Raw genomic sequence first — 268691 nt, 5'->3', positions numbered from 1 at the left:
TAAATCTACTCATCATCTCACTCTCTATCTCTTGAATGCCCTCAGTGACATTAAACCTAAAAAGACGCTCTCAATAGCACCTTATATATATAAAAATGAACTACCCTTCCGTACCCACAGACTTTAATCTTAATCATGCAAAATATTAAAAAATTAACATAAATCTTTTTAAAAATCAACGCTCAGCTGAAACAATAAAAAAAGCCTCCTCCTCAAGTCCTCCAACTGTCAGCTTTCAATCTCTGGATAAAAAAAAAATCTCTCTCCAGAGCCGTCCATGTGGAGGCCTGTCCACAAACTCCAAGTATAAAATAATCTCTCCTTCTTCATGCAATTTTTGTGCAGATCTTTTTTCAAGTATAAAGTTGAAAACATGAAAAAATTCTTCTCCAGATAGAAACTCGACAAACACTTGGAGTCTGCTCCCACACAAGCTCCAGTTGAAAAAGAACATCTTCTTCACGATGCAAAATAATATCTCCTTTGTATATATTTTTATTGTGCATTTGTGTTGAAGTATAAAAGTTTGAAAAAAAATCCTCCCCAGATCAACACTCAACAAACTCATGGAGGCCTCTCCCACACAAACTCAGTTGGAAAAAAACTCTCTCCTTCGCTTTTTTTTTGCATATTTTATTTTGGACTTTAAAAGTTCCAAAAGATTCAAAAATGCTTCTGATACATAAGAAGTCTTCAAAAAAGTCTGCAACTCAGGAGCAGCTGCAAGATCCACACTATTCTCAGTCCACCGTTTTTGGCATGGGATGGAATACATACAATATCGAGACAGGACTTGGACAGGAAAATGTAGAATCCATGTGAAGGTAAGAAATAAAGAGGGGAGAAGGACTCTGGCATGAGTACTTTGCAGGCTGCATAACATTAGATATATGATGGCACAGAGAATAAATCAGGAAATAATGAGGGCACCTAAGAAAGAACATAGAACATAGAACAATACAGCACAGAACAGGCCCTTCGGCCCATGATGTTGTGCCGAACATTTGTCCTAGCTTAAGCACCCATCCATGTACCTATCCAATTGCCGCTTAAAGGTCACCAAAGATTCTGACTCTACCACTCCCACAGGCAGCGCATTCCATGCCCCCACCACTCTCTGGGTAAAGAACCCACCCCTGACATCTCCCCGATACCTTCCACCTTTCACCTTAAATTTATGTCCCCTTGTAACACTCTGTTGCACCCGGGGAAAAAGTTTCTGACTGTCTACTCTATCTATTCCCCTGATCATCTTATAAACCTCTATCAAGTCACCCCTCATCCTTCGCCGTTCCAACGAGAAAAGGCCTAGCACTCTCAACCTATCCTCGTACGACCTATTCTCCATTCCAGGCAACATCCTGGTAAATCTTCTCTGCACCCTCTCCAAAGCTTTCCTAAAGTGAGGCGACCAGAACTGCACACAGTACTCCAAATGTGGCCTAACCAAAGTCCTGTACAGTTGCAACATCACTTCACGACTCTTGAATTCAATCCCTCTGCTAACGAACACTAATACACCATAGGCCTTCTTACAAGCTCTATCCACCTGAGTGGCAACTTTCAAAGATCTATGAACATAGACCCCAAGATCCCTCTGTTCCTCCACCTCACTAAGAACCCTACCGTGAACCCTGTATTCCGCATTCTTATTTGTCCTTCCAAAATGGACAACCTCACACTTGGCAGGGTTGAACTCCATCTGCCACTCCTCAGCCCAACTCTGCATCATATCTAAGTCTCTTTGCAGCCGACAACAGCCCTCCTCACTATCCACAACTCCACCAATCTTTGTATCATCTGCAAATTTACTGACCCACCCTTCGACTCCCTCATCCAAGTCATTAATAAAAATTACAAACAGCAGAGGACCCAGAACTGATCCCTGCGGAACTCCACTTGTAACTGGGCTCCAGGCTGAATATTTGCCATCTACCACCACTCTCTGACTTGGACCGGTTAGCCAGTTTTCTATCCAACTGGCTAAATTTCCCACTATCCCATGCCTCCTGACTTTCCGCATAAGCCTACCATGGGGAACCTTATCAAATGCCTTACTAAAATCCATGTATACTACATCCACTGCTCTACCCTCATCCACATGCTTGGTCACCTCCTCAAAGAATTCAATAAGACTTGTAAGGCAAGACCTACCCTTCACAAATCCATGCTGGCTGTCCCTAATCAAGCACTGTCTTTCCAGATACTCATAAATCCTATCCCTCAGTACCCTTTCCATTACTTTGCCTACCACCGAAGTTAGACTAACTGGCCTGTAATCCCCGGGGTTATCCCTATTCCCTTTTTTGAACAGGGGCACAACATTCGCCACTCTCCAGTCCCCTGGTACCACCCCCGTTGACAGTGAAGACGAAAAGATAATTGCCAACGGTAGTGCAATTTCCTCTCTTGCTTCCCACATAATCCTAGGATATATGCCGTCAGGCCCGGGGGACTTGTCTATCCTCAAGTTGTTCAAAATGTCCAATACATCTTCCTTCCTAACAAATATCTCCTCTAGCTTACCAGTCCGTTTCACACTCTCCTCTTCAACAATATGGTCCCTCTCGTTTGTAAACACTGAAGAAAAGTATTCATTCAAGACCTCTCCTATCTCTTCCGACTCAATACACAGTCTCCCACTACTGTCTTTGATCGGACCTACCCTCGTTCTCGTCATTCTCATGTTTCTCACATACGCAAACAATGCCTTTGGGTTTTCCTTGATCCTATCCGCCAAAGATTTTTCATGCCCTCTCTTAGCTCTCCTAATCCCTTTCTTAGGTCCCTTCTGGCTATCCTGTATCCCTCCACTGCTCTGTCTGAACCCTGTTTCCTCAACCTGATGTAAACCTCCTTCTTCCTCTTTACAAGACATTCAACCTCCCTCGTCAACCAAGGTTCCCTCACACGACCATTTCTTTCCTGCCTGACAGGTACATACATATCAAGGACACGTCATATCTGTTCCTTGAAAAAGTTCCACAATTCCACGACATCCTTCCCTGACAGCCTATGCTCCCAACTTATGCTCCTCAGATCCTGTCTTACAGCATCGTAATTACCCTTCCCCCAAATGTAAAACCTACCCTGTTGCACGCACCTATCTCTCTCCATAACCAAGGTGAAAGTCACAGAATTGTGGTCACCATCACCAAAATGTTCACCCACTAACAAGCCCACCATTTGTCCCGGTTCATTACCGAGTACCAAATCCAATATGGCCTCCCCTCTGGTCAGACAATCTACACACTGAGTTAGAAAAGCTTCCTGGACACACTGCGCAAACACCGCCCCATCCAATCTACTTGATCTAAAGAGCTTCCAATCAATATTTGGGAAGTTGAAATTGCCCATGACTACTACCCTGTGGCTTCTGCACCTTTCCAAAATCTGTTTCCCAATCTGTTTCTCCACATCTCTGCTGCTATTGGGGGGCCTATAGTAAACACCCAACAAGGTGACTGCACCTTTCCTATTTCTGACTTCAGCCCATACTATCTCCAAAGGCAGATCCCCCTCGAACTGCCTTTCTGCAGCCATTATACCATTTCTAATTAACAACGCCACATCCCCTCCTTTTTTACCACCCTTCCTAATCTTACTGAAACATCTGTAACCAGGAACCTCCAACAACCATTCCTGTCCCTCTTCTATCCATGTTTCCGTGATGGCCACAACATCGTAGTCCCAGGTACCGATCCACGCCTTAAGTTCACCCACCTTATTTCTGATACTCCTTGCGTTGAAGTATACGCACTTGAACCCATCTCTGTGTCCGCAAGTATTCCCTGTCTGTGCTACCTTCTTCACAGCCTCCCTACATTCTTGGACATCCTGACAAACAGCTAGCCTACTTGCTGGACTACAAGTCCGGATCCCATCCCCCTGCCAAATTAGTTTAAACCCCCCTGAAGAGTGCTAGCAAACCTACCCCCCAGGATATTGGTGCCCTTCTGGTTCAGGTGCAACCCATCCTGCTTGTACAGGTCCCACCTTCCCCAGAATGCAGTCCAATTGTCCAAATACCTGAAGCCCTCCCTCCTACACCATCCTTGCAGCCACGTGTTCAACTGCACTCTCTCCCTAATCCTTGCCTCACTGTCACGTGGCACCGGCAACAACCCAGAGATGACGACTCTGTCCGTCCTAGCTTTTAGCTTCCAGCCTAACTCCCTGAGCTCTTGAATGACCTCCCCACCCCTCTTCCTACCAATGTCGTTGGTGCCAACGTGCACCACGACTTCTGGCTGCACACCCTCCCCCTTAAGGATTCTGAAGACACGGTCCGAGACGTCTCAGACCCTGGCACCCGGGAGGCAACAAACCATCCGAGAGTCTCGCCCATGTCCACAGAACCGCCTGTCCGTCCCTCTGACTAGAGAGTCTCCTATAGCTAGCGCTCTCCTCCTCTCCCCCTTTCCCTTCTGAGTCTCAGAGCCAGACCTCGCGCCACAGACCCGGTCACTGCAGCTTACCCCTGTTACCCCAACAATATCCAAAGCGGTATACTTATTGTTTAGGGGAACGACCACAGGGGATCCCTGCACTGCCTGCTTCCTTCCCTTCCCACCTCTAACTGTTACCCAGCTACCTCTGTTCTTTGGCGTAGCTATGTCCCTGCAGCTTCTATCTATCACCCTCTCAGCCTCTCGAATAATCCTCAGTTCATCCAACTCCAGTTCCAGTTCCCTAACTCGTTCTGTGAGGAGCAGGATCTGACTGCATTTCCTGCAGATGAAGTTGGCAGGAGTATCGGTGGTCACCCCTACCTCGAACATCCTGCAGGAGGAACATTCCACTGCCTGCGCTGCCATTACTCTACACCTCGTCTCTGAAAACAAGAACACTGAGTAGCTTACCTGTGGACTTTAAAATTAGGTTAGAAGAGGAGGATGGGAGGGAGGCCCTACTATGTAGCTTCCTACGACATTGGTAGGAAGAGGGCTGGGGAGGTCATTCAAGAGCTCAGGGAGTTAGGCTGGAAGCTAAAAGCTACTATGTAGGGCCTCCTTGCAGCCACGTGTTCAACTGCACTCTCTCCCTAATCCTTGCCTCACTGTCACGTGGCACCGGCAACAACCCAGAGATGACGACTCTGTCCGTCCTAGCTTTTAGCTTCCAGCCTAACTCCCTGAGCTCTTGAATGACCTCCCCAGCCCTCTTCCTACCAATGTCGTAGGAAACTACATAGTAGGGCCTCCCTCCCATCCTCCTCCTCTAACCTAATTTTAAAGTCCACAGGCAAGGAATAGGGAGAGAGTGCAGTTGAACACGTGGCTGCAAGGATGGTGTAGGAGGGAGGGCTTCAGGTATTTGGACAATTGGACTGCATTCTGGGGCAGCAGAGTGGCGCAGCGGGAGTGTGCTGGGCCCATAATCCAGAGGTCGATTGATTGAACTATGTAGGGCCTGGGGTCTAGAACACACCCACTCAAATATCAATCACTTACCTTCCCGACCAGCTCTGCGCTCCAACCTCACTTCCATCCAGCTCGCGCCGCTAATAGCAGAGGATGGTTTCAATCAATCGACCTCTGGATTATGGGCCCAGCACGCTCCCGCTGCGCCACTCTGCTGCCCCAGAATGCAGTCCAATTGTCCAAATACCTGAAGCCCTCCCTCCTACACCATCCTTGCAGCCACGTGTTCAACTGCACTCTCTCCCTATTCCTTGCCTCACTGTCACGTAGTACATTAATCCTTCGTGACTGTGATAACCCCGACAAGCCCATGGGCATTCTCTTGTCTCCTTGTGGAGCTTGTTGAGTATGACTTCCCTTGGCAACAAACAATGGCCTGCCCTGCTAGAACTCGCCACCTAAACCCTTTGTAAAGCAGACCCAGGTGGCTCTTGTGATGCAGTGTTTGTTTCCCTACTTCTGAGTCAGAAGGCCTGGGTGTAATTTCCACTTGCTCCACAGTTGAGTCACAACATTCCTGAACAGGCTGATTTAAAAAAAAAAGCAGATCCAGGGGGCTCTTACAGAACAGAAGTCGCATCTCTACCTCTGAGGTGTGAGGGAAGCTAATGTAGCTGAAAACCAATCATTGCTTTGGACCATAGTAGGATAATAAAGAAATAAACAAAGTGAAATGGATGCATTGACAGTGATTTTGCAGGAATCCTTAGATTCTGAAAAGTCTGAGGATTGGAAAACTGTAAATGTTGTACCTTTATTTAACAACTGAAGGAGACATCAAAACAGTTAATGGGAGGACAGTTAGCTTAATGCCTATTACTGGGAAAATGTTGGAGTATTATGAAGATTGTAATGACCGAGCATTTAGAAATACATAATATGATTAAGCAGGTAAGAATGGCTTCACAATGGAGAAATCATGCTTGACAAATGTACTAGAATTCTTGGAGGAGGTAACAAGCAGGATAGATAAAGGGAGGCTGTGGATGTAATAGATTTGGATTTCCAGAAGGCATTTGATTAGGTACCACACATTAGGCTACTTAATATGATAAGAGTCCATGTGTTGGAGCTGGTATATTACATGGATAGAGGATTGGATAACTCATAGAATACAGTCAGTTGAAATAATGTTGCACTTTCAGGGTGGCAACCTGTAACTTATGAAATGCCACAGGGGTCAGTGCTGGGACCACAATTATTGACAATATATATATTCATGAATTCAATGGGTAAAGTGAATGTACTATAGTGAAATTAGTGATGACACAAAAGTAGGTGGGAAGGCATGTGCTAAAAATGACAGAGTCTGCAGTGGGAAATATACAGGTTAAGCAAATGGGCAAAAGCTTGGCAGAAGGGCTTATGCCCGAAACATCGATTCTCCTGTTCCTTTGATGCTGCCTGACCTGCTGCGCTTTTCCAGCAACACATTTTTAAGCTCTGATCTCCAGCATCTGCAGTCCTCGCTTTCTCCTAGAAGGAATATAATGTAGACAAATGTGAGGTATGCGCTTTAGCATGATGAAAAGAGGAACAGAATATTATTTAATTGGAGAAAAACTGCAGAAAGCTACAGAACAGAAGGATTAATCTCTGAATCACAAAAAGCCAGCATCCAAAGATGATAGGAAAGACAAATGAAATGATTGCCTTTTTTTCCCCAAAGGGAATACAGTATGAAAATAGACTGGTTTTGCTAAACCTATACAGCTAGTCAGATTACAACTGGAATATTATGAATAGTTTAGGGCCTCTTTTCTAAAGAAAGATATAGAAACCTCAAAGGCTGTCCAGAGAAGGTTTACTTGGGAGATACCGGGTATGGAGGGACAGTGCTATGAGGAGAGGTTTAGTAGGTTGGGCCTGTACTCATTGGCATTGAGAGGAATGAGAGGTGATTTTGTTGAAACATATGCAGAAAGCTTGTTTTCTGTCCTGGGAGACTCCAAGACCAGAGGGCAAAATTTCAGAACAATGGGGTGCATGTTTAAGATGGAGATGAGGAGGGATTTCTTCTCTGAGTCTCGTAAATTGATGGAATACTTTTCTGCAGAGAGCTGTAGAGGCTGACTCATTCAGTTTGTTCAAGACTAAGATTGACAGAATTTTAACTGGAACGTAATTCAAGGGTTCTGGGGAAAAAAGCAGTAGAATGGAGTTGATAATCTTCATGAATGGCAGAGTAGACTGAATGTGCTGAATGGCCTAATTCTGCTCTTTTGCCTTATGGTCTTAGATCCTACAAACAAGGAAGGCAAAAATAAAGCATACAATTCAAAAAAGGCATGCAGGAACAGAGGGGCCTTGGAATGTTTCTGTGCAAATTGTTGAAGGTGTGTAGACATTGGGGAAAGCTGCAAAAACAGGATTTATTTCAACATAAAGGAGAGATGATGGCACATCACTGCACGAGTAATCCAGGGGCCAAAGCTCAAGGGATAAAAGTTCAAATCTAATCAGGGCAGCTGGTGAAAATTTAATTGCTAAATTTGAAATATAAAGCTCAATAATAGTGACCACAAAATTTCTTTTCCAAGTCCCACCTGGTTAATTAATGACCGTCAAGAAAGGAAATCTGCCATACTTATCCGGTCTATCCTACATGTGACTTCAGACTGACAGCAATAGGCTTGACTCTTAACTATCTTTTTACTACAACCTGAAATGGCTGTAATGAGCTATGCAGTTCAGGACAATTAGGGATGGACAACAAATTCTGGCTTTACCAATGATACACACAAAGGAAGATAGGAGACATAGGAGCAGGAATAGGCCATTCAGCCCCTTGAGTCTGTACTGCCATTCAATGAGATAATGGCTGACCTGTGGATGAACTCCATATACCAGCCTTTGGTCCTTTGCTTAACAAAAAATTATTGATATCAGATCTAAAATTAATGACTGATCCAATATCGTCTGTTGTTTATGGAAACAAGATCTAAACATTTACCACCCTTTGTGTGTAGCAGTGCTTCCTAACATCGCTCTGGCCCTAATTCTCTGACTATGCCCCCTAGTTCTAGTGGAAGTGGTTTATCATTATCTATCCTGTCTTTTCCTGTTATCATCTTCGATCAGATTATTCCTTAAACTAACAAATTCTAGAGAAAACATGCCTAAATGTTGTAATCTCTCCTCATAACTTACTCCTGAACTCCAGGTATCATTCTTTTACTCCTTCCAAGGCCAATATATAACTTTCTTAAGGAGTGGTGCTCAGATCTGCTCACAGTATACCAAGTGGGGGCTAACTAGGATTTTGTATAATTGCAGCTTGGCTTCTTTATCTCCCTGTCCCTGAGATATACAAGCATTCCACTAGCTTTCTTGACTGTATTCTGCACCTCTTCATGGCATTTTAAAAATCTATGCACCTGGAGTACCCCCCAACTGCCCCAGTCTCTTTGGACATCCACTGTATTTCACTTCATATTGTAGTGATTGGAATGGGGTCAGCCAGGTGGATCTCATTCTCTGAAGAGATTTGCTCACAACAGTCGTCTTTGAATTGGGGTAAATATTTCTGGCATCATGCCACTGTTTGGAAAGCTTGACTTGTTTAATTCTTCTGTTGAAGACTGGGCCCAGTATGTGAAAAGAATGCGTTATTGTTTCTGAGCAAATTATATTGGGCAGATGAAAACCAACAAGTAATTCTTCTGACAGAATGTGGATACGCAGCTTCTTTGGTTATGAGAAGCCTTACTCTCTGGGCTACACCAGGTGCTAAAACTTTTCAAGAGTTGATGGATTTAGCTAAGGAATATTATGACCCTAAGCCTCCTCTAATTCTGTGAAGGTATCAGTTTTACTCGACAGTTTGAGAAGCAGGGGAATTCATATCAGGATTTTTGACAAGGTTAAGACAACTGCGGAGCCATATGATTTCGGTTTAAGCCTAAGTGAGATACTGAGAGAGCATTTCATATGTGGGATTGATGATATGACCATGCAAAGGATCTATTAGCTGAAGCCTAACTAACTTCAACCAGGCACTACAACTGGCTTGACATTAGAAAATCTGCAAGTAGAGCTTATGCAAATAGAGGGTTTGCCAGAGGAAGTGGACCAACTGAAGTTGGAAAACACAATTTGAGTGAAGGCAATTGCAAAGACTCACTCAGGTCATATTTTCAACAGAGAGACACTAGGTTAGCCCACAGGAAAACCCCAAAACAAAGCCAAGAATCAGGCAAACGGTTAAAATTTCCTTGAAGGTCCCTTGTATTTGCTGCTGGTTTGCAGATTTGAGACAGCAGAGTCCCACTAGGCTTGAACTGAGAAGGAGAACTGGTAGGCTGGTATCTAGGAGAGTGTGGACCTGGAAAGTCCATCTACAGCTGGTTTGCGACATTGCTAAATTGCTTAGCAACATCCAAATCAGAACCAATCAAAATAAAGTCTGGCTAAATGGTCACCCAGTTCTAATGGAGGTCTATACTGGCATGGCTATATCAATGAATACAGAACCAGCCTTTACCAAAATTTGCTCTGGACTCCAGTCCTTAAGTTTGTATAAGACCTCGGCTAGGATAAGAACCTGTACTGGGGAATCCCAACAGATTAAGGGTACAACTCCAGTTCTGTTCTTTTATGAGAAGCAGCTGATTCAGTTATCACTGAATGTAATAAAAGGCTCAGACCCAGCGTGATGAGGTGAAATTGGTTGGAAAGATTCAATTTGATTTGCTCAACATTTTTCAATTAGAAAATGGCTGCCTGAGTGAAGTCCAAATTAAATATCTGGAAGTTTTCCTGTGACATACAAAGTTCGGGTAGGTGTGGCGGTCCTGAACAAGCATGTGGATCACATGAAAGCTGCAACCTCACAGGTGGGGCAGGAACAAAATATATCTGGCCCCTCAGAGGACCCGGCAATGCTGTGAGAACCCATGGGTTTTCCCCCTCTAACTAGCATCAAACAACCTCTCAGGACGAGATGAACATAACAGATGTTGCACCTTGACATCATTGCTGCCTGAAGATGAGTTTCAGCCAAGATGCAAGAGTTGGGCTACAGTCTGGTACACACTGTCCATATCTGAGGCAGAGTCGGAGGAACTCTGCCCGGTGCAAAAACATCCCAGGATGGGCCTATGTCCCAGGACTAAAAGGGGGAGGAATGTAATGATTGGAACTATGTTAGCCATGTGGGTCTCAGAGAATATGAGTTCTGTGATTGCAGCTGTTAACCTGGAGCAATCAGGGAGCCCTGGTTGCCAAATGTGAACAGGAGTGTCAGGAGTTCTGCTCACTCTAGGAGCCGGCTCTGTGCTAGCCGGGTCAGTGTCATCTACTATGCACATGTAAATAAAGGGTGTATTGGTGATGGGGCACCAGCTTTCATGGAGTTATTTCACATCGCATCCAGAAAGCACCTGTAGGATCATGTTCAATAACAACCAAAATCAGTGAGTGGCGAAAATAGGCTCTTTATTGAGCAACTGCAATGGCACAGTTCAAGGCAGCGATGGAATCCGAAGTACAGTTTTTACAGTAGCCTCTTTATACACAGTTCTTAAATACATTAAAAGTTTAGCACTATGGTGTTACATAGTTAAATCTATTGTACATAAGCATTTGCATGACATCTGTCCTGGGGAAGCAGGACATGGTTTGACCACTTTTTAAATGCTGGCTCTTATTTCTGCTGTGATTAGAATGTCTGTCCGATTGGCGCTTGCATAATTAAGAGGTGTTCGTCCTTTTGTATTTAAAGTTAGTAATGTTATTAAAAATGTTAGATCTATATGATCTAAATAAGTGAGAAATGATGCATGTACTATATAAAAGGATAGAGGATATTAAACTGAACTCCCGCAGCTGGGTCATGAGATTTAATTTACTATTGCCGGTTCTGACAATTCTTACAGACTCATTCATTGCAATTTCACAGAAGCTCTGGTTTGACAGTGAGTTTCTTAAAGGGGATAATAGCTCCATTTAATATGAATTTAAAAGGTGCATGCTCGTGGAGGAAACTGTTTGATGTTCTGCAATCTATTCAGATCCTGAGAAACGGTCATTAAGGGCTGATTAATGTTATAATCTTTTCATCTTTTTGAGTGACTCATGGACACACAATAGTGGGGTTGGCATTGTCCTGAGTAGGTTACAGTATTAACACTTATTCAGGTATAGCCTGATACAGAGACAGGTCTAACCATTGTTTGCAACATGGGGCTGATAAGAATTGAAAGGTGTAAAGAAGCTGTAATGGGTTGGAAGGGATGTTTTAATTTATCTTGTAAATTTAAAATTTACTACAAAAATGCAGTTTTATTAATGAATGGAAATGTGGTATAGTAAACATAGCATGCTGGTGAGTGAGTTAGTAAAGAGTTGTGACTGAGTGAATGGAAATGCAGTATGATAAACATGGTGCGCTTGTGAGTCAGTTGGTAAAACAAATCATGATATAATATTTCACAATCCTGTTCTATTCTTTTTTAGTCCAAAATGGATAACCTCACACTTGCTTACATTGAACAGAACCTGTCACAGTTTTGCCCATTTACTTAGTCTAGCAATATCTCTTTGTACCTTTTATGCTGTGACTTAGTACATCCAATATAATAAAATTTAAGAAGCAAGGAATTTCTGACAAATCTTTATAAAGCATTGGTTCAGCCTGAACTGCAGTATTGTGCCCATTTCTAGGCACTGTATTTAGGAATGATGTAAAAGCTTCAAAGAGGGTACAGAAAACATTTGAGCAAGTTTCCAGGAACAAGCATTCCAGAACAGTTATGTTGAAGGCAGAAGCAGCTGAAATTGTTCTCCTTCAGGCAGAACTGGTTGAGAGGAAACTCATTGGACACTTTTATGATAGTATAACCTTCAGAATTTTAAAAGCTGCTCATGGATTGAAAGAAACAGCAATAACTCTGTCTGGAATAAACTGTTAAGGGTCAAGGACAAACTTATACAGGAAATGAAAGCAGTTAGCCATGCCTGGGAAAAGAAGGAATCGAAGCGACATAAACAAAACTGTTTTAACACCTGCTTGGTACAAGCACAGTGATTGCTCTGCAGAAGAATTTAAGGAGTTAAATCACAGGGAACTTGTATCTTCAAACAGATAGTGCCAAATGTAACAAGAAACAGGAAATGTACTTCTGGTAAAGAGGCAAACTGCAGACTTGATAGCTCGAGAGGAGTGGTCAATATTTTGGATGAAGATATCTACAAGACCATCAATAATGTCATACCACAAACATGAAAGAGAGAAAGTTGTGGAAGAATTCTACTCCAGGATTCCTCCGCAGCATAATTTTGAAGAACAACTGCATAAGGATCAAACCCTGGACATCTACAGACAGATGCTGTTCGTTGGAATTGGAGCTAAATTCCACCATTAATTGGGTAATAGACAAGTTGGGTTTTGAGGTCTGACATGCTAACTTGAGAGATCTTATTTTGGTTCATACTTTCAATAAAGTTTAAATAACTTTCAGTATTTAATCGTCTCTGAGGTTTCTTCAAAGCAGCTGAATTAAAGGTAGCGTGTGGTAATTTACCCACAACACTTTCAAAATCCTGAAGGGTTCCAAGCAGAGATACAGAGAGTCTGGCTGGAAAGAGACTGTTCCTATTACTGGAAGTGTCAAAGCACACTGATTTAAGTTAATTGACAAAATACTGATGGTAACATGAGCAAAATCTTTTTTAAGCAGCAAGTGGATAACATCTGCAGCACAGTGCATGAGAGGGTGGTGGCAGACGATTCAGTTGTGGCTTTCAATGGGGATTTGGAGAACCACCTGGAAAAAAAACAGCTGGCAGGACTACAGTGACAGTATGGGAAATTGAATTGGCTATGTTGCTCTTGAAGAAAGTTGACAAAGGCTCAATGGGCCATTGTTTTCCTTCTGTGTTTTAACCAACAATGAATTTATAAAATCTTCCATAGACAGGGATTTGGAATAGATACATTTAAGGGAAATTGGATAAACACATGATGGAGAAAGAAATAAAAACATATGCTGTTGGTGTTAAATGAGAAAATGTATGAGTCAGCTAATGTAGAGCACCACCTCTAACAAGGATACTCATGTGGGCTTGTTCCAGTGCAGTGAATATTATAGGATAAGGCTAGGAGAAATTTAGACACCCTTCACCATTCTGACCCCATAGCTAATATTTTAGTGTGACTTAAATACTTAAGTAATTCTCTTTTGGTAATTCTGTTGAATCTGGTTTTACCATCCTTTCACGCATGGCATTCTAAACAACTGTAACTCGTTGTTTCATATACACATGCACCATTCCCTACGATTCTTTTGCCAGTTGCATTAAATCTCTGTCCTCTGGTTACTAACTCTCATGATATTGAAAGCAGATTCTTTTTAATTTCCCCAATCAAAATCCTTCATAATTTTCAATAATTCTGGCACATTATCTTTCACTTTCTCAAATGCACTTTTTGGACAGCACCACTTTAATACTTTAACAAATAGCCAATAAAATTGGAAGATTCTTAAATTATAATAACAAAATCCCATTCCAACAAAATTGGAAGGAGTTTGGAGATTGATGGGTGAATTGATCGATTTTTATAAAATCATGAGGGGCATCAATAAGGTGAATAGCAAAAGTCCTTTCCCTAACATTGGGGAGTTCATTGCTGGAGGGCATAACTTTAAGGTGAAGAAGAAAGATTTAAGAGGGATGTGAGGGGCAACTTTTTCACACAGAGGGTGATTCAATAGTGGAAGGAACTGCCAGAGGAAGTGGTAGATGCAGGTTTGGTGACAACATTTAAAAGACAGTTGGACAAATACATGAATAAGAAAGATTTAAAAGGATTTGGACAAAAAGGGGCAAATGGGACAAGTTTAGTTGAGGAAACTTGGTTGGTATGGATGAGTTGGACCAAAAGGCCTGTTTCCATTCTGTATGACCTTATGACTCTAATTTGCAGCAACAAAATAGTAACATTGTTACATTCTGAGGTGTCCGCCAGTCAGAGAAAATAGATAAACGTATGGAACTGAAATTATTAAAAATTCACATGTGCCATGGGCATGACTGTCTTGATCAGTATTTATTGGCCATTCCTAGTTGCCCTTGAGAAGGTGGTGGTGAACTGCCTTCTTGAACGGCTGCAGTCCCTGCGCTGTTGCTAGACCCACAATGCCATTCGGGAGGAAATTCATAGTCTGTATAAACGTTAAGCTTCAAAATGTATGAAATTGAAAAAGTAAACATCATAAAATACAATAAATTTGGGAGGCATAGAAAAGATGAGGAAAGGGTCAGAATTACTTTCATGTTAAATGAGAAAATAAGAAAATATGCCCTAGATAGGGCTGATGTAGAGAAGGAGCATTAGACAATTCATTTTAAAAAGAGATCTTATATTAGTAGGTGTGTATCATGTATCTCTAAATGGGATAACAGAAAATTAGCAGTCAGAAAAGAGTGGGAATCACACAATTATTGATGGCTATACAAACCCTTTGCTGGTTGAAAAGCCCTAGCATTGGCAGTTTGATCCACAAACAACGCAGATTAAGAATTCAAAGCTCACCTGCTATAACTGCAATCATTTATTTCCCATCTCAGAGGGAGGTAGGAACAGGGTGGAGCCCATTCAGTTCCTTAAATTTGTCCAACATCCAGTGAGATTCTGTCTGCTCTGTATCTCAACTCCACTCACCCTGTATCACAAAGCCAGCAGATCACCATCAAACATCACTTCCCCTGTCTGCATTTCACAGGGATTGTTCCCTCCTGGACATCCTAGCACATTCCACAAACATCAACATCACCACCCCATCTCCAGAGCACCTTTCCACGTAACCGCAGAAGGTGCAGCACCTGACCCTTCACCTCCTCCCTGCTCACCATCCAAGGTTCTAAACAGGTGACGCAGCATTTCACCTGTACCTCCTCCAATCTTGTATACTGTACTCACTGCACCCAAAGTGGCCTATTCTATATTGGAGAAACCAAACGCAGACTGGGTGACTGCTTTGCAGAACACCTCCAATCTGTTTGCAAGCAGGACTTTCCTGTAGCCAATCATTTTAACACAGCGTCCTGCTCACATGCCCACATGTCTGTCTTTGACATGCTGCAGTGTTCCAGTGAATCACAGCGCAAACTGGAAGAACAACATCTCATCTTCAGACTCAGCACTTTACAGTCTTCTGGACTTAATGCTGAGTTTAACACCTTTAAATTGTGAACCAACTCCCACTTCTTCCCTTTTACCTTGTTATCATGCCTCCACTCCCCTCCCCTCATTCCACTTACTGTTATTTCAAGTCTGGCAGAACTATCAACATCTTTTCTCTGTCAGCACAGGACACCCACCACCTCCACCCTCACCTCTCCCAAACTAAAGCATAAATGCTATCCCCTCCATCCTTCACTTCAGCTCTGAAGAGTCATTTCGACTCAAAATGTTAGCTTGCTTTCTCTCCATGGATGCTGTCTGACCCACTGTGATCTCTAGCATTTGTTGTTTTCAGTACAGGTTCCAGAATCTCAGTAATTTGTTCCTCCATTCACCCTGTCCGTCTGGCTTCATATCCCTTCATACACTAAGCTTGGAAAATATCAACCTAAAATTAAAAAATGATTCATTGGACAAGTGCCTCCAGCTTTATTTGGGAGGATTCGACACTTCTACCACTCTTTGTGTTTCCTAATGGCCAGGCTTTTATTACACATTTTACATTTCAGAAATGCTCAATTCTATCATCTTTAGTTGATTGAATGACTTCATACTTAACTGCATTAGAATTCATCCGCCATTCCTTGGTCCAATACCCAAAAGATAAAGACTGATTTTGAAAAAATCTTTACCTAGAAGTGCCAAACTCACCCTTCTCAGGATGTTCCCAGCATCATAAATGCTAATCTTCAGCCAATTTGACTAATTCCATGCAATGTCAGAAAATGGCTGAAGGCATTTGTTACTGAAAAGGCTATGTACCCCGACATCATTCCAGTAATAATATTGAGGATGTGTGCTTCAGACCTTGCTGTGCCACTTGTCAATCTATGTTCTAGCTGCAATGCTGGCATCTATACAGTAGCATGGAAAATTTGCAGAAGTATGTTGCACATTCAGCAAGCAAGGTAAATCTAACCCAGCCAATTACTGCTCATTAATCTACTCTCAATCGTCTTAAAGTGATGGATTGGAATGCTATCAAGCAGCACTTTCTTAATAATAACCTGCTCACTGATACTCAGTTTTGGTTCTGACAGGCCACTCAACCCCTGACCTCATTACAGCCTTGGTTCAAACATGGACAAAGCTAAATTCCAGAGGCGAGGTGAGAGTGAATGCTCTTGACATCAAGGCCATATTTTTCCTGAGTGTGACATCAAGGAGCCTAAGCAAAACTAAAGTCAGTGGGAATTGGGGGAAAGCTCTCTGCTGGATGGAGTCATACCTGGCAGAAAGAAAGGTGGCTGTGGTTGTTGCAGGTTGGTTATCTCAGCTCCAGAACATCTCTGCAGGAGTTTCTCAGGGTACTGTCCTTAACCTATGACCTATGACCCGACCATCTCCAACTGCTTGATTAATAATTTTCCCTCCATCATATGGTCAGAAGTGGGATATTCAGTGATGATTGCACAATGCTCAGCACTGAATACTGAAGACCTGGACAATATCCTGGACTTGGATCAACAAGGAGCAAATAACATTCATGCCCCAAGTAGTAAGCATGAGTGAATCTAAGCATAGCCCCTTGACATTCAAAAGCATTACCATCATTGAACCTCCCACTATCAACTTATCCTCTGGATTACAATTGGCCAGAAACTGAATTAGGGCTTATGCCCGAAACGTCGATTCTCCTGTTCCCTGGATGCTGCCTGACCTGCTGCGCTTTTCCAGCAACACATTTTCAGCTCAGAAACTGAATTAGTCTAGCCATATAAATACTGTGGCTACAAGAGTGAGTCAGAGCGTAGGAATCCTCCAGTGGATAACTCACTTCCTAATGTCCCAAAGCTTGTTCACCCCCAGCAAATTTCAAATCTGGAATGTGATGGAATACTCCCCACTTACATGGATGAATGCAGATTCAATAACACTTCAGAAACTTTACATCGTCCAGGTCAAAGCAGCCTGCCTGATTGGAACCACACCCACAAATATTCACTCCCTCTACCACTGACACAAAGGAGCAGCAGTATGATTCATCTTCAAGATGCACTGCAGAAATTTACCAATATTCCTTAGACAGTACCTTCCAAACTTACGGCTATCACCATCTAGAAGGACAGGGGCAGCACATACATGAGCATACCATCATCTGCAAGTTTCCCTCCAACCATTCTGATATGGAAATATATCGCCATTGCGTCAATGTCAGTCAATGAAAATAGTAGAACACCGTCCCTCATGATTTGGAGATGCCAGTGTTGGACTGGGGTGTACAAAGTTAAAAATCACACAACTCCAGGTTACAGTCCAACAGGTTTAATTGGAAGCACTAGCTTTCAGAGCGCTGCTCCTTCATCAGGTGATTGATGAAGGAGCAGTGCTCCGAACCACCTGATGAAGGAGCAGCGCGTTGAAAGCTAGTGCTTCCAATTAAACCTATTGGACTATAACCTGGAATTGTGTGATTTTTAACTTTGTACTGTCCCTTATTGCATTGTGGGCCCACGAACAACGCATGTACTTCTGTGCTTTGAAAAGGCAGCTCACCACCAGCGCATTTTGTCTATTGCCTCCTTTAAATCCCCTACCCAGGGAAAATAGCTCCAGCCTGCTCAATCATTTCTGACAGCTCAACCTTCACAAATTTGGCAATATCCTTAAGTTGCTACAGAAAAATCATGTTTTATCCTGTTTTGATGTTGAAAAAGCTCTTCAAAAGCTGGCATCCCAACCCCCAAACTCTTTGATAGATAACAGAGTGCCCATTAGTAAAGTTTTGGTCACCCTTTCAGTAAGGGAGAAAGTAATTTTTAATTATACATGGTCTTATTTGACCTTTGATAGAACAGTTTATGAAAGTAATTTTTATTACAGTGAAGCTGTTAAGTATGAAAACAGTGAAAATAGTGAATAGTAAGGATAGCACCTGTTGCTTGGCAACCAAGGTTTGGCAATTCTTTATCTTATTTCCTTGCCAAATCCCGAAAGTATCCAACATATATTGCCGAGATTTGAAGTACAGCCATCTCTTGCTGCATTTGAAAGTTTTTTCTTATAATTTAAAAAATATTCAAGAGTTTTTGTGAGATGAAAGGCTCAATGGTACCTAGCCCTTTGTCTTTTAACCCAATTTAAAACTGCAGCATATGGTCTGATGTAAGATGTTAGTATCTGACATTGAACAGGAAAAACAGCAGACTCCATGCTTTGTAAGGTTGCTTCATTTGAAAACAGGTAGAAATGCTAATCTTGTTGTTGCTTTTTCTTTCCTTTTCTATCTTGCCAAACTATCAGTGTTTATAATTTACTACAAAGAAACATTTCAGGTCATCTGACTTAAACAATTATCATTCATTTTGTTATAATACTTTATTTTTCCTCCCTTCCTTCATTTGCACTCCACCTTCATGATTAGCCTTGTTAGGTGGAACTCAATGTATTCATATTTCTTACCCTGTTTTCATTCTTCCACATTTATGTCTACAGTTGGCTTCTCACCCAGAAATACTACGCATTCACACATTAAATTCATGCTCACTGATTCACTATCAGGAGCTACGTTTGAATGAGTGGGAAGTAAATTTTCTGCGGCCAGCTTTTTATCTTTCTCACTGACAGTCAACAAGAGAATGATAAAATTGTCATGCTGCTGAGGAAGGCCTAAATGTCAACATTAGGCAATTGTAAGTTTTCATGGAAACTATTGCTGGTGGTGAGAAAAGGAGTTGGTCAGCTTGTTGTACATTGATACACTGGAGAATCAATCATAGGTAGCTTTTTGCTTTTTTTTAAATATATCCTTTCCTGGAAGCACTGACATGCTGAGTTTTGGCTTTGTGCCCTCTGTACTTTATCCAAGGAGTCAGTATTCATGCATGAGTCTAGATAATGAAAATCAATGAGTTATTCAGGTCTAAGGAGCATCATAGCCAAGCCATCTCAAAGGAAAGCCAATTCCTGGTGGTGTGCTAAATGATCCATTACCTGACCATACAGTTTAAAATCAATGAAGAATGGACCCATATTATACCTTTGAATAAAGAAGGACACATTAATTTCTTATTTTAAAACTTGGCCCATTGACTTCCTTCCTTCCCTTATTTCTGCTCTTTCGTTGTCCTGGCTCTACCAACTTTCTGAGGCTCCTCCAAATTCACATAAGCTATCTCTGTAACTTATTTTCATCCCAGAATTCTCCATGATCTCTGTAGTCCTCCAATTCTGGCCTTTCATGCACTCCAGAGTTTAATTACTTCCCTATTAGTAGCAGGTGAGGCACCAAGTTGTAGAATACCCTCCATTAACTTCCCATCTTTCTTCTCCTGTCCATTAAAGCATTCCATAAAATCTTATTTGTCCAAGTTTTTGCTGACCTGTATTCCTGTGACAGTTCTTCTGACAATACTCATGATACACGTCTTTGGATATTTTATGACATTAAAACACTGTATAAATGCAAGTTGGCATTATTTAATGATATTCTGTCCAGCATATTAGGTGAGTATTCATGGTAATAAGTAAAGACGTTTATTCATCCAAACGTTTCACTATGTGTGGACATGAACAGTGTAGCACTTTAATAACTGTGACCTGTTTACGTGTCGGAAGAGATATTATTACATTGTATTTTTAGCACAAAGGGAGGACATTCAGCCCAATATCTCATGCTGATGTTTAAACACCACTTTAATCTCTTCCGAACGTTCTGCATCTAACTCAATCAATATTTCCTTTAATGTTTTTTCTTCCTCAAGAGTTTATTAAATCAGAAGATACAGGAGCAGAATTAGGCCATTTGGCCCATTGAGTCTGCTCCACCATTTGAGCATGGCTGACATATTTCTCATCCCTATTTTCCTGCCTTCTCCCTCTAATCCTTCACTGGTCAAGAACTTGTTTATCTCTGTCTTAAATGATGACTTGGCCGCCACAGCCTTCTATGACAATGAGTTACACAGATTCCCTACCATCTTGCTGAAGAAACTGTTCTGCATCAATTCTCCAGGTTGCCCCTTCACTCTGAGACTGTGCCCTTGGGTCGCAGTCTCTCCTAGTATTGGAAACATCTTCTTCAGGCCTCAAAGTATTCTGTAAGTTGCATTGAGATACCCCCTCACTCTTCTAAACTCCATCGAGTACAGACCCAAAATCCTCAACTGCTCCTCATATAACAAGCCCTTCATTCCAGGTATCATTTTTGTAAATGTCCTCCGGACCTTCTCTAACACCAGCCAATCCTTCCTTAGATACAAGGCCCAAATCTAGTCATAATATTCCAAATGAGGACTGACCAGAGCCTTATACAGCCTTAGCAGTACATCTCTGCTCCTGTATTCTCACCCTCTTGAAAATAATGCTAACATGGCATTTGGCCTTCCTATTTAACATCCTTTAAATACATCTTTACTTGTTGACTTAGCAGTGACAACCTCATATTTATCGACATAGTTTTGGTCTACTTTGGAATGCTTATGGTTAAAGATGGCTCTTTTTTGTTATATCAGCAGTGTGATACAGCTCTTTAACATTGGCTCCAATATCCTCTTTGTGAATCCCAATACAGTATTAGAATAAGCATGAAGAACACACCAAGAGAATAATACTTTCTGGTGCTAATCTGTGGTGCTCATCTGTGGTGTCCTCTATATTTTTTGGCTGCGCAGCTGGAACACATTCAGTTCTCTAAATAGTTTATTTTTCCATCAGATCTTTTCTCTTAACCTGCTAGTTGCCTCACGTCTTTCCCTTTATGATTTTCTTGAGGTCTTCTAAAAAATCTCCAATCATTCTGTTTGTGGTTATAGCCACCAAGCTTCCTCCTGCCAAGTACCTACACCACACTTTGCAGTCCATGCTATGATTCAGGAAAAAATGCTCAGCACAACCTCCTCAAGGGCAATTAGGAATGGGCAAAAATGCAAGCCTTGCCAATGACATCCAATATCATGAATGAAAAAAAATTCCCACTTGGTTTGTGGATTGACAGGAATGGAATGTCAGAGCACACCTTCCTACCACATCTCTTTTGAACACCACATTGGGCAAAATAAGCACTATTTTTTTGACACTGTCAGGCAGGCTGTCCTGCTTTTTTGTGACAAATTTGAGAGAAACTCTTCCATAACACTGCCGAAATAATTAGTATCCAGAAAGGGTAACAATACATAGTGAACGTTGCCTCCATGGAATGCAGGGAGAACTAGCCATTTCAATAAATAACTGGCTTGAAAGTAGAAGATAGAAGGTGGTGGTGGAGGGTTGCTTTTCCGATTAGAAGCCTGTGACCAGCGGTGGCCACAAGGATCAGTGCTGGGTCCACTGCTTTTCATCATTTGTACTAAATCTGTTGGATGTGAACACAGGAGGTACGGTTTGTAAGTTTGCAGATGACACCAAAATTGGAGGTGCAGTGAACAGTGAAGAAGGTTACCTCAGAGTACAACAGGATCTTGATTAGATGGGCCAGTTGGCTGAGGAATGGCAGATGGAGTTAAATTTAGATAAATGTGAGGTACTAAATTTTGGAAAAGCAAATCAGGGCAGGACTTACACACTTAATGGTAAGATTCTGGGGAGTGTTGCTGAACAAAGAGACCTTGGAGTGCAGGTTCATAGTTCCTTAAAAGTGAAGTCGCTGGTAGATAGGATAGTGAAGGAGGCATTTGATATGCGTGCCTTTATTGGTCAGTGTATTGGAAGGTCATGATGTGGCTGTAAAGATACTGGTCAGGCCACTTTTGGAATACTGTGTGCAATTCTGGTCTTCCTCCTATAGGAAGGATGTTGTGAAACTTGAAAGAGTTCAGAAAAGATTTACAAGGATATTGCCAGGGCTGGAGTACTTGAGCTGTCGGGAGAGGCTGAATAGACTGGGGCTATTTTCCCTGGAGCATTAGAGGCTAACAGGTGAGCTTACAGAGGTTTTTATAATCATGAAGGGCATGGTCAAGGTCTTTTCCCCAGGGAAGGGAAATCCAAAACTAGAGGGCATAGATTTAGATGAGAGGAGAAAGATTTAAAAGGGACCTCAGGGCAACTTTTTCACACAGAGGGTGGTGCATGTATGGAATGACCTGCCAGAGGAAGTGGTGGAGGCCATTACATTTAAAAAGCACCTGGATGTGTACATGAATAGGAAGGGTTTAGAGCAATATGGGCCATATGCTGGAAAATGGGACTAGATTTATTTAGGATATCTGATCAGCATGGGCGAGTTGCACTGAAGGGTCTGTTTCCATGCTGTACATTTATATGACTCTACATTCATAGATCCTTGGAGCACATGAAGGAAAATTCTGAAGCCTGGAGAAAGTGCCACAATAAGAATGGTTGATAACTGAAATTAAATCTCATAGACCAAATACAGATAGAGACTGAAAAACAGTGCATATCTGTGTTTTCACATCCTGTGCTTCATCAGGGAGGTTGTCATGGAATTGATCCCAAATAAAGGGAGAGAGTTGAAGGAGCCAATATGTCGGCAGATTCCTGAGGGCATTAAAAGTCAGGGACTTTAACTACTCAAATATCAGCTGAGATGTAAGTAATGTGGAAGGCACAGAGGGTAGGAAATTCTTGAACACTATTCAAAAGAACTTTTGAAGTCACCACATAAAAAGCCCAATGACAGAGGGCACAATTCTAGCTTTAGTTTTAGGGAAATGAAGCTAGGTGGATGAAATAGCAATGAGGACCATTTTGGAGATAGATTTTGCATAATTATGGAAAAGACAAAGATACAAGTACAGGTTATGAATTGGGTGTTAGGTAAACTTTACAAAGCCAAGAAATGATCTGACAAAAGTGGACTATTGACAGCCTCTTGAAGGAAAGTCAGGGCCAAGTTAGCAAGAAAGCATTCAAAAGTGAGATTCTATGGGTATAGTGTAGCCATGTCTTCACAAAGAAAAGGGTGATTCTAGAATCCCCTGGTTGACCAGAAGTGTACAGAGTAAGACAAAATAGAAAGATAGTGATTTGGGCAATCTCTAAAAAGTCTTACTTTTGGAAACTTAGAGAAGTCCAGGAGTGAAGAAAGGAGTGAAATTAGGAAAGCAAAGAAAGGAAATTTAAAAATTAATCAATAAAATTGAGGGAGATCTAAAGGTGTTTTATCAGTACATTAAGAGCAAGAGGATGACTAAAGAAAGGGCTAAGCCTGTCAGAGATGCACATGGTCATCTCTGAAATATTAGATTAAATGAGCACAATGAGAAGAGAAATAATGGATGTACTGGCTTCAGAGGCAGATAAAACACCAGGGTCAGGTGAATTGTCACCTAGGCTGATGAGGGAAATCAGGGAAGAAATAATCGATGATCTGACAAACATTTTCCAATCTGCATTAGATACAGGTGAGGTACCAAAGGATTGAATGTCAACAAGCATTGTTCAAAAAGGGTGCAAAGGATAGGCGAAAGAATTAAAGACAGTAAAATTAACCAAGATGGTGAGAAACTTGCTAGAATCAATATTGAGAGATAGGATTATCTCTTATTTGAAAAAGAACAGATTAATCAGGGATAGTCAGCGCAGATTTCATAGAGTGTGGAAGCAGATCATTTGGCCCACCAAGTCCACACTGAACCTCTGAACAGCAACCCACTCAGACCCAATAACCATGCATTTCCAAGGGCAAAACTAGCCTGCATATCCCTGGACACGATGAATTTGTTGAGGGAAGGTCATGTCTTGCTAACTTGATTGAATTTTTTTGAGGAAGTAACAAATAGGATTGAAGAGGGTAGTACAGTGGATAATGTCTACCTGGATTATACTAAGGCATTTGATAAGGTCCGACCTGGCAGATTGTTAAGAAAGCTTAAAGCTAATGAGATGCAGGTGAATTGGTTCAGTGACAGGAAACAAAGGGTACTGTCGATGGATGTTTTAGAAACTAAAACGGTTTCCAGTGATGTTCTACAGGCGCCATTTTGGCTCTGTTTATGGTAAATGTGAATGATTTAGACTTCAATGTGGGAAGCATGATTGGAAAATTAGCAGATGACAAAACAATTGACTGGAGAGTTGACAGTGGAGAGGATGGCTATTAATTGCAAGGCAATATCAATGGTTTGTTTAAGTGGGCAAAAAAGTGGAAAGTGAAAATCAGTCTTGAGAAGTTCGAAGCTATGAATTTGGAGACAGCAAATAAATTACCCTAGAGAAAGTGCAGTGGAGATTTATAAGAATATTGTTGGGGCTTGAAAATTGCAGATTTGAGGAAGGATTGTTAATGCTAGATTTATTTTCCCTAGAATAGAGATGGCTGAGTGGTGACTTTGTCGAGGCATACAAAATTATGAGGTGCTTGGATAGAATGGATGGGGATGACCTCTTTCCCGAGCAACGAGGTCTATTACCAGGGACACAGATTTAAGTTGACTGGAAGAAGGATTAAATGGGACAGGAAAAAAAAATCATTTCCACCCAGAGGATCATAATTGTCTGGAATTCACTGCCCAGTTTGGTGGTTGAGGCAGAAACTCTCAGCTCATTTAAGAATCTTTATCTACATCTGAAGTGCTGTCACCTGCAAGCATACAGACCACACAGTAGTAAATGGGGTTAGAATGGACTGCTATTTTATTCAGTTGGCACAGGCATGATGTGCTGAATGGGTTCATTCTGTGCTGTAACTTTGAGAGTTCTTTCTACGTTTCTAATAATTCTGACTTCATAAACCTGACCTCCCTCTGCCCAACACCCTAACATCTTATCAGAAGATTGACTTGAAGGAGATCCCTGTTTATGGGTACAAAGGCTTTCATTGCATTTTTTGTGATGCCATCACCTCCTTCCAAATTACCAATGTTCGATTTTGCCTTGTAATAAGTCTCCAATCCACCACTGCCCATGGGATTCTGATGTCATGCACTATGCTTATTGCTTGTGGAATATCAGTGGTTAACAGCAGTGGAATTAAAAAGGTTTGAAAAAGAAATTCTGCTCTGGGAAATAAAAGCAGTGAGCAATGCAATTGCAGTCAAGTCAAATCACTGTAATAAAGCAAATGAAAAACCCTAGCACTTTTAGTGGATGACTAATTTGCAATCCAACTCCTTTGGGTCAAAGCAGGACATCCCAGTGGTGTTTTTATGTGGGGCAAGGATGACTGAAATAATGAACAGACGGAAAAGACCAAAAGTTTTGATTTGGAGCCAATTTTAGGCCTGAAGTGAGTGAAGTTAAGAGGTGTAGTAAGCCTCACATATCCTGTTCATAAGACTTCCAAAAATTGTAGTTTCCTGGAGATGGTGTACCACAAGTTGGACATTAAGCCTACTCAGTAAAATGCTCTTCCAGAATATGACAGGACATTTTGAGTGTGCTATCGTTGTATTTATGCCATCTATAAGTAGATGCTATGTAAACAGACTTTCATTTGTCAGAATTCTTCTTTAGCTCTAGATCATAGATCAATATGTGCTGTCATAATTTTCAATTTTTGGTTTGTTCAGACCAAATAATAAATTATACCTATACTGGTGTAGCAGCTTGTCACATGACAATGTCTCAAAGTATTTGACACATTGAATTACCTCTGGAGTCCAGCAACTGTTGTTATGTTGGAAAACATTCTGTACTAGCCAAATCTAAATTTTGATGGTATTACTTGTGGCAGGATGTTTGGTTAACAGATTGATGGTTAACTGCCAGCTCTTCAAATAATGCTGTATGATCATTAGCAGACGTTGGCAGAATAAAAACAGACATGAACCGATTTAAATGACTCAACCAACAAGACCAATAGTACTGAATTGAACATCAGTCTGTATTACGTAGCCTTTGAGATCCACAATCTGCTGACCCAGAGGTGAGAGTGCTACCTACTAAGCTGAGCTAACACTTGATTAATCCAGGAAGAACTACATTATCAATTTATGGTATTTGGATATTTTGATTGTTAACTCACTAGACCCGCAAAACTTTTTCTTTGTTTTATTTGCTGCCTGAATTGTTCTAAAGATATAGACAGTCTGTTATGTTGTATGCATGCTTTGTATAAAGACAATGTTGTTTTATGTATGAAGAACAAACCACAGTTGTGTTATGTGATTGTTGAGGCATGCACGTCCCATTCATCATTGACAACAGACATGACCTGGAGCACAATATAGTTTTTTTTTATGTAACATTCCAATGGATTTATTTGATCTCTGTGACGTTCAGATGAGAGATGTCGTTTATCAAAATCCTTGATTTGCTGTAATGGATGACATGATACCTTATTTCAGAACTATCAGATAACTGTTGAAGCATGAGCCAAACCAGATTTAAGTGTTTTTGCAAGTTCATTGATCTCAACACACAACTGTTAAAAAGGGTATGCATGACAGAAAACAATATACCTTTTTGTGTGAACTCTGTTAACCAGCGTGCAGTATTAATTTTGTGAGCTGAATGGTCAAAACTTTACTTGTGAAACTTGATTCCAAAGCTAACCAAAGTCACATTCTTTTCATATTTAGTATTTCATCCAGCCGAGAACCACCTGGATGTTGAAATTCATTAGGTGGAAAGGTTTTATGACAGTTCAGGTTACTTTCTGTAAATTTGCCAGAACAATTTGCTTTAATTTATCACAATAGTAGCTGATGATAACAACAAAAAAATGTTGGTAGGAGAAAGATAGACACAGCAGCCTGTGGGTTTGTCTAATCATGTGGTCCATTACACTATCGCAGGATATTTGTGGCCCAGAAGTCATTATTGTTTTAGATTAGATTTTTAGATTAGATTACATTACAGTGTGGAAACAGGCCCTTCGGCCCAACAAGTCCACACCGACCCGCCGAAGCGCAACCCACCCATACCCCTACATTTACCCCTTACTTAACACTACGGGCAATTTAGCATGTCCAATTCACCTGACCTGCACATCTTTAGACTGTGGGAGGAAACCGGAGCACCCGGAGGAAACCCACGCAGACACGGGGAGAACGTGCAAACTCCACACAGTCAGTCGCCTGAGGCGGGAATTGAACCCGGGTCTCCGGCGCTGTGAGGCAGCAGTGCTAACCACTGTGCCACCGTGCCGCCCACTTTTGTTTAAAGCAATTTCAGAAATATGAAAAAGATTCATAGATATAACCCTTACAGTGTGGAAACAGGCCCTTTGGCCCAACAAGTCCACACTGGCCCTCCAAAGACCATCCTACCCAACCGATTCCCCTACCCTATTGCTCTACATTTACCCCTAAATAACACATCCCTAAATACCATGGGTAATGTAGCATGGCCAATTCACCTAACCTGCACATCTTTGGATTGTGGGACGAAACTGGAGCACCCTGAGGAGACCCACGCAGACACGGGCAGAATGTGCAAACTCCAAACAGACAGTCACCCAAGGCTGAATTGAACCTGGGTCCCTGGTGCTGTGAGGCAACAGTGCCACTGAGTAACCACTGAGCCGCTTTGTCCAGCCTGATATTTGTTTGCTGTAACAAAAAGAAAGCAAGAATTGGAACACAATAAAACAGAAGAACATGAGAAATAGGGGTAGGAATTGGCCATTCAGCTGAACATGAATGCTTTGCCATTCAATAAGATTGTCATTGATCCGATTGTAACCTCAATTCCACAATTGTGTCTCTCCGATAATCAGTGGCTCCCTTGTTAGATAAGAATCTATCCACCTCTACCGTAATAATAATGAATATCCATTTCCACCACACTCCAGGGAGGAGAATTCCACAGACTGATGACTTTCTGAAAGAAAAGAACTTTCCTGGTTTCTATTATAAATTAAAGCCCCCTTATTTTGTAGCAGATTTTTTGTGTCAACGGCAAATGAAAGAATGCATAATCCTAAACTCTGGAATTCATGTGCTAAACCTTTCCACCTCCTCCCTTTTGAGATGCTTCTTACAACCTGTCTTTTTGACTAAACCTTTGGTCACCGATCCTAATGTCTCCTTCTATAGCATGGTATCAATTCTTTTGATAAAAGCTCTAGTAAATCACCTCAGGATGTTTTACATTCAAGTTGTTTTTGTACTCATGTTGTTACATGTGTAATAAGTCCAGCAGTCAGTTTGCAAGCAGTGAAACTCCATAAGCTGAGTCACATGTGTTACTGGTTAATAGTGGAACATTTCATAAGTGAGTGTGCGAAGGCAAATCCTTGGCTGATACTTCATCCTGAGCCGTTTTTTTTCTGTCATTTGTTCTGTGAGCAGTGATTTGCTGTTGCCTTCAAAATTGTGCAAGGACACCAGTTTCAAGACCACTTCAACTGGAGTGGGATTCAAACTCACATTGTTAGTTTTAATCTGAGCTCACTGGTCATCAAAAAACTGGAATGTTGCTAATTTTTGGTAATATTGTTTGAGGGTGGAAACTGGGCCAGATCATCAGAAGACTCCTGGAATTTCCTAAATCACACCATGGAATCCTGGATAATCTCCTGAACTCTTAAATACTTCCTTTGTTTAATACCTTGTCCAAAAGACAGCACATCTAACAAAGGAGCATTTCCATAAATTGGAAAGAAAGTATCAGTATGCCAAAAAGCAGGAAAAATCCAATCCAATCCACCCAACTAGTTCACTATCAAACATCAGCAAAATGATAGCAAAATTGATAATTGCTATCAAACAGCAATTATCAATCATCAGTTCACAAATGGTCAGTTTGGGAACGCCACCACCTGAATGTTCCCCTCCAAGTCACACACCATCCAGATATGGAACTATATTGTCTGTTCATTTACCAACATTAGGTAAGAATTTTGGATGTCCTTACCTTACAACACAGTGGTAGTAGCTATATCTTACACACTGCAGTAGGTCAAGAAGGCAGCTTTTTAAGGGTGATTAAGGATGGGCAACAAAGTCTAGCCTTGCCATTGAGGTTTGCACCTCACAAGTGTAAAAAAAGGTTTTAACTGAGAGATCAAAGAGCTAGCCAATGAGCCAACTTAAAACCCAAGTATTATTTCCAAGATTAGGAGGCAAGAGATTCACCAGGACGTGGCATGGGATGAAAATTATGAGAAGAGGCTGGATGGGTTGGGTTTGTTTTCCCTGGAGTAGGGAAGGCAGAGAAGGGGGAGGGGTGTGGGAGTGATTTGACTGAGGTATGCAGAATTATGAGAAGCATAGATCAGGTAGATCATGAGAATCTTTACCCATAACTAACATGTCCAAGACCATGATTCGGAGATGCCGGTGTTGGACTGGGGTGTACAAAGCTAAAAATCACACAACACCAGGTTATAGTCCAACAGGTTTAATTGGAAGCACACTAGCTTTCGGAGTGATGCTCCTTCATCAGGTGATTGTGGAGGGCTCGATCGTAACACAGAATTTATAGCAAAAATTTGCAGTGTGATGAAACTGAAATTATACATTGAAGAATTGATCGTCTGTTAAGCCTTTCACCTGTTAGAATACAGTGATAGTTTCAATTCTTTCATGTGTAAATCACAAAACCCTTTTTTTAAAAAAGTTGCATTCTCAGGTTAGCTGTTAACAATGGTGATAGCTAGACAATATGTTGAAGGTGTTAGCCCCCTGTGTTCTCTGTCTATGACCTGATGTTTAGATTGATTCCAATCTAAAAAGTGAGATAACAGAGTTTTACATAAATTCATGCAGTTTTGAGCTCAGAGTTCTACATGAATGTATGTGGTTTTTGAGCAAAGTGCAATGTCACTCTGAAAGTACCAAAAAAATTCACCACACAAAATATATGTGTGCATGGGGGTCTTTGTCTGTCTGTGTGTGTGTCTGTCTGGGGTGGGGGTTGTGAGTGTGAGAAAGTGTGTGTGTGTGTATAGTGAGTGCAGAGTGTCTTAAGTCTGTGAGGGGGTGCATGTGTGGAAGTCTGTGTGTCTGTAAGGGTGTGTGTGGGTGTCTGTGTGCGCGTCTGTGTATATCTGTGTCCGTGTGTATGTGAGACTGTGTGTGTGTGTAGGAATATCTGTGTGTGTGTGTGTGTCGTGCAATGGTGATCACCTGTAATGTGACATGAACCCAAGGAGCCGGTTGAGGCCCTCCCTATGGGTACCGAACTTAGCTATCAGCCTCTGCTTGGCCACTTTCCTCTGCTGCCTGTCCCGAAGTCCACCTTGGAGGATGGTCACGCGAAGCTCCGAGGCTGAATGTCCTGGACCACTGAAGTGTTCCCCAACTGGGAGGGAAACTTCCTGTCTCTTGATTGTTGTGCGGTGCCCATTCATCCATTGTCGTAGCCTTTGCTCGGTTTCCCCAATGTACCATGCCTCTGGGCATCCCTGCCTGCAACGTATAAGATAGACAATGTTGGCTGAGTCACATGAGTACCTGCCATGTACACGGTGGGAGGTGTTCCCACGCGTAATAGTGGTATCTATGTCCACAATCTGACACGTTTTGCAGCGTCCACCGTGACAGGGTTGTATGGAGTTGTCCTGAGAGCCGGGCAGTTTGCTACGAACAATGATCTGTTTGAGGTTTGGCGGTTGTTTAAAGGCAAGTAGTGGAGGTGTGGGGAAGGTCTTGGTGAGGTGCTCATCCTCATTGATAATGTGTTGCAGGTCACGAAGAACATGGCGTAATTTTTCAGCCCCTGGGAAGTACTGAACAACGAAGGGTACCCAGTCAGTTGCAGCCCGTGTCTGTCTCCTGAGGAGGTCATTACGGTTCCTTGCAGTGGCACGTCGGAACTGGCGGTTGATGAGTTGAACATCGTACCCCGTTCTTGGGAGGGCATCCTTGAGTACTTCCAGGTGTCCGTCACGTTCCTCCTCATCTGAGCAGATCTGGTGTATGCGTAGGGCTTGTCCATAGGGAATGGCTGTTTTAATATGTTTTGGGTGGAAGCTGGAGAAGTGTAGCATTGTGAGGTTGTCTGTGGGTTTGCGGTCGAGTGTGGTGCTGAGGTGTCCGTCCTTGATGGAGACGCACGTGTCCAAGAATGAGACAGACAATCGAGAGTAGTCCATGGTGAGTTTGATGGTGGGATGAAACTTGTTGATGTCACTGTGTAGTTTTATCAGTGACTCCTCGCCATGGGTCCAGAGGAAGAAAATGTCATCAATGTACTTGGTGTACAATGTCGGTTGGAGATCCTGCATAGAGAAGAAATCTTGTTCGAACCTGTGCATAAAAATGTTGGCATATTGGGGTGCAAATTTGGTCCCCATGGCTGTTCCGTGTGTCTGGATGAAGAATTGGTTGTCAAAGGTGAAGACGTTATGATCGAGGATAAAGCGGATGAGTTGTAGGATGGTGTTTGGAGACTGGCAGTTGTTGGTGTTGAGTACTGAGGCTGTTGCTACGAAGATCCTTGTGGGGGATGCTGGTATAGAGTGCGGAAACGTCCATTGTGACGAGGAATGTTCCCGGTTCGACTGGTCCATGGGTGCTGAGTTTCTGTAAGAAATCCGTAGTGTCGCGACAGAAACTGGGGATCCCCTGTACAATAGGTTTCAAGATGCCTTCCACATAGCCAGAGAGATTCTCACATAGGGTCCCATTTCCCGACTCGATGGGACGTTCTGGTGTGTTGGCTTTGTGTACCTTTGGAAGGCAGTAGAAGTCGCCTACACGAGAAGTACGTGGGATGAGGGCGCATAGGGAGCTCTGAAGGACTGGATCCAAAGTTCTGATCAGTGTGTTTAATTCTCGGGTATATTCTTTGGTCGGATCAGCTGGTAGTTGCCTGTAGTGTTCCTGGTTGTTCAGTTGTCGTTACACTTCCTTGCAGTAATCTGTTCTATTCTGAATGACAACGGCTCCTCCTTTATCTGCTGGTTTGATGACAATGTTGTGATTGGTTTTGAGAGCCTGGATGGCATTGCGTTGGGAACAACCGCCAAACCTCAAACAGATCATTGTTCGTAGTAAACTGCCAGGCTCTCAAGACAACTCCATACAATCCTGTCATGGTGGACGCTGCAAAACGTGTCAGATTGTGGACATAGATACCACTATTACGCGTGGGAACACCTCCCACCGTGTACATGGCAGGTACTCATGTGATTCAGCCAACATTGTCTATCTTATACGTTGCAGGCAGGGATGCCCGGAGGCATGGTACATTGGGGAAACCGAGCAAAGGCTACGACAACGAATGAATGGGCACAACAATCAAGAGATAGGAGGGTTCCCTCCCAGTTGGGGAACACTTTAGTGGTCCAGGACATTCAGCCTTGGACCTTCGGGTGACCATCCTCCAAGGTGGACTTCGGGACAGGCAGCAGAGGAAAGTGGCCGAGCAGAGGCTGATAGCTAAGTTCAGTACCCATAGGGAGGGCCTCAACCGGGACCTTGGGTTCATGTCACATTACAGGTGATCACCATTGCACTACACACACACAGTCTCACATACACACGGACACAGATACACACAGATGCGCACACAGACACTCACACACACCCTTACAGACACACAGACTCCCACACATGCACCCCCTCACAGACTTAAGACACTCTGCACTCACTATACACACACACAACACACACACTTTCTCACACTCGCAACCCCCACCCCAGACAGACATACACACAGACAGACAAAGACCCACATGCACACATATATTTTGTGTGGTGAATTTTTTTGGTACTTTCAGAGTTAATTGCATTTTGCTCAAAAACCACATACATTCATGTAGAACTCTGAGCTCAAAAACTGCATGAATTTATGTAAAACTCTGTTATCTCACTTTTTAGATGAGAATCAATCTAAACATCAGGTCATAGACAGAAAACACAGGGGGCTAACACCTTCAACATATTGTCTAGCTATCACCATTGTTAACAGCTAACCTGAGAATGCAACTTTTAAAAAAAAAGGGTTTTGTGATTTACACATGAATGAAGTGAAACTATCACTGTATTCTAACAGGTGAAAGGCTTAACAGACAATCAATTCTTCAATGTATAATTTCAGTTACATCACACTGCAAATTTTTGCTATAAATTCTGTGTTACGATCGAGCCCTCCACAATCACCTGATGAAGGAGCGTCGCTCCGAACGCTAGTGTGCTTCCAATTAAACCTGTTGGACTATAACCTGGTGTTGTGTGATTTTTAACTATGTCCAAGACCAGACAGCATAAGTTCAAGGTGAGGAGTGTGTGGTTCAGTGGAAAATAATTTTGACCCAGAGGATGGTACAAATATGGAACGTGCTGCCTCAGAGGGTGGGGAGGCAAGTAGTGTTGCAACATTTAAAATGCATCTTGACGAGAACTTAGAATATCTGGGCATAGTTGGCAATTGACCAAGTGCAGGTAAATAGGATTAGTGTAGTTTAGTGTTTGTTGGTCAGCATCGACATTGTGAAGGGCCTGTTTCTATCTATGAATCTCTACAAAATGTTCCTATCTATGTCCTTTTGTGTAGTGATGGAAATGGAGGTATATGCGACCATTGCCTCATTTACCTCCTTGGCAAATGGTCAAACATACCAGGTGTAAGAACAGGAAAATATATCCCTACAACCATACTGACTGTTATTTAAATTTATAAAAGTTACTTGGTTCTGGATTTTACAACAGGACAGGTTTATTTGTATCAAATAATAATACCTCAAGATGATTAAGCAGCATTGCAACACAAAAGTACACTATTTGGTTCAATTGGCCAATGCCGGTGTTTTTATGTGTCACATGAATCTTCTCCTAACCATTTCACCCGATCAACTTATTCTTTTATTCCTTTCATGTTTATATGTTTTCTAGCTTCCCCTTAAATTCATCCTTGCTATTTGCTTAAATTACTCCCTGTGGTAGTGAATTCCAGATTCTGACCACATTGTGTATAAAGAAGATTTTTCTGATTTCCTCGCTTAATTTATTACTGACTGTTTTTGTTTTGCCACTTTTCAAGCCTTTTCACAAGATGAGGATTTCTGGGTTAGGGAATAAAACCAACCATCATTCTTATCATTTCAGGAGAACTAAATCATCAGGAAAATGCTACACAGCAAAAAAAAAGCTTTCAAATATTGTCCAAGTCAGAGCTTGTTCTTTACATTAAATTGCTTCATAATTTTTAAGTTTTCCTGATTTCACATTGTGGCCTTTTATGGAAAAAGAGCACAGATCTTCTCTGCAATTAGTATCAGAATAAATTCAGGTTTCAAAGACATTGAGTGAGATTTAGATGCAATGATTATCAAGAACAAGGTTAAGCAGCCAGCCTCAGATTTGGAATATTGAAGTTGGAATACATCCGGAAGTTTTGGTGAAGAATATCTTTAAGGAATTGACCAAACACTGCACTCCTCCAATGATTAGTTTCTTTTGCATTGTTAGAAACATGATGCCTTGTGCAGAAAAGATCATAAGACATAGGAAATAGAATTTGGAGCAGGAATAGATGACATGACACTACCACCACTCCTCCCCACCAAGCCAGCACCACAATTCAACAAGATCACAGTTGATTTCCAGTCTCAAGTTCACTTTCCCCTCTGATCCCCAAATACTTAGATTCTCCTAATCACCAAAAATCTATCAAGCTCAGCCTGGAATATATTCAATGACTGAGTATCCATTGCCCTCTGGCATAAACATTCCAAAGATGCACAGATTTCTGATGGAGTAATTTTTTTCTTATCCTAGAAATCAATCTAGCCAATCTTCTTTCCACACCCACTAAGGAAAGTATATCTTTCCTTGGGTAAAAAGGCTAATATATGTGTGAGGAGAAAGTGAGGACTGCAGATGCTGGAGATCAGAGCAGAAAATGTGTTGCTGGAAAAATGCAGCAGGTCAGGCAGCATCCAAGGAGCTGGAGAATCGATGTTTCGGGCATAAGCCCTTCTTCAGGAATGATTCCTGAAGAAGGGCTTATGCCCGAAACATCGATTCTCCTGCTCCTTGGATGCTGCCTGACCTGCTGCGCTTTTCCAGCAACACATTTTCAGCTCTAACACATGTGTGGTCTCATCAACAACCCCCTTTATAGTTACAGCAAAACCCCCTTACAATTATCCTCAAATCATTCTCCAATAAAGGTCAGCATAACACTTTGCTTTTGTCATTGCTTACAAAATAGAAAGACTGAAATATTAAATTATGAAAATATACCAATGTTACAACGATCTCAGAGTCAAAGCAAAGTACTTAAATGTTATAGTGATGGTAGGAGTTTTGTGAAATATAACGGAGTCGACAACCTATTTGATATTAGAGGAGCCATGTACAATGTCACTCACTTGTCTCCATCTGTCAGGCTAGCGTCGATGCCAATCTGATGTCACTGGCAGTAGGATGTCTGGCAAATGTAAGGAAAACCACCTGGAACCAAAGTCAAACAGTGATTTAGTACTTATTGTATAAACTTATATCTTGTTAACATTTTCTACAATGGGTTAATTATTAATTGAATTGTTAAAACAAGACACTAAATGAAAGCTTTTCATCTTGCAATCATCAGGACCAGAATGCAAGAAACCTGACTTGGAAAGGCAACACCAATTTATAGAGCAAGAGAAGAGGGTGCTGATTGGTTGAACCATCACTCCCATACAATCTAGCACAACCAGTTACTTAGCAATCTAGTTCTCAGACTCTGGAAGGAGGTTGATACTGATTGGTCAGGGTATTGCAATGGCAAACACAACAGGATGCTGCTGTCAAACTAAAACATTATTTTGTCTAATGCAAATGAGTAATGTGATATATGTATTTCAGTGCCAGTGTGATGCCAGCTATGGAGACTGTATGTCCCGAAAAATGGTCCATATAAAATCGCATTTCCTGTTAGCAGTGTACCAATCACGCTAAATCAGCCCATGCATGCAAGCATCAGATTACTATGTCCAACATTAGAAGTGATTCTCCTATCGGACATTGACTAAATAATCTGGTCTGTGCTGATGGTAACATGAGAAACCAATTTAAGGTTATCAGTAGGTCTCACATTACAATGAATTTATCCATGCTTGAAGCCACACACATTAATACAAGAATCCTATTTTACGTATGCAAAAGGAATTCTTACATACATTGCACTTTTTTTATTGGAAAAGAGATCATGGAGATTGCCAATCTCTCCTGAATTTCCCATGGCATCACCCTGACAAATGAGAGTTAATTTACCTCTTTTGAGAGCTAAGATTGACAGTTACCTGTTTGTGCTGCATATCTATGTGAATGATGGCTCAGTACCCTTTCCTCATTTTGTATAAATTGGTGATCCTTTTCCAAATCTGGTTTTTTGTGCTCAGCACAAGATATCAAGGCTTTGACATCATGTCTACTTTTATCAATGCTTACGTTCTGTACCATCAAGCAATTATTTTAACAAGCAGATAACTTAAATTTTTCATTCACTTTGACTATAGATTCACAGTATATTTATATCAATTCTTGTCACACCTGTATTGTAGCAAACACTTCAGAAAGATATAATCAAATGAAATTTGATACTAGGCCACAGTGGGAGATGTTAGGGCAGATGAACGATAACTTTGTTAAAGATGGGGTTTTTAAGAAACTTCCTGATGGATGAGAGAGAAGTAGGGAGAGAGGTTCAGGGAGGAATTTCCAAAATTTAGGGTCTGGAGAGCTGAAGGTATAACCTCATGAAAATTGGAGACACAAAAGACCAAAATAAAAGGAAGCTGAGATCTCAAGGGTTCAGACAGCTTGAGTAAGTCACAGATACAGTGAAGATCAGGCCTTGGAGAAATTTAACAAAATGTTTGAAAATGTATTTCAGTATTAAACTGAGGACAAAGTAAATAAGCAAGCCACAGGTGAACAGTTCTGAGGAAAGGTCTACAGACCCAAAATGTTAATTTGATTTCTCTTCACAGATGCAACCGGATCTGCTGAGCTTTTCCAGCAACTTCTGTTTGTGACTGTGTTTTCCTTAGCTGGGCATTGTGACTGACTGAGAAAAGTCATGACTGTCTATTAATGAATGCCGTGCAATTTATTTCCAGTAGCATTTTAAAATATGTCAAAGCTTGTTTTTTTAGGCAGGGAACCATTGCTAACAGAGTGGCATTTCAAACACAAGTTTGATCCAAATCACCAAATCCAGTGGCAGACAGCTTTGCCACTCTGTGTGGTCTGTCTCTACTTCAATTGTTGATTGTATTCTTATCTCACCACAGGGTTGTCATTATGAATACATTTAAACTAAACTAGCGCAGAGCCCAAAGTGACCTGAAATGTGCACTTTAATTCTCTATTCTGAAGGATGAATTCCCATGAACAAACCATTGTGAGAAAAATATCGAAATTCACTCATGTCAATACTTATTTCAAATTATCCACTTTGCTTTCTAAAGCTTTTCACAACCCTGGCACATCCCAAAGTGATTTATAGCTAAATGGAGTAGTTTTGAAGTATTGTCGCTTTTGTAATAGCCAATTTGTGCAATCCCACAAACAATATGCACATGACCAGACAATCTAATTTTGAGTAGGTTTTGTTTGAGAGATACATGACTGGGACTCACCAAAAAACTCCCCTGTTGATCTCTATATATTTGCATTTGCGTATTGCAAAAGCCTGCAAAGTTTTGATTCTTGCCAAAAGCTCTTTATTTTGTTTTTGAAGCTTAAAATATCTTGTATAGCTGACATCCCACTGAATGCTTTGACTGATGCAGGTGCCAAAGCTCCTCGAGGTTTCATCTCTTGACTTCCCTCATTGAACCACCTTGCTATCATATTCCTGTGATTGGCTCATCCACTTCTTCTACCAATTGCAGTGCTTTCCCACAGCTAATTGAAAAAGGAACTGCCTTTTTGCGTCCTAATTAGATTATATTCACTGCTAGTCCATTAGTATCTTCCACTCCATCATAAATAATTTCACAACTAACAAATGAAAAAGCTAAAAAAAATCTCTGATTGGTGCCTCTCTGATTTTCCTGGATTGTTCTGGAAATTACTTTTAATTTATGTGGACTTCACGATAATACGAGAAAGTTAACAATCGTGGCTAATGAAAGTTGAGACTGTTAGTAAGGGTGATTAAAAACAACCTGTCCACAAAGGAGGAAAAGCAGATAAACAGGCAAAACAGTCTATGGATGGCATTCCAATTGTTAGCCAATTTCAACATTTCTGACCAAGAAGGGCGTGGAACAATCTAAAACAGAATTTCTAAGCAAAAAAGAGGAGGGAGGGCAAACCTTAGTGGAATGAAAGGGGATTTAATCCCTAAATGACAAACAGAATTAAAGGTGGGCAGGAAAAAATATAATGGCCCAATGGATGAAGTTTTATAATTGGCAAGGAAAGAATAACAGAATAAAATAACAGTTAATATATACTAGGACGGTTGGAGGATGGGCTAACTAATAGAAGACATTGATATGGGGGGCATTTTCAAAATGGTAACCTGTAATTACTGATGTGCCACAGCAATCTTGCTCAGGCCACAGTTATTTACAATACTGTATATATTAATCACTTGAATGGGAGAAGTGTATGTGCTACAGCCAAATTTGTGGATGACAGAAAAATAAGTGGAAAGGCAAATGGCAAGAATGGCACAATGAGTCTGCAGAGAGATAGAGACAGGTTTAGCAAGTGGGAAAAAACTTGGCAGAAGGAATATAAGGTGTGGAAATGTGAGGTTATCCACTTCGACAGGAGAAATAGCGGATCTGAACATTATTTAAATGGAGAAAGCCTGCAGAAAGCTATGGGAGTCCTTGTCCATGAATCACAAATAGCATCCAAGTTCAGTGAATAGGGAAGGCAAAGAAATGTTGGTCATTATTTCAAAGGGAACAAAATATGAAAGTAGAGAGGTTATTCTACAAGGACTAGTCAGACAACTGCTAGACTACTGTGAATGGTTCTGGGCCCTTTATGTGAGGAAAGGTATGCTGACATTGGACACAGTCCAGAGAAGGTTTACTCAGCTGTTAACAGGTATGGAGGAACCGACTTATGAGGACATATTGTATAGATTGGACTAGGACTATACATATAGACTATATGTATAGACGAGGACTCATAACAGCACAAAAACCAACAGCCACTCTCAGACAACAACTCACCAGAACGAAGGACCCTATACCTAGCATGAGCAAAACCAATGTAGTGTACAAAATCCCATGCAAGGACTGAACAAAACACTACATAGGACAAACAGGAAGACAGCTAACGATCCGCATCCATGAACACCAACTAGCCAAGAAACGACACGACCAGCCATCCTTAGTAGCCACATACTCAGATGACAAGCAACATGAATTCGACTGGGACAACACTACTATTACAGGACAAGCCAAACAGCGAACAGCCAGGGAATTCCTCGAGGCATGGTACTCATCCACAGATTCAATCAATAAGCACATCGACCTGGACCCAATATACCGGCCACTGCAACGGACAGCTGGAACTGACAACCGGAAGCGGCAGATTCAAACCACTACATATGTCGGAGGAAAGATCACAGAAGCACTTCACAGGAGGCTCCCAAGCACTGAGGATGTCACCTAGACAGGGGACGAAACGTCTGCAACACAAATTCCCAGCTCGGCGAACAGAACCAGAACAACGAACACCCGAGCTACAAATCTTTTCACAAACTTTGAAATTAAAATGGAGATACAAATTTCAATTGATTAATATGTAAATCCCAGAATTTCTTTCAAGTCACTGTCCCAAGATCGTGTAAGGTTTTATGTGTAAAGGTGACATCTAAGGTCAGACAATGCATTTTAGGCATGAGGCCTTGTTTCAAATCTGTCTGTGCCTGAGGCTTGCAGGGCAAGACTTAATGATGTATTTGCATTATTGTCTTAAAGGGAGATGCTGTTGACAAAATATGAAAACATAAAATATAATTTCATCGATTCACAATCTGGGCATTGAATTTTGCCTTCTGGAATCACACTGCAAAAATTTGTGTGCATTGCTAAGTTTGCGCGTTGACTTTAATGATTCGTTAACTGTAGAATACTTGGTCAAATCGGAGGACGAAGTCAAAGTGTTGGCAGTGAAAGTCTGGACAATTACTAAAAGAAGTTTTTGGATTGCGATGCATTTAATCCCAGTGAGAGTGACAGCTATTAATTTAGATGAAATGTTTAGAGTTTTTTTGATCAAATGGAATTTCATCCATTGCAAAGTTATTTAAATCGTACACGTTGCACATTTACCTATATTGATTTACTGACACCTGAGGTACCTGAAACATAAACACTTGCTTTTCTCTTTCTCCCGAATTTACTGAATATATTTTCCATGAAACGATCAGCTTTTATTTTATTTTTGATTTGCACTCTCCATATTATTGTGCATATTTTTGTTTCCTGTGTTGCCTCAACAAAGAATGTTCAGCGACGTGGTCCAAGAGAATTGTATTTGGCAAGGGAGACGGCAGACCTTAGCAAGTGGGGCTAGAGGGAAGATTTTGATTCCGAGGAAGAATCACTGGACCCGATACGTTAAATCTGCTTTCACTCCACAGATGCTGGCAAAACTGCTGAGATTTTGCAGCAATTTCTGTTTTTTTTGTGCCTGGTTTCCAGCGTCCGCATTTCTCCGTTCTTTCCTGAACAAGATTTTGATTGACAGACGGGAAAGATGCGCAAGCTCACTCGCGAGATGCGGTGCGAGTGCGCGCGCATGAAAAAAGGGCGATCGGCATCGGTTGCGTGTCTGCGAGTGCACGAGAAAGGGAGCGGGCGAAGGTTGGCGAAGAAGCGTACGGGGGACTCGGACAGAGTGAGTGGCAACCTGGAGGCTGCAGCTGGGCTCGCGGGGGGTGTTCTCGCGGAGGGAGGGGGAAACAGCGGCAGCATCACCTGGAGGGAGTGGGCGGGGCCAGCCTCCAGCCTCCAGCGAGGCGCCCAGGTGAGGTCGAGACCTTTCCAGAATTGTGTTCGGGTTTGAAACGCCTCGCGACCCTCACCAACAACCGCCGCTGGCGAAACGGCATCAACCATCCCTCCCAATCAATACCCGCCATTGCCATGGCTGGCACTAGACTGGCACCTCCCCTATCCCTTGCACGTATTCATTAATTTGTTATTACTATTGTTGCTGAGTGAGGAGGGGACAACGCAATGAACCAAATTTCCTGTAATTTTCTTTATATATCAAAAAGCTGTTGAAACATGGCGTCTTCGAATATGGAGGAAGATGAGAGCCTGAAAGGGTGTGAAGTTTACGTCCAAAAACACAACATCCAGCAAATCCTAAAGGAATGTATTGTTAGCCTCTGCATTGCCAAACCTGATCGACCAATGAAATTCTTGAAAGAATACTTTGATAAACTGGAAAAGGTAAAGGTTAAAGGAAAAAGTGTCTTCGTTTATGTTTTGTCTTTACTTGGGGAAGAAGGGAAAATCTTTGGTTATTTTTCCAATGCATGGGATGCTGAAAATAACTGTTGATTCTTAAGTGATGTCACCTTGGCTATTGGCACCTTTTGGTTTTGTAAACATGAATGTAGGTGTAGTGACTTCTGATGTCAGCAAATCTTTTGACATCTTTGAAAACCAGAAGGAGACAAAACCAAATAACTGGTCAGTGGCTGTGACCTCCAAGTTGAATGTTCAAGTGCTTAATTTGATCAGTCTGGGTGGAAAATTTTGCTTCATGCTATGGTTACTTCACTGTGTTATGATCTCTTATTAAATGAACTAGGTGGTCAATGTTTTGCATATTGAATGAATTATTAGTAGAAAAATTGTGCATTACTTTGGTCTGTATTTTGCAGTATAGTAAAACTCCTTTCATCTGGTTGCTGATTGTTACTCCTGAATGTTTCAGCCTCTCTTCTCTCCTCCCTTGGGTCACTCTTTATAACTTAGCTCGTTTTGGTCAAACTTTTGGTCACCATACTAAATATCTCTTTATTTGGTCTGTGAAAATTTTTATTTGATAGTGCATCTGTGAAATTCCCTGGGATGTTTTACTCTCATTAAGATGCTACATTGTCTAAGTTCTTGGTTATTCCATAATTAAAATTGCATTCCTCGGCCCCACTATTCAAATACAGATCGTAACTGGCATGTGGATATGTGACCAGAACCTGTTATGTTACATATCAAGAGTTGTCTGCTGAACTTTAATGGTGCAGTATTAATATCCCAACCCCTGGAGCTGGAGGCCTGGGTTGAAGTTCCATCTTCTCAAGAAGTGTGTGATAATATCTCTGAACAGGTTGGCTAGAAAGATATTTTAAAGGAAAAACTCAAAACTGTTAACTGTGAGATTATGATCTGTATTTTATTATACTCTTACATTTTGCTAATTTAATTCTATTCTGTCGAATCTATCTGAAAGTTGCTCTCTTGCCTTATTGTCTACATGTGCTTTATTCTAAGTTTTTCATGTTTATAACATAAAGTGCCTAATTGATAGCTCATGCCAACTCTGCAGAGTAACCCAGTGAGTCTCATGCACCCTGCTGTCTATTTGCATACCCTTGAAATTTATTTTCTGTAAATGCTTAAATTTCCTTGTGAAAACATCGACTGTCTCTAATCCACCCTAATAGGGAGCAACTCATTACCACTTGCCTATATATATTAAAAAAAAGTCCTTGTATTGTTTCGGTATCTCTTGCCCAAAACCTTAATTCTGTAATCCCATGAGAAGTTGTGTATATTCCAGTTGCAACAGAAATGCGACCTCAGGCCAGTTCATGCAGTATCACACAGATTTCTGAATTACTTGGAAATTTAGTTAACTTTCAATGATATAATTATGTAAGTTGAAGCTAATTTAACTTCAGCAAAACTGTACAACTTCTGATCTGGGATCTGAATGCTGCATGGCCTCCTGGACAAAAAAAAATAAACTCATGTGTTTTTATGTTAAGATTTTTGTAATATTTAGCAAATGATCTGAATGATTAACATATATTTATAACCTTGTGATTACTTTAGGACATCGACCATTTAGAGTCATAGAGTCATTAAGATGTACAGTATAGAAACAGATCCTTCGGTCCAACCTGCCCACGCCGACCAAATATCCTAACCCAATCTAGTCCCACCTTCCAGCACCCGGCCCATATCCCTCCAAACCCTTCCTATTCATATACCATCCAGATGCCGTTTAAATGTTGCAATTGTACCAGCCTCCACCACATCCTCTGGCAGCTCATTCCATATACGTACCACCCTCTGCGTGAAAACGTTGCCCCTTAGGTCTCTTTTATATCTTTCCCCTCTCACCCTAAACCTATGCCCTCTAATTCTGGACTCCCCGGCCCCAGGGAAAAGACTTTGTCTATTTATCCTATCTATGCCTCTCATAATTTTGTAAAACTCCATAAGGTCACCCCTCAGCCTCCGACTCTCCAGGGAAAACAGCCCCAGCCTGTTCAGCCTCTCCCTTTAGCTCAGATCCTCCAACCCTGACAACATCCTTGTTAATCTTTTCTGAACCCTTTCAAGTTTTGCAACATCTTTCCGATAGGAAGGAGACCAGAATTGCATGCAATATTCTTCACTATCCTATCTATCTGCGACTCCACTGTCGAGGAGCTGTGAACCTGCACTCCAAGGTCTCTTTGTTCAGCAACACTCCCTAGGACCTTACCATTAAGTGTATAAATCCTGCTAAGATTTGCTTTCCCAAAATGCAGCACCTCGCATTTATCTGAATTAAACTCCATCTGTCACTTCTCAGCCCATTGGCCCAGATTCTGTTGTAATCTGAGTAGCCCTCTTCGCTGTCCACGACACCTCCAATTTTGGTGTCATCTGCAAAATTACTAACTGTACCTCTGATGCTCGCATCCAAATCATTTATGTAAATGACAAAAAGTAGAGGGCCAGCACCGATCCTTGTGGCACTCCACTGGTCATAGGCCTCCAGTCTGAAACACAACCCTCCACCACCACTCTCTATCTTCTACCTTTGAGCCAGTTTTGTATCCAAATGGCTAGTTCTCCCTTTATTCCATGAGATCTAACCTTGCTAATCAGTCTCCCATGGGAAACCTTGTTGAACGCCTTACTGAAGTCCATATAGATCGCATCTATTGCTCTGCCCTGATCAATCTTCTTTGTTACTTCTTCAAAAAACTCAATCAAGTTTGTGAGACATGATTTCCCACGCACAAAGCCATGTTGACTATCCTTAATCAGTCCCTGCCTTTCCAAATACATGTACATCCTGTCCCTCAGGATTCCCTCCAACAACTTGCCCACCACTGAGGTCAGGCTCACCGGTCTATAGTTCGCTAATATGTCTTTACTGCCCTTCGTAAACAGTGGCACCACGTTTGCCAACCTCCAGTCTTCTGGCACCTCATGTGTGACTATCGATGATACAAATATCTCAGCAAGAGGCCCAGCAATCACTTCTCTAGCTTCCCACAGAGTTCTCAGGTACTCCTGATCAGCTCCTGGGGATGTATACACCTGAAACCGTTTCAAGACACCCAGCATATCCTCCTCTGTAATATGGACAATTTGCAAGATGTCACCATCTATTTCCCTACAGTCGATATCTTCCATATCCTTTTCCACAGTAAATACTGATGCAAAATACTCATTTAGTACCTCCCCCATTTTCTGTGGCTCCACACAAAGGCCGCCTTGCTGATCTTTGAGGGACCCTATTCTCTCCCTAGTTACCCTTTTGTCCTTAATGTGTTTGTAAAAACCCTTTGGATTCTCCTTAATCCTATTTGCCAACGCTATTTCATGTCCCCTTTTTGCCCTCCTGATTTCCTTCTTAAGTATACTCCTACTTCCTTTATACTCTTCTAAGGATTCACTCAATCTATCCTGTCTATACCTGGCATATGCTTCCTTCTTTTTCTTAACCAAACCCTCAGTTTCTTTAGTCATCCAGCATTCCCTATACCTACCAGCCTTCCCTTTCACCCTGACAGGAATATACTTTCTCTGGATTCTCGTTATCTCATTTCTGAAGGCTTCCCATTTTCCAGCCGTCCCTTTACCTGCGAACATCTGCCTCCAATCAGCTTTCGAAAGTTCTTGCCTAATACCGTCAAAATTGGCCCTTCTCCAATTTAGAACTTCAACTTTTAGAACTGGTCTATTCTTTTCCATCATGATTTTAAAACTAATAGAATTATGGCCTCAAAGTGCTCTCCCACTGACCTCAGTCACCTGCCCTGCCTTATTTCCCAAGGGTAGGTCAAGTTTTGCACCTTCTCTAGTAGGTACATCGACATACTGAATCAGAAAATTGTCTTGGACGCACTTAAGAAATTCCTCTCCATCTAAACCTTTAACTCTATGGCAGTCCCAGTCGATGTTTGGAAAGTGAAAATCCTTGACCATAACTACTCTATTATTCTTCCAGACAGCTGAGATCTCCTTACAAGTTTGTTTCTCAATTTCTCTCTACTATTAGGGGGTCTATAATACCATCCCAATAAGGTGATCATCCCTTTCTTATTTCTCAGTTCGACCCAAATAGCTTCCCTGGGTGTATTTCCGGGAATATCCTCCCACAGCACATCTGTAATGCTATCCCTTATCAAAAACACCACTCCCCCTTCTCTGTTGCCTCCCTTTCTATCTTTCCTGTAGCATTTGTATCCTGGAACATTAAGCTGCCAGTCCTGAGCCATGTTTCTGTAATTGCTATGATATCCCAGTCCCATATTCCTAACCATGCCCTGAGTTCATCTGCCTTCCCTGTTAGGCCCCTTGCATTGAAATTTAATTTATTAGTCATAATTTATTAGTCCTACCTTGTCCCTGCCTGCCCTGACTGTTTGACTCGCTTCTGTTCTCAACTGTACCAGTCTCAGATTGATCTCTTTCCTCACTATCTCCCTGGGTCCCATCCCCCCCCCCCCAACCTTACTAGTTTAAATCCTCCTGAGCAGTTCCAGCAAATTTCCCTGCCAGTATATTAGTCCCCTTCCAATTTACGTGCAATCTGCCCTTGTTCAGGTCACTTCTACCCCAAAAGAGATTCCAATGATCCAAAAATGTGAATCCTTCTCCCATACACCAGCTCCTCAGCCATGCATTCATCTGCTCTATCCTGCTATTCCTGCCCTCACTAGCTCGTAGCACTGGGAGAAATCCAGATATTATTATCCTTGAGGACCTCCTTTTTAAATTCCTGCCTAACTCTCTTTAATCACTCTTCATAATCTCAACCTTTTCCCTTCCTATATTGTTGGTTCCAATGTGGACAATGACCTCTTGCTGGCTCCTCTCCCCCGTGAGAACATTCTGCACCCTCTTTGGGACATCCTTGATCCTGGTACCAGGGAAACAACACACCATTCTGCTTTTTCTCTGCTGGCCACAGAAACATCTGTCAGTACCTCGGACTACAGAATCCCCTAACACAATTGATCTCTTGGAAGCCGATGTACTCCTCATTGCATTAGAGCCAGTCTCAATACCAGAAACCTGGCTGTTTGTGTTACGTTCCCCTGAGAATCCATCACCCCCTACATTTTCCAAAACAGCATATCTGTTTGAAATGGGTATATCCACAAAAGACTGCTGCCCTAGGTGCCGACCTCTCTTACCCTTCCTGGAGTTAACCCATCCATGTGACTATATTTGAGACACTCCCCCCCCCCCCCCCTTCCTATAACTGCCATCCATCACATACTGTTGCTGTTGCAAATTCTTCATCGCTTCTATCTGTCTCTCCAACCAATCCACTCAATCTGATAAGATTCTCATTCAACAGCATTTATGGCAGATATAATCCGCAGTAACCTTTAAAGTCTCTTTAAACTTCCACATCTGACAAGAAGTACATATCACTGCAAAAGCCATTTTTGCTCCTTCGCAATCTACAGACCCGTTATTCCTCTCTCATTCCTCTACAAAACACTGTACACATTTCCTAAGCATTATTTCTCATGGATCTCCTTTTTTTTTAAAAAAAATCTTTCAGTAGACATTGTCTGCAAACAAGTAGGTTTGTTTCTAGTTTTCAATGAAATGGAGGAAATGTTGACTGATTGGATTTTACTGCTATTGGAAACTCAATTCTAGCTGAATGCAAGACGTACAATTAAAAGGATAAGTTAGATGTCAAGCTAAACTTGGCAATTGCAATAGATACATGGCAAGTACATCAAATATTCTCTCCTTTCACTGCTAACGCAGTGCAGCAATTCAGAAAGTCAACTTGGAAAGGATCTTCCAAATCCACAACCTCTTCTATCTAGAAAGCCATGGGCAAAAACGATGTGGGATTAGCAGCACTTAGAAGTTTCCTGTGAAGCCATACATTAGTGACCTGAATAAGAAGGATGGGTTGCAACTGAATTGCAAGAGGCCTAATATATTAGCGGGGAGATTTGCTCAAGCCACTAAAGAGGATTTAGATGAGAAAGTGGAATTGGGGATAGGGGGAGGAAGTTCTCCCTAGGAGATAGGCAAAAATATCAGTCTGAGGCTGGTGCAGTTGGGAAAAGGAGCAAATCGAGGTTGGCAGGAGCAAAGCAGAGAATGTGGTATGGCTTGTAAATATACTGCATTTATTTCAATGCAAGAGGCTTGACAGGTAAGGCAGATGAGCTCAGAGCATGGTTGGGAACATGAGACTGGGATATCATAGCTGTGACAGAGACATGGCTCAGAGATGGACAGGACTGGTAACTCAATATTCCAGGGTAGAAATGCTATAGGAAGGATAGAAAGTGGGGCAACAGAGAAAGGGGAATGGGATTTTTCATTAGGGGTAAGATTAAGGCTGTACTGAGGGAGGATATACTGGGGAATACATCCAGTGAAGTTGTTTGAGTGGAACTGAGACATAAGAAAGGGATGATCACCTTGTTGGGATTGTACTATAGACCCTCCAGGATTGAGCGGGAAATTGAAAAGCAAATTTATAAGGAGCTCTCTGTTATCTGTCAGGATCAAAGGATGGTCGTGGTAGGGGATTTTAACTTTTCAAACATTGACTGGGAATGCCATAGTGTTAAGGGCTTAGATGGAGAGGAATTTGTTAAGTGTGTACAAGAAAATTTTCTGATTCAGTATGTGATGTACCTACTAGAGAAGGTGCAAAAATTGACCTACTCTTGGGAAATACGGCAGGGCAGGTGACTGAGGTGTCAGTGGGGACGTACTTTGCGGTCAGCCACCATAATTCTATTAGATTTAAAATAGTGATAGAAGCAGATAGACAGGATCTAAAAGTTAAAGTTCCAAATTGATGATATTAGGTAAAAACATTCAAAGTTTATTGTGGATGTTTGCAGGTAAATGCATGATTAGAAAATGGGAAGCCTTCAGAAATGAGATAATGTGAGTCCAGAGACAATATGTTCTTGTTGGGGTGAAAGGAAAGGCTGGTCGATGTAGGGAATGCTGGATGACTGGAGAAATTGAAGATTTGGTTAATAAAGAAGGAAACATATGTTCGGTATAGACAGCAGAGATTGAGTGAATTCTTAGAGTATAAAGGAAGGAGAAGTATTCTTAGGAGGGAAATCAGGAGGGCAAAAAGGGGACGTGAGCTAGCTTTGGCAAATAGGGTTAAGGAAAATCAAAAGGGTTTTTATAAATACATTAAGGGTAACTAGGGAGAGAATAGGACCCCACCAAGATCAGCAAGACAGCCTATGTGTGGAACCGCAGGAGAAGGGGGAGATACTAAATGAGTATTTTGCATCAGTGTTTACTGTGGATAAGGACCTGGAAGATATAGAATGTGGGGAAATAGATTGTGAGAATTTTTCAAGATGTTACCTTACAGATGAGACGCTGGATGCCTGAAAACGCATAAAGGTGAATAAATCCCCAGGACCTGATCAGGTGTACGCTAGAACCTTGTGGGAAGCTAGGGAAGTGATTGCTGGGTCCTTTGCTGAGGTATTTGGATCATTGATAGTCACATATGAAGTGCTGGAAGACTGGAGGTTGACTGACGCGTGCCACTATTTTAGAAAAGTGGTAAGGAAAAGCCAGAGAACTAGAGACAGGTGAGCCTGACATTGGTGGTGGGCAAGTTGTAGGTAAATCCTGAGGGACAAGATTTACATGTATTTGGATATGCAAGGACTGATTGGGATAGTCAACATGGCTCTGTCTGTGGGAAATCGTATCTCACTAACTTGATTGAGTTTTTTTCAAGTAGTAATGAAAAGGATTGTTGAGGGCAGAACGGTGAGCGTGATCTATATGGACTTCACTAAGGTGTTTGACAAGGTTCTTCATAGTCGACTGGTTAGCAAGGTTAGATTGCATGGAATACAGAGAGAACTAGCCGTTTGGATACAGCACTGGCTCAAAGGTAGAAGACTGGGAGAAGTGATGGTGGAGGGTTACTTTTCAGACTGTAGACCTGTGACCAATGGTGTACCACAAGAATATGTGCTGGCTCCACTGCTCTTTATTTACTTTGGATTCGATTTGGATGTGAACGTCGGAGATATAGTTTGTAAGTTTGCAAATGGCCCCAAAATTGGATGTGTAATGGACAGCAAAAAAGGTTATGTCAGAGTACAACAGGATCTTGATCAGATGGGCCAATCGGCTGCTGGAAATTAAATTTGATAAATGTGGGGTGCTGCATTTTGGAAAGGCAAGTCAGACGAGGACCAGGAATGATGAAGGGCTCCGGCCCAAAACATCGATTTTCCTGCTCCTTGGATGCTGCTTGACCTGCTGTGCTTTTCCAGCAACACACTCTCAACACATAAGAACTGGGAGGTCATGTTGCAGCTGGACAGGACATACAGGTGTGACCACCTTTGGAATATTGTATGCAATTCTGTACTCCCTCCTCTTGGAAGGATGTTTGAAACTTGAAACGGTTCAGAAAAGATTGACAAGGATGTTGCCAGGGTTGGAGGGTTTGAGTTATCGGCAAGAGTGAGGACTGCCAATGCTGGAAACCAGAGTCTCGATTAGAGTGATGCTGGAAAAGCACAGCAGGTCAGGCAGCATCCGAGGAGCAGGAAAATTGACGTTTTGGGCAATGTTTCCTGACGAAGGGCTTTTGCCCAAAACGTCAGTTTGAGTTTTCGGACAAGGCTATACAGGCTGGGGCTGTTTTTCCCTGGAGAATCAGAGGCTGAGGGGTGACCTTATAGGGGTTTGTAAAATCATGAGGGCATGGACAGGATAGACAAAGTCTTTTCCCTGGGGTGGGGGAGTCCACAACTAGAAGGCATAGGTTTAGAGTGAGGGGGGAAAGATATAAAAGAGAACCTAAGGGGCAGCTTTTTCATGCAGAGGGTGGTACATGTATGGGATGAGCTGCCAAAGGAAGTGGTGGAGGTTGGTACAATTGCTGCTTTTTAAAAGGCATCTGGATGAGTATATGAATAGGAAGGGTTTGGAGGGATACGAGCCAAATGCTGGCAAACAGGACTCTATTAATTTAGGATATTGGTCAGCATGGACGAGTAGGATGGCAGGGTCTGTTTCTGTGCTGTATGTCTCCAAGACTCTATGACTTGGAACTATTTCGCTGTTACTTCACTGGGTCAAAATAAAGGCCTTCCCTTAATTACAGCAATGTGGTGTGCCTACCCACCAGGAATTATAGCAGCCCAAATAGGCAGCTCATTCACATCTCCTGAAGGGAAATTCGCAATGGACAATAACCTGGAGGCTGCAGCTGGGGGCTTGAGGAGGGGACAAGGCCAGCGCAGTGTCAACTGGATGGAGTGAGGAGTGAGGATGCTGTGTGAGGAGGGGATAAAGCAATTAACTTAATTTCCTGTAATTTTCTTTCTTAAATCAAAAAGCTGTTTGAAATGTATCTTTTCTTTCTACTTCTCCCAAAGGGTTGTGAATCTGTAAAATTTGCTACCCCAAAGTGTGATGGATACTGGAACAGTGAATACATTTAAGCAGGAGTTAGGTAGATTTTTAGTTGGCAATGGGTTGAAGGGTTATGGGGAGAAGGCAGAAAAAGGGGAGCGAGGAGTATATCAGCCATGATTGAATAACAGACCAGACTTGATGGGCCAAATGGCCTAGTTTTGCTCCTGTATCTTATGATCTTATGAACTATTTTCCAACGTGGAGGAAGATGAGAGCCTGAAAGGATGTGAAGTTTATGTCCAAGATCTCAACATTCAGCAAATTCTGAGTAGGCACCTCATCACACTTCTGTGAGGAAATTCTGTACATCCTTGCCACCCCCCAGATTCTGTAAAAGAATAAATTAATCAAGAATTATTGCATAGCAAAAAGCCATTTGACCAAACCAGTCCAATGCAGTATTTGTGCTACACTTGAGCCTCCAACCATCTTTGCTCACCTAAGTCTACCATGTTACTGTGTATTATCTTTCCCCTCATAATTGTCTTACTGTTCTAACTTCTAACCACACATAAGACAAAAAAAGATTCCCCATTGTGTTTCTTGGTGACTTAGTTATGGTGTTCCCCCTCAAGACAAAATGTTTGCACTCTGTTAAAGCTTCAATTATTTTAAAGACCCTTATTAGGTCACCCTCAATTTTCTTTTTTCAAAAGAAGTAAGATCCAGTATTGTCATTATTTCCTAATGTGTATACCTGTGGCTTTCTGATATTGTATTTCTGAAGACCAAAAATATTGATATTCTTTTTCATTGCCTGTATAGCCTTACATTATATGGTTACTGGAAATGCATGTAAGATTTGAAATATGTTCTAAGCAAAATTTGATACAGGTTGAGCATCATTTTCCTACTTTTTCAGTTCAATCTCCCTAGACATACAACCTGTTGTTTGGTTTACAATTAAAAACATTGACTTGCTAAGCTGTACCGCAATTTTTAAGATTGGTGTATTTGCATTTAGCAGTTTTGTTGTTTGTTGGCTTCACCGACACATGTGCCTTCCAAGTACAAAATGACCAGCCTATTCTTCTGACGAAAATGTATAACCTGACATTTGTGTTGAACGTCATAACAAACCTACCAAGACATAAATAAATTATGTTGCCAAAGTGTATGTATTGGTTAAAAATGTGTAATTGTGTTTGATCACAATGTGTATATCAGATTGGTGATTGGAATCAAAACAGAAAACTAATTGCTTTTGAATTGAGAGCACATAAGTTGTCTGTACACTTCCTTACCTGTGTCTGTTGTAAACTCTTTTTAGGCTTTTGTAGATTTATTTCCCTTGAAAAATAATGCATAAACCACTAAGGTGAGTACAACTGGTGAAATACAAACCTTAGTTTTCTAAGATTAGACCATATTTTAAATTGGAAATAATGTTGATCAATCATCTAGACTGAAAGTAGTTGAAGTATTTTGAGTACAGCATAAACCTGTTAAAATTCTGTTTATTTCCTAATAGCTATGTTATCTAATAAATGCATTACTGTTAGGTTTTTTTTATAAACCTTGGCTCTGTGGTATTTCAGCATCCCAAATGCACTCATACTTGTATTTGAGATCTGCTAGATTGATCCTCTCGATGAAAAACACACCTGTCTCACAGTTGCTGAAATTTGTCCACAACTGCTTGTCCCACTTGCTGTTAACTTGCATAACTGCTCTCCGGTCCTCTTGTCATCACAACAAACAGCTCCACCCATTTTATTGATAAAACTGTATTTCCCAACTGTTGCTGGGAGCCAATTTCTTCTGTGTTTGATAAAAGCTAATTATGACTGAGCGTCCTGGGGAAACTTGCTGCATTTTTTAATTTTAAAATTTTTAAATAATATTTTTATTAAAAAATAGATTTTAAAATATTACAACAAATACAAAACAATGCAATTCAAAACAGTACAAAAATAGTACAAAACTAAACCCAAATAATAAAAAAATTCCCCAACCCACCCTCCTATACGAATGTATAAACATATATAGAGAAGTATAAAATTAAAAAAAACCTAAACTAGCTAATTAACTAACTAACTAAATAAATACCTAACAACAAACAGATAAATAGTAATAACTCAGCCCAGCCAAACAAAACACTCATACATTCACAGTTCCTCCTCCCTGGATATTGGACTCATGAAGCACAATCGTTATGGCTATGTAAAAGCCCTTGTTAGTGTGGCAGATAAATCTGTGTCCAGGTATTTCAAAAAGGGTTGCCATGTTTTGTAAAAATTCTCAGTTTTGTGGTGTACCATATTTGTGAGAAAATCCAAGGGAATATGCTCCATAACAATCTTCTGCCAACCCGACAGGCCTGGGGGGTTTTCTGATCCAACCTAGCAAGATGTTCTTCTTTGCACAGAATGTAAGAATATTAAAAAGCTTTTCCTGATGTGAGTCTGCAGGAAATACAATGGATAGTCCCAAAAGGAGCGAATTGGGTCCTTCTCTACCCCTACAAAAAAATCCTCTCCATTGCGCCCACCACAGCACTCCAGTATGTTTGAAGCCTGTCACAAGACCAAAGACAAGAATACCCATACAGACCTTGCACTTGGGACATGCTGAAGATACCCCTGGTTTAAACTTTGACAAACGGTCTGGGGCTAAGTGGACTTGTGGAGAATCTTCAACTGTAAAGCATGGGTCCTGTTGCAAATTGATATCTTCCTTGCATTCTCCCAAATATCCTCCCATGCCTCTGAAGAGACTTCAAAACCCAGCTCTCTTTCCCACATCTTGCAGAGTCGATCAGACTCATCTGAGGTGGCACCCTCCAATTGGTGATATAGAGTACTGACAGAGTGTACTCTTAGCCCTTAGTACCCCTCTTTCTATGTCAGATTTGTAGGGATCAGTCAAACATGTGATCTTCTTTTGAATAAAATCCCTCACTTGAAAAAAACGAAAGAGCTCTCTATTAGGTAACTCGTACTTCAGTACGAACTGATCGAAGGACATCATTACATCTCCCTCAAATAAATCACCCATGCAAGATCTACCCCTAGCTGCCCAATGTTTAAATCCTGAATCTATCATACGTGGTTGAAAACTCGGCATACCCACTAAAGGTGTAAACAAAGGTGTTTTGCCAATATTACCTTCCCTCTGCCGAATTTCCCTCCATGCCAGATAAAGGAGTTGAACCAACTGTTCAGTCTCCTGAGTGTTTATTTATTGAAAATCAGGGGGAACATCCGTATAGGGTATAGCAAACGAGGGAGAATATTCACCTTAATAAGCGCTATCCGACCCAACCATGAGACTGGAAATGTCTCCCATCTTTGGAGATCTTGTTTAATTTTTTTCAAATAATTGAGTAAAATTGGCTTTGAACAGCTAGTTCAGAACTGGAGTAATGAATATGCCCAAATACACAAAACCCCCCTGTGACCACCTAAATGGGAATCTATCGTCACTCTCAAGACCCAACTCTTTCGTAAGACCACCCATAGGCATAGCCCCTGATTTAGCAAAATTAATCTTCTACCCTGAAAAAGTGCCAAACGCGTGAATGCATTGTATCAGGCAAGGCACTGAGACTGCTGGATTTGTCAAGCAAATTAGAAAATCATCTGCATACAGCGAGATCTTATGTAATTTTGACCCCACTTCTGGAGCTGATATATTGAGATCCCCACGAACGGCCTCTGTCAACTGTTCAATCACCAACGTAAAAAGTAATGGTGAAAGGGGACAGCCCTGCCGGCTGCCCCTAGAAATATTAAAATTGCTTGATCGTACCCTGTTGGTAATGACCGCAGCGAGAGGTACACTGTAGAGAGCCTTTATCCATCTTGTGAAAACTTTGCCCAGACCAAACCGGTCGAGAGTACAGAAAAGATACAGCCATTCAACTTGGTCAAATGCCTTCTTTGCATCTAAAGAAATCACCAATCCCTGTATTGACTGCTGTTGGCATGCTTGAATTACGTTAAGCAGCCTCCTAACGTTATTGGAGGATCTGCCACCCTTTATGAAGCCCGTCTGATCCTCTTTAATAATAGAGGGTAACACAGTCTCCAGCCTTAATGCAAGAGCCTTAGAGATAAGTCAAGAATTTCGGAAGCCACATTTAAGAGCAGATGAGCCTGTATGAAGCACAGTCTTCCGGATCCTTCCCTTTTTTAAGGATAAGTGAAATATTGGCCTCTCTCCGAGATGGTGGGAGACAAACATGACTGTATGAATCATTAAACATATTCAGCATCGGGCCTGACAGTATACTTAAATTCTTTAAAGAATTCACTAGGAAGTCCATCAGGACCGTGCGCCTTTCCACTCTGAAGCTGCCTCACAGCTTCCTGCACTTCTTGCTCTGATAATGGGGCATTAAGAAAGGACTGTTGTTTGGGAGTCACACCCGGGAGCTTCAGATCTCTAAAAAAGGATTCCATTTTGGCCTGCCCCTCCTCACAATTTTCAGGCTGATATAACTTAGAGTAGAATCTCTGGAACGCCACATTAATCTTTTTAGAATTACATGTTAGGTTCCCAGACCCTTCCCTAATCGCTGTAATGGTGTGTGGGGCACTTCTCTTTCTGGCAAGGTATGCTAAGTATTTGCCTAGCTTGTTACCATGCTCGCATAACCTTTCCTTTGCAAAAGCCAGCTCCTTCTTTGCCATTTGCGTGAGCACGGAATTTAGTGCAGACCGCAGTGCCGTAATCCTCTGTAGTTTGACCAACGAGAGTCTGTCAAAAATAGGCCTTCTCGGCTGCCTTCATCTATGCTTCAAGGAGACGTTGCTGCTCACTATTCTGCCGCTTCCTACTTGTGGAATATGAAATAACTAACCCTCTGGCATAAGCTTTGGCAGTTTCCCAGAGAACAGATGAGCTATCAACCGAGCCTATGTTGATGTCGAGGAATGCCCGAAATTCCCTACAGAAATACTCCACAAACGTGCTGTCCATGAGAATAAAGGGGTCCATTCGCCAGTACCTTGAATCCACTGTAACATCCTTAATTTTAACTATGAGGTACACTGAGGTACCATGGCAATATTACCAATCGTACAGGATGCCACCAAATCCAGGGTTACCGCAGGGGTCAGAAAAAAAATCAATTCTTGTGTGACATCTATGCGGATTGGAGAAAAACGTGAAATACCTACCTGTAGGGTGGAGACACCTCCAGACGTATCACCAACCCTAATTCCCGACACAGACCCAATAACTGTTTAGTTTGTACAGAGGGTATCGAGGGATCTTTAGGCAACCTGTCTACGTGGGGTACATGAGGCAATTAAAATCTCCCCCTATAATGATGTGCCGAGACTTGAGACTTATTAGTTTAGAAAAAGCATCTACCAAGAATTTAAGAGGATGAGCTGGGGGAACAATAAACATTTTAAAATGTCAAATTCTTCCCCATTTATCAAGGCTTTAAGAATTACAAATCTCCCGTATGTGTCTTTAATACATTCCAACAATTTAAATGAGAGATTTTTCCTTACCAATATAGTCACTCGCCTACTTCTGGTACTAAATGATGAAAAATAAACTCGGTCAAGTCATTCTGCTGAATTTCAGATGCTCCTTGTCATCCAAGTGTGTCTCCTGTAACAAAGCAAATATCCACCTTCTCCTTTCTAAGACTCAAGAGTACCTTCTTCCTCTTAATTGGTGAGTGACTTCCCTTGATATTCCAGGTACACCATTTAATCAAATCATTCGCCATAATCTTCTGCACTTAAATTTAAATTCCAGAGAGGAGGAGCCTGAACCACAAATTACTGAGCCTTAGTGTCGCATGGTCCACCAAATATAAAACTACATAAACTAAAACCGCTACATTTAACAAACATAGAAAATTATTAAAAATAAAAAACAACAAAAACCAGAAAACAAACCAACATATAAAGCACCAGTAGCGCTGAGTAGGGGAACTCACCCCCTGCCCGGAGGGGGCAACTACCCATCCCGAACTGCCCATAAATAGGCATCTAACCATCTCAGCCACCTTCACTTCTCCCAGCTAGAGCCGCATCGCAAGCACAAGCTAAAAAGAATAAACACCCCTCATAGAATATCAATATGAATAAAAAAAATTCTTTTATTTAAAAAAAAAGGGAATAAATTCCCCACCCAACCTTTGGTATGTCCTAACTTAGAAATTTAAAATGTGCATCTTAACCACCGTCAGACATAGTTTGAACCAAATTATTATCAATAGAGGGGAAAAAAAGGGGGAAAAACAAAGCTCCAACTGGATTTCCTCCATTTCTTTTACAGAATGATAAACGCATACCCAAGCAACAATATTTATACATACTACAATTGTTTAAATTAGGTTAGTTTGTCCACAAAGTCTCTTGCCGTCTCTGACGTGTCAAAGAGATGCATGGATACATCTAAGGTGATCTGAAGCACTGCCGGATATCTCCGGGACTACTGAATCCCAAGCTCCTTCAATTTTCTCTTGACACCATCATACGATTTTCGTTTCTGGATCACCGCTGCTGAAAAGTCCTGAAAAAACAGGATCTTAGATCCCTCGTAAATTAGGGCCTTTGGATCCTTTCCCTGGAGTCTGAAAGCCTCCATGACTCTCTCCTTTTCCCGGTAATGATGGAACTGCATCAGGAAAGGACGAGGGCTTTGACCCGATTTCCGTGCTGCGACCCTGTGCGCCCTCTCTATCTTCAGTCCTCTCATGCCAGTCTCTAAGTCAAGGAATTTCGCAAGCCAATCTTCAACAAATTCCTCAGGCCTCTCACCTTCCTTACCCTGAGGCAGACCGATGATCCGAATGTTTTTTCTCCTGCCCCTGTTTTCAAGATCATCCACTTGGTCATGCAAATTACAAACCTGCGTCTTCAGGGCTTGGATCTCTTCCTTGAATGAACTGGCATCAGCTTCCACCACTGTGACCCTGTGCTCCACCTCATCCATCCTCTTCTCCAGGTCTCCCAGCTGCTGCTCATGCTTCTGCAGCATGAGAGAGACTGGAGCCAGCTTCTCTCCAATATGTTTCCCCAACATCTTGCGAGATTTCGAGAGCTGATTCACCAGGTCCTGGAGAGTAATCGGCTCTGAACTGCAGGCCCGGCCTCAGATGCTCCTCCTCCCTTTTTCGGCATTTCTGGACAGCTGAAAATACAGGTAAGTCAATTTTTAAATGTTTCTTGGGGCTCCACAATCTTTCCAACGCCCCAAGAAATCCTGATGACCTGGGTTGGGTGGGTTAAAGGACTGTCCTGCTCCTGCTGCGATGCGAAGCTCTGCAGTGTGATCTTCTCAGATCGCCACCATCTTAGATCCCCCTTGCTCTATTATTAGATCAGTCAAATTTGGTAATCACTTGAATAAATAATGTTTCTGACAAAGGTAATTTGAAGGATGGTTGTTTTTTAAAAAAAATGTTTTTTGAAACCTTCTGTCTTTGCGGGACATTCAAATTGAGTATACAGTGAGTCAGAGATAAACACCTTGATTTTTCCAGAGTTTTATATGTTTAAAATTCTCATGTTTCAAGGAAATAAAACTTCATGGAGGAAGCTTGAAAAAAATTGCAAATAGGAATGTCTGCTCTTTCTTTTGACAACTCAGCATGTCCAATTGATGAGATGTTACATTTTGTGTTTTCTTTGGGATGGAAATCTTGATTATGTGCAGAGAATTTATGGCAGGGTGCAGAGCATTTCTGTTTCGCTGGTACTCAATGAGCCATTTGCCAATTGACACTTGTCTCAAAATTGTATGATTTTGAGTTGATCAACCAGGAAAGATTTTGAGCTTTGGAGAAGGGAGAAAAATGATATCACAGGAATACTATAAGTGGATTAAAAGTAAAGTCAGTTAGTTGATAAAAATGCATTTCTGATTCTGGAGGTTGGAGAAGACTAAAATTTTGGAAGATCTCTATACAGATCGACTACGACTTGAGTAGGTGAACTCTTCTCAGAGTTTGTGAAATTTTTAAAACTATTTCACAAAGATATAAATTAGAAGTAGATGATTTCCTTCAGCCTGCTCTGCCATTCAATAAGACATGGCATATCTAATTACTCCATATTCCTGCTGACACTTAATGTTTGATCCTCTTCCTGATCAATCTATCTGCCTCTGCCTTAAAAAAAATAAAAAAAACTCTACTTCTATCACCTTTTGAGGAAGAGAGTTCCAAGAACCTTCAATTCTTTTGAGCAAAACTACTGTTCATCAGGTTAGGTAGTTTTCTTGGAGAGAGAAATAGATTACGTGTTTCAGGTTAGTGACCTTTTGTGAGAGTTAGGAATTGGTAATGTGCAATGAGATAAAGTGATAAAATTGAAAAAGAAAATCCATGTTTCTCATCATAGGTGTTGCATGATCAGCTGATATTTTGCAGCATTTTCAGTATTGCCAGCATCTGTAGTGATTAGTTTTCAACTGATGTTTAATTCTTTTTCTAGAAGCAGTTATCATGCAGTTCTACTTTCACAATGGACAATGCTTTTATTGTCTCTTGTGCCATTGTTATGGATTAAGACCATTTCTTCCAGTTTTGAAGTGGCATTGTGCTTAATTATGATCTGTCAAATTGTGGCTTGTTTCAAACGATGAGTGAACACTCTTACTGTTTTCTGTAGCCCATGTTTGCTATTGGAAAGATGTTGTGAAACTTGAAAGGGTTCAGAAAAGATTTACAAGGATGTTGCCAGGGTTGGAGGATCTGAGCTGCAGGGAGAGGCTGAACAGGCTGGGGTTGTTTTCCCTTGAGCGTCGGAGGCTGAGGGGTGATCTTACAGAGGTTTACAAAATCACGAGGAGCATGGATAGGATAAATAGGCCAAGTCTTTTCCCTGGGGTCGGAGAGTCCAGAACTAGAGGGCATGGTTTAGGTGAGAGGGGAAAGATATAAAAGAGACTTAAGGGGCAACTTTTTCACGCAGAGGGTGGTACGTGTATGGAATGAGCTGCCACAGGAAGTGGTGGAGGCTGGTACAATTGCAACATTTAAGAGGCATTTGGATGGGTATATGAATAGGGAGGGTTTGGAGGGAAATGGGCCGGGTGCTGGCAGGTGGGACGAGATTGGGTTGGGATATCTGGTCGGCATGGACGGGTTGGACCGAAGGGTCTGTTTCCATGCTGTACATCTCTATGACTCTATGACTCCAAAAATAATTTTGTACAAAAATTAGATAACCATTACTTTGTGGGATATCGAAATTGCAAATTGATTATATCTTCAAGGCAAGATCTTTCAATGAAAGCAAAGGATTGCTCCATATACCATGACTGTATATGTTTCTTTGTGAATATGCTGCATGATTTATAGAGTCATAGAGATGTACGGCACGGAAACAGGCCTTTCAGTCCAACTTGTCAGTGCCAACCAGATATCCTAACCCAATCTAGTCCCACCTGCCAGCACCTGGCCCATATCCCTCCAAACCCTTCCTATTCATATACCCATCCAGATGCCTTTTTAAATGTTGCAATCATACTAGCCTCCACCATTTCCTTTGGCAGCTCATTCCATAAGTGTACCACCTTCTGTGTGAAAAAGTTGCCCCTTGGGTCTCTTTGATATCTTTCCCCTCTCACCCTATGCCCTCTAGTTCTGGACTCACCCCAGGGAAAAGAATTTGTCTATTTATCCTATCCAAGTCCTCATGATTTTATAAACCTCTATCAGGACAGTCCTCAGCCTCCGATGCTCCAGGGAAAAGGGCCCCAGCCTATTCAACCTCTCCCTGGAGCTCAAATCCTCCAACCCTGGCAACAACCTTGTAAATCTTTTCTGAACCCTTTCAAGTTTCACAACATCTTTCTGATAGGAAGGAGACCAGAAATGCACACAACATTCCAACAGTGGCCAAACCAATGTCCTGTACAGCTGCAACGTGACCTCCTAACTCCTGTACTCAATGCTCTGACTAATAAAGAAAAGCATACCAAATGCTGCCTTCACTATCGTATCTATGTGTGACTCCACTTTCCAAAGTCTCTTTGTTTAGGAACCCTTAAGTGGTATTGTTCGCTCTAGACCACTGGTCTGGAAGAGGGCATTGGATTAAATGTCTTCCTGATCAGAGTGAAAATCTCAGAAGGAATCAGCATTGACCAATCTGGCATATCTTAATTTGGTTCGTCACTATTGTGCAAACACAAATTTCTGACTGGAGTGATTTAAGGAGTTGAACCATCTGAGTTGATGAAAGGTTGATTGAATTAATATTACAGTAATTTGTGCAATGACTATATTATATTTGGATTCCTTTAATTAATTGTGATTTGAAAAGTTTAAAATAAAGGTTGACAATAACTTGAAATCCCCATTAGCATGTAAAATAGAGTACATTGCAGGAAAAAAAAAGTACATTTCTCGGTTTGTTTTCTATGTACTTAAGATTATACTATGGTTTCTTCAATTCAAAAAAGTTCATTTTGATAAAGTTCATATGTTTGCTTTAAAGCAAAATCAGGTATTGGACATAGATTAATGAAAAATACTCATTGTATGAGAAAAAGATAAAGTTGGGTGATATTTTAGCAGTTGAAATAAAAAGATTTAGGAAGGATAGCCTTCAGGAGATGTAGCTCAGAATTTAGTGCAACAGGCTGAGTGATAAGTTCAGAATAAGAGTTGGATCTTGAGTACATTTAATTAAATTATGTTTGGGCCTCTTACTATTTAGTTGAAATACATTGTGGTTCACTTACAGTTCAGACCAGATAAACAATGGTGAAGTAACTATAAATTAGTTGCTGCTTGCTGAAAGATTTGAAAGCGTTGTTGGTCTTGCACTTTCAACAGAAGAACGTTGAGGATTTATGGAGGAAAGTAGCAGGATACATGTACTGTCAAATTTACGCAGGTGACATACCTGTGATAAGCACTTCATTTCTGCTATCCTTGATCGGTGGTGAAAGATATGCTTGAGCTGAGTTTTAATTTACAGAGATACCATGGATGCCATGCAAATCCAACAAAACTCCTTTTGAGTTGCTCATTCAGAGTATGGTTATGAATAGACCCTGAGTGAGCTTTCCCAATCTGTTATGGTCCCAGGTGAAGGATGAATTCACTCTCCTTATTCACGTAAGGAGAGATTTGTTGCAAAGAAATTAATTCAATAGGGATCCCTTCCCTTGTACTAACATTCTAGGCTAAATTAATTTGTGCTTTTAAAAGGAGCCAATTTAGTTAAGCTTTCAATTTAGAAGGAGCGAGTTTACTAATTACCATGCACACAGAGATGCCTACACCATAAAAGGTCTCAAACAAAGTTGAAAAGAGTCATCATGCAGATTAGTCACTGAATTGTTGTGAAGAGCAGATAGTTGAATGTGTTTTTATGGAACTGGAGGTTACTGGTCGCATGTCATTGGTATCTGAAAGATCAATTTTATGTTCCTTAATTTGTGCAGATTTGGTTGAGCTACTGCGCAGTTATAATTTCTTTTGAATTGAATGACTGAATTCCAACATTGAGGTTGAGAAAGAGAGTCCTTTAGTTGTCCTGTTTTTCTTGTCTCGGTGCTAGCTCGTTCATTTCTATCATGCTAGAATGAGAGGAGTTATGCAGGGGTACATAGGGAATAGCTCTTCAACATTTGAAGTTCACGGCACGCTAATATCAAATGCAGATTGGTACCTACAAGAAAGTTCAGTTGCACGAGCAAACACCTTAGAGTTTAACCGGGGTAGTTCAAAGGGAAATATGCAAAACGTGTCTGCAGTTTTTGAATCCTAATTCCCAGTGGATGTTGTCACAAGATATCATGATACAGTCTGTTTGAAGTTACTATTGGATATTGCCTCTCATCGGTCCAACACAAACTTTTGCCAGTGAATTTGTGCCTGGAGTATTGTGCCAGAGAACATTCTGTCTCTAGTAATCTTCTTTAATTCCAAAATGTGTTATTTTTATAAAGTTTCAAAGTATCCTTAGTATTTTGGGGTTTCCACACATCAACGTAACATTGTGTGTGAGTCCCCAACTAATAATGCAATTAACATCAAGTCTGTGGCCATCTCCTTTCAGAACGCTACCATTAATAACTACCCTGTCACTGTAAATGCAAATCTCTCATACAACCATTCATCTGACTGCCTGTTCCATACGATATTACCAAACCTAGCCAGCATTTGGACATATTTGCTCAAAGATTTGATAGTGGTTTCCATCATGCAGCAGTTTTGTAATTTTATCAATTCTGAAGTGTTTTTAACTGGCTGGAGTCAAGAATGTTGCTAAGTAAGTAAACCAACTTGTTATCTGTTAGCTTTTAATAACCAGGGTATCATTAAAGGGACAAGAGTGCTCTGTAAGAACAAAAGAACAGGAGTAACCACTTCTGTCCATTGATCCTAGCCACAATTTGAATGGATCATGGCCGATCATTGACCCCAACACCACTTGTCCATGCTGTCTGCATATTTCTTGATGACGTTAATTTCTAAAAATCTAGAAGCCAGGTTTCTGACTTTACATGTTCTGATTGAACATCCATAGGCCTCTGGGGTAGAACATTTTAAAGATTAACCACCCTTCAGGGAAGAAATTTGTTCTCATCTCCATCTTAAATGGCCTACCCTTTTGTTTGAGAAAGATGTTGACACATCATTTGCAAAATTGATAAGTTCTCATTCTTGTACTAGCCACAATGTTTTATTATTTTACCGTGCTGCCAGTGTGAAAAAGATCAGAAAATGCATCAGGAACAACAAGTTAAATATGTGTAAACGTTATATGTAAAGTATCTTTAATTCGAGCAAGTCAGTAGACATCTCTTCACAATGAAATGTGCAATAGAAATTTTAGAACAAAAAGCAAACTTGTGCTGATTGAGTAACTTGCATGAAATCTGGTTACTATTATTTACAAGGTCAGCAACAACTATCATCAGAGAAACCTCATGAAGCACTTCCCAGAACCTAATGAAACAAAAATTGGCACTGAATTTAAGAATGAAATATTAGAATTGATGACTACCAGCTTGGACAAACAGGTAGATAGAGATTAATGAGGACCTTGAAAGGAGAGAAAGGTGGACATGCAGGCAGCCAGCTTAACTTCTCTACCCGAGAATAGAGATAACCCATTTCAATTCACAGTTTAGTTAAAATCAATAACTTGAATTCAATGAGCATTTCATAATTTAAATTTAGAAAATAAAAAAACGCTAATGATTACAAAGACAAAAGTAGCTCCTGGTTTGACATTTCAGGAGATATAAACTTTTGGAACTGGATTAACTGGAATCATTTGGTTTTTTTCATTAATTAATGAAACTTCATTTAAAAACTGTATCGTTATTTAGCTGTATTGAATAATTGTTCAGAGGTTGATTAAAAATCTAGAATATTTTTCAGCAAAATGGAATATTTTATAGTTTGAAAGGAATTTTTCTCAACATGGAACTTAGAGTGATGAGGCATTTAATTTTAAAATGTCTTAATTCCCATGTTCAGTTGAGGATGCATTTTATATTTAAGCTTTCAATGAATCTGTTTGAGATTTTCCAGCTACTAACTGCATGTGACTATCAACCATAATCAAATGGAACAAAGATTGAAAGGTCAGGAATGCAATGAATTGTGCATCTCTTGGTTTAACAGATTGTTAGATGAACAAGGCAGGTATCTCTTGTGTGCCTAAAGAAGCAATTTACTGACTTTGTATTCTGCATGTTAGAAATTAAATATGTGGTGTCCATTATCTTTTCATCTACTTGAATGAATAACCATAGAATCAAATTCAATATGTATCTGTAAAATACTGCCATGTCCTTTCAGTGGATGAAGTCTATCATAAGAACAAAGTCAGGATGAAAGTACCTTTCACAGAATGAGTTAGGAAAGACCACTTTACAAAATGTTCCTGGGAAAAAAAACTCCTAATCTTTCTCTTCATGAACTGTTTTCAATTTTGTTTGTTATTGCAATCTCAATGTATATTAGATGCTTGCCCTTTTATATAGATTAAAATATCCATACCAATTGACTGGATGGTATTAAGTTTGTGGAGTTAGATGATCAGATCTAATCTGCTGCCTGGTTATACGTAAAAGTTATATTATATCTGAAAATGCAAAAAAAATGTGAAGGTCCAAGATGTTCATTTGAGCCATATGGACAGTGGTTCTTAAATTAGTATTATGGCCGGAGTTCGATTACCTGACCTCATTTGGGGCTATGGCTCAAGTACTATAATTGATTTAATCCTCTTCAGGTTAGAAAGAAAGAAATTTATGTCATACTTTGCTCAGAAATCACTGAAAGCATCAAGAATTATTGTAAAGCACAATTGTGTTGGTAAACATATCAACTATTTTCTGTACATCATACTAACTTTTCAGTAGCACACACAAATCATGAGCTTATCTATTTGCTGGTTAAATTAGGAATATGGGCAAATATATTTAATTCTCTCTGAATGTACAATTCATTCCATTCCTTACCTTTCAACCTTTTATTACGTGTGATCTTGTGAATATAGATGTGCAGTAAATAGGTGGAAAATCTCAAACAGATTTATTGGAAGTACAACCTGCTTAAATATAAAATACATGAAAAAGACTTGCAAAATGCAACATGGGAACTAAGACACTTTAAATTAAATGCCTCATTATTTAACATTTCATGTTTAGAGAAGTTCCTTTCAAACTATAAAAACGTTGTTCTAGATTTTTACCTCCTGTGAATAATTCTAATTCATGGAGCTCAGTAATGATACAGTTTTTAAATCAAGTTCATCTATCAATCAAAAAAGACAAAATTCAAGTTAATTCAGTTCCAAAGTTTATTGTTGTGCCGTTGGATGTTTGACATTGACAACTTGTGTCATTTATGTAAATGATTTTGATGAGAATATAGAAAGCTTGGTGAGTAAATTTGCAGATGATGCCAAGATTGGTGGTATAGTTGGCAGTGAAGAGGGTTATCTAAGATTAGAATGAGATCGTGATCAAATGGGTCAATGCCACTTTTCCACCCAGTTGGAGTTTAATTTGGATAAATGCCAATATATTGCATTTTTATAAAACAAACAAAAGCATTAAGCTGGAGAAGGTTTAGAAGAGATTTACCAGGATGTTGCTCGAAATTGAGGATTTGGAGGAGGCAGGATAAACTGAGATTTTTTTTCACTGGAGCGTTCGAGGTTGAGGCATGACTTGAGTATAGATGTAAAAAATCATGAGGGTTATAAATAAGGTGAGTGGCAGGTGTCTTAGCGTGGGAGATTTCAAGACGAGGGACAATATCTTTCAGGCATAAGACTTAAAAAAAAAAAGTGAGGTTTGTATGTGGTATGATTTACAGAGGGACTGGTGAATGCAAGTTCAGGTATAATATTTAAAAGACACATTTGTTTGATGAATGAAAAATATTTAGAGGGATATGCACCAAGCACAAGCAGGTTGGACTAGTTTAGTTTCGGATTAAAGTTGGCTGGACTGGTTGAACGGAAGGGTCTGTTTCCATGATGACTCTGACTGTTTAATGGAGAATCAAAATGATGCACCCCCCATCAGTGCCTTAGAAGTAGTTGTCTTTAATTATCTGTTGACCTTCTGGAGTGATGCTTGTGTCTCTAACTCTTTGTTACATTAATGTCTTGTGACATTAATTTGCTTCAGTCAGTATATTATAGATTTTATTTTCAAAATCATGGTTCATTAGAACTTTGAATGCAAAGTTATTAGTTGACATTAACATGCATTCCTCGAGTCATAGAGATGTACAGAATGGAAACAGACCCTTTGGTCCAACCCATCCATGCCGACCAGATATCCCAACCCAATCTAGTCCCACCTGCCAGCACCTGGCCCATATCCCTCCAAACCCTTCCTATTCATATACCCATCCAAATGCCTCTTAAATGTTGCAATTGTACCAGCCTTCACCACTTCCTCTGGCAGCTCATTCCATACACGTACCACCCTCTGCGTGAAAGAGTTGTCCCATTAGGTCTCTTTTATTTCTTTCCCCTCTCACCCTAAACCTATGCCCTCCAGTTCTGGGCTCCCCGACCCCAGGGAAAAGACTTTGCTTATTTACCCTATCCATACCCCTCATAATTTTGTAAACCTCTATAAGGTCACCCCTCAGCCTCCGAAACTCCAGGGAAAACAGTCCCAGACTGTTCAGCCTCTCCCTATAGCTCAAATCCTCCAACTCTGGCAACATCCTTGTAAATCTTTTCTGAACCCTTTCAAATTACCTAACTCTTTGAAGTTTAGTCGCTTGAATGGGATAGCATCGCACAGCTTGCATGTGTGCAACTGGAGGAGAGAAAAGGAACATTTGGGAAAACTGTGCACATCATAATGAGCTAGCACTATTTTGGTAATTGCTCTGGCATGTGAGCATAACATAGGAAATACCAGGACTAGGTCATCTACCCCCTTGAGCCTGCTCTGAATAAGATAATGACTGATTTTTTTTTGTGTGTGGCCTCAGCTCCACTTAGATGCCTGCTCATCATAACCCTTAATTCCTTTACTGTTCAAAAATCTGTCTATCTTAAAAACATTAAATGAGGTAGCCTCAACTATCTCAATGGACAGGCAGTTCCACGGATTCACAACCCTTTTGGGTGAAAATGTTCCTCCTCCAACTCAGTCTGAAATCCCCTTATTTTGAGGCTATGCCCCCTAGTTGTTGTTTCACCTCGAGGTGGAAGCAACCTTTCTGTTTCCATCTTACCTATTTCCAAATGCCAATGTGTGCCAGACTACTCAATCTCTCCTCATAAGCCAATCCTTTCAACTTTGGAATCAACCTCGTAAATCTCCTCTGCAGCCCCTCTGCTGCCAGTATATCTTTTCTCCTGTAAGAAGGTCAAAACTGTGCACAGTACTCCCAGGTGTCGCCTCACCAGCATCCTCTGCAGCTGCAACATAACTTCCCTATTTTTAAACTCCATTCCTCTAGCAATGAAAGGCAATATTCCATTTGCCTTGTTTTTTGCCTGCTGCATTTGCAAAGCAACTTTTGGTGATTGATGCACAAGGACATCCTCTGCACAGCAGCATGTTACAATTTTTTAATAATAGTCCATTTTGCTGTTATTCTGAATAACATTGATGACCTCACATTTACTATCATTGTACTCGATCTGGCAGATCCTTGCTCAGTCAATTAACCTTTCTTTATCCCTCTGCAAACATTGTGTCCTCTGCATGATTTGCTCTACTGCTCCTCTTAATGCCATCTGTGAACTTTGACACATTGCACATGCCCCCACAACTCATCAACGTGAATTGTCAAGAAATGTCCCAACACTTAGCCCTGGGGCACACCACGAGCCACTGATCACCAGAAAAACACCTATTTATCCCCACCCTTTGCTTTCTGCTGGGTAACAAATCCTCTATCCATATTAATGCATTACTTACAATGCTGTGCAACTTTATCTTTTGCAGCAACCTTTTGTGCAACACCTTGTCAAAATGTTCTGGAAATCCAGGTACAGCACATTCATCAGTCCCCCTTTTGTCTATGTATTTGTAACATCCTCAAAGAATTCCAGTAAATCGGTTAAACAGAATTTGCCTTTCATAAGCCCATGTTGCATCAGCCCAATGGGACAATTTCTATCCAGATATTTTGCTATTTCATTCATAATCGATTCAAGCATTTTCCCCACTGTAGAAGTTAAGCTATGAGGCCTGTAGTTACCTGCCTTTTGTCTACCTCCTTTCTTTTATACACTGGCATCACTATTTTCCAGTCTGTCGGTGCTACTCCGGGTCTCGTAATTTCCCTTGCCATTTCATTTCTTAGCCTCAGATGTATTCCATCAGGGCCAGGAGACTTGTCTATCGTTTAGCCCAACACGACCTCTTTAGTGATGATTGTTTCTAAGTCCTTACCTGCCATCAATTATTGACATGTTATTTCTGGATTTCATTCTGAAGACTGACACACAATACCTGTTCAACGCTTCAGGCATTTCCTCACTTCCCATTATTAAACTCCCCCTTTTTAGAATCTCAAGGACCAATATCCACCTCCTGATGCTGCCTGGCTTGCTGTGTTCTTCCAGCCTCCTGCATGTTTACTTTAGCCAATCTCTTTCATTTTATATATCTGTAGAAACTTTTGCTCTCTGTAAATTCTGAGCTAGTTACTCTCATAATCTGTATTGACTTTCTTTATAGCTTTCCTCCCGGCTTTCTTTGAAGATTTCCCAATCTTGCAGTTTCCCATCAATCTTTGTTGCAATTTACTTCAATTTAATGTACTCCTTTATTTCATTTTTTTCATCCATGGCTGATTATCTCTTTAACAAATGTCCTTCCTTTTCACTGGTACATACTTTTGCTGAGCACTGTGAAAAACCACATTGAAAGACCTTCGTTATTCTTCAGTTATCCCACAACATTGTCTTTGCTCCCAGTCAACATGAGCCAACTCTTCCCTCATCCCATTGTAGTCTCCTTTGTTTAAGCACAAGACAGGGGTATTGGATTTTACTTTCTCACCCTCCATCTGTATTTTACATTCAACCACACCGTGATCCCTTATTAATTATTCCTGTCTCATGACACAGGACCAGAGCTAGGATAGGAGAAGGTGAAGACTGCAGATGTTGGAAGTTAGAGTTGAGTGTGTGGTGTTGGAAAAGCACAGCAGTTCCGGCAGCATTCGAGAAGCAGGAGAATCAACGTTGTGCGCAAAAGCCCTTCATCAAGAATGAGGCTTGTGAATCAAGGGGGTGAATAAAATGGGAGATGGCTGGGGCTGGGGGCAAGATAGCTGCGAATACAATACGTGTATGAAGGTGGGGGTAATGGTGATAGGTGGGAAGGAAGATGTACAGGTCATGAGGGTGGTGCCGAGTTGGAAGGTTGGATCTCGCATAAGGTGGGGGAGGGTAAATGAGGAAACTGGTGAAATCCACATTGTTCCAGTGTGGTTGGAGGGTTTCAAGGTGGAACATGAGGGCAGAGCTAGGACATTATTCTCTAGTGGATTCCATTACATACTGTTTGAGGAAACCATTGCAGATACGGTTTATGAACGCCTCGAGGCTGCGTTGACCAACTTGGTTTGACTTGTCAATACGTAGATTAAAATCTCCCATGATTATTGCTGTACCATTTTTATATGCATCAGTTATTTCTTGGTTTATTGACCACCCCACCATGATGTTATTATTTGGTGGCCTATAGACTATGCCTATCAATGACTTTTCTTCCCTTACTATTTCCAATTTCCACCCACAAAGGTTCAGTGGAGAAAAAGATTGACTCCGTGTTATCTCTCACTAGCCCCTTGATGTCGTCTGTAAATATCAGAGCTACATCATCTCCCTTTATTTCGTCGTCTTCTTTATGAATAGCCTGATACCCCTGGATATTTAAGTCCCAGTTATGACCACCTGCAACCCTGTGTCTGTGGGGACCACTAAACCATACCCATTCGTGATGTTTAGTGCAGTCAACTCATTAACCTTGTTTCCAAAGCTATGAGCATTCAGGGAAAGTATCCTTATGCTAGTTTTTGTACCTTCATTTTGAATCCCAGTACCTCTGCCAGAAGAAGCTTTGTTTTTACACAGTCTCTCTTTTTGTTCCTGCCTGGTTTCCAATCATCTTTAGTGCTACACTGCTCAGCTGCTTCTTGCTTTCTATTTACCATCATGATTTCTTTGTCCTGAAGCCCTCATCCACCTTAGCTAACTCAACGTCTCCTTGGGTTCTCATCATTGAGTGTGATTGCTTAGTTTTCTAAATAGTGAATGATATTCATTCATTCAATTCAGAAATTGGGTCCAGAATAATAACTCTTACTCAGTGATATCAAAAGTCATGAGTTTTAGAGATTATTCTCAAAATATCAGGTACCATTGCTGTTTCTTGTCTTGTAAACTGTTTTATCTTCAGTGTGTTGTTACTGGAAGGTAATCCATCCCTGGTCTTAACTGTCCATAATGAAACAGGTTTGATAGGCTTTCCGATATTTAATCCACGTTGTACTGACCAATTGTTAAAATCCATTTGAAATATACTTGTAAAATTATAATTTACTGACTGAAAGTTGTACAAAGTGTGAATGTAGAGTTGTATAACTTGTCATGGAAATGTTTGGGAAGGGCCATTTCTGGCTTAACACATGAGTTGCAGAAATGCCCAGACTGGTAAAGGGTGGGGTTCCAAACCTTGAGGATAAATGAAAAGTTACATTTTCATATGAGGGTTTTGAGGTTTGTTTTTGATCTTCTTAGTTCTAGATGTTCCTATATAGTCAAATTATATTTTTAAAAACCCTGAAGCAGATATATTGTTGGTATTACACTCTTTTACATATTTAATAATTATACTATATGATGGGGAGAGGAGAAAAAGCAATATTAGTCGGATACTCTTCTCATGTACCGGATTATAGACTGCCTCTTGTGCCCAGAGCATCTAGGCTGAAGTTCGTCTTTATCAGACAGTAATGGCGTTGAGGCCGTGACATCTGTCATGTGCATATCGTCGTCAGGGGCTTCTTCACTGGGCAGAGGAAGGGAACCAACGTGTTCTGATAGTCTTGCCGGATGGTTGGGTATATTTTGCTCTTGCTCTGTTTCCAAGGTTGCAGCTTCATGTGGTCCACATGCTTTTCAAGACTGCCTGGTTAGAATATCTGATCGGCATGGATGAATTGGACCGAAGGATCTGTTTCCATGCTGTATATCTCTGACTGTATGACTCTTCTATTCAAACTTTTGTGCAACATGGGACCTAACCTCGCCTCTTAACCATGCCAGGCCTTTACTGTGGGTTTTGACACAAAACTTTATTCCCATGAAGTAGACTGCCTTGCCTGCTCAGAGAGTGTTGTGTCTGGCATTGGTGTTCATAATGTCATTTCACCACAACCTGTTGTGAAATCTTCTCCCCCCAGCAGCAACTCTGGAGTTGTCCCTGTAGTTGCACAAAGGGTGGTCCTGTAATCAAACAGGAGCTAGGACAGTTTGGCATCAAATTAAGCTGTAGGCTGTTTCTTGAAGCCTGCTTTCATTGTTTGAACAGTTTTTTTGTGTCAGACCATTGGATGATGGATGGTATGGAGCCATCCTTGCATGCCAAATGCCACTCGACTTGAGGAAATACTTGACTTCCTGCTGGTAAATGATGCAGGAGTCCGGAAATTACAAAAGATACTCTCAACTTTTCAATTGTCCCTGTGTTTGACAAATGAACTCTATGTGCATCCAACCACTTTGAGCATCCACAATGACTAAAAATGTAGAGCCCACAATAGGACCGGTGTCGTCGCTCTGTAACTGAGTCCAAGGTTTACCCGGCTATTCCCGCATGGAGGAGTTACTGCCAGTAATGTTTGCCCTTGTTTGCACTCTGGGCACTGTCTCATCAACATGGCTATGTCAGCATCCAATCCTGGCCACTGGACATAACTTCTCGCCAAACCTTCCTTCTGTTTTCTGGGTGTAATTTCATTCGTTAAAGAGCTTGCTTTTTGCACTGTGATGCAATGGGAGCAAATTATTGAAGGGCCAAGAGATTGAAGAAGCAAAGCAAATGAGCATCTATTTCTCTTACTCACCACATTGTACCATCATCCTGTTTTAAGTCAAACTGAAATATATCTAATTATTTGGTGTATTTCATTTCAGCCCCCATCCCTTTCCACTCCAGAAAAAGTAATTTCAGATGAATTGCATAATAAACTGAGCTAAACGGTTCTTAAGTACTGAGTTGCATTTAAAGCTTTGCTTAAATTTAGATGAGTTTGACAATTTAAACCGTGGATTAGAGCAAATCTTTTTAAATGAAATATAAACCAAAAAAATTGAAGTCTTTTATTCGTGGTGGCAAGTTTAGAACCTGGGGCTTAAGCAACTGAATATACAGATCGGCACACTTTCAAAAGTTAAAAATGAGTACTACTTTAATTAACTTGGCTTGCATTTACTTTTGAGTTTCACTGTTTGAGGAAGTGATGTCATTGAGGCTAACAAGTTAATGACAGAATTCACAGCGATAGGTAAGATAAATGGTCTTGTGTGCAATATGAGTGTGCCCATCTCTTCGCCAGAAGGTCAGGTTCAAATTCCACCTTTATGACTACTGGGGACTGAATAACATTTTTAAAAAGGGCGAAACAAGACTGGTGTGTGTTAGAATGTAACTAAGTTAATAACTTCTATGCACCAAGAAAGTTGGTCTCAGTCTCTGTCCCACCAGTCAGCTGAGATTCAAATACATTTTAACAGCAATTGATGCTTTGCTTTGTTAAAGTAAACCCTATAATCAATGGAAATTGGAGTGGATACAGACATCTTTGCCAATAAAAAGACAATGTATGGCATTGATACTACCAGTTTCTACTAGAGTAAGATCAGATGTAAAATATTTGCTCATCATTTGGACGCTGAGGGAAGTTTGGTAATTACATTGAAATTGAAAGATAACGTTGAAAATTCTACTGAATTGAATGATCTACTCAATGCATATGAGTAGTGGTCAGACTTAAAGTTTAAAAAGCAGGATGCATTTTCAATAGAAGAAATGGTGTGGAATTTACCAGACCATATATGGGGCTTGATTTTACATGTGTTAGCTCAGTGAAGTGTGACAAGAGACCTTGGAGTGTGGGTTCATAGCTCCTTGAAAGTGGAGTTGCAGGTAGATCGTGAAGAAGGCGTTTGGTATGCTTTCCTTTATTGGTCAGAGTATCAAGTACAGGAGTTGGGAGGTCATATTGCGGCTGTACAGGACATTGGTTAGGCCACTGTTGGAATATTGCGTGCAATTCTGTTCTCCTTCCTATCGGAAAGATGTTGTGAAACTTGAAAGGGTTCAGAAAAGATTTACAAGAATGTTGCCAGGGTTGGAGGATTTGAGCTATAGGGAGAGGCTGAACAGGCTGGGGCTGTTTTCCCTTGAGCGTCAGAGGCTGTAGGTGACCTTACAGAAGTTTACATAGAACACAGAACAACACAGCGCAGAACAGGCCCTTTGGCTCTCGATGTTGTGCCAACCTGTGAACTATTCTCAGCTTGTCCCCCTACACTATCCCATCGTCATCCATGTGCTTATCTAAGGATTGTTTAAATCTCCCTAAGTGGCTGAGTTGACTACATTAGCAGGTAGAGCATTCCATGCCCTTGCCACTCTGCGTAAAAAACCTGCCTCTGACATCTGTCTTAAATCTATCACCCCTCAATTTGTAATTATGACCCCTCATACAAGCTGACATCATCATCCTAGGAAAAAGACTTCCACTGTCTACCCTGTCTAATCCTCTGATCAACTTGTATGTCTTAATCAAATCCCCTCTTAGCTGCCTTCTTTCCAATGAGAACAGGGTTCATGTCTCAGCCTTTCCTCATAAGACCCTCCCTCCAGACCAGGCAACATCCTGGTAAATCTCCTCTGCACCTTTTCCAATGTTTCCACATCCTTTCCGAAATATGGGGACCAGAACTGTACGCAATATTCCAAGTGTGGCCGCACTAGCGTTTTGTATAGTTGCAGCATATATATTGCGGCTCTGGAACTCAATCCCTCTACGAATGAAACCTAACACACCGTATGCCTTCTTAACAGCACTATCCACCTGGGTTGCAACTTTCAGGGATCTATGTACATGGACTCCATGATCCCTCTGTACATCCACACTACCAAGAATCTTTCCATTGACTCAGTACTTGGCCTTCCTGTTATTCTTCCCAAAGTGCATCACCTCACATTTAGCTGCACTGAACTCTATATGCCACCCCCGCCACCCCTCAACCCAATTCTGCAGTTTATCCAAGTCCCCCTACAACCTGTAACATTCTTCCAAGCTGTCCACTACTCCACTGACTTTAGTGTCGTCTGCAAATTTACTAATCCATCCACCTATGCCTGCGTCTAAGTCATTTATAAAAATGACAAACAGCAGTGGTCCCAAAACAGATCCTTGTGGCATACCATTAGTAACCGGACTCCAGGCTTAATATTTTCCATCAACCACCACTCGCTGCCGCCTTTCAGAAAGCCAGTTTCTAATCCAAACTGCTAAATCACCCTCAATTTCATGCTTCTGCAATTTCTCCAATAGCCTACCATACGGAACGTTATCAAAGGCTTTATTGAAGTCCATGTATACCACGTCAACTGCCCTACCCTCATCTACATGCTTGGTCATTTTCCCAAAAAACTCAATGAGGTTTGTGAGACACGACCTGCCCTTGACGAAACCATGTTGACTATCTGAAATCAAATTGTTGCTTGCAAGATGATTATAAATCTTAACTCTTATAATCCTTTCTAACAACAGAAGTAAGGCTCACTGGTCTATAATTACCTGGGTTATCTCTACTGTCCTTCTTGAACAAGAGCACAACATTTGCAATCCTCCAGTCCTCTGGTACTAAACCTGTAAACAATGCCGACTCAAATATCAAAGCCAAAGGCTCTGCTTTCTCTTCCCGAGCTTCCCAGAGAATCCTCGGATAAATCACATCTGGCCAAGGGGACTTGTCTACTTTCACTCCTTCTCGAATTGATAATACCTGTTTGTAACTAACCTCGATCCTTTCTAGTCTAATATCTCGTACCCCATTCTTCTCCTCTACAATATTCTCCTTTTCCTGAGTGAAAACTGATGAGAAATGTTTGTTTAACACCTCTCCCATCTCCACAGCGTCCACACTCCACTTCCCACTTCTGTCTTTGACTGGCCCTATTCCTCCCCAATTATCCTTTTATTCCTCACATACCTATAGAAAGCTGTAGGGTTCTCCTTTATTCTATTTGCTAAAGACTACTCGTGTCCTCTCTTTGCACTTCTTAATTCTCTCTTTAAATCCTTCCGAGCTGATCTGTAAATCTTCATCGCCTCATCTGAACCATCTTGCCTCATCAACACATAAGCCTCCTTCTTCTTCTTCTTAATAAGAAATGCAATTTTTGTAGTAAACCACGGTTCCCTTACCTTATCACTTCTTCCCTGCCTGACAGGGTGTGGTGTAAAATTATGTCCCAATACATGTGTGAATCATAATGTAACACATGTATTGGGCCAAGCAGTGGAATGTGGTGAAACGGTTAAAAATTATGTCCCAATACATGTGTGAATCTAACCGGAATGGAGGTGTTGCTAAGTCCCGTGTGAATCTTATTACACACCTCCCCGTGTGAATCTTCTTATCTGTATGTAACCAGAATGGAATGTGTTTTTTAGCCTTGCTCTGCTGTTCACATGAATGTTTATATCTGGAAAAGAGTATATCAGCTGGAAAAGTCTCCAGTTCGGTGAGTCTGCTCCGGGGTTACGTTTAACCGCCGAGCGTGGGTTGTTGGCAACCGCTCTACGAGAACTGACGGCTCCCAGTTCCGGTAACATGTAGAGTGAGTATAAGCCAGACCCGTTGTAAGTATGAGACCTGGTTGTGGCGACGCTGCGGGGAATAAAATGCTCATATTCTAGCAGACTCGCCTCTTGGTCGTTTGTTCTGTGTCAGACTACTCTCCTACGAACCTGACCTTGAGAATTTTTTAAAACACAGGGACATACCTATCAAGGACACTCAATATCTGTTCCTTAAACCAGCTCCATATTTCCACTGTCTGCATCTCCTGCATTTTGCTACCCCATTCTATGCATCCTAATTCTTGCCTAATCGCGTTATAATTGCTCTTGCCCCATCGATTACTCTTGAGGGGCATGGATAGGATAAATAGACAGTCTCTTCCCTGGGCTGGGGGAATCCAGAACTGGAGGACATAGGTTTAGGTGAGAGGAGAAAGATATAAAGGGGACCTAAGGAGCAACGTTTTCACGCAGAGGGTGGTGTGTGTATGGAATGAGCTGCCAGAGGAAGTGGTGGAGGCTGATACAATTGCTACATTTAAGAGGCATCTGGATGGGTATATGAATATGAAGGGTTTGGAGGATTTGGGCCGAGTGCTGGCAAGTGGGACTAAATTGGGTCGGGATGTCTGGTTGGCTTGGCAGGTTGGTCTGAAGGGTCTGTTTCCATGTTGTACATCCCTATGACTCTACGTGCAAGATTGCAGAAATTATACCTTGAAATTCATAATTGAGTACTTGCTTTTAAATTATTGGATTATCTAAGTTGTGGAACATAGACTCTGAGTATCAACTAGAGTCAGATTGTAAGAAAAAATACATGTTTTTTATAACAGATGTCAGGAGCATTAAGCAAAATAAAGTCCAGGGAGGACAATTGCACAAACAATGAAACATTCAATCCAAGAAGGCCCAAATATGGTCCAGAGGCAGGTATGTAGAATTAGATCAAATCAGCTGTGCTTTTTTTGAATGACTGAACAGGCTCAAGGAAATGAATAGCCTACCCTGTCCTGAGACAGAGGAACCTCGATTATCCAACATTCAATTATCTCAATATCGGATTGTCTGGCAAGATTGCAAGATCCTGATGCTTGGCTAAACTATGTTATCTGGCATTTAGTTATCCAGCATTCGATTAACAGAATGAAATACTCCCCACCCATGTCCTCTGTCTAGGTGAAAATCATCAGTATGAAAGGAGAGTTGAATTAAAAGAATTGGAGCTGGAACTATCTCTGACAATAATAACAGACAAATTCCTTCACTGAGCAAACCAAATATAAAAAAGGCTCACAGGGAGCTAGGCATGCAACATGTCGAGATGTGACTTTTTGGGAAGTCTGTCAATTTACAATTTACACAATCTAGATGTTAAAAGAATACAAGAGCCAGTCCTAACTTTTCTAATCAGAATATTAATTTCATGCTGTTGACATCAGGAGCTTGGAGCTTAATGTGAAACAAAGTTAATTATCTTAAATTTGGATTGGCACTTTGCCCATCCATCTTCGAGCAAGTTAAAAATCCAACCAAAGGTTGTTGGAGGAAGGAACAACAAGTACACAAAATTTATAGCAGACATAATTGTGAGTAAAGTTTAAAAAAAATTTGAAGGACTCCATCATTACCTATAGTGAGTATTTTGTCGAGTTTTGAGAAGACTTGTAGCTCAGGTTGAGGTTTTGGATGTAGGTTTGCTCGCTGAGCTGAAAGGTTATTTCCAGATGTTTCGTTACTCTACTAGGTAACATCTTCAGTGGGCCTCATGCGAAGCAATGCTGAAAATTCCTGCTTTCTATTTATGTTTGGGTTTCTTTTGGTTGGTGATGTCATTTTCTGTGGTGAAGTTGCTTCCTGTTCCTTTTTCTCAGGAGGTGGTAGATGGGGTCTAACTCGATGTGTTTGTTGATCGAGTTCCGGTTGGAATGCCATGCACGGTATTTTGTAAATGATGTTAGTTTTGCTCATTGCCATTAAAGGGTCTTTCATTAGCAAGAGACTTCACAAAGCAATGGGGAGGTCTGGGATAAGGGGCGAAAACACTGATCTTGCATTTAGCAAGAATAGTAAATAGGTTTAGTCATTCTGTAATAACATATTGAGCAGAGTGAAAGTTGATAAGGTACCAGCTGTTCGGGATTATGTAGTTTGTCAGTGATGAATTTAGAGATATGTGTGAAAATATCAACATTGTCATCATGAACACAACAGCAGAAAGTCTCTTTCGTCATGGAGTGTGAAAATAATCAAATAGTAATATCGGTTGTTCTGCTATAACATGGCAGTTGCATTCCTCTGCAACCCTGTGCTATGGCAAATCGCTGTGTAGAAGATCGCTATAGAAAGTCACCATAACTACTCCGTAGAAAGTTCACGTTATCCAAACACTCATCAATTGTGTTATAGCCACTTTGTGTATTAGACCAGAACATCCTATAGATGAGATGTTTAATGAAACAGAAATAAACAAATTTAACTTGTACATTAACACCTGTTCAAGCATGGGCCGTTGGTATCCATTTAAGCAAGAAAAGCGTAACTAAAACTGGATTGCTTTGGAGGAGTGAACGGAATGTATGTGGTAGTTAATAAAGACATGTTGAATGAAATAAATATTTTGCTTCTATCAGCATGATAGAGGACACAAAAAATCTGAAAATAGCTGTAGATCGGGAGGTGGAAGGGAGAGAAGAACTTACTATTTCTTCCCTTGTGATCATAGTCTTACAAAGCATATTGACGATGCTACAGGCTGATAAAACTGCAGGTTCAGATGGACTTCATGTGGCTCATGAAATAGTAGATGGGTCAGAGTGGATTTTCCAAAATTTGCCTGATTTTTTTGCAAAAGATTTTTCTGACTGGAAAGTAGTAAATATAACCCCACCCTTCAAGAAGGGAGGCTGACAGAAAACTGAAAACTATAGGCCAGTTAGTTTGACAGTCTGTTGAAGGGAAGTGTTAGAATAGATCATTAGTGCTTATAGCTGGATTATTCAAAAACATTTCAAGTAAATGGGAAGGGTCAGCATGGTATTTGTTAAAGCAAAATTGTATTTGACTAATTTATTAGTTATGAGAAAGTAATGTGTGCTGTGTGGGTAAGGGGAAGCCTGTGGATGCACTGTATTTAGATTTCCAGAAGGTATTTGATAAGGGGCTGCATCAAAGATTATTGTGCAAAATGAAAGCGACTGGTCTAGGGGGTAACATGTTTAATATGGATGAAAAGCTGGCTGGTTGGTTGCTTAACAGAAAGCCATATTGATAAATGGGGGAATTGGCAGGATGTGGAGTCTTGCAGCGGTCTGTGCTGGGGTCTCATGTGTTTTAACAATTTATTTTAATAACTGAGGAGAGCAAACACGTTACTGCTAAATTTGCAGACAACACCAAGATAAGTCAGATGTGCAGAAGGATCTTGGGGTTCAAGTCCATAGCTCCCTGAAAGTGGTCATGCATGTAGACAGGTTGGTAAAGAGGGAATATAGCATGATTGCCTATATTGGTTAGGGTACTGAGTACAAGAGTCAGGATGTCATGTAGCTTTATAAGACTTTGGTTTGGCTCTGCTTAGAGTACTTTGTTCTACTCCATTCACCACATGAGAGGAAAGATATTGGAAAGGGTGGAGAAGATGTTTTCCAGGATGCTTCCTGGATTACAGGGAAGAGATAGAAGGAGAGATTAGAAAAATGGATTGTTTTCTGTGGAGCAGCTGAGGCTGAGGGAAAACTCGATAGAAGTCTATAAAATTATGAGATGCATAGATGGGGTTGACAGTCAGAATTGTTTTCCCAGAGTTGAAAGTCTAATACTGGGGCCATGGATTTAAGGAGAGAGGGGGAAAGTTCAAAGGAAATATAAGAGGCAAGGTTTTTACACAGAAAGTGATGGGAGTCTAGAATGCGCTGCCAGGAATGGTGGAGACACATAGGATATGGGGCATTTAAAGAACTTCTAAATAAGCACATGAATATGCAAGAATTGGAGGGATATGGACCATGGGCAAGCAGAAGGGGTTAGTTTAATTTCGTGTCATGTTTGGGACAACATCACGGACTGAAGGGCCTGTTCCTGTGCTATGTTCTAAGTCAAAAGTATGTTGTGAAAAATACCTGAGCTTGGAGGCAGGTTGTGAGTGGACAAGAATCTGGTAATTCTGGTACAATATGGGAAAATACAACTTGTTCTCTTTTGTACGAAGAATGAAATAAAACAGATGACGTAAAATAGGGAACAACCTCAGAACTGCGCAGAGATCTAGGTGTTCTAATGCATGAGTCACAAAATGTTTGTATGCAGATACAAGAAGTGCTAAACAAGGTAATTGGATGCTCTCCTTTATTATGAAAGGAATTGAACGTAAAAGTAACGATGCTTTAGTTAAATAGCGCATTGATGTGACCACATCTCAAATACTGTGTCCAGTTTTACTCTCCTTGTTTAAGAAAGGATGTAGATGCATTGTAGTTAGTTCAGGGTGTGAGTTAACCTGTAACTCTTGGAATGCCACAGGGATCTGTGATGGGGACACAATTATTTTCAAGTTATATTGATGACTTGGATGACAAGTTATTATAAGGAAGATAATACAATTGAATGTTCAAAGTTTGTGCGAAGATTTGTAGCTCGGGTGCTCATTGCTGTGGTTCTGTTCGCCGAGCTGGAAGTTTTTGTTGCAAACGTTTCGTCCCCTGGCTAGGCGACATCATCAGTGCTTGGGAACCTCCTGCGAAGCGCTTCTGTGATGTTTCCTCCAGTGTTTATAGTGGTCTGTCCCTGCCGCTTCCGGTTGTCAGTTTCAGCTGTCCGCTGTAGTGGTTGGTATTTTGGGTCCAGGTCGATGTGTTTGTTGATGGAGTTTGTGGATGAATGCCATGCCTCTAGGAATTCCCTGGCTGTTCTCTGTCTGGCTTGCCCTATGATAGTAGTGTTGTCCCAGTTGAATTCATGTTGCTTGAATGATACGTCACGTCGAATGATATCATGGTTTCTTCTTTGTCTTGACGGCACTGTTCACTTCGATTGACAAAACCCTAGCCAGAGAAACAATAGCCAACCTACTGGACATACAGAACAGAAAACAGGACGCTGAACCTATCAACAAAGACGGCATACTTAAACTACTGGACTTGTGCCTCACAACACACTTCACATTCAACAACCAGATATACGAACAAATCAACGGAAGAAGGGCTAATGCCCGAAACGTCGATTCTCCTGTTCCCTAGATGCTGCTTGACCTGCTGCGCTTTTCCAGCAACACATTTCCATCTCTGATCTCCAGCATCTGCAGACCTCACTTTCTCCTCAAATCAACGGAACACCCATGGGATCACCAATTTCGGGACTCATAGCAGAGGCAGTTATGCAAAGGTTAGAACAAACAGTCCTACCACAAATTCAACCCAAACTCTGGGTCAGATATGTCGATGACACGTTCGTAATCATTAAAAACACGGAAATAGAAAAAACACACCGGATCATCAACGCCACACTCACAGGAATTTGATTCACGAGAGAAGAAGAAAGGGATAGCCAACTCCCATTCCTAGACGTGATGGTACAGAGAAGACCGAACGGAGAAATCACTACAAGGGTATACAGGAAAGCCACACACACAGACCAAGTCCTAAACTATGAAAGTAACCACCCCAACCCACACAAACGAAGCTGCATCAGGACACTATTCAAAAGGGCCACAACACACTGTAGTACACCAGAACTGCAAAAAGAAGAAGAGGAACACCTATACAAGGTATTCGCCAAAAACGGATACCCGTGCAACTTCATCAACAGATGCCTAAGAGAAAGACCACGGAACGAGGACATACCACAACCAAAAGGACTAGCCACACTACCATACATCAGGAGCATCTCGGAACTGACAGCCAGACTACTGCGACCCCTAGGACTCATAACGGCACACAAACCAACAGCCACGCTCAGACAACAACTCACCAGAACGAAGGACCCGATACCCAACATGAGCAAGACGAATGTAGTGTACAAAATACCATGCAAGGACTGCACTAAACACTACATAGGACAAACAGGAAGACAGCTAACAATCCGCATACATGAACATCAACTAGCCACGAAACGACACGACCAGCTATCCTTAGTAGCCACACACACAGACAACAAGCAACATGAATTCAACTGGGACAACACTACTATCATAGGGCAAGCCAGACAGAGAACAGCCAGGGAATTCCGAGAGGCATGGCATTCATCCACAAACTCCATCAACAAACACATCGACCTGGACCCGATATACCAACCACTACAGCGGACAGCTGAAACTGACAACCGGAAGCGGCAGGGACAGACCACTATAAACACCGGAGGAAACATCAAAGAAGCGCTTCGCAGGAGGCTCCCAAGCACTGATGATGTCGCCTAGCCAGGGTAGGAAATGTTTGCAACAAAAACTTCCAGCTCGGCGAACAGAACCACAGTAATAATTGAATATTATCACTGTTTACAGGTGACAAAAATAGATGGAAAAGCAAACAGTGAGGATGACACGAGGAATTTACAGAATGGAAAGGTTAAGTCAGTGAGCAAAATATAATGTGGAGGGTTGTGAGGTTATGTATTTTGGAAGGAAGAATAGAAGAGATGAATATTATTTGAATGGCATAAGTTTGCAGAAAGCTGCAACAAAGAGAGGTTTGGGGGCCTCTGTGTATGAATCTCAAAAAGGGATGGCAAATGGAATGTTGGCCTTTATTTCAAAGAAAATCGAGAGAGAGAAAATTGGGAGTTCTTACTTAGACTATGCAAAGCATCGGTCATATTACCATGAGAATGCAACAAACAGTTTTGGTCCCCTTTATCAAAAGAATTGGCATTGGCAGTAGTCTCAGGAAGGTTCACCAGGCTGATGGTTGTTGGTATGGAAGGATTTTTTTTCCTGAGAAAAGGTTAGGCTTATACATTAGAGTTGAGTAGAATGACAGAAGATCTGAATTGTAGGAACTAAGATTCTTACGGGGCTTGACAGAATTTATGCACAGAGGGTGTACTTCCTTGTGGGAGTGTTTAGGACTCGAGGGCAAAATCCAAGAAAAAGAGCTCCCCCAAATGTTAGGACTGAGATAAAGAGTAATTTCTTGAGAGGGTTCTGAATCTGTGGAATCAAGGCTGCATCAATGTGTGTTAAAGGCTGAGGCATTGGCGGTAGTCTCAGGAAGATTCGCCAGGTTGATTGCTTGATTTAGCTTCCCCTTTTCCAAAGGTTGTGTCATTCCACAGTCCTGTGGCTGGAGCCATCAACACTACCGCTTCCAGATATCCGAAAATGAATAGGTAAAATGGACATGTCAGACTTCGACTTCAAACCACTTCAAGTCCATTTCAACAAAAAGTCTGAAGTATTATCCCAGAGGCAGAAATATGTGGTTTCCAGTATGGTGCTGAGGAAGTATGTGTTTTGTTTACAGTGCAACCTTTCAGATGAGAGTTGATATTACAAAAACAGATGACATGGTCAGTTGCAATACCTTCAGTGGGACTTTGCATAACAATTGAAGGTAGACAAGCAGGAGGCTGGAAGGACACAGCAGTCACTTGAATTTCAACATCTGCAGTTTTTCGATCATATGCAAATTGATTGCTGCATTCTCTACACTGCAACAATATCAGCATTTCAAAAATACTAAATTGGCTGTAAAAGCATCTGTAAGACAATCTGAGATCACAAGAGGTGCTACATAAATGTAAGGTCTGTCTTTCTTTTAGCACAGATTGAAGAAATATTGATAAGCTACTACAGCTGATAACCTGAATTCTACAGGAAGCATTAGAAACTCTACAGATAATGTACAGAAGAGATCAGATGAACCCAAACAGATACTTGATGCACTTTTAGAAGTGTTATTAACAATCCTTTTTTAAGAAGCAAAATAATAGAATTATAAAGGAAATTTATTTCCATTCTTGTCCCCCAAAATTAACAAAAATGATCAGTTGTTAACAAGTTTAATGAAAATTCCATAATGGCGCCAGAGAACTTTTCCCAAACAAATTAAGAATTAATAACCTGCTATTATATCTTAATTGATTTCAGGTGTGCTCAATGTCTTTGTCACAGTTCCTAATCAAGTAAAACTTTCAAGAAATTCGGAAGTCCACTTGTTGCACGGAGCACACAGTTCACTCCTGAAATCAAGTAGCAGTGGAGGGTTGAATTTGATTTTAGAATTTCATCATTTTAAAATAGACCTGAAAGTCAAGTATTTTCTCAAGTGTATGTTCCCAATACGATGAATTTTAAAAAAGCAGAGTTTGGTTTGGTTCTGGCAAATTAAGTATGGCACTTTAGAGTGTGTTATTATTGGTTATCTGCTAACAATAACCATAACATAATGTGGTTTTAGCTAATTATAGGAAATGTCCAGAAAATATTGATGATAAAAATGGGGGGTGGGGGGGACGCTGAGTGAATTTCACTGACTGAGAAGGGACCGAGAACAGATGGATTGCCTTTTCTCATCTCACAGCCAAGAAATAATGGAGCGATCAGGGTATTTGGAGAATCTATTGTTCAGACATAAACTGAGATTTCCCCTTGGGGAAAACATTCTAGTTTATTCTGGAATTGAGGGGGTTGATTTATGAGAGAGACCGACTAGACTGGGATTATATTGATTGAATTCAGAAGAATGAGGGGGGAATCTTAAACATCTGAAATTATGAAGGTAATAAATAAGATAGACGGAGAGAAGATGTTTCCACTGGTGGGTGAAACTGGAATAAGAGGGCAGAGCCTCAAAATTAGGGGGAGCAAATTTAGGACTGAATTGAGGAGGAACTCCTTCACCCAGAGGGTTTCCTACCCAGTGAAGTTGTTGAGGCTTTCTCATTGAATGGTTTTAAGGCTAAGATAGACAATTTTTGAACCGTTGTGGAATTAAGGGTTATGGTGAAAGAGTGGTTAAGAGGAGCTGAGGCCACAAAATGATCAGCCATGATTTTATTGAATGGCAGAGCAGGCTCAAAGGGCCAGATGGCCTACTCCTAGTTCTCACAGTCTTACGTAAAGCAAATGCATACTGAATGAGAGAAAATAAGTTTTGTAAATAAAAATTAAAAACAATGCAAATAACATATTTCAGGACCAAGATTTAGTTAATTTGTGAGGGAATTGAAGTTAATACAAAGATGGAGTGGGTGAGGACCCTGTGACAGACAGTCAGAAACACCTGAAGGGCGCAGGTGTGGTGAGGACCTCACCTGGCAGTTACCATATAAGGAACATTGGACAAGAAGTGTGGGTGGTGATGACACAGAGGCATTCAGACGAAAAGGTCGATTCATTGGATTGGTTGCAGTGAAGCAAGGATCAATTTCAGAGAAAAGTGTTTGCAGTCTGGTGAGTTTCTGATTGAAGTGGTTAAGGTAATCATAAGTTTGCTAATCATAAGTTTTACCAGTCTACGAATTGCTGGCAAAGTTAACAAAGCTGTCTGTACTCCTGCCTTTTCCTCCAAAGAACAGTGTCAATTTTCTTGTACATATTGTGCCCTACTACTACTACATTCCTTCTTAGACCCTCCTCTGGAATGGTTAACTGCATTATGATGTCATGCTCAGTTAACTCATCCACCCTGTAGTCTTCATTCTCAGTTAACAAGCTGGAAAAAAAACCCTCAAACCTGTTGGTGTATTGACCTCAGGAGCTCTCACCTGAAGTTGCTTGAGCTTTGGAACATGTTTCCTCTGAATCCAACAGGCAATGAACTTCCAAATAATAACTCCTAACTGTGGTACATCACCTGACTTCACCCTTCCAGTTTCTAACCCTCTACCACCACCCTTTCTCTTCTACCTTTGAGCCAGTTCTGTATCCAAATGGCTAGTTCTCCCTACGTTCTATGTGATCTAACCTTGTTAACCAGTTGACCTTGAGGACCCTTGTCAAACGCCTTGGTGCAGTCCATGTAGATCGCGTCCACTACTCTGCCCTTCTCTTCATTCCTTATTGAAAAAAACTCAATCAGGTGAGTGAGACATGATTTCCCACATGCAAAGCCACGTTGACTATCCCAAATCAGTCCTCGCCGATCTAAATACATGAAATCCTGAGGGACAGGATTTACCTCCAACAACTTGCCCTCCACCGATGTCAGGCTCAAAAGTCTATAGTTCCCTGGTTTTTCCTTACCACCCTTCTTAAACAGTGGCATCACATTAGCCAACTTCCAGTCTTCCAGCACCTCATCTGTGACTATCGATGATACAAGTACCTCAGTAAGGGACCAGCAATAGCATCCCTGGCTTCCCACAGAGTTTTAGGGTACACCTGATCAGATCCTGGGGACTTATCCACCTTTTTATGCATTCAGCGCCACCTCATTTGTAATATGGGCATTTTTCAAGATGCCTCCATCTATTTACCCACATTCCATGTCTTCCATGTCCTTATCCACAGTAAACACTGATGCAAAATACTCATTTAGTATCTTCCCCATCTCCTGTGGTTCCGCACATGGGCTGCCTTGCTGACCTTTGTGGGGTCCTATTCTCTCCCTAGTTACCCTCATGTCCTTATTGGTATTTATAAAAACCCTTTGGATTCTCCTTAACCCTATTTGCCAAAGCTTTCTCATGTCCCATTTTTGTTCTCCTGATTTCCCTCCTAAGTATAATCCTACTGGCTTTATACTCTTCTAAAGAGTCACTCAATCTCTGCTGAGTATGCATGACATACGTTTCTGTCTTTTTCTTACCCAAAACCTCAATTTCTCTAGTTATCCATCATTCTCTGCACCTACCAGCCTTTCCTTTCACCCTAACAGGAACTTACTGTCTCTGGACTCTCGCCATCTCACTTTTGAAGACTTTCCATTTTTCAGCCATCCCTTTACCTGCAAACATCTACCCCCAATCAGCTTTTGAAAGCCTAATACTGTAAAAATTGGCCTTCCTCCAATTTAGAACTTCAACTTTTAGATCCTATGTGTCCTTTTCCATCGCTATTTTAAAACTAATAGAATTATGGTTGCTGGCCCCAAAATGCTCCCCCCACTGACACCTCAGTTACCTGCACTGCCTTATTACCCAAGAGTGTGTCAACTTTTGCACCTTCTCTGGTGGGTACATCTGTAAATCCGTTTTTATGATTAGCATTAGTCTGACCATTGTGGCACAGACGGTCTCACACAGGGCAGCTCACACCTTAAATGCATTACCTGGGCTGACATGACATCAATTGTTAAGGTTCACTTGAGGATGTAACTTTTTAAAAAAGTTCTGCGATATACACATTAAAGAACTGAAACCAACATGTTCATTCTGAAAGATGAGAGACTTAACAAACAATCCAGATTTTTTTCAATATATAATTTGTTACATCACATTGTAAACATTTTGCTATAAATTCTGTCTCTTACGGTCTTATATTGCACAAACACTTGATGAAAGAGCAGTGCTCTGAAAGCTAGTGCTTACCAGTAAACCTGTTGTGAGATTTTTAACTTTCGATAGCTGGGGCTGACATTATACTGCAGAGCATTCTTCTATCCTGTAACAATTCCATGGTTTGGTGAAGTTTGATTTAAAAACAGCAGTTTTGAGTCTGGATGCCATTTTGGCGTAATAAATGTATATATGGGTAGTAAAGAGCTATTATCATTAGACTGTTAATCCAGAGACACGGGTCATGTTTTGGGGAACCAGGTTTAAATCCTGCTGTGGCAGATGGTGGAATTTGAATTCAATGAAATCTGGAATGGGATTTGAATGATGACCACAAAACCATTACTGGTTGTTGGAAAAACCCATCTGGTTCACTGGTTTCCTTTTTTAGTGAAGGAACCTGCCCTCCTAATCTTTGACTGCATGTTACTCCAGACTGTCAGTAATGTGATTGACTCTTAAATGCCTTCAGGGCAATAAGGGACATGCAATAAATGCTAGCTTAACCAACGATGCCTTCATTGTGTGAACAAATGTTTTTTAAAAAAGTATTGTTTGACATTTCTTTGACTCTGAAAGTACTTTTTTCCCACAGAACAGCATCAGATAGTCAGTGATCTTATTTGGGTGGAAGCACTTGTGGATGATTTGCTAGTCTATGAATATAGACTAGCAGTGGTTAGCACTGCTGCCTCACAGCGCCAGAGACCCGGGTTCAATTCCCGCCTCAGGCGACTGACTGTGTGGAGTTTGCACGTTCTCCCCGTGTCTGCGTGGGTTTCCTCCGGGTGCTCCGGTTTCCTCCCACCATCAAAAGATGTGCAGGGTCAGGTGAATTAGCCATACTAAATTGCCCGTAGTGTTAGGTAAGGGGTAAATGTAGGGGTATGGGTGGGTTTCGCTTCGTCGGGTCGGTGTGGACTTGTTGGGCCCAAGGGCCTGTTTCCACACTGTAATCTAAATATAGTAGAATAACCCATCATTGACTATGATCAGAATATAGTAGAACTAGGATAGAGAGAACTTGCCAGATGAAGCTGAGCAAGAAAAAAGAAATTAAAGATGACTGAAGTCAAGCATATGCACTAACAGCAAAGGATGTCTCCGTAGTCCTGATGAAATGGGAGCTGAAGTAACGCTGTAACAACCAGCAGACATGAAAGCAGTGCAAGTATTTGTTAGTTTTGTGAAGTACCTAGAAAGAGTTTTGCCTAATTTGTGAAGTGTGAATTTCTCTGCGTGCTCACTGCAAAAGATAATCATTGGTATTAGGACCTGGAACAATAGCAAGCTTTCACTCGCATCAAGTGAGTTGTGATTACAACAACACCAGATATCACAATGTCAGCAATGAAGTCATCTGCAATATGCTAGTGAGACAGGAATTAGAGCAACAGTCCTGCTACAAGGCAACCAGTTGCATTTTCATCCAAAATGGTAGCAAAGTGAGGCATTTCTCAGAGAAGGAACATTAATTCCAGCAAGTAGCACATGCCAGCCAAATTGTCAACATCAGCTCCTAAACAAAGACACTGACTTGTTCAATGATAGACAGAAGTGGGGGACAATGGAATGTCCAATTTTGTTTGAAAGTGATAACATTCATTATGGACTATGCATATGGGAAATGGTAGGTGCAAATAATTCATTTTTTTAAGGTAACTGAGATGTTTGGAGAAATGCATTTATGTATTGTGACTAGTAAACTCTGACCTGCCATGGTCATGTGGCCTCTGTTCTCTGTTTTGAGTCATGAAGGCATAAGTCATTTAAGCCAGCAATGGAACATGAGCATACAATTGGTAACTTCTGAAAAGAACGACATTGCTGAAGCTTTCTGCCTTGGATTCATCAAAATAAATTTCAAATGATCACCAAAGTTTACACCAGAGTGCGAAGGGAAGTTTGCAAGTTAACACCAAGATGTTGCCATGGAAAAAAATTATTAGGTAAATGGAGACTGCCCACGCTATCCGATAACTTAACTTAATTTATTATTGTCACAAGTATTGAGGCAAAGTGAAAAATATTGGCTTCCACGCTTTAAGGCAAATGGACTAGACAAATGCATCAGGGTAATAGAACACAGTGTAGGATACAATGTTATAGCAGCTAAGCAGATGCATAGAGAGATCAACATCAACATTGACGTCCATTCAAAAATCTGATACTAGCGGGGAATCTGTTGTTCGTGAATCTGTTCGTACGTGTATACTGTTGCCTGGTTTCCACCCTCGACAATAATTATTGACCCGGCACAAAGATGATAAAAGTCAAATCTGTATCAACTAGTTACTGTCTTTACTAGTTCAGTTAAAACAGACACACCATTCCCATGTTTGGTTAAGGAAAGGTTAAAAGCAGACATCCAATTGATGCAAGATTAAAATCTATGCGCACACTCAGGAGGTTTCTCTGACGTTCCCTGAATAGTCACTGAAAACTAAGGCTAATACCCAGAAATAGCAGTTCATGCTGTAAAGAATCCTTCAAGTCCTCAATGTAGTCTCTATACTTCCAACCTAATGTCCTCCACTTCAGTGAATGTTGATCTCTGGAATTTACACTGGCTGTCCACCCTAAATCCTTCATTTTTATCTTTTTTTCTGGATCGTCCCAAACTGTGGTGCCTTGCTATTGTTAGTTCTGGCTCATCTGCCGAGCCTGTGTCCTTTTGTTATAGGTTCCAGTGCCCTTTGGCAAGTAATATTACCTCATTACTCTTCCAACAAATATGGATTTATATCTTATGTCACATCCCTTGTCTTCCTCTGAGCTGAACTAGTTTTAACCAGCCGAAGCCAGCAGCTGGGGCTTGAGTTCCTTCAGTTCATAAGTTGCTGACTTTGTGTGAGCAGTCCCTGGCCAACAATACAAACTTTGATATCTTCTGCTTGATGGAAGAGGGTAGAAGAGAGAAAAACCAGGGTGTTGGTCTTTGATTATGTTGGTTGCTTTCCTAATGCAGTGGACGGTCTAAATGAAGAAATGGATGGCAGGCTGGTTGCATGATGGACTGGGCTGTGTTCACAACTGTGTAGTTTCTTGTCGTCTTGGGAAGACCAGTTGCCATGGGATGCTTTCTGTGTGAAACTATAAAAAGTATGTTAGAGTCCTAATTGACATGCTGAGTTTCCTTAGCCACCTGAGGAACTAAAGGTATTGCCGCACTTTCCTGACTGTAGTGTCAAACTGGGAGGATCAGCACAGATTGTTCATGATCATCATTCTCAAGAACTTAACACTCGCCATTGCCCTGCACTTATCCCTGGATAACAAGGACTTCCAAGTCAGACTCCAACTCATCGACTACAGCTCCACCTTCAACACCATATAGTGCCCTCCAGATTAATCTCGAAACTCCAAGACTGAGCTGTATCCTATGCAACTGGATCCTCAGCTTCCTGAGACTCTCAGACAACAATAAGTAAAGACCCTGTATATCCACAACTGTGTAGCCAAATTTTGAATGAACACCATCTACAAATTTGCTGTCAACACCTGATGTCAAACAACAATGAGTCAGAATACAGGGCACAAATAGAGAACTTGGTGTTGTGGTGCACGCTTAATGTTGGCAAAACAAAAGAACTGATCATTGACTTCAGGAGAAAAGGAGAATGGAAACATGCCCCCATCTATATCACCATAGCTGAGGATGGAGAGAGTCGATAACGGACAATCTATCCTGGAGTTAACAAGCAGATGTGATGCTCTAGAAGGTGCAATAACGCCTCCTCTTCCTCAGGTGGCTTAGGAAATTTGGCATGTCCATAAGGACCCTCTGCAGGTACATCATAGAATGCATATGGCCTGGTATGACAACTGCTCTGCCCATGACCAGAAGAAACTGCAGAATATTGTGTGCAGAGCTCAGACTATGATGGAAGCCAATCTCCCATCCATGAACTCCATTTACGCTCGTTGTTGCAGTGCAAAGTCAGCCAATGTCACCGAAGACTCTCATCGTCCTGATAATGCTCCCTTACAACCTCTTCTGTCAGTCAGAAGATTCAGAAGCTTAAATACATGCACCAACAGGTTCAAGAACTGCTTCTTTTCAGTTGTTGTTAGACTAATGAATAGACTCTAACTTCAAATCCTGTTGATCTTGATCTGCACACCTCCTGTGCAGTTGTAACCTGTACGCCTCACTCTGCCTAAGCACCCTATGATCTATATGTCTTTGTTTGTTATGATGTGCTGTACTGCTCACAAAGAAAGCTTTTCACTGTACTTAGGTACACATGATTGCAATAATTTAAATTAAGTCATATCTCGACCATCAGCACTTTTATATCATTGACGCATATAGTGGCATGCCCTCCACTCCACTTCCTGAAGTCAGTGAGCAGCTCCTTTTATTTAGCTGACATAGTGAGATTCTTGGCTTTACACCAGGCCGTAAGCCCATCTATCTCCTTCCTGTATTCTGTCTCATTGATCTGACCTGTCTCATTGATCTGACCTGACAATGGTGGTGTCATCAGCAAATTTGGAGTTGGTGCAGAATTTGGCCGCATAGTTGTGTGTGTATAAGGAAGTATAGTAGCGGGCTAAGTATGCAGGATCGCACACCTTAGTATGCGTATTATCACTGAGAAGGTGTTGTCGCCGATCCTTAACTGACTTTGGTCTGTTGGTCAGGAAGTCGAGAATCTAGTTACAGAATGGAGAGCAGAGACTGAGGTCCCTAGAGTTTGAAGATGAGTTTATTTGGAATTATGGTGTCGAAGGTGGAGCTGTAATCGATATGTAGGAGCCTGATGCAGATATCTTTGTTGTCCAGATATTCCAGGGATGAATGCAGAGCCAGGGAGATGGCGTCTACCATGGACCTGTTGTGCCAACAGTTGACGTGTGAGGGATCAAGGCAATCTGGGAGGCTGGAGTTGATGTGAGTCATGACCAACCTCCTAAAGCATGTCATAACGATGTTAGAGCCACTGGGTGTGTGGTAGTCATTGAGGCATGTTGCATAGTTTTTCTTTTGCACTGGGATGATGGTCAGTTTAAAAAAAAAGTGTCAAGCTTCTTTGCAGACAACCAGTCCCTATCTATGAAGTTTCTTGTGCTATCAAAAATCAATGAGCTTTGTTACAATCTCCGTGTATGATTATAAATTATCATTGCAGCTGTTAGCACACTCAGGATAAATTTCAAAGTAGTCGTCATGCTGAGTCAGACCATTCTCCTATTCCTCATCACCTGAGTTGCAAGTCAATTGCAGTCAGTCAAATGTGGCACTCCTCTTCAAAAGTATAACTCCTCTTCAACAACAAAGACTATATTTAAACAAGGCTGATCTGAACACTGATTATTCTGAAAGAAAGTTGGACAAAAACAAATTATACATATATGTGAATAAATCCAAGCTCATATTGCATCATAATTATATATCAATTGCAATAAAATCTTAGGATGGAAATTTTCATCAGTGGCATCACAATGACTAATGTGACTGGAGATGTTAGAAAAACTGCTTTGAATGTATGTGTGAACACAGAATTTTTCCCTTACATTTTCTTTCCACTCACTTGACTTCTGCTCACTTTATTCCATTGTAATGCCAAGTTAATTACATTTCTGGCTCATTGTGTGTCTTTTAGACACTTTTTTTCCGGAATTCATTTTGCTTCCAGTACAGAAGGGAGTAGAGCACTGGTTTTGAAGCAAAAAGAAAAATTGCAAGAAGAGTTGCAGCATCAGTGGAGAGCAAGGAGAGTTAACATTTCCGGTCCAGTGACCCTTTTTCAGAACTGTCCTAAGGAAGGATCACTGGACCCGGAAACGTCAACGGATTTCTTGCCACAGATGCTGCCAGCCCTGCTGGGTTTTTCCAGCAATTTCTGATTTTGTTTCCAGTTTCCTGCACCAGGAGTTCTTTTGTGTTTAAAAAAAATCAGTAGCTTCAATTTTTACTGAAATGGGCTTAAGCTCAGTTTTGTTCTTGCCAACGAATGCTTGAAATACAGTGACAACCCTGTGAACAAGGCAAATACATATGATTGAGGATTTACAAAGATGCAATATGATCAGCAATAAAGTTACATGCTATTCTGACTTTGGAAACAGTAATTTCTTTTGTTTCTATTTGAGAGAGTTTGACTACTAATACTTGTAACCCCTGTAATCAAAAACAGTTCTTTTGAGCATCTTTTCTCCTGTCACTTCCACTGTTTCTTGCAACTAATGTTAGGATCATGTGGATTTTTTTGGATCGTTTTAATCTTTGTGATATTTTACACACTATCCTTTTTTTTTGAATTAGACAGCAGAAGACATTTAGAAATTTACAAAAGTTTTTTTAATTGTAATTTTCTTATTGTTTTATAGTCCAAACACCAGTTTTCACCTGGACCCTTGTCCAGAACCCAACCCGCCCTGGGTAAGAACTTTTTTTTGATTCTACATACAAGGTAGGAGCAACAATTGGCTATTTGGCCCTTCCAGCCTGCTGTGCTATTCAGTGTGATCAAGACTATCTGTTTCAGTGCCATATTCCCACTTTCTGTCCATATCTGTTGATGTCTTTAATGACTAAAAGTTTGTCAGACTCTTTCTTGTGTATATACTCACTATCCAGCCTGCACAATCCTCTGTCATAGCAAATTCCATATGTTGCTTTTTACCCTGGTCCTAGAATCGCCAGACAAGGAGAATCATTCTCCCTATATCCAATCTGACTAGCCACTTGGAATTTTATACATTTTCAATCCGATCCACTGTCATTCTTCTAAACTCTAATCAACATGAGCCCAGTCAAACAAGTCTTTCCATATCAGACAGTCTAGCCATCCCTTGTATCAGGCTAGTGAACCTTCATTGTGCTTCATCTCCAATAACTATATCCTAGCTTGAGTAGTGAGATCACACCTGTGACTAGTACTCCAGGTGTGGCCTTCCCAAGACGCTGTATGTGTGTAGTGAGACTTCCCTACTTCTGAACTCAAATCCTCTTGCAATGAAGGTTCAACATATTATTTGCTTTCCTAATTGCTTGCTGTACCTGCCTGTTTTACTTCCATTGATTCGTGTCCAAGGACGCACAGATCTTTCTGTACATCCACATCGCCCATTCTGTCACCATTTAAATAGTATTGCACCTTTCTGAAATGTCAAGTGTATAGCTTCACATTTATCCAGATTATTGCATCAACTATGTGTTAGCCCACAAACTGAATTTCTCTTTTGCCCTAAAGTTTTTATTCCATCCTTCTCAAAACTCTGAATCCTACCTCGTTTTGGGTCATCAGCAAACTTGGAAATATTGCATTTGAACCCCTCACCAAAGTCATTTATAAATGTTGTGAATAGCTGAGGCCCAAACACTGAACCCTTTGGGACAGCATTGGTCACTGTCTGCCACCTGGAAGAAAAGGCATTTTTTTCCCCCACTCTGTTTCAGTTTGGTAACCAGTTCTTAATGAATGCCAATATATTAGTCCCAACCTTGTGTACTTTAATTTTACCACTAGCCTACTTTATCGGATCTATCGAAAGCCTTACTGAAAGCCAAATACAACTTATCAACTGGTTTCCCTTATCTATTCTATTGGCAACATAGTCAGAGCTCCATAGATTAATTTATTATGATTTCTGCTTCATAAACTCAACTTTGATATGTTCTGTAATGCTTTGGAAGTAATCAGTTATCTCGATTTTTAAAATAGATTTGAGAATTTCCTCACTCATGATGTTAGGCTTACTGGTCTTTTTCTTCTCTCCCTCCTTTTTGTAATGAGCATTACATTTGCCACTCTCCAATCTGTGGAAGCTGTTCCACAGTCTATACATTTTTAGAAGATGACCTGCAATGCATTCAATATTTCCAAGGTCACTTTGTTAAGTACTCTGTGATGCAGGTTGTCAGGCCCTAATGAATTGTCAGCCTTTAACCTCATAAGTACATTTTTTTTTTCTTAAGCTTATACTGGTTTACTTCCGTTCCTCCTCTCGGTAGACCTTTGGATCCTTCGCATTTCTCGGTAAAGTTGTGTTCCAAAATATATACGTTTCATTCTTCTGCCATTTCTTTGTTGCTTATTATAATTTAGCCCATTTCTGACTGTAAGGGACTGACATTTATTTTTGCTTATCTTTTTGTCTTTATGTTTTAGAAACCGACTACCAATTAAACAAAACACCCAGTTAACATTATGATGAACGCAGAGTCAGGAAAGAACTGAGGTCTTAGATATTTTAATTAATCTGTTTGGACATATTATGATACACCTCCAGAGCAGGTGGGTCTTGAACCTGTACCATCCGGCCTACAAGTCGGAACACTACCACTACACCACAAAATCCTCAATTACTCAGCGCTTTTTTTTGATCCGGAGATACTTTTATACACCACTGCTTTTTTTGTTGCCCAACCATCAAATCACTGTTGCTTTTTATTCCCTTGTATCTTTCCACTACTGCAATATCTGTTTCTAACTAAATCCCCAATTTACACGTAAAGACCGTCATGGGCAGTATAATTACATCAGAATTGGGGGAAGCACTGCTCTTAAACACAGAAGTCCAATGAATGTTACCTGCTGTCAACCAACTCTGGTGCTGATCTGTTCGAGCCATACGGGGACTAATCTGTCTAATTCTGACCGTTCTACTCTCTTTGTAAAATAAGTTGTACTCTTATAATGGCACCTAGATAGAAAAAGAACATTTCATATTCTCACGATTATACAGAGTATAACCTTCTGCAGATTTTCGGTAGAGGCAATCACATAAGGTGAGGACTAATATCTACCCACTTAAGCTGAGATTTCTTTCAGCATCTACTTTAAGATGGTTTGATCTAACTGAAGGCATTTTATGCTTGTACATTATCTCTTTTTAAGACTGATTGCTAGATAGATAATGAATGTAACATTTCAGTGGTTTGGCTATTTTATTCCCCTTTTTTTGTATATGGTTTCTCCTAAGATTGTGGACCAAGAGAATGCAGTGTGACTAATGTCAATGAGATCAAGGTCTGGTGATTTCAACAAATAATTCAGGAGTCAAAAATATGATTCAGTTTTCAAAGCCAATTGTGTACTACTGATTTGAAAGAGATTTTATTCTAAATCTAATTTACTTCGATATTAGCTAACTTTAAAACTATTACACAGTTAAAATTGGGCCCTTGGTATTAGCTGTGGTACGGTTGTACAGTTTTGTTTGAGAATTAGAGATTTATGGTGCTGAAGCCCATTTTGAGTCATAGAGCTGTACAGCATGAAAACTGCCCCTTTGATTCAAGATATCCTAAATTAATCTAATTCAATTTGGCAGCATATCCCTCTAAACCCTTCCTATTCATAGACCCATCCAGATGCCTTTTGAATATTGAAATTCACCACTTCCTCTGGCAAGTCATTGCATACACGCCCATCTCTGCATGAAAATGTTGCACCTTCAGTCCCTTTTAAATCTTTCCCCTTTCACGTTTAAACCTATGCCCTCTAAGTTTTGAACTCCCCTACCCTGGGGGAGAAGACCTTGTTTATTTACCCACTTCACACCCCTCATGACTTCATAAACCTCTATGAGGTCACCCCTCTGTCTCTGACCCTGCTGCCTATTCAGCCTCTTCCTATAACCCAAAGCCTCCAACCCTTGAGAATTGAGTCTTTTTAGCAGACGTATCTGGGTTATTTTGGGAATGCAATATTGTCATCAGGCATTGCCTTTTGAATGAGGTAATTAACCAAGGATCAGTCGGCGGCTAGTACTTGTCAGAGTTGAATAGGGTAATAATTTCTCGACCAGCACTTTGCGTAGGAAATTGCTGCTGCCAGTGTCTACAGTTTAATAGCTGGAATAATTGATAATAGCCTCAGATGAGGAAAGCAGGTTGTATAAATCCAAGTCTTTCTTTCCTTTGTCTGTACAACCTCTCAAATCATGTAGTTTGGAGCTTGTTGCCATGAAAAGGGTAATGATGCAGTCAAGAGGGTATAGTTCAGATTCATTTAACATGTTGTCTGGTATGGAAAAAATACAAATGCAAAGAAGATTCTGAAAAGTGGGATTTTTGGTGAGAGCAGCTAAGATTATACAAAGTTAAAAATCGCACAACACCGGGTTATAGTCCAACAGGTTTAATTGGAAGTACTAGCTTTCGGAGTGCTGCTGCTTCATCAGGTGGTTGTGGAGTACAAGCTTGCAAGACACAGAATTGAGAGCAAAGGTTTACAGTGTGATGTAACTGAAATTATACATTGAAAAAGACCTGGATTGTTTGAGTCTCTTGTCTGTTAGAATGACCATGTTAGTTTCACTTCTTTCATATGTAAATCGCAAAACTTTTTTAAAAAAAAAGTTATATTCTCAGGTTAACTGTAACAATTGGTGTCAGCCCAGATAATGTGTTGAAGGTGTTCACCCCCTGTGTGATGTTGTCTGTGCCATAATGTTTAGATTGATTCTAATCTAAAAAATGAGTTAACAGTCTTACATTGATTCATGCAGTTGTTGAGCAAAGTACAATGTAACTCTGCAAGTACAAATTGGTGTGTGTGTGTGTGTGTGTGTGAAGGGGTCTAAGTCTGTGAGAGGGTGCATGTTGGGAGTGTGCAGAATGCCTTGATAGCAGTTTTTGAATTGTACACAAATGGAGAAGAGTACTTGGAACAGACTGTTTTCAATAATTTGACAAGTCTAGAACAAAGCAAACATGAATTTAAGACTAAATGGAAATAATTGAAGACCGATTGTGAACTGTTTTACATGATTGACCTTAAACTGGATTGCACTGCCTGAGTTAGCAATTTAAAGCAGAAAATTTGTGAAGAGAAGAATGTAGTTACATCAACAAGAGAGTAAAGAAATATTGGAACGGAATTGGCTCAAGGTGCCAAATTAATTTTATTTCTAGGGCTACTTTGTGGCTACTGAGTCACAGTCTTTTCTTTCTCACTACATTCTCCTTGTTCCTCCAACTTGCAATCTTTTTACTCATCTCTCCTCTGCATCATTCCCCTGCACATGCTTAAAGTTGCCTTTTGTGCCTCCCAGTTTATAGTCACCTTGCCCTCCCCTTGTAGACTGCACCTCCAGCCCTGGCTAGCATAACACCCCTTCCCAATAAACCTTGCTGACAGCATGCTAGTTCCCAGTCATCATTGCTATTCACTTTCCAAACTGCTTACTGCTGTTTTAGGCTGTTTCAGATTCCAGTTTTGCTTCCGATTGGCTGTTTCTCATGAGTGAGCCTAAAATTGAAGAGACACCTCCTCTGTGGTTCTGTTTGAATCACAAATGGGGCAGCTTTGCTCTAAATGGTAACTCTGTGATGCATTTATTCAAATCGTAGAATCACAGAATCTTTAAAGTATGGAAAAAGGCCACTGACCTATCGAGTCTGCACTGAACTTCCAAAGAGCATCCCACTCAGATCTAGCCCCACCCTATCTTCATAACCCCTCATTTATCATGGTTAATCCACTTAGCCTGCACATCCCTGGACAATGCAGAACAACACAGCATAGCCAATCCACCAAATGCCACAAATTTGGATGGAAACCAGTGGAAACCCTTACAGACGTGGAGAGAATGTGCAAATCCCGCAGTCACCCAAGCGTGGAATCAAATTCTGCTAACCACTGAGTCACTGTGCCATTGTGGGCATTTTGGGAGCTTAAAATGATGAGCTTTGTGTGACCACTTTGTGCTTTGAGGACTGACAGGTGCAAGGCATGAGCAGTGCTGCTTGTATTTGAAATCATTGGTTGGGATGAAAGGTCTGTTTCTGTCATAATTTCTGGAGAGGCAACAAGAATCGATGCATTATTGATTTTTTGATTTCTACTTTATTGTCACTTGTCTTCAAGTACAAAAGCATGGGATTATAATGAAAGGTTTTCCATGTCACCAAGCACAGGGCCATCTTAGACACAAAAACTTGGGTATAAGGTGGAAGGAAATAAGGAACAATGTTAAAAGTTAACCATCACAATTACTTTTTGTAAAGCATAAAACAAAGTTAAAAGTTAAACATGACTTTTTTTGTATAAGTTGAAAAATAAGAAATTAAGCTAAAAGCTAAAAGAGGTTGTGAATTGAGGCACAATTGGTAACCAAAACAAAGGACAAGAAATGACTGTCTTGTTGCTGAATGGCACAGTAACTGCTTTATTCATTGTTATCTAAGATTATAGAGTTTTCTATCTTTACTGTTTTTTGGAATATGAGAAACTCCATTGGACCACTTTTTGATCTATTTTGATAAAGCAGATTTTCTTATGAAAACGCCTTTTTTTCTCATTTAATTGTAGGAAGAAGGAAAACAAATCTTGGCTCGCCAGAAGTCCAATTCTCAGTCAGACTCTCATGATGATGAGATCTCACCACCACCTCCAAATCCTGTTGTAAAAGCAAGACATAGAAGAGGTGGTGTCAGTGCTGAAGTATATACTGAAGAAGATGCAGTATCCTATGTTCGAAAGGTATGATATATTTCATCAGATAATGCAACTTAAAGTTGATGGAGTATTATTAGTTTGATTCATAGATGAGCTGTTTTGAAATATTTTGATATTTTGACACAGTTCTTCAAATTTTTACTTGGAGAAAGTTCTGTGGGGGTGAGTGCTGAGCCATTCCAGCTTGTGATTTCTTTTGATAATTTGGGCTTCAATGTAGACCATGTGATGAAGGGTTTCTGGGTGACACACTAATTGGTAGGGTTGTAAGTACTAAGGATAGCTGTAAACTGCAGGAGGAAAACAGCAGACTGGTCAGTTGAGCAGAATATGGTAAATGGAATAATGTGAGGTAATGCACTCAGAGGGGACTAACAAGGCAACGGTTACATTTTGAATGGTAGCATGCTGGAATGTAGTGAATATCATTGTGTACATATTCACGGATCCCTGACGGTAGCAGGGTAGATAGACAAAGTGGTAAGAAGGTATATAGCATACTTACCTTTATTAGTTGGGACTTGGAATACAAGAGCAAGTTATGTTAAAATGATATAAAATGCTGGTTGGGCCACAAAACAAGATTCTGGATAATCCAAGATGGAGGCTGTGAAAAGTTTCTGGCTGTAACAGCTCCTTTATTGAGGTATTTTAGCTGTTGGAAGTGATTTCCTCGAATTCCAGGAGCAGCAATTACTGTTCTATATGCTGCTGCATTGTTTTGGAACTTTTGGAAAAAGAAAAGTCAAAACAATAACAGTTTTAAAAGGGAGAAGAACAAAGGAAGCACATGGTGAAGTCAGTGCAGGAGAGAGAGAGAGAGAAAGAAACTGACACAGCAGTGAACCTGCACAGTTACTGCCTTTGCTGTTGAAATTCATGTATCGCTTGACATCTGAGTGTCTGGGAAAATTAACAAACAGTGAAATTCACAACTGATCTTGGAGGAACTATTGGTCGAAGTTCACAGCACAGAAGCAGATAAGTCAATTGTTGTTTTTAAGTGGGACCTACAGAACGTCTGCAGTAGTGAGTAGAGTGGGTTCATTCTTGAGTATATGTTTTTTGAGATATGTTGTTGATTAAACTTAAAATATAAGCCATAACTATTAATTTAACCTGGGGCCGTGTTTTGTAGAGGAATAAGACGGTGCTATTTTCTGGGTCTGTAGATTGTGAAGGAGCAAAAATGGCCTTGAGTAGAGTGATATGCGCTTCTTGTCAGATATGGGAGTTTAAAGAGAGTTTAAGGGTCACTGTGAATTATATCTGCAATAAATGCTGTTGGTTACGAATCTTATCAGATCGAATGGATCGGTTGGAGAGACAGTTAGAAGCAATGAGGAATTTGCAACAGCAACTGTATGTGATGGATGGCAGTTATAGGAAGGGGGAAAGTCTCAGATACAGTCACAGAGATGGGTTAACTCCAGGAAAGGTAAGAGAGGTAGGCAGCTAGTGCTGAGCCTTCTCTGGCTATACCCATTTCAAACACATATGCTGTTTTGGAAAATGTAGGGGGTGATGGATTCTCAGGGGAATGTAGCACAAACAGCCAAGTTTCTGGTATCGAGACTGGCTCTAATGCAATGAGGGGTACATCGGGTTCCAAGAGATGTTTCTGTGGCCAGCAGCGAGAAATCAAAATGGTGTGTTGCTTCCCTGCTGCCAGGATTAAGGATATCTCAGAGGGTGCAGAATATTCTCAAGGGGGAGAGGGGCCAGCAAGAGATCATTGTCTACATTGGAACCAATTACAGAGGAAGGGAAAAGGTTGAGATTCTGAAGGGTGATTACAGAGAGTTCGGCAGGAATTTAAAAAGGAGGTCCTCAAGGGTAGTAATATCTGGATTACTCCTGGTGCTACGAACTAGTGAGGGCAGGAATAGGAGGATAGAGCAGATTAATGCATGGCTGAGGAGCTGGTGTGTGGGAGAAGGATTCACATTTTTGGATCATTGGAATCTGTTTTTGGGTAGAAGTACAAGAAGGATGGTTTGCACCTAAATTGGAAGGGGACTAATATATTGGCAGGGAGATTTGCAAGAGCTGCTCAGTAGGATTTAAACTAGGAAGGCGGGAGAGGGGGGACCCAGGGAGATAGTGAGGAAAGAGATCAATCTGAGACTGGTACAGTTGAGAACAGAAGCGAGTCAAACAGTCAGGGCAGGCAGGGACAAGGTAGGACTAATAAATTACATTTCAATGCAAGGGGCCTAACAGGGAAATCAGATGAACTCAGGGCATGGTTAGGAACAGGGACTGGGATATCATAGCAATTACAGAAACATGGCTCAGGGTTGGGCAGGACTGGCAGCTAATGTTCCAGGATACAAATGCTCCAGGAAGGATAGAAACGGGGCCAAGAGAGGAGGAAGAGTGATGTTTTTGATAAGGGATAGCATTACAGCTATGCTATGAGGGAGGATGTTCCCGGAAATACATCCAGGGAAGCTATTTGGGTGGAACTGAGAAATAAGAAAGGAATGATCACCTTATTGGGATTGTATTATAGATCCCCTAATATTCAGAGGGAAATTGAGAAACAAATTTGTAAGGAGATCTCAGCTATCTGTAAGAATAATAGAGTGCTTATGGTAGGGGATTTTAACTTTCCAAACATAGATTGGGACTGCCATAGTGTTAAGGGTTTAGAAGGAGAGGAATTTAAGTGTGTACAAGAAAATTTTCTGAATCAGTATGTGGTTGTACCTACAAGAGAAGGTGCAAAACTTGACCTACTCTTGGGAAATAAGGCAGGGCAGGTGACTGAGACGTCAATGGGGAGCACTTTGGGGCCTGCCACCATAATTTTATTAGATTTAAAATAGTCATGGAAAAGGATAGACCATATCTAAAAGTTGAAGCTCTAAATTGGAGAAAGGTCAATTTTGACGGTAGTAGGCAAGAACATTCAAAAGCTGATTGGGGGCAGATGTTCACAGGTAAAGGGACAGCTGGAAAATGTGAAACCTTCAGGAATGAGATAACGAGAATCCAGAGAAAGTATATTCCTGTTAGGGGGAAAGGAAAGGCTGGTAGGTATAAGGAATGCTGGATGACTGGAGAAATTGAGGGTTTGGTTAAGAAAAAGAAGGAAGCACATGTAAGGTATAGACAGGATAGATCAAGTGAATCCTTAGAAGAGTAGAAAAGAAGTAGGAGTATACTTAAGAGGGAAATCAGGAGGGCAAAGAAGGAACATGAAATAGCTTTGGCAAATAGAGTTAAGGTGAATCCTCAGGGTTTTTACAAGTACATTAAGGACAAGAGGGTAACTAAGGAGAGAATAGGGCCCCTCAAAGATCAGCAAGGCGGCCTTTGTGTGGAGCCGCAGAAAATGGGGGAGATATTAAACGAGTATTTTGCATCAGTATTTACTCTGGAAAAGGATATGGAAGATATCGACTGTAGGGGAATAGAAGGTGACACCTTGCAAAATGTCCGTATTACAGAGGAGGAAGTGCTGGATGTCTTGAAATGTATAAAGGTGAATAAATCCCCAGGACCTGATCATGTGTACCCAAGAACTCTGTTGGAAGCGAGAGAAGTGATTGCTGGGCCTCTTGCTGAGATATTTGTATCATTGATAGTCACAGGTGAGGTGCCGGGAAACTGGAGGTTGGCTAACGTGGTGCCACTCTTTTAAGAAGGTTAGTAAGGACAAGTCAGGGAACTATAGACCAGTGAGCCTGACCTCCGTGGTGGGCAATGATTCCGACTGTTGGAGGGAATTGTGAGGGACAGGATGTACATGTATTTGGAAAGGCCAGGACTGATTCGGGATAGTCAACATGGCTTTGTGCATGGGAAATCATGTCTCACAAACTTGATTGAGTTTTTTTTTTAAGAAGTTACAGTGAGGAATGATGAGGGCAGAGTGGTGGACATGATCTGTTTGGACTTCAGTAAGGCGTTCGACAAGGTTCTCCATGGGAGACTGATTTGCAAATTTATATCTCAAGGAATAAAGGGAAAACTAGCCATTTGGATACAGAACTGACTCAAAGGTAGAAGATAGTGTGGTGGTGGTGGAGGCCTGTGACCAGTGGAGTGCCACAAGGATTGGTGCTGGGCCCTCTACTTTTTGTCATTTACATAAATGATTTGGATGCGAGCATGAGGTACAGTTAGTAAGTTTGCAGATGACACCAAAATTGGAGGTGTAGTGGACAGCGAAGAGGGTTACCTCAGATTCCAACAGGATCTTGATCAGATGGGTCAATGGGCTGAGAAATGGCAGGTGGAGTTTAATTCAGATAAATGCAAGGTGCTGCATTTTGGGAAAGCAAATCTTAGCAGGACTTCCACACTGAATGGTAAGGTCCTAGGGGGTGTTGCTGAATAAAGACACCTTGGAGTGCAGGTTCATAGCTCCTTGAAAGTGGAGTCGCAGGTAGATAGGATAGTGAAGGCAGCGTTTGGTATGCTTTCTTTTATTGGTCAGAGTATTGAGTACAGGAGTTGGGAGGTCATGTTGCGGTTGTACTGGACATTGGTTCGGCCACAGTTGGAATATTGCGTGCAATTCTGGTCCCCTTCCTATCAGACACATGTTGTGAAACATGAAAGGGTTCAGAAAAGATTTACAAGGATGTTGCCAGTGTTGGAGGATTTGAGCTATGTGGAGAGGATGAACAGGGTGGTGTTGGAGGCTGAGGGGTGACCTTATAGATGTTTACAAAATTATGAGGGGCATGGATAGGGTAAATAGGCAAAGTCTTCCCAGGGTCGGAGAGTCCAGAACGAGAGGGCATAGGTTTAGGGTGAGAGGGGAAAGATATAAAAGAGACCTATGGGGCAACTTTTTCACACAGAGGGTGGTCAGCGTATAGAATGAGCTGCCAGACGAAGTGGTGGAGGCTCATACAGTTGCAACATTTAAGAGGCATTTGGATGGGTATATGAATAGGAAGGGTTGGGAGGGATATGGGCCAGGTGCTGGCAGGTGGGACTAGATTGGGTTGGGATATCTGGTCAGCATGGATGAGTTGGATTGAAGTGTCTGTTTCCATGCTGTACATCTCTGTGATTCTATAACTGGAGTAATGCATGCAGTCCTAGTTACCATATTCTAGAAAGGATGTAATTGCAGAGGAAATCTAACAGAACACTGCAGGGGCTGAAGGTCTGAGCAGTGAGCAATGATTGGATATGCTGAGGTTGTTTTCCTTAGAGCAGTAAAGTTTGAGAAGGGACCTAATGAAGGTGTTTAATATGGAGAGGCACTGGTTGGATAAGAAGGCACTTTTTCCATTTATGAGAAGAATCAGTAACCTGGCGGCATAGATTTAAGTAAAGAAGTAGAAATCTAGGAGGAGGCACTTAGGGAGGTTGAATATCTGGAGCTCTCTGTTTGAAAGGGTGGTGAAATCAGAAACTCTGATAATATGTAAAAGGTATTAACATGTCGCTTGCATTTCCGTATCATCCAGGTCTACGGGTCAAGAGATGAAAAACAGGATTTATATAGTCAAATCTTTGACACAATGGCTTGAATGCCTTCTGTGCTGTAAATGTTGACGACTTAGTGTGTTTGGTCCACAAGATAGCAAGAAAAACAATGCTTATGTATTTGGAAAGGCAAGGACTGATTCGGGATAGTCAACATGGCTTTATGCGTGGGAGATCATGACTCACAAACTTGATTGAGTTTTTTGAAGAAGTAACAAAGAAGATTGATGAGGGCAGAGCAGTAGATGTGATCTGTATGGACTTCAGTAAGACGTTCGACAAGGTTCCCCATGGGAGACTGATTAGCAAGGTTAGATCTCATGGAATACAGGGAGAACTAGCCATTTGGATACAGAACTGGCTCAAAGGTAGAAGACAGAGGGTGGTGGTGGAGGGTTGTTTTTCAGACTGGAGGTCTGTGACCAGTGGAGTGCCACAAGGATCGGTGATGGCCCTCTACTTTTTGTCATTTACATAAATGATTTGGATGCGAGCATCAGAGGTCCAGTTAGTAATTTTGCAGATGACACCAAAATTGGAGGTGTCGTGGACAGCGAAGAGGGCTACCTCAGATTCCAACAGAATCTGGGCCAATCGGCTGAGAAGTGACAGATGCAGTTTAATTCAGATAAATGCGAGGTGCTGCATTTTGGGAAAGCAAATCTTAGCAGAACTTATACACTTAATGGTAAGGTCCTGGGGAGTGTTGCTGAACAAAGAGACCTTGAAGTGCAGGTTCATAGCTCCTTGAAAGTGAAGTCGCAGGTAAATAGGATAGTGAAGAAGGCGTTTGGTATGCTTTCCTTTATTGGTCAGAGTATTCAGTACAGGAGTTGGGAGGTTATGTTGCAGCTGTACAGGACATTGGTTAGTCCAGTGTTGGAATATTGCGTGCAATTCTGGTCTCCTTCCTATCCGAAAGATGTTGTGAAACTTGAAAGGGTTCAGAAAAGATTAACAAGGATGTTGCCAGGGTTGGAGGATCTGAGATATGGGGAGAGGCTGAACAGGCTGGGGCTGTTTTCCCTTGAGCGTCGGAGGCTGAGGAGTCACCTTATAGAGGTTTATAAAATTATGAGGCGCATGGATAGGGTAAATAGGCAAAGTCTTTTCCCTCGGGTTGGGGAGTCCAGAACTAGAGGGCGTAGGTTTAGGGTGAGAGAGGAAAGATATAAAAGAGACCTAGGGGGTAACCTTTTCATGCAGAGTGTGGTATGTGTATGGAATGAGCTGCCAGAGGATGTGATGGAGGCTGGTACAATTGCAACATTTAACAGGCATTTAGATGGATATATGAGTAGCAAGGGTTTGGAGGGATATGGGCCAGGTGCTAGCAGGTGAGACGAGATTAGGTTGGGATATCTGGTCAGCATGGACGGGTTGTACCGAAGGTTCTGTGTCCATGCTGCACATCTCTATGACTCTGACTCTAAATCAAACCCAGTTATCAGGTTTCTTATCAAAAGCTAATTTGTGACTGTACTTTGGCTTTCAGAGGTGTATTTTGTCCTGATTCTTTTTAGAACAAGAAGTTGAGACAGATGTAGAACGATCTGTTCCAAGTCAATAAAGTAAACAGCTTGTGTGGCCTTTGGGATTTTTTGTTAAAAGTTGGAATAATGGAAGCAGCATGAATGAATGGAGTCAGGCTCCCACAGAACCAGGGTTTCAGTTTAGCTTTCAGTGGTTGCGGGGGCCTTGAAGCTGGACGTGGAAGTTCTTATTTTCTGTTACAACTAATAGCAAGAGTTCTGTCTGCTGTGAGAATTGCATGTTAAATTTTTTTTACTGAATTTGCCCTTGCCGAGCGTGTGTTTATGGGATGTTACTGTATTGGAACAGTTGCTGTTTAGTTGTTAAATAATCTGTTATTCTGTTAACTTTTCCAATGGAGTTGTTATTCTGATTTCTATTTTTGTTTTGTATTTAACTATAGGGTTAGAAGAAAGTGTGTTTGCTTAAAGCTGTGTAACCAATCTAATTACGTATGGAACTCAGTACCTTCCACTTGCCTTTAGATAAGATAAAAGTTGGGGTCAAGGCTATCTTCTTGATATATTTGAGGGGTGTTTGGCCTGGTCCATAACATTAGAGTTGAGAATTTTTTGTGCATGTATTTTGGAAGGATATTGATTTGAGTTTGGAGATCCATCATGAGCTATTGTATAATTTTGAAATAATTGTTTTCAATTATTTTGAGTCAAACCAGTAATGAGCATGGCTAAGATGAGAGATGGAAATTCTGTACCGTTGCATAGAAGATGTTGTTTATGGTGAAATTGATATTGAACAATATTGGACTGTGTTGCCCTGATGTGGAACAGTTCATGGCATGCTTTGAACATAAACCTGACCAGATTAAATAGTTGGTATGGAATCGTTTTTTAGTACTACACTATTATGAAGTAAATTAATTAATTTGTTATCACTGTTGTTGCTGTGTTCGGAGGGGACAAAGCAATGAACTTAATTTTCTGTAATTTTTCTTTTAAATCAAAAGGCTGTTTGAAATATACCTTTTTTTTCCTTCTCCTTCCAAAAGGTTGTGAATCTGTGGAATTTGCTACTCCAAAGTGTGGTGGATATTGGGACAGTGAATAAATTTAAGTAGGAGTTAGGTAGATATTTAGTTGACAATGGATTGAAGGGTTATAGGAAGAAGGCAGAAAAATGGGAATTAGGAGCATATCAATCATAGCGGAGCAGACTTGATGGGCAGAATGGCCTAATTCTTCTCCTATATCTTATCACGTGTCTTTAAATGTAGATCTGTCCTTAATTACATTGCAATTTACTGTGAGTAATTGAAGGTGTTAACCGTTATGTGCCAGACTATTGTGTTATTCACCAGGCTGCTCCTTTTAATTTTATGTTGCATTATGTGACTAACTCTATGTACTGGATTATGTGGTGATAAGCATTCTATTTCTCGAAAACCTCAAATCTTCAAAGTTTGTGAGAAGATTTGTAGCTCGGGTGCTCGTTGCTGTGGTTCTGTTCGCCGAGCTGGAAGTTTTTGTTGCAAACGTTTCGTCCCCTGTCTAGGTGACATCCTCAATGCTTGGGAGCCTCCTGTGAAGCGCTTCTGTGATGTTTCCTCCGGCATTTATAGTGGCCTGTCCCTGCCGCTTCCGGTTGTCAGTTTCAGCCGTCCGCTGTAGTGGTTGGTATATTGGGTCCAGGTCTATATGTTTGTTGATGGAGTTTGTGGATGAGTGCCATGCTTCTAGGAATTCCCTGGCTGTTCTTTGTTTCGCTTGCCCTATAATGGTAGTGTTGTCCCAGTCAAATTCATGTTGCTTGTCGTCTGCGTGTGTGTGTGTGAATTTGACTGGGACAACACTACCATTGTAGGGCAAGCGAAACAAAAACAGCCAGGGAACTCCGAGAAGCTTGGCACTCATCCACAAACTCCATCAACAAATGCATAGACCTGGACCCAATATACCGGACACTACAGCGGACGGCTGAAACTGACAACCGGAAGCGGCAGGGACAGGCCACTATAAGTGCCGGAGGAAACACCACAGAAGCGCTTCACCAAGAGGCTCCCAAGCACTGAGGATGTCACCTAGACAGGGGACGAAACGTTTGCAACAAAAACTTCCAGCTCGGCGAACAGAACCACAGCATCCTCAAATCTTGATCAACTGTATCTCAATTGGCTGAAAGTTTAATTCATGACTGTAGGATGACTGTGTCCAGCAGTAGACATCATTTTAATGTATTGTTTCATAGGTTATACCAAAGGACTACAAGACGATGACTGCACTTGCAAAAGCTATTTCTAAGAACGTTCTTTTTGCTCATCTTGATGATAATGAACGAAGGTAGGTCAATGAATGATATAGATGCAGTTATTGCTCATATTTACAATTTATTCCTTCGCTGTGTTTTAATTGCCTTTTTACTGTGCCATCCATCCTTGCATCCTGTTTTCAGGCAGAGGCAATGTTAACATTAATGTGGCCTTTTGGGTTCAGCTATTAATTTGAGCCAGATTGAATAAAGGTCAATGCATTATGGAATTATACAGTATAGAAGATCCCTTCAGCCAATTGAATCTGTATTGCCAAAAGTACACTACTACCTGAACCCTCGTCCCAATTTCCCCACAGTAGGGCTCATCCAAGTACTCTTTAAAAGTAATCATGTTATTGCAACATTTGTTGTTACCCTTCACTGAACTGTTCATATAGTACAGTGCATTCCTTCTGTGACATTTTTTATTCAGTTACCCAAATGGTGTGAATACATAAATGCCTACATGGTCAGAAAACACATTTCTTTTGGTGAAATGTTTAAGATCACGAAGTATGATTTTGATGTAGAAAATGTTGATTCGAGTATGAGTACAACCAAACTTATATAAATAAGATTGTAAAATTTCTTGTGTGTTTTCTTCTCCCTTTTTAAATCAACTTTCTGTCTGAAAGTATGTTTAGATAATACTATGCCAGCACAAAAAGGCTTTGTGCTCAGAAAAATAGTGACTGCAATGCCCAAAAATGTTCTGTGCACCTGCTGCTGATGTACAATAGATAGAATTTATAGTCAACCATGGATGTTCTAGCTTTATAATAGGATTCTGACAATGTGTTAGTGTAGTAATTGTTCACCAAATGCCATTTGTATTTATGAGATTTACTTAACCTTTCCGTCAGTTTTTAAAATTGAAAAATCCTGTAAATATTTTGAGTGGACCTTTGTTTTCTGTTGGTGTCCAATTTGTGTACTTTTTATATTATATCATGGGGTGTGGGCATCACAGGCTAGCCCAGAGGGTAATTAGGAATTGCTGTGTTTCTGGAGTCACATGTTTCCTTCCCCAAAGGAAGTAGGTTGGTTTTTCTGACATTTGACAACAGTTTCATTTTCATCATTGGGCACTTAATTCCAGATTTTTAAAAAATTGAATCAAAATTTTACCATCCTCCATTATTTGGGTCTTTGGATTTGTAGTCTCGACTATTACATTTGCCATCACTTCCCTTGCATGCATAATCTTGTACGATTTGATTTCTATACTAGTTTGAAATCACTTGTGTCGGCTTTGCATCCGCTTTAACAAAACTCAATCTATATTATGTTTTCTTATTTAATTTTTAAAAGAAATGACTTCCGATATTGTCAAGACCAATCATATAGGTATCTCTGGAATCACTCTTGACTGGAAAATAGGCACCTTGTATTTTTTCATTTGAGTGGTGCCAGTGGACAAAATGTTTTGTAAAGCCATCATTTGCTGGCACTGCCTGTGGAAATGTTTGCTATTTGCACCATTTGTCTGAAAGCTGAAGTTGTGCATTTCATTTGATAGTTTACACAAATAAGCAATGCAGTTTCATGGAATTTGAACTGTTGAGAATTAATTTTGTGAATTCCTGAAAGGATTATAACATGTTCTACCTCAAGTGTTCAGTGTTACTTTGAGTTATTTCCTCCTCAATCCGGTATCAGGATTCTACAAGAACCACAATCAATGCATCATGATCTAGAAGCAGAAAAGATTGTTGCCATGTACTGATTCTAGTTTTCTGCGGTAGCTCAGGTTGTGCTTGCATAAAATGCATGTCCTGACTGGTGAGAAGTCTGCACTGATAACCTCCAATTAAAATTATATTTTGACCTTTTGCCATCTGATATGATGAAAGATTACACAAGCTAGCTTTCTGTTTCCCTGGAGTTTATGGAGATTTAAGTTGAAATTTGAATCATGGGACCCCTACAATATGGAGACAGGCCATTTGACCCATCGAATGCACATCGATCCATCCCACCCAGACACACCCCACTACCTGTAACCAAGCATTTCCCGTGATTAATCCACCTAGCCTGCACATCCCTAAACATGGACAATTTAGTGTGGCTAATCCACCTAACCTGCACATCTTTGGACTGAGGGAAGAAACCGGACCAAACCCACAGACATTGGAGACTGTGCAAACTCTACACAGACAGTCACCCAAGGGTGGGAATGAACCTTGATCCCTGCCACTGTGAGGCAGCAGTCCTTGCCACTAAGCCACCATGCCACCCATTTGATTGAAATCTTTTAAGATATTAAGGGAAACAAGATAGATAGAGAGAGAAAATCTGTTTCTGCTGCTTTTGTTTGGGTGCATGGGCCATGAAATATAGCCTTGCAGCTGAGAAGGAACTTTGCTTGAGAAATTTGAACTAAGGATTGTAGCCTGGAAATTACAGCCAGATCTTTCAGGAATGAAATTAGGAAATACTGTTCTGCTTCCACAGCGAAGTAGAATTTTTGAACTCTCTTCCAAAAATGGAGGTTAATGCTTAAAAATTGCTAATTCTAAAAATTGACATTTGAATTGTTAGACTACATAAAAAAAGGGTCATGGGGACAATGATGGTGGGAACAGGCTATTATTGTTCCTGTGTTGAACTATCTCTTTTTCATGGTCTTACTGGCTGTGAAGGAAACATACTTAAAACAGTGGGAGCGTAGCAGTGGTACAAATGACTAATTCCTCGGATGGTGGGACTGTCAAGTGAAGAAGCTGGCTCTCTATTCTCTAGAGTTTACATCAATGAAAAGAGAGATTGTAGAAGGTTAATAGTTCTTGGTGGGATACACAGGGTAGAGGTGCTAAAAGGATGTTTCTGCTCGTTGTGACCATATTCAAATCAGGCAAGGCAATCTCAAGGTAAGGGGCAAGCCATTTAAGGCAATAATTAGGAGGAATTTCTTCACCGATCGGGTAGTAAATATTTTGGAATCAGGGATCTGCAGAAACCAAGTTATTTAAGTAGATTCAAGGTGGAGACCAATAGATTTCTTATTACTGACATTAAAGGACATGTGGGTTGTGCAGGAAAATAGTGTTGAGGTAGCTGATCAATTATGATCGACTGTTGGCATGTGTTAAAGGTTGAATGACCTGCTACTTGTTGAGATGTTCATGCCTTTATTGTTTTTGATTTGTAGCTGTGAATTGTGAGAGCGGAAAGGTGAAAGTGACCTTTGGAGTATGACCAGCAGCTTCTTTTAAAAATAAAAGGAGAACAAACCAGCTGATTTTGTTTAGGAGGCAGGCCTGGAGGTTAATTACTAGTTGATTCTTGTTCAAAGTACTGTGTTGATCTTTTAACTCCAGAGAAGCATTATGCTCTAACAGATGGCAGATATTTAAACATTAACAGGGGCTTTGCAGGAAGTTTTGGAGCTGGTAATTCTATCAAAATATGTTTGGAAAAAATAAAAAGAGAAATCAAAGTTTGAATGGTTTTAAACTGTTTTTTGTCAGAAGGAGTGTTGCTGCCTAAGCTACAGGACAGACGTTTGATTGCCCCCTAATTATTGCATGTTTGGAGAAAAGAAACTCAATATAAGAATTAAATTAATATTCCGTGGAATCTACTGGAAGCTATTTGCTGTGATTGGTGTCTTCAGAAATCAGACAACATACAGTCCCAGGTGCTTGCAGTATTACAAGTCGTGGAGATTGCTTAAGTGAGCTGGCCAGTTCCATCTCTCATTTTTCTTTTGATTTATCTCCTAACTTTATCGGTTTGTCTCAGTCTCTGTGCGAGTGCGGGCTAGAAATGAAAAAAAATTGGGTTGAAACCAAAGACATGAATCAATTTACCTGTTTAATTTTGTTGTGCTAAAGCTAGCATTATTAATAAATAGTTAATTATTTTGTTTAAGGTATAAACATGATATTGGTAATCAAAGTCAGGTTAAGAACGATTGAAGCAATTTTGAGGGTCATTGACTATTTACTTTTAATTTGTGCTGTGAATACAGGGTTAGTGAAACTGTTTTTGACTGCCTGTTTCCGTGCTCCTTTTGAACAATTGTTTGTTAGGGAACCAATTATTGCTTGGTGTTTTTAAAGAGTTAATTGCCCTTTTTTTGAGTAACTTTTAGTTAGCAAATAAGATGAACACTGAAAAGTTTAAATAAAGTGGAGCTGACAACTTTGGAGAAGATACTGATCAATGACTGACCTGCAGTAGATCATTTGTAGCAAGTTTGAAATGGCAGAGAGTATCAACAGCTTCAGGAGCAACCAAAAATTGTAGTACTGTGTTGTATGTAAATGTTGTTTCTGAGACCATATATCAACCAGTGAGTAGGAGGTTGACTTCGACATGGGCAATATTTCCAGAATTGAAATCCACCCTCTCCCATTGATTTGTCACCTATCCATTTAGACTTTTGCATGAAATGGACAGTGGGGTTTATTGGCAAAAGACTACAGTTTTTTCTCTTGACTGTAAAATAGCTTTTCTCCCACACTGATGACTTCTTGCCATCTTCTAACTAACTGAGTTTATCTCTTTGAATTCCCAAGTCTTTGGGAGAGATTTTCACTGTTATAGATGAATTTAGTCTAAATGTCTCCTGAGCACTGGAGAGAGTGACCTAGAACATCAGCTCAGTTGAATTTGTATCTGTCTTGAGCCAGTTCTATCTATGCAAGATACCCAAAACCAGCTTACTGGCTTTACTTGAAAGTGTGTGCAACAGATATTGTGGTAGAGGAATGCATCAATATTTTTAAATTGTAGGAAGCAATGCCATCTATTAATATTATTTGTTACTGTATTTTACAGTAAAAAACAATCATGAAAACTGACAAAAGGAATGGAAGTATATTCAAATATCTGAATTTGATACTACAAGGACAGTGACTGCATTTGTAAGATGCTTTGTTTTGATTTTACAGAGTGTCTGAACATAAAATATTGCAACTACAAAGCAACTACTGATCATGAATTGTTGCAATGTAGTATATAGAACCTCATTCCAACAATGTGATATTATCTTTAATCAAACTTGAAATTTATCTTTCATCATAGCAGGTGCAGAGCATTGAATATATCACCTGTGGTTTACTGGTTTTTGATAGCACCGAATATTGTTCAGAGTGCAATTAATTACAATAGTTGAAACTTTATTGCTGGAACAGCACAGCAGGTCAGGCAGCATCCAGGGAACAGGAGATTCGACGTTTCGGGCACAGGCCCTTCTTCAGGAATGAGCAGAGAGTGTTCAGCAGGAGAAGATAAAAGGTAGGGAGGAGGGACTTGGAGGAGGGGCGTTGGAAATGTGATAGGTGGAAAGAGGTCAAGGTGAGGGTGATAGGTCGGAGTAGGATGGAGGCGGAGAGGTCAAGAAGAAGACTGCAGGTCAGGAAGGCGGTGCCGGGCTGGAGGGATTCGGCTGAGACAAGGTGGGGGGAGGGGGGATGAAGAAACTGGTGAAGTCCAAGTTCATCCCCTGTGGTTGGAGGGTTCCCAGTCGGAAGATAAGACGCTCCTCCTCCGACCGTCGTGTTGTTGTGGAGGAGGAGCGTCTTATCTTCCGACTGGGAACCCTCCAACCACAGGGGATGAACTTGGACTTCACCAGTTTCTTCATTCCCCCTCCCCCCACCTTGTCTCAGCCGAATCCCTCCAGCCCGGCACTGCCTTCCTGACCTGCAGTCTTCTTCTCGACCTCTCCGCCTCCATCCTACTCCGACCTATCACCCTCACCTTGACCTCTTTCCACCTATCACATTTCCAACGCCCCTCCTCCAAGTCCCTCCTCCCTACCTTTTATCTTCTCCTGCTGAACACTCTCTGCTCATTCCTGAAGAAGGACCTGTGCCCGAAACGTCGAATCTCCTGTTCCCTGGATGCTGCCTGACCTGCTGTGCTGTTCCAGCAATAAAGTTTCAACTTTGATCTCCAGCATCTGCAGACCTCACTTTCTCCAATTAATTACAATAATCTAACTCAGGAAAATCAACGAAGAGGGCATGAAAGACATGGATTTTACAGCGCTGTTCATGGCCTCCGGGTGTCACAAAGTGCTTTACAACATGTGAACCAAAAGAAAGACTTGCATTATATTATACTTTCCACAACCATTGGATGTCTTAAAGCACTTTTGCATCCAATGAAATACTTTTTCAAGTGTTGTCATGTTGTAATGCATTAAACAGGGTGGCCAGTTGTGAATGTCAAGTTTCCACAAAGAGTTATGTGATTATGATCAGTTTTTTTTCACACTGTTGATAAAGAAAGAAGTGCAAGCTTAGTCCCAGTGATAAATGTCTTGTTCTTCTTGGAAATCAGGCCATAGTTTTTATGTCAGTTTAATGGGGTGAATGAAATCACTGTTTCATGTGTCATTTGGAAGACCTCTCTTTCCATATTGCATTTCTGCTTCGGTCATCAGCATTTAGCTTTTTCTGCCCAAATCCTGGATTGGGACTGGAATCTGTATTGTTCTAACTGAAGCATAAGAGTGTTATTTAATGAATCTGAGTTTTGAAGATGCCATGTTGCTAAATCAGTGTTTAAATTCTGGTTGAAGTTGCAAAAGCTATTTTTAATGATCAGGGTTCATGTTGGCAACCACCATAAACTGAAAGGAGTAGGAGAGATGACAAAATCGGGAAATGATGATTAGATTGCATTAAGTTTTGATTTTAAAAGCTTTCAGATGAGAGAAAGAATTAACATTGAAAAGGGCAAAACATTTATTTTCATGACGAGGTAACATCATCAGTGAGCATATCTGGTGAAGCACTGGTGGTATGTCCCACCACTCTATTTATAGGTCTTGGTTTCTTAAGGTGGGTGATGTTGTTTCTGGTTCTTTTTTTCAAGGGGAGGTAGATGAGATCTAAATCCATGTGTTTATTGATGGAATTCTGGTTAGAGTGTCATACCTCTAAGAATTCTCGTGCGTGCCTTTGTTTTGCCTATCCTAGGATGTGTGCTGTTCTTTAGAGTAGGTTACATTTCATTAGATTTAGATTAGATTACATTATTAGATTACATTACAGCGTGGAAACAGGCCCTTTGGCCCACCAAGTCCACACCGACCCGCCGAAGCGCAACCCACCCATACCCCAACATTTACCCCTTACCGAACACTACGGACAATTTAGCATGGCCAATTCACCTGACCTGCACGTCTTTGGACGGTGGGAGGAAACCGGAGCACCCAGAGGAAACCCAAGCAGACACGGGGAGAACGTGCAAACTCCACACAGTCAGTCGCCTGAGGCGAGAATTGAACCCGGGTCTCAGGCGCTGTGAGGCAGCAGTGCTTACCACTGTGCTGCCCACAGTGTCTGTATGTATATATAGAGACTTCCGGACCCCTTGGCATCATGGTAGCCCACAAACCGACCAACACACTTCACTTGAACAGCGACTAATGAACCTAAAGGATCCATTAGAAACTACCAGCAAAACTAACATCATCTACAAGATACCATGCAAGAACTGTTTTAAAAAAAAAACATCGAACAAACTAGCAGGAAACTTGCCACCAGGATACATAAACACCAACTGGCCACCAAAAGACACAAGCCACTATCACTCGTTCTATACATACCGACAAACAAAGACACACACCAGAGTTCTTAGAGGCGTGGCACTGTAACCAGCACTCCATCAAGAAACACATCGATTTAGATCCTATCTCCTCTTGAAAAAAAAGAACCAGAAATGACATCACCCACTTTAAGAAACCAAGATCTATAAATAGAGAGGCGGAACAGACCACCAGTGCTTCACCAGAGACACTCACTGCTGATGTTACCTTGTATGGTGACGAAACGTCTGAAAACAAACCTTCAAACTCTGAGCTAACTTACATACTTACCATCCACCTGAGCTACAAATCTTCTCAAAACTCACTAGGGCAAAATATTTTCTAGCTTGATTTCTAAGGAAAAATGCATTTAGAGCGATTAATGTGAAGAGTTGATTTCTATTTTGAGAATGTACAAGACAAAGGAAGAGCATGTAGGATAATCTTTTAAAGTTTAGGTGGCAAGCTAATAGAAATTCAGAGAATCTGTGACCGTGATAGTATTGATTAAATAAAAAGATAAGGCAGATGTACATAAAAGGCTCGAGGTGAGAAGTATTTTTTGATACCTTTGTAACCCTACAAGCCAGCCATTTTGCTATTCCACATCTTCAAGAGCCATTGTTGATATTCTCTACATATGAAAGTTCAAGTCAAGTATTATAGACAATTCTGCCAGTTCATCCATCATAACAATTTCATCATTGTTTATTTTGAATGGCTCCATTTGCTGTTTAATCTTTTTTTACTCCAAAACTCTAAAGTTCTCTGAATTAATGAGAACTTTTCCAATGTTGTGGCTTTCCTTTCCTGTTGTATCAAGGAAGTTCGAAACTGAGGTGTGCATATTTCAGAAATTGTCCTGACATTTTTCTATGCTTTCCTATATTGAAATACTATGTAGTAAATTTGGTTTCTCCATATGCCAACTGTAAGTGTTTAATTTTTTTGGTCTGATTCCTTTTCGGAATGCAAACTCAGATGGGAATGTTGCACAAAAGTTTTAGGAGATGCTTACATATAATCACATGGAGTGCCTGTGTCTACAGTTGATATGACCTTTCAAATGCTTTCATTATGCTCATTTTACTTGGGAATGCTACTTACAGAACCAGTTAGATTAGGCCTAAAGAAGAGAATTATGTCTTCCATAGTAACTCCTGCTTAACTGAAGTCGGGTTTGCATTTCTGTCCATGTCTGGAAAATTTTTCTTTTGTTCCTTGTACATTTATTTTAGCTTTACATTTTTATGTTTCTTAGAATAGACGACAAAATTTGTGGTGAGTTACTTGTCACATGAAGAGGCAATTCATGAACAATGTGTGCATTTTTCAACTTTCTGTTCAGTCGCACAGGACCAGTGTCTCATTGGAGAACTTTTTTACTTTGGGGTGTGTAATGTTATTTTCTTCTTGATATTAATATAATGATGGGATTTTGGTTATTTCTCAACTTCGAAGTACATTACCGATCTGCAAATTTGCTTTAATTGCTAATTTTGCTTCATTTTAAGTTGACCAACAAGATTATAGGTCTTTTCATGTACTGTATTTTGATCACAAACCACCCAAAAGCCTATCATGTCCGTAAGTTAATCTGTTCCTTTCAATATTGTGGGCATTTGATGTTCATGGAGATTTGTGGTTTGGCACCAAGTAAAAGCAAATTTAAATATATAACGTGCACTGTTTATTCTAGGATTTCTTTTATCTATTTGATTTCAGTTTACTTCTTTTGTGGCTCCTTGGAAAAAAAACGTAACCTTCAATTAAATTCTGGTTTTATAAGCAGCAAAAGAATTTTTTCTGGAAATCTCTTTTAACTATTGCATTACTGTATCTTTACAAAATGTTTCACAGAGATGAGGTTTCAAAAAGGGTATGACATAATTAAATATTTATTTTAAATGCTAAGCCCTCTATAACTATGACTCTGTGACACTTTTGTGAAAAATGGCATTTACATTTCATGATGGCTATTTTTATTCCGATGAAGAAGAACAGCATCCAAAAATTGGCTTGATTTTTTTAAAAAATGAATTATGTTTCAACTGCAATGGAAACAGGAAGAATTAATGAGTGTTTGAAATACTCGTTTTTAGAAGCATCCGATTCACTGAACCTTAAAATGACATTGAATTTGTTGATACAACTTCCCTAATGGGGATTCATTCTCGCCTGGTTTGGTTGATGGAGATAAATGACAGAATCGTCATGAGCTTTTTTTTTTGAATTCAGCTTTGTATGTTATCACAGTTAAAACAGTTAATGATAAAAGTTCATATTTTAATACCATTGGAATGTTTTAAGCTTGTAAACATGGATGATGGCAGATTCTTTTAGTTGTTTTACCATCAACTTTGATTGGAAAGGTGGGTAATTTGGTGCTATCTTGGAATTGGATCTGCAAATTAAACCAATGTTTCAGCTCCTCTTGTGTCATTAAGTAGTCAGGAGCAAGGTAGGATTTAGGAACAGAAGTTAGCCATTTGACTCTTCAGTCATGCACTGAGTTTTGATGAGATCATGGCTGATCTTGAGACTGCAGTCTGTTTTCTACTTTCCTGTTGCTCCCATAACCTTTGTCTAGCAAATCAAGAAACCAGAAGTGAAGGCAGATACAACTGCGAAGAAAAGTGGGAAGTTAGTGGAGTGGGATAGCACAGAAGGATAAAAAGGTATGGATTGAGAGGAAATTGTTACTTGGGATGTCAAAGCCAGCAGTCACATTATTTTAAATATGTGAAGGTATAAAATGGTGAGGGGAATGTGTCGTTACAATCCGGTGCAACTGGAGAATGAGGTCTTGTTAACTTACTGTTACCATGAAGATAAGTATTATGATGCTCGAATATCAGTTTTGGCATGAATTTGTGAGAAGTAGGTCAAGGTTGACCGATTTTATTGAATTCTTTGAGGTTATTAAAATGTAGTTTATGGAGTCATCTATGGATTTTTTTCAGTCGAGCTTCCAAAAGACATTAGATATTTTTTCTACAAGATAGAGTTTTAGCCTAAGTGCTTGGGATTGGTGTTAGTCTGGTGACTTGAGTTTGTTGTTGACTCAAAGGAGGGAGACAGAGAAAGCCGTGATGATGTGACATTTAAAATGTTGATCTTCCAGAGCTTATGGTTGTACTTATTTTGGACTTTGTATATTCCCATGTATATCATAACGATGTGGCTGTAGAACAATGCACTTCCCTCATTGTTGGTCTGCTTCTTCTTTAAAGGTATATCTGTGAGTTGTTTCCATGATATTATCTCATTAATGAAGCCACATGCTGTTGACTATTTTCAAATATTTAATAAGAATTCCACAAACGCAAACAGATGTCTCTTTCTGCTTCCACTACCATATTCCTTTTTTCCTTGTGAGATTTTTTTTTAAACCCAAGCTTTCATATGTCTGCCAGGCTAACAGCTGGGTCAATCACTGGCCTTGAAAAATAGATGCAACAGTTGCTACATTTTCCAATAACAAAGATGGCCTTTGAGGGATGGAGAGCAGCTGCAAGATTTGACACATCGTGCACTGTCAGCTGCAGGATGCGAAACTTCTGACTCTGTTGTGAAGCATGAATTTAAGTGGCAGTAATAAGAATAAAGTATAGTAAATATTGGTTGGCCTTGATGTCATATTGTTTTGTGTATAAACATGTATTTGATTTCCTCCCTTCCGAAAAATTATTTGTGCTTTAGTTGCTGTAAGCTTTGGCACCATATTAAAATATGAATTTTCCAAGACATTATTTATAGAATGCACATATACAAACAAAGTGGCTGTTGGAGTAAGTAGATGTGTTTTTTATGCGCATGAATGAATTATTGCTCAAAAGCCAATATTTTCATTATTACTGGATTTTTTGTTAGTTCAAGTATTCGGGCAGTGGATGTTGCTTCAGAATGAGAAGGCTATTCAATGTTGAGAGACTGGTTAAATTGGGATAGTGTCTGCACATTAGAAGAATGAGACACAATTGAATTGAAACAAAAGTTCTGTGGGACCTTGACTGTGCACAGAGTGTTTCTCTGGGTGGGGAATCTTGAACATGGGGGTTCAGAATAAACTGTCATACTTTCTCACAGGATGTTTCTAACATGCAAACATTTGACCTATCTACAGGTTAAAGCATCTGAGAGCTTGTGATAATACACCATATCAATCTTTGTTTTTAATTAACATATAAAAAACAACCAATTATTTGTTGTTAATAATTACATTCTTATTAAACATGCAATCAAGTGAGTTTCCAGTCAAACATGGTCAATATACTTAATGTTCTTAATGATATTAGCTATTGTGCAAATTTAAGGCTGATAGTTTTATTTTATTGATGCAAAATGTTCATGTTATGTAATTGTGATGCGTTTGAAGTTTCTTTTAGTGCAAGGCAGCAGTAGTGAAACCTAACACCATAATGGTGAGTCAATTGAATCCACAATTTTTGAGGGCAGTTTAGTCCCTTACTTTGTTAAACTATTGGGGCCTGAAATCTAAGTACTGTAAGACTTGTTTTGATATTATTCACTATATAACCTAACCTGTATTTGGTGCTATTTTGATCCGACCTTCCCCACATTCTGATTTGCGACTGCTCCCAGTGCCCTGCCTTCTGAATTGCAGCTTCGATCCTTGTTGACTGTTATCCAACAGCAGTCCACCAAACTAGGATCCACCACAACACACCAGAGCAACTCCTCCCACTCCCTGGCTGGCAGTGCACCTGCCATTACCGAGATTGACAGCCTTCCTCCGACAATGAGGTGGTGGAAGCCTACAACAACCCATGACCTACAGTCGATGGAATAATGTAGAGAGTCAGTGAACCCCACTGTATTGGCGCAGGCATCAGCTGAGAGTCATGATGTGCAGCAGGAACCCTACAGCCCTGACTGCCATGCCAGTGAATGTGAAAAATTAACATAGAATGTCAGTTGTGGCTGGGTTATTGTCCAAAAGGAGGCAATGGAAGGCCAGTGCCCTACAGGCAGCCAAGAAGAGCAGCCTCACTGAATGGTGGCCTCACTGAAACCCATAGGCAGTCTGAGAAAGTTGTTTTGACACCTCAACATGACATCACAGGCAACAGCCATAACATGGTCAGTAATGAACCAGGCCCAAAGAGCAAACTCTCCACCCCCCAAAAAAACCCCAGGCAACAGTATCTTGGCTTCCACGTTTGGAGGATACATGATGACAGTTAAGTAAATAGCATGTAACATTTTCTTCTGTGTTAAAATTTATTTCATTTTACAGTGTGTCATTGAATGGTGTAAAATTTAAGCCACTTGAAATACTATATTTCACCTTCAAGGGTACAGATATTATGTGTTTTTATTTTTGTTAAGAGAAACCCTAAGAAACCTAACTTCTCTTGGAATCAATACTTCACTTAAAGTTAGAAAGTGCTGTAGAAACTTAGGACTGACTACACTTGTTGAGAGAGAGAAACAGAGTTAATGGTTTGAGTCAGATGTGATTTTCCTTTTGAAACTGAGGAGGCCTGGAGAATTGTGGTTTTTATGCTGTTGGCAAAGGTGAAGGCACTCGTGAATGAGATTCTGAAGGTATGTAGAGCAAAAGGCAAAAGAAATGGTAATGGTGGTAGGAGAGAAATTTAAGTACAGAGTGTAGTTCAAGGTAGATGTTAATAGCAGAAAACAGGTTTGTTCTCCCATTTGTAAATCCGTGCAAACAAGACACTGAGGAAGGGATGTAATTAAAATGGATAATGGTGTTCAGCTGGCCTAGAACCCAAGTGGTGTATTGAAATGGTAAGCACCTGGAAGATTGGGGTCTTATGGGCAGAGCAGAGGTATTTAGCAAACGTTCACCCAGTCTGCACTTCAGCCATTATGAAGGAGACCACGTTGTGAATAAATAATAGTAGGTTAGCTTGAAACAAGTAAAAGTGATTCCCCTTAGTGTTTGGACCTTGAGTAGCGAGGTAGAAGGTAAAAGGGCAAGCATCACACCTTCTGAGATTGCATGTAAATGTGCTTGAGAAGGGTTAGTCATTGTGGGTGGGGTAGTAAGAAAATACTCAGTGACAGAGGAGTGGACCAGGGTGTTGAAAAAGGCACAGTCCCTGCAAAACTTCGATAAGAGAGGGGATTGTTGGACTTGGTCATGGCATCCTGCTGGAGGTGACAGAAATGGAAAAGTAGGATATAGAGGTGTTTGGGGTAGAAATTGAGGCTAAGAGGAACATTGTCACTTTTCTGGGAGGGATGGGAAATGAGAAGTGCAGAAGTCTGGGAAGTGGGTCAGACACAGCTGAGGATCCTGAGGATGTTTCCAAAATGACTGACTTTTCTCAAATGAGGCATTTCCCCCCACCCCACCCCCAGTTGAGGAAAAAGACAAGTCAGTCATGTTCCCTCTATGGGAAGGAGACTTTATGGAAGCAGATGCAACAGATGTAAAATCTGGAAAAATGTGATGTGGACCAAGGTGAGAATATGTTCAGTCAAGGTAACTGTGGGAGTCAGAAAGATTGCAGTGGATATTGAATGACAGCCCATCCCCAGAAATGGAAACCGAGGTCAAGGAAGATAAAAGGAGAGTCAGAGATCAGATGAGAGAAGACTGGAAATTGGAAGCAAAAATTGATATATTTTTACCTAGAGTTTGAAAAATTCATAAAGCAGCACTGGTGTGGTGAAGTGCTGCTTGCTGATGAATGTTAGCCAATACTTGACAATTTTTCAATTCCTCTGGAACTTATTGTGTAAATATGTCTGTGACAAATGCAGTCAGCTTGGCTGTTGCTCGTGCCTGTGTTGATGTGAATCGGACTAAGTCTGTCCAAAATAAATGAATATAATGCAATGTTTCGCCATGGGAATAGATGATGCAGTCTACCTTGAACATGACTATTTGATTTAGGATACATCTTTTAATGGTCCAGTGCATGGATGCTCAAAATAGCAAGATGAAAACTTGCTGTGTTTGTACTATTAAAACCATGAAGTGAAGTGGGATCAGAGGCCAGGGCAATAACTAAACCACACTGGACAGATGCAAGTTTCACTGTGATGTCTTTGCATTTCAAATCTTTGAAATTGAGAAATAAATCACTGCAGGTCTACGTGCTCCAAAATGTGCTTTCACATATTATGTACCTTTCTTTGACTCCATACATAATACATTGAACACTTCATTTACCATTAACTGTGGTTTAAAATTTATGCAACCAAATGACTGAAGTTCTAGAACTATTCATTAATCTAAATGATTTCAAAAACATCAAAATCAAACTTCAGTCATGAGTTGAAGGAGTTGGTTAGCACTACTATCTCACAATGCCAGGGACCTGGGTTTGATTCCACCCTCGGTGGGGACTGTGTGTGGAGTTTGGCATTCTCCTGTGTCTGTGTACATTTCCTCTGGGTGCTCTGGTTTACTCCCACAGTCCAAAGACATGCAGGTTAGGTGGATTTGCAATACCAAATTGTCCAGGGAACCGGAGGCGAGGTGGATTAGTTATGGTAAATGTTGAGTTGCAGGGTAAGGGAAGTGTGTGGGTGGGATTTGGAGGGTCATTGTGGACATAATGGGCTGAATGGCCTGCTTCCACACAGTAGGAATTCATTGTGTTTTGATATACTGAAGAAAGTGTGCAAGGTGCCAGTTGAAATGGATCAAGCAATGTTCTACTTCATGAAAAGACAGGCATAACCTGGACCCATGAAGTTAGACAAAGGCATACGTTTTTACTTGGAGTGTTAAAGGGAAAATTGTTCCAGTAGAGAACCACCTGTGCCAGGCAAAGATGACAGTGAATGGAGAATGTTCAGACATGCTTTCAAGGAAAAGGTGGCGAGCCTTCAGCCTCTGCTAATTTGTTCTGTTAAAGTATTGCATGTGCACACTTTGGCAGAGGCTGGGGTCAGGAAACTGGAAATTGTGGAGTTGATGTAAAGCATCATAAAATCACGAGGAAGAAACTGAGTGAAGCATAGGCCAGATGAGAAAAAATGAGTTCAATGAAGCAGGACAGGCTGAAATAATGGGTCTATGAGGGCAGTTGTTGGGATTTTTGGAAATGGTAGAAATAGTGTGTGTGCGAGGTTAAGTTCTGTGAGGTGGGAAACTGTAGAGGGAAGATTTCTCAGAGAGGTAAAGTCATAGAGATGTATAGCATGGAAACAGACCCTTTGGTCTAACTTGTCCATGCCAACCAGATATGCTAAACTAATCTAGTCCCAGTTATAGCACTTGGCCCATACCCCTCTCAACCCTTGCTATTCATATACCCAACCAGATGCCTTTTAAATGTTGTAACTATACCAGCCTCCACTACTTCCTCTGGCAGCTCATTCTACACACATACCACCCTCTGTGTGAAACAGATATCCCTTAGGTCCCTTTTATATCTTTCTCATCTCACCCTAAACCTATTCCCTCTAGTTCTGGACTCCCCGACCCCAGGAAAAAGACCTTGTCTGTTTACTCTATCCATGCCCCTCATGATTTTACAAGGTTACCCCTCAAACTTCGATGCTCCAGGGAAAACAGCCCTAGCCTATTCAGCCTCTCCATATATCTCAAATCCTCCAACCCTGACAATAACCTTGTAAATCTTTTCTGAACCCTTTCAAGTTTCACAACATCTTTCCGATAGGAAGGAGATCAGATTTGCGCGCAATATTACAACAGTAGCCTAACCGATGTTCTGTACAGCCGCAACATGCCCTCTCAACTCCTGTACTCAATACTCTGACCAATAAAGGAAAGCATATCAAACACTATCCTATCTTTGAACTCTACTTTCAAGGAGCTATGAACCTGCACTCCAAGGTCTCTTTGTTCAGCAACACTCCCCAGGACCTTATCATTAAGTGTGTAAGTCCTGCTGTGATTTGCTTTTCCAAAATGCAGCACCTTGCATTTTTCTCAATTAAACTCCATCTGCCACTCCTCAGCCCATTGGCCCATCTGATCCCATTGTACTCTTGAGGTAACCTTCACTGTCCATGGCACTTCTAATTTTGATGTCATCTGCAAACTTGTTAACTTGACCTCCTTGACTGTCACAAGGCTGGTCCTTTTTTCCTAAAAGCTGTTCCTTTGCTCAAGGATACTGTGTCCTTCACTTTTTTTTGAGGGGTTGTAAAGCAGTCTGAGCTCCGAATTGACTGGCTTGGTACAGACATGAAAGGGTTTACTGAGAGTCTTTTTGTTTATACGTAAATAAGTCAGACTTTAGGCCAAAGCTTTTGTGTTTTAGAAGTGATGTGTATAATGAAAGGGGAGTTTTGTTTGAGTCAGTTCAGTAGTGCGCTATGTGGAAATAGGCTGCTATACTCTCTCTCCTTCTGCCCTTCTAACTTCAACCTGTAAGCCATTGTTTCATTTTTACTGTGTTTAAGGAAGTTTTTTATTGGGACTGTTGTGTATTTTTGGACTAGCATAATTAAGTCTAATTTGGATAGACTGACTTTGTGGGTATTCTTTCTTCTGTCCTCTGTTTCTTACCGTAATTTTGTATTTAAATTTTTGTCTGTTGTAAAACCCGGTAGTCAACCTGGCTAACTTAGGGTAATGTTCACTGTACGCTTACTGAAACAAATTGCGAAGTTATGGTCTGGGCTGCCTGCATAAGAAAAGTTTTGTATGATCTGACCTAGTCCATAGCATCATATCCAAATTGTTTACAAAACTGATGAGAAGCAGTGGACCCAGTACCAATCCTTGTGGCACACTGGTCACAGGCCTCCAATCTGAAAAGCAACCCTCCACCACCACCTCCTATCTTCTACCTTTTGATCCAGTTCTGTATCAAATGGCTAGTTCTCCCTGTATTCCATGACATCTAACTTTGCTAACCAGTGTCTCATGAGGAACCTTGTCAAATGCCATATCGATCAAGTCTATCGCTCTGCTCTCATCAATCCTCTTTATTACTACTTCAAAAAACTCAATTAAGTTTGTGAGATATGATTTCCCACACACAAAGCCATGCAGACTATCCTAATCAGTCTTTGCTTTTCCAAATACATGTACATCCTGTCCCTCTGCATTCCCTCCAACATCTTGCCCACCACCAATGCCAGGCTCACTCGACTGTGGTTCCCTGGCTTTTCCTTACCTTTTATTGAATAGTGATACCACATCAGCCAACCTCCAGTTTTCTGGCAGCTCACCTCTGACTCTTAGTGATGCAAATATCTCAGCAAGGGGTCCAGCAATCAATTCCCTCACTTCCCACAGAGTTCTAGGATACACCTGGTCAGGTTCTGGGGATTTATCCACTTTTATGCATTTCAATACATCAATCACCACTGCCTCTGTAACATCAACGTTTTTCAAGATGTTGCCATCTATTTCCCACATTCTATATCTTCTATGTCCTTCTCCACAGTACTCTGTGACCGTCCTTGAAATACCAGTTTGCTGTTCAATGCGGGGTTATGGTACAGGGGCCGATGAGAGAGTTGGTGCTCAACCTTGGCAAGATAAAGGTTTTCATGCCAGACGAAAGCCGCACCACCTTTATTGGCAAGTTTGATAACATCTGGATTAGACCTGAGACAACAGAATACAACTCGTTCAAAGGGAGACACATTAGAGTAATAAGGGCAGCGAAGAACCTAAGGCAGCCAATGTTACGTTGACAAATTCTTGATGAAGAGATCAAGTGCAGGTAAGAGGGTGGGGGAGGGAGGAGTCTGGATAGAGAATACTGGAGATGGTGAAATGGACTGTGGAGCAGAAAGAGGATCCTTGCCCAAGAAGTGAGCAAGAAAGCAAAAATGATGGAAAAGGAACGTAACATCGTCATGCCTGAAATTCATGGATGTAGGGGTGTAGAAGGGCAAAACAGAATTCCTGCTGAACACCTTATTTTAGCATCAGAGCAGAATAGACAATACAGTGACGACATGAATGAGGTGGGGTTAGTAGCTGAGATGAGTCGGAAGGGAAGAAGAGAGGAAGGATCTAGGGAAACCCGTACCTGTGACTTGCTGGATATTCCTTTCAGGTGTTATTTTGTTAAGGTGTTGAATAAGACAAAAAATGAGATGGAACAGAAGACCAGAAAAACTTTTGAAACAGTATGGAACTGTGCTGATGGAGAGAGTGAGTGAGAGTGTGCATGACATTGTGTATGTGAATTGAGCGAGAACAGTTGTTAGAGGAATTTTGTTCTGTCAATGCCTGTCTTCCTAGGTGGATTCAAAACTTGAAGGCTGTAAACCATGTAGGGCAAGTCAAAGCTGGGATCATCACTGAGGAAGGAGATGTGGCCTGAAAGCGAGTTTTCAACCTCCATAGCACCTTTTCGGAAATCAAAGTGTAACACTTGCTCTTTTTCCTTCTCTATCATCACCTTTCAAGGCCCTATACAAACCTTCCATGTGAAGCAGCAATTTATTTGCACAATTTTTTTTTCAATCTAGTCTTTTTATATTGAAGGGGCGTGGGTGTTGATGCTGAGACCAGCATTTATTGCCCATCCATAATAGCCTGGAGGGCAGTTAAGAGTAACTCACATTGCTGTGGGTCTGGAGTGACATGTTGGCTCGAACTGGTAAGAACTGCAGTTTCAGTCCTGAGAGGACATCAGGGTATCAGATGGGTTTTTCCAGTACTCGGCAAGGGTTTTATGGTCAGGGTCAGACTGTTATTTCCAGATTTTTATTAAATTCAGATTTCACCATTTGCCGTGGTGCGATTCAAATCCAGGTCCCCAGAACATTACCTGGTTTTGTGAATTAGCAGGACAGCAAAAATATCACTCGACAATTGCCTCCCCATGAACCACTATATTCATTCCTCGTAATGTTGTCTCCTCTCTATTTGCAAGACCAAATGTAGATGGGTGAGTGCTTTGTCAAACAATTCCACTCTATCTGTAAGTATTACATGACCTTCCAGTTGCTAACCAGTTTTATGCACTATCTTGTTCTCACACTAATGTTTCTGTCCCAGGCTTGTTGTCATATTCCAATAAAACTCACTGCAAACTGCAGGAAAAGCATTATATTTTCCACTTGGGCACATTGCAACCTTCAGGACTCGACGTTGAGTTCAATAACTTCAGAATATGAAGAGTCTTCCATTTTGATTATACCTTCTACTCCCTCCCATGCTACCAGTTCTTGTCTGCATGGGTTTGCTCTCGGCACAACCTGAAACGTTGACTCCTCATCTCATCTGATGCTGCTTGACAACCCCTGCTTTTTCCAGCTCCACTCTTTATCCACTCTGATCTCCATCATCTGCAGTTCTCACTATCTATCAGCAGAACTGCCCTATTTTCTGCTATTAACATTGCCATTAGCAACCAGTCTGCCTTTGTTGTATCTCTCCTCGACCACCATTTTCATTCTTTCCCTTTTCCTCTGTGCATTCTCACCATCTGTTCTACTTGCTCCAACTCTCCTTTAGTCAAAATCATAAAAAAACTCTCCAGAGCAGATATTTTCCTGCCCCTTTCATTTCCAAGGAGTGTCTTATTGGACTCTTGATGTCAACTCTTTTTCTCTCTAAAGATACTGCCAGACCTGTTAGGTTTCTCTGTGACTTTGTTTTTATTTCAGATCTCCACCTTCTTCATCACTTTGCTTTGTTTTAGTTAAGTTTGGAATTTACAGGAATGTAGCTGTTATGTTACCAGCTGCTGGGGTTACTGGACAAATCAGATTTATTTATTCATTTTTGTAGCTTGTGGGGCATCATTGCCTAGGTCAGCATTTATTGCCCATACCTAGTTGCCCCTGAGAAGGTGATGGTGAACTGTTTTCTTGAATTGCTGCAGTCCATTGGCTCTGGGTTGACACACAATGCCATTCGGGTGGGAATTCCAAGACTTTGACTCAGCAACAATCAAGGCACAGTGATATATTTCCAAGTCAGAATGGTGAGTGGCTTGGAGGGGAACTTGAAGATGGCGGTGTTCTCAGGTATCTAATGCCCTTGTCCTCGATGGCAGTGGTTATGGGTTTGGAAGGTGTTGTTAGGAACTTTGAATTTCTGCAGTACATCTTTTGAATATTACACACTGCTCCTGTTGAATGTTGGTGGTGAAACGAATGGCTGCTTGTGGATGTAGTGTCAATCAAGCATGCTGCTTTGTCCTGAATGGTCTCATGTTTCTTGGACATTGTTGGAGCTGCACCCATCCAGGCAAGTGGGGCGTATTCCATCATATTCCTGACTTGTGCCTTCTAGATGGTGGACAGGCTTTGAGGAGTCAGGAGGTGAGTTACTCACCACAATATTCCTAACTTCTGACCTGCTCTTGTAGCCACTGTGTATGTGTGCTGAGATCAGTTGCATTCTGGTCAATAATAGCCCCCAGGATCCTGCTAGTGGTGGTTTCAGTGATGGTAACACTGTTGATTGCTAATGGGCAGTGGTTAGGTTATCTCTTATTGGTGATGGTCATAGCTAAGCATTTGAGTGATGTCAGTGTTACGTACTACATGTCAGCCCAAGCCTGGATATTGTCCAGATCTTGTTGCATTTGAACATGAATGCTTCAGTACCTGAGGAGTTGTGAATGGTGCCGCACATTGTGCAACCATCAGTGAACATCTCCACTTCTGATCTTGCGATGCGGGGGTAGGTCATTGATGAAACAGCTGAAGATGGTTGGGCTGAGGAACTCCTGCAGAGATGTCCTGGAACTGAGATGACAGACCTCCAACAACTGTGGCCATCTTCCTATGTGTCAAGTATGATTCCAACTGGTAGAGAGCCCTCAATACCGAGGGCTCCTTGATGCCAACTTAGTTGAATGTAGCCTTGATGTCATGGACTGTCACTCTCACCTCACCTCTGGAATTGAGCTCTTTTGTACATATTTGAACCAAGGCTGTAATGAGGTCCAGAGCTGAGTAGCCCTGGCAGAACCCAACTGGGCAAACAGATTATTGCTAAACTGGTGCTGCTTGGTAGCACTGTTGATTACACCTTCCATCACTTGACTGAGTAGACTGTTGGGGCAATAATTGGCCAGGTTGGATTTGTCCAATCCTGGAATAAAGTCTAGATTTTTTTTCAGTTGGGCGATATAATGGTTAGTCGCTGAGATAAATTCAGATTTTGAAACACCTGCCTAGACGCAGTTTTAAAGTCTCATTACACAATCCATTACAGAAATTCAAACCCAGGAAAATTGTACCACACTCTCAATTCTTTAAGATTTTTCTTTGCAATGAGTTGTGGAGATAATTTATTTTAAATTGATGTAAGCCTTGTCAAAGTGAATATTTTCACAATTCTGAAGGGCTAATCTTTCTCAATTTTCATGGTTTGGAAGCTTTGCCAAGCTAAACCATTCCACTGAGATAACAGTTCCCTTGAATTACCCTGAATATGATCTCAGAAAAGCTGAACTTGCTTTTGAACTCAGTTCCAATGTTTTCAGTACTTTTTTAAAAAGAAACACTCAATCCTAGGTTCATCTGAATTGAAAAAGCTAATGGCCTTACCTGTTAACACTACCGAGGAGAAAGTGAGAACTGCAGATGCTGGAGATCAGAGCTGAAAAATGTGTTGCTGGAAAAGCGCAGCAAGTCGGGCAGCATCCAAGGAGCAGAAGAATCGATGTTTCGGGCATAAGCCCTTCTTCAGGAATGAGGAAGGTGTGCCAAGCAGACCTAAGATAAAAGGTAGGGAGGAGGGACTTGGGGGAAGGGCATTGGGAATGCGATAGGTGGAAGGATGTTAAAGTGAGGGTGATAGGCCGGAGCGGGGGTTGGGGGCAGAAGAAGATTGCAGGTTAAGAAGGTGGCGCTGAGTCCGAGGGTTGTGACTGAGATAAGGTGGGGGAGAGGGGAAATGAGGAAGCTGGAGAAATCTGCATTCATTCCTTGTGGTTGGAGGGTTCCTAGACGGCAGACAAGGCACTCTTCCTCCAGGGTCGTGTTGCCATGGTCTGGCGCTCTAGGAGGCCAAGGACCGGTTGGTGGGTGCGGGAGTCCAAGAGGTGTTCTCTGAAACGTTCAGCAAGTAGTTGACCTGTCTCCCCAATGTAGAGGAGGCCACATCGGGTGCAGCGGATGCAGTAAATGGTGTGTGGAGGTGCAGGTGAATTTATGATGGATATGGAAGGATCCCTTGGGGCCTTGGAGGGAAGTGAGGGGGGAGGTGTGGGCGCAAGTTTTACACTTCTTGCGGTTGCAGGGGATGGTGCCGGGCGTGGAGGTTGGGTGGGTGGGGGTGTGGACCTGACGAGAGAGTTGCGGAGTGAGTGGTCTTTCCGGAACTCTGATAGGAGACGGGAGGGGAGGGAAATATATCCTTGGTGGTGGGGTCTGTTTGAAGGTGGCGGAAATGACGAAGGATGATACGATGTTTCTGGAGGTTGGTGGGGTGGTAGGTGAGGACCAGTGGGGTTCTGTCCTGGTGATGATTAGAGCGGCAGGGTTCAAGGGCGGAGGAGCGGGAAGTGGAGAAGATGCGGTGGAGAGCATAGTCAACCATGTCTGAGGGGAAATTGCGGTTTTTGAAGGAGGCGGCCATCTGGGTTGTTCGGTATTGGAATTGGTCCTCCTTGGAGCAGATGCGGTGGAGGAGAAGGAATTGGGAATATGGGATGGCGTTTTTACAGGGGTGGGTGGAGGTGTAATCTAGATAGTTGTGGGAGTCGGTCGGTTTATAGTAATGTCCGTGTTGAGTCGGTTGCCAGAGATAGAAATGGAGGTGTCTAAGAAGGGGAGGGAGGAATCTGAGACAGTCCAGGTAAATTTGAGGTCGGGGTGGAAGGTGTTGGTAAATTGGATGAACTGTTCAACCTCCTCGTAGGAGCATGAGGTAGCACCGATACAGTCATCGATGTAGCGGAGGAAAAGGTGGAGGGTGGTGCCAGTGTCACTGCGGAAGATGGACTGTTCCACATATCCGACGAAGAGGCAGGCATAGCTGGGGCCCATGCGGGTGCCCATGGCTACTCCTTTGGTTTGGAGGAAGTGGGAGGATTGGAAAGAGCAACACATGTTAACACTACCTGTCATAAACCCACTGTGTAAACACATTTTCTTTAACACCATGTTGGTCTGTTTTTGATATAAGTTGCTGGTCCAGATAGGTTCTGTGACTTTCTTTGACAGAAAAACCTGCCTCTTTAGAAACCTGGATTTCGAACAATGGCATTAATGTATGTTAGGTGCCTTTCATCATAACCGCAACTTTAATTGAGAACTTGCTGTGCATCATGCTTATTTGTTTTGTTATTATAGCTTTGTAATAAAAGCTCAAATGTTGCTGCAATAAGAGCTGGATTTCTTGAACATTTTGAATCAGAATGAGGAGGTATGACTCTGCAGATGGAATTTACAAAACTTGCAAAAATGACCTGGATCCAACAGCAAGGACATGTCTCTCGCATTCAGCAGACAAGTTGTAATTTGTCAGGATTTTTCAAGATTAAGTTGTAATCTCAGTCATTTGTATTGTATTGTCGAGCATTGGTTGGTAGCACTTTCTTTCGAAGGACCATGTTTTGATTTGATTCGGACTGCTTGCTGATCAGCTGAGCTTAGAAGTATCAAGCAGTTAATGCAGACTGGCCTCCGTCCCAATTTCGGCCATGTGCATTGTATCTCAAGTAACCTGAGTGTATAGAGAATATTGGAACACATCACTAAATAGACCGAGCATGCACATTATTTTAGTTACTAAAATTTAATTTCAGTTCTTTAAGATTAGTGGAAAATAGACTCTAGGAATCACAAGGTATCTGGCATAAAACTTTGGTAACGTTATGTTTATTTTGTATTCCTCAACCACCTTTCCTATCACTTGGTGTGTTTGGGCAAGGAAGGCGAACAGGAGTTTACATGTTGATATTGTTAGAACTACTGATAGGTTTTTTTTTTCCTCAACCTACTTTGAAACAAAGAAAATAAACTGAAAGACCTGAATGTCAGTATTTTCTTTGTTGTCTTACGTGTTGACCGACATGCTTTGTATATTCCCAGCATCTACGTTTTGTTAATTTCCAGTATTTGCATTTTTGATTGCATGATGACTATAGGGATCTCTTTGTTTGGAGACGACAGAAGGTGATCAAAGGAAGGCTTTACTGAACTTAGGAAATAAAATTTCAAAGAAAAATTAAAATTGTCAAGGCAAGTTTTGGGTGAAACCAAATGTTTATGCACTGCTGAACATTCATAGTTACGTTTCTTCCCATTGATTGTGATTAAGTGGTCAATTCAACCCCCTAATGATCTTAAGCACAATTTTAATAGACTAATTGTAAAATGGCCGTAAATCTAAATTTTATTTCACAAGAAGTCTTGTAGTTTTTTAAAAGGAAACTGCCATTTTAGGTCAACAGGAATAACTTTCTAAACTATAAAAGAGAGAGACATTTGCGTACAGTTCTTGTATATTTTGCTATTTCGGTTTAAATTGGTATTTGGTGGTTTTTTGTATGTTCTTAATTCTACTTTAAATTCTGCTCTAAATTTAATCTTCCAGGAAATCAATCTCATTTTACGAAATCGCCAGATAACCTGTTCATTTTGCGATAAACCTAAATTACATTATAAATGGAAATTGTTAATTAAAAGCCACCTACATGCAATCTTTTTCTCTTTTTAAAATAACCAGTATATAACCATTTACAAGTTTGATGATGACGCCACCATAGTCAGTTGAATCTCAGATTGCAATGAAACAGACTACAGACGGGAAGTGGAAGACCTGGAAAATGGTGCACTGAGAACAACCTAGCTCTCAATGCCGGCAAAACCAAATAACTCATGATTGACTTTCAGCAGGATGTTAGTCATGCCCCCTACACATTAACAGCACAGAGTCTATTAAAATTGTGGTTAAGAGTGGAGAATGTCAAGCTCCTGGGAGTGTCATCAACAATAAGCTTTCTTGGATTCTTCATGTGGTCGCACTGGTTACAAAGGCCCAACAACGTTTTTTCTTCCTCAGGCAGCTGAGAAAATTTGGCATGACGGCGAGTACCCTTGCCAACTTTCATAGGTGCGCCATCGAGAGCATTCTGTCTGGATGTATCACCACCTGGTATGGCAACTGTACCATTCAAGAACAGAGACGGTTACAGAGAGTGGTGAACTCAGTCCGGGCAATCACAAAGGTCATCCTCTCATCTATAGAATCCATCTGTCGGTCCTGCTGTCAAGGAAAGGCCGCCAGCATTCTCAAAGATCCATCCACCCTGGCAATGTATCTCTACAACCTCTAGGTAGTGAAGCTTGACCCCACACACCATTCAGTTTTATAACAGTTTCTACCTTACTCTTAAGTCCATTCAGTATTCTAAGAAACTCTTAACATTTGCCTGTACCTGTTTTTGTTTTTGCCGCTGTTTACCTATTGTTTACTTATCTATGCTATTTAACTGTGTGATCTGCCTATATTACTCAAGTCACAGCTTTTCACTGTGCCTTGGTACGCGTGTCAATAAATTCAATTTGATTTGATTGTTCATCAGCATTTCTGGGGAGTTTGTTCTTTCTACATCATAGAACAGTAATTTAATCCATCAGTCTAGGTTTTTGTCACAGATGTACTCACACTTGACCCTCAAAGTCAGCAGTCATTATATAATTTCTGCAGCTGACTGGGATGATTATATTCAAAATCTGTTTCAAAACCTCCTGTTCCTATTGAATATCCATTCACCATTTCCGTTTTACTGAAATCACTGAACTTCAATTTCCTTTTTCCAACTCAATTTGGGTTGCATAATTTGCTTGACAATGCCATTTTAAGTACAGTGTAATGTAAGAAATTAGTTTGCATCAGATATTCATGATCATTAAATAAATATTTTTAAAAACGTAATGTGGGATGGGGTCATTATCTCCCGCTTGGTTGAGAGCGTAAACGTTAGTGATTGTTCGCTGTTTAGATGGCAATGATGCATTGTCAGAGCTGTCATCTGTCATATGAGTCATTGAACTCAAGTTGTGACTCCCTTATTCAAATGGAAGTAGAAGATTTCATGGTAATATTTGTAGAGTAGGACAATGTTTCCAGTGTCTACTCAACACTTTTTCTCCATCAATGGCAGCAAAATACATCGCCTGATAATTTTTTTTCATTGCTTATTGTTCCTTGCCTTTTGCTAATGGCAGCCCATCTTCAAAACTGCTTTACTGTCAATGGAAGTAATGTGGGAGGCACTCCACAAATACAAGTTATTTTTATCGGGTATTTCCAATGGAACCAAGACTTGGTTTCTTGTTATGGCACAAAAACAGATGTTCAGTGCTACTTGGTTTATACAGGGAGTTAATGTTTGTAATGCTTGGCTGAATGAGAATACCAGTTTGTGGTAAAACAGGGATGTCTGTTTTGAGCCCAATAGATTGTGGGTTGTATCTAAACATAAATATAACTAATATTGAACTGCATTAAAAATATTTTCCTTGCTTATGAATCTGTTTCCTAATAAAGTCTATGCAAAGCAAACAGAAGTTACTCTTCATAGTAGCACTACGAATAACTAAACCAAGGTGTTGTATCACCTCTTATACGCTGTAAAAGTGGCTTAGTGTTTCATAAAAATAAGTTGGCCACTTTCTTCAAAGAGTATTGGTCTTGTTATTTGTATTTGCCCTCTTTTCTCTTGCTCTTACTTACAAAGCTAAATAAGCCAGTCAAAACTATGCAGAGTATCCCAGCATGTTGGGCACAAGTGAAAACTCTATTTGAATAGCAGTTTGTTGCAAAGCATTATAATTCATGTGCATAAAATTATCTGAGTCAACATTTAACTGCTATCTAGTCAGAGGAAACCAACATCCTTCTGCAAAGTTAGTCATTTTATACAAGACACGTGAGCTGGTTAAGGGACAGTGTTGAAATTGGTGGCTGGAGGAGCCGAAAGACAGTATATTCAATTCAGATATTCTTGGCCTAAACTCTCAACTGTTCCAATGTGTTTGGATTATAGAGGTGAAAAAAGTACTTTTGCAATTAATGAGAGTTGAATTTTTTTTCAAGAAACACGATTCCAAAACTTGGACATTGGCTAAATATTCCAGAACTTATTTTGGAAGTGCTCATCGAAGAGGCCATGTCAAGCCTTTAGACAATTGTTCATTTTCCATGTTTTTTGTATATGCCAATTGCTTACTATTTCTACAAAATGTTTCAGTTCTGTGTTGTAACTCCTCAAAGTTTGCTGTCCTTTGTATCTTATTTTCTCTACTCTACCTTTTCTTGTGTCAGCTTCTTCAGCTGACATGGTTTCATAGTGAAATGCTAACCCAAACACTTTGTTGCCTTACTCTCCTGTTTTCAAGATATACTAGACCGCATCAATAATAGTTTGCAATAAATTTGGAAGATGTCACAAGGATACCATGGCCGGAGTTTTTCATACCCTGGAGAAGGTGTGGACAATGGTGAAAACATTGGAAAGCTGAAGTGAGAACAAAGAAATGGGAATTTATGAGAAAAAAAATTCTGATGTTCCCCTTGAGGTTTAAACAGCAACTTCAGAATATCAACAGTGAATGATGACTGTCTTATTTCCATGAATTTACATCTCAATATTAGCCCAACTCTCCTTGTTTCTGTGCCAGTTTTAATTCTCCTCTCCATTCCCGAGTAAGAGATGGCACAAATTCCTTATTTGTAAACCAAGCTACAGCTTGGCAGTTGTTTGTTTGTCCATGTCTTCTTCCAGCTTCTCCTTCATGCTCTGTGGATACTATCCTTCTCCACTCTTGTGCTTTCATGTCACATAAGTAGTTACTGCAGAAATTCGGAGCTCACCGATTTGGATAATTTGTTAGCATGGATTGCCAGTTGGTTAAAGCAGAAGACAGTCAGGATTAATGGGTCTTTTTCAAGTTGGGAAAATGTAACTAGTGGATCTGTGCTAATAGCCTCAATTACATACTACTGATATTACCAAGGATTACCAAAGAGTGCAGTGTATCCAAACTTGCTGCTGATGCATTAGTAGATAGGAAGTTATGTTGTGGTAATGATGTAAGGAATTAGCAAAGATATATAGATAGCATATAAAGGTATATAGTTGCTAATGGACAAACAATTGGCTGATGGAATATATAACGAAGTGTTCCAATGGCAGAAACAATCATAAAGCAGACTTATTTATTTAACTGGAGAGAGACTGCAAAAAACTGTCACACATGGGAATCTGGGGGTTCTTTTGTGTGAAATACAAACTGTTAGCACGCAAGTGCAGCAAGTAGTGAAGACTAAGGAAATTCTGCCTTTGATCCAAAGTCAACTGCGCAATAACAGCACAAAATGATTTCTACCACATTGGACTGTTGGCAGACTTAAGTTATTGTTTATCTCTTTTGGAAAAGGTTAAACTGTTTGAATTTGAGGCCCTGCATGGAGGAATTGCATTAAATCTGTATCTATTGAATCAGTTGTGACCCATTGAGCATCACATTGCACTTACCCTTGTCCAAGAATGTAGGTTATGGCCTTTAGCAACAATGACCATTGCACTTCTTGTGTAAATACCACCTTGTCATGTCAGCTGAGCAAGTGTAGTCAGACAAACTAACCTAAGGTTTGACATTTCTGAATTGCAAGCCATAGTAATCATTGGAAGTTATAACTTTACAGCTGTCACGTTTGCAAACTGAAGTATGACTATAAATATGCAAGGACAAGCAGTGTGCAAGGTCTTGGTGGTGGTAAAGTTGTGGAGTTTTCATGATGGCCAGAATTCCATTTCTCCAGTATAACTTGAACATTTTGAGTTGTGAAAAATACCTGCCTTGGAGGTGTGACATTGACTTCCTCGAGAAACCTCAATACAACACTGTCAGGGCATAACCTTAAGATCCTTATCATTGTTGTGGCTCAGAAATGCTCTCAATAAAATGTTTAGTTTTTGACATTGCCCACAGAACACGTGCTCATACATTTGTCACAGGCGTTGCTAGAGTCCTTGTGATTTTGATTCAACTGTGAAGACTGTGTTGAAGGAAGGAGCAATTACAATGTCATCAGCAAACCCAGCAAAACAGCATCTTTGTGCTGCTGCATATCTGCGGAGGGAGAAACAGTGAGTGAAGGCCCACTAAGGAGGAGGAGGAGAAGGAGAATGATAAGTTTCTGCATTTGCAGGCTTCTCTGTCATTTTCTACAGCTCTCTAAATGACATATAGGTACCTATTTAAAAATGTTCCAGGCCACACAACTGAATTATATCATCTCCTGGAGCAAAACTTGTGCCCAGAAGGACTAGGTAACCATTCATCGTAGTGTCCATTAATATCGCAGCTGCCCTGAATTTCTGCGCTGGTTGCTTGTTTAAAGGAACAATTGGGGATCTGGGTGCCATCTCCAAACCTTGACACGGATGCATCAGATTTCTCCAAATCACAGCTGTTCATGTTCTTCTCTTGCAACAAACTGTCATTGCTGGTTCTCTGAGGTCAGTGTGCTACTAGCTGCATCCACAATGCTTTGAGAAAACTCTATCTACAACCATGTAGATAGAGTAAACAAAAGAGGCTTCCATTGCATTAATATTGCAATTATATGTGAGCATTGAGGCCATGATACTCGCCTACCAGAGAATTAATGGGTTCTTGCCTCTTTCCAAGGTCCTCAGGCTACACATGGATGGTCTCCAAATATTTGTAACCCTCGGGTTATGCAGAATTAAGGTATACACTCCTCATGTTCCTATCAGGATTATACTGAAGCTAATTGTTGGATTTTTTAAAAGATGTGTGGACAGCCCAATGGAGCCTTCTCATACAGTCTGGAAAGGGTCACCTTTATCACTCTTGCATTCTGCTCTTCACAAATGGAGTTGACAAAATAGGGGTGTTCTGGATGCAGAAGAAGTGGGAGATAAACAGGAATCCACTGAGGATGAAAACAAGAATGAGGATCAAGATATTTGAAAAATTGGGATGTCCAAGTGAGAATGATAGTGCAATGTATTATTGAGTGTGAGAAGCAAAGTGCAATGTATTATTGAGTGTGAGAAGCAAACTGGAATTTGCTTCCAAGATTAACAATCTGAGTTTGGGCTTCTATTAATTGTGTAATATTCCATTGATTATTTGGCAAGCAGCTGCTGCTTAGTGTAAAGACCTGTGGACCTTGATTATTTTTGGAATCTTGCATTTTTCTATTGCTGGATAAATGTTTTATTATCTGTCTGATTGTACTTGTATCTTTGCTGATGCTGCTTTCAGTTATTTACATATAACATGGCCGATTGACATTTAGGGTAAAAACACTGAAGTCACCATAATCCTACCAGACCTCAAGGTCTTTAGAGAAGGAGAATTGTCTGTGTGATCTGTGTGTCCTCTTTCAAGAGGGAGAAACAGTTGTTGGTGATTCATGATATCAGAGATTGCTAGTATTAAAAAAAAAGTCAGTTGCTCATATGACGTCACAGTTTCTTAATCATTGTAACTTGTTTCATCCTTGGGATTTCTGAAGAGGCTGCTTATCTCTCATGTTGTGGCTGTACAGAACATTAGTTTGGCCACTGTTGGAATATTGCATGCAATTCTGGTTTCCTTCCTATTGGAAAGATGTTGTGAAACTTGAAAGAGTTCAGAAAAGATTTACAAGGATGTTGCCAAGGTTGGAGGATTTGAACGATAGGGAGAGGCTGAATAGGCTGGGGCTGTTTTCCCTGGAGTGTCGGAGGCTGAGGGGTGACCTGATAGAGGTTTACAAAATTATGAGGGGCATGGATAAGTTAAATAGGCAAAGTCTTTTCTCTGGGGTCAGGGAGTCCAGAACTAGAGGGCATATGTTTAGGGTGAGAGGGGAAAGATATAAAAGAGACCTACGGGGCAACTTTTTCACGCAGATGGTTAGATTAGATTAGATGATTAGATTCCCCACAGTGTGGAAACAGGCCCTTCAGCCCAACAAGTCCACACCGACCTTCCGAAGAGTAACCCACCCGGACCCATTTCCCTCTGACTAACGCACCTAACAGTATGGGCAATTTAGCATGGCCAATTTACGTGACCTGCACATGTTTTGGACTGTGGGAGGAAACCGGAGCACCCGGAGGAAACCCACGCAGACACTGGGAGAATGTGCAAACTCCATACAGACAGTCGCCCGAGGCTGAAATCGAACCTGGGATCCTGGTGCTGTGAGCAGCAGTGCTAGCCACCGTGCCGTCCAGTGGTACGTATATGGAATGAGCTGCCAGAGGAAATGGCAGAGGCTGGTACAATTGCGACATTTAAAAGGCATTTGGATGGGTGTATGAATAAGAAGGGTTTGGAGGGATATGGGCTGGGTGCTATCAGGTGGGACTAGATTGGGCTGGGATATCTGGTCAGCATGGACGGGTTGGACCGAAGGGTCTGTTTTCCATGCTGTACATCTCTACGACTCTATAAGATGTTGGAAATATGAAAAATAAACAGAAATTGCTGGAAAAACTTAGATTCAGAACAGAATACTGAAGAAGGGTCACTGGATCTGAAATGTTAACTCTACTTTCTTGTCTACAGAGGCTGCCAGACCTGCTGAGTTTCTCCAGCAAGTTCCGTTTTTCTTTCTTTTTGTTTTGTGTTTCATTGGGTGCTGTGGGAATCTGCATTAGAGAAATAAAAGAATTGCTTGTCCGAGAGGGATAGAAGCTTGTACAAGTTAAGATTCATTTAGCACTGATTGTGAGAGGAACCAGTGTAGCACAGCACGATTAAAATTACTGTGTTATTTAGACACTGAGGACTCCTGTTCTCAAATGAATTGTGATTGCTCTTTTCCATCTAAATGAATAATTTTCTCCTCCTCTGGAGTGAGGAACTTCAGCTCCACCATGACAGTTGTAGTCTGAGTGTCTTAGTGAGATATGCAGTGGCAGAGTTGGAATGAATGAATGCCCAATGAGTGTGAGGGAGCAGAGCGAAAATGATGTCATTTATCCATGCAGATGATGATTCGCCGCCTTTCTGTAGTGCTGTGCTCCTTTTTTACCCTCCATACCACGTTGATCTCAACTGCTATTTCCGTTCAAACTGTCTGAGTGATGTGGCCTCCTTTGGTCAACAGGATAAAACATTGTCCTGTTCTTCTCCACTCCATATATTAGAACCTGCAGGTCCATGACAGCAAAGTGGGGTGTTGGCTTTCTTTTCTGGGCTATGGCCACAGTTACATTTGTTGAATGCCACCGTACAAGGACATGTTCCTGACTTGAAATGTATGAAGTGCTTTGCAGCTAGATTTTAAAAATGGTGCCAACAGCATGTTTGCTGGAAGGCCCTGACAGTGGTAAACACTTCCACCTCTCCTGTTGTATGATTCCACGAGAAACAAACATAGAAAATAGGTGCAGGAGTAGGCCATTCAGCCCTTCAAGCCTACACTGCCATTCAATATGATCATGGTTGATCATGCAATTTCAGTGTCCCATCCATACTTTTTCTCCAAACCCCATGGATCCCTTTAGCCACAAGGGCCACGTCCAGCTCCCTCTTGAATATATCTAACAAACTGACCCCAACACCCTTCTATGAGAGAGAATTCCACAGTTTCACAACTGAGTGAAGAAATTCTTCCTCATCTCAGTCATGAACGGCTTGTCCCTTATTCTTGGACAGTGACCCTTAGTTCTGGACTTCTCCCTACATTGGGAACATTCTTTCTGCATCTAGTCTGTCCTATTTCATCAAGATTTTATATGTTTCTATGAGATCCTCTTCCCATTTTACTAAATTCGAATGAGTACAAGCCCAGTCAGTCCTGCCATACTTGGTATCAGTGGTGAACCTTTGCCGCACTCCCTTAATAGCAACAGTGTCCTTCCTTAGACGAGGAGACCAAAACTGCACACTGGACTCAAGATGTGGCCTTATTCCTGATGAAGGGCTCCGGCCTGAAATGTCAATTCTGCTGCTCCTCGGATGCTGCCTGATCTGTGCTTTTCAGCAACACACTCTCAACCCTGAACTCCAGCATCTGCAGACCTCACTGTCTCCAATATAATGGGAGCAAGAAGCCCCTACTCCTGTACTCAAATCCTTTTGCTATGAAGGCCAGCATGCCATTAGTTTTCCTCACTGCCAGCTGCACCTGTGTGCCAATCTTCAGCAACTGTCCCACCATGACACACCAAGTCTCATTGCACCTCCTTTTCCTAAACTGCCACCATTCAGATGATAATCTGCCTTCCTGGTTTTGCATCCAAAGTGGATAACCTCACATTTATCAACATTATATTACATTTGCCCACTCAGTCAGCATATCCAGTCACCCTGCAGCCTCTCAGCATCCTCCTCGCAGCACATACTGTCAGGTTCGTGTTATTTGCATTCAACTCCTTTGTCCAAATTGTTCATGTATATTGCAAACAGCTCGGGTCGCAGCACTGAAACCCTGTGGTGTCCAACTCGTCACTGCCTGCCACTCTGAAAATGACCTGTTTATTCCAACTCTCTGCTTCATGTTCTGGCAACCAGTTCTCTATCCGTGGCAATACAGTACCTCTGATAGCATGAGCTTTTGCCCACTAATCTATTGCGTGGAACCTTCTCAAAAGACGTAAGGGTGCCACAGAATCTGAATGTGTATTGAATGAAGTGTGCAGTGGAAGATTATGTGGGAATGGTCCCTCTGAGCCATGGTGACAGGTGCCCTATATCTCATTCACCAAGCACTAACTCCAAACAGGACATTTGAGCTTATTATATTTTGGGGAGGGGGGGGCGGGGAAATCAAGAAAAAGCTGTTCTCCATATTTTATAAATGCAAATCTAACACTTGGTGGGAAAATCTAAATAGATTCTTATTTAGAACAATTGTTATTTGCTGTGATTGACCAGTTTCTAGAATAAAGTATAATTCATGCAATTCACTTTTTAGAATGAACTGTTTTTGATCGTTAGAAATAGGGAACAGGAGTGTACCATCTGATCCATGAAGCCTGCTTTGTCATTAATAAGGTAATGGCTAATTTAGTTTTGGACACGTCCATTTCCTTGTCTGCTCCTCCGTAATCTTGAAATCCTTTTGCCACTCAAAATTCTGCCTCGCTATGCCTTCAATATATTTAATGAGGAGAAAGTGAGGACTGCAGATGCTGGAAATCAGAGCTGAAAAATGTGTTGCTGGAAAAGCGCAGCAAGTCAGGCAGCATCCAAGGAGCAGGAGAATCGATGTTTCGGGCATAAACTCCTTGGATGCTGCCTGACCTGCTGCGCTTTTCCAGCAACACATTTTTCAATATATTTAATGACCCAGCCTTTGGCATAAAGAATTCTAAAATATCATGATTGTGAAGTGTAAAGACAAGCTAGAGAACTTTAGTTTCCAACTTCTGGTTGTTATACCTGAAACATTTCACAGATGAAATAGGTTTTTAAAAAGACACATAACTGACAAATGGCGACCGTGATCACCCGACCTCAGATTGAGACAAGTCCAGGAGACCATTATGGAGTAAATGAAATTGAATGCACTTAAATGACTATTTCATTGAAAAACATTGAAACCAAGCACCAGAGTCATGTGCCAAGAAACTCCAATCTGTACCTCTTGTTTTAGTTCGCACTTGGATGATAATTTGAAATATTGCAAAATGCAAGGTTTACCTGCAGCTTGGAAAGATAATAAAGCCAGACTCAAAGTGTGCTGAATTACTTCAGCAGCTTCTGAGCAACAAAGCAGAGAGACTCAAAATGGATTTGTAAGCAAGAACATTAAGACCTCCTCACTTTGTCTCGCTGTTATCATGTTTCCCTCAACAACTGGACCTGGTGAGAAAGTAACTTTGGGAGACATAACTCTCCAAGAATTCAAAGATATTGATGAACCTTGTTGTGAATACCAGTTAACAATTAAACAAATGTGATGCTTGGTTCAAGACAATATCTCAAGAACTCTTAAAACATTTCAAAAGTGTATAACGTTTACTGTTTCTAAACTACCTTCCTGTATGTATTAAGATTTTAAGTTTATTAAGACTTACTGTGTTTGTGCATCTGTTTTGTTTATTTTGAGTTGGCATATCATAAAGGTCCTTCCTCCTTTCATTCAAAGGCGTTTAATTGACTCCTTCATTTTGATAGTGTTAACTATATCCTGACTTGATGTGTAATAAAGCTGTATGCCAAAATAAATAAAGATATTTGTTGTGAATAACTCAGAGGGGTTTTAAAAAGCAACCAAACCATTCACCCGCTTATAAGAAAAGACTAGCAATCTGAGAATAGAAATTTCCTGCATATCTTCTGCTTAATTCCAAAACCCCTTTTACTTTTAAACCATGCCCCCCCAACCCCCAAGTTTTTGATTCCATTTCAAAACTACTTCTGGAATTTACCTTGTCAAATTCCCCCAAAAACTTACTTGCTTCGACTGTTGTTATGTTATAGCTGATAGATTAGGTCAAGTCTGCATGTTAAGCCCTTAATTGATGTCAAGTTGGTAAGAATTGCTTAGGTTTTTAGCCACTGACATCTGACATTTAGCTCATAACTTGTTTGCTCCCATATTGTTGTGATACAATGTCATTAACATTTTCTGGCACTTAACCACAAAGAAAAAGGTCTTCAGAAATGGGTACTGTTGTTTGACTTTTATTCTGCATCATGACTTTGCAAGCCCTCTGTATGAATCATAGTTGTGTTCAAAATTTCTTCAGACAATGACATTTTTAATAAACTGGGACTGGACTTCATTTTTGAATTTCTGCCAACTCTTGGTGCTGATGGTGGTGTCTCAAACATTGTCTGTAAGGTATGGTTCCATGTTTATGAGTATGTGAGACTGCTGCTTGACTCGTATGTATGGTAATTTCCAATTTTAGCACTAGCCTCCAGATGTTAGCAAGGAAGACTTTGCAGGATCTGTCTTTGCTGTTGTCATTTCTGGTGCCTAGGTTGATGCCAGGTGGTCCGTCTGGTTTCATTTCTTCGTTGAGACTTCTAATGACTGTTAGAACTAAGGCTTTTATTTCTCTAACATTGTACAGTAATTGAAGGAGGACAATTATATGCAAAATACACTTGTAAATTTAGTCGTCTGATGTGACTGAGATGGAGTTACCTCCTCACATACTTTCTGACTGGGAATAGTAATGCCATTAGATGCAGTCAACTTTTAAGTGCAGATGCTGAAATCTCAACTGAAAACAACAAACGCTGGGGATTACAGCGGGTCAGGCAACAACCATGGAGAGAGCAAGCTAACATTTCAAGTCGAAATGACTTGCTCAGAGTGGAAGTGAATTGTGGAGGGGGCAGTATTTATGCACTACCTTGGACAGTGTGCTGTGTGTATGGAGTGGGGCAGTATAGAGTGGCAGAGAAAGGATGTTGATAGTTTAGATTAAGCGATCTGTGTTTAATCGACTGCCACGTCTCTTTGAGGGATGCCTACCCTGAATAAGTTTTGCTCTTCCCTCTGACAGGAATTCTAGCTGCCTCTTTCACCTTGTACACCTTTGTTGCTTTCCATTTCGCTGCTGGTGTTCGACAAAGTGTTTGCCAAACCTTGCTTCCACATCCATATTTCCTTTCTCAGCGACTGCCGACAACTTGAACTTTTACTCCACATGGATTTTAACTCAAGTTTCACCTGTCATAAGTTTAAAAACCACACAACACCAGGTTATAGTCCAATAGATTTAATTGGAAACACACTAGCTTTCGGAGGGCCGCTCCTTCATCAGGTGGTTCACCTGTCATGTTTAGAATCCACCCAGGCTTACAAGTATCTTCAGGACATACAACGTTCTTCAGACTGCTGCTCCTGCTGTATCCTGTGATCCAAGATCAACAACATGCAAAGTCATGTGTGCTTCCTCAACTCCACTCTGCAGCAACATTGACACAGATTCTTTCAAACCTGTGCCATTGCCCACTTGTACGTCCTTGGCAAAAGTCTCTGCATCAAACCCTTACCCCTGTGACACCTGCCCCTTCACCACCTGTTCACCATCCAAGGACCTCAACGGCCTTTCCAAGTGAAGCAGCATTTCACCTGTACCTCTTCATTGGAGAAAGTAAACCGACTGTGTCACCACTTTGCAGTACACCTCCAGTCTGTGTGCAAGCAGGGCCCTGACCTCCTTGTGGTCATTTTAGCAGTGCCTGCTTGCATGTCCACTTGTCTGTCCTCAGTGTTCCAGTAAACCACAGCACAACTGCCGGAACAATATCTCATCTTCAGATTCGGCACTTTATAGCCTTCTGGACTTAATATTGAATTCAACACCTTCAAATTGTGAATCAACTCTCATTTCTTCTGGTTTTACTTGTTACATTCTCTGTCACTATGTCCTCTGTCCCCTCTCTCTCCACCCCAGTGGGATTGTCTGTTCTTTCAAGTCTGGCAGTTAGACACACTATTGTTCTGAGATTTAAAAAAAACTGCAGATGCTGGAATCCAATGTAGACAAACAGGAGGCTGGAGAAACAGAGGGAGCTGGATTAAAACCCCATCCCATTTTCCCGATTCCTCTATGTCCATCTCATTTGCTGTAATGAGAAGTTCTACTCCCAAGCATCCAAGATGTCCTCCCCTTTAAACAATGTTTTTGCTCCCTCTCTGTCATTCAGATAGCCTTCACCTCATGTCCATTCCCCCCTCCACTGCTCTAAACCACCCCCCCAAAACATTATAAAGCTATCTTCACTTTTCAACCCACCAGCCTCTGCCTCCACATATTCAAACACTTTCACCAACTCCAATTAGACCCTACTACCCAGAACATCTTCCCGTCCCCACCCCTCCCTGCCTCCCACAAGGACAGTTCCATTTGCCACTCCTTGATTTGTGCCACACTCCCCATCAAGTCCTCCAACCTCCCCCTCCTGTACCTTCTCCTGTAACTGAAAAAGATGCAACACCTACCCATACACCACTTCCGTCACCTCCATCCAGGGCCCCAAACAGTCCTTTTAGCTAAGTCAGAGGTTCACCTGCATCTGTTGCTCCTAATGTGGTCTTCTTTGCATTGTTGAGACCAAACAGAGACTAGGTGACTGTTTCACTGAACATCTTCACCCGGCCCGAAACAGCCAGTCTGATCTCTCAGTCACCGCACATTTCAGTTTCCCCACCCATTCTCCCTCTGACATGTCCATCCTCAGCCTCCTTTATTGCTGCAGTGAATCAGACTACAAATTGAAGGAACAGCACCTTATCTTCCATCTGAGCAGCTTACAGCTCAGAGGACTTAATGTTGAGTTCTCTCATTTCAAATAACCTCCCCACCAATACCCCAGCTCCCTTTCCAGCCCTGCCTCCTCCCTTCCATTCCACCTATTAACCAGATTCATCCCTTCCATCAACCAACCAGGTCGTACCCATTACCTGTGTCCGCTTATCACTATCACACCCTATCCCGACCGCCCCCCTCTTTTTTTTTTTCTGTAGCTCCCCTTGCCCTCACATCTCACCCTGAAGAAGGGCTAGTATAGAAACGTTGACTTTTGCCACTTACTGGTACTGCTTGGCTTGTTGTGTTCTTCCAGCCTCGTGTTTGTCTGCACCACTTTTCTGCCATTCTCACATTCCGATTACTTAATCTGATCTATCAACACCTTTTCTCCCCAGCACTCTATACCCTACTACCCCACACCACCACCAAACCACTCCCCCTGCCCCCCCCCCCCCCCCCCCCAACCCCCGTGAAATTATATCATAAATGCTGCCACCTCCACACTTCACCAGCTTTGAAGCGTCATCTAGACTCAGTTAGCTTGCTGTCTCTCCATGGATGTTGCCTGACCAGCATTTGTTTTCAACTTTTAGGCTGGATATTGTGTAGCTAATGGTAAGCTTAGGCTCACAGTCAACATATTCTATGTCTATCGGTGTAGATTACTTGGGAAGTTCTTGGGTTTGATTTGAATGTAGTTTACCTTAGTTACAAAGTACTTGTGAAATATTGATTTTCAAAATCTGGAGAACCTATTCACAGAACTTTAATTCAGAATGTCAGTATAGTTCAAAGAATGTTGTCAAGATCACCATGAATTGTCCTCAGCAGTTTCAATTAAATTGCCCATTAGGGCATCAGAGTCTCAAAAGAACGAAAACAATAGGTAATGTGTGCTTCCAAAACATCACATTTGGTGTTCCTCCAGTTTACAATACATTACTCAGTTGAATTTTACATTTGAGTTTTTTAAAGTAATCACAATAATATGGTGATGAAATTAATTACTGCATTTAAAAAAAGGTATGGAGAAAGCATCCCAAAATGATAGTTAAGAAACTGTTGTGAGTGATCCAGACTGCTGCTCATCCAGTGTGAACTCTCCTTAATATTGTTCACTATTAGGCAATTTTGTTGCTATCCATTTTTTTCAGAGTGGCAGGGGACACCATTATCTGGGTCTAATGTGTTGAAGGAAAACCACTTAGTAGTTTAACCAGTTCTAGTCTTAAACTTTATGTAGTTTACTGCATGATTGCAACCATATGCAAGTTACACTGATTTAATAGATATTGTTCCAGAGACTAAGAAATGTTTAGATGGTTGGTCTTCTCCTGAGAGTTAAACTTGTATGCTGCCAAGCCCAAATGATTTCATAGTGGGCAGTGCACAAAGTATTTCTAAGCATTAAATCTTTCAGATTGTTATACACTTGGACAACACTATCCACCTCTGCTTTAAATATATTCAATAATTCTGCCTCCACTTTTCTTCAGCGCAGAGAAAACATTGCTCATCATCTGTCTTAAAAGGATGATCAATTATTTTTAAACTATGTTCCCTAGTTTAGTCACTTTGACAGGAGGAAATGGAGGAAACATCAAGTCCCCCAGATATTATGTTTTAATCAGGTTGCCTGTCATTTTTCTGAAATATAATGGATTGAAGCTGAACCTGTGTCTTCTAATAACATAACCCCACTATCCCTGGATGGTGATTTTTGAGGCCTTTAGACAGGTGCACATATTAAGGACAGTCATCACAAGATGACAGGTGTCAGATACCAGTTGGTGTTTAATTTATATCCGCACAGGGAGGGATAGCATGTGAAATGGTCAGGTTGCCGGTTTGCTCGCTGAGCTGGTGGGTTTGTTCTTGGACGTTACCTCACCATGCTAGGTAACATCATCAGTGTGCCTCTGGTGAGATTTTGGTGTTCTGTCCTGCTTGCTATTTATGTGTCTTGGTTTGTTTATTTTGGGTTGAATACCAGGCCTTAACAAACATATGGATCTGGACCTTATTTATCAACCTCTCAGAAACAAAGCCAGAAATGATATCACCCACCACAACAAACAAAGTCACATAAATAGCAAGTGGGATAGAGCACCAATACCAACGCTTCATTGGAGACTTGATGATGTTACCTACAAGATGTCTGAGAACAAACTCACCAGGTCATCAAACAAATGGACAACCTGAGTTACAAACCTTCTCCAAAATTTCATGCAGAATGGTCTCCTTAGGGTTCCTAAATTTTAATTGAATCTTAACCTAAATTTTCAGTTTGTTATTTTAATACTGTATGTAATCATTTATCAAATTTGCACAATGGCAAATATCCGTTATCTGTCATTGTGGGATTCAGACCTGGGCATCTCAATCAATAGTCTAGCAATAATACCACTAAGCCATTACCTCACCTTTTAATTCCTGTAACATCCACATGAAGCTGACCACCTCCCCAATAATGAACATTATTTTGTCATGTACTTTTAAACTAAACCATAGACAAACCTTTCATGTGCAATTATTTATATTTACAAAGTGAACCAGATGCCCATAAAAATACATGATGCAGAAATATGATGACATATACAAAAATATCAATATACCCAAACTGTAACTCTTCCCCTCAGTTTAATTCTCTTGGACTTGCTTCAGGCAGGGTACTGAAGTCTGTTAAACTCAAAGGAGTCTGTGAATCAAAGCTAGACAAGACTAATCTGTTTTTCATTTTAAATTTCTATTGACAGGCATTCGTGCTGGTTTGATCAGGGTTTAAGTACACACTGCCACAATGAAAGCATACTCTGGTTTGTCTCAAGCTGCTCTTCTGAACTTTACAGAAAGGCAAATAGGGAATACTGGAAAATACAATTTAACCTGATCAAATTATTTGTGAAAACAAGACAAAGCGATGAGTGGCGATTAGATAAGCCACAGTAATAACATTTAATGGTCAACATGGCTGAGATTTAAGTTTCCTGAAAATGCAAGAATAATTTTTGTACTCGTGCAAATTATTCAAAAACTATGCCAAAGTTTCTTGAAATAACTTGCGGAATGGTAAGCCAGCGTACAATTGTAAATTAATCTAATGCACTGAATGATGGTATATCATGGCTTCCACAATTCTGCTTTCTGCACACTGATGCAGATTTTTCCAAATGTCCTGTGCACAGACATTGAAAACCCTTTCATAAATAAGTCCAAATTCACAAATTATGAATGTCGCAAAAGTTGTAAGTACCAATATGGGTTAGCTCGAGTCTGTTAAACACTTACGATGCAAATGGGCACTATGCATCACCCGAGCACAGATTTGGCATTTGCAAAGTGAACGTGTATTGGTAGCGTTAAAGCAGGTAAACCACGATTGTCAGTCATAGATGAGCAGGAGGCTGGAAGAACACAGCAAGCCAGGCAGCATCAGGTGAAGTCCATGTTTCAGGTGTATCCCTTCTTCAGGTGGGTGCAAGGAGTGCAGCAGATAAAGGGTATTGGCAGAGCAGAGTGGTGAAGTGGGAATCAGTGAAGATAGGTAAGTGAGACACAGGTTCACCTGCATCTCTTCAAACCTAGTTTACTGCATCAGATGCTCCCAATGTGGTCTTCTCTACACCGGGGAGACCAAACATAAACTGAGGGAACAGTTCGCCAAGCATCTCAGCCGGACCTCCCAGTGACCGCCCATTTTAATTCCCCTTCTCACTCCCTTTCTGACATGACCATCTTTGGCCTCCTTCATTGCCACACTGAACCAAACCACAAATTGGAGGAGCACCACCTCATCTTCTGCCTGGGCAATCTATAGCCCAGAGGACTTAACATTGAGTTCTCCAATTTCAAATACCCTCCCTTCTGAGCCCCTCCCTCTCTCAATTCTCATGGCCACTCACTGGATTTATTCCTCCCATTGACCAACTAGGTCGTACTCTCTACCTATCTTCACTTATCCCCACTTCACCACCCTGTCCCCACCACCCTCTCTATCTGCAGCTCCCCTTACACCAACCCCCAGCCCTGAAGATGGGTTACATCCAGAATGCTGACTTCACCACGACCTGATGCTGTCTGGTTTGATGTGTTATTCCAGCCTCCTGCTTGTCTAACTTGGATTCCAGCATCTACAATTTTTTTTTGTCTCTAACCATGATTGTCAGTCACAGGCAATGTTGATTTGACCATTGCTGCCATTTTAAAGATGAGTGTTCCAGCTTATACTTTCTGTGAAGCTTGTACAACTGATTACACCTTAAGTAGTGGGCAAGATCCACCAGTACTGTTTAAATGGATCATCAATTACTTAGTTGCTGGTTGGCTTCCTCTGGATGATGCGACAATTTTGCACACTTGGTGCTTTATGTGGTTTTAAATTTTAAATGTCTCTGTGGAATAGAAGTGAAATATTTTTTGTAGACTTGAAGCCATTGTCACGTGCCAGCTTCTTCTAGACTTAGGTTACTTTCTCTTGAGAATAATGCTCAAGTGGGAGAGTGTATACAGTCCACTAGAGCAGGATAAGCATTTAATTGAAAGAAGGTTAAGTGTATATGGATTGAGGAATCATTTTAACTATATTGAGAACTTAGAAAATGAAACTTGAGGATCTTCTGGTGCAATGGTAGTGCTCATAATTCTGGGCCAGAACTTATGGGTTCAAGTCCCATTTACTGCAGAAGTATAATAACATGTTCAAGCAGATTGATATTCTTGTAAGTGAAATATCTAGGATACCTGATCGTTACAAAAGAAGCAGACATTTGCATTCTATTAATGGAGGTACACGATCTTTTATCCAAAATTCTTGGGGCCAGTTGTTTTTTGGGAATTTTTCAGATTTCTGAATACATGATATTTTCACAGGTAATTTAAAAAAAAATTTCACCAACAGCAGACGCGTGCGTGAATAGCATGAGCGCTGAGACACAGTTTACACCTGCCAGTGCTGGGCCATGCTGCCATGTCACATCTGAGTGACGTAGTTCGAGTGGGAATGGTGTTAGGTCACCTGTTTGCACGCCAAGATGACGCTTCACACTCCACAATAAAGATTTCTGAGCCTTTCTGATTTCAGATAAAGGATTGTGTACCTATGCATCTCGTATTAAGTCCTACTGTGACCTACTTCTCTGTCTTTGGAGTGGAAGAGAGAGGAAGAAACTAAGAAGATCTTTCTGTGGGAGGCAATATTTATTATATTTTAGATAGAATGGAATGGACCCAATCCTTAAACATTTTTATATTTAAAGTTACATGGTACAAAATTACATCCATGACCACAACAACTGCAATTTTAGTCTGTGTTTTATTTTTTAAAGGTGCTGTAGTGAATCCCCAGTTAATACCCTGCAGTGCAGTTATGCCCAGATTCAAGTCCCAAGGTGTCTAATAAAATGTCTAAACAGGTTGATTAGAAAATATCTGTAATTTAACACAATCAATACGCTATTAAAAATAGCTACAAGGTGTTCCAGGAGTAGTTCTCCCACCAGAATTTGAGGAACAGTGTGAAAGATAATTTCCACTTCACTCATTGAAATTCTGTCAATTCCTTCAGCCGCAACTACAAGTAATGCAGTGGCCACATTGCTGAGAAACATGACCATGGTGATGGAATTAATCTTACCTGACTCCTCGGCTGGAGCTGAATATATTAGCAACACTATATAGTATTCCATCCAATGTTACACAGTGTAGGTTGATGTAGGTTGACACCCCTTCAGAGGAATGAGGAAGAGACCAGTTTTCTTTCCTGAGCAACTACTCCATTTGCAGAAAATCTGAAATGTGGCAATCTCTATTGAGAAGCTCAGAAAAATGCTCACACAACCTCTCCATGATAGTTATGAAAGGAGCAAAAATTATGGGGAAGTGAGCCTCATACAATCTCCATACCTCTCACAAACATGGAACATATCTTTCAGATGTTGCAACTCATTAGCATCTGTGTTTCAACAATTATTCTCCATTTCTGAAAGCACACTGGAAGTGTTTGACATGTTTGACGCTTTTGTTATCTGTAGCACTGTTAGTAGGCTTGCATGGGCAAACTATTTGTTCAAAGTTTGGGTGAAGATTTGTAGCTCGAGTGCTCGTTGTTGTGGTTCTGTTCGCCGAGCTGGAAATTTTTGTTGCAAACGTTTCGTCCCCTGTCTAGGTGACATCCTCAGTGCTTGGGAGCCTCCTGTGAAGCGCTTCTGTGGTGTTTCCGATCCGCATCCATGAACATCAACTAGCCACGAAACGCCACGACCAGCTATCCTTAGCCACACACGCAGACAACAAGCAACATGACTTCGACTGGGACAACACTACCATTATAGGGCAAGCCAAACAAAGAACAGCCAGGGAATTCCTAGAAGCATGGCACTCATCCACAAACTCCATCAACAAACACATAGACCTGGACCCAATATACCGGCCACTACAGCTGAAACTGACAACCGGAAGCGGCAGGGACAGGCCACTATAAATGCCGGAGGAAACACCACAGAAGCGCTTCACAGGAGGCTCCCAAGCACTGAGGATGTCACCTAGACAGGGGACGAAACGTTTGCAACAAAAATTTCCAGCTCGGCGAACAGAACCACAACAAACTATTTGTGTTTGAGAGATTGGAGATTTTTTTCAGATTATTTTACAAGATGTGGGTGTAATCAGTCTTGGCTTCCCGTCACTAAATGTACCTGAATGGTGGTGGTGACCTGCGTTTTTGAACCACTGCACCACAGAAGCATACAAATTTGGAGCAGGAGGATACCATTCAGTCTTTTGAATCCGCTCCACCATTCAATATGATCATGGTTGATCCTCTAGCTTAATGCCATATTCCTGCTTTCTCCCCTTAACTGTTAATGCCTTAAAAATCTAAAAATTGATCTCTCTCTTTTGAATATATTTGGTGACTTGGCCTCCATAGCCTTATGTAGTAGGGAATTCCACAGGTTCACTCAGTGAGGGGCCAAATTTGTTGCAAGAGTGTGTCTCCTGTTTCTATATTCCCCAACTTGGAAAAACATCCTTGCGTCTAGTCCGTCTGGCTTGGTTTGAATTCTATACATTTCAATGAAATCCTCGGTCATGTTTCCAAACACCACTAAGCATGGGTCCAGTTCAACCAATCACTGCTCATATGATTGTTCTACTCTCCCTGTTGTCTGCCTTGTGAATGTCTACTGCACTCCATCTGTGATCAGTATGACCTTTCTTTGGTAGGGTCATCAAAACTGCATGTAATACTCCTTGTGTGGCAATGTATAACTGTAGTAAACTTCTACTCAGCCTCTTGCAGTGAAGGTGAACAAAGCATTTACCTTAATTGCATACTGTATCTGCCCATCTACTTTCATTAACTGGGATAAAAGGACATACAGATTTTTAACAGTTTAAACAATACTCTTCCAGTTTTCCCCATCAAAGAGTTTAACTTTAACATTGAGTTGTGCTATGTGTTTGTTCACTAATTCATCAAAATCATCATGTAACCTCCTGACATCCTTCTCATAACTCTCAATTTTACCCACTTTGGTATTGCCAGCAAGTTTGGAAATGTTGCATTTGGTTCCCTCATCCAGGTCATTTACCTGTGTCATGAATAGCTGGGGCCCAAGAACTATACTTGCAAAACCACACTAGTCACTGACTGCCACTTGGAAAAAGAACCATTTATTCTCACTCTACTTCCTGTCTGTCAATCAATTCTTGGTTTATGCCAATATATCATCCGCACGTGTTAACAATGCTCAATAACCTTTTATGAGCTATCTTATCAAAAATCTTCTGAAAATCTAAATACACCACCACATCCAGTACTTCTCCCTTATGCCTATCCAATGGAAGTACTCCCAAAGTGCTTTGAGGGAGTTCCTGAATTCTGACCCAGTGAGAGGAAAGGAACAACAATAAAATTCCAAATAGAGTGTGGGGCTTGGGGGACAACTCGTAGTGATAGTATTTTCATACTTGTGATGATCTTATCCTTGTTCCAGGGAGTAGAAGCAACAGGTTTGGAAAGTGTTAGTATAGGAGCTATGGTGTGTTACTGCAGTGTGTCTTGTATGTCATGCAGACTGCAGTCACTGCTGTCAGCTGATGGAGTAAATGCTGAAAGTGGTGATCAATACGATTCATATGTTTTGAATCTGTCTACGATATCGATACTGCTGAGGCAGCTCAGTTTCTGATTACCAGCATCCTGGAGTTGCCATTAATGTGGGATTCAGTGCTGATAATGCCATTGAAAGACACCAAACTGGTATTGGTAGTTGTGCTGTTGAAGTTTCCAAGATCAAAGTTATACTTGCATCAGGACACTGCATGTGTAGTGCAATATGATATAACCACTGATTTGTATCATTCTCAAAGTTGGAGAACAAATTTCATAATTGACAATGTACTCTCTGATGCCTCAGTTGATGAAAATATTTGTGCAAACAGGCAGCAAGTATGTTCTGACTGTGGCCAACTGCATGATTGTGTCAGAAGCAGCATTGCATCACCTTTACTGACCCATGTCCTTGCTGTTATGCTGTATGGTGCAAAATCCTTGGTTTATGAAAGGTGCCACATCAAAGTTCTGAATCTTCTCCATCAAAAACACCAGAGGTTCATCTTGAGAATTCAAGCAGGACAATTTCACAAAGAGTGAGGTTCGGTACTGAACTGAAGTCTCCATCTAGAAAGTTAAATGGGCAGGCCACGTTTCCTTGGATAATTACAGAATTCCCATGCAAATCATTTTTGTGAATTACATGAAGCTGGTCAGTACTAACAATACAAAGACATCCTTAAAAAAGACTTCAATACATATTTGTGAACAAAGAGGGGACAGTGGTTAATCAGATGCCCAAATTTTACGAAATATTATGGATAGCCCATGAAACTACTATGTGGGCGGCATGGTGGCACAGTGGTTAGCACTGCTGCCTCACAGCGCCAGAGACCCAGGTTCAATTCCCACCTCAGGCAAATGTCTGTGTGGAGTTTGCACATTCTCCCTGTTTCTGCGTGGGTTTCCTCCGGGTGCTCTGGTTTCCTCCCACAGGCCAAAAATGTGCAGGTTAGGTGAATTGGCCATGCTGAAATGCCCGTAGTGTTAGGTGAAGGGGTAAATGCAGGGGAATGGGTCTGGGTGGGTTGTTCTTCGGAGGGTCGGTGTGGACTTGTTGGGCCAAAGGGCCTGCTTCCATTCTGTAAGTAATCTAATCTAATCTTGCTACTTACATACAGCCAAAGGGATATGCTGTTTGATGTGATCTGCCAGAGTCTTTGGGACATGCAGCCCACATGCCTGACATTACACCAGTACTGAAATTTATATAAGCACATTACTTATTAGGAAGTCATTTTAGCTTGACAGTTTCGTGTGGTTAATGGTAAACACCATTTGTGTTGATACTGTGAAGTAGTAATCCGAAACCGCGAGTTTCACGTGTTCTCAAACTATTGAAATATATTATGAGTAATCTGAGGTAGACTGGGCACTTCTCAGTACCGCAAGTAGCAACCTTAGGACTGTATGTGTGATATACAGTAGCACTTTCACTTTGGCTATTCACAACAAGGTACTGATCAGACCCACTTGAAAAAAAAACAACTGTCTGTTAGATGTGATTCTGCAATTGGGCATTTGCTGGACAATTCTGCATGTATAAAGAATGGCATGAACAGCCATTTCAGGTTTGTCAGTTTAGTGCAATTATATGTACTAGAAACTAGATATTCCAGTGTACAATGCTCCTCTCTTTGCAGACAAAGAGAGCAAATATGTAGATGCATTGTGTTGTTTTGAATGGTTCATTTCAATTCTCAGGACAGTGACTTGATCAATAGAAATCAAGTTCACTGTTTAAAATTTAAACAAAATCTGGCAGTTAACTATCAAGCAATAACTGCTGCATTTTCAATGGTCACACTTAATAGTCTATTTGCTCACAAATCAATACTGTTCTCACATGAAATGTTGGTTTTCCTTTTAAATTGGTATTCTTACAAATTGGCCTTCTGAAAACTAGACAAAAACTTTCAACAAAATGGATCTTTTCTGAGAAACGCTCACATTTATGTTGCGAACCATAAAGTACACAGAACATAGAACATTACAGTGCAGTACAGGCCCTTTGGCCCTCGATGTTGCGCCAACCTGTGGAACCAATCTGAAGCCCATTTAACCTGCACGATTCCATTATGATCCATATGTTTATCCAATGACCATTTAAATGCCCTTAATGTTAATGAGTCTGCTATTGTTGCAGACAGGGAATTCCACACACTCACTACTCTGAATAAAGAACCTACCTCTGATATCTGTCCTACATCTATCAGCCTTCAATTTAAAGCTATGTACCCTCATGCTAGCCATCACCATCCAAGGAAAAAGACTGTCACTGTCCACTCTATCTAATCCTCTGATCATCTTGTATGTCTCTATTAATCACCTCGCAACCTTCTCTCTAACGAAAACAACCTCAAGTCCCTCAGCCTTTCCTCGTAAGACCTTCCCTCCATACCAGGCAACATCCTGGTAAATCTCCTCTTCACCCTTTCCAGTGTTTCCCCTTCCTTCCTATAATGCGGCAACCTGAACTGTACGCAATACTCCAACTGCGGCCGCACTAGAGTTTTGTACAGCTATAACATGACCTCATGGCTCCAAAACTAAATCTCTCTACCAATAAAAGCCAACACACTGTATGCCTTCTTAACAAACCTATCAACCTAGGTGACAATTTTCAGAGATCTATGCACATGGACACCAAATCCCTCTGCTCATCCACACTACCAAGAATCTTACCATTAGCCCAGTACACTCTATTCCTGTTACTCCTTCCAAAGTGAATCACCTCGCACGTTTCCGCATTGAACTCCATTTTACACCTTGCAGCCCAACTCTGCAGCTGATCTGTGTTCCTCTGCAATCTACTACATCCTCCTGCACTGTCAACAACTCCACTGACTTTAGAAAGATGGTTAGTAAATTTGTGGATGACACTATGGCCTCCTCCAGGTCAATTATAAAAACGACAAAAGGCAGTGGCCCCAAAACCGATCCTTTCGGTACGCTAATACTAACTAAACTGCAGGATAAACATTTCCCATCAACTACCACCCTCTGTCTTGTTACAACTAGCCAATTTCTGATCCAACCTGCTAAATCCCCTTCAATCCCATGCTTCTGTATTTTCTGCAGTGGCCTACTGTGGGGAACCTTATCAAACGCTTTACTGAAATCTATATATACCACATCAACCACTTCACCCTCATCCACCTGTTTGGTCACCTTCTCAAAGAACTCAATAAGGTTTGTGAGGCATAACGTACCCTTCACAAAACTGTGTTGACTATCCCTAATCTGCTTATTTCTTTCTAGATTATAAATCTTATCTCTTATAATCCTTTCCAACACTTTGGTTGTGGATAAAGTAAGGCTCACTGGTCTATAATTACCAAGGTTGTCTCTCCTCCCCTTGAACAAGAGGACAACATTTGCCATCCTCCAGTCTTCTGGCACTATTCATGTAGACAATGAGGACATGAAGATCAGAGCCAAAGGCTCTGCAATCATCTCCCTAGCTCCCCAGACAACCCTAGGTTAAATCGCAGTCAGCACAAGCGACTTACACACTTTGCAGAACTGCTAACACCTCCTTATGAACTTCATCCCGTCCAGTCTAATAGTCTGCATCTCAGTATTCTCCTCGACAACATTGTCTTTTCTTAGTGTGAATACTGACAAAAAATATTCATTTGGCGTCATTTCCATCTCCTCTGACTCCACGTACAACTTCCCAATATTTCCTTGACTGACCCTAATCTTACTCTAGTAATTCTTTCATTCCTGATTATACATACAGAAAGCTTTATGGATTTCCTTGATCCTGCCTGCCAAAGACTTCTCATGTCCCCTCCTTGCTCTTCTTCGCGCTCTCTTTAGGTCCTTCCTGGCTAACTTGTAACTCTCAAGCACCCTAACTGACCCTTCATGTCTCATCTTTACATGCCTCCTCCTTCCTCTTGACAAGAGATTCAACTTCTTTAGTAAACCATGGTTCCCTCGCTCGACCACTTTCTCCCTACCTGACAGGTACATGCTTATCAAGTACACGCAGTGGCTGTTTCTTGAACAAGCTCCATATTTCAATTGTGCCCATCCTCTGCAGTTTCCTTCCTCATTCTATGCATCCTAAATTTTGCCTAATTGCATTATAATTGCCTTTCCCCCAACTTTAACTCTTGCCCTGCGGCAGATACCTATACTTTTCCATTGCTGAAGTAAACAGAACTGAATCGTGGTCACTATCACCAAAGTGCTCACCTACCTTCAAATGTAACATGTAGCCTGGTTCATTGCCCTGTAGCAAATTCAATGCGGCCTTGCCTCTTATTGGCCTATCGACATACTGTGTCAGGAAATCCTCCTGCACGCATTGGACAAAAATTGACCCATCTAAAGTACTCCAACTATAGCATTTCTCGTCCCCCATAACAACAACCCTGGTACTTTCGCTCCTGTCCAGAATCATCTTTGCTATCCTTTCTTCTACACCTCTGGAACTATTTGGAGGCCTCTGGAAAACCCCCAACAGGGTGATGTCTCCTTTCCTGTTTCTAACTTTCACCCATCCTACCTCAGTAGACAAGTCCACATCAAACGTCCTGTCTGCCACCATAATACTGTCCTTGACTAACAATGCTGAAAAATGTGTTGCTGGAAAAGCGCAGCAGGTCAGGCAGCATCCAAGGAGCCGGACAATCGACGTTTCGGGCATAAGCTTATGTCTGAAACGTCGATTCTCCTGCTCCTTGGTTGCTGCCTGACCTGCGCTTTTCCAGCAACACATTTTTCAGCTCTGATCTCCAGCATCTGCTATCCACATTTCCTCTACTTGACTAACAATGCCACACCTCACCCTCTTTTACCACCATTCCTGTTCTTACTAAAACATCTAAACCCTGGAACCCGCAACAACCATTTCTGTCCCTGCTCTATCCATGTCCCCGAAATGGCTTCAACATCGAATCCCAGGTACCGACCAATGCTGCAAGTTCACCCACCTTTTTCGGATGTATCTGGCATTGAGGTAAACATACTTCAAACCACCTTCCTGCTTACCGGTCTACTCTTGCAACCTTGAAACCTTATTTGTGACCTTACTACTCTCAACTGCCTGTACACATGGAACTACAATTTAGGTTCCCACTGTTACGACATGGGGTAAACTCTCCTGCTTAATTTAAACCAGCAACACAGAAAAGATTTATCTCGTGCACTAATCTGTGAAAATTCGAGAGGCCAAGAACTATTTCAAGTAAAAATTAACAGCTTTATTTCCTAAAGTATAACAGAGAATAATTAACTAGCAACTATTTACAAGTCCTTCCTCTAACCTATATTTTACTTTCCCTTCTATAATACTAGTCTGAAAAAAACCCAAATAAAATTTACTGAAAAATTCAAATTTCAAAACCAGCCAGCTGTCAAATCTTCTTATTGCAGAATTTGCTCTCTAGGTCAGTGTCTCTGTTTCTGTCTGTGCAAACTCCTTCTCTCGACAGGTACCGGTCAGACAATTCTGATTAGCAGTCGATATCTGTTGGTCTTTTGGCAGTTCTCCCCAGCTGTTCAATTTTCCCTGGTCTTATACCCCAAAGCATCTGGTTGTTTAATTGATTTTTAATATTGTCAATATACTAAATTCAACTTGATTGGAGGTTGGTATTTTGGAGTATAATTTAAACTGGCTGAATTCAAATTTATTTTCGTCTCCAGGCAACCAGCTACCCTAGCTGCTTGACCATATGTTACATTTTATCTTATTCAGAACACTTGATGCTGTCGGGTAGTTCTGCTAGCTTTTTAGCTTTTTTTAAAGGTACAATACGCCCACATCTTCATAACACCATCCCCCTGCTGAACTAGTTTAAACCCTCTCGAAGAGCATTAGCAAATTCCACACCCCCAGGATGTTGGTACTCCTCTGGTTCAGGTGTAAACCATCCTGTTTGTAGAGGTCCCACCTTCCCCAGAATGGGCACCAGTTATCCAGGTATCGGAATTCCTCCTTCCTGCACCATCCCTGTAACCACGTGTTCAACTGCTCACTCTCCCTATTCCTCGCCTCGCTAGCACGTGTCATGGGTAACAAACCAGAGATAACAACTCTGTTCTAGATCTAAGCTTCCACCCTAACTCCTTGAATTTCTGCCTCACATCCTCATCCCTTTTCCTACCTATGTTGGTGCCTGTGTGGACCATGACTTGGGGCTGCTCCCCCTCCGCCTTAAGAATCCCAAAAACACAATCCAAGACATCACCGACCCTGGAACCTGGGAGGCAACACACCAACCGCAAGTCTCTCTCGATCTCACGGAATCTTCTATCTGTTCCCCTAACTATGGAGTTCTAAAATGACTGACTAATTCTCTACTCCTCTTCTCTTTCCTCCCCCTCTTCTCCCCCCCCCCCCCCACCACCTTTCCCTTTTGAGCAACAGGGACAGACTCTGTGCCAGTAGTGGGATGACAATGCACTTCTGCCATCTCAGTCATAACACTGATCCAGGGTTTTCTGATAAACTTTCCAATGCATCAAGCATTTTTTTTCGTCTCGAGTGATCAGTCTTCTATAGATTGCCTATGAAAGGCCTCTGCAGCAGAACTGGTGATCTTGGTTTCCAGCAAGCTTTAACCTATACTATCCTTGTCTTTCACTTGAGATGTAGCACACTCCTAGTCAGTGTCTCAGCAATTGCAGATCACAGTTCTAATTTATTCTCCAAGATATGTGCAATGTTACCTAATGAAATAAATGACTCTATCTTTGTCATCACCTTTTTGCTAACTCTTCACTTCCTGACCACCTGAAAGAAAAGGTCCAAAAGTAAGTTGTAGTGAGCAGGGTTTAATGGGGAGATATCATTAATACAGGTACATAATCCTTTATCCAAAACCCTCGGGACCAGCTGGTTTTCGTAATTCGTAATTTTTTTGAATTTCGGAGTAAGTGACAGATTAATGGTGACATTTTTAAAAAAGTCTTACCCAACAGCAGACGCACCTATGCCTGCCAGTGCTGGGTCATGTCCCCCCACGTCACATCTGAGTGACAGGGGTTGGATGGGTGTGGAGTTGGGTTAAATGCATGTCAAACAACCTTGTTATGGAGAAAAAAATCTTCACGAGAATTTTTGAGCTTTTCGGATTTCAGGATTTTGGATAAAGGATGGTGAACCTGTATATCATCCTTGTCCCAGCTGTAGCATATAAATTAGAAGAGATCGTGGGATGAAGAGCAGGTGGGATAGGAGATGCTGTTTAAGTATAATGATACCATGATCTTCGATGATTTCCACCTTGCCGTTGGCAACAAATTTAGCAATGAACTATCTCATAATAACCAAAATTATTTCCAAATGGAGGTTAGTACATGCCAGCGTGCTTTCCCTTTCCAGTTAGTCTCTGCTGTCTTCAATTGTGTATCACCTTTTCTTGCAAGAATAAGTGAGGACTGTCATGTGATATGTTTGGATGGTTATTGGCTTTATGTAAATAACGCAAGTTATATGTGCAAGACAAGATTTGAAACAGTTCTCTATGTTCGTGAAGTATGTACTTATTAGCAATGACTCTTAATTGGTAGAGATAGCTGATATTTCAACAATGTGGATGGTGACTTGAGATGTGGCTGAGCCAAATAGTATAGTTGATAAGATCTGGCATTTGAAATTCATACACTGAGATATGTCTGTCAATAATGCTTTTGTAGGGTGAAATTTTAATATTTGCTTGTGATAAACATTTTTTTTTTAGAAATTGAAAGTATTATTTCCATGATCAATGTTTAGTTTGCCAAGGAAATTTTATTTCTACACTATGAAGATTTCAAGCTGTTCAAATTTTCTTCCGTTTTCATTCCCTTGCAGTGACATCTTTGATGCCATGTTTCCAGTGACTCACATTGCAGGAGAAACCGTCATTCAACAAGGTAATGCTCTGCGAGAATTTGAAGGAGGCTTTTATTTTCTTTCAACAGTTATCTGGGTCAATTTTTATTTTCACCTTTTTTATTTCTTCTGAAGGTAGTGATTTCCATCAAGTGCAGACAGTGTTTCATGCATCTGTTCTTGGTTCAGGTTAGGTGATGTAGGGGAAACTTTACACCCTTGGTAGCACTCTCACCTCTGTGAATAGGTCATGGGTCAAATCTGCTTGAGAGGCTCAATCACTTTGAGCAAGTGCTGTTTTGTTGGATGAGATAATAAACCAAGGCCCTGTCTAAATTTTTAGATGGATTTTTAGATGGTCCTGCAGCATTGTGGAAGAGCAGAGTCTTGATTGTAATTCAGTCAGTGTTATCATCTCATATGGACTAAAGGAATGCCTAAGTCATAATGGAATGAGGGAACAGGTCATTGTAATTAATTGACTTAATTGCATTAAAACGATTGTAGGAATATGGAAAACTAGTAATCAGAGAGGTATGAGTTTAGTGGAGTGTGGCCAATTGAAATAAAACTCTCTCCTGAAAGTGTGGACGTGTGTTCAGTTTAAATACATTTATCTTTTGGTATATAATACTGATCTCAGAGCAAGGTTGATTTAAAATGTAAAGTTTCAAGGTTCAATTGCCTACATCCGTTTTCTGGAAATGAGCCTTTTGACCAGTGGAAGAATGAAGTTACAATTTGGACCTGGGTTACTTCTTTACCAAAAAGGAGGCAAGATATGGCCAGAGTACTTCAGTTACAATATAGAAGCAATTAGTTTTTGGACTTGGAGCCTGATAATTCAGACATGAATGCTGATTTGGACAGATTGTTAACCTTCATGGATAAAAGTGATCAAAAAGATGATCTATTGGTATGGTCAGATTTTTACAAAGTTAGAGCTACTGAGGGCAGTGCAGTTCAAGTGTGCATAATGGAATTCAGTAGGTTGCATGCAGGACTGCAGAAATTTCTTTTCAAAGTTCCCCAGTCTAATCTGGCGTGCATGTTATTGGACTGCCTCGAAATATCAAGTATGGAAAGACATCTAGTTTTGGTGAAGTTAAGTTTGCAGTTTAAACATATATTACTGGGACAAAGGTTAGCAGTGTTAAAACATTTTTGAGAAAGCATTTGAATACCAATGAGGCAATTGGTGATGTGATAGAAAATGAAGGATACCATGTTTACAAATTGGTAAGACCCATCTTGATCACAAGCAAAATTACGAAAGGAGAACTATCAGTAATAGAAGTGAGAATAGAAATGCTATGGAGAATTTTGAGAAATCAAGAGAATTTGGGATTTACAAAAACAAATGAACCCCAGCAATGCTCAGGGTACAATAACTTGATGTTTGATATGTGACTGAAAGGATCACAATGCCATGAACTATCCCAAACACGACAGTAAAATATTCAAAGCCAATCCTGAAAGAGAGGATTTGAAGGAGTTGGAGAAACTCCTTCAAACAGAGAGTACTGTGTGGCTCATAAGAAATTTCAGCTAGGCAGAAGTGGGTACTGCAGATGCTGGAGATTAGAGTCAAGATTAGAGTGGTGCTGGGAAAGCATAGGTCAGGCAGCATCCGAGGATCAGGAAAATGATGCTTTGGGTAAAAGCCCGATTCCTGATGAAGGGCTTTTACCTGAAACGTTGATTTTCCTGCTCCTCGGATGCTGCCTGACCTACTATGCTTTTCTAGCACTGCTCTCCTCTTGACCATAAGAAATTTCAGCCTAGTGGTGAATTTTATTGGTAGCCGAGTCTTTGAGTTGTGCAGTGTTGGACAGTGGATGCACATTTACTGTGTATGGAGTAGACTATCTAAAATGCTACCTTGACTGGAAGTGAAAAGTATCAGGACAAATTTAAGGAATTTGAGAGTTCCATGAGTTTCAGACTTGGGATAACACAGTAAAATCTTTGGAAAAGTGGTTACTTCTCGTAAAGTAGCTGGAATCAGCCATGTTATTAGAGCGGATATACTGTCAGTGAAATACTGTAGTTATTAAGTAGATCATTGATGAAGTAACAACTGAAACTGGATGCGGAGAGCAACAAAGTTATTGTACTTGGAAAATCTGTGAAGTTAGACAATCAGGACAGAATTTTGTATACCTTAAATGGAACATCACCCATTCTGCTAAAGAAAATGAAGATGTATTATTGATATCAGGGGGTAGAAATTTGAAAGACAAAAAGATATCCATGTTAGAATTAAATGGGCAATTTGCTTATGATTAAAACATTTAGTAAAGGATGCAGGAATAAGGAATTTGGAATATAGTAAGCTGATATATAAGATAAGTGATAGATATGGGATTTGTAAAAAATATTGATGAACATTGGACTGTTCTAAGTGTAGCAAAAGATTGTACTGAGGTAGTGATCATGGATTTAAAGGTATGGGATAAATGAAAATGCATTTTCACTTTTACTTTTACTTTTTGCATAATTGACAATTGATGTATGTAAGTCAGCAGCAATATATAGTGTGGATAAGAATGGAAAAGTGAATAAGCACTGGACCTGGATCAGTGGCAAAATTCCTCACCTTTAATGAAAGAGAGTTGCTTTTGATTAATTCAGAGAAAAGACTATGAATATAAATGTAGTTGTCATGAATGTGGCTACAGAAATTCCTTTTAGCAATGCAGCATGGAAAAGGAACCATGCAGCAATAGACAAGTGTTTGTGAAGTTTTGGTAGAGCAGCCAAAGATCATTAGCACTACAATGGGCTTTACATGCTAAATATTCATTGTAGATGGTGATAGGATATATTCCTTATCAGAGTCGAGAGTGTGGTGCTGGAAAAGCACAGCAGGTTAGGCAGCATCCAAGCAGCAGGAGAATCTATGTTTCAGGCATAAGCCCTTCATCAGGAATGATGGGCCGCAGCTATGTCTGTCTCTTCATCGATCTGCAGTCCTCACTTTCTCCTATATTGCTTTTCAGTTAGGATTCCTACCAAAAAGTAAAATGCCTTCAGTAATGCCCCTAACTTAGGCCACAATTTGCTCTACTCTTGCAGAGCATTTGAATGGATTACATGCAAGCAGAAAAGCTTTCATTCAAGTTACAGTCCCCAAGAATTCAGTGAGCCTTAAGGCACAAAGTAAGGCTAATCAGAGATCAGTTTCGATATGGTTTTTTTTTAAGATGAGATTCCCGACAGTGTGGAAACTGGCCCTTCGGCCCAACAAGTCCATACTGACCCTCCAAAGAGCTACCCACCCAGACCCATTCCTCTACATTTTAACCCTGACTAGTCTACCTAACACTATGAAGAGAAAGTGAGGTCTGCAGATGCTGGAAATCAGAGCTGAAAATGTGTTGCTGGAAAAGCGCAGCAGGTCAGGCAGCATCCAGGGAACAGGAGAATCGACGTTTCGGACATAAGCCCTTCTTCAGGAATGAGGAAAGTGTGTCCAGCAGGCTAAGATAAAAGGTAGGGAGGAGGGACTTGGGGGAGGGGCGTCGGAAATTTGATAGGTGGAAAGAGGTGAGGGTGATAGGTCAGACTGGGGTGGGGGCGGAGAGGTCAGGAAGAAGATTGCAACACATTTTCAGCTTGTACCTAACACTGTGGGCAATTTAGCATGGTCAATTCACGTAACCTGCACAGCTTTTGGACTGTGGGAGGAAACCCACGCAGACACTGGGAGAATGTGCAAATTCCGCGCACACAGTTGGCCAAGGCGGAAATTGAACCCAGGTCCCTGGCACTGTGAGGCAGCAGTGCTAACCACTGAGTCACCGTGCTGCCCCTTTTATCTTGAGAAAGAGTCTTAAAGAATTGAGTGGCCAAGGAAGATTATTGGGAGAAATGGAAAAATAATTGTACAGCATTAGAATCATTGGTTGGTATGGATTGTAGATGTGCAGATTCTGAAGAAGCCCTTAGTTAAGGAAAGATATACTGGCATTGAAGGCAGTCCAGAGAAAGTTCACTTGGCTGATACCAGGAATGGAGATTGAATGTCTTAGAGGAGAGATTGAGTTTGATTGGGCCTGTACTCATTGGAATATAGAAACATGAGAGGCATCCTCATTGAAGCATGCAAGATTCTTAGGAGACTTGACAGGTTAGATGTGGAAAGGTTGTATTCCCTTGAGGGAGAGTCTCAAACCAGAGGGCATAATCTCAGAATAAAGGGTTGTATATTTAAGACAGAGAAAAGGGGGAATTTCTTCTCTCAGTGTAGTGAATCTGTGGAATTATTCACTGCACAGGCCTGTTAAGGCTGTGTCTCAAGCCTTACCTATATTTAAGTCTGTGATAAACAGCATTTTGATTTGTCAGGGACTCTAGGATTATGGGTAAAATGCAGAAAAGTGGAGTTAAGGATTATTAGAACAACCATGATCTCATTGAATGGTGGAGCAGATGCATTGGGCTGAATGGGGTCGAGAGTGTGGTGCTGGAAAAACACAGCACGTCAGGCAACATCTGAAGAGCAGGAAAATCGATGTTTCTGGAAAAAGCCCTTCATTCAAAATGTTGATTTTCCTGCTCCTCGGATGCTGCCTGACCTGCTGTGCTTTTCCAGCACCACACTCTCGGCTCTAATCTCCAGCATCTGCAGTCCTCACTTTGCCTCATTGGGCTGAGTGGCCTACTTCTGCACTTTTTTTTTGTAGTCTTGTGATTTTATGGAGTTCTGGAAAATAGTCAGGTGCCAGGTATTTCTCATACTGCCACAACTGATAATGAACAGATCAGGTCTGCTGACCAATATGAAGCCATTCATCTCTGAGGACAACTGTCAAAAGTAGGTACCAATGTCAAATATTTCCTAGAAGAGTCTAATGGATGGGGGCATGTGTCATTATAAGTAGAGCATTGAAGGCTGTTGGAAAAGTATGCAAGTTGGATTGAACTGAATTAGCAGGTGACTGGCATCTGTGATGCTAAAGACCATTTGGAGGAGGCCAGGATGGCTCATCCACTCGGCAATTCTGGCCGATGATTGTTGCAAATGTTTCAGCCTTTGTTTTTGCACTGATACACTGGGTTGTCCTATTGTTGAGGATGGGGAAATTTGTGGAGCTTCTTCCGACCAGTGTGTTATTTAATTGTCCATGACTATTTATGACTGGATGTAGTTGGAATGCAGATCTTAAATTTGAAATGTTGGTTGTAGGCTTGCTGTGTTCTGTCTGTCACTTGATGCTTATGCTGTTTGGTATGCAGGTAGTCCTGTTTGGTAGCTTCACTGGGTTGATGCCTCAATTTTAGCTATGCCTGGTGCTGTGCCTGCATCATCCTTGGGAAGTGTATTATTATCTTCAGGGCGAGGCTCCACAGACAGTTCTGTCGTGCTAATTTGTGTAGCGTTAGATATCATAGGCCTTTACTACCTACTATATTGTTAATGGCATTTAATTAGTCATAGTCAAAGATCTCTGCACTTTGGAATGGAGTTCTCTGCACTTTGGAATTGATAATAGACAATAGGTGCAGGAGTAGGCCATTCTGCCCTTCGAGCCAACACCATCATTCATTATGATCATGGCTGATCATCCTCAATCAGTACCCTGTTCCTGCCGTATCCGTATAACCCTTGATTCCACTATCCTTAAGAGCTCTATCCAACTCTTTCTTGAAAGTATCCAGAGACTTGGCCTCCACAGCCTTCTGGGGCAGAGCATTCCATACACCCACCACTCTCTGGGTGAAGAAGTATCTCAACTCTGTTCTAAGTGGCCTACCCCTTATTTTTAAGCTGTGTCCTCTGGTTCGGGACTCACCCATCAGCAGAAACATGCTTCCTGCCTCCAGAGTGTCCAGTCCTTTAACAATCTTATACGTCTCAATCAGATCCCCTCTCAGCCTTCTAAACTCAAGCGTATACAAGCCCAGTCACTCCTCCAAAGTTTCAGCGGAGGATAGTCCAGCTATTCCGGGAATTGACCTCCTGAACCTATGCTGCACTCCCTCAATAGCCAGAATGTTTTTCCTCAAATTTGGAGACCAAAACTCCGCACCCTATTCCAGGTGCGGTCTCACTGGGGCCCTGTACAGCTGCAGAAGGACCTCTTTGCTTCTATACTCAATTCCTCTTGTTCTGAAGGCCAGCATGCTATTACCTTTCTTCACTGCCTGCTGTACTTGCATGTTCGCTTTCATTGACTGATGTACAAGAACACCTAGATCTCGTTGTACTGCCCCTTTACCTACTTGACTCCATTTAGGTAGTAATCTGCCTTCCTGTTCTTGCCACCAAAGTGGATAACCACGCATTTATCCACATTAAACTGCATCTGCCATACATCCGTCCACTCACCTAGCCTGTCCTGGTCACCCTGTATTCTCCTAACATCCTCCTCACATTTCACCCTGCCACCCAGCTTTCTGGCATCAGCAAATTTGCTAATATTACTTTTAATACCTTCATCTATATCATTAATGTACATTGTAAAAAGCTGCGGTCCCAGCTCTGATCCCTGCAGCACACCACTGGTCACCGTCTGCCATTCCGAAAGGGAGCCGTTTATCACTACTCTGTTTCCTGTCAGCCAACCAATTTTCAATCCATGTCAGTATTTTGCCCGTAATACCATGTGCCCTAATTTTGCTCACTAACCTCCTATGTGGGACTTTATCAAAGGCTTTCTGAAAGTCCAGGTATACTACATCCACTGGATCTCCCTCATCCATCTTCAGAGTTACATCCTCAAAAAATTCCAGAAGATTAGTCAAGTATGAATTCCCCTTCATAAATCCATGCTGACTCTGACCTATCCTGTTACTGCTATCCAGATGTGTCGTAATTTTGTCCTTTATAATTGACACCAGCATTTTTCCCACCACTGAGGTCAGACTAACTGGTCTATAATTCTCTGTTTTCTCTCTCCCTCCTTTCTTAAAAAGTAGGACAACATTAGCCACTCTCCAATCCGCAGGAACTGATCCTGAATCTATAGAACATTGGAAAATGATCACCAATGCAACCACGATTTCTGGAGCCACCTCCTTCAGTACCTGGGATGCAGACCATCAGGTCCTGGGGACTTATCAGCCTTCAGACCTAACAGTCTCTCCAACACCATTTCCTGCCTGATATAAATTCCCTTCAGTTCAGGTCCTTCAGCCACCATTACATCTGGGAAATTGCTCGTGTCTTCCCCAGTGAAGACAGATCTAAAGTACCAATTCAACTCTTCTGCCATTTCTTTATTCCCATAATAAATTCACTCGTTTCTGTCTTCAAGGGCCCAATTGAGTTGTAAATATACTTTTACTGTCTCCTATGGTGAAAACTGATGTCACCACATAATGAATGCTAGCTTAACCAGTTCAGAAGTTTACATATTTCTTTACTATTCTCATTGAATCAGCCTTCGTGACTGCAAGGTTCAAATCTAATAAGCTGAGTGCGTGTTTCTTGATCACAGACTTGATCTTGTCAAAGCAAGAAAACAAGATGAGAATTATTCTCAACACTTGTTTTTTACCCTAGATTTCTTTGAAGATTTTCAATATTTGCACAGTGTGTATGTTCATGATGCACAGAAGTTGGTAGTCTGTCTCGTTGTTTGCACCCCACTTGGCTTGGGTGATGTGCACATCCCTTCCTCCCCACATGTGTGCTCTCACATGGGGAATGTTTCCATGTTGTCTACTAACAACATCAGCTAAAAGCAAAAACAGTGTACACTTCTCTTTCTTTCTTCTTTTTATATATCAACATGGTTTTATGTAAACTTCATTACTTCTTCAGCTCAATAATTTCAGTCAGTATGTAAGGACACCATGGTGACTCTGTGGTTGGCACTGCTGCTCATAGCACCAGGGACCCGGGTTTGATCCCAGCCTATCACCTATCATTGCAATTGGATCAAGCAATTAACCTTGTTTTAATGAGGTGTGTCAAGAGACAGTAACTGGTAGTGAGGAGCTAAACTGTTCACGCCATTAAAAGGGACTGCATGCATGTTGTAGATGAAACTATTCTGTAATTAGCAGATTAGAGAGTAACTCTACAGTTACATATAGTACCTGTAATGGACAATTCAATAATGTATGTGGATGGTCCCATTTTCAATTATGATGGCGTCCAGCAGATTATGATAAAAGAAGAAGCTGAAACATTTAGAACTGTTTTCAGCCAGGAGTGTCATGGTCCATCTGATTCCTCCTCCTGAGATTCTCACCATTGTATAAGCCATTGTTCAACTCACATGATTCGTCCATGTGATGTTGAGAACCAGTGAAGCACACTATATACAGTAAGTATCATAAACCCTGGCAATATCCAAGTTGTAGTCCTGAGAGCACCAGGACCAGCCAAGCCTCAAGTCAAGATGTTTAAATTATCCAACTATATCCCATCCACAGAGTAGGACTATCAGATCAATTACTGTATAATCAATCTGTCTACCTTCTGTCATCAGAGGTTGATGATTGTTTCAGTGGTGCTTATTTAGCAATTGCTTGCCCATCCAAGCTCAGCCTTGATTCACCAAAGCCAATCAGCTCCAGGCCTCATAATGGCTTTGGAGAAATGAGTTGAAAGTCAGGGTGAGTTACAATTAACTGCCCTTGATATAAAAGTGGCATTTGACCAAGTGTGGCATCAACAATCCTCAGTAAAGTTGAAATCAATGGGAATCTTTCATGCCACACAGAAGGCAGTCAATGATCATCTCTCCAAAAAGAGAGTGTTATCACTTTTCCTTGATGTTGAGTGGTTTTATCATTGCAAAATCTCTCTCTTTTTTATCGACTGAGGTCACTATTGAGCAGCAACTTAACTGGATCTGCCACATAAGAGCAGGTCAGACATTTAGTATTCAGCAACCAGTGACTCATCTGTTTACATCATTGTCCAAGGCACATGTGAATGGTGTGATGGAATAATTTCCATTTATGTGGATGAATGCAGCTCTGAGAGCACACAAAGCTCAATGCTTCCTAGGGTGAAACAGCATTCTTTAACAGTGCCTCATCCACTTTCTTAAGCATTCACTCTCTCCTACACCACTGCAGTATAGCTACGGTGTATTTCATCTACCAAGTGCAACCTCACTATAGTAACTTGACAAGACTTGTATCAGCATTTCACAAGTCCACGCCCATCACCCCCAGAAGAATAGGCAATTTCTTTTTATTCATCCAAGAGCCATTATCATACTTTTTCAATATTTTCAATTTGAAAGCTACGAAAAATTGATTCCTCTGTCTGATCTCGCTATTAGACTACACAGCCTTGTGAATCATATTGTAGCAAACATGAGTAACCTACAAAGGCTTCTGAACAAATACAAGTACTTACCATACCAGTGAGAGATTTTGTGTATATTTAACAAATACTTTACCTCCTGTCACAGCATAGTACTTTACATTTCAATGGGTTCAAAACTAGATCAACACTGAAAAATACAAAATGTAAATTTTCTTCAAAATCTTTCCACTTTTCAACATACTTTGCCAACCTTTGGTGGAAGAAATTTAAGACAATAAGGAATTGGCTTTTATCCTTTATTTAAACAAGTAGACACATTACAAAGTTTTCTCTTTTGTATGTGAGCCAAATCTTTGGCTAACAAAAATAGCCCAGAAACCTGAATGTTAAGTGTTGGAAATCTAAACTCCATTTAGAAATATTGGGATTTAAGGTTAAGTCGATGTCATGAGTTTTAGTCTGAGGGTGACTGAAAAGGAAAAGAGGCCTTGTGATTCTGCCACTAAACAAAGTATTGGTACTTCAAGATTGGCTATTAAAGATGAGGCTAAGTGGAGGGTGGATTAAACTAGACATCTAAAGTCTTAACAAATCTGACAACTATAGAGCTATGCCTTTGAAAGCTCACAGTGTCTGTGAACCTGAGTAGGGAATTGCTAAGCCTTCTCAGACTCTTTTGGTTTTCATGTCAAGACAATAATTTATTTCTGAAACTTGAGAAAAGAGAATTTTTGCTTCAGATAAAGAGGTCTTAAGATATCTTTAATGCTTGTCAAGGAATTCTTTAGCTTGTTAATACATGTACTTTTTTGACATAGCAACTAAAATATCCTAAAATGCAATGTGTTGTGAAGAGAATTGTTGATTGTAAGCTTTCCTATATAAATATATTTTAAAATGAAACCTTTGTGTGTTGTCCTTTTTGTTCTCAGGTGATGAGGGTGACAATTTCTATGTGATCGACCAGGGTGAAGTTGATGTAAGTTTTTAAAAATTACTTTTAACTACCGGTGTTTTCATTTGGGAATTTTGAGGTGAGGAAAAGTAATGCTTAAGGATAAATGTAGGATAATGCATTGGTATTTTAATGCCATTGGTGAATATTTGAACACCATATCGACCTCTGCGAAACTGACCTTTGTCCGACATACTGCACCTGTTGAGTCAGTATAATCCATTGATGGACTCCTGATTCAGTGAAACAATTTAACATATCACTTGCTATAGCTCACATCAGCTCTCTCCACGCTTCAGGCTCTCTGCATTTCTTCCTGATGAAGGGTCGATTTCGCTGCTCCTTGGATGCTGCCTGAACCGCTGTGCTCTTCCAGCACCACTAATCCAGAATCTGGTTTCCAGCATCTGCAGTCATTGTTTTTACCTAGCTCACATCAGTATCTGCTGAAGCCATAATTACTTGTCCCTCATCAATTTGTTCTAAGATGTTATTACACATCTCTGGAGCAGGTGAGGCTTGAACCCAGGCCTCCCCATTCAAATATAGGGATGCTACCACTGTGCTACCAGCTCCTTTTTATTCACTTATTTAATCAATTTATCATACTTGAACATTATTGTAGTAATTAGCTGTATTATTACACAGTAACTTTAGTAAAGAATTTTTTATGTCATTCTGTAATTATTAGACAAAAAAGACCAAGGTCTATCAAAATTGCTGCCTGCTATCTCATATGGAAAAGTTGTCATTCTTGGCTAATCATAGCATTAATTCTGACCAATTAGTCTACAGTAGACTCTGACATGAAAAAAAGAAAACCCCAGTGGCAGAGAACCTTGGTAATTATAATTTTGAAGTCCAGATTTTTCCCAACCATACTACTGCTCATAGTTCAGATTATATATCATGACATTTTCTTCAAAGAAAATCTCTAACTTGCATTTGAGTGATTCAATACTTTCTACTAGTACTGTCTCTGAGACTCTGTTCCATAGCCTGACCACTAAAATAATGTTCCTGCGTATATTGTTTTGAGTTTAGCCTACAGGTTGTTCCGCTATAATATGCGTTTTGTTAATGTAAATTGGCTGTAATGTGTTTGATGAATTGTGGACGTTGCTTGGATAACGCAGACTTTCCACTGAACAGGTGTAGCAATTTTCTGTAATGGTCTTCCATAGCTTTAATTTCTATAGTGCGGGTTTGCAGAGGAACACAATTGTTGCTTTATAACAGCGATCCGTACCTCAAGAAAAGGTTGTGTCCTCTGGTTCCGTTATTTCTATGCTAGGTAAAACAACTTATGTTTTAGATTATCTAGTCCCTTTGGCATCTTGAAAAGAGCAATTATATCCCTTATCTCTGTCACGTTTCCAGTGAGAACATGCTAGATTTGCAGAATTGCTCTCATAATCCAATCCTTCCATCCACTCATTTATTTTAATTGCTGTCTTCTTTATCATTTCAGTAGCAGCCATATTACTTTTGTCCTATGGCAACAAGAACCTTCAGTTATAAATGCACTTACACCAATGACAAAGTGGATGGAATTAACACAGTGCAACTCATTAATGTTTTAATATATTCCAATATCTAATGCATTTTACTTGCTTCCACTGGATATTGTTGCAATAACTTCAACTTATTGCCAGTTAACACCCCATGAATCTGTACATTTCTCAGGCCATGTTAACTCTTAATTGTGCATTGAAATACATTGATTAAATGGTGTGATCTCTTTAAATTTTTGTTTTGCAGAGCTGACATGTAATGTGCTATTTGGAATGAAAGTATATTGAGATGTTTTGAATTTATACCACTTCAAGCAAAGGCTGTGTCCATTGTTAAATTGATTTGAATATTTATTGGTCTTTCTATGTATCATTGCAGAAAGATATTAGCTCCGATAGTATAGACTCTGTGTGGGTAGAATTGAGAAACACGAAGGGGCAAAAATCAGTTGTGGTTGTATGTAAACCACCAAATTGTACTGCTGATATTGGGAATAGTATTAAACAGGAAGTCAGAGATGCATGCAAATATCTGTAATTATGAGTGACTTTATCTGCATATCGATTGGAAGAGTGAAATTAGTCTCAATATCATTATATAGGAATTCCTTTAGTGTATACAGGATGGTTTTCTGGACCAATATGTTGAGGAACCATTTCAAGAACAGGCCATCTTAGCATGTATTATGCAGTAAGAAAGGGATAAGAAAGTTGAGAGAGATCTCTTGGGGATGTGCGACCATAATATGCTAAGATTCTTCTTAAAGATGGAAAATGAGGTTGTTGATTCTGAGACTAGGGTCCTGAATCTTAATAAGGAAAACTATAATGGTGTGAGGTGTCATTTGGCTGTATGATGAAGCTGCTCCTTTAACAAGGTTATCTTGTCCTTGGTTTTTGTTTTGAGAGGTCGTAAAAGACACAGACTCTGAAAAGTCTAAGTTCAAAGGTTTTAGGGCCAGTTTGATTATAGCCAACAGATATTGCCTCAGGCAAAAAGCTTTTAAGTTTAAAAAAAACTTGTGTAATGAAAGGGGAGTGGCCAGTTCTCCCAGCTCACCTTAACGCTAGTTTGGTTTGGTTTTAGCAGGCAGTCGTGTTTTGAAGCTGCTGGACCCAAAGAAGCAGGTCCAGGCTGGTTCTCTCTCTTTTCTCTCTCTCCTCTCTCTTCTCTTTCTCTCTCTTTTTTTCTCTCTCTTTTTTTCTCTCTCTCTTTTTCTCTCCCTCTCTCCCTCCTCCCTTCTCCCTCTCTCTGTCTCTCTCTGTCTCTCCCTCTCCTTTACCAAGGGGTGTTTATGGGGATTGTTGCAAGTATTGGAACAGCATCATTAAGTTTGGATAATCTGTCAGGTTTTCAGATAGGTTGTTATTCTGTATTCTGTTTTCTTTTGTTTGTGTTTCATTCAGTAATCTTGTAAATAAATTGTTTTGTTTAAAACTAAATGGTTTGACCAGTGGCATGTCTACTGGAATATCCACTTTGCACCTGCTTAAAGCAATGAACAAAGTTACAGTCTGGGCTACCTTCTTGAAATGTTTTGAGGGGTCTGGCCTGGTCCATAACAGGTACGATAGACTGGGAAACCTTACTGAAAGGAATGACAGTGGATAGTTAATGGTAAACATTCAAACAGCAAATAGCTGAACTACAAAAATTATTTTCCTCTCAGCAAGCACAGGGAACAGTGGCCAAACCATGGCTTATCGAGGGACATTCAAGATTGTATAGTGTTTTTGCATCTAATACTATTTGTCAAGAAAGAACAATAGACCTGAGGATTGGGATCAATTTAGAAATCAGCAAAGAAGGACCAAGGGGTTGATTAAGAAGGGGAATATGGAGTATGAGAATACGCTTGCAAGGAATATGAGAACTAACTGTAGACGTTTTCATGGATATGTAAAGAGAAAAAGATTTGCTAGAATTAACATAGGTCCCTTGCAGTCAGATATGAGGGAATTTATAATGGGGAGCAAACAAATGTTTGTTGAACAAAATTCATAGTTTGCTCTGCCTTCAAGAAGGAGGACACATATACTAGAAATGATAGGGAACACAGTGTTTAGTAAGAGGAGGAACTAAAGCAAATCTGTATTAGTAGAGAAATGTGTTGACGAAATTGATGGAGATTGAAGGCTGATAACACACCCGGGGCCTAATAATCTACCTCCTCGTATACTTAAGGAAGTGGCCCTAGAATTGGTGATCATCTTCCAAGATTCTTCAAAGTCTAAAAATTCCTACAGATTGGAGGGTAGCTTATGTAATCCCACTATTTGGAAAGGATAGTCAAGAGAAGACATGGAATTACAGACCAATAACTATGTAATTGGTAGTGGGAAAAATGCCAGAGTTCATTATCAAGCATTTTGTAGCAGTGGACTTAGGAAATAGAATCAGATACAGTCAGCATGGGTTTACAAAAAGGAAATCCTGCTTGACAAATCTAATGGGATACTTCAAGAATGCAACTAGTAGAGTTAATCAAAGGAAAACTAGTGCATGTGGTTTATTTGGATTTTTAAAAGGTTTTCAACAGTGTCCCACATAAGAGATTAATGTGTTCAATTAAAATGCATGGGATTGGGAGTAGTGTTTTGGGATGGATACAAAATTGGTTAGCGGACAGGAAACAGTAAGAATAAAAGGATCTTTTACTGAATAGCAGGCAGTGGTTAGTGGGATACTGTAAGATTAGTACTAGGATGCCAGCTATTCACAAAATATATTAATGATTTGGATGAGGGAACTAAATGTAATATTGCAAAATTTGCTGATGACACCAAAGCTGGATGGAAGTACAACTTGTGGAGGATACAGAAATGTTGCAGTGTGATTTGAGCAGACTGAATGAATGGATAAATCATAGCAGATGCAGTACAGTGTGGATGAGGTTGTCCATTTTGTTAGCAAAATTAGAAAGGCGAATTAATGCTTGACTGACTATAAATTAGAAGGGGGAACTGTCCTCATTCACTAGTTGCTGAAAGTAAAGTGCAGGTACAGCAGGCAGTAAAGAAGGCAAACTATATTTTAGATTTCAAAGTGAGGATTTTAGTATAGAAACAAGGCTGCCTTAGTGCAATTCTACAGGATATTGCTGAGGCCACACCTGGAAAATTGTGTGCAGTTTTGATCTCCTTATCTGGGGAAGGATCCACTTATTGTAGAGGAAGTACAGTGAAGGTTTACTAAATTAATTCTTAGGATGTCAGGACTCCAATTTGAGGAGAGATTGAATTGGTTAGGATTGCATTCACTGGAGTTTAGCCGAATGAGGGGGAATCTTATAGAAACCGACAAAATTTGAACAGGTCTCGACAAGTTCGATGCAAGAAGGATGGTCCAGACAACGGGTCATAGTTTAAGGATATGAGGTAAAGCTTATTGGACTAAGATGAGAAGTTTCTTCAGGCTCATCAGAGTGGTAAGCTTGTGGAATTCACTACTACAGCACTGTAATCAAATGCAAGACTAGTAACTATATTAAACTAATCCTCCAATATCACACTTCAAGCAACAGGTTATTGCCTTCAGGATGGAAACAGTTTGCTTAATAAAATTGAGAGTATGGTAATTGTATATTTCAGATTTAATTGAGACATCCCATTAAGTAATCATTCCATATGTATGCATCTTGAAAGTCTTGTGGATCAAAACATGTTGTCAGAAACGTACATTGGAGTTGAGATGTATCTCTATTTTAATTTATACGATTACTTATGTTTTTATTAATGGACTTTTTGGGGCATTGTATTTTCTGTTATTATAGTCATGTCCACATGAGGGTAAGGTGTGGAACTTCCGGATGCCACGGACCACTGATAAAACCTTGAAGATTTAGGTGACACCAGAAATCTCAGGCAGTTTACTTGAGTTTTTCTAATCCTTACAAGAATGGGCCTGACAGTAGCAAGGGACTTTATGATATGATGTGCCATTATGTGAACATTGTATTTCTCTTAGTTTCCCATCTATCTTTTACATGTTATTACTACTTTTTATTTAAAATGTGATGAAATAGTGTCAAGTTTATCGATTTTGATAATTGTAATATTTAAAACTTTGGGCTAGTTCTGTTTCTTAATTCTACATGTTTTAAATGCAGTACAAAGTTACTGGGTCTGTAAAACCATGCAAACTTGTAAGCTAAAAAGGAAGTTGTATCCTCCTGTTTAAGTAGCCAGATTTTGAAATCTTGTATGCAAATGATAATGTTTTATTTTTGTGCTTTACAAACAAAGCTAAGGATCTGTTGTTCCCTTTTTACCCCAGCTAAGAATATTGGAAGAGGAAATATCAACATGTTTTATCTGGTTGAAAGAGAAGAAAAGAGACATGACTTGGTTGGCATATGCTTTTTTTTGCATAGGTCTATGTAAATGGCGAATGGGTTACAAACATTGGAGAAGGCGGCAGTTTTGGAGAGCTTGCTCTGATTTATGGCACACCAAGAGCCGCAACGGTTAAAGCCAAGACAGACCTCAAGCTGTGGGGAATAGACAGAGACAGCTACAGACGCATTCTAATGGTTTGTTTTAAATTACATTGCCATTCTACATTTTGCTATAGTTTCTGGGAATTGTTGATTAAGAAAGATCATTTTAGTCTGAAGCAGAAAGTTATTGTGAATAACAATTTTAATATTTTTTCAGTTAATTCCTGAAATACAAACTTTAATCAGCTCTAATTTTACGAGACTACAGAATATTTTGGACTTGTTTTTGGATTTATTTTATATTTATTTACAAACAACTGACCAGTCTCTCATATGAAACTTGTGTTCAATATTACCTTAACTTAGGGCATTGTAAATGGAAAGAAATGCACAGTATAAAAAAAAGCTGATATCTGAAGAAGTGGAAATTCGTTTTTTTGCATGGTTTCATGTAAAAATGTGAGAAACATTGATTTTGTAAGTATCTTTTGTTAAAAATTGAAGTCACTCCCTTCTAAATTATATATAAAATCTGAAACAAATTACAACTGACTTTTCATGCTATTTATTCTTGCTGTTTTGGGTTTGACTTTTGCCTGTCATCAGTGTAGTTTCAGATTTTTCAGTTTTGTACAACCATTTCCTACCAGCAGACCATAAGGAATAGGAAAGTATCAAAACAAAATGTATTGATATGAGATGAAATAGAGTATTGATGGCCATTTCTGTACAGAGAATAGCTTGTCTGGCAAAGCATAACAGAGATTGTTTTCTAATATCAATGGTGAACCAATCATAATTTTTAGTGATGTATTACCACCGTGATAGTTTGATAGTTCACCAGTTTTCCGTGCAATTAATTTGTTACATGCTCATTTGTGCTTGTAAGATTTGAAACAGTAATTTACGGATCTTGATCTATCTTCAACGGAGAGCATCTGACAAAGGTGGGGTATTTAGCACAAAGGGAGACAGGGAGAAAAATTGATTTGCAAGAATTTTGAGCTGCTTCATTTTACTTCCTAATAGAAAAATTACTGAGAGGCAGTGAGGTTTTGGCATATGTTAACTTTTCCTACCTCTCAGTTACACAAATCCTTATTCAAGTGAAGAGAGAAAATAACTGTTTTCGTAATAGCATCAGATTTCCAATGTGAATATTTTTCAATCCAGAATTTTGAGAGGACAAAGTTGTAGAAGTGCCCACTGGAAAATATTTCCACATTCTATGGGCTTTAACCCAGAGTTGAAAACTTGATTGACATCTTTTGAGGGAGCTTTATTTTCAAAAAATTAAGTTCAAGATGCAGTTACTGTTCTTTTTTGATATCTTTTTAAATTACTTTGTGTTATTTGAAATTCCATCTTTAAAAATAAAATCTGCTCACATTTCCATTCATTCACTTGTTAAAAAGTACAACAATGAATTTAAATTTTATGGAGCACACAGAAGAATGCCCTTTCATTTTCTCCATTATTTTACGAAAAGAAAATTTGTGGAATGGATCAGTATCAGTTGCCTTTGAGTAGTGAGTATCCATTAATCTCAGAAATGTTAATGCTTTCATAATAGGGATAACTTCCTACCATTGCACTTTCAGCAGGGAATCTCATCATTGGTACTTGGACCTCAAACGACATTTTCATCAAGCCAATTAAGTGTACCAGAATGAATGATATACCCTCCTGGAAGTTGCCCACCAGGAGTTAAAATTTGGAAGATTATGCTTCCCATCTTAAGTCCAAATTCATTTTATTTTTAAACCTTTTAAATGTACAAAAAGTGCTTTCCTGCCAATATGGCAATCACTGCTAAGTTGGTTACATTTCAAGAGAATCATGTTTATATCTATAAATTGCTAAAGAACTACATTTTGTGGATTTTTCTCATGTATAATTCAATAGTAAATATTCTGATCTGTTGGTATTGCTGTACTGATGGATCACATTGATCATTGCGTGATATCAGGAACTGGTAAATACAGCAACTTTAGAGCATCTTAATGACCATCTTAAAGCATTATACAGATATAGCTGTGGAAAACTGACAGTAAACATGGAAAGGAGAACCCTTGGAACATGATGTACCTGAAATTTCAGCCAAAGGGATGCATTTTGAAGTAGGTGACAGAAGTGCAGAAGGTTGACACTGGGCCCAAATGAAAGAGAAGAATGAGACCAAAATCAAAGAACAAAGAGAGAGAGACAGATGGGGAACTGAAGAATAGATTGAAGTCTTGGGTGAATTTTTTGGGCAGCACAGTGGCTCAGTGGTTAGCACTGCTGCCTCACAGCACCAGGGTCCCAGGTTCGATTCCAGCCTTGGGCAACTGTCTGTGTGGAGTTTGCACATTCTCCCCGTGTCTGCGTGGCTTTTCTCCGGATGCTCTGGTTTCCTCCCACAGTCCAAAGATGTGCAGGTCAGGTGAATTGGCCATGCTAAATTGTCCATAGTGTTAGGTGCATTAGTCAGAGGAGGGGCGGGTTATTCTTCGGAGGGTCAGTGTGGACTTGTAGGGCCGAAGGGCCTGTTTCCACATTGTAGGTAGTGTAATCTAATCTAATCATTTGGATTTTACATAGAAAATTTTGGTAAAACCATGCAGGGAGTTAAAGACAACCAAAAGGCTTTCAAATTTATGCCATTGGGTTTGGGGAATCAATGTAGATCAGCACAGGTTGGTATGATGAGTGCGTTACCCCAGGGCAGAAGAGGATTTAAGTTTTTGAGAAATTGAACTTTATTGAGGGCACAAAATTGGAGACCAATGAGGAGATTTCTGGGGTAATTATGACACCAAGTAATCAAGTTTTGTAATGTTACAGATGTTAAACCAAGTGATCTTTATGACAGAGGATATCAAATTTCAATTTCCACGACCGCAGGCCATTGTGAGCAGTCTGGTTCAACCTGAGATAGACACTGAGTGGGATCAAGTTCGTAGTAAAGGAGTGGATTCTGTCGTGATTTGAGGTGACTAATTCAGCCCAAGCAGCATAAAGCTGAAGGAATTGAGTCTCCCACCACAGAGTCAGTTGAGGCACTGATAGAGGTGACGATGATATAGAGCTGCAATCTTATCAGAGACAATTTGCTGTGTAACTTAACCAAGTTCACAATCTGGATGTTAGCCGGCTTTGGAGTGAAAACATTGGAGTAAAAATTTGTTGCTGGACCATTTTCACCTACTTGATGGCAGCGGTGGAGGCTTTGGAGAGAGGGTACTTAATGAACATTTTGTGGCTTAGATGATGAGTACTTTAAAAACTAGGAAGGAAAAGATGGTAAGGGAGATAATTAGACACCATACAAAATGTATTCTTACATTCTGTACATTGTTAGATATACTAAAATACAATAGTGGAAATAAAAAGAATTGTTGTTTTAATTTCTTTGGAACTTTAAGTATGAAACTAAAAATAATTAAATGCTTGATGTAAGCTTTTTTCACAGTAACAAAAAAACCTGGGAAATATTCCCAAGATTTTCTTCACGAATAAAGGAGTTGTTAAACACAATACATGTAATTTATTAAAAGTGATCAAAGTTGTGATCTCGTGATTAATCTCTTTTTGCCATCTAATTTCGGGTCAGCATTATTACCTGCCATGTTTTTGGAGTACCTTTCCTCAACCACCCTCCCTTGGGCAGAAAACAAAACTAAAACCTTTATAATAACCACATATGCACACAACAGTATGTAGAATAACTTTAGGGTATTCAGGTTCAAAGGATGAGTACAACCTGTCTCGTCTCATAAAATTTAAAACATGAGTGCTGTGACCCTTTGGTATACTGTTTTATCTCGTTTAGCCTTAGAAGCAGCCCTGATAACATACCTTGTTTTATGCATTAAGTAAGTAAAGGTGACTTTGAATAAGTGAACCTTGTACAATCACTCATCCCTATTGTTTAGGGAAGATTTGCTGACCTGTATGAATGAGTGTAATTGTTCAAATATACAATTAAAGGTTAGCAGGGCAGCTAAGTAAGTCAAATTTCGTTTTATCCCTTGGGATTCCAGGTGTTTTGAAAGATTGCGTTCAGTGATCCTTTTGTTTTTGAATGAAAATAGAAAACGAGAGTTTATTTATAATTTATATTGGGTTTGCTATTCTTGATAATCAGGGCCACTTAAAGTGTCTGAATAAATCAAATTCAGTTTTATTCTATTGCTTTCTGAGGATATTACGGTTTTGTCAAGGAGCTTTCATTCTGTCATACAGTTTACTTTTGAATCACCAACTGTTTTGAGTTGACCTATGTGAATTTTAATTTTTATTCATAATCTAAAATGTATTAATTGAACACAATGAATGCTAATTTTTTTGTCTGAATGAACTTAAAAGTAAATTGAAAAGAGATCAGGAATAATTGACTGAATATTTTCTTGTTGAAATGTTTGAATGAAATCCGTTATGAAATGGAAACATAGCACTTGGATAATACTAAATTAGAAGTGCATTTTTCCAGAGAAATGACATCTTTGAAAATACACATTGTCTATTTTACCAAATTTTTTGCTCATGGCTTGTATTCTATGTAGTACATGGATAAGTTTTAACTGCTGAAAAGCAAATAAGTAACAGCTGCTGAACCAAATCAACTAACTTCCATATATTGTTTCTTTTTGATCAGGGTAGCACACTGAGAAAGCGGAAGATGTATGAGGAATTCCTGAGCAAGGTCTCCATTTTGGGTCAGTTGTCAACTGTGTGAATGCTGATATTTTCACGCTTATAGTTTATCTGGAGATAAGTCTTTGTTCATGCCTAAGCGTTTTGGCTGACCTCGAGTATCCCTTGCAGAATAATACACAAAAACATGAAGTGGCTGATGTTTGAAAACTTTTCAAACAGTGACTACCATCAGTGGAATTTAGTGTCTGAACTCTATCCTGCAAGGTGTTTAAATTGATTCAGGTTCTTTAATACAAATAGGTATTCGTGCAATGAGGTGGCTCAGTAGTTAGCACTGCTGCCTCACAATGCCGGGCACCCGGGTTCAATTCCATCCTCGGGCGACTGTCATTATGGAGTTTGCACATTCTCCCCGTGTCTGCATGGGTTTCCTCTGGATGCTCCGGTTTCCTTCCGTAATCCAAAGATGTACAGGCTGAGTGGACTAGACATGGGAAATACACGGCCAAAGGGATAGGATACAGGGTTGAGTCTGGGTGGCATGCTGTTTGGAGCATTGGTGTGGACTTGATGTAAGTATTCTATGATTTCATATATAGTTGGAAAGAAAGCTTGTGTATGGTAATCAGACTGTGACTCAATATTTCAATTCATAACAAAGTGATTTTTTTTTTCCCCAGGGCAACAGTAGTGTTATCCTCTTGTGTATTTTCCCATAAACTAACCAAGCTAGTTACAAAGAATTGAATGGGTCAGAGTTTATTCTTTTACTGATTTTTGTCAGGCATTCTTGAAGATCCATTTAACTTCTTGCTTAATTATTATTCAGATACCATGAAATTTGGTCATGTTCTTGTCCTTCAAAAATAAGTGGAAACCAAAGATGTAATCCCCTATGATCAATTACTATTAGAAGAAGGCAAATTTCATTTGGAAAAAAGCACTGTCACAAATCATTGAGTTCTTAGCAACGTGATAATGCTGTGATTGTGTTTTTTTGTCTTGATTTTCCTTGCCAATATTTTTTAATGCTCTTTGTCTTTCTTTGCCTCTTTTTATTAACGTTACTTCTCCTCTAGGTTTTCTATAATATTGAGCCAGGAGTCGAGAGTGTTGCTGGGAAAGCACAGCAGGTCAGGCAGCGTCTGAGGAGCAGAAGAATCAATGTTTTGGACATAAGCCCTTCATCAGGAATGAGGCTTGTGGCCCGGGGAGAGATAAAAGGGAGGGCATGGGTTGGGGAGATGGTAGCTGAGAAAGCGATAGGTGGATGAAGGTGAGGGAGAAGGTGATCGGTCAGAAGGGAGAGTAATGGACAGGTCAGGAGGGTGATGCTGAGTTGGAGGCTTGGGACTGGGATAATGTTGGGGAGGGGAAATGTGGTTGCAGGGTCCCAAGGCGGAATATGAGACATTCTTCCTCCAGGCGTCGGGTGGTAACAGTTTGGCGGTGTAGGAGGTCCAAGAACTGCATGTCCTTGACGAGTGGGAGGGGGAGTTGAAGTGTTCAGCCACGGGGTGGTGGGGTTGGTGGGTGCGGTTGTCCCAGACGTTCTCTGAGACGATTTGCAAGAAGTCATCTTGTCTCCCTGATGTAGAGGAGACCACATCAGGTGCAACAGATGCAGTAGATGACATTGGTAGAGGGACAGGTAAACTGCTGACTGATGTGGATAGATCCCTCGGGTGGGGGGGGTGTGGACCTGACGAGGGAGTCATGGAGGAAATGGTCTCTCTGTAACACTGACAGAGGTGTGGTGGGGTCCATTTGGAGGTGGTGGAAGTGGCGGAGGATGATGCAATGTATGCGGAGCTTGGTGGGGAAGGTGAGGACCAGGGGTGTTCTATCCTTGTTGCATTGGGAGGGGTGGGGTTCAAGGGCGGTGATGCGTTAGAGGGCATCATCAACCACTTGGGAAGGCAAGTTGCGATCTTGGAAGAAGGAGGCCATCTGGGACTTTCTGAGGTGGAATTGGTTATCCTAGGAACAGATGCGGCAGAGGCGGAGTAATTGGGAACAAGGGATGGCGTTTTTACAGGAGCTAGGGTTGGAGGAGGTGTAGTCTAAGTCGCTGTGGGAGTTGGTGGGCTTGTAATAGATGTCTATGGTTAGTCGGTCGCCAGAGATGGTAATGGAGAGGTCCAGGAAGGACAGTATCTAATATAAGCTTTACTTTTTTAATCCTTTTAATATCCAGGGAGCTCTGGATTTATTAGTCTCACCCTTATCGTCATAGAAACATGAATGCTGTGAACTTTCACAACCTCTTCCTTGAATGCTTCTTATTAATCTAACATGATTTACTTTCATATAACTGCTATCATTACACTTTTAGGTAATCACATAAAAGCTTAGTAAAATCAGTTTTTCCTCTTTTTAGAATATCTGGTTTACTTTTGTCCTTTTCCGGGACTACACTCAGTCGAAGTGAATTGAATCAAATGACAACACTGAGGAAAAAGGTAGTTCAGTGCACTTAGAAAACGCACAAAAGTTAACCTCCGTCATCTGATGAAAAACAGATATATTGACTATGCCAGGCAAAATGGTGTAATTTGATAACCCAAGGTTTCCATCATAGTTGGTGGAGTCTTAACTTTTGAACCAGTTTGCCTCGTGCTTCCAAAAACCTGTCTGATGCTCCTGTGTCTGAATATGCATTTGTATAAAGTGTTAATTCCTAACACTTTTTAGGGTCCTCTTCTGCCTGAGCCTGGTGTCTGTCAGTTATCCAAGTGCTATGACATGCAGTATTTCTCCTTTCACCAGCTATGGAGATGTGACAATAATCTCGCTGAAATACCCACTGAGGTGTCGGCATCTGAGCTTGGTGGAGGCTGCAGGAGGCAGTCCTGCACATGTGTACTGTGAGAGATCTATGGCTTCTTCCTCTGAGGAGGAGGAAGAGGTGTCCAAAGGGGCTTCTGTCTTCAAGTTGGAAACTGTGCAGAATCCACTAGTATAGAAGACAAAAGAGAATGTGTCATGTACAAGGATAAGAGGTTTGGGCATGTTAAGGAAACATTCATAGAGGCATTAATGAGGAAGTAGCACAGCAACAGATGGTGATTCTTTCTTGATTGTTAAGACATGGAGGTTTTGGTATCATCAACAATCACAGTCTCCTCTAGTTAAAGTAATGGGATAGTGGAATAAGATGGTCTTTCTATGCACTACTCCATCCTCCTGGTCTTCTAATTCCCTGTTTATAAATTGAGATGCTAACTTGCCTTTGTTGTGCTCTATCTCTGAGGCAATTCTTCACACGTAGCAACAGTGCTGGGCAGCTCCAGGCAAACAGCATTTTATCTGGTGAACAACTTTGTTTAAATATGGCACTGGGAATCTTGGGAGGTCCTGGCAGTAGCACGTATTTGGCAAGAGGACAGACCAGATGAGCAGGATATCATAGCGGCATGTTGCATAGCTGGTAAAAATGAATTTCAGAGAATAGTATGAGCACCATTAATAGGGCGCACAGTCAGAAACCTTCAATGAAACTTATCAAAATTATCACTTCACCAATTTCTGTTCAAATTTAGCCCAAAATGTCTTTGGATCTAAATGAGGAATGTCTGACATGGTATTTGTGACTAGACAAATCCAATGTTGAAACTTTATTGCTGGAACAGCACAGCAGGTCAGGCAGCATCCAGGGAACAGGAGATTCGACGTTTCGGGCACAGGCCCTTCTTCAGGAAATCCAATACCAAGAACTGTGTTCATCAAGCGAATGCAAAGTGGGGAGGTGATAGCTTAGTGGTATTAGCATTAAACTATTAATCAAGAGACCTCGGTACTGTCTGGGAACCTGGGTTTTAATCTTGCCATGGCAGATGGTGGATTTTGATTTTTGTACAAATCTGGAATTAAGAGTCTGAAGATGACCATGAAACCATTATTGATTGTCAGAAAACCCCATCTGGTTGACAAATGCCTTTAAGGGAAATAAATCTGCCATCTTTGCCTGGTCTTCCTTACCTGTAACTCCAGGCCCATAGCAACATCAAAGACTCTGAATGACCCTCTGGGCAATATGGAATGGGTAATAAATGCTGGCCTAGCCAGTGACAGCCACATCCTGTGAATAAATAAAATTTAAAAGAAAATTGACAAAAGCATTTTGTTCAGCATATTTCAAGGCTGTATGGATTGTTCTCCACAGATTTGGATGTCAAACAAATGTCGTCACAATCCTGCAACTGCTTCATGATATGACCACACAGTCTTGAGTGGGAGATCTGAAACAGTTGGCTTAAAATCTAGACTGGTGTCACATAAGGTTGTAATACTATTTACCATACTATTTACAATTTACCTCAGTGGTAATTCACTGCATCAAAATCAACTGCCCTCTGGTGTGAGTATCAAATTCTGCCTAGAATTCTCCAACTAAAAGTCAGTTATTCTCGTGCCAAAAGTAAACTGACCACCATAGACATATGTGACCTACTGTAAGCGATGACTGCAGTGCTATTTCCTACTCTGGTCTGGATTTGCAAACAGTTCTTGATCTCTTCAATTCTACTGACAAGAAAGTTAGACTGTACTTGAATGTTGCTAAAGCAAAACTATTAATCCAGATCTGGTCAGTCAAATATTCTACCTTTTGAAACAGAGACTGTGCAATATGTTAAACACTTTCCACACTTTGGTAGTCACCTTTCTCAAAAGGACACGATTGAAGAGGAGATCCAGCACTGAATCAAGTCTCCAACTCATCCTTCTACAAGCTATGCTAGCATGTATTTGACAATAAATACCTTTGCAAGTCAACAAAAGTCTTAGTGTGAAGAACAATGGTTACCACACTTCTGTACTTCAGTGTGAGACCTGTGTTCCAATTTTAAAACAGTGCTCGAGAAATAACACCAGCAATGTCTCCAACACATTCTCTGGTTTCATTGGGAGGATTGTCTGCAGAACTGTCTGTCCCGCGTAGTGGCTCTGTTTTGGTCTTCAACAGTAAGTGATGTTCCTTTCCAATTGGGCTTCCTGGGTTATTCTTCCTGAAAAGAAAAGTCAAAAAAGTTTTGGACAGCCTTACCTTTCATTGAACCCAGCAAGAACATTTAAATATTTAAAATGCTGCTGTTAGGGATCCTTATGATGCTGGTGTGGAGGATAGGTCCTAGTACCCTGAAAGAATAAGATACCTGTTTCAGGAAAAAGGATAGAAGGGGGTCACCAACATTAAATCATCCTCCTAACTACACGTGACTTTCAGCTTCGTGAAGAGTTTTACCTAACCGGCAACCCTGGGACTAAGATCTTTTGACAAACTGATAGATATGGTAGCGGACCACTTTGGCCCTAAATTATCTGTAATATTGCAGCATTACAGGTTTAACACTGTCGATGGACTTCCTTGAGAATCAGTTACTGAATTCTTGACGAGAGTGCGGAAATTGGTGACACTCTGTGAATCCATGTCAACGCTTCAGGGAGTGGATCGCTTAGTGGAAGCTACTAAGCAAACCTGATCTGGACCTCACGTAAGCCATAAAACTGGCCCTTTCCCATGAAAATGTGGAGAAAGGGGATCAGGAGCTAACAGTCCCTTGGTAGGACTGCCTTTTGGGTGAGTCCAGACCGCAGAGCCAAGTCCCCAGCAGGTAATACTCTCAGCATCTATTTGTTGCCAAGGAAGTATGTTTGGAGTCGGAAGCCACAAGGCTTCAGGACTGGATAGAAATATTTTCCACAACATAGTGAGGAGCAAGAATGCCCATGCCACACTTTGTAGTCAAAGAGTTTTATCCAGACAAGGATACTGAAACAGGCAAAATGTGTACCACCTAGGCCTAAGGGCAAAGCCACCTCAAGGCAGGGCTTTGCCAATAAATCTGCCAGACTATGTGGAATTGATACAGCTAAATTATATTATTGCCTCAAAGTGGCCCCGTTTGAGATAAAAGTCCGGTAAATGGCCACCCCTTAGACATGGAGGTAGACACAGGTACTGCTTTATCTTTTCTTGAGGAGCAACCCTTCAGGAAAGCCTGATTATTGGGCACCTTGCTTTTAAGCCTGCAAGATGCCAAGGCTAGATTGGCCATGTACACTCATGAGACCTTAGGTATTATTGGGACCACTGTAAACCCAGTTGTGCATAGGCAGCAGACAATCCAACTTGTCAGAGGGTGGTGCAAGGGCCAGCTCCCAACCTTTTGGGAAGGAAATGGCTACAGAAAATCTACTTTGATTTATAACAGACCTTTAAAATGGGTACTGGTGATCTATATGAAGTAGAGGTGTCAGTATTGGACTGGGGTGAACAAGTTTAAAAATTACACAACACCAGGTTGTAGTCCAACAGGTTTATTTGGGGGTACAAGCTTTCGGAGAATTGTACAATCGCCACACAGGAATGTCTACACTGAAAATACTTACAAAGAAGTATTTTGATAGCCAGGCATAGATATGGATATTGAAAACCTGATCAAGCAATGCAAACTTGCTAGGAAGGCCAGAAAGGCTTCATCAACAGCCTCATTGCACCCACAAGGATGACAAGGCAGATCCCGGGTTGAGCACATGCAGATTTCACAAGGCCATTTATGGGCTATACATTCTTATTGATGCCCATTCAAAATGAATTGAAATGCACCCAATGATCTCTTGCATCTCCTACAACAATATAAAACTTTCTGCCAATCCTTTAATATGCATGTATAACTGATGTCTTTGTAACAGGTAACAGGAGCACGTTTCCCAGTGGGGAATTTAAGACCTTTATGAAGACAACCGCGTGAGGCACTTCCGCACGACACCCAACCACTAGTCTTCTAATGGTTGGCTGAGCAGCAGTCCAGGATTTCAAAAGTAGCATGGGAAGTCAAACTGCAAGTTCTTTGGATATGAAGCTTGTATGTTTCCTTTTCATCTGTGAGACAACACCATATATGATGAGGGGAGTAGCCCTGGTGGAACTATTAATGGGCTTACATCTTTGAGCAAGGCTTAGCCTGGCTTTCCAAATTTGGTTGGCAAGATTGAATTAAAACAAGAAGCCCAGAAAAGAGGCCACGGTTGACATAGGCTAGACAGATTTTGGGGAGATACGGCCAATGTAAGGAACTTTAGTGGTGGCTCTCCATGGATTCCCAGAGTTATCCTTAAAGGAAAAGAAATGGGATCGGCATTGTACACAGTTAAAATCAGGGAGAAGACTGCTTAAAAAACACGTTGACCACCTCTATCTGCAGGAACCCTCAGCAGAGGAAGTTGTTTCAATGCACATGCCACCATCTGCATTCTTTGCACACCTTGTGGTCATGAGAGGCAGCCCTCTAAAAGCTCAAGGGCCAGTCCTGAGGACTACAAGGGTTCAGGCTCTGAGATGGAGAATGAAAATGACAGAAACTTAGTGGCAGCTTGCCACTGTGGACCAGCCTTCTGCAATGGCTTTTTCAGTCTTCAAGGATGACATGATTGCCTACTTGTTATATGCCCTGTACCAGACCGGAAAAGCAACAGAAATCAGGCTATGAGCAAAATTATTCAAGAAGCCCTATTGTCACAGGAGCATGGGTGAACCCTTGAACTTGGAGAGGGAGAGAAGTGATAATCTGTGCAAGGCTCATGAGAAATCATTAATCAGTCTCCCGGTGGAGCTTGTTGAGTATGATTTCTCTTGGTAACAAGCAGTGGTCCACCCAACTGGAACTCATCACCTGAGCAGTTTTTAAAAACTTAAAGCAAACCCAGCGGGCTTTGCTTGTAAGTATTCATTTGGCTACATGGGTGTTTTTACTGGTGGTGGTTATTTGTTAAAAGAAAACCCAAGTAAAGTGGTCATGGCAGTTTTCATGATGGGAAAGTCACTCAGTTGTGTATGATGCCACTATCTACCCCTCCCTCACTTTTAATGGTTTTCATTACTCATAATGGGCTTTGCTTGTAAATATTTAATTTGCTACAGTGGTGATACTAGTGAGTCGGAATTCTGGTGCTAAGTAGGTGATGACATAATTATGAATTAATTTAATTATCTATATTGTACAATCACATCATTCTCAAATAAAGTTGATTTTGATGAATACCGATGCATGCAAATGACTTGTCCTTTTGAATTATCGGCACAGGTGTGCGTTCGTATGTTGTGTGGTAATGTCTTAAAGTCCCCCGCATCTTTTCAACACTTGCCTTATTGATGCTTTTGCAGCCAGTTACAAGATGCTGGTAGATAACATATCCATTTATGTAGTGTAAGCTTAAAGCATACTGTTGATGGGTGTACAGCATTGCATAACTAAAAATGAACTTGTATGCTGAGTAAATGCAAAATATGATGTCTGTGACAGAAAACTCGTCTGGTACACAAAGTTGACTTGAGCACTGATCTTTAGTGGTTAATTTCACTTTCAGTAGCTATAATTGGGGCTGTCACAGCCATATAGTCGAATACCAGGGTCTTGTTGGTTTGGAGGGGGTGTTAATTCATCTCTGGTTCCAAAAACCCTTGGACCAGCCCTTGGTTCACTGATTATTCATTTGTGCATCCGAAGAAAGATCGCACTTTTTTCATAACACATTATGCTTCTGTAATGTTGCAAGCTGCTACTTATAAGAACATACATAAGGGCCATCTGATCCTTCAAGCCTGCTCTGCAATTCAGTAAGATCTTGGCTGATCTTTTTGTGGCTTCAGCTCCACTTCCCTGCCCTCTCACCGTAACCCTTAATTCCCTTACTGTTCAGAAAGTTATCTATCTTAGCTTTAAAAAATTTAACGAGGAAACCTCAACTACTTCATTGGGCAGGGAATTCCATAGATTTCACTTCATGGTGAAGAAGTTCTGTCTCAATTCAGTCCTAAATCTGCTTCCCCTAATTTTGAGGCTAGGCCCTCTTGTCCTAGTTTACCCGCCAGTGGAAACATCCTCTCTATTTCTATCTTACCTATTCCCTTCATAATTTTATATGTTTCTATAAGATCCCTCCTCATTCTTCTAAATTCCAATGAATATAATTCCAGTCTACTCAGTCTCTCCTCATAAGCTAACCCCCTCAACTCCAGAATCAACCTAGTGAACCTCCTCTGCACTCCCTCCAGTGCCAGTACATCCTTCCTCCAAAAAGGAGACCAAAACTGCATGCAGTACTCAAGGCATGGTTTCACCAGCACCCTATACAACTGCAACATAACCTCCCTGCTTTTAAACTCAATCCCTTTCATAATGAAGGACAAACTTCCATTTGCCGCCTTAATTATCTGTTGCACCTGAAAATGTGTTGCTGGAAAAGCGTAGCAGGTCAGGCAGCATCCAGGGAACAGGAGAATCGACATTTCGGGCATAAGCCCTTCTTCAGGAATCTCCATCCTATCTGTTGCACCTGTCAACCAACCTTCTGTGATTCATGCACAAGGACACCAGGTCTCTCTGCACAGCAGCATGCTGCAATTTGTTTTTTAACCATTCAAGCAATAGTCCTTTTTACTGTTATTCCTACTAAAATGGATGACTTCACATTTATTAACATTGTACACCATCTGCCAGGTCTTTGCCCACCCACTTAAACTATCTATGTCCCTTTGCAAAGTTTCACAGTCCACTGGACACTTTGCTCCACCACTCAGCTTAGTAACATCCGCAAACTTTGATGTACTTCAAATCATCGACGTAAGTTGTGAATAATTGCGGTCCCAACACTGATCCCTGAGGCACATCAGTAGTCACTGCCAAGCAGAAAAGCACTCATTTATCCCCACTCTTTGCTTAGTTAACCAATCCTCTATCCATGCTAATACATAGCTCCTAACACCTTGCATCTTTCCCTTATGCAGCAGCCTTTTGGTGCAGCACCTTGTTAAGTACCTTTTGGAAATCTAGATACACCACATTTACTGGGTCTCCATTGTCCACTGTGCTCATAGTCTTCAAAGAATTCGAGTAGATTAGATAAGCATAACCTGCCCTTAATGAACCCATGCTGTGTCTGCCAACAGGACAATTTCTATCCAGGTGCCTTGCTCTTTCTTCCTTGATTACACTCAAGCATTTTCCCATGACAGAAGTTAAACTAAGCAGTCTTTAATTCCCCAACTTTTGTGTACCTCCTTTTTTAAACAGTGGTGTCACATTTGCTGTTTTCCAATCTCTGGGCTCGTTCCAGGAGTCCAGTGAATTTTGGAAAATTTCTATAAGCGCAATTGCTATTTCTCCCACCATCTTTTAGTATCCTGGGATGCATTCAATCAGGGCCAGGAAACCTGTCTATCCTTAGCTCCATTAGCTTGCCCAAGACTACCTTTTTTTGTGATGATTGTTTCTAGGTCCTCACCTACTGTCGTCTCTTTGTCAATTACTGGCATATTATTCATGTCTTCCACTGTGAAGACTGACACAAAATACCTGTTCAATGCCTCAGCCATTTCCTCATATCCCATTACTAAATACCCCTTCCCATCTTCTAAAGGACCACTCTTTTTATTTTTATATATTTATAGAAACCTTTGCTATCTGTCTTGAGCTAGTTTATTTTCAATCTATCTTACTTTTCTTTATAGCTTTTCTTGTGACTCCCTGTTGACCTTTTAAAACTTTCCTTATCTAATAGTTTCCCACTGCTCTTGGCCACTTTATATCCCTTCTCTTTCAATTTGATAGCCTCTCTTATTTCCTGAGACACCCATGGCAGAATACCCCTTTTCACTGGTGTATACGTTTGCTTATATACTTTTATAATCTTTTAATTTGCTTATACTTTTACAATCAGTTGTGCACTTTGAAATGGGATGATTATGTAAGTGAGAATGTATAATTCAAGAAATTTGAACATGTTACAGTAGCTCTTTGATGTCAGTTTTGTTGAACATGATATAACTCATTTTTTTCCACCATCGTGTCCCCATTCTACAACCTGCTTTCTATTTAAATCAGTTAAATAGCAAAAATCTGCAATGAATGAATGGTAGGAATTTTATCTGAAAGATATATTTATTAACGATATAAGACGGAGGTTTTATTTCCATTTTGTAGAATCTTTGGACAAATGGGAGCGTTTAACTGTGGCTGATGCACTGGAACCTGTCCAGTTTGAAGATGGGGAGAAAATTGTAGTCCAAGGCGAACCAGGCGATGACTTCTTCATTATCACAGAGGTAATATTTAAGGATAAGCTACACAAAGAGTGCATCTGTTGCTTCAACAGTTATGATAGTTGAGAAGTAAGCATTTGTTCTAAAAACAATATCTATTAATTCCGAAGGTATCAAAGCAAACTGTTATAGCGAGAAAATGTATCGTGTTTATCTGAAGTCTTGTTTACATTCTGACTAAACAGAAGGGTTTCAGGTAGAATTTGATACTTTAATTTGAGGAAGCCCTTCCTCTGTTTACATAAGAACAGTAGGCCATTCACCCTGTCAAGTCTGTTCTTCCATTTAATATGTTTGTGGCTGATCGAACACATCATCTCTTTTACCCATCCTACCCTAATGCCCAAATCATTGATAACCAAAAACTTCTCAAATTCTACTTTAAATATACTCAAAGACTGAGCTTCAGCAGCTCTTTGGGATAGTGAATTCCCAAGATACACTATCTTGTAAGTAAAATAATTTTCTCCTCCTCATTTTTAAATCTTACCTACATTTATCCTGTACTCCCTTCAAGTATTTTTCTGGTTTCAATGAGATCACCCCCAATTCTTCAAAACTCTGGAAAATACAAGCCCAATGGCCCAAAGCCTATTCACAGGGCAGTCCCATCAAAGGGCAATCCCATCATCTCTGGAACAAGTTGAGTTTTTGTTGCAATCACTCTAAAGCAGTAATATCTTTCTTGAGAGAAGGAGAACAAAACTGCACCAAGATATCCTGTACAATTGAAGGAAGACTTCACTGTTCCTTGACTCAAATCTTCTTGCAGTAAAAGCTAACATTGCATTAGACTCCATGCTGCACCTGTATATTAGTCTTTGGTGACTTATTGAAAAGGAGAGTCCAAGTCCTTTTGCACATTGACGTTTTTTGCCCTTGCATCATTTAAGAAATGCTCTACATCCTGCCCAAGTGCATAACCTCACCTTTTTCTGCATTATCTTCTATCTAATTTACGTCTTCCTCGCAACACATATTCCTGCTTAACTTTGTATCGTGTCATTAAACTATGTTTGGTCCCCACATACAAATCATTCATATGCAGTGTGAACAGCTGGAGCCAAATAAGTGATCTTTGCTGTACCCCAGTAATCACAGTCTGCAATGCAAGAATGACCCTTTGATTCTTACTGTTTTCTGTTTGTTAGCCAATGCCAATTCATTACTTGCTATGCTATCTGCTTCAATTTTGCTAACCAGCCTCTTGGCGGTCATTATCAAAAGCCTCTGAAAATCCATTATATCCAAAATACATTATATCCATCAACTCCCCTTTATCAAGTTTTGTTAATAATATCCTCAAAAAAACCTACAAGTTTGTTTCCATTTGCAAATTCATGCTGACTATGCTCCACGTATCCACTTATTGCACCTTTTGATAGATTCTAGCATTTTCCCTATTACTGATCTAAGACTGACGTGCCTGTTGTTCCCTTTTTTTCTTTGCTTTCTTAAATCGTGGAGTATCACTTGCAAGTTTCTAATCTGCAGAAATTATTCCAGAATTAATAGTATTTTGGAAGAACGTTTGCCAATTTATTTTTATAGCCACTTCCTCCAACACTCGAGGATGTAGACTATTAAGTGCAGGATCTTACCAGCTTTTGGCTCCATTTATTTGTTCAGTACAACCTTCTTTCTAATATTAATTTCCTTCAGATTATCATTTTCCCTTGTCACTTTGACCTCAAATTCTGAGAGATTTATTTTTTTCCCTCAGTGAAAACAGACACAAAGTAATAATTTAGCTTCTCTGTTATTTCTCAATTCCCCATCACAACTTCTCCTGACTTTGCTTTTAGTGGACTCTCAGTTGTCTTTTTTTTCTTCTAGATGTCTCCGGTCCATTTTGTGTTTTTGCTCGATTGCATTCACATTTTGTTGCTTTCTTTGTCCTCCTTTGCCATAAGAAACTTCCCAATCCTCAGAATCGTTATTGTTTCTGGTCACTTTTATAAGCCTATCCTTTTAATCTTATACAATCCCTAACGTATTCATCAGCCACAGTTCATTGAACTTTTTGTTGAGTTTTTGCACTTGAAGGAATCTGTAGTTGCTGTAAACCATGTAATCTGTATTTAAAGACTGCCCATTGCCTGCTTACAGCCATAACTTCTAAGTATTTCCCAAACCCAACTCATCCAATTTGTGTCATGCTTACATTATTTCCCTTATTCAAATTTAACACCTTAGGATTGAAGCAACTTATTGAAAGACTTATGAGGTAATTTATTATGTTTCATTGCTGTGTACATGCATATATTGTAATGCAACATATGTATTTCTTAGTCCTTTGTTCATATGGTAACAAGGTTGATTTCAAATTAGATCAGTAAAATTGAGACTTTATCATTTGAACTAAGATGGTTAAGAGGTGGCCTGATGTAGATCTTGTAGGTTATGAATGATAAAAATGAGACTGGCAAGATGGTGAACAATGAGGACAGATTTACGAAAAAAAGAAAGTGTTTGCTGTTATGCGTGAGCAGAATTCTCAGCTTCAAATTGTTAAAGCGGATTTCATAAATTAATTTGAGGAGCTCTTGCAGTGCAGCAGTAACCTCTGAACCAGAAGCCCCGATTCAAGTCACACCTGTTCCAAAGGCATATCATAACGTCTGTGAACAGGTTGAAGAGAAAATAGCATAAAATATTTTTAAGAGAATTTGAATACTTAATTTATTTTTAAAAGGTTTATAGGAATCAAATGACAAAATGGGATTAGATATTCATGTAGAGAAAAATACTGGTGCAGATTTGAAGAGACTGACTTGTTTCTGTGTTAGAATTTATGACCCTGTTATCAATGTTTAGTGACCCCTGCTGGAGGTATATTAGTTGAAAGTGAAGTTCAGCTTGTTTTTGATAATCCCTGTAGTCTAATAATCTAGTTCTTTCTATTGTGGCTTGAACGAAAAACAGTGAGATTTGATGGGCCAAATGACCTGCTGCAATGCTGGAATATTCTTTAATGCTGTCAATTATCAATTTGATGATCGTTCTAGTACTATTAAGTGAAAGCCATCCAGAATTCACTTGGTTTCCCCACCTTTCCACCCCATTTACCATTTGAAGTAGAACATCTTACTTCCCTGCAAGATATGTAAAAGATTTTTTCTGAGAACAGTTGTAAGTACAGAAAACATGAAAAGCACTTTAGAATTGTTGACAAGAGAAGAAACGATGGCACTGTTCCAAGTTTACTGTGGAGCCTGGCTAGTACTAGTGTCTTGTGCACTTTTCCTGAAGCATGTATCAAACAGCTACACTCTGCAAAAGGTCTTATCAAAAGGATATGCTTTGCAAAACTTCATGTGTATCCAGGTGAAAGTTTCTTGAGTCATCTTCGCAGATGTACCCAGCTTCAACTTGTTCGTACTGCATGCAAAGGATGTTCACTTCGCTGCCATTATTTGACCAGTTTGTATAATGGGCAAAATATGTCTTGTATTCATTATATACCAGAACCATACTTTGCATCTTGTTTCACAGATACAGTTGCTATGCTCTGTGGTAAAAGATGACATATTTCCATGGCCTTGCACATACATTTAAGAAGTGACTTGTGTTGCAACAAGATCCTAATAAACACATTTTTCTTCGTTTTGAGAGACCTGGTGTCTCTTGTGTAATCACTGGCTCTGAAACTGAAGATCAAAATGGTTCTATTTTGCCCTTTACTCTCTGTTGGAAGGCTGAAAATTATTTTCTCTGCCATTTGATATACTTCCTTCAACTCCAGTTTCTGAGATAGATGGCAGATGTTTAACCTGTGTTGTCTTTAAGTGGGTGAAGACTCTTGATTCAACCTCGCCTTCTGCTTGCATGTTGTTTTTTCCCAGTGGAAATGTGGAAATCTCAGTCTGCCCAAGATGAATAAACAGGACCAGGATATAAAAACATAATTCTCGATATGCTGTTTTTTATCCTTGATGAAAGTAGTCCAGAAATTTAATAGTTTAGCTTTAGACCCAGGGTCGGGAGCCTTCATTGCTCAGTATATCACTTGGCTGTAAGCTTGGATATTTGGAGGATTCATTATGCACATTTCTTTGCACTTCAGCAGTAAAAATATGTTAGCTAAGATATATTGCACCACTCAGGTCAAGAGTTTTGTTTGCTAGATCAATTGTGCCACTCCTTCCCTGTTACATCTTTATGGTACCTAGCCATCGGATATTTTTGGCTTTATAGTTTTGCTAGTCTTTGGCCAAAGCAACAAACTGATAATCCTGTTTACGATTATTGTCAATGCTGATTCTGTCCTATTCCTCCATAAGATCCTCCCAGTCTTTCAAAGAGTCCAAATTTCATTGCCTAAATTTGCCTAAATTTCATTGTTTCAATTGCCAAACTAGTTCATTCCAAAAACAATTTTCTCATCTTGGATCTCAGGACAGAGCATGTACCCCTTCGGGGGAATAATCATGATAATAACACATATGTACTCTGCCAAAAGGCAAGCTGGTTGAGTACCAATTTAAATAATGTCTTGCTTTGTACTGTGTGAAATTACTTCAGTTCAATTTGCAGAATCACTATTTGAAGGCAACTGCTGCCTCACAGCGCCTGAGACCCGGGTTCAATTCCCGCCTCAGGCGACTGACTGTGTGGAGTTTGCACGTTCTCCCCGTGTCGGCGTGGGTTTCCTCCGGGTGCTCCGGTTTCCTCCCACAGTCCAAAGATGTGCAGGTCAGGTAAATTGGCCTTGCTAAATTGCCCGTAGTGTTAGGTAAGGGGTAAATGTAGGGGTATGGGTGGGTTGCGCTTCGGCGGGTCGGTGTGGACTTGTTGGGCCGAAGGGCCTGTTTCCACACTGTAATCTAATCTAATCAAAAGGCAAGATGCCCCCTTCCTTGAGATGTAAATTTTAAATTGGTAACTTATGGCTCAGCTTTTAGAGAATCATGAATCTTTGCAGAATACATTGTGAAACCATTGTGATGTGATGGTTGGAATATCTTGGCATCAGAATTACAAGTCAAATTTAGTCCAGCATTGACTACTTGTGTCTCAGCTGATGAGGCTGTGACTTAACATTTAAGACGGAAATGATTTCTGATTTGAGTGAATTCTGAACATACCTCCTCAATTAATAGTGATGACTCACTGCCTTTTCTGATTACTGTGGAGTGCAGTAATAAGTTCTGTCCATGTGAACCAATGATACTAGCAGTTTGTGTCATCTAAAGCATCACACTATGGTAATCTAAAATTCCTTAAGCACTGCCTAAAGAGTAGGCTCAAACATGGATTGGAACGGAGATCCGCAAATTTTGATTCAGGAATAAAGATCCATTGAGCCAAACTGACAGTTGGAATGAGAATCCTGGTAGACTTCCTCTCGACCAGTAGAAATGATTGATCAATGGAACAATTGAATTTAATTTAATTACAGTGGAGTCTTTGTGTCTTACATTCCTCTGTATGTGTTTTATTTTGTGTATTCTTTATTCATTCACTAAGTGCATAACATAAATGACAGATTTTATGAATAAATCTAACTATTGCTAAAGAAAGAAATATTTTATTGTAGTTTTTCACATGTACTCATCAAAACATTTACAACAATGCCAGTATGTGGAAGAGAGTCTGGTAGGTAAGTGGATTCTGATTTGTAGAAGTGCTGCCATGGAGAATGCACAAGTTAATTGATGACTGACAGCTAACTGCCAAAATGTTTTTAACTTTTTAAACTAGGCATGTTGATTCTGGTCAAGACAATGGCCTGCGGGATGAACCTGTCTACTTTAAGTTGAAATGGGCACAGTGTGTACATGGTCTTTCTGTCTAGAAGCATTAGGCCCTGTGTATTAAACTAGTGTGCTAGGGAGATGGGAACCAGAGCAGCAAGTCACTAAGTATAGAGACTGGGAAGAGCTTGAGACTGACGCAAACATAGCAAAGAGGAAAATCAGTCAATGAGAGGTTGCTGAGCTCAGTGAAACTAAAGGCTTAGACTGTATTTGCTTCAATGCAGGAAATGTAACAGATAAAACAGATGATTTTAGAGTCTGAATTAATGCATGCAATTATGATGTTATTGCTATCACAGAGAAATGGTTGAAAGAGGGGCAGGATTGGCAGCTTAGCGTTCCAGGATTTCTGTGTTTTAGATGAGACAGAGGAGGAAGCAAAAGAGGTGGATGAGTTGTATTTCTGGTTAGGGAGCATATCACAGTTGTGTTGAGGTAGGACACTCTGGAGGGATCTTAGTGAGGTATTATGGGTATAGCTTAAAAATAGGAAGGGTGCAGTCACAATGCTGGGATTGTACTATCGACCTCTCAGTTGCCAGTTGTTATAGACTAAGCCAGACCACTCAAAACAATTTTAAGCAGTCAGCTCAGACCATAACTTTGCAATTTGTTTCGGGAAATGTGCAGTGAAACTTATCCGGATTAAGTTAGCTAGGTTAAGTACTCGGTTTTAAAACAAACAAAAATTTATTCAAAAAATTACACAATGAAACACGAAGAACAGAATAAAGAACGCCTACATAACTCAACCCCTACAGAACTCAACCTATCCAACTAGACTTAATTATGCTGTTCTGATTATATACAATGTTCTCAATAAGCAAACTCCCTTTAAAAAACAGTATAAATGCAACATATTCTTACAGGATGAAGTTGAAGGGCAGAAAAAGAAGAGAGAGTGTTTCCATACAGCTCCCTGTTAAACTTCCAACCAACTCTACTGAATTAAATTGCTCTGCTGGAGACCTGACCACTCCCCTTTTTTTATACAGGTCACTTCTAAAACATGACCACTTTGGCCTGAAGTCTGATCTGTTTACATATAAGCAAAAGGCCTCTCAAAATGCTTTTCATCTTTGTACCAAACCAGGCTGATCGGAGCCCAGCCCGGTTTATTACCCCTCTGAGAAAAATCAAGGATAGAGCATCCTTGAGCCAAGGAATAGCTTTTAGGAAAAAAAAGACTAACTTTGTGACACAGTGGAATACAGAGAGGAAGTGATATGTAGCCAAATTCTGAAGGGTGGTGAGTGATTTTAATTTAAGCCATATTTACTGGGACTCCTAGTGCCTGAGGTTTTGATGGGGAGCAATTTAAGTGTGTCCAGGAGGGTTTTTTCAAATAGTATGTAGATAGTCCAACCAGGGAGAGGGCCAGACTGGACCTGGTATTGGGAAATGAGCCCTACCAGGTGATCAAAGTTTTCATGGGGGAGCATTTTGGGAATAGTGACCATAATTCAGTAATTTTCAAATACTTATGGATAAGACCAAGAGTGAACCTTGGATGAAGTTGTTAAATTTAGGGAAGTCCAACTATAACCACTTGGACAAGAATTGGAGAATATGGATTGGGAGCAGCTGTTTGAGGGTAAGTCCATATTTGACATGTGGGAATCTTTTAAAGGTCAGTTGATTAGAGTGCAGGACAGACATGCTTCTTTGAAAATGAAGGACAGGAATGGCAAGACTCGGAATCCTTGGATGACAGGAAATTATCAGCTTATCACAAAACAAAAGAAAGGATACATAAGGTCCAGGCAACTATAAACAGACTAAGTCCTTGAAGAATATACAGCAAGTCGGAAGGAGCTCAAACAGGGTGGGCTAAAAGTGGCAATGAAATGTCCTTGGAAAGCAGTGTTAAGGACAGTCCCAAGGCATTTTATACATATATTAGGAGCAAGAGAGTAGTTAGAGAAAGATTAGGCCCACTCAACGATAAAGGAGGGGAGGGAGGTTATGTGTGGAACAAGGGGAAATAGGTGAGATCCTTAATGAGTACTTTACATCAGTAAAGAGAGAGAGAGACATGAAGGATGTTGAGGTTAGGGAAAGGTGTGTGAATGCTCTTGGGTGGGTCAGTGTAATGGAAGAGGAAGTGTTGGGTATCTTGAAATGCATTAAGGTAGACAAGTCCCCAGGGCCAGATGGAATTCATATCAGGATACTGTGGGAGGTCAGGGAAGAAATTATTGAGGCCTCAGTAGATATCTTGGCATTGTCTTTGGCCATTCTCAAATTGCCTGAGGCCAATGTTGTTCCTATGTTTAAGAAAAGAAACTGAGATAATCAGGTAATAACAGGCTGGTGAGCCTGACATCAGCGGTGGAGAAACTGTTGGAGAAGGTACTGAGAGACAGGAATTTGTTCACATTTGGAAGCGGATGGACTTATTAGTGGTAAGCAGCATGGATTTGCGCAGGGAAGGCCATTTCTCACCAGTGATTGAGTATTTGAGGTGACAAGAATGATTGATGAGGAAAGGACAGTGGATGTTGTCTATAAGGACTTTAGTAAGGCATTTGATAAGGTACCTCATGGCAGGCTAGCTCAAAAGGTAGAGTCTCATGGGCTCCGGGTTGAGTTGGCTAGATGAATAGGTTGATCGTAGAAGGCAGAGAGTAGCAATGGAAGGGTGATTTTCAGAATGGAGATCAGTAATTATTAGTGTTCCACAGGTTTCAGTGTCGAGATCCTTTTTGTATGTAATAGATACAAATGATCTGGAGGAAAGTGTAGGTGATTTGATTCATAAGTTTATGGATGACACCAAAGTTGGTGGAATTGCAGATAGTGAGGAGGATTGTCAAAGGTACAGTGGGGTAGAGACAAACTGTAGATTTGGACAGAGAAATGGCGGAGTTTAATTCTGACAAATACGCGATGATGCATTTTGGAAGATCAAATTCAGGTATGAATTTATTATATAAATGGCTGAACCCTCAAGAGCATTGACATACAAAGGGATCTGGGCATGCAGGTTCACAGAGCCCTGAAAGAAGTAACACAAGTGGATAAGGTGGTCAAGAAATCATATAGCATGATTGCAGTCATTGGCTAAGATATTAAATGTTATAGCTGTGTAAAACTTTAGTTAGGCCACGTTTGGAATATTACGTGTAGTTCTGGTCACGACATTACCAGAAGGATGTAGATGTTTTACCAGCATGTTGTGTGGTATGGAGGGAATTAGTTATAAGGAGAGGTTCGATAAACTCTGATTGTTTTCACTGGAATGACGGAGGCTGAGGGGCGACCTGATAAAGGTCGACAAAACTATGCGAGGTACACATAAGGTGGATAATCAGCTTTTTCCCAGGGTGGAAAGGTCAACTACAAGAAGTTCAAGATGAGGGGGGAAGTTTAAGGGAGAAGTGCAGGGAAAAGTGTTCACACAGAAAATGGTTGGTGCCTGGAAAGTGCTGCCAGTGGAGTTGGTTGAAGCAGGCATGTTACCTGTGTTTGACTGGTATCTTGACAGACACATGAATAGGAGGTGAACAGAGGAATAGAAAAGGCATGTGGACAATAAGTAGCTGACCTAAGGATTAGGGATTGACACAAGCTTGGTGAACTGAAGGGCCTGTCCCTGTGCAGTACTGTATTGTATTGGATTGTATTATAAATGTAGCTTCCAGCAGAAGTCACAGTGCATGCCTGACTAGCAATCTTAAATTGGTGTAGTAATTCTTAACATTCACAGAGGGAGAAAGTGAGGACTGCAGATGCACATTCACAGACCTTGTCATAATTCTTAACACACTTGTAGACCTGTAGATGTTTACAGCACAGAAGGAAGTTAATCAACCTTGTCTGTGCTGGTCAATAAAACTACACTGACTGCACTAATCTTGTTGTCCAGCTCTTGACCCATAACTTATATACTGTTTAAATGTTAAGAGAGTTTCTGACTCAACCACTCTTTCCAGGCTCCCACTGTGTGAAAAATATCCTCCTCCACTCTCTGCTTAGTCTTCTAATTTAAATCCCTTCCTCCTGCTTATTGCCACATTTAATGGGGGGAAAAAAAGTGTTTTCCTATCCACCCTATCGATGCCCCTCAGTCTTGTACATCTCTATCAGGACTCCTATCAAACTTTACTGCTCAATAGAAAATAACCCCAATCTATCCAGTCTTGTATTCTATCTCAGACTCTCCAGCCAAGACTTTCTCCTCTGCACTGTTTCCTGTGGCAATAACGTCCTTCATATAAGGAGATGACTTGAATTGCAAGCATTACTCCAGCTGTAGCATAACCAATGTTTTATACAATTCCAACATAATCTCTCTACTCTTGTATTCTATACCTTGGCTAATAAGGATAAAAATCCCATGTGCCTCCTTAGTATCATATCTACCTGACCTGCTGCTTCAGAAACCTGTGGCTGTGCACACTAAGGTCACTCTGATCTTTCCAGGGTCCTACTGTTAATAATGTAATCCCTTTCCTCGTTAGCTCTCTGCAAGTTCATTACCTCACTTTTCAGGGTTGAATTCAATTTGCCCCTGCTGTGCCCAACTGACCAGTCCATTGATATCTTCCTGCAGTTTCTGACTGTCCTCCACAGTATATACCACCCTACTAATTTTCATGCCATTTACAAACTTCTTGATCATACTTCTTACATTAAAATTGATGATGTACACTGCAAATAGCAAGGACATCAGCACCAAGTCCTGTAGAATGCCACTGGAAACTGACTTCTAGTCACAATAGTCCTTCTGCCATCACCTTGTGCATCCTGCCTGTTGACATTGTTGATTTTCCTGCTCCTTGGATGCTGCCTGACCTGCTGTGCTTTTCCAGCACCACTCTGATCTGAACTCTCTCTCCTCCCCACCCCCCATCGACGTTTCGGGCATAAGCCCTTCTTCAGGACCTCGCTTTCTCCTCAAACTTGTCAAATACAATCTTCATTTAATCAATCCATGCTGGTTATACCAAATTCATACCTGTCTGTCCAAGTGTAGATATATTCTGTCCCTTAGAATTCTTTCAAACAACTTCCCCACCGTCAAAGTTAGATTGACTCAGGATTATTCAGCAAATGTTGTTCCATCATAGAATCACATCTAATGTTGGACACTGTTTTGAGTTTTGCAACTGGTTGAGAATGATCTGTATTTTTTTCCCCTGTCACAAACAGCTGAATGTTGTTTGATGCCATCCTCCATACTAGCTTTTGAGCCACACATTCCTATTTCTAATCTGATTTTCCTATGGCAATTTGCATGTGGTTCATATAATAATCCAGCTCTCATGATTTTTCAATTTCTGTCTCTTAATTTAGCACCTCACAGTAGTCATGAAGAACCTCATTCTTTGTCATTGGTACCCACGTGGACCATGGTGCCAGAATTCCATCCTCCTATTGCAGGTTGCTTACCAGCACTGAGCAGATCCATTGCCCTTACTGGCATTGCACTAAGTCAATTGCCCTTACCGACATCCACACATTTGAATGGCTTCTTGTATCATGGTGCGTTTGCCAGCTCATCCACCCTGCAGTCCCTTCAGATCACCCATCCTGCCATCCTTAATGTGTTGAAATTAACTGCTTAATTACTTTATTCACTTATAAAAAATTTATATGAATATATATGTTTTATTCATCTTGCCATAGTTTGTTGCACTATATAAGAATAGAATAAGCCTTCATCATTTAACAGGTACTCAGCAATTGACTACCTTCTTGTAGCACAGGAAGAATCAATTCCAGGAATTGAAGAAAGAAAACTTAGTAAAATCAAAAGAGTAACCTTTGTCATTCTTCCCCTTACTCCCTCATATGATAATGGTTATTGTCATCAAATCATCACTTGCTGTATTTTGCAAAATTGATGAAAGTGTCTTTGGCCACCATTTTCGGTCCTGTATGGTGCCATGTCTATCTCAGATTACCCTGGAAAGGGAAGGTGCCTCAACTAGATAAAGGTGTCTTGAACAATAGATGAAGCTAGCTGTATGTTGCCGTTATTTTGCAAAGAAACCCCCAGAGTGTTTGCTCCACTGATGTGCTAAAAAGATGTTTTGACTACAATCCAAGTGGCTAATGTGATATGAGTTTGTGCCAATGTGATGCAGCTATGCAGGCTGTAAGTCTGTTGGAGTACTTGCAAGGCTCAGAACAGTATATCCATCATTAGATATAATTCAGCTATTGGTTATTATTCAGTACTATTCAGAAGGTGCGAAAAAGTTCACTTGAAACCAAATTAAGATTATCATTTGGGCTTCTCATATGATGAGACAAGATAAGAGTGGTGCTGGAAAAGCACAGCAGGTCAGGCAGCACCTGAGGAGCAGGAAAACCGGTATTTTGGGCAAAAACCATTCATTCGGAATCCTGATGAAGGGCTTTTGCCCGAAACATCGACTTTCCTGCTCCTTGGATGCTGCCTAACCTGCTGTGCTTTTCCAGCACCACTCTAACCTTGACTCTGATCTCCAGCGTCTGCAGTCCTCCCTTTCGTTTTACAGTATGATGATCCTAGAAGCTCCATATATTAATAAAAAGCTCTATTTTATATAGGCAAAATAATTTGCTTCATGGTAAAAAGAGGGATTGTGGAGATTGTGCTATATTATCTTTGGAACATTCCAAACATTCAGGATCTATTTGTCCAGTCTGAGTACTGATTATCTCATGCCAATGATGACATAATTTATCGCTATCTTTACATGCTTCTATAAATTGGTACCCCTTTTTTCTAGTCTGTTTCTTGCACCCCATGCCTGATAAATAATGATGGAAAGCTTTTATTCCTTTCATGATTTTGCATGTTTCTGATATGATAGGTTCTTCCTCGGTAAGGGGATCAAGGGTTATGGTGACAAAGCAGGAGAATGGGGTTAAGAAATATGTCAGCCAAATTCGAATGGCCTAATTTTCCTCTTAATATATTGTGGTCTTACACAGTTTTGTTTACATGCATTTGAATTAGGTCTTTAAAGCCCTAGAGTGATTCATTCAGTGCATGAGTAAGAACAGAAAAAAACAACTGCTGTTTCCTATTGACAAGAGTCTGGCATCATACAGAAGACAGAAACATCCACAAGGTCAGGTGAATGTACAGGTTTCTTTGAGAGAGAAAAGCTGATTTTCAGCCAGGTAAGCTTGTAACATAGTGCAGCTTAGCAGTTTCCAAAATGTCTGGGCAGAGGAAAAGAAGTCCTGAGAGGCTTCATTCAGTAAAATAAAAGCTCCATAAACAGAAGGCTATGGAAGAGGAGTTTAAGGTACTTGTCTTCAGAAGTAAGTAAGCTGTGTTAGCATTTGTTCAAGGTTCTCCAGAAGAGTATGCTATTTGAAATAGCTTTGAGTGAATGCAGAATGTTGCCAAAAGAAACTAATTACAGCTGTGCCAATTGAAAAAGGATGTCTGGAAGCCTTTTATATCTAAGAAAATACTTCTTAAAAATCATTCTAGGAAACCAGACAGGCAATTTGTGCTCAGCAAGGACCCACAATTAAATAAATGGCAAGATTATTTATTTCAGTTGTTGATTGAGAGATGACTCTTGACCAGAAAGCAAGGAGAAATCTATTTTCCTTTGAATAGAGCCGTAGGGATATACAAAATGGAAACAGACCCTTCAGTCCAACTCATCCATGCTGACCAGATATCCTGTGTAAATCTGGTCCCATTTGACCTCTATCTCTCTAAGCCCTTCCTATTTAAATGTCTGTCCAGATGTGTTTTGAATGCTGTAATTGTACCATTGTGCCATGATACCTTTTAAGTCCACCTGAGGGTAAACAGGGTATTTAACATCCTATCACAACAATGGCATTGCCAACCATGTCATCCAGCCTCAGTAATACAGTGAAATATCAAACTAAATTCTGTGCTGAGATCCAAAAAAAAGAGCTTGAATAATAATCTTCTGACTATGGGGTGAGAATACTACTCCTGAGCCAATGCTAACAAGTCAGTTCTGACCTTTGAGCGATATGGGCCAGGAGCAGGCAGGTGGGGCTAGTTTAGTTTGGGATTATGTTCAGCATGGACTGGTCAGACCAAAGGGTCTGTTTCCGTGCTGTATGACTCTATGATTAAGCCAGCCTTCATGTTGTAATTCGCACAGGACGTTATTTTGGGATTTATTTTACTAACTGCTGTTAAGAACAATTCCAACACCTTTTTAAAATGAAATTTGCAAATGTATTCAAACACAACAAAGTACATTTACAAAATAAGTAATTCCAATATTAATAACACCACAAAGTGAATATCACAATCTTTTTTTCCAACTAATTATGTTCTTTACCTTAAGAAAACCCTTCTTCCAAGAGAAACCTTGACTCTTGCAATTTTCAACAATGACAATTCAATATACTTTGCTGAAAAAAGGGATCTTTGTTAGCTTCTTTAACACTGGCTTAAAGATCATTGCTGTATTATGTAAGTCACACTTTACTTTTCATCATTTAAGGATGTAACTTGGGTTAATAAATGGTGATGCTTTTGCTATTAAATCTTTCTTTTGGTTACATCATTGTAGCAATAAAATATGCTTGCCAGGAGTTAAATTACTGAAGCTAATAGATTGAGTTATTAAAATATCAGAGGTTTCAAAATGCTTGTTTCTCACTGCACCATTCATTCACACTGTATCAACACAAATTTAAACCTTCCCAAGCTAAACAGATGTGGAATGTATCTATTCAGTTCCAAGCCTGTGGAAATATCACATGATATATTTGAAATCTGAGTGAAGAATTGTCATTGCCATTCAGACATCAATGCTATGTACCAAGATGTTATGGCAAATAAGAAAGCCTGACAGATGTATTGCTCCATGTAGCTGAATTGTTGATTATATCATTAGATCCCGTATCCAATATTTAACATCTGCACATTTTTGACCATATTGCGGTTGAAATCGTAACAAATTTTGAGATTGAAGCTATTCTGTAGTGTAAATTTTAATTTATAAAATGTACATGCTGCTTGATGAAAATGTATCTTATATTCTAATTCAGTGTGCAAGGCATTTTGATTTTTTTTTTAGGAAGACAGTCAAGAGAACATATATCTTTTGTAGTGCTGCCCAAACTGCTATGTTCTGTAGCATGCCTTGCGATGTTTAGCTGCATTTTGGATTAATGTAAGACCTGCTCAGATGCTCTATGTGCCCCAAATCAAAGTCGACTCTGAAGCAATGAGCTTAATTGAACTTGGTGAAAGATATTCGAAGATTATTAATTTCTTAGTAACTGCTGAGATTATTCTGGAGTAGCTTGTCAGTTTAATGTTTCAGGTCAGTGTATGATTTTCTCTTTTCTTTTTACTGAAACAGAATTTGAAACTGTCAAAATTTGTGTCACTCTTAAGTTACTGTCTGTGATTAATTAGTACCAGATGCAAAATTTATTTAAAATATTTGCAAACAAGCATCAATATTTGAGAAATAGTTCTTCAGAGCCAATTTATAAAATTGTTTTCAGAGCAATTAAGTGGTATATTGGTTTAAACATGTTTTTTTTCATAATTGGGGTTAGGGTTGAAACAATAGAAAATCCATTTAGGAAATTGGTATTCTTTGCTTCCATCTATTGATAAATCTCTTTCAATTTGCTTTTAATGTTTCAACAACATTATACTAAGCATCATAAATTTCTTCCTAACATCGGGATAGTGACATACTAAAACTAGTTTGCATAGTGTTAAAATGATGATGGCATTGAAACTTTTTGTTTAGGTTGCAGTGTATTATTGTTTTCTAAATGCAGTGAGCATTTGGCTTCAGCTGTTGTAGTGTGCTCTGTTTCACTTTTAGCTACACTACAGTCCTGGAGTACAGTATAACTCGGAAAGTAGTGATACATACTGGTCCTGGTATCTTAGGAGTGAACTTTAGACTTACCTATGAAATATTCTATCCAGATATTTTGATCAGTTTATGACTCAAAACTTGTTTACTCAGGTGCTTGGCTGTATGAGAGTTCGAAGAAATTGTATAATTGCTTTCCGAATAAATTAATTTCTCTTTTTTTCTAAAAAAAAAGCCGAATTCCTACACAATTGTGATTTAAGGTAAACATTCTGTTCTTGTACTTCTCAACATATCTACACCTCTGGCATGGTTGACTACACATTCTCCTCCAACTCTCCTTTGTTGACCAGTTTGGTGGTGCTGCTCTCACGTGGTCCTATTCTTCTCATTTGCAATGGCTTCTCTTCCTGCTCCTGCACAATTTCCTGCATCTTCCCCTTGATCGATCCTTGGCCATCTCTTGTTTCTCCTTTACATGCTACTACTTTGGTAAAATCATCCAAAGGCAAGATATAAGTTCACGCATAGTCTGATAACATCCAACTCACCCTCGCCACCAATCTCGACACCTTCACTTGCTAGACTGTCAAACTACATATCTGACATCCACTGCTGCATTGCCATAAATTTCCTCCAACTAAATATTGTCTGAGACTAAAGCCACAGTTTGTGGATCCTGCTCCAAATTTGATTCCCAAACAATTCTCTCTCTGGCAACAGCCTGAGAATAAGGCTTTTTTATTCCAAACCACAGTATCACCTTGTGATTATTCCAACTTCCATGACTTTGTTCAACTTTATTCTTGTCTTGGCTGATTTGCTAGAACCCTTTACCAATAGGCTTAACAATTCCAATACACCCCTGACTTATTTCCCATGTTGTACTCTGTGAACTTGATGTCACTGAAACTTTAATGCTGATTTAAAGTGCCCATTCCTCTTGCATCCCCCTGCTTGCTGATCTATTTTTGTTCCCTGACAAGCCATGACCTGATTTCAGAATTCTCATTCTTGTCATAGAATCATAGAATCTCTGCAGTGTGGAAGCTGGGCCATTTGGCCCATCAAAGTCACACCACCCCTCTGAAGGGCATTCAACCCAGTCCCAACCCCTGCCCTATCTCTGTAACCCAGCATTTCCCATGGTTAAACCGCCAATCCTGCACATCCCTGGACACAATGGGCAATTTTAGCATGGCCAATCTTCCTAACCTGCACCTCTTTGGACAATGGGAGGAAGCTGGACCCCCCAGAGGAAACCCATGCAGACATGGGGAGAATGTGCAAAATCCACATGGACAGGTTCAATTCCGGCCTCGGGCGACTATGTCCTGGTACTGTGAGGCAGCAGGGATAACCACTGAGCCACCCTGTTGGCCCTTGTCTTCAGCGAACACACCACCCTCCTGCTTCGATCTCATTCCTCCCTATCTCTCTAATTTCCTCCAATCCCCTGACCATCCAAGTTATCTGTGTTCCTCTAATTTTGACTTCATGTGCTTTCCCAATCCCCAGCTTCATCACAGTTGACTGTGCCTCGAGTTGTCTGGGGCCTTGGAAATTCCTCCCTGCACATTTCTGTCTCCCTTTCTTCTTTCAAAATATATATTTGTCAACAAATGTAATATCTCCTTTTTGTTTGGGGTTTCATACATTGTTTTGTTACACTCCTTTGGAGTGTTTTGTTATGTTGAAGTTGCTGATTAAATTCAAGGTATTTATAATTGTGAAGCAAGGTTGACTTATGCATAGGAATGGCTTATGCCCGAAACGTCGATTCTCCTGTTCCCTGGATGCTGCCTGACCTGCTGCGCTTTTCCAGCAACACATTTTCAGCTCTGACTTATGCATAGAACATATAATCACGAAGACGATATGACAATTTATTGATTATATGATGGGTAAAAATGTTGTATTTATGTATTGAAAGGATTCATTTTTAAAATTGCAACTTCATTTTATTGTTCACTGTGATATTCTAAATGATTTGCATAGCATATTTGTAGAAGTCCTGTAAATTGTATCTAAAATTAATCTACTACAACCGTACCTAATGTTTGCTACAATAGTTGTGTAAAACAAAAAGCTAGTGCTCGTTACTCACCTGTTTACTATCAGCGGAAGTGGTCGAGGCTGGTACAATTACAGCATTTAAAAGGCATCTAGATGTGTATATGAATAGGAAGGATTTAGAGGGAAATGGGACCAGATTAATTTAAGAGATCTGGTCGGCGTAGCTGAGTTGGACTGAAGATTCTGTTCTCAACTATCACCCTACCTCACCACCAATTTTCTGCTCATGTTTTGAGCTTTGTAATTCTTTCACTGTTCATGGTTCCATATGTTTTGGCAAATCTCATAAGAGTTAAGGCAGCTTATTTGGTTATTATTTGAGTCCAATTGTATTGTCTTCCAATTTCCATAATGTGTTGATGTGACCAAAATGACCATAGTTTTAGACCAGCCTTACCTATATCGAATTAAGCAACTGAACTGTTGGAAGTGCTTTCTCCAGTGTTCATTGACTACTCTTATACTGTCCTAAATTGAATTGGTATATGTAAAAGGCAACTGTAAATCAGGTCCCTTGTCACATCCCTACTCTGTCAAAATAGAAACTGAAAATGTGTTGCTGGAAAAGCGCAGCAGGTCAGGCAGCATCCAGGGAACAGGAGAATCGACGTTTCGGGCATAAGCCCTTCTTCAGGAATGAAGAAAGTGTGTCCAGCAGGCTAAGATAAAAGGTAGGGAGGAGGGACTTGGGGGAGGGGCGTCGGAAATGCGATAGGTGGAAAGAGGTCAAGGTGAGGGTGATAGGTCAGACTGGGGTGGGGGCGAAAAGGTCAGGAAGAAGATTGTGGGTTAGGAAGGCGGTGCTGAGTTCGATGGATTTGACTGAGACAAGGTGGGGGGAGGGGAAATGAGGAAACTGGTGAAATCCGAGTTCATCCCTTGTGGTTGGAGGGTTCCGAGGCGGAAGATGAGGCGCACTTCCTCCAACCGTCGTGTTGTTGTGGTCTGGCGATGGAGGAGTCCAAAGACCTGCATATTCTTGGTGGAGTGGGAGGGGGAGTTGAAGTGTTGAGCCACAGGGTGGTTGGGTTGGTTGGTCCGGGTGTCCCAGAGGTGTCCTCTACATTGGGGAGACTGGGCGCCTCCTAGCAGAGCGCTTTAGGGAACATCTCCGAGACACCCCCCGCACCAATCAACCAAATCGCCCCGTGGCTCAACATTTCAACTCCCCCTCCCACTCTGCCGAGGATATGGAGGTGCTGGGCCTCCTCCACCGCCGCTCCCTCACCACCAGACGCATGGAAGAAGAACGCCTCATCTTCCGCCTCGGAACACTTCAACCCCAGGGCATCAATGTGGATTTCAACAGTTTCTTCATTTCCCCTTCCCCCACCTCATCCTAGTTTCTAACCAGCAACACGATCCCCTGACTTGTCCGGACTTGTCCGACCTGCCCAGCTCCTTTTCCACCTATCCACTCCACCCTCTCCTCCCTGACCTATCACCTTCATCTCCTTCCCCACTGACCTATTGTACTCTATGCTACTCTATCCCCACCCCCACCTTCCTCTAGCTTATCTCTCCACGCTTCAGGCTCTCTGCCTTTATTCCTGATGAAGAGCTTTTGCCCGAAACGTCGATTTGCCTGTCCTCGGATGCTGCCCGAATTGCTGTGCTCTTCCAGCACCACTGATCCAGAATCTGGTTTCCAGCATCTGCAGTCATTGTTTTTACCTTATTAAAATATATAACCTCTCCATGAAGTTTATATTTCTGTTGCATTGTTAATGAGCTACAGGTACATGTGGTTGACATGGTTAACTAATAATCAAAATGAACAAACTGTGTTTCCTTTTACCTATTGACACTTTGTATTTAGGGCTTGGTTTTTAATTCAGGGTCAACACCTAGGTAACTTCCCAGATGAGAACAACCCCTTGATAAGATTGTCAAATGCAAATACCCACATTGAGCCTGTTAGTTGTGCACTAACAGTTTACAGACTGGTCAGGTTTGGTAATTAACAAATTGAAAATTGTTTATTTGCCCTTTGTCGCCTCTTAAGAAGTCCTTCAATTGGAGGCCATCCGGTTGTCAACTCCTCCCTCAAATTGACTCTAGGACGGAATCAAATTTTCATCAAGACTGTGTTATGCCATATGGAAGGAATATTTTCAAAACTATTTCAAAGTTTTCCTCCAATAGGAGGGAATCTTACCATTGCCGCTTGATTTTCAAGGGCATTACTATTGCCAAAGCCTCTCCGATCAACCTTCTGGAGGCCAGATACAGTCAGCCATATGCATACTGTCACTGGAAGATCAGGACAGAGGCTTGGAACTCTGCTGAAAATATCTCATTTCCTGACTCTCCAAACTTTGTCCACAATCTGCAGGCTCAAGTCAGGAATGTGGTTGAGTACAGGGTCATTCTGTATAAAGCACGTTTCGTTAATTTGAATTCACTATAACATGATTGAAAAATTGGGGATACTGTGTTTCTACAGCACAAACTTTAAGAATGTGTATTGATTATAATACGATTCCTGCCCCATTAGTTTAAATTGTGCTGCTATTATGCTATTTTCATATAACATGGGGTTGAATGAGAACAGAAGTACCATGTTAAAGCAAAACTGACTGTACTCCCCACTTGCCTTGAAGTGTGCAGCTCCAACAATAATGAAGAAGCTTGATAACATAAAAAACAAAAATGCCTTTTTGATTGGCACCCCATCCACCACCATCAATGTTTATACCCTTCACCTCCAAAATGCAAAGTGCTGCAACATGTCTTGTCTGTAAAATGCATTGCAATGACTCAGTCAGCCTCCTTTGACAATATCTTCCAGACCTGTAATCCCAATGACCAGTGGATGCATTGGAATATCACCTAGAAGTTCCCTTCCACATCACACTGGAGCTATATCACCATTTCTTCACTGCTGGACGAACATCCTGGAACTCGCTTCATTTCAGCACAGTGGTTGTCCCTTTACTCCAAGGGCTGCACTGTTACAAAAGACCGTTCTCACCATCTCCTCAAGGGTAGTGCAGGATGGGCAATAAATGCTAAACTAGCAAGTGGCACCCACATTTGGTGAATAAATTAAAAAAGACAAAGATAAATTTAGAACGCTAACGCCCACATCAAATCTTATGGTGCAGGTGGACAGGGAGTTCTCACTCATGCTGGAACCTTATAGGCTCAAACTCCTGTGCACCATATTTAAAATGCACCTCGACACACTCTGCAAGCCAGGTCTGTCACTTAACATCTGTTCCATCACCCCCATTCACCCCTGGACATGTTAGAGATCTGATAGAAAATAGCCTCATGCTTCAGAAACGCCTCACTAGATGCTCTTCTGTCAGACATCTGAGAGAGAAATGATGTTCTTTCCAGTGAATGGCCAAAGAGTACTCCATCACACTTCTGACTTCTGCCTTGGAGATGCTTGACAAGTTTGGGTACTCAAGCCATGAGTTACTCACTGCATGATTCCTAGACACTGATCTGCTGCTGTAGGCATAGCACTTGCACAGCTTGTCCAGTTCCAATTTCTGCTCAATGGTAATCCTCAGGATGTTGGAAGTGAGGGATTCAGTGATGGTAATACCATTGAATGTCAAGGAGCAATAGTTAAATTCTCTCTTATTGAATGTGGTCATTACCTGGCATTTGTGTGGTGCAGTTGTTACTACTTGTCAGTCTAAATGTAGATATCATTTGGGTCTTGCTGCATTTGGACATGGACAACTTCAGCATCCAAGGCAGCATCTAGATGTAGCGACAGGAGAAGAAAGACTCAAAAAAATTGATATCATTTTGGGTTGATAGGTTAATGTTTTGTGAACCCGAACACCATGTGTATTTTATCCCTTTGTTCTAAATATGGTCAGTTTCTATTTGTTAAGGTTTCTGATTATTTATGTTGTAGTCAACCTTGAAAACACGAGCCACCATCAATGCTGATGTGCATTAGGTGGAGCTGTGCTTGGAGCACTGGAGTTGCCAGTTTCTGCTGCCCTTTGGGAGCAACATGATCTCTGGAAAACACAATCTTGCACTTATGTGAGTTTGCTGAGCTATTGAGCATTATTTAAATCTTCTAATTCTTTGCAATTAATGAATGCACCATGCTCACTGCTGTTTGAGAAATGCATATGCAACCTCTATGTATTTCTGCATAAGTTCCTACTCCCTCTCTGGCCCAGAAAATATGCAGGTGGTCATTGAAGCAGTGCCACAGAAATAATGCATTGCCAAACAAAGGGATATGAAGTCTCTTATGGGCAGCATGGTGGCTCAGTGGTTAGCGCTGCTGCCTCTCAGTGCCAGGAACCTGAGTTCAATTCCAGCCTTGGGTAACTGTGCAAACTCCACACATTCTCCCTGTGTCTATGTGGGTTTCCTCCAGGTGCTCCGGTTTCCTCCCACAGTCCAAAAGATGCTAAATTGCAAATAGGGTTACATGCATTAGTCAGAGGGACTTGGGTCTGGATGGGCTTCTCTTCAGAAGGTCGGTGTGGACTTGTTGGGCTGAAGGGCCTGTTTCCACACTGTAGGGAATCTAATAAAAAAAAGTCTGCATGCCGCTTAGCCATGGTTAGCTCCTAGTTCAGAGTATGCTATATATTTGTCAAACGTTGTTCAGACTCAAACTTCATTATTATTATTTTCTGTCAGGTCTGTCTGCCATGTCTTAGCATCAATGTTGCTTCTCTCGGTGTCTCCATTGGACTCCCCTCCTTCTTCATCCGAGGAGTCATATGGCAGACCCTCTCCCCCTTTGCTAATTTATCATGTTCTTGTTTAGCTAGCTTTTGCAGGGTAGCATATAATCACTATCTTATATGCATGATCCAGCCACTACAAGAGTTCTGTTCCTGGATTGTCCAGGAAATGGAAATGTACCATCAGGAGAAAAATTGGCTGTTCAACAGCCCTTGTGGCTGCACAAGTAGCATTGCGTGTATGTTTGACGTCAATCTGGGGTGAATGCCACATCTTCTGTGGGTGGCCCCACAGTCTTGCTTTATATTTGAATGATTGGCATGCTCTCAATATGTGCGAGAAGCCAGAAATCTAAAGCTGCTTGAAGGTTTAACCTCAGATTCATCTGATTAACTTTAGTGAACTGTTGGTGTTTTTTGGCTGACTGCCGTGCTTGGACTGGTGTTCAAGTAAGCACTGGGAAACAAGTGGTTGGGTGGACTGACAACCAGAGAGCAATGACCTGTCATATTGCTGTGGGACTCCATAAATTTAAAAATTAAAATCTTATAGCCTCTTCGAGTGGTCCCTCTAAAGAGCACTGTTTAAGCCACACAAAGAGCTAGAAAACATTGAGCAGACTTTGCCTGAAATTTAATTTGCTCAGTTTGTAATCAGTTTTGAAAAGGAATTTTTAAAATTGCATTATGTTATGAAGGTGTAGAAGTTTACTGTACCTTTTACGAGAGTTAAAAGCTAGCAGAACTACCTGACCGCACCAATTGTTCTTCACAAGATACAATGTAACCTTTTGGTCCTGGAGTAGCTGGTTGCCTGGAGACAAAAACAAATTTGAATGTGGCCAATCAATTTAAATTATACCCCAATAGATACCAAATTCCAATCCAGTTTGAATTTAGTATATTGACAATATTAAAAGCCAATGACACAATCTGATGCTTTGGGGGTATAAGACCAGGAAAAATTGAACAGTTGAAAGAGAACTGCCAAGCCACCAACGCATTCAGACTGCCCACAGAATAGCTTTCTTAAAGGTACCTTTATTGATCTGTGAAACATAATCCCTAGGAAGAAGAAAAGAAAACAGAGGAAGATATAGAGAGAAGATTCGACAGCTGATTGATGTTGAAATTTGAATTTTTGGTAAATCCTAATCAGGGATTTTATTGGACTAGTATTGTAGAAGGGCAAGGTGAAAGATAGGTTAGAGAAAGGAGTTGTAAATAGTTGTTAATTTTTATTTTAACTAGTGACCTTTGGGATAGTTCTTGGCACCTCAAAGTTTCACAGATTACTGCACGGGATAAATCTTTTCTGTGTTGCTGGTTTAAGTTTAGCAGGAGAGCTTGCTTGTGTCGTAACAAGTAACATATGCAGACTTGAGGATAGGGTTGTCGACTCTATTTGGAAGGTTTCATCATGTGACTTTCTTTCAACCAAACAAACAGCCAATTTTTCTACCTTCAGCATTTTCATGATAAAAAGTGTTCAAATAAAATGAGTGGGAAGACCTTTTGAATCCCTGTTATTCAATTTTGTTATTCCCTGGAATGTTTTCTGGAGAGTAAGCTTAAATTCCTAGAAATCTCAGGAAAAGTTGGTGGGCAAGAAACTGCCAGAATGTCTGAGAATCACCAAGGTAACGTGGTGTATTTCAGGTGCCTTGGGATAAGGAGCATTGCTCTGTGAAATTGGCCTTTTTGGATTTCTTTGATATACAAGAAGCAGTTGAAATAATGATTTAGAGATGCCGGTGTTGAACTGGGGTGTACAAAGTAAAAAATCACACAACACCAGATTATTGTCCAACAGGTTTAATTGGAAGCGCACTAGCTTTCAGAGCGACGCTCCTTCATCAGGTGATAGTGGAGGGCTCGATCGTAACACAGAATTTATAGCAAAAATTTACAGTGTGATGTAACTGAAATTATACATTGAAAAATTGATTGTCTGTTAAAATAAGATCTGTTGAAATAAGATCTGTTATAATCCTAGACCAGATCTCTCAATTTATGTTCTGATCTCACTCGGGACCAGTAACTCATTTTTAAAAGTGGGTGTAAAGTGTGAGATTCCTCATACTTCCTGAGGGAATAAAATGGTTTTCAAAAAACATCACTATCATTATGTGCAATTTGAACAGTAATACACTTCCTCAGCAACCTCCCAGACATTATTGATACTCAGTCATCAGTGTTAATCTCATTTAAGCCTTACAAGAACTTCCCATTTTTCACTGTTGTAAATCTAGCTTCAGAACTCTCTCAAACGTCACTCCATTGTGGCCTGCCTCGATAATCACTTGTGTTCTGATTTTTCATTCTCCCTATCAGAACTATACTCTGCTAGATTTTGTAAACTGCATCATAGCACCTACTGCTGAAAATGTGTTGCTGGAAAAGCGCAGCAGGTCAGGCAGCATCCAAGGAGCAGGAGAATCGATGTTTCGAGCAGAGCCCTTCTTCAGGCACCTACTCACAGGCACAATTTCAGCCTTATTGGACAGCTAGCTTCACCAAGCTGGTTACTACCCTTGTGTTTTTCTGAACTGTAACTTTGCTCTCCACGCAAAGCAAATATTATTTGTGAGCTTTCTTCACTCTCAGCTACACTAAACAATCAATGGCTTCTTCCAGACCCCATGGCTTCAGTGCTTTTCTTAATCCATAATCCCAACTCTTTCATGCACCTGCTGGCTGTCTGAACTGTTGGGCCCCGGAGAAGTCCAGAGTTTACTACAGTAGAAATGTTTGAGTAAATTTTGCAGTGGGAAGATCAAAGTATCAAATAGTATAATGAATGCATCAAACAGAGAATGCTGAAGAAACTCAGTAGGTCTGGCAGCATCTATAGAGGCAGAAACACAGAATTAATGTTTTGAGTCCAGTATAACTCCTCCAGAGTTCTCCTCAGACTTGCTGAGGTTCTCCAGCATTCTTTTGCATTTGTTTTAGATTTCAGCATCGGCAGTATTTTGCTTTTACTGGGGTCTAATGAATGGCTTTGATTCAAGTTATAACATTTCAGCAAATTCTTGGCCAATTAATCTGGCCACAAACATGATCTTTCATATCATTGCAATTTTTGGCCTTTCGTGTGAGATTTCGGTTATTAGCTTATTGTCTGCCACAGAATGGTCTCAACCTGATTTGCTTGATTTGACCTCCCTGTTCCTGTACTATTTCAGAATCACTGGTGTTGGCCAACAAAAGTCAGCTTTTTATTAAGAATTCTTTAAAGCATTCTTTTATATTTATATTTCAAAACAGCTAATTCTGATATAGTAAATCACTTTTAGCTGCTAGACTACTAGTGGCCCCAGTAGTTAATTTTCATACAAGTACAACAGCAGCAGAAAGTTATTGAAATGCATAGACGTAGCTATCAATGAAATAATGATAGGAATGCTAAATACTTTCTACATGTATATCCCACCCATCTGCCTACATAATAACCTATTATTCCTATTATTACCTGTTCAATAAGCACTTTGTTTTGAACACTATTTGCAAATGCAGTTATATAACCACCTTTGAAGAACTAAAATTTGAAAAGAAACATTGCTTCAATGGTGTTTTAACTTATTTAAAAAAAACCTGCTGCTGCAGTTAGACACTAGAGGTAGTCAATCTGAAGCTTGGCATCACCACCAACAATCCTATGGCCAGCCACTTGCAGCACAATAAATATGGTGGCAGTATTTGATCAGGTACCACAAGTTGCAACAATGAAAAGGTTCAGAATGAGTGAGCAAGTGTCAGCTAGATGGTGGAACTGAAGGGAGCAACCATCAGTATTGGTGCGTTAAAGTAAGCTTTTGCACATAATTGTTGGCCTGCAGTTATATCTGACTGAGATGCTTTTGGTTGAAACTTTCCCTGTTGTTTTGTAGTTATGCTCAAAAGATCAGTAATTGCTTTACCAGTGTAATTAACTCTGAGAAAGTGATGACTGCAAACGCTGGAGTTCAGAGTAGTGCTGGAAAACACGGCAGGTCAGGCAGCACCTGAGGAGCAGGAGAATCAATGTTTCGGGCATAAGCCCTTCATCAGAAAAGCCCTTCCTGATGAAGAGCTGATACCCAAAACATCGATTCTCCTGCTCCTCGGATGTTGCCTGACCTGCTTTCTTTTCCAGCACTACCACTCTCGACCCTTTACCAATGTAATAGCCAGTTTATTAAGCATTAAGAACAACTTATTTTATGTTCTTCTTGTGTTGCAAAGTTGTTTCTTGATTTTTTTTTGTTTGTTTGGTAAGAATTAACTTGTAAATATTTTATTTATTTCCTCTGCCACGTGAGAGACTTCGACAAAGCCATATTTTCCTTTCATACCAAATCATTCTAAAAGTTTGGGTTTTCAATTAATTGGTAGGCCTAGATGTGGTTATTTCTGATACCCAAAGGTTTGTCAAACAAATACTAGATCTGCTTACAAAAAAGTGCAGTCACCCATGTCTTCTGGAATCCAGCCTGTTGAATTTGTCTGAGGTTAAAAGCATTAAAATTTTAATGGATTTTTGAAGTGCAACGTTTTTGATTCTTTCTTTGTGACTGTTTGTAGAGGAATAAAACAGTAGTGCTGACATTGTTCCAGAGGGTTTGGCACAAGCATTGTCATGATTTCAAATTTGGCTTCTGATTGAACTTTTATTCGGCTGTTTTCCCATAGAAGCTGATGATTAGCTCGTAATACAAGGCTGGGTATGCAAACTAATTAACATAGCTCTGACATCTGAAATGAGCATAGCTGTAAACCAAGCTGAGCAAATTCTTACTTTTCAAAATAGTATTTATACTGTTAACTCTATGATCTTTTCAACCAGTAACTAGTTTGAAACTAGTTGTCAAAAATAATGTGTTTGAGTATCTGCCCAAGGCAAGATTTGTATGTAGGCACACCAGTCTGTGCTTGCTTTTGGAACTTGATAGAAGGTTCTATGTATTCAATATGCAATGGGTGTGAAGTTCCATACTCATGGAACTATTTTCCAAAGCAACTTTCTGATAATGGGCACATTTCAGAGAGGGGAGGGAGAATTTTATGTAAATAGTTGAAACTTCTGGGAAATGTTTTCAGAATGCCTTGTTTGCCTAAGTAAGTACTAATTGAGCAATATTACTCTTTTTTAAATTAAACCTGTGATATTTAGTCAAACTTTGAATACCAGAGTCTTCTCACTATCTGATGATGTTTAGGCACTAATGCTCTTTGTTGTCTGGATTCAGCTCCATTGATGTCCTCATTATCTTTTGTTGCCTCTGCTAGTAACTGTGAATTGCTTCCTTTTTTAAAAAATTCCCTTGACATCTTAGAAAATAGTGACGGGAAAAGCTTTTTGGCAGCAAAAATAAATCATAATTGTTTCAGTTTTCTGCTAAATTAATTTGTTTTTCTTGATTTCTTAAACTGCAAGTCAGCCTGAACAATAATTTTAATCGTTAAAGAGCAAATTTATTTGTAAAATAAATAGCAAAAATATTTGTCCACCTTGGAAGGGTATTAGTGTAGATTGTAAGTAGAGCAGTAGCCTCACACAACCTAATGCTCTTGACAGGGCTATTTTCAGGCTCTGAAAGACTGATCTCCCTAGAGCAATAGGTATGATTTTTAATTTTTATCCAAAGTGAGCATGAAGTTGACAGAACACCAACAAACCTGCTTGAAATAATATCAGTGATCTTAGACATGTTTGGGTTGGTAATAAGTATAATTCTGGCAAGTTGCTAAAGGATGAAAAGTGGTAGCAAGCAACTGACCACACCAGGGTGTGGCAATCTGATTGCTCTTTCTTAATTCATCCAAGGAGATTAGTAGTAAAAGCAAGCATTTGTGTGTTAGCTATTAATCTGTCAGCAAACTTCAGTGTACAGGTGCACAATCTTTTATCCAAAATGCTCGGAACCAGCTGGTTTTCGGAATTCGGAATTTTTCGAATTTCAGAATAAGTGACAGTTTGGTGAAATTTTTAAAAATCTTACTGGAGCAGCAGATTCACTGAGTAAGATGGGCCTTGAAACAGAAGTGAGGCCTGCTGGTGCTGGGCTATGCATGCACGTCGCATCTGAGTGACACGCATTGAGTGGGTGTCTACTTGGGTTAACTGTTCGCATGCCAAACAACCTTGTTAATGAGAAAAAAACTTTACAGAAAAACCTTCGGACTTCGGAGTTTTTCAGATTTTGGGATTTTGGATAAGGGGTTGCCTACCTCTAATGATAGGACATCAAGACTATTTCTGCTGCTCCTGGGCCTTCAAACATTCACTCCAAGTGGTTCTGAATATTTATCTTCCGAGACAGCTAGTGAGGCTGCTCATCGGACTGTGCATGCTTCACCATTTGCACAGCTTCAGATTGCAATTATGTGATCTTGTCTTTCATATTTAGGTTTTGTATTTTACATACGTTATGAAGAATGTGAAACTTTGTCTGACCTGACCAAGTGGGGATTTTGGGAGGAGAGTCTCTGAGGTAGAGGGGGGGTTTGGGGATTGAGGAGAAGGTTGCACAAGGGTGTTGCGGTGGAGGATAAAGTTGAAAGTAGTGGGGAGGGAGAAGGCAACTGTAGTTGGTCTCGGGATGGAAAAGCTATAAAAGGTTTTGAGGACGATGAGATTGCAAGACGGTGCTGAAGGCAAGAGGCTACAAGGGATAGGAGAGAAAGGGTGACTGCAAGGAACAAGAACAGTTTTAAACCTGACAACCAAGAAATACAGAAAACTTGAAATTAGGGTGATAATCAATTCCTTGCAAATGAATGTGAAATCTCAACCTGGAGGCAATGCAAGTTCAAGAGCTATGTGGGTAGTAGATGCTTTTGTAATGAACACATTACATCAATGGTTAAAGTTTGAGATATCTGAGATAAACTTAAAAGTGTAGTAACAATCTGGTTAAAATGATCTAGCTTTATGTGTGATGGGAATGCATGAGGTGCGTTTAAGATAATGGCTTTTTTTTTGTGTAGAGTGTATGTCCACTTTTTTTGTGTAAACTTATTACCTTAAATCTGCTGTCTTGTGCCAGTTTAAATGTTGCGGTATCTAGTAAATTAATGCTTCCCTTGTGTGTTGTGGCATCAGATTTAATAGAGGGTTATAATTGAGGGTATTAATAAATTCTAATTATTCTGTTGAGTCCAAATATCCCATAGGTCAATGCAAGTACAGAAGACATTGTTTTTAAGTGACCATATCGCCCAATAAATAAATTAATGAGAATGAAAAAAGGTACTCCTGAGGACCAAACAGGAAATACTGTATTGAGCCCATAAAAAATAAATATTATACTTTTTTAAGGTTCCTAGAAAATAAATGTTTACTGCTTCTTGTTCATTTAAATTAACAGTGCATTTTTTCATTACATCTGAAACTATATCATAATCAAAGTCAGCAATTTGAGTCAGAATTTTTAGATGCATTCCTGTGACAGTAACTGGTTATTAATAACCAAAACATTTTGAATCTGATGTTGGGATAAGGGAAAATGTCAAGTCTTCATATGGTTATCACTGTTTCTAAGAGTGAAATTTAGGGCAAGCAGTAAACTCGTATGTTTTTTTGAAGATAGTATTAATTTTTTTGATTTTGGACAGATTGAAGACATAGAAGTGCAGGTAGGATGCTACTGCAGTAATTGTTATGTGCCTTGATTTTCATAAGACCATAAATAATCGGGCACATGAACTCTTACTGAAATTAGTACATTGTCTATGGCTTGCATTCAGATATTTTGTTGTAAAAGCTGGCTGTATATAATTCTCTAAATCAAAGTTTATAATCAGTTTAATTAGATGATTATGGGGCAAGACAATGAGTAGATTCTGCAGAGTTGTACGTTGAGACCATTGAACTTCATGACCATTAATAATCGTGAGTGAGGCCATTCATTGAACCAGTTGCAAACATGCAGGTGATACAAAAGCATGCAAAATGATTTGGGAACTTAAGAGTTTGGTATATGGATTGTTGGAACCTTCTGCCAACTGTCTTTGATCTTGGCAGGAATCTTGACTCAGATATTTTTTAATCAACCTATTGGGACATGTTGTGACACATATCTGAAGCAGCTGGGAGTTGAATCAAGGCCTTGTGGCACACAAGTAGGGCACAAGACTGTGGCGTAAGACCTTGTTTCTTCCAGTCATTGTATAAACCGTAATAGATATAACCTAGACCAAATCAGTAGGCTTTTCCATGCAAGTTTTGTTTTGATAAGAGTTTGTGCGCATTTTTTAAAGCTGATGGCTAGGCTTTTAAATAGAATTTGAGTTGTACATGGGCACCATTCATTGACAATGTGAAAAATTATCCAGTGTAAGCCATGTCCCAAAAAGGCAGGACAAATCCAACATATTGTCCTCTTCTTGATCATCAACAAAGTGATGGAGTAGGTCTTTGACAGTATTGTCGAGCTACAGCTGCAAAGAAAAAAACTACTCATTGGCAATCAGTTTGGGTTCCACTAGGATTACTTAACTCCTGCCTACATTACAACACTTAGTGATTTAGAGGGATATGGGCCAAATGCTGACAAATGGGACTAAATCAGTTCAGGATAAGTGGTCGGTATGGACAAGTTGGACTGAAGGCTCTATTTCCATGCTGTATGACAATTTGTCTGAACACTGACAAAACGGCCAAACTCCAGAGTTGAGATGACAGTGACAGCCCTTGATCTCAAGGCAACATTTGAACACTGTCACATTAAAGAGCTTAACAAAATTGCAGTCAATGGGAATTGAGGGGGAAATTCTTTACCTACTACAAAGAAAGCTGGTTGTGGTTGTCAGAGTTCATCTCGGCCTCTGGTTATCACTGCACATGTTCCTCAGCATAATGTTCTATGCTGAACCATCTTCAGCTGCCTTATCAATGATCTTTCCTTGATCGTAAGTCCACTGGGTAGGGGAGAGGGGAGTGCTTACTGGTGATTACACAACGTTTAGCACCATTCACCACTCCTTACATATTGAAGTAACTGGTAAGGCCTTGACTACATTTGGGCTTGGCAGCTAACATTCGCACAAAAACTGACCATCTCCAGTAATAAAAATTACCCCTAGACATTGAATGGCACTACCATTGTTCAATTCCTCCACTATCAATACCCTGTAGATTACCATTGACTAGAAGCTGAATGGACCAGCCATATGATTGCAAGTGGATACAGGAGCAAATCAAAGGTTAATAAAACAGTGGCGAGTGGCCCTTGCTTCCTGTCTGTCCAGTGCCTGTCTACTGCTTTCACCTTCCCCTGCAACCGTAAGAAATGCAGAACTTGCGCCCACACCTCCCCCCTTACTTCCCTCCAAGGCCCCAAGGGATCCTTCCATATCCGCCACAAATTCACCTGCACCTCCACACACATCATTTACTGCATCCGCTGCACCCGATGTGGCCTCCTCTATATCGGGGAGACAGGCCACCTACTTGCGGAACGTTTCAGAGAACACCTCTGGGACACCTGGACCAACCAACCCAACCACCCTGTGGCTCAACACTTCAACTCCCCCTCCCACTCCACCAAGGACATGCAGGTCCTTGGACTCCTCGATCGCCAGACCATAGCAACACGACGGTTGGAGGAAGAGCGCCTCATCTTCCGCCTAGGAACCCTCCAACCACAAGGGACGAACTCAGATTTCTCCAGTTTCCTCATTTCCCTTCCCCCCACCTTGTCTCAGTCAAATCCCTCAAACTCAGCACCGCCTTCCTAACCTGCAATCTTCTTTCTGACCTCTCCTCCCCCACTCCGGCCTAACACCCTCACCTTGACCTCCTTCCACCTATCACATTTCCAACGCCCCTCCCCCAAGTCCCTCCTCCCTACCTTTTATCTTAGCCTGCTGGACACACTTTCCTCATTCCTGAAGAAGGGCTCATGCCCGAAACGTCGATTCTCCTGCTTCTTGGATGCTGCCTGACCTGCTGAGCTTTTCCACAACACATTTTCAGCTACTGCTTTCAAGGCACAGGCCAGGAGTGTAACGGAATGCCTCCCCACTTGCTGAAGATGTGTAACTTTAGCAGCACTCAGGAAGCTTGAATCCATCCAGGACAAAGTAGCATGCTTAATTAGTACCCCTACACAACTTTCAACGTTCAGTTCCTTTACTGTGTGTGTGTGTGTGTGTGTGTGTGTGTGTGTGTGTGTGTGTGTGTGTGTGTGTGTGTGTGTGTGTGTATGTACACCATCTGCAAGATGGACTGCAGTAACTCACCGAGCCTCCTTTAACTAGACTTATAAATCCCCAACCTTCACGGCCTTGAAGGACAAAGGCAGTGGATGTTTGTGAACACCATCACCTGCACGTAACCCTCCAAGCCATCCTGATGTGGAACTGTAGTTCTGTTCATTCACTGTTGCTGGATCAAGATCTTGGAATTCTCTTCTCAATAGGACTGTGGGCATTCCTACACCCAAAGGAATGGAGAAGTTGAAGAATGCAGCTTAACCACTACCTTTTCCATGTCAGCTTGGGATGTGCAGTCAATGTTGGCTAGGCCACCACCACCTTCAACCCATGAACAAATAAAGAAAAATCACGGCTAAACTGAGAATTGAATTAATAGGAGTACTGTATCTTGTGTAGATTGATGAGTTGGACTGGTGAATATTTCTAGTCTTTGAAGTAAAAGTAAGGTGTTCAGCTTGTATTTTGGTCCACTGTGTTTTTGTTTTTTTTTGCAAAAATAACTGCTTAAGTATTAGATTCGATTTCCTACAGTGTGGAAACAGGCCCTTCGACCCAACAAGTCCATACTGACCCTCCGAAGAGTAAGCCACCCAGTCCCATTTCCCTCTGACTAATGCACCTAACACTATAGGCAATTTAGTCATGGCCAAATCACCTGACCTGCATATCTTTGGACTGTGGGAGGAAACCAGAGCACCCGGAGGAAACCCACGCAGACATGGGGAGAATGTGCAAACTGCACGCAGACAGTAGCCCGAGGCTGGAATCGAACCTGGTGCTGTAAGACAGCAGTGCTAACCACTGAGCCACCATGCAGCCCCAACACCAGTGATTTTCTATATTCTGGTTTATAAAAACAATATATCAATACACTGAAATGTAAAAGAGCAGGGAATCTTGAGTAATGTACAAGTTAAATCAAATACGGTAGTGATGGCAGGCTGGTGATGTGTTGCTGTATATGGAAGCTGCTAGACACTAATATGATACAGAATGATCGCATCTAGTAAATTTTTTCAGCTTGAGGGACTTTGGACCTAACTGAGGAGCTGGATTCTAAGCTGCAGACATTGTCATATTAGGGAAGGGGAAAGCTACCTGGACACATTTGCTGCAGAAGGCGGTCAAACCCCTCTGATTAGGTAATTCACAATGTGTCTGTGATCAGCAGGAGTGTGTGACTGCAGGTGAGCCAGGTATGAGGACTCAGAAGATTAAAATTGAGTCTCTGCCCCTGCAACAGGTCTGAGGTTCTTGCAAGCTGTGTTGATAAGAGTCTGAACTGTAGGCAGGATGAGAAAACTGACATGGCAGTTATATGATATTATATGTTAGTATAATTAGAGGTTTGATAATGCTGTCTGCAGCTGTGAGCAAGAATCCAAAGACTGTTGCCTGCCTGGTGCCAGCGTTAAGGACATCTCCCTGGGGATAGAGGAGAACTTGGAGTGGAATCCAATAGTAACTTTCCATGTTGGCATAGAGTAAATAAAATCAAGGAGTGAAATGTTATAGGATAGCAGGAAGCTATTTCGATGAGATGGGTTCAGGTGGGTTCACCTGAGCCGTGCTGGGATCAGTATCCTGGCAAATCAAATAATTAGGACTATAGGTTGAGTTTTAAAGTAATTTGGAGGAGACTTGTGAGAGGGGTACAAGGCAAGAGGATATGGCAGAATTTGAAGTCAGCTCTTTGTGTAACAATACCTAGAGTGGGGCAGGAAGCGACATTGTATACAAACATAGAAAAACAGCAGCAAAAAGGGTTAAAAAGGCAGACTTAATAGCTTTGTACTTGAATGTGCATAGTATTTGGAACAAAATAGATGAAGTAATGTCACAAATACAGGTTAATGAGTATGCTCTTATAGCCATTAGGGAATCATGGCTACAAGGAGAATGAAATATTCAGAGGAGTGTTACTTTTCAAAAGGGCAAGCAGGAAGGAAAGAGTGGGGGCAGTAATGTAGCATTGTGTGTATGGTATGGAGCAAGAAATGAATTAGTACTCAGAATCCATTTTGATGAATGTCAATAATAAAAGAGAGAAAGAAGACACTTGTAGGACCACTGCCCCATTAACAAAGCTATATGTTGGGACAGAGGATAAGTCAGCAGATAACGATGGCATGTAAGAAAGGCAGTACATTTATTTTCATGTAGATTGGGCTAGCCAGAGGAAGTCATAAAAATATATTCAGAACAGTTTCCTGGAACAATATCTTACGCATTCAACCAGAGATCAGGATTTTTTGGATGTGCAATGAGGCAGGTTTAAGAAATGATCTCTGTGTGAAAGATTCCCTCAAACACTGACCATACCATGGAAGAATTTAGCATTCAATTTGAGGAGCTTGGGTTGGAAACAACTGTGTTGAGATTAAATAAGAGCAATTACAAAGGAATGAGGCCAGAGCTGATTGGAGTGAACTGGGAAACGAATTTAGCAGCAGCGATGGTTGAGGAACAATGGCCTATGTGTAAGAAAATAGTTTGTAGTTCATAGCAAAGATGTAATATAGTGAAGAAAGAAGATTCTATGAGGGGGAATAAGCTAACATAGTTCACCAGAAAGTGAAGAGCAGCATTGAAATGAGTGAAAAAAAAATACAAATGTAATAAAGATTAATTGTAGGTTAGAGGATGGGGAAAGTTTTAATGGCCAAAAAAGAGGACCGAAAATGTAATATAGAGAGAAAGACTTAGAGGATAAACTTGTTGATGTCAAGGCGGATAGCAAGAGCTTTTAAATATATGAAAAGGAAGAGGGAAGCCAAAATTAACCTAAGGTCCTTGGATATTGAGGCTGGGGAAATAATAATGGGGAACCAGGAAATGGCAGAAAAGTTGAATAAATACTTTGCATCAGTCTTCACAGTAGAAGACACTAACAGCATGCCAAAATTACTAAATATTCAAGGAGAGTAAATGTATACCATAACCATCTACAGATAAAAAGTGCTTGGGAAACTAAAGGGGCTAAAGTCCAATAAGTATCCTCGGCCTGAAATGTCGATTTTACTGCTCCTTGGATGCTGCCTGAACTGCTGTGCTCTTCCAGCACCACTAATTCAGAATCTGGTTTCCAGCATCTGCAGTCATTGCTTTTACCGACATGTATCCTAGGTAAGAATGAAGTAGCTACAGAAATAGCGGATGCACTCGTAGCAATCTTTCAGGAATCCTTAGATCTGGGAAGGTCCCAGAGGATTGGAAAGCTGTCAATGTAACACTTATTTAAAAAGGGGAGACCAAAAAAAACAGGTAATTATAGACCAGTTAGCTTAATTCTTTTGGGAAATGTTACAGTTTACTACAAGAATTGTAATAACCTCTTTAGAGTATTTAGAAGTACATAGAATAATCAAGCAGAGTCAGCATGACTTCATGAAGGGGAAATCATGCCTGACAAATTTGCTAGAATTCTGAGGAGGTAGCAAGTAGGATAGATCAAAGAAAAGCAGTGGATATAATATATTTGGATTTTTAGATGGCATTTGGTAAGATAAGAGCCCATAATGTTGGAGATGATATATTAGCATAGATAGAGGATTGGCTAATTAATTGAGGCAGATTTGGGAGAAAGGGGGCATTTTCCAGATGGCAACTTGTAACGGGTGGTATGCTACAGGGATCAGTGCTGGGGCCACAATTATTTACAATATACATTAATGACTTGGATGAGGAAAGTGAATGTACTGTAGCCAAGTTTGCAGATGACACAAAAAAATATGTGGGAGGGCAAGTGCTCAGGATAGTTGCAAATAATTTGCAGAGGGATCTATATATATATATATGAGGGGATAGAAATTTATCAGTTGTAATGAAATATGTAAGGTTATCCATTTTGTCAGGAAGAATAGAGGAGATTGATTAATATTTAAACAATAATAAGAGGAATTTGGGAGTCCCTGTCCATGAATCTCAAACAGTTAGCATCTAAGTTCAGGTACTAGGGAGGCAAATGGAAAATTGGCATTTATTTCAAAGGGAATGGAATAAAGAAGTAGATGGTTTTGCTAAAGTGTGCAAGGCACTAGTCAAATCACTGCTACAGTTTTGGGTCTCCTACCTAAGGAAAGAAATACTGGCAATGGAAGCAGTCCAAAGAGAGTTCACTGGACCTACCTAGGACAGAAGGATGGAGGACTGTATTATGAGGAGAGGTTGCGCAGGTAGGGCCTGTAATTATTGGAATTTAGAAGAATGAGAAATGACCTTATTAAAATATTCAGGATTCTTGGGGGACTTGACCATAAGACATAGGAGCAGAAGTAAGGCCATTCCGCCCATCGAGTCCACTCCGCCATTCAATCATGGCTGATGGGCATTTCAACTCCACTTACCCGCATTCTCCCCGTAGCCCTTAATTCCTTGTGACATCAAGAATTTATCAATTTCTGCCTTGACTTAGCGTCCCAGCCTCCACTGCACTCTGCGGCAATGAATTCCACAGGCCCACCACTCTCTGGCTGAAGAAATGTCTCCGCATTTCTGTTCTGAATTTACCCCCTCTAATTCTAAGGCTGTGTCCACGGCTCCTAGTCTCCTCGCCTAACGGAAACAATTTCCTAGCTCCACCGTCTCCAAGCCATGTATTATCTTGTAAGTTTCTATTAGATCTCCCCTTAATCTTCTAAACTCCAATGAATACAATCCTAGGATCCTCAGCCGTTCCTCATATGTTAGACCTACCATTCCAGGGATCATCCGTGTGAATCTCCGCTGGACACGCTCCAGTGCCAGTATGTCCTTCGAGGTGTGGGGACCAAAACTGGACACAGTACTCCAAATGGGGCCTAACCAGAGCTTTATAAAGTCTTAGTAGTACATCTCTGCTTTTATATTCCAACCCTCTTGAGATAAGAGACAACATTGCATTCGCTTTCTTAATCACGGACTCAACCTGCATGTTTACCTTTAGAGAATCCTCAACTAGCACTCCCAGATCCCTCTCTACTTTGGCTTTACGAATTTTCTCACCGTTTAGAAAGTAGTACATGCTTGTGTTCTTTTTTCCCAAAGTGCAAGACCTTGCATTTGCTCACATTGAATTCCATCAGCCATTTCCTGGACCACTCTTCCAAACTGTCTAGATCCTTCTGCAGCCTCCCACTTCCTCAGTACTACCTGCCTGTCCACCTAACTTTGTATCATCGGCAAACCTCGCTAGAATGCCCCCAGTCCCTTCATCCAGATCATTAATATATAATGTGAACAGCTGCGGCCCCAACACTGAACCCTGCGGGACACCGCTTGTCACCGGCTGTCATTCCGAAAAAGAACCTTTTATCCCAACTCTCTGCCTTCCGTCAGACAGCCAATCCTCAATCCATACCAGTAGCTCACCTCGAACACCATGGGCCCTCACCTTGCTCAGCAGCCGCCCGTGTGGCACCTTATCAAAGGCCTTTTTGGAAGTCTAGATAGACCACATCCACTGGGTTTCCCCGGTCTAACCTACTTGTCACCTCTTCAAAGAATTCCAACAGGTTTGTTAGGCACGATCTCCCCTTACTAAATCCATGTTGACTTGTTCTAATCCGACCCTGCTCTTCCAAGAATTTAGAAACCTCATCCTTAATGATGGATTCTAGAATTTTATCAACAACCGAGGTTAGGCCTATACTTTTCCATCTTTTGTCTTGATCCTTTCTTGAACAAGGGGGTTACAACAGCCATCTTCCAATCATCCGGGACTTTCCCTGACTCCAGTGACTTTTGAAAGATCTCAACCAACACCTCCACTATTTCCTCAGCCACCTCCCTCAGAATTCTAGGATGTAGCCCATCGGGGCCAAGAGATTTATCAATTTTAAGACCTTTTAGCTTTTCTAGCACTTTCTCTTTTGTAATGGCAACCATACTCAACTCAGCCCCCTGACTCCCTTTAATTGTTGGGATATTACTCATGTCATCCACTGTGAAGACTGATGCAAAGTACTTATTAAGTTCTCCTGCTATTTCCTTATCTCCCATCACTAAGCTTCCAGCATCAGTTTGAAGTGGCCCAATGTCTACTCTTGCCTGTCGTTTGTTTCTTATGTATTGAAAGAAACTTTTACTATCATTTCTAATATTACTGGCTAGCCTACCTTCATATTTGATCCTCTCCTTCCTTATTTCTCTCTTTGTTATCCTCTGTTTGTTCTTGTAGCCTTCCCAATCTTCTGATTTCCCAGTGCTCTTGGCCATTTTATAGGATATCTCTTTTTCTTTGATAGATTTCCTGACTTCCTTTGTCAGCCATGGCTGTCTAATCCCTCCCCGGATAATCTTTCTCTTCTTGGGGATGAACCTCTGTACAGTGTCCTCAATTTTACCCACAAACTCCTGCCATTTTTGCTCTACTGTCTTCCCTGCTAGGCTCTGCTTCTAGTCTTTCCCACACCAATCCCTTAGCCACGTGTTTACATCCCTAATTTTCTTATCCCTATGCCAATTGGCACGTGGCTCAATTGGCAATTGACTGGGCCGATGCAGAAATTGTTTCTGGTGGGAGACTGGTATACCAGAGGATATAATTTCAGAATAAAGGATCACATGTTTAAGATAGAGGTAAAGAGGAATTTCTTTCTTGAGGGTAGTGAATCAGTTGAATTCTTTACCACAGAAGACTGTTCATGCTGTGTTGTTGAGTGTATTCAGGACTGAGATGGACAGATGTAAATTTGTAGGAGAATCGAGGGTTATGGGGTAAAAACAGGAAAGTAGAGTTGAGGATCATCAGATTAGCCATGATCTCTCTGAATGGCAAAATCGACTTAATATGCTGATTGGCCGACTTCTACTCCTACATCTTATTGTGTTATAGAACAATGTCAGGACTCAGGGGTTTAACATCCTGAGTTTCATTTTCAATTGAAAGGAACCAGGAAAACAAATCAGAAAATCATGAATCCTCCTCTTTTCCACCTGAAAGTGTTAACTATGATTATTGCCTCAATAGTTCTAAATTATGACTATAAACATATAGCTATTATATATAGCTCCCCATTTTTAGGGCATATACACTGTACAATGTTGATTCAAATTTTCAGGCTGCCGATGCCTGAAAACTCATAATGTACAATGAATTGGTTATATTTAGTTTTGTTATACTCAATGGCTCAACATAGTATGTAAGTAGCTCTAAGTGATGAAATTTCCCTTCTCTCGTATTTGAAATTTTGCCAGTATGTTTGAGTTGACCTCCTGGCATAATCTGAAGCAGGAATAATGCTGGAACCTGGAATAAAACTTTGCAGCATGTGAATTGTCTACTGAAGATTTAAAATGTAGATAGATTTTACTCCTGTTCATCAATCAATTTTTCTAAAAAGAATTTGTGCAGAGGAAAATAAAGTTTGGTTTTATAGCGCTTTATCAGGAGTTTCTTCTAGTACAATCCAAAATTTTAGGATATAAAAGCTTGTTTTCTTTCTCTCTTGTTTAAATAGCATCCTTCCTAGATTTAGACCGTGAATATTTCTAGTTGTATATGAAGAAGTTTATAAATATACAGTTATATTCATTATTTACATTTGTTCCATTATTATACTTGATACTAAAATAATATAGTATTGTGTTGAGAAAGTGATTAGGTAATATCATTCAAATTGCTCAATAGTCCACAATGTATGCTGTTAACCCAGGAGCCAACGTAACAGTTCAAGTCATTCTGTTGTTCAGGTATACATCACTCAGAGTTTCATAGTTGGCAATTGATTTGACCTTTCTGGAGTGATTTTCTGGAAAAGATATTAGTGATAAAGTTGAAGGCATTCAGGAAGGTTCTAGGAAGCAGTAATCAAGATCTAAGGGCACATTTGGAGGTGCCGGTTTTGGACTAGGGTGTACAAAGTGAAAAATCACACAACATTAGGCTATAGTCCAACATGTTTATTTGGAAACACTAGCTTTCAGAGCGCTGCTGCTTCATCAGGTGGTTGTGGAGTATAAGATCATAAGGCAGAATTTATAGCAAAGGTTTACAGTGTAATGTAACTGAAATTATATATTGAAAAATACCTGGATTGTTTGTTAAGTCCTCTCATCTTTTGGAATGACCATGTTGGTTTCAGCTCTTTCATATATAAATCCCAGAACGTTTTTAACAAAAGTTACATTCTCAAGTGAACCTTAACAACAAGTGCCATGTCAGCTTCGATAATGCACTGAAGGTGTGAGGTGTTCTGTGTGAGGCCATCTGTGCTCCAATGTTCAGACTGATTCTATTTCTAAAAAAATGGATTTACAGAATCTTACATGGATTCATGCAGTTTTTGAGCAAGATAAAATGTAATTCTGCAAGTACAAATTCACCTCACAAACTTATATTTGTGTGTGTGTGTGTGTGTGTATGTGTGCATGGGTTTGGTGGGGGGGTGGGGGCGGATTGGTGAGTGTGTGGGTGTGGGATGGTTGGTTGGTGAGTGTTTGTGACGGGGGGGGCGTTAGTGAGTGTCTGTGAGAGGGTGTGAGTATGTCTGAGTGTAAAGGGGTGTACCTCTGTGGGAGGGTGCGTGTGAGTATGGGAGTGTATGTGTGAGCGTATGAGAGAGGGTCTGTAGGAGTGTGTGTGTGTGTATGTATATGGTGCAGTGGGGTCACTTGTAGTGTGACATGAACCCAACGTAACTGTTGAGGCCATCACCATGGGTACTGAACTTGGATACAGCCTCTGCTCGGCCACTTTGAGTTGTTGTCTGTCCCGAAGTCCACCTTGGAGGATGGTCACCCGAAGGTCTGAGGTTGAATGTCCTGGACCACTGAAGTGTTCTCCGACTGGGAGGAAACACTCTTGTCAGTTGATTGTGTGATGTCCATTCATCCGTTTCTGTTGCCTCTGCTCGGTCTCACCAACATACTATGCCTTAGGGCATCTTTGCCTGCAGCGTATGAGATAGACAATGTTAGCTGAGTCACATGAGTACCTGACACATACATGGTGAGAGGTGTCCTCACGTGTAATGATGGTATCCGTGTTGACAGTCTGACGTCTTGCAGCATCCCACGTTCTTAGGATATTATACTCCACAACCACCTGATCAAGGAACAGCACTCTGAAAGCTAGTGCTTGCAACTAAACCTGTTGGACTATAACCTGGTGTTGTTTGATTTTTTAACTAAGGCCACATTGTACTTGATGCGTAAAAATACTGCTTGTCCAGTTCAGCATACGATCAGTTTACATCCATGGACTGGGAGGCTTGCCTTTTGACACAGAAGGGCGACATTTATATGGGTGGTTTCAATTGCTGCAAATATAAATTAGCTTCTCAATCTCTTTCTTCTTTCAAGAACATTGAGTCAAACTAAATTCTGTGATGCCAGTTTAAAGCAAATTTAAGGCTTGGACAAGAGGTTAAAGAGTATGGGAACAGATGTTGTACATTCTGTATAATTCTTATAGCAGTCAGTTAAAAAGGAAAAATGCAAATGCTGTAAGAACAAAGCTGACCTGCCATTACTTACAAAGGAAAGCATGCAGCAGAACTATTGTCACAATTGGAAAGTGAAGTATGATTGAGCTACCTAATGAGGCTTAATGAGCCACAGACAGTAACAGGAAAAATTTTTAAATTCGATATGGTACTAAATGAACTGTTACACAGCAAAATAAAAAGTACATGGCGTAAACCTGCAATAACGTCGAGAATGCTAGAAATGTTCAACTTGTCAATTATCTGAAGAAATAAGCTGTATTAAATATATTAAGTGTAAACCATTTGTCAAAGCTGGAAACAATGAGAAGGTGAGCTAAAATATTTTGAGAACAGACAGGCAGAGAGCAAACAGATTCAGACAAGCAAGGAAATTATCCAGCCTGGGACCCATCAGTAAACTTGGAGCTAACCTTTATCTACCATATGAAGACCAAGAAGAGATTTTTGCTGCAGGGGTTTCCCTGCACCTCAACTTGAATGAAACCAGAAACCTGTTACTGCAAGCAGTAAACCATTTTGGATCCCATTTCTAGAAACTTCCGAGCTTCACTTCTTCAGTGAATGAAAGGAAGTCACAGGTCTACAAAGTTCGAAGACTGCATCATAAGAGAATTAAAGTGAAATTAAATTTGGATCTTAGAGACCGATGTATCCTACCTTTTTGTAATCCAGACATCTTCTGGGGAGTGTATTTTCTGCATCTGCCTTGAATAATTTTTCAAGTTTCAATGAGATCAGTTCTCATTCTTACAAACTCTCAAGAAATATGGCCTATCCCTGCCATCCAAGAAATTAATTCGATGAACCTCTGTTACATTGCCTCTATGGAAAATATATCCTTTCTTGGCTAAGGAGAGTGAAACTTCATACAGCATTTCAGGTGCAGTGTCACCAAGGGTTGTGTACTCATCTGAAGCAAGACATTGTTGCTCTTATGTTAAAATCCTCTTGAAATAAAGACAACATGTCTTTAGTCTTCATAATCACTTGCTGAAGCAAATAACAATGTTTTACATTTTGTGTAACATTTTATGACTGAATTGAAAATAAATTGAAATGGATATTCAAGTGTGTATGTCGGATATGTTTTGGGGATCCAGAATACAAGAAATGAATCTTGCTAAAGCATCCAGTTTTGATACTCGGAGTCTTTTTTTTAATCAAATAAAACAAATGCCCTTGCTTTTCACTTACAAGTAATTTTTCTTTAATTAGGGCACTGCTTCAGTCCTTCAACGTAGATCAGATAATGAGGAATATGTGGAGGTTGGAAGACTAGGACCTTCAGACTATTTTGGTGAGTTTGGATTTCACATTTAGTTTCAAAATAACATTCATGTTGATGCTTTATCCTTTAACATGGATGTTTTAGTAAACATTATTATGAAACAGTTTAACTATGTTCAACACATTTACCAGGGATGAACTCTAATGAATAAATGGTGTGATGCCTAATGAATCCTGATTGCACTGCTTATTCCTCTTCTGCGTAATTTTGAATGTTTCTTATAAGTTTAGAAATAGTTTTGGTAAAAAACTGAAAAGAATGCAGAATCAATTACAATGAGTAACATATTATCAAGTAAAGGCACATTCCAGTTTTTTTTAATTTTAGCCTGCAATATTTTATGTATTTTTACTCAGTAGAGGACTGTACAGTTCATTGTGATGTAATAATTTGTAACAAAAAATGTAAAGTCCGAGAGAAAATACTTGCATTTTCTGACATAATTAGAAATTAAAGACATCCAACACAGAATCATTAAGTACTTTCTTCAGTGATTAAATTCAAATATGTTATTTTCTCGGTTCCCCTTGAAATAATCCATTTGTTTCCAATGATGGATATTGGAAGACTATTAAAAATTCCTAAATATGTTTGTTGAATGAAGTTCAACTATGAAATACACTGCAATCAAATATGTGACAATATTTAATCTAAGTCGATTATACTTTACACTGAGTTCACGGTAGGTACTCCTGCATGTTTCATTAATTGACTCATCAGTCAATTATTAGACATTCAAGAATTCAACAGAATTTCACTGTTAAACTAGTCGGTTGAAATGGATTTGCTTTCCAGAAAGCTACATAAAAATCTAAATGAACAAAGTAATAATCTGTCATTCTTAAGTCATTTTTTTTGGGATTGCACATGTATTTATTTATTTGAAACTAAATGTTTTAGGCCCATTACTGGTTGATGGCGATCATGTATTTTCAGCCATCAAATCATTCATGGCAAAGAAGAGGGGTACTTGGCTCATTGAGTCCATCTTAGGTTTCAGTGGAGCAACCCATTTATTGCCAGTTTCTGCTTGATCCCTGGAGCTCTTCATGTTTATATCTTCCAAGCATCTAACCACTTTTCTTTTGAAGTCATTGATAGTTTCCACTTCATCACCCCTGTGGGCAATGAGTTCAAGATATTTAGCATTCCCTGCACAAAATAAGTTCTTAATAATTAAGGTGGCTTGGGGGCAAAATTGGTCTTATGACTTCTGCTTTACTAGGTGTAAGCTAGGCACAATGCGGACCAGTTTTAAGAAGCAAGGCACCCAAAGGATCCTTGTGAGCTGTCTGCCCGAAAGTTGAATTTGGTGACTTTCAGTTGTCTGAAATAGGCATGAGAACCCTTTGATGTATATGCAAGAGGGCTGTTTTGGTTTCCTTTCTGATATTTGATGAGGCAAAGTAATGCCAATTGGGCTAGCTCTGCATAACCTTCTTAAGCATTCTCAAACGCAAGTAGCATTTTAAATAAACAAAAAAAACCCCTCTATTTGGGTAAACAGAAGTACTCCCTGATTCTGCAGTACACTGTTCTGAACATCCTACCAGGATCCCCACTTCGTACCAGGACATAACCTCAGCCTGAAATGTATTTTACTTAAACATGCAAATTACCTTTTACAATGGGACGCCTACTGGCAGCTCTTGAGACTGCTCGTTCAGCCTCTGTCGCAGGATAGTCACTGTCTTTAGATTCAATACTAGGCAGCAACTTAAATGCCTTTATTTGCATTAAAATATTTGCCGAATTAACATTTTCTCCTATCATGTTACACTATGATTCTGGAATACAGGATAACTTCAAATAAGTTGCAGATTATATTTGCAAAATAAGGATTTAAATCAAATTCTCTCAGTACTGTAATAATGGAACTCCTGTTTGATATTTCAGCAATAAACAAAGTTGTTCTTTAAAAGATATACATAGCAAAACAAACTGTAATACGTTAGTTTTAGTGATGTCTCCTACTTCTTAAAAGGTCCAGGATGGCTACAATGCAGCAGTTTCCACCAGGAGGTGCTAAGTAGTAATTGGAGCCAGAGACCTTGGCTATTTGCATGCTCCCTTCTCTATCCCCCAGAGTTGGTTGCTGAGGGCGACTGTAGTACTTCTTATCCTTGACTCTACTATAATATTAGCTGACTTGAAGTGATGAGGAAATAAACCTGGACCCTTCCTGGTTTGTCAAAATTACTAAAGGATAATCTTTTTAATCTCTCTCAACTTTGCCAACTTTTTTGCACTCCTATATGCTTCAAATGTTTGCTTGTTTTTAAGTTGAAGGCTAAACAATCTGGTGAATTTTTGTCAGAAGTCTTTGCTAAGATATTAATTAAAGTAGCTTGTAAGCTTTTCAGCTAATGTAATTTCAATGTTACCAAGTAACCAGGTGTTCCAATTCTTAAATGGCCTTTCTTATTATCTATCCTACTGTACAGCCAATTCAACATTAGATAGTTGATCTAAATCAGGAAACTCAACAGTGATTGGTCTGTATTATTTACAGTTGGTGGTGGAGGAATCTCTGATCACCTTGTCAGAGTTTAATGAGTAACCTAAAGTAAACGTTGCATAAAGAAATCCAGTGCCTCCACGAACACAGCTGCAGGCAATACAGTCTGACCTAATTTCTTAAGTAGACTTTTAATAATTCCAAATTTCTGGACTAGTTTGTCTAATGTTATTCTTTTTCAGATTTTCTCATTCAAAAACAGGAAGCAAAAGCAGTAAATAAAAATTTACAACTGTCCTAATTTTGATTCTCACCATTTTGTTCATGTTCAGGTGAAATTGCCCTTCTCTTGAATCGGCCGCGAGCAGCAACTGTAGTTGCACGTGGTCCACTGAAATGTGTCAAGCTGGATCGTCCACGCTTTGAACGAGTTCTGGGTCCATGCTCTGAAATTCTCAAGAGAAACATTCAACGATACAATAGTTTCATTTCTTTGACTGTTTAAAACTTTTGGATCCATTGCTGCCTTTGTGTTACTTTGTGCAATTAACTTGAGCTGTATTGTTGTGTATTAATGCGTTTTATGTAAGACTTCCAACTGATTTTTAAAAGAACCTCAGAATCCAACAGGAAGAGTTCGTAATCTGTTGAGCAAAAGTTCTAAACGTTGCTGCTTTTTTGTCAATGAAATTTGATAATGGATTCCAGTTTTACTGCTTTATCTACTACTTTAGGTCACTGCAGCATTGAAATAAATTTACTTGAGAATGATCATACATTTTGCTAGTTAAATGTAATTTGTTTCTTTGTTTACAATATTGTTTTAAACAATGTTTCTTGTGATTTCCACACATTGAATAATTTAGAGTTCTCAAGTTTGTAATTCATGGATTGCAATGTGTTATACTTGATCATACCACCTTGAGTACCTAATGCTCTGACCATAAAGTTAAAAAATGAGTGTATCATGCTGAACAGGCGAAATTGTGACAAAACTGCACATTCTATGATAAATGAAAAGCCAAATTAAAGGAATATTCTTCAAACTTGTGGGCTTTTATTTATTTGTCTAGTATATTTTCAAGCTTGAGGTCATGTCTTTTTATTACTTGAACATGAATCCTCTGTTTCAAGTATATTCTGCCAGAAATCTCAGTCTTGTTAATGAAGAGTTGTAAGGTGTGGCAGGCATTTTTATTGTATGCACTGAAGTATAATCATTAATGTATGAAGTGGGGGGTCCTCGATCAGTTCAGTTTACCAGTGCAGTCTGGATGAGTTTATAGTCTGTTGCAGCTGTTCCCAGGGGCTCATACACTATCCAATATATAGAAACAGGTTTTAGAAACTTAGTTTTTGTGATTAAAAGAAATCCAAAACAAACTTCACAATTAAGGTTTCTAATATTTTGTATAGTCTTACTTTGCACTATTTTACGTATACTTTAGGGTGTAGGTTTGATATCCAGACGTTTCATTACCTGGCTAGGTAACATCATCAGCGGCGACCTCCAAGTGAAGCGAAGCTGTTGTCTCCTGCTTTCTATTTATATGTTTGTCCTGGATGGGGTTCCTGGGGTTTGTGGTGATGTCATTTCCTGTTCGTTTTCTGAGGGGTTGATAGATGGTATCTAGATCTATGTGTTTGTTTATGGCGTTGTGGTTGGAGTGCTAGGCCGCTAGGAGTTCTCTGGCATGTCTTTGCTTAGCCTGTCCCAGGATAGATGTGTTGTCCCAGTCGAAATGGTGTTTTTTTCATCTGTGTGTAGTATACTTTTTAAAGTCAGCTATCTTATTAAACTTGTGCTCTTTGGAGCTTATTTAACCAAAGTCTGTTTCTCAAAAGGAGTAAGTAATCCCATAATATCGCTTTTTGTGCCGCATTGCCTATCCCAGATATTTTGGAACGTCATTCATATTTGGAAAAAAAGCACCAGAACCATTATATTTTCTATCATTTTATGTGATGCATTTGCTTTCACAAGTCCAATAAAAATAAATCCTCCAATTTGCATTTGTTTTTCTTTTATATTAATCTGTGAATTGTAATAGTATATGTGCGCATATTTTTAAACACATAAGCATTCTTGAATTGTATTTGATATTGTTACTGTATATCCACATGACGTTTATTATTACTAGCATATCTAACAGCTGAAGCATGTACCAAGTCTGTCAAATAGGCACACAGTTCAAAGGCAATTTTCTGTATATACATCCGTAAATCTTTAAGGGAGGAAGTATTTTCCAAAATATGTAGAAGTGAGTGTATGTAGTTACTTATGGTTTATTTAAACCTATTATTCCTTTTCTGCTTTCTACCGCAATAGATTGCAGATAAAACTGATTCTTAGGTGTAAAATTCCTTTGCCTTAGACCCATTCCCCTTTTTACTCCTGTTTCGTTCTTGTCCTTTTTCAGACACTAAGCAGCATTTTATGCTTATATCCATAATTTGACTATTAATCTGTTATATCAACAATGTTGAAGGCACTGCATCCAGGATTCTGACAACATCCCAGCTGGAATACAGAAGATGTTGCTCCTAACTTACCCACATCCCTAGCCAAGCTGGTCTAGTCCAGCTTCAACACTGTCATCTATCCAGCAATGTGGATAATCAACCTAATATGTCCTGTCTGCACGAAGCCAAACAAATCCCATCTGGACAGTTTGCATCCTGTAGCATAGTCTCAATTGTCAGCAAAGTGAGGTGTGGTGTCAACAGTGCTATCATATGGCACTTACTCAGCAGCAACTTGGTCAGTGACAACTTGCTCACCGATACTCAGTTTCTATGTGTAAGGACTACTCAACTCCTGATTCTATTACCGGTTTGGTCCAAGTGTTGACAAAAGAGCTAAATTCCACGATGACATGGGCGTGACAATCCTTGACATTAAGGTAGCATTCGCACAAGGGTGGTATCAAGGAGCCCTTGTAAAATTGAAGTTGTGGAATCAAGAGAAAAAAAACACTCCTGGTTGGAGTCATACTGAGCACAAAAGAAGATGGTTATATATTTTTTTAGATTAGATTCCTTACAGTGTGGAAACAGGCCCTTTGACCCAACAAGACCACACCGATCCTCTGAAGAGTAACCCACCCAGTCCCATTTCCCTCTCACTAATGCACCTAACACTGTGCGCAATTTAGCATGGCCAGTTCACCTGACCTGCATATCTTTGGACTGTGGGAGGAAACCGGAGCACCCGGAGAAAACCCATGCAGACACAAGAAGAATGTGCAAACTCCACACAGACAGTCACCCAAGGCTGGAATCGAACCTGGGACCATGGTGCTGTGAGGCAGCAGTGCTAACCACTGAGCCACCACGTATTTGTTGTGAAGACCAATTATCTCAGCCCTCGGGCATTCTATAAGTATTCCCCAGTATAGTTCTCGGCTCAATGTAAGGTCAAAGATTGTGATGTTCACTGACTAGACACTGCACCACACTATGAGCAACTCCTCTGATATTGAAGCAGTGTGTTTTCAAATGTAGCAAGACCTGGACATTCCAGCTTCATCCAATGAATGGCAAGTGAGATTTACACAGTGCAAATGCCAGGAAAGAATGTCTCTACCATATGAGAATCTCATACTCTCTTCTTAATCTTCAGCAGCATTATCCTCTGTCAACATCTTAGGATTGTCACTGACCAGAAACTGAATTGTACGAGCCTTATAAATACTGTGGCTGCAAGCAGATCAGAGGTTTGGAATTTTGTAATAATCTGTCTCACGATTTACCAAAGCATGTCCAGGATCTAAAGAGGACAAGTCAAGAATCTGATGGAATTCTGTCCACTTAGGTTGGATGAGTACAGCTTCAACAAGAAACTTGACACCATCCACAATAAAACTGCCCACTTGTTTGGCACCAATTTACTACTAAATGTTACTTCTTCTACCTCCAGTGCATAGTGGCAGCAGTGGGTGCAATCTACAAGATCCATTGCAGCAGCTTGCTAAGACTCCTTCATCAGTACCTTCCAAAATGTGACTTATAACCTCCTAGAAGAACAAGGCCAGCAAGCACATGGAAAGGGCACACTTCACAAGTTCTCCCTCAAACCACACAGTTTCCTAACTCAGTTGTATTGTTTGTTTTTTGTGTCTTGGTCAAAATCCTACAGCTTCCTCATGAGCAGCAACAGGAGATGTATGTACACTGTATTTGTAGTCTGCAGCAATTCAAGGAGGTGACTCCCCATCACCTATTCGAGGGCTATTTAGCATATGAAATCATGCTGACCTTGCTAACGATGCTCACTCCTCATGTTATTCCTACAAATGTCTTCCTATAATTTTGATGTAAAGTTTAGTTGTAGATAAACAGGTAAATCATCTGAGTGGCAGATCTTGCAGTAGCTTTATTTGTAATGTATTCATTGATATCAGATCCAACGAGCGAATTTTAGTTTTACATTTATGAGGATTTGACTATGCTGCGATTAAAGTCTGTGGATAATGTATATCTTTACACTTGACACCTTGCTAAGTGTTTGTATCATAAATCATGTGATCTTTCGTAATGCACTGAAATTTCACTTTTGGCATAAAAAGTTAGAGTCAATAGATGATAAAGAAAGATGTTTGGTTCGAAAACCAAAGAATGCTAAATGTTTTGGGAGGTGTCTCATAAGAGTGAGCCCTACCAGAAATCTTGAAACATTAGTCAAGAGTAAGAAGGAAGCAGATGTCAGGCATAGACAGCAGAAATAGTGATTCCCTAGAAGAATATAAAGGCAGTAGGAGTATACTTAAGAGGAAAATCCGGAGGGCAAAAAGGGAGCTTTGGCAAATAAGGTTAAGGAGAATCTAAAGGGATTCTAAAAATACATTAGGGGTGAAAGGGTAACTAGGAAAAGAATCGGGCCCCTTGAGGATCAACAAGGCTGCCTATGTGTGGAACCACAGGAAATGGGGAGATATTAAATGAGTACTTTGTATCAGTGCTTACTGTGGAGAAAGATCTGCAAGTTAGAGAATATGGGGAAGGAAATAGCGACATCTTGAAAAATGTCCATTTTACAGAGGAGGTGGTGCTGGGTGTCTTAAAATGCATAAAGGCAGATAAATCCCCAGGACCTGATCAGGTGTACCCTAGAACCCTGTGGGAAGCTAGGGAAGTGATTGCTGGTAACCCTGCTAAGATATTTGAAACATAGCCAGAGGTGCCCGAAGACCGGAGGTTGGCTCATGTGCCACTATTTAAGAAAGGTGGTAAGGCAACGTCAGGGAACTGTAGACTGGTAAGGTTAACATCAGTGGTGCGCTAGTTGTTGGAGGGAATGCTGAGGGACAGGATTTACATTTATTTGAAAAGGCAAGGAGTTATTAGGGATAGTCAGCATGGCTCTGTGTACGGGAAATTGTGTCTCACGAAATTGATTGAGCTTTTTGAAGAACTGATGAAGAAGGTTGATGAGGGCAGAGTGTGGATGTGATCTATATGGACATCAGTAAGGCATTCGACAAGGTTCCTCATGGGAAACTGGTCAGCAAGATTAGATCACATGGAATAGAGGGAGAACTAGCTGGATTCTGAACTGGCTCGAAGATAGGTAGAAGACAGGGTGGTGGTGGAGGGTTGCTTTTTGGATTGGAGGCCTGTGACCAGTAGTGTGCCATAAGGATCGGTGCTGGGTCCACTGTTTTTGTCATTTATATAAATGATTTGGATATGAACATAGGTGGTATGGTTAGTAAACTTGCAGAAGACTGCAAAGCTGGAGATGTAGTGGACAGCAAAGAAGGTTACCTTAGAGTATAATGGGGTCTGGATCAAATGGGTCAATGGGTCAAGGAATTGCAAATGGAGTTTAATTTAGATAGATGTGAAATGCTACATTTTGGCAAAGCAAATTAGGGCAAGACTTATGCACTTAATAGTAAGGTTCCGGGGGGTGTTGCTGAACAAAGAAACATTGAAATGCAGGTTCATAATTCCTTGAAAGTGGAGTCGCAGGCACATAGTACAGTGAACAAAGCTTTTGATATGCTTGCTTTTATTGGTCAGTGTTTTGAGGATAGGAGTTGGGAGGTCATGTAGCCGTATAGGATATTGGTTAGGCCACCTTTGGAGTACTGTATGCAGTTCTGGTCTCCCTGCTATAGGAAGGATGTTGCGAAACTTGAAAAGGTTTGGAAAAGATTTACAAGCATGTTGCCAGGGCTGGAGGGTTTTAGCTATAGGGAAAGGCCCCTGCAATCTCCCCCCTTGCTTCCTGCAGTATCCTGGATCCTGTTCTTGAAAAATTATGCCCTTTTATACAGGAGGTTCTTCTAAGTTGGTTTTTGTTGAGTGAGGGTCTCCCAGGCAGTGATGTCTATGCTACATTTCTTGAGGTAAGCCTTCAGGGAGTCTTTGAAATGCTTTCTTGGTACTCCTCTAGCTCTAGTGCCTTCCTTGAGCTGAGCAAAGAAGATTTGCTTTTGCAATCGGAACTCTGGCATCCTAGGCATTTGGCCTGCTCAGCAGACTTGATTTCGGATGATCATGGCTCCAATGTTGGTTCTTTCAAGTATGCCCTTCCTCTCGATGAATGCAGAGACTCCATCTCAAATTCTGTTGGTACATCTCCAGGGCCTTGAAATAAACATTTAAATGTAGTCCAGGTTTTGGAGCAGAATAAACAAGTCAGAAGGACAAAGTATTACTACAGATGTCATGGTCATAGAGTCATAGAGATGTACAGCATGGAAACAGAACCTTCGGTCCAACCTGTCCATGCTGACCAGATATCCCAACCCAATCTAGTCCCTCCTGCCAGCACCCGGCCCCTCCAAACCCTTCCTATTCATATACCCATCCAAATGCCTCTTAAATGTTGCAATTGTACCAGCCTCCACCACTTCTTCTGGCAGCTCATTCCATACACATACCACCCTCTGCGTGAAAAGGTTGCCCCTTAAGTCTCTTTTATATCTTTCCCCTCCCACCCTAAACTTATGCCCTCTAGTTCTGGACTCCCCGACCCCAGGGAAAAGACTTTGTCTATTTAGCCTATCCATGCGCTTCATAATTTTGTAAACCTCTATAAGGTCACCCCTCAGCCTCTGACGCTTCAGGGAAAACAGCCCCAGCCTGTTCAGCCTCTCCCTGTAGCTCAAATCCTCCAACTCTGGCAACATCCTTGTGAATCTTTTCTGAACCCTTTCAAGTTTCACAACATCTTTCAGATAGGAAGGAGATCAGAATTGCATTCAATATTCCAACAGTGGCCTAACCAATGTCCTGTACAGCTGCAACATGACCTCCCAACACCTGTACTCAATACTCTGACCAACAAAGGAAAGCATACCAAACGCCGCCTTCACTATCTTATCTACCTGCGATTCCACTTTCAAGGAGCTATGAACCTGCACTCCGAGGTCTCTTTGTTCAGCAACACTCCCTTGGACCTTACAATTAAGTGTATAAGTCCTGCTAAGATTTGCTTTCCCAAAATGCAGCACCTCGCATTTATCTGAATTAAACTCCATCTGTCACTTCTCAGCCCGTTGGCCTATCACGTCCAGATCCTGTTGTAATCTGAGATAACCCTCTTCGCTGTCCACGACACCTCCAAATTTGGTGTCATCTGCAAACTTACCAATTGTACTACTTATGCTCGCATCCAAATCATTTATGTAAATAACAAAAAGTAGAGGACCCAGCACCGATCCTTGTGGCACTCCACTGGTCATAGGCCTCCAGTCTGAAAAACAACCCTCCACCACCTCTGTCTTCTACCTTTGAGCCAATTTTGTATCCAAATGGCTAGTTCTCCCTGTATCCCATGAGATCTAACTTTGCTAATCAGTCTCCCATGGGGAACCTTGTCGAACGCCTTACTGAAGTCCATATAGATCACATCTACTGCTCTGTCCTATTCAATCTTCTTTGTTACTTCTTCAAAAAACTCAATTACGTTTGTGAGACATGATTTCCCACGCACAAAGCCAGGTTGACTATCCCTTATCAGTCCTTGCCTTTCCAAATACATGTACATCCTGTCCCTCAGGATTCCCTCCAACAACTTGCCTACCACCGAGGTCAGGCTCACCGGTCTATAGTTCCCTGGTTTGTCTTTACCGCCCTTCTTAAACAGTGGCACCACGTTTGCCAACCTCCAGTCTTCAAAGGCAACATTCATGGATTGGATGCAGTGTTGAATCTCTGCATCAATGTCAGCCTTAGATGAGAAGTAGCTTCCCAGGTAGGGAAATGTTTCAAGTTTGGGAGTACTTCTTCATTGATCTTAATTGACAGGGAAACCAGACTGGTTGGTAAGGGACTTGAGTCTTCTTGCCGTTGTGGCCGAGACCAATTCCTTTGCTTGCTTCCATGAAGGCATTAAGTGAGGCTTGAAGATTCTCTTCCACAGGTGATGTTGTCATGACCATTCTGAAATTCCACAAGTGAGGTCAGTGTAATTTTCTTCTTGGATTTCGACCAGTTGAGGTTGACTTCTGTCTTTATCTGAAAGGATTCTGTCATATTACCATTGGTGATGACCGTCACCAACATCTTGTACACAATTTATATACAAATATTAACTTAAGAGCAAGAGTTGTGCCATTAACTTCTAACTTTCTGTCCTGGCAAAAACATTGCAAATGTCATCTGGGAAAATGCTATTCCTAGCTAATGTAAAGACCTCTGACATTGATCTATTTTTATACCCTTTTTTTTAGCAGGTACATTTTATAATGTAGAGCACAAGTCTATGCACGTGCCAACACAACAAACTCTTATCCAAGTGATTCTTGAACACCAAGAAGAATTCATATAGCTTCCTAGCAACAACCAAACCTTATAACAATGTTTACAGAGGATAGACTATGGGAGTCTAGCTGGAAGTGGTTAGAATAGTCAAGTCTGGAAATACCAAAGGCATCTATGAGAATTTTAGTGGCAAATAAATTGAAAACAGGTGATGTCAGGCACGGTTATGCTGGGGAAAATAAAAGGCTTTTAACAGTGACGCAGTTATGAGGGTGGAAGCTCACCTGGGGATCAAATGTGACACCTATGTTATGAACAGCTGTTTTCAAGGAGAGGATGGAGATGGTAGCTAGGGAATGAAGACAGGTGCAAGAATTGGAAACAATAGCTTCAGGTCTGAGGAAAGTGTTAATGGGTTTTTTTTTAATGGGGAAAGGAATGTTACCAGAACAGAGGAACAGTAATGGATTTACTTTTGAAAAGAAGGTAACAGAAATATTATGGAAGTATTGAATGATTCATTTTCAATGTTACATTTGACTGTACACATCTTGCTTTGTAGTTGTGTCTTAGAAATCTTCACTAAAGCACTTTTGCATATTGCTACTGTGCTTCCAATCAAATGTACTTCTTGCTTATAAAATACTTTGGAACATCCGAAGGTCTTGAAAGCTGTAAAATGCAAGTGTATTGTGTTTGCAAATTAATTGTTCCCTTCCATTAGAATATGTATAAATTTGTTAATAGTTGAGGCCTATGAATATTTTCCAATTTATTTTGTATGTTACTTTTGAGTATAGAATAAAATTAAAGTAATAAAAATCAAATAAAACTTTAATGAATTAAAGAAATTATTGTACTTTGTACTAAATATACTTTAGTTTCATAACTTACCATTATACTGTGTACTTAGTTACTTGACTTTTTTGAAAAGATAAAAATGTTTGGCCTTTTTAAACAATGATGGAGATGCTACTAAATTAAGTGAATTTGTGTATGACTTCAGTAAAATTGTAATTTACAAAATCTGTTGTTTAATCAAGAAGCCAGTAATTCACCATGTTTAAGCTTTTTTTTTTAAGGTTTCCAGCAAACTAAATTCCTTCTTCTCCCCCACCTGCCCCCAAGGCATACCCAAAAGTAGGTGAGTTAGCCCTTGGCCTCCCCTATTGTTGTGTTGCAATAAGGTCATGGTGACATTTCTTCGTCCCTTTCTGTGAGAGTTATTCATTTTTCCTGAGATCAAGTGAAATGGAGCTGAGTGGAACTTACTTTGTAATTCTATGGTTGAGAAAAAAGGTGTGTGCAAATAAATTCTCTGAGCAAAGTGTTTATATTTTCTTTTCAAATGCTCTTTTGCTTGATTAATTTGTGTCCTGTAACCTGAGTATGTCAGATGCTCCTTTTTCTCTTCATTCTCGCCCTAACCCCACCTCAATGTGAAGGTAATTGGAGAAAGCATGGAATTATTACAGTTGATCGAGCCTGTCAATGCTGTGAAGACATCTCAATGATTCGGATGATTTATTATGTTCAAGAGTCACATTTTTCTATCAGAGATATTTGCGAATGACTGGCACAAATCTATTGCAATTGTTGGGTTTTTAAAGCAAATTGGGCCCAGATTAGGTGACCACTCTGCATTGAAACTATTCTCCAGAGGCTGCGAAGTAATAAGATCCTAATTCTATTCTTTTGTATGTAAATGTTCAGTGGGGATCCTGTTGTAATTCAAATACACATAACCAGATTTTGTTCCAGGCTATATTATACAAACCTGAAAGTTTTCAGTGGAAGGGACGTCTCTGCATAATTAAACCATGAAGTTTTGAATAATGACAATATATAGGATTAGTGTACATTCAATGCTATGGCAACAGTTAAATTCTGTGAGGTCCTTCACTAAAACTTTGCATCTGGACAGAACAGTGATTCAGCTGTCAAAACTCTGTTTCTTGGGTATTGGAGCAGATAGTATACTTCTCAAAGCTTATGATTGCTACATCATGTATAAATAGATATTTAATATTGGTGTGACATAGACCATGATACTTGATTTATATTGCATCTAAATTTGTAGGTCACCAATCAGAAGCTTCATTTAAGTGTAAACTTGGTTCATGTTCTTTTTACCTCTTTCCTTTTTCTTTTATCACACTGACTTAAATCGTAATTCTTTCTTTTATTGTTTCTAATTGCTGTACATGTCAATTTCTGGCACAGTCCATTGTGATACAAGAACCTATTTTAAGTTTGAATCATTTATTTCCATGCATTTAATCATTTTCCAGTTCGTATTTAGTAACTGGCAAGTTCTGCATGCCAGAAATACAAACCATTCAAGCTTATCCATACTGCTTTGTAGCAAGGCCAGAGAATGGATCAGAATTACATAAATGTTAAATTGACATAATGAAAAACAGGACTTTACATTCAAAATGTTACTTGGAAATAATATAATTCCGCCACATTAAATTTAATTTAATTTGGGTAGGTTTTATACTCCAGGAGTCAGTCTATCAGGTGCATTTTAGTACATTAGATGAAGCAAGCCAATTGACACTTCAAGCCTGATGTAACATTCAATAAGATCACTAACTAGTGTTGTACCACAGGGATCCATTCTGAGACCACAATTATTTGCAATATATATTAACGGTTTGAATGAGGAAAGTGAATCTCAAGTTTGCAAATGAGGCAAACATAGTTTGGAAGGTAAGTGGTGAAGATGACACAAAGTCTGCACAGGGATATAGATAGGTTAAACTAATTGAATGGGCAAAAACTCAGCAGCTGGAATAAAATGTAGAGAAATGTGAAGTTTTGCACTTTGGCAGGAAGAATAGAAGAGCTAACTATTTAATTGGAGAAATGCTGCAGAAGGCTACAGAACAAAGAGAACTGAGAGTTCTTGTCCTTGAATCACAAAAAGCTAGTGTTCAATTTCAAGGGGTAATCGGGAAGGAAATGCAAGATTAGCCTTTATTTCAAAGGGAGTAGAATATGAAAATAAGGAAGTTTTACTGAAACAACACAAGGCACTAGTCAAATCAAAGCTTCCATATTGTGAACAGTTTTGGGTCCTTTATCTGAGAAAAGATATACTGTCATTGGAGGCAGTTCAGAGAAGGTTTGTGAGGCTGATACCAGGTATGGGAAGGGAGGGGGCCTTTTGGGATATAGAAGAATGAAAGATGATCTTTCTGAAGCACACAGGATTCTTAGAGGACTTGACAGGGTAGATCCGAAAGGTTCTGAGCCCATATGGGAAAATCTAGACCCACAGGCAATAATCTCAGGATAAGGCATTGTACCTTTAAGACACAGATGAGAAGGAATTTCTTCTCTGAGGGTTGTGAATCTATGGAATTATTTACTACAGAAAGGTGTTGAGATTTTGAAGCTGTAAGAGAATTGAGAGTTATGAGCAAAGGCAGGAAAGTGGAGTTGAAGTTTATTAGATCAGCCACAATCTCAATGAATGGCAGAGAAGGCTCGAAGAGCTGAATGGCCTATCTCTGGTCATATGGTCAAGATGTCTCACCTCAGCTTGGTCTTAAATGACTAACCCCTTATTCTGAGATTGTGACCCTGTTTTCTAGTTTTTCCATGCCAGCCTAAGTGCAACATCTCCCAATCAAACTCCTCAGGATATTTATATGCATCAATTAGATAACCTCTCTGTTTTCTAAACTGTAGTGAATACAGACATAGACTATCCAACCTTACCTCCTAGGACAATCTCTTCATCTCAGAAACCAGTCCAGTGAACTTGTTGTATTTCCCCTATGTCTTCTGTAGTTAAGTAGACCAAGACTATACCATTACTCCAGGTGGGGCCTCTATCTTTTGGGTGTTGCTCCAGATATTGTTGGCTTATGTATTTTTGACGACACACAAAAATGAGCCCTTGTGTTTTCACTGTTGTTCACACTTGGTGTAATAATCAGATAACAATCACCTGATGAAGGAGCGTCGCTCCGAAAGCTAGTGTGCTTCCAATTAAACCTGTTGGACTATAACCTGGTGTTGTGTGATTTTTAACTTTGTACACCCCAGTCCAACACCGGCATCTCCAAATCAGATAGCTTTGATAGTGAGGCAGCACTAACAGAAGACTTTCTTCTTTTAGTAACCTTGGCACTGGTTCTACTTATTGCCTTTGGCTTGGAGATACATCAGAATGGCATTAAGGCAGTTCTTGTTTTGGACTTTAATTCCAGAACTAATTTATTGAATAGTAATTGAATAGCTTAATGAATAGCAGAATCTTAAATCATCTGTTGCCAAACCATGGTCAGAGAAAATATGTCTGGAAGGAGGAAATGAAATCTGTGGCCTATTGGTTAGTATCTATTTGTATTCTCAACCAATGCCCACACACAGACTTACAAATAAGGATCACTGAAGAAAGACTTAAATTTAAATAGCATCTTTCACAACCTCAAGACCTCCCAATGTGCTCTGCAGTCAATGAAACATTTTCTAAATATATTTGCTGTTGTAATATGGGCAATATGACAGCCAATTTCTGCATAGCAAGTTCCTACAAACAGTACCAAGATAGATGCTCATATCCACTGTTTTGGTAATGTTGATTTAGGGTTAAATATTCACCAAATTACAAATGATAATCATCACGAACAGAAACACTAACTGATCGTTTGCTTCCATAGCCAAAAGGCCACTGAGGCTAATTATAGAACAGTACCCACCATTGCCAGTGTGTAGCTGAGATATGGCAGATGAAATGCAGTAACAGGTAACAGCAAACCTGTACAACATAAAACTATTTCCGACAAAAAAAACAAAAAGGATTTGGGAGTGATTACTGATCATACCCTGAAAGCAACTATCTGGTGAGTGTGAAGCACTTATCAGATATAAATCAGCACTTGAATGCTCCTGGAGGGCATTGGATTACAAGTCAGAACAAATTATATTGACAATGTATAGGTCAATGGTGAATGTCTGGGATATAGTACATAGTTTTGACCATCTAGACACATTTAAAAGAGTTGAAAAAAGACGGAAATGGGTGGCTCTAGGTCTTTGGGACTAAGCTGTGCTTAAGAAAAAAAACTAAAGCAACTAAACTTATTTTTGTTGGAGAATAGACTCCAGTGGATCTATAATGCAGGACTAACAATAATTGAATGTACAGACAAGATGCAAGTAAACAAACTATTTAATTGGGCAATAACAAGATTAATAGACACCTTATATATGGTACAAGGATGATGCTTATTCATGGTAAGAACGTGATGTGATTTTTTTTTAACACAGGCAAGTTGGTGCCCTGCAGTTTTGGACACAGACTACAAAACCATACAAGCCTCAAGTATGCTCATAAATATGGGAACACTTCCCCATGGGATAGGTGATGTAGGGGATAGATTCTGAGAAATTAGTGATTTCTAGTCAAATCTCTCAAATGAAATTGGATTGATGGAGGACTTTGGATGTTTATTGTATTGTTTAATTGTTTCTAGGGAGGTAACGGAAACAAGCTGGTGTAAGTTGAAGCAAGGAATCTGAAGATTGGCAGAAGGTTTGGTGTGGTCGTCATAAATGAAGAATATGGTACCTGAGTTATTCTCATTTGCTGATTATAGACAGTTGTCGAAGCTGTTAAACAACAATTGGAAGCAGGGACTCAGTCTGACATTTTCTTCCCCTAAGCTTAATTATCAGATTCCAAATCCAGGCTCAGAATTGATCAGTACTATTGACATAAAGCAGAAATTGAATCTTGCTCAGTACCACATCTTGCAAGTGTGTTTACACTGTAAGTATTAGCACTAAATGATCTACCAAACTTATGTAACTCAGCACACCTTCTCCCAACTCCCTTCCACAATGACTAAACATGATGGACCAAATAGATCTGAAAGCGGGAAGCCATTGGAGGGGGCACATGGGGCGAGAGGTGAAGAATAGATTCACTTAGTGTGTCATGACAACCTTGAATGAATTTTTTTTCAGGGAGGTGGAAAAGATTCAACACGTGATTGAAAAGAGAAAATTAGCAGGGCTATGGAGAATGACCAGGGGAATGGAACTTACAAAGAATCACGAAGTCACAATGGCTCCTTTGCTGTGTGGGTCTATAAATGGAGCAAATGCAGAATTCTGGTAAAAGATCACTGACCAGAAACTTAATTCTGCTTCGCAGATCTCTCCACCGACACTATCTGATATACTGAGTGTTTCTGTCACTTGGTGTTGTTATTTCTGATTTCCAGCATTTGCAATATTTGGCATTTGATTAAAACGTGTGGGTTGTCTTCCACTAGTCACACCCTTCAGCCCTGCAATTGAAGAACTCCCCACGCTGATCATTGAAAGGGGAGATATCCACCAGATTGTTCCCCACCTATAACTTTAAGTTTGGCATAATGACCATAACTATTGGTACATCATCAGACACAGTGATTTCTCAATAAATAGTTTACCAACTTAACTTAAAACTATCATAATTTATAATGATGCAAGCAAATCCAGTAGTCTGGAGAGTCATACCACCCTCAAACATAAACTCTGTTTCTTTCTCCACAAATGCTGGCAGACCTGCTGAGTTTCTCCAGCAATTTGTGTTTAATTCAGTGTTCAGCTGCAGTAACCTAATTGATAATCAGAGACTTTTTAGCCTTAATATAGGTGACAATAAGAAATAGGAACAGGGTCAGGCTGTTTGGCCCTGGGAGCTGCTCCACCATTCAATTATATCATGGCTGATCCAACATTCCTGAGGTCCACACTTTTGCTCTTTCCCAACCCTTTGATTCCCATACTGATCAATAATCTATACATCTCAGCCTTAAATGTGCATAAAAGACTCTATCCCCACAGCTCTCTGTGGCAAGGGTTTCCAACTCTACGAGAAAAGAAATTCCATCTCATCTCTATCTTAAATACTGTGGGTGGCATGGTGGCACAGTGGTTAGCACTGCTGCCTCACAGTGCCAGAGACCTGGATCAATTCCCGCCTCAGGCAACTGTCGGTGTGGAGTTTACACATTCTCCCCGTGTCTGCGTGGATTTCCTCCGACAGCCCAAAAATGTGCAGGTCAGGTGAATTGGTGCTGCTAAATTGCCCATAGTGTAAGGTGAAGGGGGAAATAGAACATAGAACATAGAAGAATACAGCGCAGTACAGGCCCTTCGGCCCTCGATGTTGCGCCGATCCAAGCCCACCTAACCTACACTAGCCCACTATCCTCCATATGCCTATCCAATGCCCGCTTAAATGCCCATAATGAGGGAGAGTCCACCACTGCTACTGGCAGGGCATTCCACGAACTCACGACTCGCTGAGTAAAGAACCTACCCCTAACATCTGTCCTATACCTAACCCCCCTTAATTTAAAGCTATGCCCCCTTGTAATAGCTGACTCCATATGTGGAAAAAGATTCTCACTGTCGACCCTATCTAAACCCCTAATCATCTTGTACACCTCTATCAAGTCACCCCTAAGCCTTCTTTTCTCCAATGAAAACAACCCCAAGTGCCTCAGCCTTTCCTCATGCGATCTTTCTACCATACCAGGCAACATCCTGGTAAACCTCCTCTGCACCCGTTCCAGTGCCTCCACATCCTTCCTATAGTATGGCGACCAAAACTGCACACAATACTCCAGATGCGGCCGCACCAGAGTCTTATACAACTGCAACATGACCTCAGTACTCCGGAACTCAATTCCTCTAGCAATAAAAGCCAGTACGCCATATGCCTTCTTCACCGCACTATTTACCTGGGTGGCAACTTTCAAAGATCTGTGTACATGGACACCAAGATCCCTCTGCTCATCCACACTACCAAGTATCCGACCATTAGCCCAAATGTAGGGGAATGGGTCTGGGTGGGTTGCTCTTTGGAGGGTTGGTGTGGACTTGTTGGGCCAAAGGGCCTGTTTCCACACTGTAAGTAATCTAATCTAAATTCTTGCCCCTTTATCCTAAGATTGTGCCCTCTGATTCTAAACTCTCCCATGAGGGAAAATGTCCTCTCAGCATTTATTTTTCAAACCCCTTAAAATCCTATATGTTTCAATAAGACCATCTCCCATTCTTCTAAACTGCATTGAATAGAGTCCTAACCTGTTTAACCTTTGCTCATAAGACAATCCCTCCATTACTAGGGATCATCTTAATGAACCTTCTCTGAACTACATCCAATGAAATAATATATTTCCCTTAAAAAGGGGATCAAAACTACACTCAGTGCTCCAGATGTGGTCTCACTAGCAGCTTATATGGTTACAGTAAGACCTTCCTACCCTCATTCTCCAATACCCTTGAAATCAGGGCCAAGGTTCCATTAACCTTCCTGATTACCTGCTGCACCTGTATGCTAGCTTTCTGTGTTTTGAGTACAAGTGCCCCATGTCCCTTTGTGTTGCAGCTTTTTGCAGTTTTTCTCTATTTAAATAATCCTCTTGGTCTCCCTTCTGAAATGAATAATTTAGCATTTTACCACATTATACTCTACTTGCCAACATTTTGCTCACTTACTTGACCTATCAGAGCCTCTCTGTAAACTGCTTGCATCCCTCTTACAACTTGCCTTTCCACCTGTTTTTGTGTCATTTGGCTGCATTATAATCACTTCCTTTGTCCAAACCATTAATATATATTGCAAACAGTTGCGGTTCCAGCAGTGATCCCTGTGGAACCCCACTGGTCATGGGTTACCAACCTGGAAAAGAAGCCCTTATCCCTACTCGATTATTCCTGCCCATGACCCAATTCTCTATCCATACTAATGAAATATCGGGAATCCCTACAGTATGGAAGCAGGTTATTCAGTGCATCAAGTCCACAATCACCCTTTGAAAAGCATCCGACCCTATGCTTGTAACCCTGCATTTTCCATGGCTAATCCACCTAGCCTGCACGTTCCTAGACACTATGGGTAATTTAGCATGGCCAATCCATCTAAACTGCACGTCTAGGAGGAGTGCCCAGTGGAAACTCACTCAGAAACAGGAAGAATGTGAAAACTCCACAGAGACAGTCGCCTGAGGGTGGCACTATGAGGCAGCAATGCTAACCACTGAGCCTCCATGCTGACCTTAACCTTAACCTTAACCTTGTGACTTAATCTTCTGTGGACGCTGTTGAACATCTTTGGGAAGTCCAAATACAACACATCTACTGGTTTTCCCTCTATCCACTCTGGTTGAGACTTTATCAAATAGCTGTATTAATCAGACATGATTTCCCCTAAATGAAGCCATTGATTATGATTTGATGATAATATGAAAGCAGTGGCAACCAAAAAACGGGCAATTTGGAATCTTTGAAAGGATTCCTTAATCCGTATGTAGTTTGAGTGCTTTCCTTGAGTTGGGTAAAAATGATTTGCTTTGGTAGTCGAAACTCAAAAATCCAAAGCATGTGGCCGGCCCAGTGGACGGATCAGGAGTTGAGAGGATCAGGATCATGGCCTCAATGTTTGAGGATGTTAACTGCTTTAAAGATACTGGTATTATTGTGCCTGTCTTTGCATAGTCAGAGTTTCAGAACTGTACAGAAAAGTAGGCCGGATGACTGCCTTACACCCAAGGATTTTATACCTAGTACAGATGTTGTGGTCATCAAAGACTCTCATCCTCCACGTCTGAAGGTGGTGTTTGCAGGTTAAATACAAGGTTGGATGCCAACTTTAAATGAGAGCTAGTTTCTCCACAGGGGAAATGTTCCACGTCTGGGAGGATGTCTCAGATTTTAATGGGCTTAAGGGGCAGACTGTAAAGGATTTGAATCTTCTTGTGGTTATGACGGAGATCAATTCTTCATTATGCTTCCGTGAAGGCATTGAGTGAGGTTTGAATGTTCTCTTCTGAGTGAGCACAGATCAGTTTGTCATTCACATACTGAAATTCCTTGAGTGAGGTCAGTGATGTTTTCTTCTTGGATTTCAACTTGTTGAGGTTGAAAAGCTTTATGTCCCTCCTGTAGACAATGTTCAAACCACTGGGAAACTTGTTCTTGACAAGATGAAGAGCGATGGCATTGAAGATAGAGAAAAGGATGCGGGTGATGACACATCTCTGCTTGACCCTTGTCTGGACCTCAGTGGAGTTTGTCATATTACCGCAGGTGAGGGCTATTGTTGACATCTTGTCATAGCAGAGATGGACGATTTTGCAAATTTCACTGGATAGCCAAACTTTGACAGATTCGTCCATAGCAATTTTTGACTGACTGAGTCGAAGACTTTGGTCAGATTGGTCAAGGCCATGTAGAGTGTTTGATGGTTTTTCTGCCATTTCTCTTGGAGTTGCTGAGCAGTGCAAACCGTGTCCATAATTCCACTGTTCAGTTGGAATCCACACTGGCTCTCAGGAAGGATTAACCTCAGAGACTGGGAGAAGGTGCCTAGCAAGAATTTGATCAATGATCAGCCAGGTGACAGAGAGTAGGGAAATTCCTTGGTAGCTCCCAGAGTCCATTTTGTCGTCTTTCTTGAAGACAATGACAATGGCAGCATCCCTGAGATCGGCAGGGATTTCCTATTTGTCCCAGATTATGAGGAAGTGTTGAAGTCAGCTGTAAAGAAATTATTGTGTACAGGACTAGGAAACACCGAGACTGGTTTGACAAGCATGACCTCACCAACAAGAAGATGAAAGCTTTCCATGCCTGGGAAAATGACATCATCAGCCAGATACAGAGGAGAACTCATCAAACAGCAAAGGCAAAATTACAATGAAGAACTAGAGAAATTATGAATTAATGGTGGACTGAAAAAGATTAAGGGCTGCAATTCCTTGCCGACAAGCATAACACCTGGAATTTCTTCAATACCAATGAAGCAGTATATAGACCCAACATGTTGGGCCTCTAGCTGGCATGGAGTAAGGATGGAATCCTTTTGACAGACTGGAGAAAATGTCAGCCTTCTGCTTTGAGAAAACTTCAAAGAATGCTTAGAACATGATACAAAGATAGATGAGAATGTGTTTGAGGAAATCCCCCAACTCCCTTTCAAAGTTGATCTTGAACTTTCACCAAGTGTGCAAAATGTTGAAGCTGTTATTCGACACATGGAGAATGGAAAAGCAACAGGCATAGACGGGGTTCCAATGGGAATTTTCGAACTTGCAGGAGCACAGCTTACACCTTTTCTCCATCAATACTATAGAAAAGAAGGCTATATTGAATTCCTGATGAAGGGCTTTTGCCCAATACGTCAATTCTCCCGCTCCTCAAATGCTGCCTGACCTGCTATGCTTTTCCAGCACTACACTCTCAACTCTGTATTGGAGCTTCATAGAGAGAGAAGGTTCTGATATGGGATAATATTAAACTACTGTGCCCATTGGGAAACTGATAGAATTGAGTGCAGTACCAGTTTTACACACAGCTGAATTTACAGTCCACTAAGGTCAATGCAATATTGGACACAGTATATAACTAGAGTACCACCAATCCTGAGTCTAACTCTTTGGAAGTAAAGTTATTTAATTTTAAAGAAGTGGTTAGTCTGTAACCCACAAAATTAATCTGATGTGTGATTTTGTCCTTTTGGGAGACCATTTAAAACTTGTAAATAATTTTGCATGCTATTTGCAGTGGGTAAATGGACAACAGTTTTGAAAGACTTATAGTCTCAATGACTTTCCAAAATAAAAGTGATGACTTTATTAGAAGCAAAGAGCTTACAATAAATTATAGAAGCTCAAACATTTTATGTGAATGAGGTCTCTCTTTGATTGAATTTAGTATGAATCATCTAGATCTTTGCAGCTAAAATTCTGAGTTGCATCAAGTCCTGTTTCCAAAGCCTGAAAGATCACTAACTATATGGAGCAAATTTAAATCATTTTAATTTGATTACAATAAGAACCAAGGGTGGTTATTGAGGATAAATGTTTACATATATTGGTTTGGATTTGGAATGTAGTCTCTATTGAAACTGAGGTAGATGCAGGGTCAAATTAATGTTCAAATGGAAATTGGATATACACTTGGAAAAAGAAATAAAGTAAGACAGATTGGGCTGGGGGGAACAGCAGCAGAACTGAGTGAATTTGTCTTTAAAGGTATCAGTGCATACTTGATGGACCTGATTTTGAACTGCCCTATTTTATTGGATTTGAAGTGTATTGCTGGACCCAAACTGCAAGCTAGACAGAAACTGTTGAGGGTTAAAAGGTGACAAGAATGGGGTCAGTTGCCTCGAAACAGGAAAAGCAACATGATTTCTCTTCTTGATCCCAGTCACAGGGTTTGGGCTCAAGTCTCACATCAGGGCTTGGATACATAAATACCAGGGCTGAACGCCAGTATTACCATAGAGGGAACATTGTCAATGGTGCCACCTATTGAATGAGATATTAACCTGAGGCCCTTTCTGTTCAGGCAAAGACTGCAAAGTTAATGTGCCATACCATTATTCTGAAGAGCAGGGGAGTTATCCCCAGCATCCTGGTCAATATCTATCCATCAAACAACATCAAATCAGTTATCTGATCATGATTACATTGTTAACTCCATAAACGTTGGTAAAATCCATTGCTACATTGCAAAAAGTATAGAGGGAGAAGCAATATTTGTCCCTCAACTAACATTACTCTAAAAGAAAATGTCTGGTTATTAAATCTCATTGTATTTTGTGACACGTTGCTGTGTGCACTTTGGCTGCTGTGCTTCCTACAATAAAACAGTGATGGTACTTCAGAATAAAATGTTCAGCGGTTTAAATTTTAGTTTGGGGCATCCTGAGTCTATGAAAGGCACAACAAGAATGAGGTGGCATAGTATCTCAGTGGTTAACACTGCTGTCTCACAATAAGGGACCCCTGGTTCAATTCCAGCCGCGGGTGACTGTCTGTGTGGGGTATTCACATTCTCCCTGAGTCTGCATGGGTTTCCACCGAGTGCTCTAGATTCCTCCCACAGTCCAAAGGTTAAATGGGTTAGCCATAGAAAGTGCAGGGTCACAGCCAAAGGGTGGATCTGGGTAGGATGCTGTTTGGAGGGTGGACTTGTTGGGCTGAATGGCCTTCTTCTTCCCATGTCTGTCTGGGTTTCCTTCGGGTGCACTGGTTTCCTTCCTCAGTCCAAATATGTGTGGGTTGGCCATGCTAAATTGTCTGTATTATCAAGGGTTATGTAGGTTAAGTGGATTAACCATGGTAAGTGTAGGATCACAGGGACAAGGGAGGGGGCTAGATTTGGGTGGGATGCTCTTAGGGTGGGTCAGTGCAGACTCTATGGTCAAACAGACTCTTTCTGCATTGTAGGGATTCCATGATCAAAAAGATTGCAACTCTTAATTTCATTTAAGCATGGCTTTAGATAAACTAAAAAATCTCATGAGAGGAGATAAAAAGTACTCTTTAATCAGGATATCATTATGGCATTCTATCCCATCCGTTTCAAGTGCAGATCAAGAAACTATGGTTTTAAAATTAAATCACTTTTTATCTGACTTCAACTCTAATATGGTTTATGATTTGAGTTTTTCCTCTATCGGAGGACCTTTACCTGGTGCAACAGTGCTTAACTTATCCCTCATAACAAAAAAAAACTAGGCGTAGACACCATGGTTTTGAAGAGTCCAATAGACATTTATCGCAACTCACTAATATATAAGATTAGTGCATTCTCAGATACAAGGCTGTTATTAAGCTATTTGATTACAGCAGAAGAGAATGTTTTAAGTGTGTCATGCTTCAGTGATCCCAAGTAAGATGGGTTCTGAGGCCTTTATATTTTCAGTTCACATGCTATAATACAGTGATGATATCATGAACAAGTCACTTAAAAGCATTGTGACTACTGACTGTGAGACATAACAGAACAGTGTCCACTTTTAATTACAAACATTCTGCTCAAATACATATTGAATTGTTAATTAAGACATGTAATATTTTCAGAATTTGTTGGCTTTACTGATTGCTTTGAGCCGATTTTGAAACACACTTGCAAAGTAAAATACAGCTGTTAACTCAATTTACTGTGCAAAAGGCAATAAAAGACATTTTAATTAAAATGCATTAAAATATACATTAAAATTAAGCAGCAGTTAACTTTCAAAGCGTGATTTCATTTGAATCAAAATGTTGTGTTTGCTAAATAAACCACCTCCTGAATATAATCGTAGCAAAATTACTTCAGAAGTTCAAAAGTTGCTTTCATGTTTTAATTAAAACATGTTTTATTATTTTCACTGCTGCACAGCTCAACTTGGTTTTTATTTTCAGTAATATTTCCCTCATGCTCTGGAATGGGTGCAGCTGACAAATAGCAACTCACCTGGCCTGGTCTGCCATCAGTTGTTTAAAAAGGAACAGTAGACAATAGTCTGTTCCAACGTTCTGTGTGGTTGTCCCTTAAAATGAGGAGAACATTTGCATCCCATTGGTAACAATCTGCACGTGGAATTTTTAATGTTGGGAGACTGTTGAGCTACAGCTACAATTCAGGCTGACAGGGAGATTCTCACAGCCTTACTGCCTAGCATTGGAAAGGTGTGCAGATTGATATCAACGCATTTGGCCATGATCTGAACATACTTTTCATGGCCATCAAATCTCAGGGTAGGGCCCACACCATGCGATTCTGGTTCAGAGACAGGGAAACTGCTGCTATGATGAAAGAACTCCACTGTTCCAGCATTCAGTAAGATAATGGCTGATCGATGGCCTAATTATATATACCTGTCTTTGGCCTAGTCTCTGTAATATGTTTTCGTTACCAAAAGTCTATCAATCTCTGAAATAAAATTAACAGCAGAGCTGGCATCAATTGCCATTTGAAAAGAGAGTTCTAATCGCCTCAATAAAATTGATGTTGGGGGTGCCAGGATATAATTTGGATATGTGATGGAGTCAATAAAACAGGTGACCTTGACTTGGCAGCCCATTTGAATGCTTCAAGCTAATTTTCAGTTCCATTGCAATTTTGGGCATACTGCACTGAACATGGAGAAGATTTGCAACTCCTCTGTAAATTTAATTTTCATTTGTTCATGGAATATGTGCATTATTGACTGGCCAGCATTTATTGTCCATCCCTACTTGCTCTGGAAAAGGTGGTGGTAGCCATCTTCTTGAACCATTGCAATTCTTGAGGTATGGGGATAGACCAGCAACAGTAAAAGTACAACAATATAATTTCCAAGTCAGGATGGTATGTGACTTTGAGGAGAACTTGCAGGTGACAATGTTCTCATGTATCTGCTGCCCTTGACCTTCTAGGTGGTAGTTGTTACAGTTCTATACATTACTACATTGCATTTTGTTGATGGTATGCACTAATGCACTCTGTGTCAGTGGTGAAGGGATTGGTTGGGGTGCCAGTCTAGGAACTGTTTTCATAGAATCCCGACAGTGTGGAAGCAGGCCATTCAACCCATCGAGTCCACACCGACTCTCCGAAGTACATCCCATGCTCCATACTTTCTCCATATAACCCTGCATTCCCTGTGGCCAATCCACCTAGCCTGCACATCTTTTGAACATGGGAGGAAACCAGAGCACCTGTAGGAAATCCACACAGACGCAGGGAGCATATGCAAACTCCACACATATAGTCACCAGACTGGAATTGAAGCCTGGCACTGTGAGGCAACAACACGAACCATTGAGCATCTGTGTCTGGATAAAGCCAATCTTCTTCAGAGTTATTGAAGATCTACTCATCCAGGCAAATGGGGAGTATTCTGTCAGACTCCTGACTTGTGCCTTGTAGATAGCAGACATGCTTTGGATAAATGGGAGGACAGCTAGATTAGATTCCCTACAGTGTGGAAACAGGCCCTGCAGCCCAACAAGTCCACACCGTCCCTCTGAAGAGTAACCCACCCAGACCCATTTCCCTCTGACTAATGCACCTAACACTATGGGCAATTTAGCATGGCCCATTCACCTGACCTGCACATCTTTGGACTGTGGGAGGAAACCGGAACACCCGCAGAAAACCCACGCAGACACAAGAAGAATGTGCAAACTCCACACAGACAGTCACCCAAGGCTGGAATCAAACCTAGGACCCTGGTGCTGTGAGGCAGCAGTGCTAACCACTGAGCCACCGTGCCACCCTGCTCTTGTAAACACATTTTTACATAGCTGATCCAATTCACTTTCTGGTTAATGATAGCCCAGGATGTTAATGGTGGGTGATTCATTAGTAATACTGTTAATGTAAAAGGGCAATGATTGATTCGATCTTGTGAAGATGGTCATTGCCCGGTACTTGTATGGTGTGAATGATACTTGTCATTTATCAGCCAAAGAACATAGAACATAGAACATAGAACATAGAAGAATACAGCGCAGTACAGGCCCTTTGGCCCTCGATGTTGCGCCGATCCAAGCCCACCTAACCTACACCAGCCCACTATCCTCCATATGCCTATCCAATGCCCGCTTAAATGCCCATAAAGAGGGAGAGTCCACCACTGCTACTGGCAGGGCATTCCTGAACTCCCGACTCGCTGAGTAAAGAAAAGATATTGTCGAGGCATTGCTGCATTTGGACATAGACTGCTTCAGTACCTGAACCAGTGCTCATCATTGTGCAATTATAAGTGAACAACCCCACTTCTGTCCATATGGAAGATCATTGTTGAGCCTAGGACACTACTCTGAGGATTTCCCGCAGTGACATCCTAGAGATTAAATGATTACCCTCCAACAAACACAATCATCTTCCTTTGTGCTAGGATTCATTCACTTGGCACTTTTGGCTGAAGATAAATGCAGTTTTTTTCACTAATAAAGCATGATGCTGCCAAATTGCATAGCTTGGTTACTAGCTTTAAACATCCTTTTAAATCTTTTATTTTATTCATTAATAGGATGTGTCACTGGCAAGGCTAGCATTTGTTGCCTACCGCTAGTTCTTGACCTGAGTGCCTAGCTGGGACGTTTTGGGAGGTAAGGGTCAACAACTTTGCTGTGGGTCTGGAATTACCAGTAGTTCAACTGGCTAACAGCTAACACCAGGCTTTGCGCGAATAGAAATCTTACAAGGCAGAGCAGATATTCTAAATGAAATCATTGTTGTACAATGTCAAATGTTTGGAATTACAAGAAAGTAAGAGTGAATGTTCTAATCCTCAATGCACAGATGCTTTCTCCAGAGCATACGTCAAGATGTGTTCATTGCATTTAACAGGAAACCGTTGGAAGCGTATTGTGCACAGAAGCCAGTAATTAACTCAAAGGGTTCAAAGTATGTCATAAGCCACTTCTTTCCAATCTGGGTCAGTGATACCAGCCAAGAGAATGCTCTCGGGAGCATGTGGTGACAATGTGTTTTTGCTTTCTTCCAGATCAGTTGGCTTTTTAAACACTGTCATCCTCTAAATACTTGTCAGTGGTTGTACTGAAGAAAGGAAGGAACATCAGAGATATGCTCCTTATTGATCGAGGGCTAAGTGTTGTGGGCCTGTCCATGTCACGTTTTGAAAGCCAATGTACCCCACAGAGGTACAATTCAGAACAACATGCTGTTCAATTCTGCAAAACAAGCAAAATTCAGTATAATGTTTATCTGAAAATATATTCCTTCATTTCTGGTGTATCAGCTGTGGCTCAGTGAGTAATATGCTCACCTCTGAAGTGGCAAATTTTAGGTTTCATCCCACTCCACGGTCACTATTCAGAAGAAAATCATGGGTGTTCTCCATGACGTCCTGATCAATATTTATCACACATTCAACAATATTTTTTTAAAAACCCTATTTAGCCATTGCTTTTTGTGGAAACTTATGGTGTGTGGATTGCCATTTTCCTACATTACACTTAAAAAATGCTTGTAAAGTTTTTTGGGTTGCTCTGAGATTGTGAGAGATGCAGGATAAATGAAAGTTTTTTTTTCTTTCTTTAAGAATTTAATTGATATATAGGAATACATCCGTGCTAAGTATTTGACACTCAAAGTGCTTACCTCCAGATTAAGCTTCCCTTATAACCTCTTTGTACAGCTATCAGACCTGAGGTAATGTTACAGGATCACAATACATTACGATACAGCTGCTATGTTGTATAATGCTGTATATACAATATCCAGCACTGCGAAATGTAATAACTTCATCGACTTGGTGTCATATTCCCAAGGTTCTGGATCTTGCCATTGTTGGGGTTGAGTTCACTGAAAGTACTTCATGTATTATTTTTCTGTTTGATGTCTTCATGGTCATTAAAGGATGCCAAATTTTTGTATCATGTGACAGGAAGGGGGAAGCGATATGTGTACTAT

General features: G+C 40.6%; 1 protein-coding gene across 1 annotated transcript; it reads left to right on the top strand.

The window, feature by feature from the left end:
• Positions 1 to 41092: 41092 nt before the first annotated feature.
• On the top strand, positions 41093 to 243764 carry prkar1b (protein kinase, cAMP-dependent, regulatory, type I, beta). The gene is made up of 11 exons (XM_043711347.2): positions 41093 to 41201; positions 41584 to 41761; positions 100196 to 100366; positions 109535 to 109626; positions 164176 to 164237; positions 174364 to 174410; positions 180274 to 180432; positions 184979 to 185039; positions 195966 to 196087; positions 239227 to 239308; positions 242090 to 243764. Exons 2-11 carry the CDS (start codon positions 41594 to 41596, stop codon positions 242260 to 242262), a joined length of 1137 nt encoding a protein of 378 aa, XP_043567282.1. The 5' UTR covers positions 41093 to 41201; positions 41584 to 41593; the 3' UTR covers positions 242263 to 243764.
• Positions 243765 to 268691: the final 24927 nt, after the last annotated feature.

The sequence above is a fragment of the Chiloscyllium plagiosum genome, unplaced genomic scaffold (genome assembly GCF_037043375.1).
Source record: "Chiloscyllium plagiosum isolate Xiang-an unplaced genomic scaffold, Cpla_swu_hap1 HiC_scaffold_20, whole genome shotgun sequence".
Classification (NCBI taxonomy): domain Eukaryota; kingdom Metazoa; phylum Chordata; class Chondrichthyes; order Orectolobiformes; family Hemiscylliidae; genus Chiloscyllium; species Chiloscyllium plagiosum.
Note: the sequence above shows the minus strand (reverse complement) of the source record. Positions and strands in the feature narration are given on the sequence as shown.

Excerpts from the sequence above, each read along its gene's own strand:
- prkar1b (XM_043711347.2), top strand. The coding sequence starts at position 41,594 with ATGGCGTCTTCGAATATGGAGGAAGATGAGAGCCTGAAAGGGTGTGAA. Across the intron at positions 164,238-174,363 it reads AGAAACCGTCATTCAACAAG|GTGATGAGGGTGACAATTTC; the intron begins GTAATGCTCTGC and ends TTTTGTTCTCAG. Across the intron at positions 196,088-239,226 it reads ACTTCTTCATTATCACAGAG|GGCACTGCTTCAGTCCTTCA; the intron begins GTAATATTTAAG and ends TTCTTTAATTAG.